The sequence below is a fragment of the Accipiter gentilis genome, chromosome 6 (genome assembly GCF_929443795.1).
Source record: "Accipiter gentilis chromosome 6, bAccGen1.1, whole genome shotgun sequence".
Classification (NCBI taxonomy): Eukaryota; Metazoa; Chordata; class Aves; order Accipitriformes; family Accipitridae; genus Astur; species Astur gentilis.
The window spans coordinates 33,338,058-33,621,542 of record NC_064885.1 but is presented as its reverse complement, the minus strand read 5'-3'; the positions used below and the strand labels follow the sequence as shown (position 1 = coordinate 33,621,542).

General features: G+C 49.2%; 8 protein-coding genes across 22 annotated transcripts; 3 read left to right on the top strand and 5 right to left on the bottom strand.

Annotated features, from left to right (window-relative positions):
* The first annotated feature begins 4,306 nt into the window (after nucleotides 1-4,306).
* EIF4E2 (eukaryotic translation initiation factor 4E family member 2) lies at nucleotides 4,307-24,179 on the top strand. Of its 2 annotated transcripts, XM_049803056.1 has the most exons (8): nucleotides 4,307-4,377; nucleotides 5,219-5,333; nucleotides 6,644-6,778; nucleotides 9,289-9,393; nucleotides 12,333-12,485; nucleotides 12,574-12,710; nucleotides 21,029-21,107; nucleotides 23,700-24,179. In XM_049803056.1, the coding sequence occupies exons 1-7, from the start codon at nucleotides 4,358-4,360 to the stop codon at nucleotides 21,072-21,074; spliced, it is 711 nt and encodes a 236-aa protein (XP_049659013.1). In that variant the 5' UTR covers nucleotides 4,307-4,357; the 3' UTR covers nucleotides 21,075-21,107; nucleotides 23,700-24,179. The 2 variants fall into 2 exon arrangements, with proteins under 2 accessions (XP_049659013.1, XP_049659014.1); XM_049803057.1 differs by lacking the exon at nucleotides 21,029-21,107 and having other exon boundaries at nucleotides 4,316-4,377.
* Nucleotides 24,180-28,719: 4,540 nt separating this feature from the next.
* On the bottom strand, nucleotides 28,720-33,445 carry CHRNG (cholinergic receptor nicotinic gamma subunit). 2 transcript variants are annotated; one of them, XM_049803315.1, is made up of 12 exons: nucleotides 33,394-33,445; nucleotides 32,853-32,992; nucleotides 32,699-32,743; nucleotides 32,379-32,488; nucleotides 32,146-32,301; nucleotides 31,765-31,862; nucleotides 30,761-30,964; nucleotides 30,372-30,486; nucleotides 30,000-30,114; nucleotides 29,438-29,642; nucleotides 29,202-29,335; nucleotides 28,720-29,120 (listed from the first exon to the last, which is right to left on the bottom strand). In XM_049803315.1, exons 1-12 carry the CDS (start codon nucleotides 33,434-33,436, stop codon nucleotides 28,953-28,955), a joined length of 1,533 nt encoding a protein of 510 aa, XP_049659272.1. In that variant the 5' UTR covers nucleotides 33,437-33,445; the 3' UTR covers nucleotides 28,720-28,952. The 2 variants fall into 2 exon arrangements, with proteins under 2 accessions (XP_049659272.1, XP_049659271.1); XM_049803314.1 differs by having other exon boundaries at nucleotides 28,720-29,335.
* Nucleotides 33,446-34,356: 911 nt separating this feature from the next.
* Nucleotides 34,357-38,903, bottom strand: CHRND (cholinergic receptor nicotinic delta subunit). Of its 6 annotated transcripts, XM_049803312.1 has the most exons (12): nucleotides 38,483-38,903; nucleotides 37,666-37,811; nucleotides 37,428-37,472; nucleotides 37,216-37,325; nucleotides 36,944-37,099; nucleotides 36,587-36,702; nucleotides 36,137-36,337; nucleotides 35,686-35,797; nucleotides 35,449-35,563; nucleotides 35,037-35,238; nucleotides 34,819-34,931; nucleotides 34,357-34,731 (listed from the first exon to the last, which is right to left on the bottom strand). In XM_049803312.1, the coding sequence occupies exons 1-12, from the start codon at nucleotides 38,532-38,534 to the stop codon at nucleotides 34,549-34,551; spliced, it is 1,551 nt and encodes a 516-aa protein (XP_049659269.1). In that variant the 5' UTR covers nucleotides 38,535-38,903; the 3' UTR covers nucleotides 34,357-34,548. The 6 variants fall into 6 exon arrangements, with proteins under 6 accessions (XP_049659269.1, XP_049659268.1, XP_049659267.1 ...); XM_049803311.1 differs by lacking the exon at nucleotides 38,483-38,903 and having other exon boundaries at nucleotides 37,666-38,451; XM_049803310.1 differs by having other exon boundaries at nucleotides 35,037-35,563; nucleotides 37,216-37,472; nucleotides 38,483-38,582.
* A 216-nt stretch (nucleotides 38,904-39,119) lies between these two features.
* On the bottom strand, nucleotides 39,120-46,506 carry PRSS56 (serine protease 56). Of its 3 annotated transcripts, none has more exons than XM_049802513.1 (17): nucleotides 46,330-46,506; nucleotides 45,332-45,493; nucleotides 44,460-44,657; nucleotides 43,862-43,915; nucleotides 43,312-43,501; nucleotides 43,096-43,204; nucleotides 42,856-43,015; nucleotides 42,556-42,698; nucleotides 42,260-42,419; nucleotides 41,957-42,145; nucleotides 41,688-41,849; nucleotides 41,477-41,540; nucleotides 41,043-41,205; nucleotides 40,518-40,665; nucleotides 40,305-40,385; nucleotides 39,907-40,013; nucleotides 39,120-39,783 (listed from the first exon to the last, which is right to left on the bottom strand). In XM_049802513.1, exons 1-17 carry the CDS (start codon nucleotides 46,478-46,480, stop codon nucleotides 39,610-39,612), a joined length of 2,415 nt encoding a protein of 804 aa, XP_049658470.1. In that variant the 5' UTR covers nucleotides 46,481-46,506; the 3' UTR covers nucleotides 39,120-39,609. The 3 variants fall into 3 exon arrangements, with proteins under 3 accessions (XP_049658470.1, XP_049658471.1, XP_049658473.1); XM_049802514.1 differs by having other exon boundaries at nucleotides 40,518-40,662; XM_049802516.1 differs by lacking the exons at nucleotides 39,120-39,783; nucleotides 39,907-40,013 and adding an exon at nucleotides 40,026-40,167.
* A 2,651-nt stretch (nucleotides 46,507-49,157) lies between these two features.
* On the top strand, nucleotides 49,158-58,709 carry SLC12A9 (solute carrier family 12 member 9). The gene is made up of 13 exons (XM_049803290.1): nucleotides 49,158-49,382; nucleotides 51,668-51,802; nucleotides 51,976-52,113; nucleotides 52,341-52,640; nucleotides 52,865-52,972; nucleotides 53,084-53,195; nucleotides 53,306-53,463; nucleotides 53,711-53,793; nucleotides 54,151-54,275; nucleotides 55,606-55,798; nucleotides 55,971-56,145; nucleotides 56,987-57,133; nucleotides 57,581-58,709. Exons 1-13 carry the CDS (start codon nucleotides 49,199-49,201, stop codon nucleotides 58,420-58,422), a joined length of 2,700 nt encoding a protein of 899 aa, XP_049659247.1. The 5' UTR covers nucleotides 49,158-49,198; the 3' UTR covers nucleotides 58,423-58,709.
* Nucleotides 58,710-66,279: 7,570 nt separating this feature from the next.
* Nucleotides 66,280-74,829, top strand: ECEL1 (endothelin converting enzyme like 1). Of its 2 annotated transcripts, XM_049802585.1 has the most exons (17): nucleotides 66,280-67,023; nucleotides 69,049-69,117; nucleotides 69,260-69,370; nucleotides 69,912-70,004; nucleotides 70,235-70,359; nucleotides 70,798-71,020; nucleotides 71,172-71,270; nucleotides 71,367-71,441; nucleotides 71,961-72,064; nucleotides 72,287-72,345; nucleotides 72,500-72,551; nucleotides 72,762-72,829; nucleotides 72,941-73,065; nucleotides 73,348-73,413; nucleotides 73,645-73,740; nucleotides 74,312-74,388; nucleotides 74,631-74,829. In XM_049802585.1, the coding sequence occupies exons 1-17, from the start codon at nucleotides 66,280-66,282 to the stop codon at nucleotides 74,728-74,730; spliced, it is 2,286 nt and encodes a 761-aa protein (XP_049658542.1). In that variant the 3' UTR covers nucleotides 74,731-74,829. The 2 variants fall into 2 exon arrangements, with proteins under 2 accessions (XP_049658542.1, XP_049658543.1); XM_049802586.1 differs by lacking the exons at nucleotides 74,312-74,388; nucleotides 74,631-74,829 and adding an exon at nucleotides 74,044-74,112.
* Nucleotides 74,830-75,502: 673 nt separating this feature from the next.
* LOC126039357 (intestinal-type alkaline phosphatase-like) lies at nucleotides 75,503-79,183 on the bottom strand. Its single transcript, XM_049802437.1, has 11 exons — nucleotides 78,821-79,183; nucleotides 78,164-78,280; nucleotides 77,933-78,048; nucleotides 77,511-77,685; nucleotides 77,191-77,363; nucleotides 76,969-77,103; nucleotides 76,807-76,879; nucleotides 76,589-76,721; nucleotides 76,299-76,492; nucleotides 76,050-76,160; nucleotides 75,503-75,961 (listed from the first exon to the last, which is right to left on the bottom strand). Exons 1-11 carry the CDS (start codon nucleotides 79,158-79,160, stop codon nucleotides 75,699-75,701), a joined length of 1,830 nt encoding a protein of 609 aa, XP_049658394.1. The 5' UTR covers nucleotides 79,161-79,183; the 3' UTR covers nucleotides 75,503-75,698.
* Nucleotides 79,184-81,906: 2,723 nt separating this feature from the next.
* On the bottom strand, nucleotides 81,907-283,019 carry DIS3L2 (DIS3 like 3'-5' exoribonuclease 2). 5 transcript variants are annotated; one of them, XM_049802432.1, is made up of 25 exons: nucleotides 282,948-283,019; nucleotides 279,567-280,289; nucleotides 263,497-263,655; nucleotides 263,053-263,195; nucleotides 257,262-257,315; nucleotides 250,158-250,259; nucleotides 219,942-220,176; nucleotides 205,787-205,893; nucleotides 204,342-204,589; nucleotides 197,394-197,567; nucleotides 180,748-180,827; nucleotides 163,748-163,860; nucleotides 156,334-156,441; nucleotides 150,425-150,658; nucleotides 124,130-124,209; nucleotides 95,530-95,713; nucleotides 94,241-94,327; nucleotides 89,485-89,632; nucleotides 89,076-89,206; nucleotides 88,734-88,838; nucleotides 87,912-88,013; nucleotides 85,004-85,098; nucleotides 84,648-84,747; nucleotides 82,229-82,345; nucleotides 81,907-82,038 (listed from the first exon to the last, which is right to left on the bottom strand). In XM_049802432.1, the coding sequence occupies exons 2-25, from the start codon at nucleotides 280,267-280,269 to the stop codon at nucleotides 81,988-81,990; spliced, it is 3,660 nt and encodes a 1,219-aa protein (XP_049658389.1). In that variant the 5' UTR covers nucleotides 280,270-280,289; nucleotides 282,948-283,019; the 3' UTR covers nucleotides 81,907-81,987. The 5 variants fall into 5 exon arrangements, with proteins under 5 accessions (XP_049658389.1, XP_049658390.1, XP_049658393.1 ...); XM_049802433.1 differs by lacking the exon at nucleotides 282,948-283,019 and adding an exon at nucleotides 280,408-280,622; XM_049802436.1 differs by lacking the exon at nucleotides 279,567-280,289 and having other exon boundaries at nucleotides 282,948-283,013.
* Between the last annotated feature and the right edge of the window lie 466 nt (nucleotides 283,020-283,485).

Genomic DNA, 283,485 nt, shown 5'->3' with positions numbered 1-283,485 from the left:
ATCCAGAAAAAAACAGGACAAGCTAACATGGTTGTGGCTTTGAGAACTACAGCCAAGTGTTGGCTTAAGATTTAGGAGGAAACAGGTCATTTGGGAAAGACTTCACTTAGAAAATGTAAGAAAAACTGTACTCAAGGGCATTTAAATCCCCCAACTCTGAAAGTTACTAGTGGAGAGCAGGCAATCTGGAAAGTTAACTGTATGGTAATGGTCATCCTTCACACACTTCTCTCCAAGATAATTTTTAAATAAATTAAGTGGTCATTCATTTCCTATAGTCAGACAAGTAATACATCTGAATCATAGCCATGGTTAAGTGTGGTTCAGCTGTGAGCATGCAGGCTTTAAATGCATTATGAAGCCAAGACATCATGGTGTTCCTTGTGCTTTTATTTCCAGGTGCTGCTCTACAACACTTTCCCATCCCTGCTGAGGCACTGAAGCACTATGTTAATGAGACTGCTGGTAGCACTAACACTTGCAGGATCTATGAACACTTATTAAAGATGAGATCAGGAACCTCCAGAAGAGCTGGGTGTCTGCAGAGCCACAGAACTTCATTGATGCATGCCTAGCTCAGATGTTAAAGGTAACAAGTAATTGTCTCTTGTGCAGCTGCCACATATTTAAAATGCTTGTAGTTATTTCCAGATGTACTGCTACTTCCTTCTCCTCCTTTTTCTCCTGAGAGGCTGTTGAGCTCTTTCTTTCTTTGAATTTAACCTCAAAAGCAAAGTACTTTGTGGAGGTACTGAGGATGTTCCTGGGCAGTCACCACAGAGAGAGAGTAATGCTCCACTCTAGACTGAAAGAATGCTTATTGTATGCTGTCTTCCTCAGTCAGCAAGATATATTTTTTTAACAGAGCTACATGGCTGCTGTCTTACCAGCTTCATCAACTCAGTATGGGCTCTGTGATGAAAAAAAGCTCTGTTGCTGGAAATTTCCTATGCTATTAAAGCAGTCTTAAATCTCATTATCTGTCTCATATCTGCAGGCAAAGAATGACCCACTCTCTGCATTCAGAGAGACCAACATGGTGCAAGCAATCACATATCTCATTATAGCGGGCTCAGACACCACCACTATCACTTTATGGTGAGCTTTCCGTGATGGTATATCTGGAAGTACAAGGTAAGAAATGTGTGTATCAGCACTTACATGTGTGGCTGTCCTTGCTTATGGCAGGGTAATAGGCAAAATGCAGTTGACTCAGCTGCCCTAATCCTGTAGTGTAGGGTGTCTTGGGAATTTTAAATTTCTCCATAGAGTCTACACATCAATGGCCTTCTTGAATACTCATTATTAGTCCTTTTATTCTGCAGAATGAGTCCAAGAAGAGTTGGATGCTGTCATTGGTCCATCCTGTGGAATTGAATAAAAGGACTGAACAATCCTGCCATATGCAAATGCAGTTCTATGTGAGATTATGTGTTATAGCAGCATAAGTGCAATAGGGTTTATGTGCACCCAGGATAGCACACTGCAAAGCTTCACTATCACTAATGTATATTAATGCCACTAAGCTTTGGGGACAATCCTTAGACAAAGCAAAGCCAGGCAATAGATCCCTCTCACTGATTTAAACACTACACATTGTGTTTATATTTTGTCCTAGGCTGCAAAACTACCCAAAGGTGAGTTTGAACAACTTGTGAGGAACTCTTCACTGTGAATAGGATGCTGGACATTATCTACATCCTATAATATGAATAAACCTGTACTCAGTTTCCCTCTCCTTTTGCACAGATGTTACTTTTTCTATACAGGATTTCAAGAGTTAGATCAGTATAAAGGCACCAGTATAATGACCCTAGGCTTCTTTTAAACTGGTACAAGCTAAATATAAACACCACAGAAATTCTAGAAAAACAGTCTGTATATGCAACTTATTGCAGCAGCAGAATACTTTAAATCCATATCCAACTTCATGTAGGTGGTCTTCCCAATGGATAAGACCTATGTAGCTTTGGGGGAAGATATCTTTGAGAAAATCAAGATCAAAGTCAGGGGGCTTGATCAGTGTGAAGTCTTCAGTTCAGTGGTGTTTGGGTTTTTTTCCAAAGTTTCTGATTACTGTAATTACTGCATCCTCTGGTGCTCTAAAATCAATCTTTAAGAGTGCCTAACAATTTCTAAATAAGCTATTCTGTAGGAGATAGCACAGCATGACCCTGTTTCTCACCTCATAATAATTAGTTGGCACTTGCACCAGGCAATTTCAAGAGAGCAATTGATATCTTAGCAATTTAAGTCATTAGTTTTTGACACTGTGAAAAAGATCCTTGTGTGTTCATTTTGTCTTTCAGTAGGACACCTTAATTTTCGCCAACATTTTTTCTGTCTTGTATGACCAAGAGCAGTGGGAGAGTCCTTGACAATTTAACCCTGGTCATTTACCGGACATGGATGGAAACTTTGTGAACAAAGCCTTTATGCTGTTTTCTGCAGGTAAAAGCAATCCTCAGTATTGCATACAGCTGTCCTACAGTGACTGTTTCACAGGGCAAGACTTTCTTAACATGTCATCTCCTGCCACAAGTATCTTTATTCATTTCCATAATAAGGTCTAGGTAGCAAAAAAGTGGAGGTAGTGATTTTGGAGACTTGCTGCAAATTAATTTTCTTGAGAAAAAGAAGTTAAGACTTGCTGGTGTCTGAAATTCTCAATGAAATGAAATGCAGTTGTGATAGTAAGGTGATTGTCCTGTGGGAAAACAAGGGCTGATTAAAGCTCCTTCAGAAGGCAGGGGATGCAAACCTGTTTGCTAATTAAGAACTGGCTCCTGGAAGGTATTAGAATTCTTATACTAACATTGATATCAGTGGAGACTAAGAGGCCAGCAAAAGCAGCAGCACATTAGGTTTATCTATGAACAGGTCTCCATAGCAATTTGTATAACACATCCTTTCTGAAATATTTTTGTAAACTGCTGATCTTCAGAGCACAAAGTTCCCATTTATGTGTAACGGCAACCAACTAGGAAATGTATGGGGTTTTAAACCGTTTCTGCTGGTATTTGTTTCAAATAATTTTCTATGTCTTCTAAGATTCTGAACACAGGTTTGAGCCCATAAAACAACAGGATGGGAGTTCCAGTGATAAGGATTTGTAGCATATGACTTGGGAGAGTTCTTTTCCCTGTTCTGCCATACTTCTATGATTTCAGGGATGTTGCTGAAACATCCAGCCTTTGCTTCCAAATAGTAAAATGGGAATAACAGCATTGCATTACTGTACTTTGCAAGGTTAAATACACTCACACACTGTAGTAACAGCAAATATGTAGTACCTTACATGTGTTGAATACCCTTTTTTTCATATTCCTGATATACAGGCTATGATTTTCTCCGACTTTCTCCACATCTCAAATTGGTGGAGAAACAGAAACTACATTAGTCAGAAATCCATTTACTAATTCTGACAGATAGCAGAAATTATTGATCAGATGTTTGCAAAATACTACGAGAAGATTCTGTGCTCACGGCGTAACCTGGGCATTGTTTCGTGAAGTGTGAGGAGATGCTGGAGGAGGGACTATCTCCCCTGCCCTCTGTAAAATGTCTCTTATCATCTACTAATACTGCAGGCGGCGCAGGCTTTTCACTGGTATGGTGTATTTTCCTCTCCTCTCCCCTTCCCTGGACCCTATCCCTGCCTCAGGTAGGGCATGCTAGAGAAATAGCGTCCGCAGCCATGGCAATGAGTTGTAGATCTTGACAGGTCCGTTCACAGGATGGCGTGAAGGATCGCTGATGACTGGCCTGTGTGGGGGTCATCCCCCAGCCCCACCTGTACAGGACCTGTGCCATCCCTCACTATACACCGAAGGGAAAGGAAGGGATGGGGCCGGCGGCGGGGCTGGGGCTTGCCTGTCACCACAGGAGGGAAGTTGGGCAGACCCTTTAAAGAGTGACTGACTCCTAAAACTGTATCTACCAGAGACAAATGAACGCTATGAATAAAATTACGAGGAGCTCGAACCCGCTGTCCCTCTCTGTGTCACGCCCACGTCGTGCGAGGTGAGACCTCGACCCCACGCCTCGCCTCGCCTCACCTCACGGCGGTTTCCCGCCTCACGCCACACCCAACGTGGTGGCTCTGTCCGCACGCCACACTCAAGATGGCGGCTGCCCCGCAGTGGTGGTCCCCACAGCGTCCTCACTCAAATGGCAACCGGGGGCGTTCTTTTTCCCCTTCCCTCCGTTCCTTCCGTCGTGCGCCGTGCTTATGGCGCCGGAGGGGAAGCGCGGGGTGGCTGTGGCCGCGCCGCCGGAAGCGGCGGAAGGCTTTGGAGAGCGGACTCGGCGGAGCGGAAGTCGCTGAGGTGGACGGAGGTGGCGGCAGCGAGCGACGATGAACAACAAATTCGACGCGTGAGTCGGCGGCGCGGCCCTCCCCGACCCCCCCCTGCCGCTGCGGGGGGCTGCGCCGCCCCGCTCCCTGCCGGCGGCTCCCCGCCGCCGCCGCCTCGGCGCCGGTCGGGCGAGAGGCGATGAGTCACGGGGCCGCGCACAGCCCCGTTCCTCCCCCCCCCGAGCCCGGCCCGGCCCTGCTCGGGTGCTGCTGCCTGACCCTGAGGGGGTGCGGGCCCGAGGGGTGGGGGCGGTGGTCCGGCGGCACAACCCTCTGCTCGTGGCGGGGCATCCCTCACGGTGCACCGCCGTGGGGCGGGCCGGCCGGCCGGGGAGTCGCGGGCCGCCTTATGGCCCCGCTTCTCGCTCATCTTTTCTGGTCCTTCGCAGGGAATGGGGCGGGTGGAGAGACCTGTGGGGTGCGGGGCGCTGGCGTGGTGTCTGCTCGCCTGAGGGGCTGTCTCTGCTATGCTTAGGGGCATGGGGAGCTGGGTGGGAGAGAGTCAGCAAAGTTACAGTGACAGGTCTTCGCGTTCACCAACTGAGTAGTTAGGGACCCTAACAGGTAGCTGGGGTGCTCAGTGGCAGATCAGTATCTAGTACAAACTTGGTTAGTTTCTTCTAAAAACGCCTTTTGTTGCTTGCTTCTGCTTAAAAGTGCGTGCCTAAGATGCCTGTGATGGGCTCTGGGCATGCGAAGTAGTAGTAGTTTTTACTGTGTGGGTTGCCAAGTGTAGATTTTCCAATGCTGATGGCCCTTGTACCACGGAGGAGCTTAGAAGCAGAGACTACTGAGGTTTGATAGGAACCTTCTCAGCTGTGCAATGTAAGACTTGCTTTCTTTGATCTTTCTCTTTATCAGATTGAAAGATGATGATAGTGGAGACCATGACCAGAATGAGGAGAATAACACACAGAAAGACAGTGAGAAGGAAAAGAATGATCGAGAGAAACCACAGAGTACTACCAAGAGGAAGGTATGGTGCTGGCATCTGCATTCCATTGCCAAGGCATGATGTGGGAGTGCTAGAGAGTCAGGCCTTGGTTCAGGCATAAGCAGCGTATGTCTTGGTGGGCTGTGGTCGCTCAATGTGCTGTTACTTTTGTAATGAAGACAGAGGGGCTATGTTAGCATTTGAATAATTTGATGTAGCTTTTGGAGGTATATAATCTGAGGCTTGAATACTCCCTTCACAAACGCAGCTAGTGATCTGCCAGGCTTTTGAATAAATATGAGAAATAAAGCTTTATTTTCCCCAAAAATTTTTTTGGAAGAGGGTATGGAGGAAGGACTGATTGATGAGGGAGTAGTGGCTTGCATTTGGTTTACCAGGCTGTGTTTGTGCCACTGTTGAAATAACTCTTAAGATGGGTCTCTGTATGTGTAGTGTAGCCTAGTTAAGAAGGCTTATATCCATCCTGTTTTCATTTTTTTTAATCTTGTGCTTAGGAAAATTATTCTATCTAAAGTAATGTAATCCTTATAAACTTAACATAGACAAGAGGAGGGTAGAGACTTAAACCCTAGTAATTCCTGTAACAATGTCAAATGATAGAAGTTAAGGGCTTTTTGGTTTGTTTTTTTCCTGTCAATTTTGACTTTTGGGTAGTGAGTTCTCGTTAGCCTCTTTTATGCTCATTAGAAGCCTTTTTAATCAGAAATGGGTGTTTTGGAAATTGAAAAATGATCACTGCCCACTGCTAGTGATGGGTTCTGCCAAAGCTGACATAACGAGTTCTATTACTAATCCTCCCAGAGTGTTAGGGTGTTGGTTGCTTAAGGGAGTTGGTGTCACCAAAGAGTTATAATTGCTTTTGAATCATGGTTTAGTATAAATGAGTTTTGTTCTTCCCAGGGGAGGAGAGTATCTTTTTTTTTTTTTTTATTAATTGGAAAAAGTTAAAACTCTTGCATTGCCCTTTTTAGTTTGTCTTTTTTCATTTGAGACAGGCACAGTTAAGGACTAAAGGAAAATTTAGTAATACTGCTTCTAATAATTACAAGGGTTGCTTTTTTTGTGATGCTCTTCTGAGCTTGAGTTACTATTTCCTTAGCCATCTCTGCACTGCAAATTTCTAATATCCTTTTAAATAGTCAGCTGCTGTTAGCCTAATGGTCCATTTCAGACAATACACAGAGATAGTATATTTCTGTAAAAATGAGGATCGTCTGGTTTATAGTCTGCAAGAGCAGGAACATGTGGACTTCTGATGCTGTGAATGTAATTTTTCCCATTCTCCTTTTAGAGAAGCATATAAGGTGTAAGCAAGCTTTTCTGTTCTGCAGGCTGTTGTCCCAGGGCCAGCTGAGCACCCCTTGCAGTATAATTACACCTTCTGGTACTCCAGACGAACACCCGGGAGGCCTACTAGCTCGCAGAGTTATGAACAGAACATCAAACAGATTGGCACCTTTGCCTCCGTGAGTATATCCCTGTTGTCCTGGTGTCACTTGGGCATGGTGTGGTCATTGTGACTGGCTTACTCCCCGTGTGCTAGGTGCATGGACATGCAGGCTGTGCTCTTGTTCTCAGGAACAGAGGAGAGTGAGTGATTTGCCATGACTTACATGTGATTTTTTGAATTACCTACAGCAGGTGACATGTCTTAAGCAGTTCTCCCCTGCCCTGTGCTAGACATCTGTGCCTGCAGTAATGATGATAGCTGAGTTAATAATAGAAAATGAAAAGAACTCCCATGTAGCTTAAATGTGCTAGCTGGAGCAGAACTTGACAGGTAAGCAAGAGAAGAAAGGAACAGCTTTTCTGGATGCAATGTAGGTGTGAAGCAAAGGCTGTACAGTCTTCCCTCTACACTTCCCCTCTGCCTGTATTTCCACCACAAAGACTGTTTGGAACAAACATCTGGTGTGCTGTGTATACAAGCAGCTGGTGGCCTATTGTCTGTCTGGAAGTGATGACTGAGGTGCAGTTTGGTGTTGCAGTGAAGTTTATTAAAAGGCAAACTGCTCTCCCTTTCCCCTTCCACTCTTTGTGGTTGTTTATTCCTGGAATAGATTGAGCGTGTCCTGGAAAGGCAGTGTTGGGTTGTTGTGTGGTACTGGCAGTGTAAAACCGTCATTAAAATCCCAAGATACAGAAGCAAAACACATCTCCATTGTAGAGGGAACACATACAATACCATTCTCAAGGCTAGGAAGTCTATTGGCTGCTTTGTTTTGTTGGTTTGGTTTTTTTTTTGGCGGGGGGGGGTGGGGGGGTTGTTTTTTGTTTTTTTAATCTAGTATTTGTCCATATTTTCCAGGGTCCCTTGCAAATGTTAATTTTGCCCACCAGTAAATTTCTATCTTTTGTAATGTGAGAAATATCCCTTTATCGCTTCTGGAGGCTGCAAAAATATGCCTGTCCAAGAAGCTGGGTTGTGTTATTGCATCCACACAACGTAAGAACAGGAAGAATAGCTCTAAGCCTGTCATCATGGGTAGTTACTGCTCCTATTCCCCTGTGTGAGCAAGTACTTTTAGTTCAGTGAATGAAAAACATGGCTACCGCTTGATGATCTGGTAATAACTTTTCAGTCTGTTAAATCAGTGTAGACTTAACATTGATTTTTAGCTCCTTAGAGGAAAAACTTCGCACGTTCTGTTGTCTGCTCTTTGCAGCAAAGAATTTATGGGAGCTGTTGTAGGTTGGAAGTGCTAGAGTTCAGTTAGGATGGAGAGAGACTGGCCAGCAGGTATGATAATGTGTTTGGTTCCAAATTGTGTTTAAGGAGGAGGAACAAGCTTCAGAGAAGAATTGTCTGCACCTAAGTCTGGGTTCAGATTTATTCTTTGCTTTTCAGTAGAAAGCTCTAAAAGCTTTTAAATGCTAACCACTAGAGGGCATATTCACTCAGTGTAAGAATGTAATTTCCACTCTGCATTTGGATGTGTTTGACAAAAAAATAGATTGCTTCTGACCCCACCTCAGTCTTGGTTCATAATTTTATTGGCTATAAAAGCAAATTCCTGCTTGGACGGCAGAGGTCAGAGATTGGAGCAGAATTCCAAGTGCTGACCAAGTCATTAAGGTCTCTGATAAAGTACTTGGGATGGTGTCTGTCCCCTCCAGCCTCACTGCTGATCTGCTTAATAGCTATTGTCTTATTGAGTAGGTCCTCTTAAAATATGGAAATTAGTATAATCTCTTCCAGTGCCTTGTTTTGTTCTAAAGATCCAGCCTCTCTGAAATCCTTTCTTATCCAGAGAACCTCAAAGGATAAATATGTTGTTTTTAAGAATTGGAAAAGGTAATTCCCTTGCCTTCTGGCCAGATCGTTTGAAGTAGACCCAGGGTTGCCAGAATCAGAACTGGTCAGAGTGAAGTGGTCCAAGTGCACCATGGCAGATTGTAAAAGGAAATAAGAGTTAGTTAAATAAAAGCTCTGAATGGTGCCTTAAGATGTTAAACCAACACCAGAATCTGTCTGTTGTCTTAACACCTGGACACAATAAAGTTAAATACAAAAAATGTCTCATTTGGAGGCTCCTGCAATCTCCATGATTGCAGAGAGCAGTGGTTAATGCAGGGCTAATGTGTAGAGGGGCTTGGCTGTAGCTGATGCACTTGACATATATCCACTGATGAAAGTTTGGGCAGTAGGATTTACAAGATATGTTTGGAACTGTTCTCCAGAGAAGCAGTTATCTTAGCACAGCTTTCTTCAGACAAACACGGAGTGACTTTGGAGGCACCTGTTGAATATTTCAAGTGGTCTTCTGGTAGTAGAGCCAGTCAGAAACAAGCACCCAAGCTCTGATCCTACCACTGCCTTCTGGGTATCCTAATCAAGACCCTTGTGCCAAGAAAGTAGAACAGAAGAGGAGAAGGTGGCTCTGGCTAGTTGGTGTAGAAAGGGAAGCCTGTTTCTGTAGGAATCTGGGCTGTGAACAGTTTGAGCAGCCTCATTGTGTGGTTTGTGTTATTGCAGGTGGAGCAGTTCTGGCGGTTTTACAGTCACATGGTACGTCCTGGGGACCTGACAGGCCATAGTGACTTCCATCTTTTCAAAGAGGGGATCAAACCCATGTGGGAGGTGAGTTTGAGCTCTCATTTCTGCCTTGATATTTTCCCAGAGTATTCTGGATCTGGAGGGAACCTTCTACAGTGAAGGGACTCTTGTCATTAAATGGCACTCCAGGCTTTTGGGTGCAGTCCTTTCTTCTGGGTTTCCTGTAAACTTGTCCTCAGAACTCTGTCCCATGTAACCTAGCAGTACTGTGGCCTGCTGGTAGAGGAGAGGGAAGATGCAGGGAGTTGCTAGCTGCACTCCCCCAAAGGTTGCAGAACTGCCTTTGCCTGTGAGTCTGGAGGATCTCTGGGCAGTGTTGCCTCTGGAGCCCAATGAAGGGGAGACCCCAGCTAAGCTCTGTGCCTCCTAATATAGACACTTGCCCCTTATTATAGCTTTGTCCAGTGACAGCAGTGTGGGGCTTTCCTCTAGGAGGGCTGGACCTCTGTCAGAGGAATTCAACAAAGCCTATAAGAAACCAACCCTCCTTTTTCAGACAAGAAAGAAAGAGGTGCATAGGGTTAAAAGCCTACAGCTGTACATAGAGCTGGAGATGGAAAGAAGACTTAGCTCTTCATTTGCTTTTTTTTTCTGTTCCATGACACTTAGTTTGCTTCTGTTCATTCGTACCCAAATCTGTTAAAAAAGAAAAAAAAATCTTTGCCCAGCGAATCATTCTTCCAGTTCCTGGCCTGCTTCCAGCAGTGACCAACACCATTCGCAATATGAGGATTTTATGTGTTGCTCTGAAGTACCTAATTATGCTGCTTGGTCCTGAGAAATTTATATGTGACCCTAGTTGGCAATTATTTTAAGCAAGGTGTTTTATAGCCAGTTACTGCAAATACAATTTATATAAAACGTTTAACCCTCTTCAGACTCCTAGTGAGCTAGGTGCTCTGATAATGTGTCAGCCAGAGAGTCCACAAGATAATGATACCAGAATTTCTATAAAGCATTTCCCTGTAGCCATTTTAAGATGGGGGTGGAGAGATTCTTTGGGGTTTTTTTTACTTATGGCCCCACTCCCTTCTTGTATTTATAGAAAAGGACCTGGAATCTTGCTGCTGGCCTTCCCTTTGATGCTTGTTTTGTAGAGCTTTGTTTATACTCCTTTCTCTTCCAAACTAATCCTTACTTACTGTCATTCTTGTAGGCACATATATGCATGTATGTAGCTCTGATCTTTTTCTGGATCCATCTGTGCCTTTTCTGGGTAAAGTCAGGAGCACTAAGCATAATGTTTCCTGGTGATTTACTGGGCTGCAGATCATTATTATTCTGGTAAGGGGAAATCAAATGCTTGACTGAACCGAAGCTTGTTTAACCTGAAAGAAAACTAACAATAACCATAAAACACACAATACAGCATCTTCCTCCCAATCACTGCTCTCTTTCTAGCCTTGAACCTGCTTAAACGACCTTTGAAATATTTTGAGCAATATAATTTTCTCTTCTGATTCCCATTAGTCATTGTGGAAAGTTTGAGGAATTAAACCCAACTCCCTGCTTAAAGGCTGAAGCCTAGATGGCTTAATTCTTAGAGTGTGATGTTCACAAGTTGGAAAACAAGGACACTTAATCGGAAAGTAGTTTGCATCTTGTGGGAGTATGCCACATTCCTAGAACTTGTGTTGATTTGGATTCTTCACTGTGCATGTGGCTGCTGTCACTCTTTGAGGTTTGTCCAGCTGATGCCTTCCCCTTTCAGTTCAGGCTTTAGCACATACCCGAAAACTAGGAGTCTGGTGAATGCAGCTGTTGTGCTGGCACTTCCCTGTTTGCGCAGGATTGCTTTGTTAGCACTTGGTGCCTCTGAGAGCACACGAATGTTTAGTTTTATCTGACCCCTAGACAAGCTTTAAGGCTAAAATAAAGTTCTTTGTTTCATTAAGAAGGGCTGCCTTGCCTAGCATCTTCAAGGTGTGTCCCAGCTTGGCAGAGGGCATTGCTGGTGATTTGGCCAGGGATGTCCTGTGTTGTGCGGTCTCCTGAGTTATCATTTGTTCTTCTCTGTTTCTGTCCTAGACCTATCCTCCCTTTCCCTTCCTAACTGCCATCTCTTTGACTTGTTCATACCTCTCTCTGTTCGGCTTTGGGTGGAATTTGTTCCCCTCTGACCTTGTAAGATTTCCCAGTGTTATTGTATAAGAGAATGCCACAGTGTTCTGCACAGAGGAGGAGCTGCTGTTTGACATAGGTGTGCGTTCTGTGAAGGGGAGTCTGTAGCAGTTTTCAGCTCTTTTTCAGGTGCAACATGTGGAATCACAATACTGAGGTGACAGACTGGGTGCTTAGCATAAATTTTTTCTTTACGCTCTCCCCTCATTTTTGGTTATTTCCCTGGGTCACCGCAGGCTGGAACAAACATTCAGCTGTATGATGTGTGATAATGTCAGTGGTTCCCAGAGACCGGACTGGCCCTTTCTGTGTTAACACAACTTGTGAGCCCATTCCTGAAAACGTGGAAGGAAAATGTTTATCAACTTTTTGCTTGCTTTTAAATATCACTTTGCAAACTCTTTCCCTGCCTTCCATGGTCTGTGATGAGGGCTTTTTCCTGTTTTACAAGCAGAACTGCATATACAGGGGATTAAACAAAGGGGGAATCAGTCTCAGGTTTAGGAATAGTTTCAGGGTCCCTGCCTCTGGTTCTGTGTGCAGATTGGTAGGCTGCTATTAGTGACTGCTAGTGGGATCAAAACACTAGAGCTCAAGTCTTCAGTGCATAGACTTCATCTGGAACGCTGAGAGTCATTGTTTCAAATACTTTGTATTCAAAGTGGTATACCTCTGTCTCTGCTTGTATGGGGGAGAAGCAAAATGCTTTTGCTTAAAAATACCTCCATTCTGTCCCTTGCCCCACCCAATCAATATCTGCTCCTGTCTGTGGCTCTGCTGTCTTGTGGGAAGCAGAAAAATAGCTAGCAGAAAACAAATCGATTTCTTGCCCCTCTTTGTAGGATGATGCCAACAAAAATGGTGGTAAATGGATTATCCGTCTGCGAAAGGGCTTAGCGTCACGATGCTGGGAGAATCTCATTCTGGCAATGTTGGGAGAACAGTTTATGGTGGGGGAAGAAATCTGTGGGGCAGTCGTCTCTGTCCGATTCCAGGTAAGTGCTTCTGAGAATTAGCATGTACTTCCGTTTGGCAGGGCTACAAAAAGTACCATCTGCTTACCCCTCACATGCTATTCTGTAGGAGGATATTATCTCGATATGGAACAAGACAGCCAGCGACCAGGCCACAACAGCCCGGATACGCGATACATTACGAAGAGTGCTCAACCTACCTCCCAACACCATCATGGAATATAAAACACACACCGATAGCATCAAGTACGTGTGGTGGCAGGGGGAGGGCCTGCTGCTGGTTGCATGCGTGCTTGAGCAATTTAATGCAGAGCACAAGAATTGAAAGAAGTGCTCATGTGCGTTAGGGCTGTTCACTGCGAACAGTAATAGAAACAGCAGCATTTGTTGCCAGTGCGCTTTGAAAGCCGAATATCTGTCATTATTGTGCTGGTTTTAGGGACATTTGGTTCTAATAGTAAAACCTTATTTTTGTGAAGTGTATAGTCCAGGGCTTTTTTAGCAATCCACCCAGCCTGTCACTTGGGAGATGGGCAGCCCAGTGTGGGACTGTGGCTTGATGTAGTCAAAGACAAGATTGCAGTGGGGGGGGGGGCTGAGATAATTTGAATAAATAGAGATTCTGGGGAATAAAGTGCGGAAGCTAACGGGGATTTATAGGGCCATTAGACTTATAAATGGTCTTGGGAAAGTGCTGTGTGAATTTACAGTGCTGTACAAATGATTTCTAATCATAATAAACGTCATATATTAAGTCTTCCAGGCCCTGGTGACAGAGGCTCTTTAACAAGACTAGAAGATCATGGTACACAGAGAGGACAGCTGTATATTTAAATAAACCTATTATAGCTTACCATACCAGGCCATTCAGGGTGACTTTTATTTCCCACAAAGTGACAAAAAATTGTATATATAGGTATTGGAGGTCAATAATGTAATTATTTCTTTTCTTAAGCATATTATAAACCAATACACTGATTAGGTCATATTGGTTAAATTAACACTTGAAAAGGTGTACCTGGAAAAAGAAATGAAACAAGTTAGTAAGACATTGATAGAGCAGCGAGCTTTCTAATCTAGCCCATAATCAGGGTGTAAGTACCTTTCATGACTTCCTTTCATTATACTAGCTTGTCCTTTCCACACAATCACCCTGTCATCAGTGTGCTGTCAAACAGTTTGGTGAGATCAGTCCCGTTTTTAGCAGACAGCTAGCTTCCAGTTGTGGCCAAGTTTGAGTGTGGGTCACTAGCAATAGTACAAAGGTCTCATTTACACTGCCTGTAGGTGTCTAGTGTTCCATGTTGCCCTCCCTCCTGTGTGCGTTGGAAAGAGAAGGGAAGGAGAAATTATTAGTATTAAACTCGATTTTTTCTAGGCAGCTTTGGTTTCTGAAAGTTCCCACTTCTCTTGTTGAAATCTCATATTCGTGAATTTGCCAGTAACACTTCTCATGCACTTTTTGCCAGGAGAGGGCACTATCGACTCTCTGTCAATGTTACGAGATGGCAAAGTGCTTATGTGGACACATAACAGGATATTTTACTCCTGTTCAGCAGTAGCAGACTGCAGACCGTGGTGATGCGGCTTTGTGGTGGGAGGAGGGAGGTGTTTGACTTCTCTCAGTCTCTGTAGGGAAGGTTGTGTACTGAGCCAACTGTCCTAAGCTGTGGTGGTAGTTCATGTAGCAAGTTTAGAATGGAAATGATGTGATCTTTTCCGTATAAGCTGTGGTCACCAGCACTTCCTAGCACAGAGGATGCTGCTATAGCAATGTTTGTAACTGTTCTTGCTCTTGCAGGTGTCAGTCCTTGAGTGATGGTACATCCAATATTGCGGTCTTATTTCCCTACAACAGTGTAACATGCCATGCTGGCTGCCCTCTTCCTGCATAGCATCAAAGTTTCATTTTGTGCTGCTGACGTATGGTGCAAAATGAGCTTGTCCAAGAATAACAGGTGTTTGGGGAATCAAATTTAGTAGCTCAGATTACAGCTGGGAGCAATTCTTAAATAGGGGTGGACCGGCTTGTCTCCCATTTATTCTTCTGTGGGTAGGAGGGATAGTCAGGAGTTGTTTTGATGGTGTCCTAGTGAGGTAGATCTAAGCAATTAACCTTCCGCCATGTAGGGGATCACGAGAGCTCTTTTTTTCCATTGCCTCGCTTGAGCTCCAGCAGTCTGATTGCAGTGCTGTCCAACATCTCCTTCTAATGGCAGTGGTGTAAATTTAGAGCAGAACTGCTTGTCGGTGGAGTTTCTGTGTAGTGATGCGTGGACCAACTTGTGCCTTTCTCGCCTGGTACCAGCAGGCAGCAAGCAGCAGCAGCTGCAGAGGTGACGGTGCCTGCTTTGTTGACAGAGAAGAGCAGGACAGCCCCAGCTTTCAGTCTGACTCTGCTTGGCTATGCTTCATATCATTAAGGTTCTCTCACTAATGAAGAATCTCTTGTGTAACTAGTTCTATCGTCCATAAAGTCTGGCTGCTTTTCCTCACCCATCTATCAAGCCCTGTTGAAATACTGTCCGTCATGAATAAACTCCACTTATGCTGCGCATGTACCATGTGATTTATGACTCGGGAGGGCTTTCTAGCCTGCACTCTATATTCACACTCTGGCTGTGTTTTATGAAAGGCTCTAATGGAAGAGCTGTACTGTAGGCTTTGTCAGGGCTGCCTTTCTAGGGGGGCTTGTGGCATTTTTCATTTGTATGGGCTGCATCTCTCCACTAGAGCTCTGCTCATGTGCAGGGTTTGATTGGCATTGATTGTGCTTCAGGGAAGGGAGCATGCTTAGCAAGAAAAGAACAGGCGTTTCTCAAAACCTTGACTTTTAGGTAGCGAATTGACCTGGATTAGCTTTTGACACACTGTAAATGAACGCTTCTGTAGAAATTGCTAGCATGCCCCTCACTGTGGAACCTGAGCCCTGTGTTCCACGTTTTATATATTCCTTTTGTGTTGATGCATTTCATATTAACTCATTTTTAGACACCATTTTTCATGAGTTGTCAGTGAGGCTGCAGCCCCCTTTGTTTCAGAAAGCAGTGGTGCTGCCAAGCTGCATTTGAAAAGTATCTGTTGCTTCACAGCTATTCCAAGGAGCTATTCTGCATTCTGTCCTTTCTGCTCTCAGTGGTGGGGCTTGTACATTTAGCTAGATAAGCAGATCTTTCATTGCAGTTTTCCTGTGTTTGTCCTTTCTCTTGCTTGTGATATTGACAAGCTGCCTAAATTCCAGTCAGTGGAAGGGTCAGCCTAGTCTGTATTAATTTCCTATCTTGCTAGAAGAGCTAGAACAATCTCTTGGACTCTGCTTAATTCCAGGGGATTTATAGTACCTTAGACGTTACAGTGCTGAGCACCTGAAAAGAACATATGTGACATTTTGTGGGCTACATTGTTTCAGTAGCCCCAGAGAAATGGCTTCTCTTTGTTCCAGTGGAGGTGGACTGAGAGGTGCACTCAGATGTAGTGAACCACTTAATAGGTTCTGTTCATCAGTGTTGTTAACCTTGGAGGTGGCATGGTCCAGCAGTGACAATGGGTTATGGACAGTGGCACTTCCTGTGGTTTGGAATTAAGAAAAAACAATGACCTCTTACTTTTGCTGCCTTAGGAAATGCACTGTGCTTTTTCTGAAAGGAGAATATTGCTGGCCACAGCCTGGTCATGTCTCAGTGAAGCCACTGAAAATACTCAGGTATCTGTAGTGAGTGAACTGCAATTGCGAGAGGGGTGGAGGGGAAGTGATCACTGTGAAGTTTGATTTTTGAACATTGCAGTGTTAAGTGCTGCTTGGCTGTCTTGCATACACCTTTGCCCTGCCTGGGGTTATCAGCCTTTCTTTTCCGCACTGATAACTGTGTGGTCAGTGACCATCTCCTGTGTCGAGAGCTCTCGCCTGCAGTACTATCCAGGAATTCCAGGCAAATTCAACAACTTTGCTTCATATGCCAGGAGAGACCTGTGGCCATACAGCAGGCTGCCACTGAGCAGGCTGGTCTGGAAATATTTTGGTTGCTGTGTGACTTTATGGATCGTCCTGTCAGCTCTAAAGCAAGGCTGCTTTTTCTGAAAACAAAGCTTCAGTTATTTTGAGTGCCTGCTGCAGTGAGAGCTGAGCAGGGTATAAAACTATCCTTTCCTTTCAAAGTCACCACTGATAACTAATGGGACGGCTTGAGTAAACGAGAAGAATAGTTGATCTTAATAGGGCTGGCACTGGATTCATTTCACCGCAGGCAGTTGGAGGAAATAGCCTCAGACTGTGTGTTAGCTAGAAAACAAGCAGATATCCTATGGAGGGATTAAGGGTATGCCCTGTAAGAAGACTGCAGGGGCAAGGTTCTCGGGACAAAAAAAGTGAGGAATGAGGAAGAGAAATCCCCATGGAAGTGGCAGGTGTTGGGCAAGAAGATCAGTGTTTGTGAGACTGGTAAGCTGGTGGTGGGGTGCTTATGAGAAGTCTCCTGTGTTGTTGCATCAGAGTTAACTAATTCTTTAACTCTGTTACATTTTTATAATGCTGGTTTCCATTTGCTTGCTGATTTCCAAGACCTTAGGAGAACTCCTCAGTGCTACTGCCCTAGTTGTGTTGTCTTTGTCTATGACTGTATTTTAAATGGTGTGGGCAGAGTTAGCCTTGTCTAAAGTTAGATGGTTTGCAAATGGGACCCATACACACTGTCTGATACCTGTCAGTGGAAGGCAGGTTGCTTTGGGTCTTGCCAGTTCTAGAGACCTGCGTTGTTTCACCCTCATTCCTTCAAGTCTGAGAGCAGGAATAAAAGCTAGAAGAGAGTGGTGATGTTCCAGATCTGGTATCTGTCCTCTTCTCCTGAGTTTGTGCAATACTGGCTTAATTCATTTATCACTCCATTCTCCAATTCCAGTAATATTTCCAGGTGCTGCAAGTCTAAGAGCACTTCCATAGACCTGGGCTTTGAAATGATGGATTCATTGATTTGTTCTCCATCACCGTAGTATGCTTTATTCAGAAGTGTCTGTGACTTTGTAAAAGGCTTCCTTATCTTGGTGGCCTGTCTCTTACCAAAGAAATGACTATAATGCATTTATTTCATGTTTCTTTTCAAGGAGGTCGGTGCAGATGTGTTCATTTCAAAGTCATGATGGCTTCCCTATTTGCCTTTGCTACAGATACTGCCAGATACATGAAAAAATTATTTCAGACTGAAAGAATATCCTAGATTTTTTTAAGCTGTTAGTTTTCAGGCCTGTCATGAAGTTCTTGACTGGCTTTGAACAAATCCCAAACACTCTCACAGAACATGGGGAGCAGCCAGAAAGAGGCTGTGCTGCTCTAGACACAATACCTGCAGAGTTTAGTGAGTGGTCAGTGTGCTGGGAGATTGCACGCAGGCTGGCAGAAGGGACAGACCTTGGGGACTGTTGTGACGATATTATGCACTATGGGCTGTCTCCTTTTTTAGCTGGGGAAGGAGATGGTAAGGAGGCAGGGCTGCACGGGGAAATACTGAAGGGGAACTTCTAGGACTTAAAAGATTGAGGGTGGTTAGAGGAAACAGCTAGTGCTGCTTGCACAATGGTCATTTGGAAAGTCCCTTGAGGCAGCTGTGGTGGCTCTTCCTCTTTTTGCTGGAGTCTCCAATAGTAGCTCCTATTTGTGGGTTTTTTTCCCCCAACTTATTTGATGGGGGTAAAGGGAGCCCTGCCTGGGTCCTGACCCTAGACAGTGGGGGAGAAGATGGGGAGTTTCAACAGTTGTGGGTCAGGAATGAGTGTGGAAGAACAGCTCTGGCTGGCTTTATTTTGCCTGCTAATGTTTCCATTTCCCATCTGTTCAATGGGAATAACCTAAGTGTTGGGGATCAATTCAGTGAGTATCTGATCGCTGCACAGACAGTATAGCAATAAGGTACTAAAAATGTCTATACATAAAAATAACCTCTTAGACTCTCTGGCACTGTGCCTTTGGCACGTCACAGATCGTAAAGATTCTGCCAGACAAAATTAACTGGCAGCCTTGTTCGGTACGAAATGGAGAGCAGTTTGCTCTGTTAGCATAGTTTAGGTACGTTAGGGCAGACACATCCTGGTGGATTTTTTTCAGTCAAGTCAGCAGATAGTTGGAGTCATTAGTACTATAATATATATGAGGGTCTTGGCTTAAAAATTCTTGGCTGGAGGAGCTTTTTCTCTCTGTCTGAAGAGGACTTGGCAGCTGAAGGACTATGCGCATGATGTTATTGGGATGTTGGAACAGGGAACTCCTTGGTTTGAAAGGGGTAATAAATTATCGATTATGTTGACAAATAATCTGCCCTTGTATCCCTTCTGTAGAGAACAAAAGTTACAAGTTTGGGGAGAACTGTGGGAGAGGAAGGAGAGAAGATGTGGTTGTGGGTGATGGAAACATGGTAGCAATATAAGGCCTGGGAGGTTGGAGGGAAGACATGAAGGTAGAGACTTTTTGGCAAGGCTGGAGATGTGCATAGCTTTCCAATCTGTATTCAGCAGCTAAGAGGGCTTCAGATCCAGTTTCTCTTCGCCCTAACTTTCTTCTGGAGGGAGGCAGTTGCACCCACAGTGTCTAGTACCATGTGCTGACTGGGTGACACGGGCAGTTTTCCTTTTTCTGGAAGATTTCTTGGCCTTGTGGCCTTGAAGGGTGCTGTGTCTGGGGAGACTTGGGGGAGAAGTTCCCATTTAGGGGCTTCTGTGCTGCTGCTTTGCTTAGAATGAGCCACCTGTGGGTTTCTTTCCTCTAGACAGCATACTGCTGTACTTCAGTCTGAATTGCAGATCTAATCTGGTGTACTAATGCACCACAGCAGTGTCCTGTGTGCTGTCCTGTTGCATCTGCAGCACCCTTTTCTGACTTTCTCCCTCACATTTCCTTTGCCTTCAGGGGCTCATGTCTGAGGGTCAGCTAGACATACCATGTAGCTTTGGGGCTCCCATGGATGACTGTTACTCCCTTGTCCATCCTAATCAAGATCAGGAGGATTTTGAGCTACCATGGGTGGAGGGAGACTGAGGAGAAAACCTAGCCAGCCATAGATAAGGACTCTCTTAGACCAGCTCATCCATCACCTTGGTAGTTCACAGGAGCCTGTGCCTCGGGTTCCTATGGAGGTTTTATTGCTTCTTGGAAGTTTTGTCAAAGCAGTTTTGAACTGGGAAGAACTGGAGTGTTTTGCCACTCACCAGGCCTGTACTGGTGATGCTGAAGTCAGTGATCTTTAGGATTTCACTTTCAGCGCTTTCAAAAGAGGGATTTGTTGTCCTTCGGTCTGGGCAGGCAGTGTCACAAGTTCGAAGTTGTACACCACAGTGACAAGCTTCTTGCTTGTGCGTTCTTTGTTGGGTTCCCAGCAAGACTGCCTGTATGTGGTGTACAGTCTTGCAGAGTGCATGTGATGGGCACTCTGCCAGTATACTCTGTGTTTGTTTGGGCTATGACTCTGCTGGGAAAGAGCATATGACACCTGAGCTGCTTTTGCAACTGCTGATTGGGAGCTTGACTCTGTGAGGCTCAGGTAAGAGCCAGGCTGGTGGTCTGGTTTTGGCACAGATGCTGACTAATACAGGCAATACAGAAAACAAGATGTGAGGTAGCTGCTAAGTACCAGCAACAAAATCTGCAGTGTGGTCTGGTTTTATGACTGACCTGGGTTCCCTTTAAGGTCCCTCCAGCTCCATGGGATTCTATGGGTGAAGTAAATGGCTTGGCATGTGCTGTAGGCACCAGCACTGTTTTGCTGGGCATGGAGAACTATGAGATTCTTTGATGTCTCTGATCCCAGAAGATAATAGTCATGCTCACATTAACCTCGGCATCTTTTCCCTGAGAGGGCTTTCAGTATGCTGCCTTCGTAAAACAGACAGCAATTTTTCAGTCTGCTAGCTTCGTCCGTCAGTAACGTTCTCCACCAGGGAATGCAGCATTAGGCCTCTCCTTCTAACTTATCTGAAAACATTTTCATTTCAAATAGCTGTAATGTTTTTACTGGGTTGTCATTAACAATGCAGGTTTACAATAGGAAATGAGATTTCTAATAACAATTGGATTCTGTTGCCTGATCGAAGAATTTTGTAATAACTAAGCTGTGTGGCATTAAAAGAAGCCCCTTTTGGGGGGATTACTACATAGACAGGTATGTGGTGAAGCATGAGGCCAGTAACTGGCTGAGTTTAACCAGCCAAGGAACGTGATAATCCTCCAGAAAGACGTAACATCGGCTATTTTATTAGCAATAGGAAATGGATATTCCATTTGTGACTGGGAAGGTCATACCTGTCTCTGGGTATTAATGTAGCTATATCACCAGCAGCCAGTGGGAACGCTTCATGTCTGTGCAGAACGTTAAAGCTGCCTCGCGCTGTCAGATGTTTGGCTGGGTTTTAAGGATGCTTCTATCCACTAGGGCTATCAGAGAATATTGCCTTGCTCTCTGAAGACAAGTGCCTTTCAAACGCCATTGAATGTTTCTGCTCTCGTTAAAAGTTAAGAAGCCTTTGATCTGAAGTGCTGTTTTTTTGTTTTTTGTTTCATTTTTTTTTTCCCTCTGGCTTGCCAGGGCCTGGGAGGAGTTTCATGGCCTGGTGAACAGCAGTGGCCGCTGATCGAACGCTCCCCCTCCCTCTGTCACACCCAGGGTAGGGCCTCATCTTTCTTCCTATGTGACTTCATGGCATACCTCTCAGCTTCCAACGCTTGCCAACATGGGCTGGCATGTTCTTTTGCCTTGTAGGCCTGGTGGTGGGCCCATTTCGCTATTGGCTCTTTCCCAAAGGTCAAATAATTTAATTTTTTTTGACCAAAGACACTGACATTCACTGTGGTCTCCATTCACACAGCATTTTCTGTTGTGATGCTGTGTGCTGTTTTGCTAATGTGTCCTTCCTCTGTGCAAGGCATTTATATCCCAGACCTGGTCCCAGGAGGCTGAGAGGTATGTCTTCAGCTTGGGTCTGTTGCCTAGGGTTGACTGTAAGCAGATATGGAGTGGTAAATGAATGCTAAGCACATCTGTGTGATGGACGCTGAGAGAGGCACCTGGAGCTTGGCATATGTGCCTTTGCTCTTGACAGTGGGCTGGAGCAGAATAAATTAGTCTGTCAATAAAAGCTTGTTCAGGAAGGACACACAGTAGCTACTGTATTTAGGAATAATAATGTTGTGGCTAATGAGATGAAACCACCTGCTACTACTGATAGTGGCAACTGACCATGTGCAGAGAAAATAGCCAAGGTGAGCTCAGGGCTGTTGTGAGCCTCACAGCTCAGATTGTTTTTCCCCTCCAGTGCCGGTTTACCTGATGGCAGGTCCTTTCCTTAAAAAGGGCTAGCAGGAGACCTGGTGATGGGAGTTGCGTTTTGTGGTAGCCAAGTGGGATCGCTGAATTGCCAAGTGCCAGAGCAGAGGAACCCACTGGAAGGAAGTGTTACATTTCCCAGTTCCCACCCCATGGTGGTATGTAGCTGCTCCAACACAGCTGAGGTCCGAGGGGTCACTGGGGATCCCAAAACCTCCCTCCACAGCTTTGGGCATGCAGTGTTCTCATAGCTTGCTCTGAAGTCATGGGTGAAAATAATATCTTTCCTCACAGATTTGGCTTTTTGTGAGGATCAATGGTTACAAAATGTTATGCAGGCACCTAGTAGTGTTTTTACTGTTAGATGACATTCAAGTGAGCCTCTAGAAGAGGAAGCCAGCTCACTTCATGAAATACCAGTCTCAGAAGGCAGTAAATGTGCCAAGCGTATAGGAAAACAGTGATAGAATTGTTTTAGCTATCAACTGTATTGGGTTACCTATGCTGAGCAGGGAGAGTAGTGATAAGCAGAGGGCCTGGGGCACCCTGATAAAGGCAAAAGGAGAGGAAATGTAGAAACCTGTCTGAGAAAGAGTTAACTAAAGCGTGCTGTCCTCCTGAGGTAGATGGCACAGGTGAAAGTACAATATGGGATAGAAAGCCAAACCATTGTTGCAGATTAACTGGAATCCAGTTAATGAATCCTGAATCATGTTCCCAAAAGGCAGCACAGCCTACTTTGCTGACAAGTGCAAAGGTGAACCCCAGTCTTCTGCAGATGGCCTCCAGCATGGTTTTTGCTGTCATGTCATAGCAGAGTAACTTGTTTAACACTCTAAAGAGTGTTTTTCACTTCCTTCTGTTCCTCCAGCTCTCCAGCCCGCCTCCTGGAGGTGTTCCAGCATGCACTGTGCTGTGATGTTACAGCTACCTTGCAGCTCTTCACAGCACACAATGCTAGCTCAAGGGTTTAAGCAGGATTTTACAGTCCTGCAGAGCACCTTGCTTCTGAAGCTCCTGCCTTTGCTCTTCAACATAGCTCTGCTGATTTGGTGTGATATGTGCTGGGACATCCCTAGGTGTTTGGTTTGGGCAACTTACTGCCCTGTCCCTGTTATGGGAACAGCTGCCAAACCTATCCTCTCAAAATAATTGCAATCTCATTTATTTCCATTTGAGTTTAAAAAAAACACACCACCTTTCTATTAATGTGCTTTGCCTGTTGCTGCTGCTTACAGGCTAGCAGTAAGCATTAACACAGATCTCTGTAACCTGCCCCATCTTCAGTTGCTGCCATGTGCCACAAGACTATACAAATGAAGGTAGTAGACCAGCAGTCCTTTCTTTGTCAGTAGCCCCTGCGACTCACATAGCTGTACTCATGTGAGTAGAAGCTGCTGAAGAAACTCTTCTATTTAAACTTGAGGGAAACATCCTTTTCAGATTAGATATTCTTTTAAGGTAGGAGAGACCAGAGAGCTAAACTTGTTGACAGCATGACAAAAGGAGCCTAAATACGAAGGACGGAGGCAAGAGGAGGCTGGACTGTTGGTATATTTGTGCTCCAAGAAGAATCCCTGAGGACAAATATTTGGGAAGAAAGAGATCTTGTAAGTTGTTTAAACACCAGAATCTATCAGGGAGGTCTCCAGAGTCTATCATATGCTTTGCTCACAGGAGATTACACTTTTTTTCTTCCCAATGAATGGGGATGAACCAGGATCTTTCCATGTTCCAAGTGTTCTGGAGCAGCAGGCTGACTTATATGAAAAGTCTCTAGTTAGAAAGCAGACCTGCTTAGGAGGTTTAAGGAGCATTGATTTGAGTGACATTGTGGGATGGCAACACTGGTAGCCATGGTGGGTGGAATGGGGGGGTGCTGTGATCTGAAGGAATGCACACCTTTAACCTCTTTCTTCCCTCTGTTTTCCAGGGATAACTCAAGCTTTCGAAACACAAAAATCACATTGTGAGAACAAGAGTTGGCACTAAGCTCCTCTCTCCGTGTTGAAAGCACTGAGAGGTCTCCACCAGTGCCCTCCGACCTCTGAAAGGACTCATGGGCCACTCTCTTGCACTCCTCCTTGGAGGAAGGATCCACCTGAAGCCCTCCAGCAGCGGTGACAATAGAGGCTGATTTTTGTCATACACAAACTTTTTTTTAGCAGTGGGGTGGGAGGCCAACCTTTCAATTAGCAGCGTGCCCTTGGGGCCGCATCTTGCAGCACTTTCCTCTCTTTGTCTACATGGCATGCAGGATCTCTGGGATTCTGCCTCAATGTCAGAGCCTTTTGCTGAGGGATACCAGTATTATAAATCTCTCTGCAGCTGGGAGGAGCTTCCCAGTTGAGAGTCAGCCCTATGGTTTTCAAATGCCCCCTTTCAGCTCTGCCAATAAATTATTGGGTCTCTTTGTTTCTTTCAGTCTCTCTTTTTTGGCTCTCTCTAAAAATCAGTGGGATGGTATTTCTCTAGGCTGTGGTAAGGCCCCAGGCCTGCTTCCGCCAGCTCCATTAAGCATCTTCCCCTGAGCTGCCCACCTACATGAAGCAGCAAAGCACCCCGAGTGCCAGTGGTGACCAAACTTTGCTGTATTTGTGGAGTTATAGGGGCAGAGGAGTTACTGATGTAACATCTTGCTTAAAAAGTGATAAGCTTGCTTTGTCTTTGCCCCTTCTTCATACTCCCTGGTTAGCAGTGCCTTGGACCCAGCCCTGTTTGTTGGGGAGAGGGATGCAAGCTTCCCTTAAACTAGGACAAAGAGATGTTTGGTGTCACTTAGTTGCCTTGACTGTGGCTGTCTCAGTAGAGAGCCAGCAGGGCTGCCCTGTGTTGGATCCAAGGAAAGGCTGAATGCGGGGCCATGCATGCTTCTGGGCTGCGCTGAGGTTTGCAAGTCTCCAGCCATCTGGGAAACTGGACCCCCAGTGGGTGGTAGCAGAAGAGCGTGATGGCCTAGGCTGCTGCTTATAGCTGTGTGAAAGCTGTGGCCATAAGTGGGGCTGCCAGTGACCCTGTCTCCTGTCCTGTGGGGTGAGGCTAGTCTGATGGATTGTTGCCTGGAAAGCCAGCATGGCTGCAATTCAGATGCCACGGAAACAATAGGAGCTAATTATTTCCTCTGATTCTGCTTGACTACAACACTAATTGTACTCATTAACAGCTCCAGCCTTTTCCCCTTTTCCTTGGGGAATCGCACAATTGCCTTTTGTTTTTAATAGAGCCTTTACATCAGGCCCAGGAGGGGAGGCTGCGGCCAGAGATGGGGCACATCTCCTGCCCTACGTGCTCTGCACAGTCCCTCAGGAGAAGGGGCTGCTTGGGCCAATTTGGTCACGACTGCAGAACTAGTGGCCCATGTCTGGGATGATTACCAGCGTTTGGGACTGGGAGACCTTCAGCCTCATGACTCCAATTGCAAATTCCTTGTGTTATTATTGAAGGCTAGACTGAAAGCAGCCAGGACCGGCAGAGAAAACAGTTTAAAATATTCAGTCTTCTGAAGGGTTTGTTTTCCCTTGAATATTGAGGGTGTCAGTCCTAGGCTGTCTCTAGAAACATTCAGCGCACTGACAGCGATGACTAACTGCTCCCTGTGTCAGGCAATTTGTGCCTGCTGGTACCTGGCTGGGCAGGGAGCAGGGCAATTCCCCGTGCTGTGGTGGCATCTCTCTCTGTGTTTCTTGAGACCCCATGGTCCTATTCCAGCTCTTGCCACTTGTTTGTCACAAGCTCACAACCAAATGCTCTTTTCCAGGCGCAGTTTTCCCTGCTGCGATCAGGTACTACTACGGCTGCTACTTAAAATTCCTTTTAAATACAACTCTCCCCTGCTGCTCTCCAGTATTTGTTAGGGGGGATTTAGTTGTAATTACATTTTGGCAATCTAAGCAAAAATAGCCTTGCAAGGCAAGGCTGAAATACTAGCTGCAGGCTCCTTTTATTCACAGTGCATTTAGCTTCTTGCAGATGACATCACTTAGGGCTTTAGTCCTGTTGTTGTGCCCAGCTGCGCGTCACATCCACCTCTGCTATTTCATGTACTCGCCCACTTCTCGCTTCTGATGCCCCGTGTCTAAGCTGGTGCTGATGAGTGCAGGCTTGCTATTAAATCTGAAAATGCTGCAGTCCTGCTGTGTTCGCCCTTAAATATGCTTTCCGAGTGGGCTGTGGAAGTCCTTTCCTGGGAGACTGTTCCTCTCCTCCCGCTGCCACTGTGATTGAGATTTGGAGGAAATCAGCACTGGTTCCTCTTCCTCAGCCTTGAAGGGAGTGAGCTGGCTGGGGTGTGGAGTTTGTCCTCTTTAAGGCTACAACTTTTCCTGAGGTCACAAGAAAAGCAGTGTTTGGTCAGTGCCAAGCACCAGGTTTGGTGCCTCCTATGGCTTGGAGAGGGATGGAGCCAGACTTTTTTTTGAGCAGGGCTTTTGGGTTGTAGTCTACTGTATCCTGCTAATAAGAGTGGTAAAAAGATAGCCATGGGGTTGTTTGGGAGGGGAGGAGCCTCTGTCATGCTCTAGAAAAAGGTTTCAGATCCTCTTCATTCAGGAAGCAAGCCTGGAGCCATGGGAGTTCCAAATCTGCAGTGAGTTATGACTTTCCCTGCTTTGCTCATCCTGAAAGCTTTGTCCACCCTTAAATTTCCTCAGATCCATGCATAGTGGCCTTTGGGGAAACAGGCAGGGCTTTGAACCCCTTCGAGTCCTGGAGTCCAGCCCCAGGGCCCTTCTTTCCTAAGGGGATGCTAGGCCGTGGTGGGTTCATGGGCCCTGGGTGTTTACCGGTGGCTAGTCAAGTGGGGGCTGATGCCTTGGCTGGGGGGCTCAGGGAGCGGTAGGGGGGGTACACTGGGTGTCTCTGAGCCGGAGCTAAGGAGGAAATCTGCTTCTCAGCCCACAGAGAGAAGGAGTCCCCAGTTTTGGAGTGGAGCAGTTGGGGGATGCTTGGAGGCTGACGTTGCCCTGTCTTAGTGCTTCTTGATGGGGCATGGGCCCGTCGGGCTGATGCTGGGCTAGGGGAGCTTTTCTTCTCTCATGCACTTCCCCCCAGCACCCTGCTAGCTCTGGATCTGGTGGCCTGCTAGGTGTTCCCCCACTGGATCCTGCAAGGTGTATCTGCTGCCCAAGACCTGTGGCATCCTGGTACTGCTTTTGGTTTTGTCCTTTTCTCTGGTGTGGTGATAAACCCCAGGGACCTCCAGAGGACAGGTAAAACCACTGCGTGGGGATGGTGGAGAATGTGGTCTGTCATGTGCTCTGGGCAGGCTGGAAGAGCTCGTCCCTTTCTGTGCTGTATGGACATGCCAGGGACTGAGCTCACCTGGAAGAAGCAGCAGCTCTGCGGAGCAGGGAGAAGTGGGTGGCAGTACCTGGCCCTGTTCAGAGCCCCCTTGCGCTGGAGACTGGCAGCAGGGCAATGGGGACCCAGGAATCAATTGGAAATGGCCAGGCAAAGACAGAGCAGAGCTCATTAATCCTGCACCTTCCTGGGGAGGGAGAGCCCAGGGGCTGGGGACATGCCTGGTGCTATGGTTTGGGTAGCTTAACGGCAGCTCCTGGCTCTCGTAGGGCTGGGGACACTTGGCTAGGGCAGCCTGTCCCTTCAGCCACTGTGGGGCTGGAGAGAGGACACCGCCTTGCAGTGGCTGTGGGGGGACAGGAGTGCTGTGCAGTGCTGTCACTCACCAGCAAGAAGGCTGTGGCTGGGAGGAGTATGGTGTCCCAGGACCTGGTCACCTCACCCAGAACGCGGCCACAGGGCTGTCTCCATGGGAGGGGACCCAGGCAGGCCTCTGGGTTCTTGGTGAGCTCCTCTGGGCACCCTTGCCTGTGTTGGTGGACACCATCCCTGCTTGCTTCAAGGTGCCAGCCTTCAGCGCCAGATCCACCTGGTTGCAGTGCCGTGGGCATCATGCACCTCCCGGGGATGAGGCAGGAAAAGTCACTTTGCAGAGAGCACAGGCAGGCTGGCACAGCCAGAGGATGGCTCTGGGCCATGGCCAGGCTGCAGGTGTCCAAGAGGTGATGTCTCAGCTGCTGGGTGTTTGCCTCCCTCCTCCATCCATGCCAGGAGCCAGTTGCAGGCAGTAACCAGCTGGTTTTCTCCCAGCAGCAGCAGCGGCAGTGGGGTGCTGGGACAGTGAAGCTGATGGAGACGCAGCATGTCTTGGAGCTGGACACAGGTGGTGTGAGCTGGACCACAGAGGAGCAGACGCTGCCTGCCACTGTTCCTAGGCTGACCTCCTGCATCTCCCCTGCCAGCAGGGACAAAGCCGTGGGGGCCCCAGAGGTCAGTGAAGGGCATGAGGGGGATGTGGCATCGCTGGGGTGAGGGAAGGGGCCATGCTTGACAGAGATGATCCTGTGGGCCAAGGAGGGCTGGCAGGGGAGGGAGTCATGTAATGATGCTCAATAGCAAGGTGGGTGCCAAGGGGCACCCATCCCTGAGGGGGTTTGGGTGCCTGGTGGCCCAGGGTCTTCCCAGCCCCAGCTGCTTGCTAGGGAGCAGGGACAGCAATTCAGCTGCTCCCAAGGGACATGGCTGGGGCATAAATGGAGGGAGGAATTACCTGCCCCTAATCCCATCTGTGGCTCTCTTGCTGACCTGGGATGGGAGGCTGTGTTTGTGATTCCTGCCCTGTTACCACCATTGCCATGGCAGGGGATGCTAGAGGCCCCATTTGCCCTGAGCTTGAAGCTGTGAATTTGCAGTGCAATAATGTGGCTCCGGCTGCCAGCACTTGTGCGTGGCCCATCAGATGCCTGACTCTGCTCCAGTTCCTCCTTGACTTGCCTCGCCTCTCAGCACCCTTGTGGGGTGCTGGGACAGGACTCTGTGGCTTAGAGGTCTGTGGCCAGCCTGCACAGGTGGCACATCCAGTGTGTCCAAGAGGGGTAACCCCATCAGTGGGCACACAGCAATAATGCCATGGAGGCTCCTGAGACTGCCACAGGCTTTACTTCCACATTCAGCGCAGCATGGCCACCCCATGTTCCCCCCTTTCCCATCACCACTACTGCTGGGGGCTGGCAGAGCCCCGCCACTCCCAGTCCTCCTCCAGCACTGTGCTTGGTACCAGGATCTGCTGTGCCCACAGGGATCTCTTCCTGATGGGCTGGTTTGGGGGCACCCAGCCCCTGGCCCTGTCGGTCCCAGCAGCAAGAGGCCTGGCGGGCACCTGTGGGCATCACTGTGGCAGGTACTGCTTGGGGTCCCCAGAGAAGGGCAGGGCAGGCGCCTGATTGAAGTGAGCCATGAGGAAGATGCCGATAGTGCCGCACACAAAGAGGGAGGCCATGATGAAGAAGCAGACGCGGTCGATCACCCGTCCCACCAGGATCCACTCTTCACTCTCCTGCCAGTGGCATGAGGAGGAGGGTGAGGGCTGTGCCCACTGCCCCCCATGCTGGTCCCTCTCCCCCCGGCCCCAACTCACACTACTGAAGTCGTTCTGCTCCCGCGTGGCATTGGCAATGTGGTTGCAGGCGTCCACGCAGGCGCGGATCTCGGGCCCTGCCTCCTCCAGGCTCTGGCAGAAGTCCTGGGCACTGCCACTCTCCAGGCCACGTCCTACAAGCAGTGGAGCCAGCACAGCGGGCACCAGTGAGAGCCCAGCCACCTGGCACATTGCCCAGCCTCGTGGGGAGGTGCCAATCCCCCGGGGACACTCACCAATCTTCTCCAGCACGGTTTTCATCAGCCCGTCCCTCTCCTTCTGCTTCTCGAAGAGCAGCTCAGTCCGGGCTTTCCAGAGCATGTACTCATCAGCTTTCACCATGAGTCCCAAGGAGCTGCGTCTCCGGATGGCTCGTGGAGGCCCTGGTGTCTCCTCTGGCATGTGCATGCCCAGGTAACGAGGCAGGAGGTGCAAGCACACCTGGGCACAATGTCACCCGTGGAGACCTGACCCCACCACCACCATCACCACCCAGGGCACCTAATGGGTGCAATTGCGTCCCCTCACATTGCCTGGAGCATCCCCATGGAGTACCCCTGTGCCACTGGGATGCTGGGTGTGTTGGCACCTGCTGCTCCCCAGTGTTCAGAGAGTCTTGGAGGGGTTTGGTGGCACAGTGTGGTCCCTTGAGGACATCTGGGTGGTCCCTCTTTGTGCCAGGGCTTGCACTCAGATGAAGGTATGCCCACCACCCCACTCTGTGAGGGACATGGCCTCAGTCCCCAAATACCCATGCCATTCCCCATGTATAAGGGGTAGGGGGACGACGGGGGGTACCTGGCGCACTCTCTGGGACATGGAGTGAGTGTTGGGCGTTCTCAGTGAGATGTTGAGGACAATGACAGCGTTCACCACAATCACCACCGTCACCACCATGAGGAAGGTCAGGTACCTGGGGAGGGAGCATGGGGCCTCTCATGGGGCTGCTGGGTCACAAGTGATGGGCCCATAAGGTCCTTCTCAGTGCCCTCCTGGGCTGGAAACTGGGGACCGGCAGTGGGACACGGGCATGTGGTAGCCCTGTGCCAGCCTCACCTGGGCTGGGGGTTATTTCTGTGCCAGGGTCCTGTCCCTGGGTACTGGCTGCTGCACAGCACCCAGAGACCCCTCTGGCACAGTGTGACACCACTGTCCCTGCACATCACTTACTTCCCGATGAGAGGCACAGCCTGGGAAGTCTCGGGCACCTTCTGGGCAATGAGGAAGAGGAAGACGGTCTGGGCCAGGAGGACATTGATGGAGACAGTGCATTTCTGCCCACCCGCTGCCAAGGAGGGGGGAAGGCAGAGGTTGGCACGGGGCACTGGTGTGGGCATTGCCCTCCTTTGGCAAAAAGCCCCCACCCCAAATCGGAACTGGCCAAGTTCTGCCATGAAGCTTTAACCATGGGGTACCTGGAAATTTACACCCCCCCACAAATATCACAGGAGTGGGTGAGAGGTGGCACTAATGGTCCCCAAGCACAGAGGGGACAGAGCCCTCCCTCGCCTGTCACTGCGCCCCTTGCACATCCCCGTGCCCCCGGCACCAGTGCATACCTTTGGCGGGCAGAAAGTAGACCAGCACAGCCATGGCAGAGATGAGGACACAGGGCACGATGATGTTGATGATGTAGAAGAGTGGCTTGCGCTGGATGATGAGGTAAAAGATGACCTGCTGATACTGGGTGTCATCTGGGGTGAAGTGCTCCGAATTGATGATCTTCCGAGCAGGGCGGTGCTTGATGGCCCATTCGCCGTTCTCTGCCGTGTGGTGGTGCCATGTGAGTCCCACCGCCCTGCAGGGGGCACTGGGGCTGCCAGCCCCCCGGCCCAGGGGGGAAGGAAGGGGAGGGCTGGTGATTGGTGAGGGCCCCATGGAGCACCCAGGCTGGGCATGGTGTGGGGAAAGGTGCTAGAGCTGCTGGGGACGAAGGTGAGCACCACACAGCATACCTGGGTGCCTGAGCAAAATACCCCAAAAAGCTTTTGGAGGGGGGAGCCAGGCACATATGGGGCACCTGGAGCCCCTTGGGGCCTCCCAGGACATTACAGGTGGGGATGGGGTCCCCCCATCTCCCTGCCCCCAGGGCGCTGCAGGGGGAAGCCAAGCATGACGCTGGGTGACGGCACACTGTTTTCCCCTGCCGTCTGCAGGAGCGATAGATTTTTCCCAATCAAGATCGTGGCTCGGGCTGGTAATGAAAAAATAAATCTCGCTGCCCAAAAAGCATTTTGTTCCTTCAATATGCAATTAAAATGTGATGGAAAACGTCATCGTTTGGCCGTGACAGCTACGTTCCCAGCATCAATCAAGCTCCCAGGAGCGGTGCTCTCCAGGAGCGGCTGCCAGGCGGTGAGAGCCCCGAGCCGGGGAGGGTTAGAAAAACAAATCTCTCCCACACTCCTGCTTCCACTAATAACTTAAGTGCCCATGTAATGGTGGGAGCTGCTAATAGCCCCCCCACAGCCCTGCTTTTGGCAGCCACTGGTGTAGCACCAGGCCTGTTGCATGCCCCCCATGGCGGGATGCTTTTGTGCCACGGGGGTGGCCACAGTGTTACCTGTGAAAGCCTCGGGGTCAATGGAGATCCACTCCACGGTCTGGCCTTCCTCCACCGTCAACAGCAGGTTGATTTCATTGGCGCTGTACGTCTGGGACCTGGGGAGGGATGAGGGGGTGGCACAGGCTGACATGCAGCAGGCTGGATGGCCAAAGGGTGCCAGTGTGGCACCAGGTCGTGCTGGCCACCTCCAGTTCTGCTTTGGGGTGCTTGGCTTGGCCAAGGTGACTCCTGCCACCGATAGGGTGCCAGGGGACAAGCAGGTGGCACTTGTCTGCCATGGGGCTCATTGCCCCAGGGTGAAGGTGGACATCCCATACTAATCCCTTGTGTCCCAGCATGACCTGCCACGGTGCCCACACATGCCCAGCCAGTGCTCACTGAAAGACCATGGTGCAGTTCTGCCAGTCGAAGGGGAAATAGGTGACGTGGATGGCGCAGGCGCTGCGGTAGATGGCGGGGGGCAGCCAGTAGATGCTGCCGTCAGGGGACACCAGCACATTGGTGTAGAGGGTGATTTCAAATGTCCCGTCGATGCTGGGGGGGAAAGGGTGGGCTCAGCCTCAAACCGTGCCCGGGGAGCAGCTGCCAACCCTACTTGCCCCGTCACCTACTTGTTCTCCAGGACTATGTCAGGCAGCCAGACCATGGTGGAGGGCACCCGCAGCAGCTGGATGTTGTCGTACTTCTCGGGGTCCCACCGCAGGCGATAATCGGACCATTGCTAGGGGAAGGTGAACAAAGAGGGGGGATCACAGTGCTCCCCAAGGCGGAGGAGCTTGTGAGCTGCCTGTCCCCTGTTGCCCTCAAAATGGGCTCAGTTGGGGGCACCCATAAAAGGGGGTGCAGCTTACGGTGCCAGCCCTCCATGGGGTGCCACCCTGAGATGCAAACGTGGCCCAGGGAGGTCCTGCCTGGAGGTGAGGCATCTTACCATCTCAATCCAGACATTGGTAGTGAGGGTCTCCTCCCGCTCATTCTGGCAAGGAAGGAAGGAGACGGCTTTAGCGCCCTGCCCTCCTCTGCCTGCTGCCCCACGTGTGGGGACAAATCCCACCCTGCCATGGGGACCAGGGGATGTCTCTCACCAGGGAGATGAGGTTGGTGAGGGTGAGCTTGAGGGTGACATCAATGACCTGGTCCCCGCGCAGGGCTGGGCGCAGGTTCCGGTTGTAGTTGGTCATGAGGTCCTGGAGCAGCTTCTCCTCCTGGTTCCTGCAGCCCACACCTGGGGAAGGCACATGCCATGGGGGCACTCTGGAGTGGGGACGGCAGGGCCACCGAAGCCCCGGGGACCTGCTGGGGAGGGGGGGGTGTGTGCATGGGGAGGGGATATCCATGCGTGTGTTCCTGTGGGTGTGCACACGCGGCTGTGGTGCCTGACGGTGTGTATCAGTGTCCCAGCATGCAAGTGGGGGGGGTGTGCATCCCCCCCCCCCCCATCCCCCACTCCCGTCACCCCAGGGACATCTGCAGGGCAGGACACGGGAACAGCGGGCTGCAGCATGGGGACACCCCGTGGGATGGTGCACGGCGCTGTACACCCATGAGCGACAAACCCCCAAAGGCAAAGGTGGGGGGTGACTGGGTGCCCCCCCAGGCCGCCCCCCCGGGGTGCACACCCCTTACCTGCCAGGGTGCAGAGGGCGAGGAGAAGGCTGTGGCAGCGCATAGCGGTGCTGCAGGGCGCAGGGGCCAGGGCTCCACTCGGCCGCTCACACGGCAGCGTTCTGGGCCTGGCGCCCGGTGGGACAGGACAGGACAGCTGTCCCCTGCCACCGTCAGCTGTTCCCAACAGCCACAGGGGCCGGCGAGGGACGGGTGACCACCCACTCCCCCCCCCTACCAGCAGGGTGATGCCAGTGTGCTGGGAAGCTCCTCTGGCATTTTGTGCCAGGGGGGGTTGGAACTGGGTCTGGGGGCAAAATGAGCTCCGTGCCTTAGTTTCCCCATGTCCCCACCAGCAGCAGAAATCCAGGCGCCCATGGGCTGTGGAAAAGGAATACCCCCCTGCAAGCACCCCCAGCAGTGCCCTGCCCGTCCCCCCCATGGTCGTGGCTGCCCCCAGGGTGCAGGGTGCAGAAGGGGAAGGCAAGTCCCATCACGTCAGCCTGGGGAGTGATGCCTGCCTTGGGGGTCCAAATCCTGCCAGGCCCTGCGTAGGGGGTTCGGGAGGGGGAGGGGGGTGAGATTCCTGGCTCGGTGTCTCCACCTCTCGGATGTGACAGCTGTCCTGGGCCACTGCCGGTGGGGGATGTCAGCTGTGCCCCCTGAAACCGGAGCCCCGGTGTCCCACTGCTGAGCCGGGGAAGAAGACACCCCTCTTGGCCCCCAGCTGGGTGCTGCGGGATGGGGTGTGCCAGCAGGGACACTCGTGGGTCTGGCTGGGGGGGGTGATGTGGGCACTGATGGCCTCTGCCCACTGCAGTGGGTCCACAGGGGATGGTGCTATGCTGGGGTGTCCAACCCCTTCCCCAACCCATCCTGTCCCAAGCGCCCAGCCTAACGGGGGTAGCAGAGCTGATACCACCACATCCCCTCTGGGAAACACCCCTTCCAGCCACAGCTGAGGACCACCATGCTCAGGACACCCAACAGCACCCATTCCCTAGGTGGGCATCATCCTCCCTGGCACACACACAGCACTCACGTTGGGCACCGTGCCCAGGGGGATGCACCGAGAGCAGCCACCAGCTCGGCACCCCGTGGCGAGAAGTACCCAGCTTTATTTTCCCAAGCCAAGGCAGATGAGTGGTGGGCTGGCACATGGGGACCCCCACCCCCCTAGATGAAGCGCTTGTTCTCCTCCCGATAGTCGTAGGGGTCTCCAGCGAAGGGCAGCGGTGGTGGGTGGTTGTAGATGCCCGTGAGGAAGATCCAGAGCGTGCCCACCACCAGCATGGGGGTGATGAGGAAGAGGCAGAGGCGGTCCAGGGTCCGGGCCACGCGGTTCCAGTTGTCCTTCTCCTGGGGAGGGAGCCGGCAGCCGGGCAGTGGGGGGCACAGTGGGCACAGGGAGCCCTCTCTTCCCCCCATCATGACCATGGCCCCCACCTCATTGTAGCTGTTTTTCTCCCGCATGTGCTTGACGATGAAGTTAGCACCGTCGACGACGGGTTTTATGTGCTCGTAGAGCTGGTCCTCGCCCGTGTCCAGCGGCACCAAACCTGGAGGCGAGGGGGGCAGTGAGACGGGCTCTGAAGGGCTGCCACCCCCAGAGACCCCCACTCTGCCACCCTTCCGCATGTCCCCCTGGAGGGGCTGTGGCTCACGGGCAGGGGTGACACGGCTGGCCAGCCCGTGCCGCTCTGACTGCTTCTCGAACATGAGCTCGCTGCGGGACTTGACGCTGAAGTACTCCTCCGCCTTAGCGATGTAGCCAGCCGAACTGCAGCGCCGGATGCACGGGGTGCCCACCGGGCTCTCGGCCGGCTGCGACATGCCCAGCAGGCGGGGCAGGCTCTCCAGGAAGACCTGGGGCATGGGAGAGGGTGTCAGGTCCCTCAGCCACCTCCCCGGTGCAATGCCACCCTGTCCCCACCTTCTGCCCCCAACCTGGGTGTGCAACCCCTTGGAGCGGCACAGGTTGGGACACCCCGATGCCATGCTGGGTCTGTGCCGTCCCATGCTCTCCATGGGGCACGGTGCCATGCTTGTACCCATCAGTTCACCCACCCCATTCACCTCTTTGATCCAGTCGGACATGATGTGGGTGCTGGGGGTGCGGAAATGGAAGTTGAGGACCACGACGCAGATCACCACCACGGCTGTCACCAGAAGCATGATAAAAAGCAGATACCTGTGGAGGGCATGGACCTGGAGCTGGCATTGCCACAGGGGCTGGGCATAAGCAGAGCTGCCCTCTGTCACTGTGGGGACCCTGCGATGTCCCCACTGCACCCGGTGCTGTCCAGGACTCACTTGCCGATGAGGGGGATGGCGTGGGATGTGGCAGGCAGGCGCTGGGAGATGAGCAGAAGGAAGACAGACTGGGCCAGGAGCACTGAGATCACCAGGGTCATCTTCTCACCACCTGGAAAGCAGGTGAGCTCAGGGCAAACCCGTCTCCAGGTCCCCCTCCCAGTGCCGGAATTGCCCTCCTAGTGTCCCACCATACAGTGACCCGTATAGGGTTTTCTATTATGGGGGTACACCAGGTCCCACATGGGCTATCTTGTGCCCAAGTGTGCCCCCTGCCAGGGTGCCTGGCTGGCACGATGGTGTCCTACATGGAGGTGTCCCAGTATCAGGATGTCCCCGTGCTGGGCATTGGGGTGTCCCCATGTCCCAGGACTTGGTGCAGGTGTGGAACATGGAGGTGCCCCATGGGGTGACTCCTGTGCCTGGTGTGGGTGCCATGGGGCTCACTCACTGTCAGCGGGCAGGTAGAAGACAAGGATGGCCATGAAGGCAATGAGGATGCAGGGTGTGACAATATTGATGACATAGAAGAGTGGTTTGCGCTTGATGATGAGGTAGAAGGTGATGTCCTGGTGCTCGCTGCTCTCAGGGGGGTTGTCAGGGTGGATGTTCTTGCGGGCTGGGCGGTGGATGATTTCCCATTCTCCGTTTTCTGCCAGGGCACATGGGACAGGACATGGAATGGGGGACCCCCGCCATGCCCATCCTCATCAACCCCACCAGCACTGGTCTTCCTGGCCTGGGTCTGGGTAGCTCCAAACCTGGTGGGTCGGGTGCCAGGGTGCCAAAGCCCCGGGTACTTGGGTGTCTCCATGGCAGGGTCCCCCAATGCCAGGGTGCCCCTGAGCCCCGTACAGGGTGTCCCACTGCCACAGGACATGGCAGAGAGCACAAGTGTTACCTGTGAAGCCTTCAGGGTCGATGATGATCCATTCCACCGGGTAATCCCTGCCCGTCTCTGGGTCATTGTCTGTCTTCAAGTGCATGCTGATTTCCAGGGCACTGTATGCCAGCGAGCTGGCCGGCAGCCGGGGGGGACAGGGAGTGAGGGGCTGCACCTTCTGCTTGGTACACACCGCCCACCCACCCTGACCTCCATCATGACGGACTCAGGCCACTGAGTCACCTGCAACCCCCCACCTTGCTGTGCCCCAACAGCAAGGGAAGGCGCTGGCAGCAGTGGGCACCACAGTAGGCTGGGATGCCCACCCTGCTGCCTGCTCCTGCCCTGTCCTGCTCCAGCCAGCCCCCCCAGCACCTGAATTTGAGGGTGCAGTTCTGCCAGTCGAAGGGGAAGAAGTCGACATTGATGGGACAGGCACTGCGGAAGATGGCAGGTGGCAGCCAGTAGACATAGCCCGTGTTGTAGATGAGGACGTTGCAGTAGTAGGCGATCTCAAATAGCCCATCGTTGCTGTGCCAGGAGAGAGCCGAGGTGATGGTGGGGCTGGTGATGGGCAAGGGGAGCCCTGGGCACTCATCAGGCACAGCTCGGAGGGGTTTGGGTGGGGAAACTGAGGCACAGCTCACTTGTTCTCCAGGACTATCTCAGGCAGCCACAGCATGTCTGGTGGCAGGCGGAGCACCTCGATGTCCCCAAACTCAGATTTGTTCCACTGCAGGCGGTAATCGGTCCAGCCCTGGCAGGGAGGATCCCCATATGTCAGCCCCTCACCATGCTGGGCCTCTCTGTTGCCCGTGTCTTGGGCACAACTGATGCCATGATGCCTGTCCCTACTCACATGCTCGAGCCATAGGTTGGTGGTGAGTGTCTCGTCCACCTCTTTCTGCAACAACAGTGTGGGGCAGTGAGATGCCAGGGCCATGCCCAGCAGCCGCTCCCCCCGCAGTCCAGGACCCCCAACCCTCACCACCCAGGGTCCGGGGCAGCAGCCTCAGGGCTCCCCCCACCCAGCCAGCCCTGGGGTTGAGGCCTGGCTGGGGGGCACCCCACAGTGGGCAATGCCCACTGGGTCTCACCAGCGAGATGAGGTTGGAGAGGGTGAGGGCCAGGTAGACATCCACGACCTGGTCAGTGGAGATGACGGGGCGCACCTCCTTGTCGTAGCCCTTCTCCTCGAAGAGGTGGTGGATGAGCCGCTCCTCCTGGTTCACGCAGAGCCCGCCTGGGAGTGTGGGGTCAGGCAAACCAGGGGGGCCGGGGCAGTTGCTGGGCCCAGTGCCACCCCACAGGGATGCTTGGTGAGGGCAGGGTGGTGTAAGGATGGAGGGGACAGGAGCAGGCCAGGACACTGCATGTCTGTGCTGCACAGGGGCAAGGGCAGGGGACATGCAGGAATGACGGACATGTGGGGGCACATGGGCACACGTGGGCATGGACACAGAGCGACACACAGATACAGACCCAGCATACACAGGGTCACACAGACGCGAGACACTTGGGTACAGACACGGTGGCACTGTGCACATAGGTGGATGCACACACGGAGGCACACATGGACATGGACCCAGTATAAGCAGGGACATGTGGTCATAGATGCAGTGTCACTGTACACACAGGCAGGCACACACAGACACAGTGACACTGTGCACAGACAGACACACACATACACACGGCCCTGGCAGGGACACGGCCCTGGGTAGCACAACCAAGACAGAAGCGCAAGGGATGCTCAGTGACGGGACTCTGCCAGGCAATACCCAAAATGCAGCCCTGGGGACACTTGTGCGCAGCTTGGACCCTGCCACCATCACCCCCCACTGACCCCATCGAGAGAACCCAGAACCCCCCAGCCATGGGGCAACCTCTTGCCCAAGAGCCCAGGACCCCGCTCACCCGACAGCACCAGCGCCCCGAGCAGGGCCAGCCGCCCCGGCAGGTCCCCCATGCGGTGCCCACGGTGCCCTCGCGCAGCGCCAGGCCCTGGCCGACTCCCCGCCTGGCCTGGCCGAGCGGATGTCCGGCTGCCGGCCGGAGCAGGAGATGGATGGTGCCAGGTGCCGAGGGGGAAGGGTGCCGGCACTGGATACCCGCTCCCACCCCTCTCTTCCGGAATCCCTGCGCCCAGAGCAGGGGAGACGGGCAGGCGCAGCTGGCCTTGCCGGTCCAAGAGAGTCAGCCCATCACCTGGCGCCTGGGCATCCCAGCACAGGCATTGCTGGGAACTGGGAGGAGCGGTCCCTTCCCTGCTGCTCAGCAGCCCCAGCGATGCTGCTCGGGGGCAGCAGGCTCCCCACGAGCAGGAGGGGTTGGTACCCACCGATGCCAAAGCACGGGGGTGGCACGACGCCGGCTCTCGTCACTGGCCCAGGGCACACTTGGCCCCTGCGCCAGCAGGAGGTTTCATGTGGATCCCCAATGGGGTGGCACCAAGGGTGGGCGCTGGTGCTGTGCTGTAGGTGCTGTGGTGGGCAGGAGCAGGGGCTGGGGAGTCTGTGCCAGGCTGGGCACAGCACTGATGCCAGGGGCAGGAACCGAGGCTGGGGACATCGCTTTGGGGTACAGGGGAATGGGAAGGGGGACGCGATGGGATGTCATATCCCCCATGGAAAGTCCCCCCTTTGGTGCCTGCCTCACCGGCACCACACGGCACAGCACTCACTTCACACTCACCAGCTACCAGAAAATAGAGCCCTTCTTTATTGAAAAATAAACCTTTATCTGTACAAATAAATAACAGCCTGAGTGCCTCTAGGGAAAATGGGGTGGGAGTGGGCTTGCCAAGGTGGGGGTCCCTGGGGAAAGGAAGGCTGTCATCCCAGGCTGAGATGCTTCAGATGCCCCCTGGCACCCCATTGCCCTGGGGAGGTCGGGTAGTGCTGGTGAGAAGAGGGAAACTGAGGCACAATGGGGACAAAAGAGTGGAAGAGCCTGAGCCAGGGAGGGGGCTGTGTTTGAAGGACATGAGGGACCCCTGCCCTAGTGCCCTGTCCCCATACTGGCACGGTGCACCAGGGGCACCATTAGGTTTTCAGCGCCTCGAGTGCCAGAGCGACGAGGCCGGGCATGCTGCGGGCCAGCGAGTCGCTCTCCAGCCCCACGAGGCCAGTGAAGGCCGTGGGGCGGCCCCCCACCGTGGCCCGCACCTGCGCCCGGTACAGCCCCTTGGCATTTTTGGAGCCCAAGTCCACCAGGATCTGCGGGGAGACAACAACACTGTGAGTCCCAAGGGAGGCAGGGGCACAGTGGGATGGGCTGGGGGGGTGGCACTGCCTAGCTGCCAGGGTAGGGGGCTCAGAGTAGCTGGATGGGGCACTCACCTCCTGGAAGGTCATGGCCAGGTCTGGCTCAGGCACCCGCAGCACCCAGGCATAGAGCTCCCACACTGCACCCACCCGCACCGCCGACTCATTGAGGCCGGGGCAGGCTGCAACCCGGGGGACGGGCAGGAGAGAGATGGAGGGAGGACATCAGGGGTGCGTTGAGGTGCGGGACGAGTCACGGGGGCACCATGCTGCTGCCCGCCCTGGGGAGGACCACCCATGCTCTGGGGATGCCTGGGGAGCAGGGGCAGAGGGTCCCTGTGGAGGGGGTGTATGGCCGAGGGCTGTACCACCGACATGGGACAACCAGTCCTGGGACTGGGGTGCAAAGTTGAGGCTGGTCTTGCCACCATCCCCGTGGTGGCAATGGCATCCCGCAGCGGCCGGGGGCTTACCTCTGCCTGCGCCTGCCTCCTCCTCCTCCACCTCCGGCAGCTCCGTGGGCACCAGCTCACGTTTCTCCCTTGGTGCCGACCCTGCCACCCAGAGAGCTGTGAAAACCCCGGCGGGGACGTGGCTGGTGGGCACTGCCCAGGCACGGAGCCGGCCAGCAGATGGACACCCCGCTGCCCTATCGGCCCCAGCCCCCCCAAGATCCCAGCGCTCACAGCTCGGCATGGGGGTCCCCATCAGCTCTCCGGGTGCTCTTTGAAGCTCCATGGCCTCAAGAGAGGCGCCAAGGTCCAGCTCTGCCCGCAGCTGGGCGAGGAAGGCTCGTCCTTGTCCCACCAGCTCCTCCACCACCTCCTCGCCCTGCTGAAGGGAAGGGGGAACAGGGTGGACAGTGGGGCACCCGTGGGCATGGGCAGGTGAACAGTGGCAGAGCTCAGGGCATGGCTGGGCTGGCATTGGATGGGGCACTGGGGACACGGGACATCTATGGCTGTGTTAGGTCAGATCCTAAGCTGTGGGGTCAGACCCATGGCTGGCACTGTACTGGTTGGACTGGGAGCACTGGTTTCTGCTGGGGAGGGTGACATGCCCCCTCTGTGGTGGCAGAATGGGAGATGCACAGGGGATGATGGGCCCAAGGGATGTCAGGAGGGGACACAGGGGGATGCTGGGCTTTGGTCCCTGGTGGCACTGTCACCAGAGGGGCAGGGGGTCCCCCCAACCCATCCCTCCCCAAATACCTGCAAGAAGAGCCACGTCTCCCCGGGGAGCTGCCCCCCATCCGGGGTGGGTGCCGGGGGGCTGCCCCCCCCCATGGCCCTCAGCGCCTCCACCCAGTCCTGCAGCCGGGGCCCCACAGCCCTGAAGAGCCCTGCGAAGGGGGGTGGCTGCCCGGCCCCCCGCCTGCAAGCACAGCAGGGCGAGCTCAGGCAGGTGCCCGGTGGCACCCATCCCCTGGGCAGTGCCACCCCATGCCCTGTTCACCCCTGGTGGCACCTGGATGGCCCTGGGCGCCCCGGGGGGCCATGTACACCTCCCTCCACATGTGCCCTGGTTGCAGGAAGAGCAGGACTCCAGTGCTTTAGGCTGTCCCCAAAAAGCCATGTCAGTGCCCACGAGTGTCTTGCCCCCAAACCCTGTAGTCCCCCGTGCCCCATGGCCCACCATGCCTTACCTGGGAGGGTGTCTCTGGGGTCCTTCTGCTGTGGGGCTGGGCTGGCCCCCTGCCACAGCTGGGTCTGTGGGGACAAGAAGGGGACAGGAGGGACGAGAGGTCGGGGAGCCCCATGGGGGTGCCAGGGCAGGCTGCTGGTACCCCGGCCACCGGCATAGCAGGGACTGATGGGACCCCAAACGGGCACGGAGTGGCCCAGCCGGGAAGGTACCTGGGGCATCCCTGCGGACACGGGGAGGGAAGAGATGCCCATAGATCTTGCCCAGGAGCTGAGGCAGGGTGCGAGTGAGGAAGGAGAAGTCAAACTGGTTTCGGATGAAGTCCCCAGCCCGGCGCAGGAGATCCACCAAGGTCTGGGCGTAGGAGTGCAGCTCTGCGGGTGCAGTGGGAAAGCCATGGCCCCGGCAGTGCACCAGACCCACACCACCAGAAATGGGATCCCTACCTGCACCCTTGCCCCGGCATGACCCCCTGGCTCACCGCATCGTCTAGTCCTGGCGCGGCAGGTCTCCTCGGCCATGCGGGTGCAGGCAGCCCGGCCCTGGGGGGCCTGACAGGACCCGGCATAGAAGGCGCAGAGGCGGGCACGCGCCGGTGGCTGCCGCTCGGGGGGCAGCTGGGCCAGCGCCAGCAGGTCGAAGCAGCTCGGTTCCCTGCTGCCGGGGGCAGCTGCGAGGGCATCGGAACTGCCATGAGGTGCTGAACCCTGATCTGGGGCAATGTATCCCCACAGCACCCTGGGCATCTTCATCCCCCCCTCCCAGTGCGGCTGGCGGCACTTACGGTCCATCTGGAGGCTGAGCCAGTCCGCGAAGGCAGCGACACGGGTGTAGACGCCCGGTTTGCCCCGCTCACCGCAGCCATCACCCCATGAGGTGATGCCATAGAGGATGAAGCGGTGCGAGGAGGGGTCCTGGCATGCCAGCGGCCCCCCCGAGTCACCCTAGGGGAGGATGCCTATGCATCAGTTGGAGCTGAGACCCTGACCGCACTGCCGGGCTGCGGTGCATGCCCAGCGCTGTGTGCCACAAGAGATTTTCAAGTTTTGGGTCTGGCAGCCCCCCAGCCCCGGGCGTTACCTGGCAGGAGTCGATGCCCCCAGACAAGTAACCGGCACAGAACATGGTGCTGGTGAGCAGGTCCCTGCCCAGGGCACCCTGGCACGTCTCCTGGCTGAGCAGGGGCACCCGTGCCTCCATCACCACATCGGCTGCTGGCCCCTCTGCCGGGCAAGGCACCCGTTATGGGGTCCCCTGTGTCTGGACACCCCCGACTCTTTTGCATCCCCCTGCCCTGGCTTGGTGCATCGGCACTGGGCACCAGAGAGGCCACTGAGGGGGACGCCCCACAGATCCCACAGGTGTCAGGGTGGCACCTACCTTCGTAGAGGGAACCCCAGCCTGCGATGTAGCAGGTCGTGCCAGGGCTGGGCTCCGCAGGGCCGCTGGGAAGGCACACGGGGCTGACGGTGGGCGACGGGGCCAGCGTCACCGCCAGCTCCAGCAGCGCCAGGTCCCCGTGAAACGTCTTGGGATTAAACTGGAAGGAGGTGGAGAGCTGTCAGTGGGGGGCCCTGGGGCATGCACAGGGAGGTCAGGGGGGTGCCCACCTCCACCGACCTTGGGGTGAGGTAGGATGCGCCGGACGGGCACTGCTCGCTCGCCCGCACCCAGCTTGCCCAGCTCGTGGTCGCCCACCACCACTGTCCACGCCAGCTCATTCTGGTTCCTGGCGGGTTGGGGGGCAGCTAGTTACAGGGGTGACAGGGGTGCCACCCCACGCACCCCTCTGCAGGGACATCATCCCTAGTAGCATTGTCATGCCCCCTGCCGTACCCGGCAAAGCAGTGAGCCGCAGTGAGGACCCAGGAGCGTCCCACCAGCACCCCTCCGCACATCAGCTCCCCGTGGAGCCGCACCGACACCAGCCAGGGCCAGGCCCCCCGTGGGGCCACGCTGCCACCCATGATCCGTCCTCGGGGGGCTGTGGCGTTGGCTTGGGGTCCCCCACGGTGCCCGCAGCTCCCTGCGGGACAAAGCCGGGGTGAGAGGGGGGGTCCCGCAGCCCCGCTGCCGGGACACCCCCTATCCCGGGTGGGCATGGGGTGGATGGGCACGGCGTGGATGGGCACGGCAGTGGTGGGATAACCGCGGTGGGCGGAGGGGGTGGCGGGCGACCCCCGGGGGGGTCAGGCCACGCCAGGCGCGCTGTCAAGCCTCATTGTGCTCACGGAGGCGAGCGGGCGGCGGGCCGGGGGCACCCTGCGGCCCGGCAGCTGCCGACGCTAACCTCTGCCCCCCAGCCCAGCAGGCAGCCGGGGGGCTGGGGGAGCCCGCCGGCGTGGTGGGGGGGTGGCGTGGGCACTTCAGGGCTGCCCCGGCTCACCTGGCATCGCCGCTTCTGCTGGTGCATCAGGGTCCAGGGCTGCAGCTGCCATCCCTGCGGGGACAGGCTGTGATGGCATGTGGGGGCACCCCCCACGATGTCACCACCATGTCCCTGCTGTCCCCAATTCCCCCGGCTGCTCTCAGTGTTCCCTAGATCCCCGTCATCCTGAACAAGCACCCCTGTCCCACCCCAGGTGTCCTTGTCACCCCCAATGCCTCGCTGTCCCCAGTCTCTCCATTATCCTCCTTGCCCCTTTCCTCCATGCTCCCCTCTCCCACCCCAGATTCTCCATCACTCCCTGTCTCCCCCAGTCTGCTCCATCGGTGCCAATGCCTCCATCCCCCAAATCTCCACATCTCGCCCCAGATCCCTCCATGCCCCTCCATCTCCCCATCCCACCAGAGATCCCCCATCATCCTATCGTATCCCCACGTCCCCGGTCTCCCCATCCCATCCCATCCCAGCACCCCTTTCACCCCCAATGCCCCATATCCCCTCCAGGCAATTCAAGGCATCCCCTCGGGGATGCCCCATTTGTTATTGTAGGGTCTCCCCTCTCTGGGAAGAGCCAGGGCCGATGCGGGTGCCCACTCACGGCACTCCTGGAGGCGGTGGCGGCAGAGTCGGGCGCTGAGCTGGGCGCAGGCATGCTGGGCCCCCTCGGGTGGGCACAGGCGCTGGTAGGGGGCACAGGCCTGACTCAGTGCCCAGTTGCGCTGGGGCAGCTCGGGCAGCGCCTGGGCATCCAGCAGGGCCTGGCAGCTGGGGGGCACGGCGGGGGGCACGGCCAGCGCTGCAGGGACAACAGGGCTGTGGGCATCCCCATGTCCTTCCTGCCCACCTCCGCCCAGGCCACCCCGGGATCCACTTTGGGGCAGGTGGGAAGGGGGCATGATGGGGCTGCGGTGTTGGCGTGTCTTGGTAGGGCCTCCTGGGTGCTGGGATATGTTTTTTTGGGGGAGATCTCTGAGAAGGAGACAAGGGCTCCAGGTGATGTTTGGGTAGGATCTAGAGAGGATGGGGAACTGCTTGGTAGGGTCTCTGGGTGGTGTTTTGGTGGGGTGTCTAGCAGTTAGGGATATGTTTTGGGAGTCTGGGTGCTCTTTTGGTAAAGCCTATAGGGTAAAGCCTATAGGGGGGGGCGTACTGTTTGGGTAGGCTCTTGGGGTGTCATTTTGGTAGGGTTCCTAGGGGATGGGGTGGTGCTTTGATAGGGACCTAAAGCAGTATTTGGGTAGGGTCTCCAGGCACGGGTCTGTGTTTGCATAGGGTCTCCTGGGCATGGGGTGGTATTTGGATAGGAACCCCAGGCAGCATTTGGATAGGGACCCTGGGCAGTGTTTGGGTAAGCAACCTGGGCAGTGTTTGGGTAAGCAACCTGGGCAGTGTTTGGGTGGGCTCTCTGGGCTCTGTTTGGGCAGGGTCTCCTGGGGATGGGGCCATGGGAGCCAGGGGTCTGTGACTCACGTGGGCAGTAGCGGGTGAGGTTGGCACAGGGGGGGAAGAGGCAAGGGGCACAGAGCCCGCAGGCACCCTGCTGCCGTTGCTGCTCAGCCAGCGCCCGCTCCAGCGCCAGCAGCGCGCTCCTCAGCGCCGCCTCCAGCACCAGCGTCCCCCGGCTTGACAGCGCTGCCAGGCACACGCAGGGCACTCAGACCCCCGGTGCCCCCACCGCTGCCTCCCACCGCTGCCACGGGGTGCCCCCAGCCCAGCCGGTGCCCATGCCCCGATGTCTCCGTGGTGAGAGTCAGGCTGGGCACGACCTGTCACCTGTTGGCATTGCCTAGGGTGACAGGCATGACTGTCACCTCCCCGGTGGGGTTGGCACATGGGCACATGGTGTGGGGAGGGTGTTTGCCAGGGCCTGTGTGTGCCTGCTGCACGTGGAGACCCTGTGAAACACACACGTGCAAGCGTGGGCATGGAGCAGGGTGTAAGCCTGGGCAGGTGTGCCCCCGTGTGTCCCTGTGCATGCACCTCTGTGCCCGCACCCTGGGAGCTCGCTTGTGTGTGCCAGGGTGCGTGTGCCCGTGTCTGCATGTCCCTGCATGTGCCCGTGTGTGTGCAGTCCTGCACGCGCCTTGTATGTGCATCCCCACGTGTGCCCGTACCTACGCACACCTGTACCCACCCACAGCCCCACTCCTGCTGGCCATACCCTGGCAGAGGGTCCCCCGGGGCTGGCCCAGGTACCCGGGGCAGGAGAGAGAGCTGGCGGCCGTGGGACATGAACTACACCGCTCCCCGCAACCCCTGTGTCCCCTAGTGCCACAGGCAGCACTTGCCACCCGGTCCAGGCAGCACGGGCACACCTCGGGGACCGGGGGTCTTTGCCAGGGACCCGGGCATCCTGCTTGCGCTTCCCCCCCTTCCTGAGAACGAACCCAGGAGTCCTGGCTCCTACAGCCGCCCCGTCCGCAGCCAAACCCTCCCGCAAAATGCCCCCGTCCCCTTGCTCCACTGACCTTGCAGGACACCGGCCGGCATGGGGTACAGCCCCTGACCCAGGGGGGCCCCCCCCGCCAGCTGTAGCAACGGCAGCAGCGGCAGCAGCACGGGGGGGACCAGGCAGACCCCGGGGAGAGCGCCCCGTGTTCTCTTCCCTCCTCGCTCCATCCCCGGGCGGGCAAAGGGGGGCAAGAGGGGGGAGCCCCCGAAATGCCCGAGGCGGGCGAGGAGGGATGGATATATACAGTGCCCCCCGGGCGGTGGGAGGAGAGAAGGGGCCGGGGGAGCACAAACAGGCGAGTTCATTAATGTCGCGCCAAGATGCCAGCTCGGGGCGGGGGGCGCGGGGGGGGGCGCAGCCGGGGCCTCAATGCCGCCTTTGTTCGACGGGGCCTCCGGGCGGGCAGCATCAGACGGGCGCTGCGCTTCGGCGCTGCCCGCGGCCCTTGATCATTTTCACGCCAAGCCCCGGCCGCGCCACCCTCCCTCCTGCGGGCCCCGGGCGGGGGGCGCGGGGGCGGGTGGACAGAGGGCGGGTGGGAACGCACCGACGGTTGCGGGGCGCGGGGGGCCCCGGGCCGGGCGTGGGAGACCCGCCGGGAGCTTCAAAGGCGGGCAGCGGGCCGGCAGCGGCCGGGCGGACATTGCGGGTGGGGAGGGGGGGGGGTTGGGGGGGGTGGCGAGGGTCTGGGGGAGGGGGGGGGGGCATGGGGCGGGGGGATCCCTCTCCCTTGTGCCAGCCCAATTCTGGCTGAACGGGCCACCCCGTGCGCATCGGCTGCCCACCGGGACCCCCCCCGGTGCCCCCCCCCCCCCCCCCGTGTCCACACTAAAGCCGTTTCTCGCCTGGGGTGCAGGAGGGGGGGACGCGCCGCTGGGGGGGGGGGGGGGGGGCAGGTGGGGCCGGGGCACCGGTTGCCTTTCTTCCTTCTCGGCAGCAGCAGGCAGCGTGCCCGGGTCTGGGGGGGGCAGCTTTGGCCCCAGGGATTAGGGGGGTGGGGGCTACGCTCGCTCGCCCAGCTGGAGAGCGTCCCCCCCGTGCCTGCAGCTCGGCTGGTTGTTGGCCCCACGCTTTTGGGGTGCCCACGCCACCCTCCTGTCCCCACTGCCACCCTCCTGTGCCCACGGGCCCGGCCTCAGCTCCTTTGGCCGGCCAGGATGTGGCCGCATCCCCATCACCTCTTTGGGGCACGGGGGGCCGTGCCCCCCTCTCTGTCCCTGTTAGGGGGCAGGGGTGCCCGGGTCCCCGTGTGCATTGGGGGGGTGCCCGTGCCCCCCCTCTGTGTTCCTGTTAGGGGGCAGGGGTTGGTCCCCGTGTCCAGCCCTCTGTCCTTGTTAGGGGCAGGTGGTGCCCGTGTCCCCACATCCCCTGGAGAGCAGGGGGTGCCCACGCCCCCGTCTCTCTCCTCCTTAGGGGGTGCCCGCGCCCCCCGTCTCTGTCCCCATTCGGTGCAGGAGGTGCCCGTGTCCCCGTCCCCATTTAGGGGCCCGGGGGGTGCCCGTGCCGCCTCTCCCGTCCCCATTAGGGTCAGGGGCGCCTCCGTGCCCGCAGCCCCGGCCGTGCCGCGCTCTCCCCCCGCCCCGGCCCTGATGGTGCCAGCGGGGCCCGGACAATGCCGCTTCAGTGGCACATCAAAGGCGCGGAGCTGCCCGCGGCTGGCACGGCGACAGGCCCGCCGCAGATGAAAGCCCCGGCCCCGCCGGGCTCCCACCTCGGCCGCGGGGACACCGCGGGGGCACGCTGCGCCTCCGCCCCACGGGGGACGGCGGGGACGGGGACGGGGGGGGGGGGCCGGGACACGGAGCCATCGCACCCCGGGGAGCGGTCCCCGCGCTCCGTCCCCGTGTCCCCGCACGGATCTCCCCCCCCCCCCCCACTCGTGACACGGACTCGCGCTGCGGGGGGTCAACCGCTCGGCTGACCGCAGCCGGCACCCACGCGGGTACTCAAGGCCGGCGTGGGGTTCGCCCCCGGCCCCACCGTGCCCCCCCCCCTCCCCTCTCGGCCCCCGGTGCCGGTGCCAACCCCATTAACCTAATTGGCGAGGCGCTCGGCCGCCCCGGGCGGCGGCGGCAGTGGGACCCCGGGGCCCGGGCAGATCCCAGCCCCGGCGGCGGGGATGGAGGGAGGGAGGGAGGGCGCCCCCGGGGGCCCCGATTGTCCGGTAATTGGCGCGGGCAGCCGAGCCCGGCCGGCACCTGCGGAGGGGGGGGGGGCGCGGGGATCGGGCACCGGGGAGGGGGCAGTACCGGGGTCCCCGGGGGCAGCTTGGGGGTGCGGGGGTCGGTATCGGGGCGCTGGCCGATGGAGGGTGGGGGGCAGGACGCGCGGAGGCCGGTTTTGGGGTGCCGGGAGGAGTGGGGCGAGTTCGGAGCGGGTGGAGGGGGGTGGCGGTCAGTGCCGGGTACCGGGAGTGGGGAGATCCCCGGGAGGGCCGGGGGGATTCGGGGTCTGGGGTGGCGCTGGGGTCACTATGGGGTGTTGAGGTGGGACACCTCTGCGGCTGGGGGGCGCGGCGGGGGGGGGAACCGCCATAGGGGCACATTTGGGGCCGGAGGCCGTGATAAGGGTGGGGTATGGGTGGGGGGCTGTGGGCGGGGCAAAGAAGGGGGTGTGGCTACTCGACAAGCTGGGGCGGGGCCTGGGTGGTTGGGCTGTCCCGGGGGCGGGGCCTAACCGGAGGGGAATGGGGCGTGGCCTACCCGGCGGGGGTGGGTCCGGAGGCGTGTCCTACCCGGGGTGTTATGGGCGTGGTCAGATGAGAGGGGCGGGGTTGTGGGCGGGGCACAGCGGGTCGGGCCCGGGTCGGCGGGCGGGGCCGGCGGGGGCCGGGGCCGGGGCCGGGAGCGTTTCGGGACCGGCGGGGGCCGGGGCCGTGCCAGGCCATGGCGAGCTCGGAGCGGAGCGCGCTGCTCACGTACCGCCTGTGCGGCGGCTCCGGCGAGGAGGAGCGGGGCCGGGAGCGCGGCCGGGCCACCGCCGCCGCCCCCCGCAAGCTGCCCACCTTCCTGGGCGTCGTGGTGCCCACGCTGCTCTCCATGTTCAGCGTCGTCCTCTTCCTCCGCCTCGGTGAGTGCCGCCGCCCCGCGGGACGCCCCCCCCCCCCCCTTCCCGGCCGCGGCCCGGGGCCCCCCGAGACTCTCCAGCCCTGCCTGGTACTCATCCTGGGGCCCTCTGTCCCCCCGAGGCCTCCCCTGTCCGGAGCCCCCGTGGTCACCCCGAGCCCCCCAGTCTGGAATCCCAGTGTCCTCCCTTTGCCCTCCCGGTGCTCCCCCACAGCCTCCCAGCCTGACGTCCTAGTGCTCCCCCCGAGGTCCCCCAGTCTGGGTCCCTAGTGCCCTCTGAGTTCTCCCCCAGGCTGGGGTCCCAGTGCTGTGTGTCCCCTCCTGACCCCTCCAGTCGGGGGCTGGGGCTCCAGGGCTCCTGCTGTACCTGCAGGATGGGAACCCAGTTAGGGGCCTCAGTGCCCCCAGTAAGGGACTCCAGTCTGAAGCCCTACAGCCCTACCGTCCCTGGGGCAGGACTCCTGTGCCTCCCTGGTGCCTTCCCTAAATGGGATTCCAGTGCCCTCGTGTCCCCTCATCCTCCAGTGCTGGGACCCCACTGCTCCCCAGGCATCCCCCAGTGCTGGGCTACAGCACCCCAGTTCTCTCCCAGATCCCAGATGATGTCCCAGGGACAGGACTCTGGTGTTCCCCATCAGGCACCCAGCTGTGCACCCCCCCCACCCCCCCACCCCATGCTGTTCAGAGGGCACAGATTGGGTCCCAGTCTGCTCCCAGTTTGGGTTATGAGTTTGTTACTGGGCAACCTGGGAGAATTAGGGGGGTGGGCAGGCTGGGCATGGACCGGGGGAGGTGGCAGCCCTTTGCGGGGGGGGGGTGGGGTGGGGAGAGATGCCCCAGCCTGCCTCGGGGCAGGCAGAGGCCCAGGGCAGGCGGTGTCTGCCCTGGTCCGGGAACAGGGAAGGCTTTTCCTCTTTCACTTTCCGCCCATGGAAAGCCCAGAGCGGGAGTTGGCTGTGTGCCTGGGGGGCCTGGTAGGCCTTGGGGATGCCTTGAGCCCTTTCCCCTGCCTGGCGTTCTCCCGAGCTATGGGCTGTGGACACAGCTCTCCCCTGGCATCACTCACCCCCTTCCTGCTCCTCTGCTTGAGGTCCTCGCACAGGCTCTGACCCCCCAGCCCCTACCCCACAGCAGGCACTGGGGTCCCCCCACTTGCCCCGGCCCCCCCGGGGTGTGTGTTACACCGGGGGGGGGGGCCGCGGGGCTGGAGGGGAAGTACGAGGCGGAGGGGGAGGGGAGCTGCTGGGAAGAGGAACTGTCCCACCGCAGGAGGGCCGTGGCTCCCCCCGGCAGCCCCCCACTTCCCCCATGTCTCAAACACCCCCCAGATCTCCAGGGTGAGCAGCCCCTCCTGCTTACCCCCCCACCGCTATCGGGGCGCCCCTTTATTTCCCCCCCCGCCACCCCCCCGCCCCTGCTTTTGACACTTGGGCACCCTCCCGCCTTCTAGGGATGACCGGGGGTGCCCCCAAACCCAGCCCTTGTCCCCGAGGGCTCCTTGCGATGCCCGTGCCCTGGCACTCCCCTCGCTGCCCGCGGGCATGGCTGCGGCCTGCCTTGCGGCTGAGATAGGGCATCTCCCTGCAGCCGTGGGCAGCCCCTTCCTGCCCACGATGCCGCCGACCTGGCTCGCCTCCCGTCACCCCGGGCAGGGCCGCGGGGAGCTCTGGGTGCCCTGTGCCAGGACCGGGGGACAGGGCACGGGCACCAGGGAGCTGTGCCCGGGCTGTCGGGGATGCCCTGGGGCTGCTTTTGCTTCCTGCTTTGCTGTAGGCAAGCGGGACGGCAACGCAAACCCCATGGGGAGCCCGTCAGCTCCTAGTGCCCGAGCTGGGGTGCGAGACACACCCTGCCCCACTGAGGGTGGCAGCAGGGCACGGGGGTCCTGGCACCCCCCTGCAATGCCCCAGGGCAGGGTGGGCAGCAGAGCCCTTGCCCTGTTTGTTTGCTTTTTGGGTGTGCCCCTCGAAGCTGCCCGTGCCCAGGGTGTGCCTGGGCCTGATCCTTGCTTGGCAGGAGGATGGAGATGCCCTGAGGTGAGGGGTACTGGCTGGGCTGGCCCCGGGTGTTGCTGCGGATGGGAGGTGGCAGCACCCCAGGATGGGGACATCCCCACCCTGGCAGGGAAGGGGGTGTCATGTCTGGAGGGAGCTGCGGGCACGGGGATGGGAGCAGCCTGCGTACCTCAGTGGGGTGAGCTCTGGGCGCTGGCTGTGCCCAGGGGCCCTGTCCTGGGAGTGGTCCGTGCCCAGCTAACGGGCACACTGGCCTCTTCCCCATCCTCGGCAGGGTTTGTGGTGGGCCATGCCGGGTTGTACCAAGCTCTTGCCATGTTCGCGGTGGCATACTTCATCATCGGCATGACGGTGCTGTCTGTGTGTGCCATTGCCACCAATGGGGCGCTGGATGCCGGCGGAGCCTACTGTATCCTTTGCTGTGGATGCTGCCAGGGCAGGGCACGTGGGCCAAAATCGGGTCACCACCCAGTGGCCTTGGGGTGCCACACTGTGGCTGGCACCCCCTTGGCCTGGGAGGGAGGGGTTGGGGGCACCCGATAGTAGTTTGGGCTGCTGGTAACATCCCTTGACTCAAGCAAGATATGATCAGCCGTGCCCTGGGCCCGGAGTTTGGGGGCAGCATCGGGATCATGTTTTTCCTGGCCAACGTGTGTGGCAGTGCCCTCTACGTGCTGGGGCTGGTGGAGGCGGTGGTGGACAGCTTTGGGATCCCCCCTGGTGAGTACCCCTGTGTGTGGTGGCGGGGGACAGTGGGTGTCCCTTACCCAAGCAGCCCTAGGGCCCTGACAAGTGTGCCAAGCGCCGTGCCTGGCATAGCCGGCACGGCTCACCCAGGCTTCTGGCTGGTGAGTTGGTGCCGGTCATGCCTGGCACAATGCTGGTGGCTCTCAGCTCCTAGTGATGCCCCCTCCGAGCCCTGCTGATTCTGGCTTGTCTCTGTCCAGGGCAAAAAGCGGGCACAGGCATCCACGTCCTGCCCCAGAGCTACTGGTACGAGCTGCTCTACGGTACCGTGCTGCTGGCCCTCTGCCTCCTTGTGTGCCTTGTGGGTGCCTCCATCTATGCCAAGGCAACCTTCCTCATCTTCCTCATCGTCGCAGGCGTCCTGGGCACCATCCTTGTCAGCTTCTTCGCCACGCGGCCCATCGGGGTGCCCATCCGCCTGCCCCACTTCAATGGCTCTGAGACTGAGAATGGCTCCTTCACGGGCTTCTCCCTCACCACCCTGCGAGAAAACCTGGGGGGTGAGGAGAGGCTCCCCCCACCCTGCTTGCTGTACCCACTGTGGCACAGGCGCCTCCACGTCAGCAGGGGCTTGCTGGAGGGTGGGGGGAGCTTGTGGGCATAAAGCAGGTGCTGTGGGGTGGTTTCTCCTGGGGTTTGTTTATGGGATGTTGAGGAGAGGGTATGTGGTAGAACTATGCTGCCTCAGGCAGCCCATCACAGCCCCTGCCTTTGTGTCCTGCAGGTGGGTACGGGGTGGACTACACCACCGGGCAGATGATGAGCTTCAGCTCTGTCTTCGCAGTGATGTTCAACGGCTGCACCGGCATCATGGCAGGCTCCAACATGTCAGGTACGGGCAGGGGGTGCCTGGCTGGGTGGCACCAAGAGCAGGAGCTGAGGCTGGAGGAGAGCCGGGGATGCTGTACCTGTGGGTACTAATGCTGCCTGCTCCTGCCCATAGGGGACCTGAAGCGCCCAAGCTACTCCATCCCACGGGGGACCATCTCTGCTGTGCTCTTCACCTACCTCGTCTACAACCTGCTGGCTTTCCTCATGTGTGCCACCTGCAACAGGTACGGCCACCCGTCCCCTTGCCAGGCCCGTTGGTGGCAGGGTGTGCCCGGTGCCAGGGCATGCTGGCCTGAGCCGAGGCAGGTGCCAGTGTGTCTGTGTCCCTCTCCAGGACTCTCCTGCAGAAGGACTACGGCTTCTTGCGTGACATTAGTATCTTCCCGCCTCTGGTCACCGTGGGCATCTACGCTGCCACCCTCTCCGCAGCCATGAGCAACCTCATCGGGGCATCCCGCATCCTGTATGCTCTGGCCCGGGATGATCTTTTTGGTGAGTGCCTGGAGCACACTGGTACCCACCAGAGCTGACCCGGCAGGTTGTCCCTGGCAGGGACCAGCCCTGGCAGCAGGGAACCCCCTCCGTGGTGTGGGGATGATGCTTTGTGGGCTGGCGTGTGCCCATTTGGGTCACCTGTGCTAGGCCACCCCCCAGGCTGGGTACAGGACTCCTGGCTGGTGGCTGAGCCTGTTGGTGCCTGCTGGGGTGCCCCAGCTCAACCTCCCCACTCTGCCTGCAGGCCGGGCGCTGGCGCTGGCCAAGAAGACATCTGCCAGCGGGAACCCAGTGATGGCGGTGATCCTCTCCTGGCTGGTGGTGCAGGTGAGTTTGCTGACGATGCTCCTTTCCTGGCCTCGCCAGGTGGAGGTGGGTTGTCACTTGGGCTGGGCGTCTTGGAGCCTGACACGTGTCCCTGCCCCTGGGAATCCCTCCCAGGCCCCCTGTCCCTAGTGTCCTGCTGCAGCTGTGCCCTTCCCTCCCTGAGTCCATAAATGAAGGATAAATCACAGCAAGGGGCAGGGATTTCTCCCCATGTGGCACTACCCATACCCTTTCCTGGCATGCTGCTGTGGCATGCCCCAAGCTCGGCAAGGATGGCTTGGGCATGTGCCCGGGGTACCATCCCAAGAAGTGTATTGATCCTGTGACATCCCCCCCCCCCCCCCATGCTCTCTGCAGCTGGTGCTTTTCTCTGGGAAGCTCAACACCATTGCGGGGGTCGTGACCACCTTCTTCCTCCTGGTTTATGCCACTGTCAACCTGGCCTGCCTGGCACTGGAGTGGGCATCGGCCCCCAACTTCAGGTACCCGCTGGCACAGGGGAGGGAGCTTGTGCCAAGATGCTGGGCAAGCACCTGTCTGTCCGTCTATCTGTGGTTTTCCTGCCATCCCTGTGCCTGCTGCACCTTGGTGGGGCAGAGATGCTGAGCACCCCTCTCCTGAGCATTACTGGGGGCAGACATGTCCCATCCCTGGGGAGGGAGAATGGGACAGGTCCCAGCGTGGCAGCACTGGCTTGGCACAGTCCCCATGCCCTGGCACCCTTTTGCTGAGTGGGTACAGATAAATCCAGCGCCACTGGGTACTACCCACCTCCTCCCCTTAGGCTTTCCAGAGGTAATTTATAGCCTGTGCCAGGCCGGCATCCCCCGGGCAGCTTGCCAAGCAGTGATGGAGCCCACTTTCCATTAGCACTAATTAAACTAACAGAGAAAAGGGAGGGAGGGAGGGGGATCCTGGGTGGGGGGAGGAGAAAAGATCTTCCGGGAAGGAGGAGTGTGCATGGCAGGCAGCCCCAGCCTGGGGCGCAGGGTACCCTGGTGCAGGGCTGGCCTGGCAGGGCTGCCCAAATCTGGGCAGGGGAGGGCATGGCAGGGTGGCTGGGGGGGAGCCTGATCTCCCTCCTGGGTGATGCATGCTGCCCTCGGTGCAGGGTACTGTGACTCCAAAGCAGGGAGGGTCCCCCAGGTGGGACAGAGGTGGTGCCTGAGCAGGGCTGGGTGGCACTGCCTGGGGGTCTCCCAAAGTGTCCCATTCCCAAGGGAGGGCTGGTGTCTGTGCCAGGCTGGGGCTTGGCCCCCTCCAGCTGCTCCCTTGGCTGGACATGGATAGGGCAGGATCGGTGCCTGGGGGGAGGCTGCTGGGGTGGGTGGTGACGGTCCCCTCGCCCACCCCACATCTGGTGCCTCCCCCTCCCCACACTGAGGTCTCCATCAAGTGCAGCAGAAAAGGATTTTAATTACCTTTCAGGAAAAACAACAATTAGAGAAAATAACAGCTTCTCGCCTCCCTGCACAAGGCTGAGCGGGCATGGCAGCTGCTAGTGCTGCCATGCGCTGCCCGGCACTATCTGGCCCCTGGGATGTGCCAGGGCAGTGCCAGCCCAATAAACATCATAATCCCTGTTTGCCAGGGGCTGGCAGCAAGGGGCTGCCCAGTGCCCTGGGAGATACCGTCTCCCCTCTGTGCCCTCTCCCGCAGGCATCTGGGGTGCCCAACATGCCCTGTGCTGGCACAGTGGGGTTCACTGGGGGTGGCTGGTGTGGCATGGTGGTACAGCCCCCCTCACCATGCCCGCCCCACAGCTGGCATGGGAACCACGCGGTAATGGGTGTCTCCTTCTCCCTGCTCCAGGCCCACCTTCCGATACTTCACCTGGCACACGTGCCTGCTGGGCATCGCGGGCTGCTGCGTCATGATGTTCCTCATCAGCCCCGTGTCAGCCTCGGCAAGTCTGGGCTTCCTCCTCGTCCTCCTCCTTGCCCTCCACTACCTCTCGCCCAGCAGCACCTGGGGCTACATCAGCCAGGCCCTCATCTTCCACCAGGTGAGCCCTACCCTCCTCTGCTGTCCCCCTGTGGGGTGGAGAACCGGTGTCCCCAGGCTGGTGTCCCTGTAGCAGCTCCATCCTGGGTGGTGTGTCCTCAGGGCTGGCATCCCCATGGGGTGGTTTATTGGAAGAAGGAGGATTCCTGACCTGCAGCCCTCCCTCCCTCCAGGTGCGGAAGTACCTGCTGATGCTGGATGTGCGGAAAGACCACGTCAAGTTCTGGCGCCCACAGATGCTGCTGATGGTGCAGAACCCACGGGGCAGCGCCCGCCTCATTGACTTCGTCAATGACCTCAAGAAGAGCGGCCTCTACGTCCTGGGCCACGTCGAGCTGCAGGACTTGGGTGAGGGTCTGCGCTGTCCCTGGCGCTGGTGGCCTCTGCCCCTCACTGTGGTGCCAGGGGCATCCCAGAGTCCTTGGGGTGATGGTGCCGCCCAGCTCCTGGGTGGGCACAGTGAGGGAATGTCAGCATTTTGGGCACACGTGTGGCACCTTGGGCTTGGATTGGTATGAGGGACATAGGTGGCTTGTGTCTGTCCCATGCCTCCTCTGCACACACACTTGCACATGTGTGCTGCAAACTTGCACATGTGTGTGCTCGTGTATTCATCCCTGTGTGTGCACGTGGGGGTCCTGCATGTGTCGGTGCTGGTGTGCACATTTGACACATGCCACGCAGGCTCCTCTGAGCCCCTGTGCAGCACGGTTCTGTTGCACAGGTCAGTGCCTGTGCACACCCAGCACGTGTGTGGGTGCACACTCGGCACATCCTTGCACATGTGTGTGCCTGTGTTCATCCGCACCTCATGCCTGCTGCTGTGTCCCCTATGCTTCAGGTGTGTTTGCACCCTGATGTGTGTTGGCTTGCACACGTGTGTTCCCTGGCACATGCCGTGGCCATCCCCATCCCCACCCCAGCGGATGCACGGGCTCTGCTCCCCCCTCCGCCGTTGCCTTGGTGACTAATGGCCTGAAATTGGGGAGAGGGGATGGGGCTGCCTGGGTATTTTTTATATATTTATGTATGATTTCATATCTCTGGCTGGAAGCACCTGCTTCCACCCTCCCTGGGGTGGTCACAGGGGTTGGCACTGATTTTGCAGGAGGGGTGCTGCGGGGACAACGGGGTGATCCCCCAGTACAGAGTACCGGACGCCCTGATGCTATTCTTGCTCTCCATCCAGACGCGCTGCCCTCGGACCCACTGCAGCCCCAGCAGGACTCATGGCTGAGCTTGGTGGACAAGCTGAACGTCAAGGCCTTCATCAGCCTCACCCTTGCGCCCTCGGTGCGGCACGGCGTCCGGCAGCTCCTCTTCACCTCTGGCCTTGGTGAGTGGTGCGCAGGCTGGGCACGGGTGAAGGTCCACCCTGCTGCCCCTGTGGGATGAGAAGTGCCAAGGGGTTTGGAGGCACCTGGATGGGCGATGCCAAAGCCAAGTTGGGGCTTGGAGGCATCTGGGGTGAACAGTGCTGAAGCCACACTGGGGCTTGGAGGCATCTGTGTCTGCAGTGTTGAGGGGCTTGAAGACACCTGGACGGGCAATGCCAAGGGGGTCGGAAGCACTCGGTGTGGGCAGTACCAAAGCCAGGTTGGAGCTTGGAGAGGTGTTGGGTGGGCAGTGCCAAAGCCGAGTTGGGTCTTGGCAGCATCTGGGTGCGTGATGCTGAGGGGTCTGGAATCACCAGGGTGAACAACACCAAAGCCAAGCTGGGGCCAGGAGGGCTGGCGGGGCCCTCCACCTCGGCTCAGCCGGGTTGGTGCCGTCTCTCCACCAGGCGGGATGCGCCCCAACACCCTGGTGCTGGGCTTCTATGACGACGCGGCACCGCAGGACGGTCTAGCCCGGCACCCCGCCTTCACCAGCGCCCGTGAGGAGGTCCCCCTGGGCTTCCCCCCTCTGCGGGCACCTGCCGACCCCAAGCTGCTGTCAGCCCGGGAGTACGTAGGCATCGTGGCTGACGCCCTGAAGATGCTTCGCAATGTCCTGCTGGCCCGGCAGCTGGAGAGCCTGGACAAGGCCTGGGAGCTGCGGCGGGCCGCCAGCCCCCCGCCCGCCATCCACGTCTGGCCTGTCAACCTGCTGCGGCCCGACAGTGCCCGCTACGCCGACACCTGCAGCCTCTTCCTGCTGCAGATGGCCTGCGTTCTCAACATGGCGCGGGCCTGGCGCCGGGCCCGCCTGCGCCTCTTCCTCTGCGTGGAGGCGGGTGCCATGCCCCATGCCCAGGAGGAGAAGCTGCGCCAGCTTCTCAAAGACTTGCGCATCCAGGCCCAGATCCAGCTGGTGCCCTGGGACGCCGTCACCCGCCTGCACTGGCAAACCCGCCGGGGACCCCCGGGGGGGCCGGCACCCACCGGGGAGGAGGAAGAGGAGGAAGGGGCCGTGAACTTCCCAGCCAATGCCACCCAAGTGTCAGATGAATACGTCTGTGCCGCCAACAAACTCGTCCTGGAGCAGAGCCCCGCGCCGGCCGTGCGCTTCCTCTACCTGCCGCGGCCGCCGGCTGACACCAGCCTCTACCCGCTCTACCTCCACCAACTGGAGCTGCTCACCCGCGGGCTGGGCCCCACCGTGCTGGTGCACGGGGTGAGTGCCGTCACCAGCACCCAGCTCTAGGTGACCCCACTGTGTCGGTGTCCTCCCCCCGTCCTGTCCCCCCCCCCCCCCCCCCGGCACCCTGCACCCTCCTTTGCCCAGTGCCTTTAGCAGCCCCAGCCTGGGGCTGTCCCCAGCCCCGGTGTCCCCACCCTGGTGTGCAGGGAGGGGTCGGTGCCCCACGCTGAGAGGTGGGTGCAAGGGGAGGGGGGTTGTTTTTTTTTTGGGGGGGTATCTCCTGCAGAGGATTAAAGCTGCCCTGGCGGGATCCAGGCACAGCCCTGGTACCGGCCAGGCAGCGCAGTGCATTCACGGTGCCTTTTCTTTGAGGGGGTGGTGGGGGATAGCGGGGTCCCAGGGGGTGCCAAGCACTGGGAGCCCCTTGGCTGCACCCTACATCTCCCCCTACCCTGTGCTTTCCCCCTCCTGCAGCCCCCACCCTCTCCTCCGCCAGCTCCTCCAGGCACCCAGCCAGCAGCGGGGATTGATTAAAGGCAGCCTCGACCTTGGTGCCCCAGCTCCCCGCCATCCTCCCTGCCTTTCATTAGGAAAAATTAAATGGGAAGGGGTGGGGGAGGGGAGCCCGGACGCCTGGGTTCCCTGCGTGAGGCTGGGTGGTGGTGGGGGAGCAGCCGGGTGCTGGCCCTCGTGGCTGCAGGGTATGGTACCCCAGATCTTGCTCAGCAACTCCAGTGCTGCTGCGTGGGGGCACTGGATGCTTTAATCTGTAGGCCCCCCACCGCCAGGGTCCGAGTCCCTGGTCCTGGCAGGGAGGGGAGAAATGATTTTGGGGGGTGGGGGGTGGCCTCGCCCTGATACCCGCAGCCCCTGGCCTTGCTCTGGGACCTGTTTCATTGGGTATTGCTGCCTCCCCTCACCCATCATGACCTGCACGGGGGAGCTGGCGTTGCCCCCTGCCCCCTCCTTATTGATTAGAGGAGGGCAGGAAATTGCCTGGGCGCTGGACGATAAATCCTTTGGGTGCCTGGCAGGCGGGCAGCGTGCCCAGGCGCTGCCTGATGGATCGCTTCCTATTAACCCCAGCACGGTGGGGGGGTGCTGCTCTGGGTCAGGCTGGGCTCCAGTGAGGGGGACAATTGTGGCACTGCTGCCTGCACCCACTCTCGCCAACCCTGGCACTGCCAGCTGGCAGCTCTGCTTGGCCGGAGGGCTGGAAAAACCCAGGTGGCTGGGTGCTGCTGGGGGGAAGAAATGGGGGGGGGGGCCCCTTGCTCCCCACATTTTGCGGTGGATTGTGCCCGAATTTGTGCCCAAATCCCCACCCCAGCGTGTGGGCAGGGGGCTGGGGCTAGCTTTGCTCCCTGCCGTGGGAGGTGGGTGCCCTGGGGTGGGCACTGTGTAGCCCGCGGGGTTTATTTACAAACAGGCGGGAGCTGGCACAGGGCAGCCGGGCACCACTGGGACCCGGCGGCCTATAATGTTAATTATCACCACGTAATTAAAAGCCCATAAAAAGCCTCACACTTCATTAAATTAAAGCTTCCCCGCACTGTGCCAACGGGCTCCAGCAAAGTTAACCTTGACCGTGCCAAGCACCAGCTCCACTGCAGCTGGGGGCCCACGACTGGGAGCATATGGGACCCAAGGCTGGGGGCGTACAGCCCCCCATGGCATTGTAGGGGGGTTCAGCATTGCACATGCATGGGCACCCCCCAACACCATGCATCACCCCTGGGCCACATGTGCCTGGGTGCACACGGGGAGCGCACCCGGCTGGACACACGGTGTCACACGCACTTGGGGATGCTGTCCCACTCGGAGATGCCCACATCACATAGACACGTGTGCCCATGCCACTCCTACAGACACGCCATCACACACACTGGGACATGGGCAGGGGGCTGACACAGGTGCACACCCAGCTGTGCGCACACAGCATGCATGGCTGCTGCAAAGGCAGCACCGCGCGCCGGCACGGCAGCTCTGGCACACCGGCTCCGGCGCACGACACCCACGCAGCGCACACCTACACAAACAGCATTTCTTCCTCCCTCTAACATACAGACAGGCAGACAAACAGACACACACACTGCATCTTCTCCAGGCTCCCACCCATCACTGCGGGTGCCTGGAGAGGTGGTAGGCTGCGTGGAGAGCACCCGTCTATGCCTGCCCCTCTGTGCCTCAGTTTCCCCGTGGGCAGGGGAAAGGGGTGCATGGGAGACCCCCAGACCCTCCTGGTGGCTGGGTGCCTTGGATCAGGGGTGCTGTGTCTGGGGGGATAGAAAGGGGGGGGGGGAGCACACAAGGAGGGGCACATATGCACAGGGGGAGTGTGTGTGTATGCGTTCAGGGGGATATGCACGGACTAGGAATGTGTGTGTGCATGCGTGCACAGAAGGGGGTGCTGTGCCGGAGGGGTGTACATGTGCACAAGGGGGTGTGTACATGTTCACAAGGGGTGTCTATAGGTGCACATGCATTGGGATGTATATATACCCACCCCTAGATGCGATGTGCACACAGGGCTTAAGAAGGGGGGGAGGGCAGGGGAGCACGCACACCTGTGAACACAGGGTGTGCAAACTGGCACATGTGTGTGCCTAGTACCCCCGGGCACTGCTGCCAAGCGGGGCTGTGGGCAGGGGCCGGCCAGGGGGCTGTGGGGTGCAGGGGCTGGCCAGGAGGTTAGGGGGGCAGGTGCCGGCGGGTGCCTGTGCCCCAGCCCCGCGGGGGTGGGCAGCCAACGGAGCCTCGGCTATTTCTTGGAAATTTCGCAGCATTCATTTCAGTGCAAATAAAAGCTGTCATTGCCGGAGAAATGATACTGATCGGGGTCTGAAAAGACAGCAAATTACCCGCCTGAAAATGCACCGCTGGAAAAAAATGCATATTAAACACACAAAAAGGCACTTTGCCATCAGCCGCGCTTCCCCCGCCGCTCCAGAATAACCACACTTTACATAATTCTCCCTCTCCACCTCCGAATTAATTTCGCAGACAGAGGCAGAGGCAACCCTCTGACAATAGCAGAGGGGAGACGCGGCGGCGGCAGTGGGGGGGAGCAGGGCTGGGGGCTGCTGGGGAGGCACCTGGCTATGGGCTGGCAGCATAGTGGGTAATGGGATGCCAGGGTTGGAGTTCTGGGGGGGATCAAGGGGTTTGGGGGGAACTGAGGGGTTTGGGAGGGTTGGGTCCATGGGTGAGGATTGTGGATGTGTCCAGCTGTGGAGTAGAGTGCTCCTGTTCTTCCCCCCGCCTTGGGTGCTGGGGATGGGGTCCCTTGGGGTCGAGTTTGTGAGGTGATGCCCACATCAGTGGACACGTTTTGGGCCAAGTGTTTCCTACAAGGGGCAATCCCTCACCCCCTACCACTGGTGTTAGCCTGCTCTGTGCCCACCCCAAAGCCTGGCACCCTCCCTGGAGGCCGGCAGGCCCTGGTGGGGCGCACATACCCAGTGTGACGGGGACCCCCATGCACCCCCCCCCGCCTGCTCTCCTACCTGCAGTGCCAGGCACATGGGTGCGCCCCAAGGACACTGTGAGGCCGTGCTGCCCAGCCGGGTTGATACCCCCAAACTAGCACCCCTCTAAGAAACCCCTGGGAACCTGCCCCACTGGGCACCATGCCTAGCACCCCAGCACTGCGGAAGGGGAGCAGCGGGTGTAGTGGGGGGTCCAGCGGCAATGGTGGGGCTGCTCGGCACTGAGGGGCTGGTGAACGGGAGGGTGGGCGGAGGAGGTTGGCACCGCGCTGCTTTGCATTTTCAATGACAGACCCATGCCGGGTGCTCGGAAGAGTGGAAAAATCTTATTTGTCACCTGCTGGCGGTGCGCGGAGGCTCCCGCGCCGCGGCTAATCTCGGAGAAAATGAGGACACCGGTGGGGTGGCCTGCGGGACGGGCAGCGCAGAATGGGGCTGGTGAGGCGAGTGCTGTCCTGAGCCCTGCTCCGGGTCAGAGCCACGGGCCACAGCACAGGCAGGACCCCGGGGTCACACCCGCCTGGTGATGCCTGGATGTATTGGCACCGTGGCACAGATCCTGCCTGCTGGGAGTGCGTGGGCTGGGCAGTGCTTGTGGGCATCCTGGAGCAAATGCCCTGTGCCCCCAGCCCTGCCTGCAAAGGCACAACCTCTTTGGCTTCCATCCCAGCTTCAGGAGCAGCCGCCTGGCTTGCAGTGCCAGCTCCTCAGGTTGGCACTGCCTGCGCATCCTCTTGGGGCATTTTTTGGAGATTTTTGGGGAGGAGTCGGCACTTGGAAGTGGGTGTAGGCATTGCCTAACCTCCCATATCTGCACGTAGGTGCCCGTTCCATGCCTGCCGTACCCCTGCTTCTCAAGATGCCAACTCCCGTGGGACACCGCAGCGCTCTGCGGCCGGCTCAGATTTATCCATTATTTTATATCCGCACGCCTTTAATTTTTACAGCCCTGTTGGAGCAATACCCAGGGCTGTTAATAATGCCAGCCCCCTCCCCCCCCCCGCCATGTGCATCCATCATGCTCCCACCATGTGCCAAGCGGGTCTCGGGGCCGGGTAAGTGCAGGCATGGGGAGGCCGGTGCACGGCACCCAGCCCTGTGCCCCCACTCTCCAGCCAGCCACCCCGGTGAGTGGCAAGGTTGGGCACCCCGTGCCCACCCATGAAGCAGCCTGCATCCAGGTACCCTTGCACCCACCCCACTGGGGCTGGTGGTGCCTGGCTTGTTGGAGTGCTAATCTCTCTGGTAGGATTCACGGAGCCCCTGTGCCCTGGCATGTGCCCCAGGAAAGCTTTGCTGCAACACGTGGCGGGGTGTGTGAGCGTGCCAGGGTACATGTGCCAATAATGGGAGCTGGACGGCAATGCATCTTTGAGACTGGGGGGGGGGGGGGCAGACATAACTTGTGTGTCTGTACTGATGCATGTCGGTGTGCATGGGTGTACATGTGATGTACATGTGTGCCACTACCTGTGTGTGTGATGTTGCATGTCTCAGTGCTGCAGTAGGCACCCTGCCTGGGCTGTGCTCAGCACCCTGGCACCCCAGCATAGGAAAGCGCAGCCTCAGCCACCCCAGGCAGTGAAGGCTGTGCCTGCGACCGGTCCATGGTGTCCACAGGACAAGACAGTGGGTCCCACGCCAGCTGAGCCACCCATCCCATGCCAAGTGTAGCATAGCACCCAGTATGTCCTGCCTGGGGCTACCTACCACCCCAGCACTCAGAAAGACCCAGGGCCCCCTCCGAGCACCCAGGGCTGTGTAGGCACTGGCGGGGGGGGGGGTGGGGGGGGGCGAGGGTGGCACGCACCCCCGAGCATGACAGGCAGGATGGCCGTGCGGGGCCGGGGAGCGTGGCTGCTGCAGGGGGCCACCACGGGCGGTGGGAATTGCTGGGCTATAAATCTTGCTGGGCCCCCCCGTGGCAGAGTGGCTCACGATATTTATGTTGGGGATTTATCTGCAATGCAGTTTAATATTCCCGGACCTTCGCGTGTGTGCGTGAGTGTGTGAGTGCATGGCCCCCTCCCCATGCCACCCCGTGCCACCCCCATGCCCACCCTCTCACCCGGAGCCTCCCAGGCTCCGTCTCCTGCCCACCCACAGCCCTTTCTCCTTGCACCCACTCTGGCAGAACGGGACGGACCCCGAGGGTGCCCGGGCACGGCGGGGGGGGGTGCCGAGCCGCCGGGGTGCTCCTGGCACAGGCCGCCGGCCGTGCCCACCCGTGCCCCTCCTGGGTGCCAGGCTGTGGGGGCGGGGGGGCAGCAGGGTCCCCGGACGGGGGGATGCCAGGCGGAGTGGCACTGCCAGCCCTGTGCCGGGCCCCCGGGGTGGGGGGCCCGGGGACCCCCCTACCCTGCCTCCCCGCCGGCGGGGATGAGGTAAGGCTGGCGGGTGGCACAGGGCTGCTCCATTTGCATAATAATCTCGTTAATGGAGCCTGGCCTGCGGGAGAGCCGGGCTGGAGACACCACCCCCTCCCCGCCCCGCTGCCTCCCTCCGGCCCCGCCGCTCCGCCAGCCGCGGCGCGGGGCGCGGAGCGGAGCGCGGGGAGCGCAGCCGGACGGGCAGCGCCGGGCCGGCCCGCCGGCAGCCTGCTGACATCCCCCGAGCAAGCCGGTGAGCACCCCCGAGCACCCGCCCCGAGCATCCCGGGCAGCGTCCCCGAGCATCCCGGGCGGCGTCCCCCGAGCATCCCGGGAGCATCCTCCAAGTGTTTCGGTGAGCAAGCGGTGAGCGACCCCCGAGCACCCGCGGGCATCCCGGGCAGCATCCCGGGGAACATCCCCTGAGCATCCCCCGAGTACCTCGGTGAGCACCCCGGAGCAGCCCGGGGAGCGCTCTCCGAGCCTGCCGGTGAGCAACCCGCGAGCATCCCCCGAATATCCTGGGCATCATGCCGGGGAGCACTTCCCGAGCTTCTCTCGAGCATTCCTCGAGCATCCCCCGAGCAACCCTCGAGCATCCCCCCAACACCACAGGCATCACCCCGGTGAGCACCTCCCGAGCATCTCGGCAAGCACCTCAGAGCATCCTGGGCAGCATCCTCCGAGCATCCCGGGCAGCATCCCCCGTGAATCCCGGGCAGCGTCCCCCGCGCACCCCTGAGCATCCCCCGAGCATCCTGGGCAGCATCCCGAGTAGCACCCCCCGAGCATCCCGCCCCCCCCCCCCCCCCCCCCCCCCGGTCTTCCGCGCTCCACCGCACGCACCGTGCCCGCTGCCGGCCCCGCAAACTTTCCGGCAGCGGCAGCTCCCCGGCACGGGCACCGCCGGGCTGCGGCGCCGGGGCACAACTTTGCCCAAGTTGCCGAGGGAGCGGGGGCCGCGGGGGTTGGGGGGGGCCCCGCCGCGGGGATGCCGGCCACCTCCCGAGCAGCTCTTTGTCCCCAGCCTGTCCTCCCCCACCTGCAAATCCGGATGCCACTGTGCACCGAACGAGGCTTGGAGTCGCCTTTCGGAGCCCCTCCACAATCCATCTATGCCCCCACCCTCCTTTCCCCACGGGCAGACCCCCTCCTCCCCAGCATGGCACCCCTGGCGGACACCCCTGCCCATCAGGCATCAGCCAGCAGAGAGGGGTTGGGTGGCTGGTGGTGGTGACGGGGAAATGCTGTGAGATGTCCATGGGGTCCAGGGCTCCCCCCAGACTGGAATTAACTTTGTGCACACATCACGCGCCGCACCACAATTTGACACAACGCAATGCAACACGGCGCACCACAACCCAACCCAACACAATGCAATGCTGCGCCACGGCACAACGCGATGCAACCTGACGCAGGGCCACACAACCGGACCCAACCTGCAACACCCCAACACAATGCCTTCCCCCCCAAATCTCTTCCCCAATCTGCTCACCCCCTTCGTACTCCACCCAGAGGGGCTGACAGCCCTGTGGCCCCCTCCCCAGACCGGGAAGGGCTCTCACGGTGCGGTGTGAGGATGGGCTCGCTGGTCCACCTTGGACATCCATCCAGCGTGGGTGCTCTCACCGGTGCGCTGGGTGGGCGTGGGATGGAGCTCTGCCAGGGGCTGAAACCTGCCTGGGATTGTGCAGGCAGGACCCTGCCCTTCCGCCAGAGGGTCTGGCAGAGGGGACAGCCATGGGATAGAGCTGCCACCGAGCTCCTGGCACTGGGGCCAGTCCTGGTGCCGCCAGTGGGGCATGCAGGCAGGGATGGTAACACAGGCAGCGACGATGGCAAGAAGCAACCTCCCCCCCTCCTCGCTCCTCCCAACTCCCCCCCCCCCCCCCAACCACCTCCTCTGCCTTTTCTAGGAGCTTCCTGACTCACCCGGACACCCTCCAGCACCTCCCTGCAGCAGGCACAGCTCCAGCATGAACCGTGGCGTGCCTGAGCCTGCCCACCACCTGTCTTGAGCCCCCCCGTGCCCGTGCTGCCTGTGGGGAGCCCCATCCCTGGCCATGGAGAAGACCTACTCATTGACAGCCCATTACGATGAGTTTCAGGAGGTGAAGTATGTGAGCAAGTACCAGAGCGGCACCCTACCCAATGGCTTCGCCCTCCAGCTGGGCACCGGGGCCAAAAAACGCCGTGGGGGGCTGCCGCGCTGGAGCCGCCGGGAGGTCTGCCTTCTCTCGGGGCTGGTGTTCGCTGCGGGGCTCTGCGTCATCTTGACGTGCATGCTGGTCCTCAAGTACCTGGCGGCTGAAGGGGACAGCTACTGCCTGGAGGGGTGCCAGGAGAAGAAGGCCTTCCTGCGGGCATCCCGCTTCCTCAGCTCCAACATGGATGCCACCATCGACCCCTGCCAGGACTTCTACTCCTTCGCCTGTGGCGGCTGGCTCCGGCGACACGGCATTCCCGAGGACAAGCTGGTGTACGGCACCATCGGAGCCATCGCCGAGCAGAACGAGGCCAAGCTGCGGGCGTTGCTGAGCCGCCCTGTGCGGCGCCGAGCCCCTGCCTCGGCCGAGAGGAAGGTCAAGGAGTTTTTCCGCTCGTGCCTGGACCGGGCTGAGATTGACCGGCTGGGCCCGCGGCCCATGCTGGAGGTCATCGGGGAGTGTGGCGGCTGGGATGCCCCTCCGGGCCGCGGGGACCTCAACGAGCTGCTCTACAAGACGCAGGGAGTCTACAGTGCTGCCGTGCTCTTCTCCCTCACCGTCAGCCTGGATGAGAGGAACACTTCCCGCTACGTCATCCGGGTGAGGGCACTCTGCCCCTGGGGCTGTCCCCCCCAACCACCCACGTGTGCCGGTGACACCCCCTCCCCCAGGTGACACTATCCTTATTGCGGTGGCACCAGGCGCCTGCCCGGTGTGTGGGTTTGGCTACGGCAGGCAGCAGAGCTGTGAACAGCCCCTGTCCCTGGGGGCCCCCCCATCTCCTCATTGTGGGACCCCGGTATCAGGCTGCCCCAGGGGTGAGGGTGGCACCTCTGGGGTGGGGGGAGGATGCTGATGGGGAGACACGGGCAGGGGAACATACAGAATGAAGCAGCCCAGCAGGGCACCAGGGTCTCCGGATTGCCAGCAGCCAAGCCCCTCACCTTGGCATCCTGGCTGCCATCTGCACACAGGGGCCAAACCCTAGGAGGGGACGGGGGATGCCCTCTGGCCCCTCAGTACCGGGTCAGGGTGCCAGGGCAGTTGCCCATTGTCAGCCTTCCCCACCCTGCCAGCCTGTGTCCCTCACCCTGTGGTGCCACTGGGTCATGGGTGGGCTTCTTCGGGGTTGCCAAGCCTCGAGCCCCCGTGGCGGGTGTGGGACTGTGGTGGTGGGCGTGGTGGGAGCACAGCAATGGCATGGTGGGGATGACATGGTGGGCATGGTGATGGGCATGGTGATGGGCATGGGGGGCCATGGGGGACGGGTGGCACAGCAGTAGGGGCACAGCAATGGCACGGGGGGGACAAGGTAGTGGGCGTGGGGGGAACATGGGGGTGGGCACAGCAGGGACTTGGTGGGATTGGGGGGGTGGGCATGGTGATGGCTTGGTGGGGACAAGGCGTTGGGGATGGTGGGAGCACTGGGGGGGAACACAGTGGTTAGGATAAGCTGCCTGTGCCCTGTGAGATGGTGGGGCCGGGGGGGTGGGAGGGTGGGTGGGGGTGTGAGTGAGTGTGAGGGCCCAGGGAGGCACAGACCGTGCTGACGGGCCACGCGTGTGTACACTAGAGGGAGCGTGTGTCACAGGGAAAGGGTGGGTGTGCGGGGCTGAGCGGGAGGGTGCAGGTGTGCGGGGGGTGTGACAGGGTGGGGGGGGGAGATGGGTGTGACAGCCGGGGCTGGGTGTCAGGGCTTGGTTGGTTGTAAGTGTGTGTGTGGTTTTGGGGGGGTGTGGGGTGTGAGAGCGGGTGTGCGATGGGTGTGAGAGTGACAGGGGGGTGTGAGAGGAGGCTGGGGGGTGGGTGTGTGTGAGGGTGACAGTGCTTTTGTGGGAAACCAAAGGGGGGGTGATGGGGGGGACGGGGTGGACAAATGCTGGGGGTGCTGGTGGGTGTGCAGGGCAGCGCTGCGGCTGTGTGCATGGGGGGTGTGTGGGGTGGGACACGGGGGGGGGGGGGGATGAGCCATAGAGAAAAGGGGAGGGTGCGTGTGTGTGTGTGTGCATGGGGGGGGGTAAACTAGATGGTGCATGCATAAGGGTGTGAGGGGGGGTGAGCATGCATAGGTGTGTGTCATGAGGGGTGAGTTACAGATGTGTGTGTGTACACAGATATGTGCAAGCGTGTTCAGGTGTGTGTATGTGCTGGACACTGTGCCTGTGGCTACAGGACAGCAGGGTGTGGGTGTGGGGGAGTGTGTAGGGTTGGGGTCTCCATGCAGTGTGGCTCATGTCTGTGGCTCCCCATGGGGCAGGCTGCAGCACAGAAGTGGGGCCAGCCATGGGGTGAGGTGTGGGGCCACCATGGGGCAAAGTGTGGTGCCAGCATAGGGCAGGCTATGGGGCAGTCTGTGTGCCGGCCACAAGTCAGGCCACAGAGCAGGGGCCTGCCCTTTGCTCAGTGCTCCCAGTCCATTGCATGCTGGCCACTGCAGCTCCAGCACCCTCTAGCAGGAGGGAAATTGAGGCACAGGACCTGCCCATGCCTGGGGCTGGCCCACCATGCTGCCACCCTACAGCTCCTGGGGCACCCTGCAATACAGGCAAAAAGGGTGAGGGTTGCCTTGCCCAGCACAGCCCCCCCTCCCTCTGCTCACCTGCTGCCCCTGTCTCTCCCCACCAGATCGACCAGGACGGGCTGACTCTGCCTGAACGGACCCTCTACCTGGGGCAAGATGAGGAGAGTGAGAAGGTGAGGGGGGGGGGGGGGCACATCGATGTCATGGGGACACCAGGAGAGGGACCAGCACCCAGCATGGGTTGCCAGATGGGGGGCACCCCGCTGCCAGCAGCGTGAGGTGGTATTCAGCATTCCTTCCATCCCATCGGCACAGATCCTAGCTGCATACCGGGTGTTCATGGAGCGGCTGCTCACCCTCCTGGGGGCCGAGCATGTGGAGCAGAAGGCCCAGGAGATCCTGCAGCTGGAGCAGCACCTTGCCAACGTGAGGGGGATGCCTGCCCTGGGGTTTGGGGTGCCCCTGCACAGCCCTTGAGCACCCTTGTCACAGATCTTTGGGGACCTCCATGCCTAGTCCTAAGGGACCCCATCCCAGTTCACTTGGGAACCTCCACTCCTAGCCCTTGGGGCCCTTCATGCCTGGTCCTTGGGGATCCCAGCCCTTTGAGGACCCCGTGGCAGATTCTCAGAAACCCCAGCCCCAACATCTTGAGAACCCCCAGTCCCAGCCCTTGGGACAAACACTCCCATGTCCAGTCCTTGTGAACCTACTCCAGGCCCTCAGGGACTTCATGCCCACATCTTGGGGACTCGAGTCTCAGCCCTGGGGGACCCCTGTGCCCAGCCCACATGTACCCCAACTCCTTGGGGACCCCATGACCAGCCCTCAGGGCCCCACTGGCAGCAGAAGGTTCCTGGGGCAGGGAGCCAGGTGGAATATGGGTCAGTAGCCCCTCTTGCCCAGAGCTGTGGCCCCCCCACAAATTGGGCAGCAGGATGGTGACAGCCGTGCCCACCCCATGCAGATCACGGTGTCCGAGTATGATGATGTGCGGAGGGACGTCAGCAGCATGTACCACAAAGTGACCCTAGGCGAGCTGCAGCGGATCACCCCCACGGTGAGTACCCCTGGTGCCCAGTCTGCCACCCACACTTGTCCCTGTCCCCCTGCTCCATGCCCTCACTCCCTCCCCACCCCAGATAAGTCCATTTGAGGATGATGAATTAATCCTGCACTTTTCTGGGTGGGAAGGGGTGGTGGGAGGCTGGCAAGTCTGGAGGGGGTCCCCTCCAGGGTGGCATGGAGAGGTGGGTCCCTGTGCCCCCCTGACAGTGCCCACCCTGGCAGCTCAAGTGGAAGCGCTTGCTGGACCGCATCTTCCATGACAACTTCTCAGAGGAGGAGGAGGTGGTGCTGCTGGCCACTGACTACATGCACAAGGTGTCCGACCTCATCCGCGTGACGCCCAGCAGGTGAGGGGGGCTGGCACCCCCTGTGCCCCCAGAACCTTCCCCAGCTTGGCAGGGGGCTGGCAATGGGGGTGGGCACAGGGCAGCGGTGGCTGGTCCCCTCCCCCATCACCCCCAACCTGGGGAGACCAGGCTGGGCACGGGGACCCTGGGAAAGCTCCTGGAAGAAGTCACTGTTGTGAGCCCCACAGCACCCTTGTCGTGCCTGGCCACCAGCCGAGCCCCGCCGTGCTAGAGGTCACCAGAGTCAGCACGCAGCAGGGAGGGAGACGGTGCCAGCCCGTCCCTGTGTCCCCACAGGCCATGGTCATTCCCGTGGCCCGCCTGGTCCCCAAGCAGGGGTATGCCCACCCTAGCACATGCTCCCCACCCTCTGCGTGTGCCTGGGGACATGCCCAGTGGGGGGGTGGGGGGGCTGATCTTGCCCCCCCCCGTCACCAGGATCCTGCACAACTACATGCTGTGGCGCATCGTGGTGGTGCTGAGTGAGCACCTCTCCACCCCCTTCCGCGATGCCATCCATGAGCTCTCCAAGGAGATGGAGGGCAATGAGAAGCAGCTTGAGCCAGGCAAGATCTGCCTGAGCCAGACCAACAAGCACTTCGGCATGGCCCTGGGTGCCCTCTTTGTCGAGGAGCACTTCTCATCCACCAGCAAAGCCAAGGTAGGTGATGCTGTCTGTGGGCACGAAGCCACCGTGTCCCTCCTGACACCTTACCAAGGTACCTACTGCCACCCAGCACCCCACCGAGGGCTGTCTGCTGGGATGATGGGTGGCAAGGACACCATGCAGCATCCATGGTGACCCACCATAGGTGCAGCAGCTGGTGGAGGACATAAAATACATCCTGGACCAGCGCCTGGATGAGCTGGACTGGATGGATGAGGAAACACGGAGAGCGGCCAGGGCCAAGGTAGCGGTCCCCAGCATGGAGCCCTGCCCTTGCCCCCACCACGGCCTGGGGGCGTGCGGAATGGGGGCCTGACCCCACCACTCACTTTGCCCACAGCTCCGGTACATGATGGTGATGATCGGGTATCCCGATTTCCTGCTGAAGCCAGAGGCCATTGACAAGGAGTATGAGGCAAGGGGTGGCCCAGGGCCACGTGTGGGACATGGGCACGTGGAGGGGGCAGATGGTCCCCACATCTGCCTCAGGGTCTGCAGAGACCATGATGGGGACATGCCACCCCAAAACAGGCCACCTCCTGGTAGCTCATTGTGCCCACCACTTGCATGGCCACAGCCACATGGGAAATGCCATACCGTCCCTGAGGTCTGGAATGATGGCTCCTTCCCCACATTGCACCCCTGGAGCTCAGTCCCATCCTCAGCAAGGGCTGGGGGTGCCAGCATGGTCCAGGGACCCTACAGAGGTGATGGAGATGCAGCTGCCCACGTGGGCACACAGCATGGGACATGAGGACACACTCGTGCCACATCCAGCCCATGGCCACAACCCCACATCCAGCCCATGGCCACCACCCCACACCCTCTGTCCCCAAGGCTCACGGGGTGGGAGGACACCCCAGCCCTGCTCCCCACACTCTTGCGGCTGGCATTTGGGGCTGGCATCCCCTCTGATGTGGCCGTGCCCCCCCAGTTCGACGTGGATGAGAAGACCTACTTCAAGAACATCCTCAACAGCATCGCTTTCAGCATCAGGCTCTCGGTGAAGAAGATCCGACAGGAGGTGGACAAGTCTGCGTGGGTATCTCCTTGCTCTGGGGGGGGCATGGGGGGCACATCATGGCCCACCAATGCCCCCTGCCCTCATGCCCAGTTGCACCTCAGGGTGTAGGCAGGAGGGCACAGGGCAAGCCAGGAATGTCCCCCTATCCCCCCTAACTGTGCAAGGGAGTGGCATTTCCATGCCCCCCCCCCCACCCCAGTTCCCCCACAGTCTGGCACCTCTGTCTGTCCTTGCAGGTGGCTGCTGCCTCCCCAGGCGCTGAACGCCTACTACCTGCCCAACAAGAACCAGATGGGTGAGGCATTGCCCAGCCCCCCAGGCTCAGGCCCCTGTGGTGGGGGGTGTGGGGAGGGGGGCACGGTGCAGGGTCCCCTGGCGCCAGATGATGCTGTGGTTGAGTACAGGGCAGGGTGCCCCCCCCCAACTGCAATGCTCTCCTGTGTTCCTAGTGTTCCCCGCTGGCATCCTGCAGCCCACCCTCTACGACCCCGAGTTCCCGCAGTGAGTGTGGGGCTGCGGCGTGGCCAGGGGGTGCGAGGGCTGGGGCTGGGGGCACGGGTGGGGGTACCAGGGCAGGGGCTGGGGTTGGGGACAGGGGCGTGCCTGGGGAGGTGCCAGGGCAGGGTATGGGGATGTCAGGTCCTGGGGTCATCGCCATCCCTGCCAGCACCGTGCCCTCCAACTCTCTCACCTCTGCTCCCTGCCCAACAGATCGCTGAACTATGGCGGGATCGGCACCATCATCGGGCACGAGCTGACCCACGGCTACGATGACTGGGGTGAGCAACCCCCCCTACCTCATGCCAGGGTGGGAGGTGGGTGGGCAGGGGACAGCCAGGCAGGACGCCTGGGTCCCTTGGGACTATGGGTGGTGGCGGTTGCCTTGGCAGGGGGACAGTACGACAGGCACGGGAACCTGGTGCACTGGTGGACGGAGCGGTCGTACAGCAAGTTCCTGAAGAAGGCGCAGTGTATTGTCAACCTGTACGACAACTTCACCGTCTACAATCAGCGGGTGAGATGCCCCTTGCCTGCCAGGCAATGCCCCAGCACACGCTGCCCCGTGGGGGGGGGATCCTCGCTGCTCTGTCGCTGGGGCTGGGAGCCTGCAGGAGAGCATGGCTCTGCCCTGCCCAGCCCTGAGACCTGACAACTCATCACACCTTGGCTGGGAATTTCCTCAGGGCACTGAGGCAGGGCAACTGATGCACAGCCTCGGTGCCAGGGTGGGGATGGAGGGATGCCTGGCTGGGGGGTGGCACCTCTGCTCACCCCATCATCACTCCTCTCTTGGCAGGTGAATGGCAAACACACGCTGGGGGAGAACATCGCTGACATGGGGGGGCTCAAACTCGCCTACTACGTAAGTGTCCCCCCCATCCTGGGGCGTCACAGCCCTGGCATGGCCATAGGGCGGCTGCTGATGCCATACCCACCGGGTGGGTGGGACACCACCCCCCCCAGCCCCACCTTGCTCCCTGCAGCATGGAGTGGGCATGATCCTGCTTGCTGGTTGCTGGAGGGTTTGGTGGGGTGTTCAGGGCAGGTTTGGGGGGGCACCCAGGCCATGCTGAGGGCACCCCTTGTTCTCCAGGCCTACCAGAAGTGGGTGCGAGAGCATGGCCCAGAGCATCCCCTGCACCACCTGAAATACACACATGACCAGCTCTTCTTCATCGCCTTTGCCCAAGTGAGTGCCTGCCCCTGTTCTCCCCATATGTGGCACATACTGGGGCGGGGAGGGGGGGTCACCCTGTGTGAGGCTGGTGGCCCTGAGGGACGGGGCAAGAGCCCTGGGGGACCTGGTGCCCGTGGCCAGGAGCCAGGCTTGGCTGTGTCAGCAGGTCCTGGGCTCAGGGTACAGGGCTCAGCCCTGCAAGGAGCACCTTGCACTGGCCCGCTGCTCCTGGGGACCCCACAATAACAATCATCTGTCCCCCCGTCACCTCCAGAGACCCCACAGTAACAAATGCACATGATCCCAAACTTCTAGGAGACCCTACAACCAGGCAGCTCACAACCCCAGGAGACCCTACAATAACAAACGTGCCTCTATGCTCTCCCAACCCATCTATAGCAAGTATACAGGCTCCCAGGAGACCCTACAATAACAAGCACAACCAGGGCATCGCTGCCCTAGTCCCCAGCAGGCAGAAGGGCCGTCATGCCCTGGTGGGTGCCAGTACCCCACAGGCCCTGGTGGGTGCTGGGGCCTGGGGTGCTCCGTCCAGCTCACCCATGGGAACCTTTCTCCCCTGCAGAACTGGTGCATCAAGCGGCGATCCCAGTCCATCTACCTGCAGGTGCTGACGGACAAGCACGCGCCGGAGCACTACAGGTACCAGCTGGCCCCAAAATAGGGACTGCACGGTGGGTGCCAGCCTTCCCCATGGCTGGTGGTGCTGTGCAAAGTGGGGTGGGCACCCTTGGGGGTGCTGGAACCAGCAGGTTTTGGGTGAGCATCCCTGGGGCAGGGGATGGGGTGCTGCTGGGGTGAGCGGGTGCCCCAAGTGGGGTGCATGGCAGTGGCAGGAGGGGGCAGGTGGTGCCCAGCTCTGAGTTGCCCCCCTCTCCTGGCAGGGTCCTGGGCAGTGTCTCGCAGTTCGAGGAGTTCGGACGGGTTTTCCACTGCCCCAAGAACTCGCCCATGAACCCGGCGCACAAGTGCTCGGTGTGGTGAGGCCGATCCCCCCGGCAGGCTGGCAACCCCTGGTCCCCATCCCTGCCCGTGTGCCACCCTGTGCCGGCTCCTCACCTCCACCCATCTCCCCGCTCCTCCTCTCCAGGCAAAGGGGGCACCCCTGGGTGACAGAGGGGGTCACCCCCCCCAAAGACAGGCATCTGCCCGAGGGGTGGAGGCAGCGGGGAGGCACTTGGGGTGGGCATGAGCTCCTGCCCAGACGCAGCTGCCTCCTGCCCATTCCCTTCCTACCCCCTGCCCCGCAAACTGGGGGGGCCCTGAGTACTCATGGAGGAACTAGGCAATGCAGGGCACCCCCTAAGGACCCGTGTACCCCCTCTTCTGTCCACCTACCCCAAATCCTTCACCCAGCCCTATCACATCCAGTCCAGTGCCGGTCAAGGCAGAGGGAGTGACCCGGAGACACTGTGGGGTTGCCCCATGCCAAAAGCCTCCCCCTGCCTGGTGTCCTCCCTGCCATCCCCCATACCAGCCCCATCCTGTCCCAGCATCAGCCCTGCCAGGGGGTGGGCACAGCCAGCAGAGCTTGGGGCCGGGCGATGCCAGCCCGCCCTGGGAGAGTGGGGGACACAGATGCCTGCTGTATTTTTTGCTGCTGTTTCTGGTCAATAAAGCACTGGATATGCTGGGCAGGTGCAAGGGGCCATGGCTGGGGGACTGGTAGCAGCGGGCAGCATCCCCAGCCTTGCCTGCATGGCATGGGTACCCGCACACCACTAACATGCCTGTCTCACCAGCATCACACCCCACGTTTATTAAACACCGAGCACCCTGTGTGGGTGGCATAGGGCCCTCCCCTGCCCATGCCCGGGATTTGGTGCCCATGGCTGCCACATCCAGACCGGGGATGCTCCAAAAAGCCACCATCCACCTGTGGGTGCTGCAACCATGGGGATGGGGGGGATGCAAGTCCGGCAGCGCCCGTGGGGTGCCCCGGGGCCATGGGGTCAGTGGAAGAGGGGCAGGAGGAGGGTGGGCAGGAGCAGGGCCAGGGCCGTGGCATGGGTGCTGGGGGCAGAGGCCCTCTGGTAGCAGGCAACATAGGGCTCGAGGCAGGCGGCGTAGGCCATGGCGTGGGCCACGTAGGTCTGCTCCTGCACCCCATGGAAGAGGTGGGCCATGGGGCCCTTGGCCAGGATGGCCACGTCCTCGCCACCGTGGGTCTCTGATGAGAGGGGCACGGCCGCCTGCTGCAAGTAGTTGTACTGCCCTGTGGAGGCGGGGGAGAAGGAGGTGAGGGAGGCAGTGGTGGCCCCCAGCCCCATCCCACCACCTGACCATGGTCCCTGCGCCCTCACTGGCAGTGTCATCGTCCACATCGTTCCGGTTGGCGCCTGGGTAGCCCGGCCCGTTCCCGTAGAGGATGGATGTGTAGTTCTTGTTATCAGCGGCTTTGCTGGGGGCCAGACCTGGGGAGGGGGCGATGGAGGGGGACATCAGCCAAGAAATCCCTGTATCACCCCTCTGGCCACAGCCAGGGTGCCCTGGAGCCAGCAGCGTCCAGCACAGGGCCATGCCCCACTCTCGGCAGCTGGGCAGAGCCCTACCAAAGATGGAGGAGCCGCGCAGCGTGTAGCCACCGAAGGAGAAGACGTGCGAGTGGTCGGCGGTAACAACAGTGAGGGTCTGTGCCTCGTCTGTCAGGATGCCCGCCCGCTCGATGGCCCGGTCGAACTCCACTGCCTCCGTCAGCGCCTTATGGGCTGCACCGTCGTGGTGGCCGTGGTCGATCCTGCCGCCTGCGGGGACCGATGGCAACACCCCTAACTCTTACCCCCACCCTGGGATTTGGGACCCCCCTTTCATCCACCCCAGGGGCACCGGCCCCAACTTATCTTCCACAAAGAGGTAGAAGCCGTTGGGGTTCCTGCTCAGGATGGTGATGGCCACTTCCATCATCTCGGTGAGCGATGGGTCCAGGGTGGTGTTACGTACCAGGTTGTACTTCAAATCCGCGGGTTCGAAGAGACCTGGGAGGGCACACGTTGGGGACAGTCTCAGCGCCTGCATGCATCCCAGTGGCTGTCAGATCCCAGCACACAGGACATTTGTTACCCATCAAATAATTCACGCTGGGGTCAGTGGCGGCAGCCAGCATCTCTGTCCTGTTCCAGACATAGCGGGCACCCTGCGGGAAAATCCCACGGGGGTTTAGTAGGTGCCCGCCCCCACGCCTGGCGGTGGTGGGCAGAGGACCATTGCTGCCGTGTCACCCACCGGCCGTGCCTTCAGCCACATGTTGATGAGGTTATTCCCATCCTTGCGGATCCCGTTCGCCGAGAAGTAGGTGGGATACTCAGGGTCCCTCGTCCCCACGGGAGTCATGTATTTCCGACCACCCCCCAGGATCACCTGGAGGGGAAGAGATGGGAGCAGTGTTAGTGGGGGTGCCCCACAGGGGTCTGCCCCTGCTCCCCCCTCCCATGCACAGGTGCTCACGTTGATGTCGACATTGTGGACCAGCTGCCAGGCGATGTCCTTGCAGCCCTGCTGTAGGGCATCCGCAGGCATGCTGGCATCCGCGTACCAGTTGCGGTTCACCACGTGGGCATAGGTTCCCGAGGGCGATGCATGCTGCACCCGCGTCGTTGTCACGATGCCCACTGCCTTCCCTGCCGCCCCCCCATCCATCAGGTCCCACGAAGGGAGACATGGGGTCCTCCACCATCAAGCCCTGGGGTGCTCATGGCAGGACAGCCCCCAGCGTGACACCCTTTGTCCCCATGAACTCTCCCCCAGCCCTGTGCCCCTCCCTTTACCGGCTTTGCGAGCTCGCTCCAGCACGGAGACCACCTCGTTGCCCGCCGTGGTGTTGCACTGTGAGTGGCGGGCGGCCGCGCTCAGTCCCACTGTCTGGTAGTTGCCCTTCACCCCGCAGAGGTAGGCTGTGGCTGTCCCCGCACTGTCAGGGACCTGCCGGTCCACGTTGTACGTCTGCCAAGGACACACACCAGGCTCGGGGTAGGGGGCGGTTGGCAGAGGCACCCAGCGGGGTGCCCCTCCCCAGCACCCCTTGCCACGCTCATTTCTTCACCCGAGAACAAATGTGGGATGGGCAGGGATCCTGTGCACTCCATATGTGCATCCCTGGAGTGCTTCTGTGCCAGCAGCCCCATGGGCATCCCTGTGTCCCCATGCCCGGCATCACCCTGGCCCCATGCCCAGCATGGCGGTGATTTACCTTGGAGAGAGCCACGTAGGGAAAAGCATCCAGGGCAAGGGGGGTCTCAGGGCCCAGCTTCCCCTGCTCCTGCCCCTTTAGGATGCGGGTGGCCGTTATGGTGGGGATCCCGAATCCTGGGTGAGGAGAGAGGGTCCTGGTCACCCTCTGGACCAGGTGCCCTCCCTGCATCCTGCTCCATGGGGCACTGGCCACGCCAGCCTGCCCGCTGGGGGTGCCAGTGGGACTCACCGTCCCCGAGGAAGAGGATGAGGTTTTTGGCTTGGCTTATCCTGGGCTGGATCTTGAAGGACGCCTCGATGGCTGCGGCCGCCTGTTTATTCCAGAAGGACGGCTTCTCCTCCTCCGCTGGGACAGGGCAGCACCTATCAGTCCTAGCTCACCAGCACCTACATCCCTGGGGCAGCCACTTCCCAGGGGTACTTGCTCCATGGGCATCCCCATGCAGGGAAGTCCTCTAACATGGACTGAGCAGGTCAGAGTGCTGTTTGGGGTGGGGGGAGACCATGCAGGCTTGCACCCACTGCCCAGCCCAGGGGCCCTGGGGCAGAGAAGGGCGGGAGGCCAGCAAAAGCAGACACGATGGGGAGTTATCTGGCAGGTGGAATGGGGCCAAATCCATGGGGGGTGGGAGTGGAGGCTACAGGCAGTTCTCCCAGACTTCCCGAGCCCAGTAACAAGCAGGAATCTGACCCCACAGGGGAAAACTGGCTCAAGGGTGCCAGAAAAGCAGGGGTAGCTCCCATTAACCCTTGCAGAGCTGGGAAGCCCGCTCCCCTCCCCAAATCCTCCCTGTGGCCAGCCAGGCTGGTGCCCTGCCGGGTGCCCCACTTCCCCAGGCACCTCACTGCAGCCAGCTGGGCACCCATTCCCCATCCTTGTCCCCACCTGGGATGGCAGCACTGCTGAGCTCTGCCCAGAGGCCCAGGCAGAGGGTGAGGGGTGCCAGGAGCTGCATGGTGAGATCCAGTAGCCCAACGCCGCTGGCAGTGTCTGCAACTCTAGCAGATCCAGGGAGGGACTTTGGACCAGGATCAGCCCTTGCAGGGGGAGTGGAGGGGTTCAGCACATCTCCGATAGCGTGGCACCCTGCCGGGCAGCGCAAAGGCCATGGGGCTGGGCTGCTGGCACGTCCTTGACACCCCGCCTTATTGTTGCTGGGGGATGGACGGACTTGGGGTGCAAACAGATGTAGGCTGCAAGAGGATGGGCAGTGCCTGGCAGGCATCGGTGCCTGTCATGGCTACAGTGCTGCGGTGCTAGGCAGGGGGATGCCCTGGCCCGGGGATGCCACAGGCAGCACTGAGCATCAGACCTGGGGCAACGCAGATATCGGGAGCACCTGGGGTCACTCGTGCGCTGAGCAGCCCTGTTCTCTGCCCAGAGCTTTCTTGAGCAATAAATCCATGGATGTGGACTATATACTCCTTGCTGAGCCCTTGCAGGGAAGGTACCAACCCTTGTGTACTGTGCCCCAGCCTGGCAAAGCTGAGGGGGGGGAAAATGGCCTCTTCTTACCCTCATGTCACCACCTCCTTCACCCCAGTACCTCTAGTACTGGTCCTGAGGGGGGAACTAGGAGCCACGACCACCTGGGGAAACTGAGGCATGGGGTGGCGCCTTAGGAGGCGACTGCAAACCCTCGCATGGCAGATAGAGACAAACAACCTGTGTTTTATTGCAACCCTTGATCCTGGCCACAGTGAGGACCCAGCTGCGAAGACCCTCGATGGGGCAGCTGGGGGCAGCCTGGGTTGAAGTGGGGCTCACCTGGGGGCTCTCAGCCCCCCACCATGTGGGCAGCCACACAGAGGGCCAGGAGGGTGAGCAGGGGCTGTGAAGAGCACCGGGTGCCATGGGAGGCCCTGCGAGTTGCCCTGCACCCGGGCTCGGTGGCGTAGGGCTCGAGGCAGGCGGCGTATGCCATGGCATGGGCGATGTAGTGCTGCTCCTGCACACCATGGAAGACGTGGGCCATGGGGCCCTGGGCCAGCACCACCACGTCCTCCCCACTGTGGGTCTCCGTCTCCAGGGGCACGGCTGCCTGCTGCCTGTAGTCCTTGTCCTCTGCAGGGGGGACAGAAGAAACGGGATTAGGGGCAGCAGGGTCCCCTACCTGTCGCAGGGATGGGGGAGGCAGCTTCCATCACCCCGGCATCCGGGCGATTCCTGCCCAAGTGACTCCTGAGCCATCCAGTGGCACCGGGACCCCATGCAGTCCCAGTGGCTATGCCGGTGGGATGCTGCCCCAGCCACCGTGTGCCCCCACCCCATCCCCAGCAGACTCCTACCTGCGGCGGGGAGGCTGGCAGCCGGGCGGCCCCCGTTGCGGATGCTGTAGCCAGGACCATTGCCATAGAGGATGCTGGTGTAGGCTCGCTTGTCCTTGGCTTTCTTGGGGGCCAGTCCTGGCACAGGGAAAGACATTGTCACCCCCTGTCCCAGCCAGGTACCTCTCCTCAGCTCCCACTTCAGCCAGCTCAGCCTCCGGTGGGAGCAAAAGGGGTAGGTGGGAACCGGGATGCTCGCCACCCCTCCCTGAGACCCACCGAAGATGGAGGTACCACGCAGTGTGTTGCCACCAAAGGTGAAGACATGGGAGTGATCGGCCGTCACCACAGTCAAGGTGTCAGAGGGGGAAGTGAGCTCGCCTGCCCGTGCCACTGCCCGGTCCAGCATGACGGCCTCCATCAGCGCCTGCTTGGCCCGGCCGCTGTGGTGGCCGTGATCAATCCTGCCACCTGCACGGGGAACGCGGTTGTCACCCTCTCCCTGGTCCCCCTGGGATGCCCACCTGCTCCTAGAACCCACGTCCCACCCCAGCCCCAGCCATGCTGCCCGCCTGGGGCTACTCATCTTCCACGAAGAGGAAGAAGCCGTTGGGGTTCCTGCGCAGGATGCGAATGGCTTTTTCCGTCATCTCCACGATGGAGGGGTCCGTGGAGGCATTGCGGTTCAGCTCGTACTTCAAGTCCTTGGGCTCGAAGAGGCCTGGGGAAGGGGGGTGTGTGTGTGTCCATGCTGGGGGTGCTTCGTGTCCCCACCAGCAATCCCAGAGCGGGGAGGAGGAGGAGGTATTGCCAGTGGTGCAGGCAGCAATGCTCTTACCCATCAGGTGGCTCACAGAGTCATCCTCGACCGCGTCCAGGCCCTTCTTGTCCCAGACATAGCGGGCGCCCTGCCAGCGATAACAGAGCCAGTGCCAACGGCACGTACCCCATGCCCGGCATCGCATCCCCTCCACCCCGGCACGGTACCTGCCTGGCATTCAGCCATTCGGCAATCAAGTCAAGGCCGTCCTTCCTGGTGCCATTCTGAGCTGGGTCCTCTGGGTACTCGGGGTCTGGGGTCCGCTTGGGGGTCATGTACATCCGCCCGCCGCCCAGGATCACCTGCCGGGGAGCTCAGCAGACCCTCCCAATGTTCCTGGAGTCCCCTCCCTCCCAAGCCTGCTCCCCAGCTCACGTTGATATCTGTGTTGTGCACCAGCTGGTAGGCAATGTCCTTGCAGCCATCCCGCAATGCTTCCTTGGGCATGTTGGCATCAGCGTACCAGCTCCGGCTGGCCGAGTGGGCATAGGCTGCCCCTGGGGACGCGTGCTGCACCCGCGTGGTTGTCACGATGCCCACCGACTTGCCTGCAGCGTGAGCAAGGGTTTACAGGGAGCCCATCCAGCCCCGCACGGCATGGGATGGCCATGCCATGCCAGGTTCTCCGACAGGGTTGCCCACTGCCCCGTACCCGCCAGCTTGGCCCGGTGCAGGATGGAGTCCACCTCGTTGCCAAAGGTGGTGCGGCATTTGCCATAGACGGCCGCCCCGCTCAGCCCCAGCGTCTTGGCATTGGCCTTCACCCCGCAGAGGTAGGCTGTGCCCGTGCCAGCACTGTCGGGCACCTGCCGGTCGATGGTGTAGGTCTGGAAGCAAGCAGGGGCCAGTGGGGTTTTGGGCAGGGGCAGCAGGACCATCCCCCAGTGCTGCCCCACTCACCTTGGCCAGGGCCACGTGGGGAAAGGTCTCCATGGCCAAGACGCTCTCCTCGCCCGAGCCACCGGCTAGCTGTCCCTTGTAGATCCGAGCTGCTGACATGGTGGGCAGCCCCATGCCTGCAGGCATGGCAGAGCCACAGGGTGGCAAGGGGCCAGGACCAGCGGCAATCATGCCCTCCCCAGGCGTTGCCCGGGGCTGGCCAGGGAGGAGGGGATCTGCACCAGCCCCATCTTCTCACCAGCCACGTCCCCTGGCTGCTGTGGAGCCATGGAGTCATGGGGGCTGGCTGGGACCCGTGGGACTCACCGTCACCCATGAAGAGGATGATGTTTTTGGCCCGCCGTGCCACCGGCTGCAATGCCAGGGCCGACTCCAGCCTCCTCCTGGCCCCTTCGTTCCAGTAGCCTGGGGTCTTCTCAGCGTCTGGAGGCAAGAGAAGAGCTGGGGGTGTGCGGGGGCACTGGGCATCCTGAGACAACACCCCCGCCAGGGACCAGGGTGGGCATGTCCACCCAAGGCAAATTTAGCTGCTCTGAGCCCCCTCCATGAGGACCTTGGAGGGGCCAGGAGCCCTTTGGGGATCAGCCCGGTATTTAGCAACCCCAGCATTGCCCAGAGCCCATCTGCAGAAGGGGAAACTGAGGCACAGTTTGGCAGGGAAGTTCCTCATGCCTCTTGGCAGAGAGGATGAGGTGTCCAAGCATCAGCCCCCCGTGGTGAATGTGCCATGTTCCCAGCAACTGCCGCCAGCTGTGGCTATCGAACCACTTGATCCAAAGCCACTGCCGGGGGTGAGGGGGCAGTGGGGCTGGGGGGGCTGGGGACAGGGCCAGCTTTGGTGGGGGCTGAGACAAACCCTTTCAAAGATTGGGGTCTCAAACCACCATGAGGTGGCCAGGTGGGTTTGCCTTTGCTGGTAACCCATGGGGAGGTGACAGGGTCCCCGGAGACCCCCAGGGTAGTGGCACCAGCCCCAGGACCCCCCACCAAGGGCTCCAACCCACCCTGTCCCACATGGCCCCTGTCACCTGAGGCTGCAGCGGCGAGCTGGGTGAGGAGGCAGAGGAGAAGGCAGGTTCCAGGGGAGAGCGGCCACCCCATGCTGCCCATCCCAGCTCCCTCCCTGAATAACGCCTGTGTCCGGGGCAGGGAGGGGGACAGCCCTTTATGACCCTTCCCTGTCCCGCCGGAGGGCTGAGCCCCACCAAGGGTGAGACGATGGGCTGATAACATTCAGGGACTATCTCCCAGCCCTGCCCAGGGCCCTCCCAGTGCCCCCAGCCCCCCCTGGGGCCATCCCTGCCCCCCACCAGCAAGGGAGGACCTCCAGCCCATCCCTGGGGACTAGGGCACCTCATGGCCCCCAGCTCCCATGGGGGCAGCTGCCTGTGGGACCCCAGGGAGCAGCAGGGAGGGCATGGGGTAAAAAGTGCTGGTTTTGCAGTCTGAGCCGGGCCACACTGGATTGGCCTTGTTTCCCCTGAGACAAACCTGAGGAGGGGGACACCAGGCTGAGGGGTAGGGGGAGGACATCTTGCCTTTGGTGTCAATGTCCTCAGGCCCCCTCTCCGAGGGGACACAGTCACATACTGCCTGTCAGGCCCTGGGACAGCCGGTGCCCGACACGTTGGGCATACCGGGGCAGCCTGTGCCAGCACACTCACACAGTGAGGTACCTGCTGTGGGCAGGGAACAGCCCCGCACCACCAGCACCCGGCGAGGAGCAGGAGACCCAGGGATGAACAGGCTGCTCCCACCCGCTCCCACGTCCGAAGGTGACATCCATGCGTGGGTGTACCAGGTCATCTGGAAGGACGCCGCCGGCAGCGCAACCCCTGGGGACCGCAGGTGACCCTGACGGCTTTCACGGCTTGCCAGCTCCTGGGGAGCATGTTGTATCCAGCCCTGACCCATCCCAGGGCCTGATCCTCCATCCTGGGCTGGGCAGCCTGGGCTTTGCCAGCTCCTGGCTCCTGCAAAGGGCAGATGTGTCCGTGCCAGGGCCACATCTGTCCCACTGATGAGGCAGAGTGAAGCAGGGCCCCCTGCATGATGGATCCACTCCTTCTCACCAGACATCAATCCCTCCACCAGCTGCCGCTCATGGCTGCCCATCCCCACAGGGGTGATGAAGTGGAGGCTGCCAGAGCAGCCTGCGCCCCCGGAGTCATCTGGCATGGCGTGGGTCAGGGACATGGGGACAGGCAGTAGGCAGAGGTGCCTGGAGACCGCAGAGGGGCTGGTCAGTCTGCGAGGGGCTGGACACTCTCTTCAGTGGCAAGGAGAAGCAAGGACAAGGTGCTGCAGGGTCTCCAAGCGGGGTTAGGCTGGAGGCCAGGGTGTGAGGGGCTGGAGCAGACACCGGGTGACTCCCAGTGAAGGCTCAGACTGAGGGATTAGCTGCTGGAGAGGGAGCCAGGAGCACACATTCACCTGATTCCCCATGCCCTTCGGCCAAGCACATCTTGGGGCTGGGGGAGGCAGCGAGGCTGCTTGGATTTCGCAATGCCTGGGAAGCGGCAGGCAGGGGAAGGCACGGGGCTGCTGGGGAGATGAGTTATTGCTGGTATTCCTGGCCGGGGGAATACGGAGGAGACAAAATAAAACCTGCGCGAGCCCCCCATGCAGCTGCTGACCCAGCTTTTATTACATGACACGCAACCCTGCAAGAAACCCTCCTGCATGGCCCCATGGCCGCATCCCACTGCATACCACCACATCCCACCTGGGACGGTGGAGCCAGCCCCTCTCTGCTCCTCGGGACACGTGTCCCCACTCTGCCCTCACCACAGGCACCTAAGGTGGCTGGGGATGGACGCAGCTGCCTTAAAAAAAAAAAAGAGAAAGCATCAAGCTAAAAATATCTGAGAGTAGAAATGCTCTGACTGGGGCAGGCTCAAGCCCTGAGCCCTGCTCCCAGATGGAGTTAAAATCCAACCCAGAAATAAAACGGCATCGGTTTTAAAACTCAAAATCCCAAACTCCTCATGGGTCCCCTCCACCTCCGGTGGGTGCCAGTGAGGGGCCTGGGAGGTCAGCAAGTGTCGGCAGTGGGGAGCATATGCAGCCCAGGGTGCTCACTTCTCCGAGTTCGGCCTCTTGAGCAGGGCGCTGTACTTGAGTGGGACACCATCCGATGTCAGCATGACCTCCACCAGCGTGAAAATGGTGATCACCTTCAGCGAGGGAGAGAAAGACAGAGAGAAGAGGGTTTTTCAGGTGGCTTGGCTTCACACCAGGATTTGCTGAGAGCCATGCTGGCTTTTTGCTGCCTCTGCTGCGGCACCCATCAGGAGACGGGGAGTGGGGCAGGATGGCTTCAGATAGCTCTGCTGGGGTCCAGGGTGCTCCTGGTGCTGGATGCAGTATCTTCAAGGGCAACACCGCTGGGCTGTGAAGCCAGCCTGGGAACCCAAACTGACCTAAATGAGCGTCCCAAAACATCCTCATTTATTCCAGCCTGATCAGGCGCCACTCTTGTTCCCTCACAGTCTGTGAAGGAGTGTGGGTGATTGTGCCCTCCTCGGCGTTGGGTCCCAACCTCCCCTAAAGCCTGCCCGTGTCTCCCTTCTCCAGCTGGAGAATGCACATCATCCCTTAATGAAGCAACCTGGCCAAGTGCCAATGGTGAGCTGCAGCAAGAAGGGTTTTCCACATGACGCTGAGCATTTTCTCAGCATCTTGCAAGGAGGGAACGACCTCCCCGTGTCCCCACTGCAAGAGGAGACCCTGGAAGGGAGCACAATGGATGAGACAGATGCAAGGGAATAAAGACCCCAGAAAAATCAATCCCTCCTGTTCAGGAACGTGCCTCTGCTTGCTGCCACCTCCCCGGTCCTCTGACTCCATCTCTTCATGCAATTGTGCGGATTAGAAACGTAAAGCATCAATCAGGTCTATCCACGAGGTACAGTTAACATGCTGGCTGGGACACCGGGAAGGGGCTGCCCCAGGGCCAGGCATTTGGGAACTTTGCTTGCTGGAGCCCCTTCTGAAGCCCTGCGCTGTGGCAGGGCTCGATGGGGCCATCTGCTCGGGGCTGGCCTGCAGGAGGAGGGGGAACAGAGCCACCGGCATAACCTTGTCAAACCCTTAGCTCATCCAGCACCAGCCACTCCAGATTAATCATTCAGAGCAGGAAAATCTCATTGAGACTTAAACGTATCAAAGTGGCCAGCGAGGAGCAAACTGCAGGGAAATCCTTTTGCAGATCACTGCTCAGATAGCTGCTGGCTACCTAGCATCAGCCCCCTGCCCGCCCCAGCTGGCAGGAGCATGGGGGGGTGGTGGCCATGGGGCACGTCTGGGGGAGTCAAATGGGGATTATCAGGGCTCTCCCTTGCAATCCTGCCTCATCCCTTTGCTGAACCACTGGGGAACAGCATGATTTCACATCATATCCTGAGTCTTAGATCCACTTCATACTCAAGGCCTGAGTAACGCCCGCTGAGGTCCTGGCCATCTCCTGGAGCTCAGGGAGAGATGGGGGCAACATCTCCCCTCCATGGCAGGGCCGGCCAGCCCAGACCCCTGTACAGCTTCTCACAAACAGCCTTCCCCTATGTTCCCTGTTGCTTGGCCAGGCTGAGCCAAACCGGGAAGCAGAGGCCAAGTGCCGGGGCCAGGTGGTAAGCTGGGGGTGCTCCGTGCCACGGGGTGTCCGGGTGACACCTCTGATGGTCCAGCACGGCTCCCAGGGACCTGGCTCATCCCAGGGCTGGAGATCAACTCAGGGATCTGCTGGCTCAGAGGACAGCTCGGAGCCTGCTCCCATGGGAGGGCTCTGGTGTTTTCTTAGGAGGGGTGGAGGGTTTGTGGAGGAGTTTCCTCTACTGCTGAGTGTTTGCTTAACCAAAATGGGCCCTGCTCATGCTGGAGCATCATTTTTCATGTGGGTCCCTGCTAAGGTGTAAGTGATACCCACTCCTGTAGGAAAGGAGGAACCAAGGCCACTTCAGGCCATGTCCAGGGGGCTTCTCTGAGCCAAGCTGAGAAAGGAAAGCTCAGCTTCAAGGGGAGGGAGGCCTGCAGAAATGTCTGCAGCAGCCAGGGAGCTTGGCCGGCTCTGACCACAACATCTCACCTGGGAAGGAAAGGGGTCCCCAGGACATGCATCATACCAGCTGGGAGGGTCAGCCCTGCCCTGTATTGGGAGTCATTTTCATCTAGCCCTAGGTGGACAAGGATGGGTTGTGCTGGGCTTGGTTGGAAATGGGGTTCAAGTGCAGAGCCCCGGGAGCAGTGCAGGGAGAGGTTTGGGATTCAGCCCTCCTGTCCCCGCCCAGGCAGCAGGCAGGGATCACAGCAGTCAACACAGCTGTGATTTTATAGCAATGCCAGACAAAAGTTGGCAAAGAAGCACCACTTAATCAAGCCAGACAAATGCGATTGCTCCCTTTGATTGAGTTACTGAGTTAATAGATGACAGGGACACAAGAGAGAGATTTCTAGATGCTGTTAAACCATTTGACACTGCATCTCAGGAAGTCTGACTTAAAAAATTCCTCCTAATTGGGTCTCAACCCTGTCGAAGGGATGGAAACCTGAAGGAAGGGCTGTGCCATTGAAGGGGCAAGGAATGCCAGGATGGGGGGAAGGGTCTAGACAGGCACTGCCTTAGGCTTGATCTTTCTTAACATCTTAATTGATGATCTGGAAGAAGGAAGTAAACAGCATGTTAATTCAATTCCTGGAGGAAACTGAATTGGGAGGCAGGGCGCACAGCAGGCAGGGCAGACTATGAAGGCCATGGAGAGGTCAGATGCGGGGGCAGTGATGGGGTGGAGCAGGGCTGGATGGCAGAGGAGGTTGAGGCTGAGGTTGGGCTCGTTGGGGAGAGGACACCAAGGGACAGGAGGACCTGACAGCCTGTGAGGTAGTCCTGCCTCCCGGACCTGTCCCTGCAGAGATCATGGGATCCACATGTTGCACACAGCCTCCATGCCAGCCCCACGGTGTTGCGAGCCCATCCCGTGCTGGGGGGTCTTACCTGGGGCACAGATTCCTCCTCTGGCTTCTCTGGCTCCCACATGAGGGTCAGCTCTGGCTTCCTCCCCACCTTCTGGAAGTGGAAGCCCAGCAAGGGCAGTGCCTGCAGGCAGGGAGAATGTTGGGAACAGCTTGTGGCCCTGAGAACAACCCCCCACTCAGCTATCCCCCTCCACTTTGCCTGTGGATGGGGACAACGCTGCTTTTGCCCAGCACTCTGACTCTGCAGCTCTTTAACAACTGGGATGCAGCAGCCCGTAAGCCTGAGCCTAGCACGTAAATCAGCGGCTGCTGTGATACACAAACAGCCCGTATATCATGCTATATGTCCTGTTTAAAGATGTCATTGCCAGCCATATAACCAGGTTATTAAGAGAAGATGCTGTCGCTAACCGCAGGTGCTGGCCTACAGTGGTGCTGTCACAGCCCCTGATATACCATCTGATTAAATGAAATGAAAACCAGCCTCGCTCCCTTTCCTTGCTTCAGCTCCATGTTGATCTCTGTCCCCCTGAATCTGTCTTTATTCCCTTTTACTTAGACTAGATCACCCCCAGCATGTAGCTGGGAGAAGCTGGTCCTCACAGACTGGGTTGCTCCAGACCTCCCCACGCCCTCATACCTGCCTGAGGCTGAGGGACGGAGGGGAAACCCCATGAAGGCTCCCTCCCCTCCAGCTAGCCTGGCTTGGACACAGCTCTGCCAGCTGCAGGTCTGGCACAGAAAGGCACCAGGACAGCCACTGCCTCTGATGATGCCTGGCTGCTGCAGCCCTCTTTGTTGAGGCAGCGTTGGGACTGTCTGATGCTGGTGAGGTACTTACATTGCAGTAGATGCGCTTCTGGACTCCAAACTTCAGCACCAGGACATCAAAGGCTTCGTTCAGGACACCCATCACCATGGCCTCTGACTCCAGAGGACCACACTCCTGCCAGGAGATAGGGCTGTCACTACACTGGCATCCCCCATCCAGCTGTCCCCAAGGGGAGCCAGTGTCTCCAGGTCCTGGAGCTTTGGCAGTAGTGGTTGGCAGTGTCCCCCCTCTCTGTTTGCCTTCCCCAAGGCCAGCTGGGCAGCCATGCAGCTCTCTGCCCGGTGGCATCTAGGCTGAACCTTCATGGGGAAATCCAAAGATGCCTCGGGGGAAGACAGTCTTGGCTCTTACCCTGACGAAGATGGCAAAGAAGAGGTCAGCGCTGAGCTCCTGCACCCTCTTGGAAGCCATCTTCCGGTCGTTGCAGTGATCTGCCTGTCTCTGGATGGCCTCTTTCTCCATCTTGATGGGGGACCTGGCACCTGGAAAGGGGACAAGTGGCAATGATGTGCCCATGCTCCCTTTTGCTCCAGAGCTGTGACATGGCATCCTGGACCCAGATGTCCAGTTCACCTCTGTGTCCCTGTTATTTTGAGGGCACCCACGTGCCAGGGAGCTGCCCTGTGGGACGCAGACTCCAAGCACCCGGCACCCGTGGCAGGCAAGGCAGGAACCCAGGAGTTCTGCCTGTGCCAGGCACAGCCACCCCCTCCCCTCACAGCACCCAGAGCTGCTCTGGAAGCAGCCAGGCAGCACCCACCAAGCGAGGCGGAGAGGAGACGGTGCACGATGATGTCCGCGTAGCGGCGGATGGGTGAGGTGAAGTGCGTGTAGAAGGGCACGTTCAGGGCGTAGTGCCGAAAGAGGGTCTCGTCCTCCAGGACACCGGTGCAGAAGTAGAGCGCCATCTGAAAGGGGTGAAAAGCGAGGGAAGGGTGTGAGCATGGACGGTGGCAGGACCCTGCCCGAGGCTGGAGGAGTCTGTGTCTGCAAGACAGAGCTCCAGCAGCCGACGGTCCTTCACCTGCTGCTCAGTTTGGGCTGTGCAGGGACAAGGTGGGTACTGCAGGAACTGAGCACAGAGCAAAAGGGGCAAAGCCACTGCAGGGAGCTGCTGGCTGCCAGCTGGCCCTGCCTGGCCCCAAGGATTGCATCAATTTCCATGTCACGCGTGGGTTTAAGCAGTCTCCTGCTTCTGCTCAGGCCCTGAGGCTCATTCACAATCCCCCCATCTTCCAGGGGAGAGCCCAGCTTGTCCCATGCCCACCACAGATGCTCTCCCAACAAGGGGTCTCGCAGCGCAGCTCCCATGACAGACTCTGTGGTTCCGAGTCCGGCTGCAGGTTCTGCACATCCATTGTGCCTGCTTGGAGAGCATTCGAGGGTGGGATGAGTGGCTCCTCTGTTCACCGAGGAGGAAGAGACAGCCCTGCTGTGATCCCCGCTGCTCCATCCCACGACGACAGCTGGGAAGCCGAGCAGCTGGACTGCCCATTTAAACCAGCACCGGGGCCGCAGTGGCACCGTGCTGCCCAGCAGCCTCTTTGGCGGGAACCTCTCCCGGCTGCGCCGCCCCTGTTATCCCACACGTTACAGCTTTTATTTTTACATCTGTGAAACACCAGCCCTTGGGGCTAGGAAAACAACGGGGGCTGAGCCCAGGTGGGGAGGGCAGCTGTGTGGCTTAGGGGGGTTGCGGCGGGGTCACGGCACAGTGGCGATTGAATGAACCCATTTAAAAATAAGAGCAAGTGATTTAAAAAAAACAGGAGTAGCCAGCTCTGATTACAGAGCCGTCCTGGGATCCACGGTTTGGGCAGCTGTATCCTCTGCTCTCCAACTCAGCAGCACAGCCAGCTCCTGCTGAGCAGCAATGCACTGATCCGGGCAAGTAAACAGAGCAGGTTAAAAAAAGCAGCATCGGTCCCGGCCTTATTATGAGACCCAAGAGCTGGGATAGGAGCTGTGGTGGCTGCCAATTTCCACAACCCAGAATTAAATTGTTTCTGATGGACTCCATGAAGTACGGTCTCCACTCAATTAGCTCAGCTCCCACTGAACAAGGCTCTGCGCGGTCGGGCAGGGAGGCACGCCGAGCGCTGGAGGCTGCTGCAGGAGAAGATGAGTGCCCTTGTGCAGACAGACAGCATGAAATTACAGGGAGTTTATAGGCACTTTTGCCAGGCTCCTGGGCAGAAAGAAGGAAGGTCCCTGCAATGCCAGGTAGATAGAGAGCAGTGTGCAGGTCAAAATCCCTGCCACAGGAAAGTCACTGAGAAGGGCTCATCCCTTCCCCATGCCCAGCAGTGCAGGGCTACCCCTACCTTGTTTCAAGTTAGAAAAGATGCTGAAGGTCCCACGCTGCTTGCTGTTGTCTGGGGCACTTCTTCCTGATGGATGTGCTGCCAAACCCAGCTGCTGCTGGATCCAGCACCATTTTTGACACCCTTCTGGCAGCTTATGACCCTCCACGAGGTTGGCATCAGCTTGGGTATCATAGCAAAAATACTCCTCTGGGCTGTGGCAAGGTTACACACTGCAGGGACCTCAGTCCAACATGTTTCTGACACCCGTCCTCGCCACCATGACAGTGCTACCCAGTGCCATCAGCCTGGCATAAAGCAGATGTTTTCTCATTAACAGATTTGACTCACAAGTTGTCTCAAATCCCCAGGGTTTGCTGCAATGCCTGGAGAACCATGAGGAGCCTGGAAATAAATCAGCCCCAGCCAACCAGGGGCAGCTTTGCTCTCACGGACAGATTGAATCCCTGAGTGACTGAGCCCCTGAAAAATGGTATGTCGCTGCTCCTTCATCTGTTACAAGGCTCCTGGCATGGCAATCCAGGCACTCCCCCAGACACACGCATTACCAGTTGCTTTCCATCTCTCTCCTCCTCCAAGACGCTGATGTATGGATCACCAGCACGCAGCGAAGATGGAAGACGCAGGCTTGGCATGGCCATGGGTTAAACCTGTGGGCAGCTTGTTTTGGCTGATTTAACTGCAGCCTTGTCCCTGAAACACCAGACTTATCACTGGGAGCTGAGATGTGTGCAGGGATACAGGTGACTCCTCAGTGCACTGACCAGACGGTCTCGTCGTGCCATCTGTCAGAGCAATGGCCCAGCCCTCGACACCGTCGGGGGCCCCTGCATGGCTGTGCTCCACAGCTGCCAACACTCAGATCTATCCTCTCCCACAGGAGGGACTGCGACATCCGGGGACACAGGCAGGATGGGGCTGATTCTTCCATCTGCTCTCATACTGGTGGCAGACAGCAAAAAATCCTCCTCCCAGGGAAAGCTCCTTCTACCCAGGAGCTGTCTGCCCTTTCTGAGGGGCGCTGACATGGCTTTAAAGTACATGTCCTCTGCATTTAGCAGGGGGAACAGTGGGCATCTGAACTGCTCAGAATTTTGGGGAGCTAGGAGTCCACCCCACAACAAGTGTGGTCAGGGACCAGAGACTGCAGCAAGCAACACTGATGTCTCTCATCCCCACAGTGCCGTGGCCCTTCCTTACGGGCTGGAGGTCATACGGATCCACCCTGTGACATCTTCAGTCAGATTGGAAAGCGGCCCTGAAGATGGGAGAGGAGTGTCTGCCCACCTGGCCAATGGCTTTGGGCAAATCTGAAATTCCATTTACAAAATAAACAACAGTTCAGCAAATGGCCAACTGCGTAAGCTCATCCCAGGATCAAGACAGATTTCTCCTTCTTCTGGCTCATGCTCCACTTCCAATGATGAGAGCACCCCATCACGTGTGGCAGTACCATCCTGCCGGAGAATGCCAGCAGACAGGAATGACAGCAGATGGGAACACTGCTCACCATCCAGACACAGGCTGCCCTGCAAGGCTGACAGGCTCAGCTGTAAACTGGGTTTTGCCTATTATGGGAGTTTGCCAGACAGCAGGTTTTCCAGGCGTAAGTGGACTGCACAGCACACCTGAACATGAAGGCAACTTGGTCTTTTGACGATGAAAAGAGTCTAGTTCCTGCCAAAATCACGCTTTGTGGATAATCACCTTTAAAATTTCCTCTTTCTTCTTCCCCAAACTCTCTGTCTGGTATCTGCTCCACAGAAGACTTCATCCCTAAAACCTTGATACCTCTTTCATGTACGGATCTGACATGTATTCTTAGGGCTAAATCTTAACAAGAGCCACTGGGAGGTATCTCAAAGCACACCCACTACCTCTCCAACCACAGCCTCAGGAGACCACACAGGCAACATCTAGCAAGCCAGTGGGTCCCCAAAAGCTCACCCCCTTCTTGGTGCCACTGCAGAACCAAGTTGCTTTCTCCTTGCTCATTCCTCCTGGCCAGCAGCTGGGCTTGCTCTACGTGCTGCTGCTGGCAAAGTCCAGGCTTGTGCCACAGTGAGCAGGACCCAAGAGAGACCCCAAGGAATTCATGTCACCAGTGCACCTTCCACCAGAAAAGGAAGATGTGACAGAATAGACCAGGACAAGCCAAAGCAGAACACGGGATCTGGGACAACAAACCCAGCTAGAGAGGACACTCCCTGCACTTTACAAAGTAGCACTCCTGAGCTGGACACATACATGAGGGGGTGATTTACTAAACGGCTTCAGTCCCCAATCCCACTTGCAAGTCACTAATCTACAGCAGGACTTCAGGCAAGTGCTAATGAGCAAATGGAGCAAATAAGCTAATTAAAAGAGTGGCAGTCAAATGAGTGATGTCGGGAAGATGATTCATTCCTGCAGTGATAAGCAGGTCACAGCAGAGAGACCGTTTCAGGAACATGTCCCTTTCTCCCTGTCGGGTAGGTCTTCCCTCAGAGGAGGCTGTGCTATGCCCAAATGCAAACATAGAAAGGCAGATGCGTCACAAAAACTTTTTTTTGATGGTGATAAGCACCCAAGTAAGTGTCCTAAGCTGCAGACACACCAAACATGACAATCAATGTGAGCAGAACAAGCCTCTGTTGTACAGACCTTCACAGAAGGTCTCTTGGTCTGGAGAGAGACCAGAGGGTTTCCAGAGCTCCCCTGCTTCTACAAGCATGTGTCTGGGTACCAGACTGTGCTTACGGCCAGTCCCACACCCCTACATCATCCTCACTCTTGATTCCTTCTTTGGACCAGTTGGGATACCATGATGTGAAGAAATGGCACAAACATGAACCACGGAGCCCACCACCAGCTCTTCACAGAGCAGGCTGGGGCCTTGTGAGTCTGCTAACATCCCGCATGCAACTTCAAGGGTGAAATGTCCCAACCAGTAATAACAGCGACACTATGCGGGGCGAGGACAGACTCAGCCTGACCCTGCCAGTGAAGCTTTGCTGCCCAGGGTATACCCCCACTGCCAGCTCCATGGGGCTGGAGGCACTGGAGGAAGCTGCTGGCAGCCCCGCAGCCCCGTGTTCACTCTCCCTCTACGTAACAACCAGCTACGGTAATGCAGAAGAGGCGAGGGTTGAAGATGGAGCCACAGCAGACAGCTACAGCCAGATGTGTCCGACAGCACGGTGCTGTTCTCACCTGCATGGGCCTGGAGAACATGTTGGTCAGCACTTCTTTCCTGGCTTCGGAGTATTTGTCAGCACCGAATGTTTCATTTAAGCTTTTCTGGAGGACGAAAGAGAGAGAGCATTCAGTCTTGGCAAGCTATGGTGGTAGGGGGACCCAGGCAGGCCTTACAGGGGCAAACAGCAGCTCGTCTAAGCCAAATTCCTCCTTTCCCTGCAAATCCCCTCGTAAGCCAAAAAGTGCATGTGAAATTGGGCTTTCCTCTGGTCCCAGCAGCCCCAACGGGATTGCACACACCATCCTTCTGAGCACCGACCCACCTCCTGGGGTCAACTGCAGGGAGCACCTGGGGCACAGGGACCGCTGCCTCCGTCCCCAGACGTGCAGCGTGTGACAGCGCCCGTAACAAATCTCCTGACCTGCGCCTGGCTCCCATCCAGCTACTGAGAGCTTCAGCGCACAGACTAATGGGACTCTGGGGAGACATAGATACAGGAGGTCACTGCCTGGGGCTAGTGGCTAGGAAGGGCTGGAGGGTTCAAAGTGCAGGAGAGGAGCTGAGTGCGCAGTCCCATGTCTGCTGACATAGCCTTGGCGCAGCCAGCAAGCGGGAAAGCAGTCCCAGCTGATGGAGGGGCGTGCGGGAGGCCAGCGGGGATAGGATTAACAGAGGATTATCCACAGTCCAGTTGTGGCAAGTAAAGAAAATCCTGGAACTTATGCTGTGCTGTTCAGCTGGAGTTCAGCCTCGGGACACGCTCAGTGGAGGATCGGTCAGATACCTCCCGCGCTGGCTGCGTCTGACCTTTCCCAGCACTGCTCTCCAGTCCTTCCCAGTCATCCTGCTCTCTGCCCTGCCCTCCCTGAGAAATTCAGCAGCCCAGACAGAAACACTCCCTTGCAGAGCTACTTTTCCTACAGAGCAAATGATACAGAGCAAATGCCCTGCCCAGGACCTGCCGAGAGAAGGCAGAGAAAGGAAATCTGCGCGTCCCAGTAAGTGCTCCTGCACTGAAACATCCTTCCCATTGCACTGGGGTCACTTGCAAGGTCCTCCCTGCCCCGCTTTAAGCTCTGTGCACAACATGGCTGACTGGGGCAGGCTGGGCCACCCTTGCCCAGCGCTGGTGGGGTCAAGAGTGAATGAGGGAGGTTTTTTTGTTTTGGCATGGGATAGTTGTCAGCTCTGCTTGGGCAGAGGGGGACAGGGAATAAACCACACGCTGCTGCAACCATGCCATCACGTAGCTGCCCACCCTTCACCCCCATGGCCCTGCCCCCCGCCAGGCCAGTGCACTCACATGCAGGGTCCCCGCACTGCTGAAGTCGATGTCAAGGCCAACTTGGTTGCAAAACTCCATGAGGTCTTTCAGCAGCTTGGTTTGGGGTGGGGGGTGGCGGCGAAGCAGGGCCTGCTCAGGGAAGGAGCGGTAGATCTGATGGGCCACAGCCATGTTTGCGAGCAGCATGAACTCTTCCACCAGCCTGCAGCACGAGAAAAACAACCCCGGGCCCCAGTTAGAGAGGGGAGTCCCCTGGGAAGCCAAGCCAGTCCATAGTGATGGGAACTAATATGACACGGGGGGACAGGGGAGCAGCTTGTAGTTGCTGTTATAAGCACAGATTAGATGTGAGACTGCAGCAAATCCCCCCCCAAATTCTCACTTTCTAGCTGAGGTTTCCCCAGGGACTCAGAGCAAGCAGTCCTGCTGGCACAGACAAGCAGAAGTCAGTGACAAATTGACAGCTTAAATTAGGATAAAATAATCTCCCTTTAGGTCATTTTATCTCCTGAAACGCTCGACAAGCAAAACAAACGCTGTGCAAGAGATAGCATGGAAAACAAACACACATCGCTGTCTTCCCAGGCCAGAGAAAACAGTGTCTCGCTCACTCCCCCATCCCAATCTCGACATGTGTGGTCAAGCCCAGCCATCGAGCCCTGCCTCACGCCCGGCTTCCACCCAGGGCAAGATGCAGCACAGCCCCTGGGCAGGGCAAGCCACCAGCGCAGCTTGCTGCAGGGCTGCCTCCAGCATCCGGGCAATACCAGGACTCTGGGGGATCTTCCATGCAAGCTGCAGACTGCTGGGGGTATCCCAGGGTGGGGTGAGCCCACCCACCTTCCAACTCTGAATTTACAAGCATTGAATGTAAATCTCCAGGGCTACACACTGCAAAGAAAAGCAATCCCAGTGCCACATATCATTTTTGGAGCATTTATGGGTTGTGCTACCAGCTGTAGGGCTGTGTCACAGGAGACTTGTTTAACTGGGCTTAGATAAGCAGAGAGATGTGCTTAACTGGGCTTCCTGCTATTTGCTGCATGTATTCCCAGGACTCCTAACTGGTGCTAATTGCCAAAAAAGATAATAGATTTACAGAAGTAACCTCATCCTCCGAGCAATGCCTGAGCGAGCTGTCACTGATTACGCTGGCTCAGCCCCGTTGCTCCTGCAGGCAAAGCAGCGATTTTGCAGGGCTGGCTGGGGGACCAGGGCTGGAGCTGGTGGTCCTGCAGCTCCTGGCCCTGGCCATCACTGGGGGGACTGGCCAGGTGAGATGTGCAGGGTGCTGTGCTCCTGGGGTACTTGCTAGAGCAGCAATACATTCCCAGCCTGGGAGCACTTGCCAAGAATTCAAAAGAGAAAGGAAATAAAGACAAGCCCAGAGGAGGAATAAGCACCTGACAGTGATAATCAGCAGTGGAAATGTTCATCTTTAATGGGAAGGAGCTCCTTTAGTAAGAGCTTTGTGGGTTCTTCCAGAGCGTGTTGTGCCAGAGGCCAATACTTCAGACCCTGCAGGGAGGGCAGGAGGGACACCCTGGCGCATGGGCGGTGCGGGAAGGGGTGGGGAGCGGCACAGCTTAAGTGGGAATGGGCTACCCATCCTGTCCCCCAAAACACCTGCCGATGGGCAGATGCTACCAGAAGGCCAAGGGCTGCGTCAGGGGGTGGGCAAGGACGTGGGAGTAGGGTCAGTACGCACTCATGAGGGGTGACTTCCAAGAGGATTGAGCCAAGCTCTTGCTGCTCCTGTGCAGCTAAGCCAGCAGATGGCAACATCGGTCCCTCTATGGCCACCAGCAATGGGGGGCTGTGGGACAGCATGGCCCAAGGGTGCTGGGCACCCTGGCTGTGCAGCACCCAGGGGTGGGAGGCAGGGCAGCAAGTAGCACCCAGTGGATTATGGCACGGCCATCCCCATCTCCTGGGTGCGGGTGGACCCACCAGCTCTCACCCAGCTGCCACACTTGCAGATGGCACGTGGGGAACAGTGGCCTGAGGACACGTGCAAGGCTGTGCCAGCCCACGCTCATACCCACGAAGCTCTTTCTTCCCAAGCCAGCTCGTAGCAAGGCACAGCAAGCAGTGCGGGCTGTGAAAGGCAGTGCCTCTCCTTCCCGTGGGCTTTGGTGCAAAGAAAAAGGGAGACATTTCCAGTGCTACCCCCAGCTACACAGATGCACACATGGGCAAAGGTTGGCCATGGAGTCCCTGTGCCTCCCTCGAAAAGTGGCCTCTATGAAGTGAGGTGCAAACCCATTTTTAAAGACAAAGCAATAAACACCCATGAACAGCATCTCATCTTTGTCACAGGCGCATCATGCTTATCACATGCCCTAGAGACAAACACTGTAAGCGAGTGCTCAGACAGCCCCTGCCATTCTTGCTCCAGTTGAGCACTAGAGTGTGAAGCCTTTACCTCTTACCTCCAGGGACACTTTGGGCTGGATGCAATTTCCACCTGACTATTAAGTTCTGCATTTTGTTTTACCATGTTGGGGCTTGAGCTTTAACATTTTCCTGGAGATATCCTTGTTCTGATGTCGTAGGTAGTGCTGAATTGAAGCTAATATCTCAGGGCCCTCCTGCCAGGGATGCTTTTACACCAGAAGGAAAATTAACAGCACATACTTCCCACTTTGCTTTGCAAAATCCTATCCTCTCTCCCTTCAACATGTCCACATGTGGAGCACCAGGCCCCAGAGAGCATCAAAGACAGCCCCCATCAAGAAAAGGTACCTGACATATGGTTGGATTGACTGCATGGGCAGGAAAATCTTATCAGGAAGCACCCAGGAGTTTTGCACCTGTGACAGGGTGTGCAGGATGTGATCACAGATATTCAGAATTGAAAAGCTACTCATCCTGCTCGCTCACCCAAAGACAGGGGCAGGCTTTGGGAGATGTGGCTGCAGTTTGGGCTTTCAAGGAGCAGATAACATGGATGAGGTCAAACACTGCCCTGTATCTGGGGGGGAAGAGAAGCCCCAGGACCCAATGGGTCAGTTTGTGCCAGCTCAGGTTAATGAACCACAGTGCCCTGACAAGGCTGCAATGCCCTGTGCATTGATGCTAAAACACCCTGCAGGGATGGAGGGTCCTTCCCAGCTCTGGATCACCTGTGGCTCATAGAGCTGCTCCCCACCCCGCCCCCCATTGCAGCAGCCCTGCAATGAAAGGGATGAACAGTGTGGGGCTGCTCCATGCTAACCCCTAGACAGGTTTGTTTTAAACATCAGGATTTACTCCCCAGGGAGAGGAAAGCACCTTCCAGAAGGGACGGGTCACAGCTGGGCTAATCTGGAGCATGTGAGAGCCTGCCAGGGTCAGAGGAAACCGGCTGGGGACAGCGAAGGAGCTGGCACCTGTGCCTGGAGTTAAGCAAGGTCACCTCTTCCAGCAGAGCAATGGGGTCTGTGGCTCAGGACACGAGAAGGGAGCCAAGGTCTACAACAAACAGCTTAACGTGGCAGTCTCACTGCACCTAAAAGGAAAACCATATTCCCATGAGGGGCTCATGCTGAGGCCGCATGGGATGTTGGAGACTCAGGAGAACGAGCCAGGGCTGGGACAGTCCATGAAGCCAGCAAGTCTTCAGGTGCTGAGGAACAGGAGGGCACAGCAAAGCTGCTGCTTTCCTGCCCTCCCCACATGGCCTTTTAGTGGCACCTTTAGCTAGCATCCTCATCAGGGCTTCGACTTGGCAAGTGCTATGCCGCTGCTTGGAAAAAAAGCAATGGATGCTGAGGCAGGCAGGAGCAGAGGCTGGCTGGCAGCAGCCAGGGGCCAGATCAGTGCCTGGCACCGGTGTTGTGGGGAGCCGTGCTGAAGCACTGCTAATTTGTCGGCAGGTCAAACGACAGAGGTTTTTTTTTTCTTTTTTCTTAAAACAGCCTAGCTTGGAGTTTGGCTTGGTGCAGCTAGCAGACGGGAGTGCAAAGAAAAATATTTCATGGCTAAAAAAATGGAGACAGAAAGACTGGTCCATCTGAACGCACGCTGAATGAATCCCATGTGAAATGCATTCTAACGCCATCGCTACAGTTTCCTCTGGATTAGCTGAGCTATCCTTGGCTCCCGGCTCCATAAAATCCCATAAACAATCTGATCTGAACTTTTGCCCTTTCTGTGCTGATGCGAGGTTTCCTCCACTGTCCTGCGGAGAGGCTTAGCAGGTGGCTGTCCCTCCCGTAGGTGCCTGCAGATCCCGGCTGTCCTGCTCACCGGGGCTGCAGGAGGGAGAGTATCCAAACCTGTTCAATGCATCATTTAACATGTGCACACACGAGAGGGAGGAGAGGGAGGGGGCGGGATGGCTTGCGAGCTCTGTAACATGCGTAAGCATCTTCTGCCCGGCTCTTTCAATACCCAGATTTTGCTTATGAGTTACGGGCTTGGTGCAGGAGCTAGTGGGTGAAACTCTATAGCCTGCCTTATGCAAGAGGTCAGCTGGAGTGTATGGTTTTCAAAAGCACTTGCCTCTGAGTTTCAAACGTGATCGAGGCATGCTGGCTCCTAAATCCCACCAATTGCTGGGGAGATTTCAGGCTCCTGAGATGCTCTTAAACACAGAATTTGGTGCTTTCCAAAATATCTTAAATGATGGTCATGGCTCCTGTAGGCAAATTGTTACCTATGAAACCACACAGCTGAAAAGGACTGATGAGATCTCGACGGCAGACCCGAACCCAAGCTACTGGGCTGTAACTCCTCTCACACAGCTCCTACCAGAGCCAAACATCCATGGGACACGGGAAGAGGAGCTGCACATTCAGCCCCTAGAATTGCTTTAGTAGCAGCATTACTATTTGCTCCATGAAAGGTTAGCTAGCCCCTTCCCAATCTCTTGACAGCAACCTTGTAAAACTACTCACGTCCTCAGCAAGTTGGTTGGTTGACGGCAAATAAAATATTGGTTTCTCATGCCAAACCTCTGCAGAGTGAAGCAGGGCAAGTAAAATGCCTGTTTGGCTGCTTGTCTCCATGGCAATGCAGCCAGGCTATACAGCAGCCATCGAAGTGCCCACTCTCCCTGATTAACTTGACAAATGACATTAGCTAAGTAAGGTTTGCTGCAAGGGAGAGACAAGGAGTACTTTGTTAGCAATCCAGTAAGTGCAGGTAGGAGGCAGGCAGCTTGGTTAAAGCGAAGCAACACCGAAACATCTGCTGTTCCACCAGTATAACAGACCCATAGGCTTCAAAGCAAATGGCACTGAGGTAGGGCTGAGCAGATGAGCATGGCTCTTCCCCCACACCGTCTTCTTCAGCTCCATCCCCTCCTGCAAGATGTAACTGCTGGGTGTATCCAGGCATTGGAATTGTTCTCATAGCTGAGGCGTTGACTCAGAGATAACCCAAACCAGCATGTAGCTCTCCCATGGCAGGGTTGTTCTTTGCCTTTGACAGGCTGGAGAACTTGGTCCTTTCTTCATGTGTAGCTCATTGTGGAAACCTGCTCCCAAAGGGACAGAGCTGAACTGTCCTGAGCTGGAGTCTGAGCCCCGCTTCCAATGATGCTCCCTCTGGTTGGGTGAGCTGCCACCAGGTAAACCCCAGCATCTTTCCAGCATCTCAGACTTGAGCCAAATGTGGCCAAATAATTTCTGCAAAGGTTACCGAACTTCTTTCCCCTATTCCATTATAAAATTCCATCTGCTCCTCTCCGTCTTGTCTCCCCCTAACAGCACTTGCTCCCTCCTGCACAGGGAAGAAGCCTTTTGCTGTTCAAACTCCTTCCTGGCTTCAGATCAGCTTACTATCCCAGCTTGGCACGGGTTTGTGCTTCAACCAGCCGTCAAGGCCTCTGGTCTCTCAACCCATAGCTACATGTTTGCCTCAGGTGTCCAGCTCTACTCTGGGTCCAAATAGGGTTAGGACAGAATAGCATCACACTTGGTTAGTGTTTGAACCAAACAGTGCCATGGGAGGCTAGTGTTGAGAAAAGGAAGCCCTGATCTGTTTGTTTGTGTCTGAGAGGGCTCTAAAGACACTGATGGATTTATGTCCCCTTGCTAAGGGCAGTACATTGCTGAGAGCCCTTGCTTTCTGCTGGCTCGAAGGGGATTATTGCTGCAGCTCAATCTCATAACAAACAAGAGATCTATAGCTACCTCCTGGGAATGGGACTCTAAATCCTGCTGCATTCACTAAGAGAAAGTCACCTTCCACAAAAGGCTGCAAACGGTCCTGTGCACATCCAACAGCAGCAGCAGTATCAGCTGAAGGAAAACGGTGAAGAAACAGCACCACAGTTCAACCAACAAGCTCTCTCCAAAGTGTTAAGTCCAAAGATGCTGGATGTGGTATGACTTTTTCTTTTTTTCTTTAAATCATGTACGTTTATTTTTGATTACAGCTCTTCCATGAAGCAAAGGAACTTGAGAGGTTTCTATAAAAGCTCTTCTAAAAGAAACATTAGCTAATCCCACATCTCCTGAGAGTGCAGCCAATGACAGAATCATGCTCTTTGGCGAGTAGCTGGACCGGCACTTGCAATGGCTCTTTTCCATGCAAAATCCTGCAAGAACGGTGTACTGTCTTCCTGGTGACACTCTGCCTATCCAACAAACAGGAGCATCTTCAGCCATCCACTCTGGAAGAGCACTGCTGCTTGAAGAGTTATGAAAATCAAATCCCCTGTTATCCAAAAAATTGGATTGCAGTGTTATATATGAGCCTTGCAACGTTGGTGTGGAGCTCCCTTTGCCAATGACAGTTGCCAAAAGACCAAAAGCCCTTTTTTTTGAAAGAAAAAGTAGTAAAAGGCAAGAACGCTGGCGGTTCCTGGCTTGATGAAAGTCATTTGTGTTCCTTTTGCAGCTAGCGCTAGCCTTGAACAAAGCATAGCTCAATAACGGAATTACTCCACTTTCTGAGATTGCTCAATTAGCTCTTGGTTAAAACTGTTAACATTGAAACTTGATGAGAATAGCAGCTCTGAGGCAGTTTTAGATTCATTTCTTACTAAGCTAGAATGGCTTTTCCCTCTAATGAACTCCCTTTCCGGGATATAATGAATGCCCTTTTTATTAGCTATGGTGCCTTCCCAGTAATAGATGCCTACAACACAAATGCATGGGAGGGTTTTCTGAATACAAATGCCACTTACTGGCTACTCTCACACCTTGAGGCTGGAAATGCCATGAGACGCTCTCTTTATCCAAATTAACTGCCGTACGGTGGAAAACCGTTTTAAGCTCTCAACGCTAAAGCTGGGCTACTGAAGGCATTTGGCATGATTAGGAATTAATTGCTTAAAGCCTGATGTACTGGGATTGCACATGGGGATTTAGACCACTAGAAAAACCTCAACCATTTGCCTAAGTTCCTTTGAAATTATGGATGCCACTTTGCAGCCCCGTTACATAGAAGAGCTGACTTAATCTGGCAGCACAATGTCAGGCCAGATGTCGGGGTGCTGAAGACGGCACAAGCAGCCATAGAGCCTACAGCACCTCTTGGCGTTTTGCAACATGGATGGCAAATGCTCCCTGCCTGGCCTGGAGCTCCTCAACCTCATCTGTGGTTTGTATGGAAGGGATAAAGTCAATGTTCACCCATCCCACCACCCTCCATCCTGTTTTGATCCAAGTGGCAAAGGAAATGTCATTGAACTAAAGAGCAAGTGTCGCAGAGGATGCAGTCTCTGCGGGCTGCTCCTCTTCATTAACCGTTAATATGACTGCAGCCTGCTCCTTTTCATGCAAATTGGCGACAATCTTCAGACTCCTGGCATGAAGCTGAAGTGCCCCTCTGTGCCAAAACAGCGTCCTCAGCTGCCATAGGCCAGGGATGAAAGCTCAGACCTGCACCCATGTGCTGAGCCACACAGGACATGGAGGCACAACTTCAGCAGGCTCCCTCGGTCTAGCATTCTCCACAATTTTCTCAGGACTATCATTTTTGAGCCCAGGGCAGAGGACTTCACCCTCAGCATCACAGACAAAGGAAGATCTCCCTCCAGGAATGGCCTTCCTGGATCAAGAAACCCCTTTTTCCATAGGCCCCATAGAAGCCCATAGAATGCCACTTGTTCAGCGTGGGCACACAGCCCCACATATAGCCCCTCCTAGAAATGCCTCCAGTGGCTGGGGCTGCCTGGTGCTGCTGCACAGACCTCCCCACTCATGCTGGGTGTCAGCACCAAAGTGACGGCGCTGTTCAAAAAACCTCCTTTAAAACACAACCCCTTCACCCTGCCTAAGCATTTCTTTGTGGGGAAGACGACGGCAGCACTGGAAAGAAAGGGTTTGCAATCTCTGCGTTTAGCTCCAGGAGCCGTGAGGCTGGGAGACCCACCCCGGCTTCCCGTGGATCCATATCGGATCTGGTTTGTCCTTCCAGGGAGCCACTGGCTCTCTAAGATCTCATCTCTCAGAGGCAACTAATGGCCAGCACCCTGCTCCCTCCCCACAGAGCCACAAGGGAGGGATAAGCAGTGACCACTAACGCACACAACTCAATGCTGTGTTCAGCTAATGGGTCTCATGAGAGCAATCACCGCCTGGGCTGGCAAGCCTTACTTTTGGGAATGTGTCAGGATGCTCCCAAGCAGGGGTGCTGCCCAGCTGCCCAGGGCCACAGTAGGGACCTGTGACAGTTTTCTCCAGCCTGTGGGAATTGCTGGTGGGCAAAAGAGCTCGGAACCAAGCGGGGTCTGGGATGGTGCAGAGGAGAGGGGAGATACCTCGCAACCACCGCCCAAAGTCGGACTGGCAGTCCACATTCCTGAGATGTGCAGCCTGATATGCCACTGGCTCCGAAAGCAGAGCTTATGACAAGACACCTAATATTAATGTCATCCAGAGCCTGGCTAAGAGAGGAATGGAAAGAATTCCTGAAGAAATGCAGACAGCCCCTCTCCTGACGGGAAAGTCTCACGCCCCACACATCAGGCCAGCACCGTCTGTTATCAGGCTGCATTTCCCACTGAAAGGAGGAAGCAGGAATGAAAGGCACTTTTCCTCGCCATTAAAAGTTTACACAAGTGATTTATGGGTCACAAAAATTAGCAAGTCTGTCGCTGAGTGCTCCATACAGCAGCATGTGTTACATGGCTGCTGACCAGAAATGCCAAGACCCATTAGGTGGAAGCAAAGGGCAGCACGATGGAAAGTTAAAGATGCTTTTTGCCCATTTAATTAATTAGCCAGGTCTTTTTTCCATCCCCTGCAGCCTTCATTAATGTAACATTGAAGTGAAGGAATATTAACAACTCAGACAACACATTAATATTAACACAACACCTGCAAAATGCAAATATAAGTCCATTAGGTAAACAGATGATCCTAAGCCATTGAGGCAGAAATAACATTCTGACATTTCCTAGCACGAGTATCCTGCAGAGATACTGTCCATCACTTATGCTCCATTATAAAGCCATGGCCCCTTGTACATAGGGGGCTCCTCAACTGTTACTAGTGCCTGAAAGGATGAGAAAAACTTACATTCCCATTAAGACATTTGCCAGTTTCATATGGAAAGTGTCTTACTAAAGCAATGTCATGAACCAGAAAGATCAAAAGGGATTTTTAAAAGGATTTTATCTCTGTGCTAGCAAGGGATGGAGATAAAACCTGAAGCTGATAGCTTGTAAATATTAACCTACACTTGGGATTGCTCCAGAACCTGAGCTTTCTATTACAGTGGTTTAATCTGAGACAAGTTTTCCACAAGGGATAAACAAACAGTTAATCACCCGGAGAACTGATAGTGCCGTAGGGAGTCATAGACTGCTAGAACCAGCCTTCCTGTATCATGTTCCCCACCAGCTAATGTTCTCCCAGATGTTCCAGCTGAGGAGACATTCACACCTTGTGTGTGTTTCTCCCTTCAGTCTTTGGATTTGCTTTTTCCCCGGCTTACCTGGCATTGAAGAGTTGATAACATTCAAAGCAGGAGACAAACTGATGGACAAGGGGGTAATAAAGAAGAAGGGATGAACATCCCAGACTGGAAGCATACCCTGAGATGGCCAATGACTGCGGAGAGCATCCGTCTACCAACCAGGATGTGAACCAGGGACAAACAAGCAGAAGCCTGCAGAAGCTCATGAAGAGATGAACAACAAAAGCTAGCCAAAGAAGTTTAAAAGACCAAAAACATGGAAAGCAATGTAAATAATCTGGCAGCCAAAGGCAGTGATGGCATGACAACTCAGCTTGTACCCCCTGATGTTCACAAAGTGAAAGCCAGGCAGTGACTTGCTAAGTAATGCCCTCTTTTGCTGCAGGTCTCTGGTCCAACCTCCTGCTCGATGCGGGATAACTTCAAAGTTGGATCAGGTTGGCCTTTTCCAGCTGAGTTCTAGCAATCTCCAAGGTCAACTATCTCACAGCCACGCTGGGTCCCTGTTCTAGTTCTTAACCACGCTCATAAGTGTTGTTTGGGCTCACAGGAGAGAGACCTCCAGGAGAATCAATCACCCGGACTGGCCAGCCTTCAGCAAGGGCCTTGCCAGAGGAGGATCGCTCAGGAGAAACTGGCTGCAGATCAAGGGAATTATTAGAGCGACCACCAGGACCACTGGGTCTGAGAAGACCCATGTCAGGAAAACACGTTCAACTTAGCAAGGTCCCCAGCGGACAACCCCCAAATACAGCTGCTCCCTGGCTGTGGGATGCTCTGCTGAGGGTGCTGCTTTCCAGGCAGGGCTGTGGAGCAGGGCTCACAGCACTGTCCATCACCGCTCCGGTTCAACCTCAGATTTGCAGTTGTAGCACTGAGTGTGGGCAGGTTAAGGGGAATAGTTGTATCAATACGGAGTGAGAGATCCAGCTGGCTCTGGCTGTATTATTCTTGGTCTGAAACGACTGCAAAGCACAACACATGAACCTTCTGGTTACCAGGACTTTCAAAGACATGGAAACCCTAGGGGGAGGGGAGCAAGGTATGGGGGACACTGACAGCAGACTGGGGTTAAAAAATCCAATAAAAGTTGGCAAGGAGATGAAAGGGAAATGGGCAACACAGTATTTGGGGCTGATGTTTTCTAAATAGGGACTACCGAAATACTCTGGATAACTGCTGTTTTCAAGCAGCCTTTTGGCAGATTAAAACATCCCAGAAGGTTTTATATCCAGCTCCTACAATCTTAAACTAAATATTAGGTGAGAAAAACATGCTTCTAAAGAAAAGTCAGGCATAGCTCTGAGTGAAAAACAATGAACAGGAGAATGAACGTATCGGGTTTGTTGAATATACAATCAACAACAGTTTTCTTTCCCAAAAATAAAGCCAAGGGAACAAAATGCAGAGATGAACAGGATGGAAAAGCTGCAGGAAATTTAGGCAGTCTCCCCCCACCCCACGTCTCCCCCGGGCAAGACTCTCACCCTGCCTGGCCTCAGCGGGCAGGCTTGGAGCTCCGCCGTAAATTCCTGAGAGCGCTTTACCCCCTCTGCAGCAGGAAAGACTCAAGGTACAATAGGTCTTTTCCATCTGTAACTTCTCTCTCTTGACTTTTATGTGCATCGATTCAAGAGCTATTTGATTTACTGGCGTAAGGGTTGTGAAGAGTCTGGCTTGGTCTAAGGACAGCCTGAGGTTAAAGGCAGCAATGCAATTTCACCACCCCGTCCATTACAAGAAAATGTTCAGGTCTGGATTTACAGTCACGTTCCAGCGAGCCCACACATCACGGCAGGCTGAAATTAGCCTCATTTACGCAATGGGATCAAGAAGAAATGGCTAAACAACGTACCGGAGTTAGGCACACAACACAGACAGCCAAGCGGCATGGGAACGGGTGTTGAACAGCACGCTTGCTGTCAGAGAGGAGGGTGCACGGTTGTGGTGACAGAGAGCTGTTTATCTCCAGCTGGAGCTACTTACAGACAGACAGTACATGAGGACAGATGGGGTAGTTTCGATGAGACCATAACAGGTAAGGATAGGTGGCATGAGAGCTATTGCTGTAAGCAAGGAAGAATCATATCCTTAAAGCCCAGAGATGGATATGATGACTCTCCAGAGCTGGATTAGTAAGAAAGGACTTTGCTTCACATCACAGTCCCTCTGCTGAGATAGTATAAAAGAGAGAACAAGCTCTGTTCACACTGACATCTGAAAAATCTCACGCTGCTGGGTGAAGGTAGCAAATGTCTCAGTCCCTGGCTGTCACAGCCAACAAGCTAACCTGGTTACTCCTGCTAGTTCCTCCACTGACTTTTATGGGTCCCTCAGCTGCATCTAATAGCAGAGGAACCAAAGCTAAATCCACCATGATACCCTGAAACTGCTCCTTTGGGCCAGGGTTTTACTAGATCAAGAAAAGTTTGGTTAAAATGAAGACCCAGGTGTGATGAAGAACTCTTGCAATGTTACCTTCCAGGCTCTGAACTGGGAGCTACAACCAGAGTTCAGCATCATAGACCAACCTCTTGAAAATATCTACCATCACCAAAAAGCAGACACACAGATCTGTCAGCACATTTGTGCTGCTGAAACCAATGGATCTCAGCACTGGATCGTGATAAGATTTGCAACACTGTCATATTGCAGAGCCTTGGCAGTGCCTTTTAATCCTTGGAAAAGGAGCATTTCAGGCATCAGTTCTTGCCTTTGCATATGAGTGTTGCAAAGCCAAAACAACAACCTCTCTTGGAGCACAGGGCATATCCTAAGATGCCCCGGAGCTTTCTTGTCTTACAGACATCGAGTAGTAATCTCCAAATGACAAAACAGAAATAAAACAATACATCCTCATGTTTTGGTGAGTCTCCAGTCCAGGCCTGACAGATACCTGGCTCTGGGTGCTGCATCTTTCAGACTGCTTAACCCTTGAATGAACAGGGTAGCTCTGTACATTTAGAAGAAGGAAGCACAACATTAAATCTGCCTTTTGTTTCTAAATCACCGTCCTGGATTGGATGGCAATGCCTACCCACTTTCCCAGTGTCCAAATCTGTCAGTCCACATTGGGAATCACCAGGGCAAGTCACCACCTGCAAGGACCCTACTGTTGGCACAGAAGGACCTTAGTGGTTGGATCTCTTATGGTGGTTGGACCCCAACAAGCCACATTCCTTCGAGGCAACCCAGTTTGTCATGCCTTCATACTCAGCAGTCAAATGTGAATGACTTGGGTCCTAGACCTCTGTCTGGCCACTAGATCTACATGCTGGGTCAACCATTTGCAACTCTGAGAGTGACAGCCTGAAACAGCCCATGTAGCTGGGGTGCACTGCAACCTCCAAGCTCAGACTGAGCAGAGAGCTCACTTGTTCTTCCAAAGCTCTGAAAATACTGTGAGATGGGAGAAGAGCAAGCAGCCATGATGACTGTTGCCTCCCAGTAGGTCCCTGATGCTCTAGTCACACAGGTGGGGGCACATTGAGGTCATTTGGGGAACGCAAATGCAGTGCCATATCTTTCCTGGAGTCTCACACAAAAATAGCTGCCTAGCTCTCTCCCAAGGGTTATGCAATAACATCAGAGTAAAAGCTTTGGGAGCTTCCTCCAACTGATCAACCTGTTAAATCCAGACAGCTGAGGAGAAGGCCAGTGAAGCTCCATCAAATGCCCTTCACTGACCAGTTTCAGCAGGGGACAAAACCACTTAGAATCTCTGCCTGCAGCAGCAATGTGACTGTGCCAGGAGGTGTTAAGAGGAAGGGGACACACATGCTAGTTAGAGAATCCAAGTACCAGGGAAAGGGCAGGGATTACATGAACCTGGTAACCCACCACAGGGGACACAACAGTTTCTGTTATTGCCCACATCACACCCGCAACTTCTGTGAATGCTTGTGAGAGTGTGTTCCTCCACAGCAGGAGAGGTACCAACCCCATTTCAGCCTGAGCTTGCTCCATAACACACCAAGATAGATCCCATACAGAAAGGAAACAGTTTGGGAGTGATGCATGGATGGGCTGAATGTCAAAGCATGGGAAATACAGCTTATGGTACGTGCAATCCAGGCACATTATACCCTCTTTGAAAGCCACTCTCCCATTGTTATTTAACATCCTGCAAGTTTCAGCCAGAGACGCAGTCTCCCATCCGCGCCCCGAACTGGCCTGGGAATGGCTGGGAAGAAGAAAGGGAGCTTGAAATGAACTGTGGAAAGATTTAAGTGCTCTAACTGCTGCTTTCCAATACAATTTTCCACTTGGGGCAGGGAAGGAGAGTCTGACAGCAGTTTAGAGCCAGTCACAATTGTGACAGGTTCTTCTTTTCCATTTCCAACCAGCTCACAGGCAGAAGGAGCACTTTAACCTCCATTAATTATCACAGCCTTATTCCAGCCCAGGGTTTCAGAGCAGCAGTGGCAAACTCTTAGGACCAGTTAGGAGCAGGTCCTGCCTCAAATTGTGCTATTCAGCTCAGTGCAGTAAAACTCTGTCATTCATGGAAGCAAGAGCTACTGCAATTTTTCCTACAGTCCTGTAGTTTGCAGCTAAGGGCATCTCCCATAGGCAGCACTGCTATTGCCAGAGAAGAGGATCACGCAAACTTCTTGCACTCTAGACTCTGAGAACAGGTTAACAGCCATTTAACAGACAGATCTGTTGTACAGCCAAGCCGTACACACACAAAAAAAAGGAGCTTAACAGAGGAATACATCACTTCTGCCTCCTCTCTGGCTATCAGAGATTCCTGTTGTAACTCTACCACCATGTGAAGTTTATTGCATTTATCATACATTGGATGTGCAGCTTGAAAGCGTGCATGTGGTATTTAGGGAGACAGGGACAGCTTGAATACACATAGCCCTCATATAATTGGGGCAAAATTATTATGAAATATTGCTATGTGGTTTCTCCCACTGCCTGGCTTCATTACAAACTATCAAAGATCATTATAAAAAACTAGCTGTAATTGAGTTGTGCCTGTGCAGGGACTAAGCATGGCCTAGCTCAGCATTTCAGCCCACGCTGCCCCATGTCCCTTCCTGCTCCTCTGCCAATGGGGCTGATCCAACCTCAGCTGGTCTCCGCTGCCAAGAACCAGCCCTTGCTCCCACCCACTCCCAGCGCCCAGCTGCAGGTACCATCCCTTCATGCTCAGTGATGACAAGATGTGTCATTCTCCCTTACCTGGTGACACAAGACCTTTGCAGAGCTGCCTCCCTCTGACACTTGTGGCTTGCAAACCGTTCATAGGTATTTTTAGGACTACCTTTTGGCACTGAATAACAAAAGCAGGGAGATGCTGCTGCTGGACGCAGCCAGAGCTCTTCCCAGCCACCCTGCAGTCACATCAGGAGATGCTGGTGAGCAGCCGTCTTGGGGTTCAGGTGCTTTGTGGCTCTGAGCCGAAAACAAGCCCAGCCACAAGCAAGGCAGTTGTTTCCCCACCTTCACCACCTGGAACAGCCGATGGCTCCAACTGTGGCAAATTTACCAGTATGCAGCAGGTAAGGAGCAAGGCGGTGTGTCTGTGCATGCACAGACATGTTGTAAAGGAGGAAGGAGGACTGGCTGTGAATTCAAATTTAGAGCGATCAGGACATATCGTGTTGGGATGCTGAGGTTCACAAAGCAGCAGCCATTGGCAGCTCCACATTCAGCTCTGAGTCACACAGGAACTAGCCTGGGGAGCAATTACTGGTGTACAAATGCTCTTGAGCTGCAACAAAAGGATGGCAAGGAGTTTCCCATCAAAAATCCTTGAAGTCTTTCTCTCCCCCACTTAGGCTTGGGAGGATACTTCCTCCTGCTTAGACAAGTGAAGCCTCAGCAGAGCATCTGTTGAGGGGCCTGAGATGCTGGAGGGAAGCGTCCAGCGACACGGATCAGGGGTGAGCAGCAGCCACTGCGGCACAGCAGGTTCGCCCTGCCAGCATCACCCTGCTCCCCTGCCAGCACTTGTGACTGCAGGAACTATGCTCCGTTACGAACAAGCTGTTCCTTCAATTCAGCCCTTCTGACTCCTCTGTTAAAGAAGATTTTCCTGAAATTGTCTGGGGCTTTGACTAGCCAAATGCACTTTTACATCTGACTTCAGTCCTCTAGCTGCCACTGCACTGCTCCCTGCAAGCCCAGCCTGTGCTACTGAGAGCCACGGGGCAGGAGGAAACCCCTGAACCACAGCCTGGTCCAAAAATCAGGTCTGCAGCACTAACAAGCTCCCTACACCTCAATCCTTCCCCCTGCATCCTCACACACACACACGAGCTTTTTATTCTAGCAACCCCATAGACTACCCTAGGAGTGAAAGGGAAAAACGTAACAGCAAGTGCACGCCTAGGTGTTCATTTTGTATGTGCTGACAGTCTCACTTTAATCCTACTTTCCACGTTTAAGGTGTTAATGGGAACCTTGATGCATTTCAGAGGGAACACGCACGGATAGAAGATAGATGCACGAGTCTAAAACCCTGCTCCCAGATTTCATATCAAGTGCCGGATTTGTTTATATCCATATGATACAATCTCCATAAAAGTAATCAACCACCACCGAAAGGAGATGTTTCAGTATCTGCACAGCCTTCACGCAGACTAGGCATTAGGTTTGCTTTTATGATGCAGAATAATATAATGGATTCTTTCCACAAGTTCCCAAATGTTGTTATTAAGTATTGCTTCTCTAATAAAATAAGCTGCAACATACAGTAGTACATGATGTGGCATTTACACAAGTCTTTTCTCTACATAGGACTTGCTGGCTTTTAAACAAATCTGTCTCTTCTATACACTACAGAAGCACAAGATGAGTAATTATGTTCTCTGCTTAATAATGTTTTTGCACTGGCCAATTTAACAGCTAATCTCCACAAACCTCTGAGATAGTCCCCCAGCAGCTACATTTGCATGTTGTAATCAAGTCTTGCTATTAAATCATACTTTGCAACAATAGCTGAGCTGTCAACTACACGCAGCAGCTCTCACACTGGCACCATGCAGGCGAAAGCCCTGGATAAACATGCACAAAGCCACACCGCTCTGCCAGCTAAGAGAGCATCCCTTTGCACTTTTGGGAGCTCGGCGATGGCTGCACACACCACAGATCTCAGGACAAGCATCCTTTGTCTCTCTCTGCTTTCTGAAGTGGCCAGCCAGCTTGCAGGTTGTTTTCTCCAGGCCTGCGTGCTGCTCTCTGCAGTGGTGCAAAGCCAAAGTGGTTTGGCTGTTGTGCTCTGTCTTACTCCTCAGGCTGCTTTCTACGGTGTCCTTGAAAAATTGAGCACTCTGGGTGCAACAGAGAGATCCCTTCATTGCAAAGGTCCCCCCCAGCCCTTGGCTGCATGGGCAGAACAGCTTGTGGAGCCGTGCCGTGAATCAGAGCACTGCACCCTTCAGGGTTAACTACCCTCCTTGAAAATACCCCGCCTAATTTTCCCGTTTCTTTGCTGTCCTTGTTGATCACAGTACAGCATGAAGATGTGCCTGAGAGAAAGGGCAGGCCAGCCCTCGTTCAGTTAAGTGTCCCTGTTTGTGTCATCATATGTTGGCTGTGGAGCCTGGGAATGGCTGGTGTGACATGAAGCAGATTTTTTATCTTCCTCTACTGGCTTTTACCAGGGACTGATCCCCTACTTCTTACTGTCCCATTCACCCTCCCAAAAACTCATCCCCAAAGAGACCCATAAACCCCAGCTTAGCTCAGCACCATACTCCTGCTTCTGTACATTCACTGAAGCAACATGTCCCTTCTGCTGCACTCTCCCACCACCTCAGTTTTCTCTCCATGGGGATAGGGACTGTGAAGATCTGTGTGACCCAAGTGCATCTGTCAAATAACTGCACCAGGAGCCAATTCCTATGAATTCCATGCAGCAAACATCACTGCACTGGTACAGGCTGTTATCGGTGCCAAAACCTCTTGCTCTGAACTGGATTCTGCCTCTCTGCACTCCCCTGCAACATGCTGCAAATGTGCAAGAGCAAAGACCTTGTTGAAATCTGCCTTTTGTAGTAGCTGTACCACCAGGCAGAGTTGCAACACAGCGATGCAGATCAGCTGCAGCCCGGCTGCATCGATGATGTCTTTCGGTCCTAATGATTCTCCCTACGTATTAGCACAACATTTATTTCTACCTTGCCCTGTACTTTCCATTTACCCAGAAATCTGACAAGGTCTCATTCCTTTTAACATGGAGACAGAGGGAAAGGAGAATTTCTTGCTGGAATCGGCTCACTCTTGTGAAAGTAGACAGATCGATCTAGGTTCAATCTGTCTCGCTAATTGTTGGGGGCTGGAACTGACCCCAGGCTGGCCCGGCTGGGAGTAAGCGTGCAAGCACGGGCAGCCAGGTCCCAGCCTCTCCTGCTTTACGCTGCAAACAAGTCATACCAGATCTCTTTGAGTATGGTGGACCCTGCCTGCTCCCCTGTAACCTGGACACTTGTGCCCAGCCCCATATCGCCAGGCAAGTGGCACCACGCCAGACAGTGCCTGTCTGGCAGCAAGACTGCAAATGAGCTCTGAGCTTAAATAAAGCATGAAAAATTCATTAATAAGATGACTTCTCCAACAGGTGCCCTGTTTTACTGCAGCAGAGCTGCCTCCCCACTTCTCTAGGTCCTATTTGTCCACAAAGTCCTTCCAGGGGTACTGCAAGTGGGGCCAAGCCACCGCGGCCTTTCTTGTCTGCCAGGACAACTGCACGTGTAGCTGCTCACTAACTTGATTACATTGAGATGAGTAGGGTTTGCATCAACTCTTTTACTACATCAGGCTGTCTAACCTGGACTGTCTGAGCAAAATGAGATTATGCCAGAGATGCAGCATGTACAAGAGCTCTGCCAGGGCCGGCTTTCACCAGGGGGATGGGGAAAGTGATGAGCAGTCGGAATGTGGGTCTCTGCTCGTCTCAGTCGGAGATGGAAAGAAATACCTGCTGGCAGCCCAGAAGGAGGCAAGAGCTCTGCTGAACGAGGCAGGAGCGAGCAGCGATCCGATCAGCGAGAGATGCTCGGTAACAGTTAATCACTGCTGTGTTCAATTGTCAAAGTTAACTGCGGAGCAGGAGTGCAGAGAGAAGGGAGAGAGGGAGGGGAAGCAGGGGATACCGAGCTGCTCAGCTCACAAGGCCAGTGCCAAGAGTAGCATGGCCCCACAGAAGCAGTAAAGCCAGACAAGACCTTACACAGGCTAAAACCCAGGCAGGGCTCTGCACCGCATGCAGGCAGGCAGGCAGGCCTGCCTGTACCAGCCAAATGAAGTGTGGCAGGTAATCGTGCCCAAGGCAGCAGAGCTCTGCAGTAACTGAGACTTGAGTGGCAACGATAAAAGTTCACTTTCCTCTATTCCCTCCTGTTTGATGATTGCAAAGTGCTTTATAAATGCTAATAAAAAAGTCCCAGAGGACTCTTGCTCTTTTCTGCTTTACAGGCAGTGGAGCAGAGACAGACAACGTGACTTGTCAGAGACCACGCAAGGGACAGCCTCTGAGTTGGGAGCTGACCCTGGACCTCCTGCCCTGTGTGTAGTGAGCTGGTGAGGGGTCCACCGGGGTCACTGGCGAACAGGACATTTCCAGAGAGATCAACAGAGGCAGAAAAATTTACAGGACATCTTGGCCAATAACGATGCTGCTCATTTAAGGGTGCTTCTGCTCATCAGCCCCACTTTAGATGACAGGTGAAGGACACAAAATTTAAGATGTTCAAAGCTGATCTGAGGAATTTAGAACCATCTCCCATTAAAATTAATGGAAACATTAATGCAAAGTACACTCAGATCCTCAAGCAGGTTCTTTCCAAGCAAGATCTTTCCATTAACTTGAAAGGAAGTTGTGCCCAAATCCTCTTACATTGCTGGGAACATCTCAGACGATACAGGCGAAGTCAGGTTACAAATCCATTAGGCTCCAGATTGACTAATGCATGGCAAATTGAAAGAGGTGAAAGTGCTAAGCTGTAACAGGAACCCCACTCAGGGTGACCTTGACACAGCGAGGAGCTGAGCACACAAAACATGCTTGTGATTTGAAGCTCCATTTTTCAATGGAGAGGAAGCAGGGAGGTGTAGAGGCAACAGAGTCCATTGCCAGACCGATTTAGCTGCTCTGAACTGTGGAAAAAACATTGAAAAAGCAGCAGGACCCAGAGCAAAGCACAGCAGTAGCTGGAAAAGTAGAACTGCTCACCCTTCCTGCTTGGGAGGAGCTAAGGAGAGAGATGCTTCCACTCTCACCCTCTGATTTGCAAGGACATAATTTCAAACAATAAGGTACACTGAATGCCCAGCTTGGCAGAGTACATGGAGAGAGGGCAGGACTCAAAGCAACTGTCCTCTTCTCCAGGCCCAGCAGCTGGCAAAATGCAACTTTGCAAAAAAGCGAGTGGTGTCAGTGCGAAGCGGATCCTTTACATTAACACAGAGCAGTGTGCCAGGAATTTAAGACTAGGAGGATTACTCCAGCAGCTGACCTCCTGTGCCTGGAGGGCTTCAGGTAGCTACGGCTCCGTTAAATCCACTGACTTGTAGGGTCTAAAACACCTTCCAGAAGTGCACTTGTCCTTGAGAGATGGAGAATTCCCTGGTCTTGTCTTGGGAAATTTGCCAGTGGTTAATCTCTCTTGCCTTTCAAATGTGTGCTTTATTTCCAGTCTGAATGCTTCAGCTTTCAGCCAGTAGCTCTTTACGAGAGAGCAATCCCAGCTGGCTGACAATCCACCCGGTTACTCCAGCTTACGTTGCCGATCCCCTGGGGAACGAACGTACTTAGTGCTGAACAGACCGTAGAGGTCCTGCCCACAGCAAACGGAAAGCCCTCGCTCTCTGCAGGCAGAAAGCGCAGATCAAACAGCAGGTTGGCGAGGAGGACTGAAAGGTCTATCTTCAAGCAGAGCATCCTTCATCACCGCCAGCACAACGCATGCTCTGAGTACTCAGCATCCCCTTTATCATCTTTGGTCTTACTTCACTGTCTGCCTCTGCATGCAACTTTCCACGGTTAGTCTGTACCTAAAGCACATCCTAACAAAGCAAAATACAGCGGCACATGCGCTTGCCTGCTGGTCCCAGTGCTCCCTGCTTGTAACACCACAGGGTGGACAGCAAAACCTATACCTGGCAGAGAAGTCACTCTGCACTATGACTATACATTTGAGGACACAGAGACCAAGCCAAAACAAGGGCTCCTTTTCCATATTTGTTACAAAAAAGTATGCCTAGAAATCCTGCTGGGAGAGGGATGGCTAGGGGGTCTGGTGATTTTCTAGCCAGATCTCAGCTCAGGAGAGGGCCTTCGTTGACACAAAATCAATCTAGCAACTTGGGTTCAAGATGAAATTGAGAGGTGCTTCTTGTGGAAGGACTATTATTCACTCTTTCCCACATCAGATCCGTCCTCTCCCACGTACCTAAGGGCTAATCAGAGACCCATCTGATTGAGGGCCACTAAGAAAACCCAGATCCATAGGTTAGCAATTCTAGTCCAGATATAGCTCACTGCCTTGGGCATTATTCAGACATATATAGGCCAGGGAAATGGTGCTAAAACATTGCTGAGGGCTTCCAAATATATTGTTAAGCAAATGGATATGTAAACAGATCTCCAGAGATGACACAGGGAGACGACATCTCTGACTCAATTACAATTGCAGCTGATTTTCTCACCTACTTGACTGCTACCGAATACCCAGACATCTAACACTGACAGAAGGAGGTTTTACAGCTCCTCTCCAAGCGAACAGTCTGAAACAGATAAGACGACAAACTCAGCTGATTCAACCCAGGGAGAGCAGGGAGGTCCCGCACTTACCCAGGTTTAAGACCCCAGTCCTTCCTCCCCCTTGAAGGTGGGAGCACACACTGACTGCTTGGTGCCCTGTTGAGGATTTAGAGGGAGAGCTATTGGTTGATGTGGGATATTGTGTAGGCCACCAAAGAAAGCTTCAAACATTCATTTGGAAGGGGTCAGGTTATCTTCAAACCCCATCTACTTGCTCAGGGGAAAGGTGGGTTTCCTTGCTCACCTTTTCCATTTGCAGCCCCCACATAACACTGACACTCCAAGGAGTTGGCAGTTACTATTTCTACGGCACTGATGGATTGGAAACCTGTTATTAAGCAGCAGGGTGGCAGGAGGCGGCAGGTCTGTGTCAAGAAAAGCAGCTAAATAATACCTGGGCAGAGCCTTTTGCAAGAGGCCTTCTTCCTCACCTAGAAACAGCCATGGGGTCCCTTCTGCAAGGAAAGAACAGCTCTCTGCTCCTCAAAGTCTCAAGTGAAAAAGGCTGTTTTGCAGCATATGTCCCAGCAGCCTTTGGTTGTGGCATACAGAAAACTGAGCTCATACCTTAGGCAGGAAGGATTACATATCTTTTGAAGTTTTAAAGGTCAACCTCCAGACTTATTCTCCTACACAATTTACCCTACACTGAACCAATGCCAAAACCAGGAGGACTGGTACAGTGACAGAATAATTCTCCAGCCTTGCCTGGCCAACTCCAATGCTTACCCTTTGGCAGGTAAAGGATATACATCACCTGCTGTCTTGGGTGAAGTTTAGTGCCAGTAAGTCAAACAAAAACCAAGACATGGTATCAGAAGAAAAACTCCAACCTGCTTAGTCTTCTCTTTTGTAGAGTATATCTTCTGGACAGTGCTAAGTCACGCCCTGGCTTGCATTTTGCTTCCAGTCCTATTTTCATCCACATAGACACCACTTCCACCCGACCTTTGTAGTGTTTCAAGCCCAGGGGGGCTGGCTTAGTCTTAAACCCAGGAGGTGGCTACAATCAAAGTGGTGGCATTCCTTCTCAGCAATGAAAATGCAGGCTTACTTTCCCCAACCACCTCTGATGCTTTTCTGTGGCCTCCAAAGACAGCTAAACCCTCGCACAGCTCATCAGGAAAGAGTCACAGGGCAGCTCAGCTACCTGCAATCCAACAAGACTTGGGCAATGCTTGCAGACAGCTAGCGATGCACAGAGGTGCGCCTACAGAACTGTGGTGCAGCACGACATGCCTTGTCCCAGCTAAGCCACCTTGTCCAATGGGACACCCTAAAGTGAAAATCCCACCTTGGAGAATTTGACATTGGCTGGCAGATCCATTTCTGGAAATGGAATTAATTTTATTTTGATCTGAAATCTAAACAAGGCGTTTCATAAGCTTCAGGTGAATAACTGCTACTAGACAGCATCCATCCAAGCCTGTGATGTCAAGGGATTACATGTGTATGGATTTACCCCATGAAATCCCAGTCTGCCAGACAAGACGAACAAGAGAAGATGCCACCTTCAGAGACTTCCCTGGCCATGCAGGTCAGAGTAGGACAGAGCACATATTTGCTGATCACTAACCAGAAAATCAGATACCATCAGGGGAGACGACCACTTCCTTTATACCACTACAAGCAGTGCTGCTTCGCTGGGATGCATGTCATGAAACAACCATGTAATAAGGCAGGTCAGGCACCCAATGACTGTGTGAGCTGTGCAGCAGCTCCTTGTACAAAACAACCTACTCTGCAAGCCTCAACTTCTCCAAAGGAACAAAACATACTAAGGTAAACCTGCCAGCTCATTGCAAAGCAACCAGGTCCATGCTAAAGTCCAACACATGAGCTGTACACCTGGGAATGACATCCGAAAACAAATCAGTTATGCTGTGTCAGCTGCTTTACAAATTTTGTTCCTAGCACTCCCAGTCAACAGCTCTCCTAGCAAAAAAGAATAAACTCCAAACAATTCTCCTTTGCTCTACTCAGTAAAATACCTCCCCCCAAACCCAAACAACCCAAGCTCTGTTTATACCAAACCTGCTGCAGCCCTGAATGGTAGCAATAAATGGAGTAAGCTAATGTGTTAGTGACAAATAACCCGTTCGAACAATTCAAGCATAATTATAGGCTGCTCTCCTGATGTAATGTTGGGTACATCACTGCAGATATTACATTCACCTTATGAAAAGATTGCACAGAGAAGCTCAGTTGGTAACCCAAACAGCATTATATATCACGAGCCTGTCACCATCAGGAGTGCATGCACCCTGGCATTTGAAGTCCTGGTGTTTTAAGTGATAATCCAATGTACCAAGCATCATTGATCTCTATATAAAAGGGGGCACCACTTTTCCTTTCAACTGGAGCTATTTTTCACTTCTCATCCTGAAGAGTTGTGTAGTGCTGCCCGCAAGTGGCTACACTGCACAGCAGCTCTATCTGTAACACTCTGGGTCCCTGGAGAGAAAAAATGATCAATACTCCAACGCTGCTTTTGTAAGAGGTCTCTAAGTGCTTCCATGCGAGATGTTGCTCCTCTGGGTTTAGAAATTACTCTGAAGAGAACATGAAAGCCCCCACTGCAAATTTGTAATCTTGACACAAACTCCAGCTGCAGCAAGGAATTAAAATGAAATTCATTGGCGAGCTGCAAGCTGGTCTATTGGCAAAGGCGGCATCTGTGACGTGAGGAAGGGACCTCAAAAAGAGACCAACACCTGAAAGCTAAGGGAGCAGGAAAACCATGTTAGAGGGGGACCAGCTGGGGACAAGGAAGCGTCACAATGCCCTGCAAATATGGCCCAAGTAACAGAATGAACCTTGACAGGGATTTATAGGTCCTTGGTGGGTCTGGGATGGCAGGGACCCTGAGCACTGCATCATCTGAGAAAGGCGACAGTAATCAGAGAGTCTTAGGAGGGAAGACAAAGGCATTTGAAGGGTCAGACTTGCTGTGGGTAGGTGAGCAGAGCCTAGGAAGTCTCCAGAGAAGTGTCTGGATAGTGACAGTGAATGCAGAAAACAGACTGAATCTTCTATTTCTTGGATACAGCCAAAACATACTAAACTTCTCACAATTAATTTCTTCTAGGGGGATCTCAAGTTGGCTTTGGCTCCTCCTGCATGCGGGCTGGAAGAAGTCTTTCATGATCATCTGTAACCTTTATTGATCTCATCCTTCCCTCTGCCAAGAGTAGGACCAGCCATGCTGGGCAGGCAGGCAGGCAGACGGTGCTTCCTCAGCACAGCTGGTATCATATTCCTAGATTGGGGACCAGTGAATGCATGTTGTAAGATGGGATTCATGAGCCATGGTGGATGTGAATGGCCTTGATGGTCTTTTACTGCCTGGCTGAGTTTTGCAACTGGATCCTATGCAGGGCTAGAGAAACCCAGCCTGCGCAGAGGCAGCGGCAGAAAGCCCATCCCACCCTCAACACTCGACTTGTGCTGTAGTCACACTGCAGGATGGCTGGCAGGGCTGTCCTCTCCTGGATGTGACTGCTCTGGGGCAACGTGAAGGCTGACAATATGCTCCTGTTCCGAATGTCACCCAGCACACTTCACCCACCGGCTGTCCACACGTCAGGGCACGGTGCCCCTGTTGCAGGACAGCCGTCCCACAGCAGCCCAATGCAGCAGTCTGGTGCCCTGTTGATTATACTGACTGATCCCCATTAGGGAGAATTTAAGCAACGTGGCTTAAAACTGTTTGCTTCTGTGTGAGGTCAAGTCATTTCCTCTGGAGCCAGGAAGAATTAAAGGGCTGGGAAGGACTGGCAGCCAAGGGGAGAAAAGTGTCTGGGTCTCAGCAGGGAAAAAGGGGAGAAGTGATGTCCCCCAGTCTCACCCCTGTGACCAGAGGCGCAGTGACAGCCTCTCTCCTCCATTCGGCTCTGTGTATAGCACTTGGATCGCTACTGGGACTACCAAGTGCCATCGGATACCAATATATTACAGCAGGGGGTGGAGGGGCGGCAGCTGGCTGCTCAGCACCTCTTCTGCTCTCAGTCCAAGGCTCAGTCTCGGCTCCACTGAGTCTGGTCTCCCCAAAGTGCTCAGCACCCAGGGTGCGATAGTGGAGTGGGCACCTGGTGAGCGTTGTGCCCATGAACGCTGCTGCAGGCAGGCAATGGGAAGCTGCCAGGAGTGGGCAAAAATTCCTTGGCAGGGTTTTATCATTTTAAAGGGAACAAATTCCAACTGATTGCCCTTGTAAGAGCCTGCATGGTACTTGCACTTCTAGCCTAAGCAATAGAAATTTTAATTGCTCTGGTAATTACACTTTCGGCAATGCTGCGGTCCTTTGTTCTGCAAGTGGGAGGCCAATATCTGCTGTTCTCCGGTGGCCCCGTCTGGCTGCAGCTTGGAACAGCATTTGCCACTTGGAGGGGAAGGGACACTCCTCCAAGTGACCAGGGTGACACTGAGCCTTGCCATGCACAGCCCCACTCACACAGATCTCTGGGGCACCGGGCACACTCCCCAGGCCAGAATGGGTTCCTGTTGACTGGGATCACCTCAGCTTCCTCCTGTTAAAGCTGCTGCTCGAGAGCTTCACACACCTGCGCTCCTGCCATGAGTCTGTCCCTGGTGCAGGTCCCAGACCCAGCACTCTGCAGAGGATGCTGGGCTCCAGGGCGCACATTTCTGGCCTTTCCCATGCATGAGCTTGCAGTGTGTTGCCAACATTTCTTCTCTGGGCTGTAAATGGCTCCAAAACAGGGTGCAGACACAAACATTACATCGCTTTAACTTCTAGATACATCTTTAGCAGGATGCAGAAGAGCTGCATCAGGACCCCCCTTGGGTCCTGATGAGTACCATCAAAGCCTGACTAGGCTTGGGAGAGTACAAGGCTTACAATTTACCCTGGGAAATTGCTAAGGAAAAATTATCACGACAAAGGCCATCCTACTGTATGGATAACAAATTAACCCTATGAAAAGCCCAGTGCTTGAGAAGTACGGTGTCTGCTTGGCTGAGCAGAAGCCACATCCAGTGCTTCACTATAACTATTCAAATGCAACTCTCTGTCACCAATAAAGCCACAGCGCACGTGAGCTCCTCCAAAATTACCCAGGGTACAATGAGAACTGAGCACACATTTGGCTCAAGGGCACTTTACCTGCAAGAATATGTCAGCTGTAGCACAGGCCTTCACGCTTCAGTTCACCAGCCAAGGATGGTGCATGCACAAGGTTTAGAGGGATAAGCATGTACGCAAAATTAGTGAGGCTCTCCCTGGGAAATGGAATCCTGCTCTCCCCAGTTTGGTCAAGCAAACTATAAAATACAAAGCACGAGGCCCCACAGGGATGTATAATTGCAGTTTGGATCCATCTGACATGTACGAAGTCTGGGTTTACTTGCAATCCCACTCATCCTGCCCTCACTGTATTTTTCCAACCCATGATCCAGGCTGGCATGGCTCGGTGTGGCTCGGCTCCCACACTTGCCAGAAATGCAGGTCACAGCCATACATCTCTAAATCAACAGCTGTCAACATGCTGCAGCTACTATGTCACATGCTGAACCACTCACAGCTAAAAGCAAGGTTTCCAAGAGGAATTGCTATTGGCCTGAGCGCTTAAACAAAATAGTTCCACTCCCGTCCCCAGAGTTTCCTCAAACAATGGCACAAAACACCCACCGGAGCCCGGGGAGAGGAGGGTCTGTGGCAGAAAAAAACGTGGCTGCTGATTTTTGAGATATACACCACACAATCAGAAACACTGGATCTATAAACATCCTTAACAAACCCCAATAGGTCTGGGGGTTTTCCTTTCCTTGCTGTCCATTGTGTGCCACTGCCTTTAAAAACCTCAAAAACAAACGCTCTTCCCTTGTTGATTTTATGCTTTGGTGCTGAACTGCACGTTTCCCTGTTAGCTTGGTGGTGCTGGAGGTACCAACTCTGCTCATCCATGCCTCTGGAGCTGGGATAGTTGGGATGGGACCGTATACCATGTGCTAATTGTCCATCCACAGGTGGGAAGGATCCTCCCAGAAATGACCTGCCTTCTGCTTTAAACACCGAGATTTCTCAGCTTAGAAAGGGGTAGGTGCTGTTTGTGGATGTCCCTCTTCTTCATCAGGACTGTTCCCATCAGCATTTCAGAGCAGATCTAATTGCAGGCCGTTCCATCCATTGACAATTTCATATACCCTCCTTTTTTAGGTTAACCTTCAATAACTGGCAAGAAGCAGAACTATATGGGTGGAGATAACAGGCTAAGGATTTATGACATGCTGGTATTCAGGCAAAATAACCCAGCACGAACACAGAAATCTCCTGAACTGTGCTGCTGCTGTCAATTTGATAATGAGAATGTGATTTGAAATAAAAACATCTTGGGTGCCAATTCACTACAGCAGCTAGTAAAAATAGGCAGAATACCTAGAAATTGAGGACTCTCTGCTCCAAACACATCCAAAGCTTGAATATCATACAGTACCTTATAAAAACAGAGCACGTGGCTGCACTGGGGCTACAGTACCACAAATGAAAGGCCGCTCAGTGAACCCACGCAGGAGTTTTAGCAGAGAGAACAGGGTGCTGTGTGTCTCTAGCTGAGCAGAGGTGAGGGCTGCTCTATTCAGTGCTCTGCAGCCTTTGGATGCTTACCCCCAGACCACACTCCCAGAGTCACCCCAGCACAAAATAGTGCAGGGTCTGAGATGCAAACACCCCTGGGCAAATCCTGGATGAGTTCTGCCAGAGCCCATGGTACCCAAGAGCTGGCCTTTCAGCCAAATAAAATCAGCTTTTAAATGCTGCAGAGAAAAGGGGGCTGCAGGGCCTCGTGCATTTTAAAGGATCTGGCCTTTACAGGAGCTGTTCCTGGTTTCAGGTCAAGCCTGAAGCCTGCTTTAATCTACTTTTAAGTGGTACAAACAGTTGTGATCACTCTGCCAGAAGGCAGGGCAATCTCCTTTCAATGCACCTTCCCCTATCTGCTGCATGTCATCTTCCATGGGACTTACTTGTTGCTGTCCCGGTACTGATAGATATAACAGCCTTGAGGCATCCCGCTCTCCTGGTCCAAGGTAAATGAGAGCTTCAACTGCAGAGAGAAGAGGGGGTGGGGGAGAATGAAAAGAAAGAGAAAAAAAAAAAAAAGCAACATTTTAGGCTCTCAGTCATCACAGCAACTTCAAGTGAGGCTTGTGGGAGAAAGCTTAACTCACCAAGACTGACACGCAAACACTGTGGCCTGGAACATACCGCAGGGTTCCAAACCTCAGGGAAAAGTCACATGTGTTGCAGAAACCTCTCGCTTTTTCCACCCTTTGTTACTATAAAGTGTTTGTGGTTCTTCTGAAATGCATGGGTCATAACGGTTCACCCCTCCAAACCCACCCACACACACCACCCTTCACCAAAGCGATTGCGGTTCCCCTCAGACACTAAAGAAATGAGTCTTCTCCATCGGCAGCTGTAGTTCCCACGAGTCTTTCTCTGAAAACTTTCCCGGCTCCATCTCGTTTCTCCAGTGCATTAGAACAGAGGAGAAACCACAGAGGGAAAGGTGACAGATTTTTCCTTCTGTGCAGAGTTATTAAAGAGCTGTTAGAAGGGTTTGCAGTTTGGATCTGCGTCCGGCAGGAGGCTATGATGTGACCTGGAAGCTGCTTTCTTTGCAGCTCCAAGAAGGTGTTCAGCAAGGGCTTTCAGATTTCAAACACGGCTCATTTTATTTAAGGAGGAAAAATTAATTCTCTTTCAACAAGCAACAGAACGGTTCTGCGTGGAGATTTTTTTGCTGAAAATGTCTCCAGTGATTTTATACACTGCTAACAGCATGGGGCTGAGCCCTGCAACAGCCCTGCACATCTGAGCAGCCCCTCATTCCCCAGGGGAAGGCTGCTGGCCCCCAGAGCAGTGTCCCACCAGCTCCTGCAGCCATGAGGTGCAGCCCTTTTTGCAGAGCCAGCACTCTGGGTAAGAGGGGCAGCATCCTTCAGAGGAGGTAGCTGTGGTCTTTATGTGCTAAACGATCTGGCTCTTTTTGGGTCACAGAGAATACTAACAGCAGGGCTTTTACCACTGCTGGATCATGCAAGACTCTTGAAATGGTCTGGGAAGACCATCCCAAGGGCTAAAAGCTGAAGGAGGTTTGTTACGATGAGCACAATCTCTTAAACAGGGAAAGGAGGAGAGAGCAGCGTTGACCCACTCCATTTGATCACAGACTCCTCTCCTCTGGGCTCCAAGAAAATTGCTAAGTCAAATTAACGGCTTATTCAGGAGTGAATGCAGAATTAAAACATCTTTCTCCCGTAGGCTGTTAAGAAACCCTGTGTGCTGAATCATTAGACGGTGCACTGATTTTCTCTTCCCTAAAGGGCAGCAAAGTCATACTCTGTGCTCTCACTGACCCAAATAAAACTGCATACCATGAAATCATCAAAAAATTCACCATCTCGGTTACTGCATTAAGAACTGAGTACCAGACTGAGGCCAAATCCAACTGATCTCCCTTGACTTCTATGCCTCTAACTCTGTAAGCCATTCTGAAATGCACACTCCTGCGACAGCATGTATCACTCATATCTGTGCTTTGCATGTGTCCATGGTACAAGTATCACAATTCAAATCACTGTCCAGATGGCAACCTCTTATGCTCTCAACAACTACCCCTTCCTGCAAGCTGTGATCTATATACAGCTTAGCAGATTCCTCAGATCCATTTTGGAGACCGGTGCCAAAGGCAGGACTAGCAGGGCCAGCTGGGGACGTTTGTTGCTGAGATCCATGAAGCCAGCCTGCAGCTCCAGCCTTTCCAGATGCTATGACGGCACATGGCAGCTACCCCATGGGAGCAGGAGGTCACTTAGAAACAAGCCACATCCTCAAGGGAGACAAATGATCGCCTTGCTGTGGCACAGGCAAATGTGACTTATCCATAACCAGAGTCTCCCAGGTGAGCTGCCCCGGTTTGGGGAACTGAAGGAGGAACCGGGAACTGCCCAAAGCCATTTTTCTGGGCCAGGTTTTCCAAAGCTTTCCTGCTAGAGTATTAGAAAGCAACTCTGAGGCAAAAGGGACAGCAGTTATCTCGGGCACAGCTCTACCTGGTCCTGTGCATTGAGGAAAGGGGACCACACTGCAGAGTCGCTAGAGAAGAAACACAGAAGAAAGTGCAAATCAGGCAAAAGCGTGGCTTTGGCCACTTTCAACAATATTTCTGATCAGGACAAACTCAGGAGTGCCTGAGGCTCTCATTTGCAGCTCTCAGCTAAGTGGGCTTCAGGCTTGCAGTAACCGAGCATCTCTGGTTACAGCTCACCTGGGCTCTGGGCCCCCAGCACCACCCGGAGCCGGAGCCGGAGCCAGCTCTGTGCAAGGAGACAAGTCCAGGGGAAGGGAAGGAAGGAAAAGGGCTTGGAAGGAAAGCAGCCTTGTTTGGACAGGCTGCCAGGGAAAGCTGTGGGGCAATCAGGTATGGGAGGGTGACCTTTCCACTATCTGGGGGGACGGGGTCCCATGGAACCCGCCTACCCAAAAAAGGAAAGATCACAGTTCCCAGAGATAATGGGTTTTCAACTTTCTGTTATTTTAACCCTTCTTTGTCTGTTCATGGTATTCCAGACAAATAAAACACACCCTGTTTGGCAGGCTCAGCCGTCTCTGCTTACCCGCCAGTGCCAACAAGGCCTGCGTAACGTGGACAGTAACTGTACACAGCTTGACCATCTGGGGTAATACTCTCAGGCAAGAGGATGCTGCTGTCAATCACAGCGACAAGAGGACCCCATTCAGAGAAATGTCAGGGTCAGGCTGTCACACAGAGAGACATGTAACTAAAGGTCTGTCTCAGCAACCATAGCTCAAGGCAGCTGTGCTATCGCTGATGCTCAAAACCCTGCTCTTCTGCAGATCTGCCCTGCTGATGCACTGTTGTGGTCAGCCAGGAGGGCAAAGAGGAGACCTGTGATTGTCACCCAGGCCAGGAGTCCTTATAGACTCCGACTCTGTGGCCACCAGCAATGCTTCGGCTGCTTTTCCTCATTTGGTGGCATTTGGTCTGCAGGGAGCACAGAGCCCCCAGGCAAAACTCATCACAGGGTGGAAAGAGAGGGGGTAGGACTAGCTGAGTGCTGCCAGGAGGCACACTGGGATGCAGAGACTGTAGGCTTCCTACTACTCTTGAAAAGGTTGTCTGTATCCACTCGATATCATGTAGTTGGGTCCTCTCTGCCGTTGGAGCCACAGGAGGTCTCCACTGACCACTCTCGGACACATGCTCACTTCACGGCCCTGCTCAGCTGCAAAGGCACTTGCGCTCCCCAGAAGCTTTGGAAGGTCTGCTCCACAGATTTTTCCTCTCATGCTAAAGCTAATTTATGAGTTGCCTGCTGCCACAGATCTCTGAGAGCAAAACTCAAGAGTCCTTTCCCAGCTCTCTGCACACCCTACACTGCTGCTTCTCTCTGGTTCCATCTTCTCCAGCTGCCACCCTTTCCCTTTGCCTTTGTTCACTAAGCACAAAACCTCTAGTTACTTCTGAATCGAAGAAGGGTGCAGGGCAAGGCTGGGGGCAGGAGAGATGTCAGAAGCTGATCGACCACTTTATCATTCCTCCTATCTGACTTCTGCTACAGCAATGTCACGAGACATCCAGAGCCTCCCATATACATGAAGCCCTACAAAATAAGCAGGCTTTTGCAATTGTCCCTCTGGCAGAGCTTTAACTCTTAACCAATTTGACAATGTTGCTCCAACACCGCGTGCTACTTTGAAGCTCCTTTTTTTGTGTGTCAATGCTCCTTGTCAGAATGCAAAGGCTTGCTGTAAAGCCAGCAAACAAATTAATACCAAGACAAAGGAAAGGGCACTGCTCTTCAAAATGCTGCATTTTATGCCTGTAGGGGCAATGGGGGACTGAGGTTTCTTACAGAAATGCAAGTGCAGGGTGACCCCATCACAAGGAAGCCTCATCAGATCAAGGGATCTTCACCATTAAACATATGAGATCACTTCACTTTACAAGACACTGCTGGGCTTCACTGGGAGACGAGGGGGAGAGGAAATTTCCCAGCAACGTACTGCGGCGTGATTTGGCTTGCACTGCCCCCTTCGGTTGCGTAGCCCTGGAACTCACACGCTAATAAAGATCCCTTTCCACTTCAATAGCTTTGCACATAAAGAAACGCTCGGCATGGTGTGTGCATGAACTCAATGGGAAAGGGAGCTGGAACGTAGCCATGCTGAGAACAGAGTGCTGCCTACCAGGCGAGCCCCATCAATAATTGAGATGTCAGAGGCACAGGGAGGTGTATGAATAAGAGCTGTCAAAAGGAGTAATTGGGATCTGTGTGGATACAGTGAAGGATAGGCTCGCTCACCACCAGATACAATTGCAATACACCCAAACAGAAGAGGAGTTGGGCGCTGAAATTCAAAGGGGCTGGGGCAGGCTGTTTGATGGGCAGGACATCGTTGGCTCTGTGGAGGGGAGTATTGTACCTAAGGTACCAAGCAGGTGGGGGCACGCTATCCTGTGACTGGTCAATGGAGCAAAAGCATGTACTCTCTGCACATGGCTGATCCTTGGTAATGTTTGGTGGCACATACTGCAGGCTTGAGGTGAAAGTAATGCCACCTCCTTGAGGAAAGTAATCTCAAGGAAGGAAAGTCAACTTCTGTCCACAGTGGTCACAGGGCACCGAGGGCTGTGTGCACGTAACAATTGTTTGTGCAACGGCCCCGCTCTTCGGATTAGTAACATCCTCCCACTCTTTATTCCTACATCCTTAAATCCAGCAGAGGATGCAGTTGGCTCACAGTGGGATACTCCTTGCTCCACCTTGTTCCTCCATCCATCAGACAGCGACATGCTTCATCTGCACTCAAGGGTTCCCCCCCCAACAGTGGTGAGCAGACACCAAACCAGCGCACAGACACAAGACACCAGCAAAAGCAGAAGGGCTCGGGACAGCTGTCCTTCAGTGCACTGACAGCTCTGTGCTGCCTGAACCCTGGCAGGGAACAGGGACCCAATGCCCTGCTCAGGCAGACAGGCCTTGGTGGGGGGTGTTGGGGAAGCTGCCTACATCTTGGGGCTTCCTCCACCAAGGCCAGAAAGAGGCTTTTCAGAAAGGGGGAGCAGTGCTTAACGCTGGCATGGATGGACCTCCAGGCTTGCCTGGGCTTCAGTGCAGCCAGCAGCCATACTCATATTAAAGAAAGTTTTAGACCTGCAGCAATTAGGGGCCCAGTCACGCGGTAAAGCCTGGTAGCTCCAACAAGGAGGGAGCACGAAAAGCAGCCTTCTGGCTGCTGAAATGGTGCCAGTACCTATATTGACTTGACTGGGCAAATTCTGCATGCCCCTTGAGTAAAAGGTTTGGCTTGGATCCCCCCATTCCCAGCCTTGGCTCCAAGCAGCAAACCTCCATCATTAGACAAAAAGTTTTCTCTACACATACACTGTATCAGAGAGGTATTATCGGTTCAGCCGAGTAACCCGGTCAAAGATTTCAGATATCCCAGTTCTGGGGCGATGTAAGGGCATGCTTCGGCCAGCCTTGGTTATAACCATTCAAGGTAATTCCACCGATGTGGTGGGGTATTCAAGCAGAAAGAGTTCACCCAGGGCAAGGAGGAGAGGCAGAACATGGGCCTCAAAGACAAAAACCAGAGGACCAGATCTAAAGATTACACTAAGAACAGTCTCCCAAAAGGCAGGGGTTCTTTTCCACCCTTAGCACTCATTCAATTTTAACTCCACTTGCATGGAAATCCAAGACGACTGGTATCAGCTCCCTCTCGGAATAAAGGCTCCCCTCTCCAGCAAGCTCTAGAAAGCTTTTTAAGAATAAACTTAGTCATCAAGCAGGTTTTTATGCCCCGCCCAAACTTCGGTTTTGACCCGAAAAAAAATAGCCCTGAAGTCCTGACACTCACTTTTAAAACCACGAAAAATGAGCCATGCTCCAGGAACGTAATCACAGAGTTTTCTGGCACCTCGTCCCTTAAAAATACATCCATCTGCCTCCACGCAGGCCATCAAACTCAATCTTGTTCACAATGGATTTCCCAATTCCTGCATGTTGGAAGGACTGCAGTGGTGCTGGCTGTGCTGGCTGGACGAGCCCTTACAGAAGCGCAGGCTGCAAACCTCACAGCTGTGTTTTCACTTAAAGAAGCTGCTCTTGAGACCAAAGCACTTCTTCTTCTACGAGCTTTTCTATTTCTGCTGCAGTTCGAAGTTGCTGGAGAAAGACCCTGGGTAGAGGCTGAAGAACATGTGGTAAGGACAGGATGGAGGTAATAAAGGAGAGACCTAAAGTCCTACAGTGGAAAAAGAGGAAAGACAAGGAAACTCGTTACCAGCTCAACTAGTTACCTCTCATATTGGGTTGGGGTGGTCCTTCCCTTTCAGCTTTGCAGACAGCAAATGTTTGGTCAATCTCAGCACCTGGTTACAGGACTGCTGTTGCTACTGGTTGGAAGTCCTGAACTGGTCCCAAACTGGTCCCATCTCATCCATTGCCTCCTCAGTGAGACCTCTTCTCCCCATCCCTAAATGCACGTCTTCCAGATGAAGGTTTAATTCTTTAGGAGGCTCCTGAAGCCGTCCCTGCTGCCCTCTATCCTCAGCATGGCCTATCCCCAGAAGACAGACAAAAGCAGAGAGGTAAAATCAGCTGTCCCATAAGCCTCCTCCTCAGGGGAAGGGTTGGGGCATCACTGGCAGCTGCTCTTCTGCCCTCTTCCTGCCTCACCTTCCTGTCACCACTCCTGAGACATCTCAACCCCCAAACTGATATGCAGAGCAGGCGCAAGAAGGAATCAGCAAGAAATATGCTGGGCACCCAGCATGCTCCACAGCCAGCCACCCCACATGTCCTGGAGCTCCTGGGTGTGAGATGACACTGCTGTGTTTGACAGAAACTCCTTGCCAGCCTTGCCCCTTTCAGAGGACAGAACAACAACTGGGTGTAAATGGGCAGCAGAACAAAGGGTGACTTATTTCTGGGGGTGAGACCTCCTCTCCATTCCTGCTTTACCTTTCAGTTTTGAGGTCTCCCATGCAGAAAAGTTCTCTCTTAGTTGCAACAACACATCACCTTGAGTTTTACTCATCCTGCACCGCCCAAGCCGCACGTCTCTCTAACACCTCTTCCTTCTCAGGACATTAGCCAGCAAAATACCTCTGTTAATAGGCTACAAGATCCATGCATGTGGCTAAAGGACAATGTCAACCTGAAATCCAATCCAGCCTAGGACAAGGAGGTGAAACTCATTTGGGGTATTACTCTGGCCTGAATCCCTCTGCTTGTTTCTATTTTACAATCCCATAGATTACTCAGGTGTTATTCCTCTCCTCTGCTGCTGCCTGCATTATACAACTGCATAAAATACACGCAAAGCCAGTGAATCCCTGATGGGATTAGCTTTATACAATAAACTATTACTAAATTATCCCACAGGCTGCAGTAGGTCTGGCTCTCCAAACTTCTCTGGGATGCAGCGGGGACCCTGGGGTGTTCCCACCACGGGAGTGAAGTCACGAACATGTGTTCCCTAGCACATACAAGGGCTGCTCTGTTGTTATCTAGTGGTCCTCAAAACCTCTGCTACAGGTGGTTGGGCAGTACAGCAAAACCAGAAAGAAGCATGGCTGGATCCTTTGCAAAGACACGCAGATGCTGTCATCAAAATGGCAAGCTGGCATCATACCCTTGGCTTTTATTTCACAGCTGCAAGTCAAAGCTGAAGAGCCTTTCTGGAAAGATGGGGCAGGAGACAACTTTCACTGCCTGGCAAAAATGTAAACTGCAAATGAGTTTATTTTTAAGCATTCACACTTGCCTGCATTGGAGGTTTCGAATGCAATCCACGATCGGATCCAGATTTATTTAGAAAGAAGAGCTGAATACTTCCGTTCACTTTATAATTTATAAACTGGATGAGCTCATTATCTAGATCATGATTAGGAAACCACATGACTGAAATACAGATTATACAATTGCAATGGGTTTACGTTGGTGGATTAAAAATACCTTCTTCAGAAGCTAATGAATTGTGACACTGCACTGTATGCTCTAGACCACTAGGGAACTGTCAATGAAGTTAAAAGTATTTTCTACACATACACCAATTTTAAAACAAAAGCAAACCATCCCTAAGAAATGCCACATAAAAAACTGTGACACTAATAAGATACATGCTACATTTCACTGCTTGGCTGTTTTCTGTTACTCAGAGCCTGTCTCCCAGCTTCTCTTTAAAGCACTCCTGGCTCTTGCGCTTCTCCCAGCCCTGCCGGTGCTCTGACAAAAGACCATTTCACTGATTTCATCTTGTGCAATAACAGAGCCTTCACAAGCTGGGCTTTACCAGCCTCAATAGAGATGAGAGGTTTTGGGCTGCAGAAAATTCTTCCATTTGAAGACCGATGATGACTACAGGCTTTATGGGATGCAGGGGAACAGTTAGGTCCTGCTTAGTCCCAATGGCCTCTTCTTCATCTGGGAGATATGGAAATTCACTTGGGAAAGCAGGAATTTGGGAAAGGAGGATGATCGAGACTCTAGTAAGAGGCTAGACTGCAATCAGGAATTTGAAACAACCCCAGAGATTCTGGGGAGGGAGGACTGACCCTTCTCAAAGCAATTAGAGTTGCCAGCAAGTGAAGTCTCCCTGTCCATGAAGAAGTTGATGGCTGGAGGGCAGCACTCAGACATCACGTACCTTATCAGAGAGTTAAAATTCCCCAGGATAGACCAGAGGCCAACAGCCAGCGTCCAGGGGAGCACCACAGGGACCTGTAACTGGTGTGAACAGGAACAGGCAAGGCCAGGGTCTGCTGCATGAGAAGAGAGATGGGAATGCAGCTGCTGACACCACGCTGCCAAAGCACGCGGGCACCAGCAGCTGGTGCAGAGCCTGGAGAAGGGGAGCGTGACACCAGCAGCACCCGTCACCGACACCCAGGACTAAGAGTGACCCTGAGCCTCGTAATCCCCAGCTCGTTGGAAAGCTCACTGTACAACACGGGCTGGCAGAGCAGCAAATACGTCCATGACTGAAAATCCTGGAGCAAACAGACCAACGTAGTGAGTTAAAGTAACCATGAAAAAAAGGAAATATTTCTCGCTATTAACAAGGAGAGAAACTTTAAGCGTAGAGCTGACGTAAAATTTCCCCTAAGCTGACAAGTGTCAGCAGCCAAACAGACAGGCGTTTCTCTGAAGCCACAGTGCTTGCAGCCTGCTGGTCGGTCATACCTGGAACCTGAGGGGGTCTGCGGGACCAACACCAGCTTTTTCACAGGCTGGGCAATATGGAAGTCCATGTATACACCATCTTCATCTGATGAAGAAAATCAAAGCCTGATCAGAAAGGGATCCCTAAGGCATTTCTGTCCCAAAAAGGTATGTGAGAGCCTGAAAGACTTGAGAAAAGCAATTGGTGTGTTCCATGTTTGCTTTAGAAGAAAAGTCACACAACCAAGTGGAAACCCTGTCTAAACTTGCAGCTTGGTATGTTGTTATTAGAGGGTACTACAGGTAACAGGTCATTATCCCCAACTGCTGTTATTTCAGACACTTGACAGTCATGTCTGAAAACAGGTCTCAACTTACTGACCCTAGGTTTAAGCAGCCTGAAGTCTAGCTTCATGCTTGGCCCTGCTATTTTGCGAGAGCCCACGGTCTAGACAACAGCGTTGCAGAAGTCAGCGGCTCCCAAAGAAAGGGCAGATCCAGCCACTGATGGATGCACAGCTCTGCTAAGGAACGTAGCACTACAAGGGAAACACAGCGCACAGCTCGCAGGCAGTTTCTTTAATGGAAAACAGAACAAGAATACCAGCAAAGGTAAATGTTCATCTGATGAAAAGCAAGGGGACAAACAGCCCTTCACAAAGTGTCAGATGGTTTCCAAGAGCTGCCCCAGCCTCATGCCAGCAACAGAACACAAGGCAGTGGTTACCTGAAGGAGGATGGGACACCACGCTGTCTTCAAATGGCTCAAGTCACAGGGAAAGGCAAGGTAAGAGCTGTGGGTGCAGATGTGTCTGTGCATGTGGCAGGAAGAAAAATGGTTTGGTGTCTTTTATTGCACTTGACTATAGCACAACTTTCCCCCCACCTCCACGAGCCTTGGAGGATGCTGATACACATTTTACAGATCAGCCTGTTTTGTGTCTTCCCTATGACTATTTTGTGTCTTCCCGTAATGCGCCCAGTCTTTGTCATTGCTGTTGGGAGGATACAAAGAGCCGAGGGCAGATCAAACACAGCAAATCCTATTTTCTTAAGTTTGTTAATGCTAATTGCTTCCCCTGTTAAGCCACTAATGGAGCTGTGAGAACCCAGGAGCACAGATTAATTCGGTGCCCAGGTACTACCTCATGCCTGGAGGGATTTCCGTGGAGTTGCACTGGAAGACAGATGAAAGCTTGTAATACCCTCTATACAAGAGATAAACCCATTAAAATATGAACAGCTCCTGTGCCGAAATGATAAGAGGTCTGCCAGGTAACAAGAGAGATCACAACAGTATTTCTAGGTTTAGTTATATCTGCAGGCCGTTAAACTGGAGCTAGGACTATGAAGATGCAGAATACCCTGATCACACCATGCTGATCTCAGTTTGACAGTCACACCATTCTCCCCCATCCTTTGGGGTGCTGCTGTGAAATACCTGGCAGTCCTGAAGTCCAGCCCTAGCACTGCTGACTCAAGCTTTGCTTGAGTCGTTCTTGGGAGACGATCTGGACTCTCTCACAGCTTGTTATAACCTGCCAGGACTGCAGTCAACAGGCAGCTGTGTTGTGTCCTTGGCCAAACCTTCTTCCCCTGACACGGTTAACAGCATGGGATGGGAAGGGATCTCCTGCCATACACACTCAGCCCACTGTCTTCTGCAGAGCATCTTCTCCACACGCCGCATGCCATAAAATGCCACGCAGCATCCCGCCATGGCAGTGCCAGCTCCCTCCTCCCCAGGCAGAGGCGGGCTGTGTGCCACGACCTCCTCTCCCTTAACTGAATCTCGTGATGTGTCCAAGCACGGTTGCTCGATGCACGAGCAAGAGATCCAAAGCTTTCCAAGGACATCCCTGCCCGTTCCCATGGACAGCAAGAACCGCTGCTGTTAGCATAACCGCTGGGCTCCCCTGGGAAGGGGCTGGCTGTGGCTCCGCTGAATTCCTCTGGCAGCGACCTGCTCCTACTCACATTTTCCTAGGGACCTTGCAGCTCCTCTGTCACAGGGAAAGAAGGAAGCAGGAGTGGATGGGGGCCAGGCGACTTGTCCCAGCGAGCCCAGAGCCTGCTGGCAGTGGGACGGGCACCCTGCCCTCCAGCTAACCCACGGCCAGCCGTCTTCCACCAACTCCGACATGGCTGCGCTTCAGCGGGGAAGCGATTTCTGCACGTAGATGCTTCAGAAAGGGCTCTGGCAAGGTTCACTCTGAAAAGGTGCAGTGTAAAACGTAAAGTACCTTTGTAGGGCCAAGTTGATGTCAGAGCCCGTGACACTGCTGTTGATCCCCGGGTTGGAGCACAGGGGGTAGGATCACTGATCTTCTTCCAGCATTAATGCACAGGAGGCTGTTTATAACCCTCTGTTCCACACTGTTATTTAACATATGTAAGGGGCTCAACATGGTTTATGTTCAGTAGTTGTGGTTTCCAAGCAGTATTGCATTTCTTCAAAATGAAGATACATAATATTTTAAAACTATTTTTAAATCCAGTCACAAATCTGCAATCTTTTACGTCATTCCTCCTTCCTCCTATCAAAACCAAACCATAACACACAGTCACAGAAGATCAGCAAGCTCATGTGCGAGAACTCAGCTGCAAGAAACTCGTGTGTGCATGCACACACAGAGACATACACACAGAGGGAAACTCAAAGCTGTAATTCAGTTAAATTGGTACAAGCTATGTTTAAGGTTTCAAAGACATCCGGGATGTAGTCCACTGTTTAGAGTTGTGGGTACCAGCATGCTGTATGCGGAGAAGGAGAATCTAAGAGCCGAACCAAAGCATGAGGTATTTATTTAACAATCTGTCTCAGCAAGTGTAAGGAAATTAAAAGGTTTCCTGCCCCTGGGGGAGTTCAGTATACTGGCAACCTGATCGTGTATCATCCTAAAATCTCATCACTCCTTTCCCTTGCTGGGACTGACCCCATCTACTCCTAAAGCAAGTCACAGCACAACTGAATCTCTAATTCCCATTTTTAACACACCCCTCCACATGGCAGAGTTGGCTGGGGCAGGGAAGTCTTAGAAAAATCTTTAGAAATCATCCTTAAAAGACAGTCTGTAAAGCACTGCTCCCTAGAAATGCCTGGCTTCTGGGGAGCACGGCAACTCTTGCATAGCTCTCCGTTTTTTGCAGTAGTTTTGCATAAATCAGACTTTCCAGTTTCCCAGCCTGATGGACTTGGGGCTTTGTTGGGTTAATTTTGTCCAGTCAGTCCTGGAACTGGACGTGTCCATACTAAAGCGGTAAGTTCTAAAGGCAGAAACCAACACCATATTTTACAGAGACAGTCAAGTTCTTAAAATTAGTTATTTATTCCAACAATATTAAAAGGAGACACACCACTTTCTCAGTCATTTTTCCATTTGTAGTATTTAGTTTTGTTTTTTTAAACCCATAAGCCTAATCCTTAATTTCTCTATGGAAAAGCTGGAAGAAAAAGATCACAGGGACAAAGGATCAGCCTCCTAGAGCATCCACTATGCTTGCTCACCCTTTGGAGAGGTTGCTGGGTTTGTTGTTAAGATTATTTTTTTAAAATACACTCTGAAAGTAAGTAAATAAATAAAAATATCTCCACACATCAGTATTAGTTTGTGAAGGAGACCCAGACAATGCACGGGAGGCTAGAAAGGAGCCAGTAAATTCTACGGGTGTAGAACAGGAGAGGGGATTAAGCCTGGTGATTAAATTAGGAGATGCATGAATACATTCCAATGCACAACATCACTCAAGCACTGGACAAAACATATGGCAACAATGGAAAGCGCTGCCCACGAGGTCACCTTTAATATGATTAGCCATGGACGCCTGAAAGGAGATCTCCCAAGTACCGGCGTGCTAACCCTTCTTTGTGCAGGGCGGAGAAGCACCCTCTGAAAGCCTTTGAGGCACCGTGAACCCCACACAAATGGCTGCTGTGTGTTAAGGGATGTGCCCAAGTCCATAGAAAGCAGGACAAAAAAAAAAAAAAAAAAAAAAAAAAAAAAAAAAGCCTCAACGCCGGGCGAGCGTGCTAAGAGTGGCTTTTGTTCCCCACTTGCTGGGCACCGGGTGGGAGCTGTCCCCAGGGTGTCCTGCCTGACAGCTGGGTCACCCCACGAGCTCTCCTGTTCCGCTTGGACTTTTCAACTCCGCTGGCCCGCATTCACCAGCACGGCTCGCCTCTTTGAAGGGGGAGAAAGCGCCTCATCCATCACTGACACGAAGGGAGTTAATTCACTTCTTTACAACTGGAAAGGCTTTTGCTGTGAGCAGGAGGGAGTGCAGGAAGAGTAATGAAATCCAAAAGGGAGCCAAATGATGCTTTCCTCTGCTAGACGCCAGCGCTGGCAGCACTTGCTGCTGGCATGGCCCACGGTGGGTGAAAGGAGACTCTTTTGTGGTATGCCATTAGCTACTTCCAAGGCCTCAGTTCATGTTTACCACAGCCACTGTGTTACTTCACTTGGTATTTTTTTTCCAGTCCTGTTGATCGTACTGCAGAACTGCCCGAGTCCATTTGGAAGCCTTGCTCACAGAAAGCAGGAACAAATTGCTTTTTGAAAGGACTATTTTTTTTTCTTCCCTAAACCAAACCTCACGCTGCTTTCCATAAACCCAACCTAAGGCTGAAATTCCCACTTAAAGCTGAAGAGCAAAGGTTCCTGCTAGGCTTTGCCCACTCCGGTTATCACCCAGGTGCGCCACTTGCCCCCTGCGTGGTGGCGATGCCACCAGCTATGCTGCCTGGACTGCACTAGAGGGCATCTCGCACCCCGGCATTTCTCTGCACCACACAACATTGCAGCCACATCAAGTAAAACCCCGTTACAACAGCAGCCAGCAGGTTGTCTTGTCAACTGTAATGAGAAAAAAACACTCGATGACATTAAAGATAATCTCATGTGAGTCACTTTGCATGACTACCTTGCTGTGATCAGGCGAGTCCTTCAGACTGCTGAACTCTACCCCAGAGGACCTTGGCACACTCGGCCGAGCTCCTCGCAAGGTTTCTGCAGGCCTTTAGTGTTTCAGATTCCAGGCAATGACTAATCAGGGACACGTGAGGGACAGGCCCAACGGCACACACTTTGTATCGGCATGGCTGGGTGGGTGAAAGCCATGGAGACAACCCCAAGAGGAACTCGGTCTGGCTACACAGCTACAAAGGCTCCATGACAAAGCAACAACAAACATGGCACAGGACCACTACCAGCTGAGCTCCTGCTATTGCCAGGAAAAGGAAAGGATCACATCCTAAAGCCCTTTCCAGATTTACATTTCCAGGATGCCATAAATGCAGCTCAAGCCTTGACACAGCACATCCCCGGCACCACACTGTCACAGCTGACATTCAGCAAGCTGTGAAATGTCTACTCTCTTATACCAAAGAGAAACCTTAGACCCTTCTAATAGATCTCACAGACTGTCAGGGGACCTGCCAAGACTGAAGATCAAGCCAGCTTCTAACGAGACAAGGTAGACCGGGCAGCTACACAGTAGTTCTAAAAACATTTGGGGCAGCAGCTCCATGAAGGAGGGTAAGTTTTATTTTAGACAAACAAACACCTCCCCAAACATTACTCTTTCAAAATGAAAATTAATGGGGGTTGTGAGAAATGCCTGTGGTGTCACCCATTTCTTGGCTGTTTAAGCTCTATTCAGCAAGTCTTCCTCCTTTGAACTGTATTTTGTACCCATTGCTATGCTACCACTATTACAAAGGCTACTTCTAGCAAAAACACTGATCCTCAGTGCTGGGTCCAAAGCAAGCTACAGACCTACCTACAAAACAGCAAGAGCAAGGATGAACCAGGCATGGCAGCATACCAAGCCAAAGTTGTGGAAGAAACCCACCAGCCCAAAGAAGTTGGTTGTAGAAACTGCCTGACTTTCAACAATTTTCCTGAAGGGATGAAGCCCAGATGATGTTACTTTGCCCAACTGCTTGCCGGTTAGGACAAGTCCTCTCTTTCCTGCAGTGCTCAGCTGCAGATGGAAGCTGTGAACTCAAAAAAAAGAAGGTCATCAAGTTTACCCCGAGGAGTAGCCGCTTCTGCCTACAAAGGGGGCACAGAAGAGCAGGTTTAACACACCTCCGTCTGCTGGACTTCTTCATCCCAAGAAGCACGTATAACATCTTGTGGGTCCTGGCATGTGGAGACCAACTGGCTTCTGTGCTGGGCCTGACCTATGGAAACTCCATTTAGATACCATATTTCTATCTGGCCTCTCTCAGTATTCATTGTCTGCTCTAGACTTTATCTTAAAACTCCTGGGACACTGAGCAAGAACATTATTCCAGCACGGAGAACCTCAGAGGGTTTAATACTGTTTTGCACTTTTTTCAGAAAAGACACACCTGTTTGCTATCTCAGCTGGTTGCAATAGCACCATGTTCATGGTCTTTAAACTGATTTCAAGGAATCTGTATAAATGTGTGAGAATTTGAAAAGAGATGACCATGCTGCACAAGGATTTCAAGGTTGGTCCCCTGCATAAAGGTTATTTGACAGCAGCACCCCTTGGCACCACATTATGGATCCACCAATACACCTACCTCTTACTCCTACCTAAACATGAGAAAACAGTAACTCCCCAGCTCATTTAACCACCCATATGTTGCCCACTGGCTTATTTAAAAAAAAATAACTAAAGAGCAAAGCAATGTGAGCACAGTATTAGAGACTATCAACCATTACTTTCAGTAATGTTTGAAAATAATAAAAAACAGAGAGCTGAAGTGAAAATTCAAAACCTCAAAGTAATTTCAACCATACATCCATGAGAAGGGAAAAGTTTATACATGATGCAACAGAAAAAATGACTCACTTTCCGAAATGCCAAAGCCTGTTTTAGTTCATTGGGTCTTCTATACCTGCTAAACACATCACTGACAGAGAAATAATTTAATAAATTGCATATTTTTTTTTTTAAATCCCATTTTAGCTATTTAAGCATTTTATTTCCTAGTATTGTGGGTCAGGTTCTACTCTAACGTGCTAATCAGAAGTAAAGTGCTAGCTGGATCAACGGAGTTTCTCCTCAGAAAAACAAGGAGAGTCTTGAGATTAGAACAGAGACCTTGAAATTGAGGTGAAACTGCAGCCTTAAAGCTAATGCAAAACCTCCTGTTGATTCATGGGACTGAGAATTTCTCAGTCGGAGGGCTGATCTCAGCCTTGCCATGAGACGTGCAATAAGCTACAGCTCTGCAGTCCCCCAAGGTCAGCAGGATCAGATGGATCAAACCCATGACACGGCCAGTTTACTTCAGTTGTCAAGGCAGGCACAAATTAAATTTTGTTGTATTCAAGCTAGACTGTTTTTTTTAAAAACCCAAACAATAGCGACTGCTTGGTTAGTTTGTATTTATGTGACAGAAACAAGTTTTTCAAGTCCGGTTAAAGGAATTGCCCACAAAGCCCCCTTCATAGTGATTTTGCATGGCTGGTTTCTTCCAGATGTCTGAAGTCTCTCAAACCACTCTAGTCCAACAAACTCTTGTGGCTACTTTCTCACTGCCTCTTGCTTAGTTTTCAAGTGACCATCAATTTAATGGTAGCCCATCAGAGATGGGCAACACACTGTCGCCAGCTTGGTTGGTAACTAATTAGCACAAATGCAAAATATCTGCTACCAGCCTAGATCCAAAGTGGAGAACGCATTCCCTTCAGAGGGTGAAGTTTAATAGTCGTGTCAGGTTTTATGGCGTTGACAATACAACAACTTGTGAGTACGTATCTCTGGGGAGAGATGGGTATTTGTACCTTAAGATGGAAGCAGGAAGGAACAGGGAATCACAGTGTCTCCCACAACTGAACGCAGCGCTGCACAAAGGAGAAGCACATTTGGCAAGGAGGTCTCAAGTATGGACAGATCTCAGAAACAAGTGCAACGTGGACCTACGTTCATGCTTCACACTCCCATTTTACATAATTACGTATTCAGGGGAAATCTACACTCTGAATTATGCTTGTATGCTTGAACAACTTCCTTATTACCATAAGAAGATGTAGAGAAGGGCAAGATAAATGATCTAGGTTACTAAAGACAGATTCAAAGCCACTTGCTTTCAAAACAAAACCAAGAGGTTGCTCAACAAAATGCACTCCCAATGAATCACTGCAAACTTTAGCAGGGCATATAATTTCAGGAGACGTGGGCTTGGACTTGGAATGTTTAAAGATAAACCCGGAAACGGACTTCAGCAGGCACTGGCTTCCTTAGATGGGGCAAGATCAGCTCTGTCCTCAGCTCAGCTGCTGGGAGCTTGGCTAAGACTCTTATAGCCTCATTTCAGAGGGCTGTGGAAACCACAGGTGCTTTCTGAGCATCTTTGTACTTCAGCATCCGTATGCTATGGATGAGAAAAGATAAAACATCCTAGGACTCGGAGTGATCATGCCCAGAGACACCTGATAAAATGAGTTGTGGTCATGGAAATCAAGAACTTTTTCCCCTCTCACTTTGGAAATGAAATGAGAAATCACAGAATTGCAAAGTCTGAATCTTTCATCTCCTTCCAGACATTGTCTTTTGTCATTATACAATTAGCCTTTCTTCCATTTACTGTTAGGTGAAACAGAACTGGCTCTGACAAAGAGCTGCTACATCTTCACCTATGGCAGACTGATCACATTTGAAATTACATCACTCTACACCCAGTGACTCCATCTAAAGAGAATGATGGATTAGCCATGCAGTCAGCTATAATTAATACCTGAAAAAAACCCTTGTCAAGTCTCTGTTCAAATATGTGATAAACGGAATCTGAAACAAGAAGAGACTTTCTGATGACGTCTGTTCAACTCCAGGGAAGAAAAACACCATCAACTGGAGGGCAAGACTCTCAGAACAAGGATTGTTTCCTCAGCAGAAAATGTAAAATAGAAATTTCCTCCCAGCACTCACCCCGCATGCACCTTTACACAAACACATGTTTTCCTGGGCTTTATCTGTCTTGCTATCAGAGACACTGAAGAACCAGTTTGTTTCTGCTTCATTGAGAACCAGTTTTTCCATCCTGAACCTCTTTCAATAAAACCAGCAGAAGCCACTACTTCTCTCCCTACCAACCTCAAAGATACCAGTGAGCAGCTTGCTCAGCTCGATCAAGAACTGAATCCTCTCTTCCACCTTAACTATCAGCTTCATGTTTGAGACACATTCCATCTCACTAAGCTACCACGTGCTACAGATGCGCTCTTTCCCCTAGAGATACTATTTGGCACTGCCTGAGGTCCCTATGAGCAAGCGACCCCAGGCTGCCTATCACACAAACATGGGCAAGACCCATCTGAATCCAGCTAACCCAGGAAACCAAGAGATGTCTGCTTTATGTGTGAATTTTGAGTACCTGCAAACACCTTCAACCCTACTTGCAGGTCAGCATGTGATGATTGCCAGCTCACCCCCCTTCTGCAACAGCTGATCACCAACTGGATTCAATTGATAGAAAAAAGCCAAGCAGTTTGGAAGGTATGATGAAGTACTGCCCACTGCAACTCTGTCCTGTGCGAGGCAAGAGAGACTTCCATGGAATAGCAGCCGACTGGCTTGGTCCTGGCACATGTAGGCAAAGCCTGAGAACTGAAAGGGCTGGGGAGAGAGACCACTTGTGAAACACACTGGTTGCTTCTACGCTGCAGAGATGTGCTAGCTACAGGTCAGCCCTTCATGCTGATGTGGCTTGTTTCTCTGCTCTGTACTGTAAGAAGTACCTACTGGGGAACTGGGATAAAAACCCCTGCCCTTAACTGGGCCAGCAATAAACAGCAGAAACAAAAAAGCACCAATTTTTATTCAACAGTTGTCAGTAATAAACCTGAAGAGGACGAGAATGGTCAGCATTGGCCTAAGGTGCTGGATTTGGCCTGGGAATCAGAAAAAGGCTGTCCTGCCAGCTCTGCCGCTGACTCCCCACGTGAGCTCAGGCAGCTTTACCTCTTTTTGCCGTTCCCATCACCTGGGAGGATGGAGCCAACCTCCCCTCTGATATTTGCTCTGAGGCTGGCAGATGAAAGAAGCTGTTGCTGTCTGTGTCAAACAGCATCTCAAAATTAAATCGTAAGACCCCCTTTTTTTTGAGAAGTTTCTGAGCTTGCAGATCTATGGTAGATTTAATAAAACTCAAGGGTTAAGCTGTGTTTGTTTAGAAGAAAAACACTCATACATGACCAGAGAATTTGAATATCTGAGCTAGCGGCTGGAATACTTACTCCAGGAAGAATAAAGTCATAACCCACTCTTGCATTACTGATGGTAAATTAATGCCAGAGCACCACTGTGTGGGGAGCTCCTTCCCAGCCGTGTTTGCCCAGACATCTGGCTGCGGTGGCTCCCAGCACGATGCTCTACAGCCGAGCCCTGTGCTCCAGCGTCCGATTCCCCCCTCCTGCCGGAGCCAGCTCGACCACTTCACCACCTGCTCCTGCTGGGACACAGCTGCTCAGCTCTAAAAGAATGATCGGGGAACGGCGGGACATGTGCGACAACATCAATCCTAGTCACACCCCTGGGAGGACTTCATTAAAATCCCAGGGCAAAAGATTACATTCGGAGGGCTTTCCACTCAAAATCCTAATTTAATCAAAATATTTTAAAACCTACTGGCAATGCAAACATCTCCATGCAAGCAGAAAGACACTCACCCAACACAGCCCCCCTCCCATAGCACGACCCCTCAACGCTTCTTTCCTGCGTGCATCCTCGGTGCATGTGCAAACTGCCCGATCTGAGCCGTTAGCTGTTCCTGACGACAACGATGACATTTCGTATTTGCCTGCAAAGTACCATGTTCCCCTGTGGTATTGCAGGAAAGACATTTTGAAAATCGTTCCTGCTTCCCTAATGCACCTTTGTAAATGCATTTTGATTACTCCTGTGGGGAAGAGCAGTATCCCCCAGTAGAAAGCTGTGGCCTTAGATGCTCATTTTGACGTATTAACTGGGGCTACGCAAAAGACATAAAATCCCCAAAGGAAATTAATCTCCAAATACATCCAACATCCCCCCAGCTGCCTTATGTATCACACAGTATAAGCAACTGTCCATAATGATCGTATAGCACCTGCCGTCCCCATTCTGGGTATCAGTGATGTCTCTTTAACCAGACATCAAAGAGAAAGAGCAGACAATGGTGGAATTGTGATAGGAAGTGAATAGTGAAAGCTCCTTGTCAGTCTGCATTTCCATTTATCTTACAGCACCATACATACAGCCTACCCCGCCTCTGCTGTCACATGCGTGCACTGTTGCTGTAATGGTCTCTTTAGGGAGGTATCATGGCAGTTTTCTGGATTTTATAAATGGGCCTTTTGGATTTTCTCTTGGGCCAAAGCAAGTGCCAAAGCAGGTACACACCTCAGCCTACCCTGAGAGAACCAAACCCAAGAATTTGGTACCAATGCCACAGCCTAGGCGATAAGCACCAGGACTTCCTTTTTGAGACTGGCCAAAAACCCAGCCAAACAAGGCTCCCCAGAGAGACTCAGCCAAGAGTCAGGGGTTGGAGCAAAACCATTTACTCCTCCCCAGAAAGGTGTGTGCACTGAGAGTGTGCAGGGGTAGCACATACAGCAGCCGTGGCTAGAAAACCTAAGCATCACACCAGGGAGTACTAAAGCCAGGATGGCCTTCCTGCCCCAACAGCATTTTAAGACATAAGTTCAGATCATACTATTAAGGAAAACATAGGTGCATTCAGTTAACTGAAGTCTATACATTATTATAGCCCTTTGCTGTCCCATCTAAACTGAAGTCTATACATTATTATAGCCCTTTGCTGTCCCATCTAAACAGTTCTTTCGACCCAAAGTGCCTTCCATTGGTATATTAATATATCGCATTTTGTGCACAATGACTGTTTAACCAGGCTAGAAATATTTATTACTTTCACGTAGCAAGAAGGAAAGACCTGAATGCTTACTACGCAGATATGAGGCAGGAAATATGACAAAACAATTTCCCATAATTATTTCCAGCAGTCATTCATATTGGAATATTTTAATGGTGATAGTAATTAATCTGTGGCTCTTGAGATTTCCAATTAAATGGCATTAGCAGGAGCAACTGTCTAAAATTATGTGTTTCTGTCCTATCCCATTAGCCACAACTAAAGACGAAGTTTCCCAACATACAGGGTCACATCCTGCACGTACAGCGTCCTCCTTCCTCCTTGTTTTCCATGTGTGAATGGCTCAAGTCAACTTCTCAAAGCTGTTTGCATCAAGTAGGCAGAGTCAGTTCTGAGAGCTTCAAAAACTATACAGAGCTCGTTAATATACCCAGTATGCCACGTACCTGGGTGTTTTGGAGCTGGTATTCTGCACACATTCTGGTGTTTGGAGTATTTTTGCTTGTTTTGCTATGTTTCCTGCAGCAGAAATACTCTTATACTTCAGGAGTCCCACCAACCTTAATGAAACAAAGCTATTGTCAAAGATCACTTACTTCCTTATTCCCAGCAGCCATGGGACAGGACTGAAGGTAAGGTCTCCAGTGTGGTACAGAGCTACAACAATACAAATTTTCTATCTTTAAGTTATTCAAAACAATAGAGATCCACAGGGCAAAACAACCCTTGCTCAGACGAGACAGTGGCACGGCACACAGGCTGGGAACAAGCAGAAGTGAGACCATTTCACTAGCAATTCAACCCTTAAATTTGCGTAACATTCTCATCTTTGCAATTTTTATCCTTTTTTTCTTCCCTTTTTGCAAACACCTGCAACGCTAAATGTCTGTTGCTCAGAAAACAAAGAGAGAAGCTATTGTAGCAAACAATTCAAGCCATTAACTGGTCTAATGCAAATGCACTTTAGGTTGTTCTCACGATGAACTTTGGTCAATGCCAATGTTTTGAGCACCCAGGTATAAGTGCGCTGGCAAAGGCAGAATCACCAGCACAACAAAGCCACTGCTCAGCTCACAGACAGTTGTCATAGAGACAGATCAGCATCCTGGGGTATTCTAATTTTAAATATTCACAGAAATCCTTTTTAACCTGTCTTCTTGTAGGCATCTGTCCTCGTGATTCATTTATAAACTGTTGAGGCCAAAAAGAGAACCATTTATCAGCAGGTCTCCTCTAGGCAGGCTGGAGCTAAGGAGCTTTTCTGCAAACCTGATGGTTTTTGTTGAAAGCAAGTTTCTATCTGATTCTCTGGCTAGTGTTTCTAAAAGCTGTGGTTTGGGGAAGTGATCCACCTTCAAAGTAACTGGGCCAGGAAAAAAAAAGGAAAGTTGTGGGTTGTGCTCACTTTGGTTTTTAAACCAGGTCAGATCCCTGCTCCAATTTATAGTGCGGGTGTACCACGAGCTGTGAGAGGACAGCACAGGGGTGGCATTTCATGGTCCTGGGCAGGAAAGAGGCAGGGGGGAAAGACGGTATTGTAAATATCTGAACATTTTTTCTCAAAGTCACAGTACAAGGCACCTCTTGCTTCTACATCTAAAAGCCACAGCTCTAAATGAGAAGGGGAAGAAATACATTAATCTCTGTCTGTGTGGACAAAGTTTCATAAGCTCCTTAGCTGCTGAAGGTGCAAAGACTTTAAACCTCTAAAACTCAGTGCTCAGCTGCTTTCTGGAGCTAGGAAGCTGGCAGGCAGCACAGGAAAACATGAAAAAGCCCCAGAAGGGGCCTATGGGGACAGCAAGATCCCACAGAGTGACAGATGTGTGGGTCTGGTTGCAAAGAAGGTCCTCAGATCCAAGGTCCAATGCAGCAAGATTCCCCTACGGACCTCTGCAGAGGCATGAAAGGAACTGGCGGGGGGAAGAGTGGCAGGTATGTAGGTTCCCATGACCAGGATTGAACTGAGGCAGGAATTCAAAATTACACAGCCCTGAAGAGACATATATATACTGACACTGAATCCACAGATCCTAAGCTTTCAAGACTGTGTGCTACCTCTGTAATTTGTCTCAAGGTCTTCTGTGTGACCCAGATACGTAATTCCCAAGTTATTAAAAAAAAATAAATATATTCTTCATCTGTTGAGCTACAGAGATTCCTGCTTCCAAAATTACTGCCAGAAGATAAAACCATGGGCAAGCAGATGCCACTCTCACACTAGGTCATAAAAATTCAGCAGCAACATTCAAACAGGAAACACTCTTCTCACCACGGCACAGCCAGCCTGACACTGCTGCATCTTACTGGAGCCATCCTATGTCAGGTGCAAGAAGTTCCCTGGCCAACCAGTATTTCTGCTATCATAAAGACACACCCATGAATGACTTCATCTGGGAGATGTTTAGTTTTGGGGAATAAATCCTAAATTATACAGATACTACGGGGGAGATCAATATCATTCCAAAGAGGAAACTGAGGCAGACAGGGAGACCAGCAGCCCAAGGCCACCACAGCCAGTGGCAAAACAGGACAGGAGATTCTTCCCCCTGATTTTTTTAATACCAACAGGAAGCACACGAGAACGTCACACTGAAAAATGGCAGGGTGGAAGCAAGAAAAAAAAGTCATCACTGTTCAGTCAGGAGTGATCGCAAGGTAGAAGCTCTCAAAAATATCACAATGTATAGGAAGAGGGCTCACATCCCTTGGAAAAAAAAACACGGGAGGCATCCATAACCAGCTACCCCCTCCCTTAAGACTGTGGGATGATCATTTCCTTTGCTCACATATTTATTTGGAATCTGATAATTCGTTGCCCCTAGTTTCCTGCTGGAGTTTGTCTTCCATTGTTCAGGATTTACATTACTCAACAGGAAATCAGTGAGAGGTCCAGCGATTAGAAAGGTGTGTTTCCCATTTGGACCCACCCTTGCTCGCTTGCTCAGGGCTGGAAGTCAGACCCAGTGCACAGCTGCATCCATGGGAACTCAGGGAAGTGAGGGAGCAAAGGCAGAAGGACTCATCTCCTATTAAAAGGTACAGATTGTTTTCTCCAGCCATTACACCGCTGGCCATGTCCAAACACCCATCCCTCACATACTGTTTGTACTCAGGCCTTACAGTAACCACTTCATCCATGTGCTAGGGAGGGTATAGTTTATCAAAATATGACTAGCAAGGCAGTACTTGAAAAGAGTAAGTATGGTGAAAGTGTCCCTTGAACCAAAATACACTTCCTTCTCAAAGACCATTACTTTTGCTCTGACACTCTAGCCAGGGGAGAGAGATTCTGCACAGCATAAAGTGCCACTTGTGAGATATAACTCAGTTTATCACATTGGTTAGGAACCAGTCTGAGTAGGAATCAGTCCTCTCTGGTGCCCTTAGCAGTGGCTTTTAACCCCGATCTCACAAATGATGCTCCAATACATTCTCTTTAACGGCTCCTCTGTAACAGCACAGAGCAAAACAAAACACAGCTAATCTTTTATGGGGTATTACTGGAACAGGATGCTTCCTTGGCCAAATCCTCCCATTGAAAATGTCACAGCTGTTTTAAAACATATTTTCCCTGGGGTTAGTTTGATAACAGGTACTCAACTCAGGCACATATGCTGACCGCTCAGGACTACACCGTGACTTGTGGAATGCGGCTAGTGACCTTGCTGGGCCACAGCTCCCAGTCACTGTGGACTGTTGTTCCAACCCAGACATCTCCAAGGCTTCCCAGTTAGCTCATCAAGTGCAAAGGCTGGATTTTTTTATGTTTCTCTAGCATTCAGAGTGTGCTTGGGAACAAAAGCCCAGCTTATTAGCCATTGTATGATAAACCTCAAAGAGGGAAGCCTCTGTTCTGAAAGAGGTTTAAGAAAACTCTGCATGACTTCAAAGTGGGAGTCACATTTCCCAAAATTATTTGAATATAATTTGAAGAATGATTATTTCCTTTGAACAAGGAGGGATCTTGTGCAAATGCCCTTGCTCCAGGCTCACTTATGTGTGCTTAGTCAGTCCTCCAAGTCCTCCTACAACAGATGTAGGCAAGATAGTCTCAGACACCACAATGCCTACACCAGAAAGTTTATCCTAAAGTATAACCCCAATCTCCTCTACTGAAACTCAAGATACAAACGTGTCATCCTGCCCATCTTAGACATGGGGAAAAGCACATTGCCTGCTCTTCACAGCAGTTTCGCCAGACTAAGCCATGTGCTCTGTTGGGGAAGGTCACAGATTATAGACACTCCTTGCTCTTGTTGCTCTGCAATGAGTTCTCTAAAATTAGACTTCCCTGCAACTGGAGACAACGCTACAATGCCGAGTAAAATGGAAGGGTTACAACACACCTCTTACATACAATAGTCCTGTTTACATATCTCGGTACACTAGCTTCTTTCTCAGCAATATCCTTATGTTGACTCATGCTCATTTTGCAAAATGAAACAATAGAGCTTCCTTATATTAAGAGATTATTTTGTCTCCTGCTCAGGAAGGCCACTGGGTTCTATAAATTACTGGAACCTGCTATCCACAAAAACTGTCAGAAGCCACCTCAGAGCAGCTGAACCTCAAATGAAAAAGTATTTTTGCTCTCATAATCTAAAATATCTGGATCTACTTGTAAAATAGAAATGACACATACCACAACTGGTACAAGATTACTTAAATCACCCCAGACGGAAAACCTCCTCACTAGCATTTCTTTCTCTGAAACACAGCCAACACTTATATGTATTAGCTTAGATAACATTTAGTCATTTTCCCTGTGCAGAGAACTGCTATGAAAGCTATGGAAAACATGAGTATTGCAAGCACAGAAATAAACGTGGAGGATGAGCCTTTCACAGTGAAATGTGCACTAAGGTTATCTGAAATGCTTGATAATGAATGACACCGTCATGATTTCTTTCACTGTATGAGTTACTTATGCAGTCCACCAGGGTTTTAGGATTTTGAAAAATGTTGAAAGATGGACCACTCCTTAAAAAACAGGAACTTTTTTCTTTTCATCCTACCTTACTTACTGCTTTTGGTACATAATCTGATGCCTCTCTTCAGAATACATTGGCATATAAACCTGCCTTTCTATTCCAGCCTTGACCTTCCCCTTCAAGTTTTTAGACTGATGAGGAAATTCTTAGAGAGTACAACATGAAATTGCTTCAGTGGAGAAGAAGCCCCTTACAGGGTCTGGACTTACGCACCTGGTCTAAGCGCAGAGCACCGTCGATGAAGCGCTGTTTGCGGAGGTGCTGGGCGATTCGATGCAAGTTCAGCACAGCTTGCTGGATCTCGGCTATTGAGTGTTGAGGGGAGACAGGCGGTAGTTCTTCAGGTGAGAACACCTTCCCAGGGCTTTCAATCATACTCTGTGCATGGTCGTAGCTTAGCTTCACGCAGGAGCAGATGACTGTCCGCCCAAACCATTCATCAAGGATCTGCAAAATTGGAAAGTGTAAATTGATCTGAGGACTTGTTCTTCCAGTGCACAAAATCTTGGAAGTTGTACAAACCCTGGAAGGAACGACACCAGACCTCATCACTGACTGTGATGTTCAAGAGAAGATCTTCTCATACTGAGACCACCAGGCCTTTTGCTCATATAGATTCTCTAGTGTCTGGGAACATGTATGTGGACAATATATTCTGCATATATATAGGGCACTGCTTGGATCTCCCTCCTCTACCTGATGTCCCTCTTTCACAGAGCTCAAAGAACTACAGCCCGTCCGGGAGCTGAAATCAGCCAGTTGACTCAAAGGTTACTAGGTGCAAGAGTGACAACGGGCAGATATACACATGCAAGAAAGGATCTCCTATCTAAAACACAGCAGATGGTATTCCACCTCTTTGATTAGAATGTGGCCAGCAGGGCATGAGGGGCTGGCCTTAAAATACCCTGTTTTCAGGAGCACTGCAGGAACCCCAATGTCTGACTAGCACTCATGAAAGTGCCTGACTAGGACCTTGGTGGTCTGGAGGTGAGATGGCCAGTCACTGACCCCTTGTTTCTGTGATCATGTCTGTGGTCCTAGGCCCAAACTCAAGCCAGGAACCTTTTTGAGCTTCCAAACTATTTTGGATTCTAGAGGAAAATAATCTATAAATCGCCAATAAAATTCTTTTATTTTAAACCAGAAGCCACTCCCTTTTTAAACTTCGTAACAGAACACCAATGTAGAAATAGCAATTCAGCATTATTTCTTAAAGCAGAAAGGAAAATCTATTTTCAGCTGACATGTATAAGAGAGATCAAAAGCTCATCAAGCCAGTGAGAAAGTGCAGAGGGACAAAGAGCAGAAGGCTCTTCAGAAAAGTCAAAAGCACTGGCACAAGGGCTCTGGAGATGGATGCAGTCTGTGATAAACCATTCAATGCACAAATGCTCAGAGAATGAATGGAGAATTGTAATTCTGCCTTAGCTGCAAATGCCACCTTACCCCTTCATCAGCACAGCAGGACAAGGTAAATTCTGCAAGTGACGGTGTCCGGGGAGAACCGCCAGCTCGCTCTGTGACAGACTCATCAAGGACATTGCTTCAGAAAGGCAAGCCTTCTTCTTAACAGGAAAAGATTGATCCCCAAGATACCTTCGCTGCCTCCCTCCCTTATGCCCCACAGAACATATGTGCAGTATAAGTCAGCAGCTCAGAGCTCTGAAAGTCACAGGGCATTTAAGCTCATTTCTAATTAGAAAGTGTCCTAATAGCGGAGAGGCAGCAAGTGATGTCTTGCAATGTAAAGTGCTCTGACCCTTGGCTCATGGTTATTCTGTGTGTGCCCCTTTCTCTATGACAAGAAGAAAGGAAGAGAAAGTCACAAAGCTGGACAGAGATGCTGTGACAGTGATGGCAGCACCTGCTCTGCACTCTGCTGCATCCCGTTAAATGTGTTTCAGCTTCTGGTGGTGATGGGGGATCCATATCCAGTAGGTCAGTGAGATCTGATGAAATCTGCTGGACCCAAAAAACCTCCTGATATTAAGCAAGCACGATCTCTGGTGTGGAAGAGGCTGCACCACTCTTTAAATGATCCCCTTCTAGCAAGCTGAAGACTATTAGCCAGTTGGCAATAGAGATACTTCAGACTTCAGTAAGACATGGATGGTACTCAGGCACCAAAAAGGCAGTGTTCCTTGTTGAGATGATCTGGGAGCCAGGCTGAGCAGCCTTCATTTCAGCTGAGCACTTCTACAGACCCTCCAGTTGTAAAAGGCAGCTCTTTCAACTTGCTGTTCAAACGTTTTCAGACACTACTTCTATTTCCCTGCTAGTTCCTCCACCTCCAGCTATCAATTTCTGTATCAAAGGTCATTATCAATTCTGGCCCTCACTGTTATATTATTCCACACTAAATATTTTGTGTTTGGAGAGCACTCTCATTTTGCTCTATAAAATAGGTGAGTCAACTCCGTCATGTACATGCATGCTGAAAAGGGTTAAGGACAGGGCACAAACCAGAAGGGTAATTCTGAAGAGAAGCACTTTCCCCAGTCCCCAGGTTAATGCTGAAAGCCAGCTCTGAGGCTACATGGTGGTTTCTTCCACTGGCTTCCAAAAGCTCTCTCTGTCCCTTGCAAGAGGTAACAGACCGGATTTCCGCCTTGCTGTCTGAACTTGAAGCTTTCAACAAAACCTCATTTTTCTCCTTGCTTAGAAGAGGCCAAATATTTCAGAGCTCCGCTCACTTCCTTGTAAGATGAGAGATGCAGCATACTGGGCCCCCAGAATATAACTAGAATGTCAAATCTCAGGCAGGCTACATTCAGGGCAAAGCGTCAGGACAAGAAGCCCATTAGTAGCAGATATTAGATTTCTTTTACTCCTCTGTTTCCTCAATTCCTTTTTGTGTTCTTGGTCTCTCAAAGGCAACCAAGCAGCGTGATGCAGAGTGCCCAATTTCCATTCCTGCAATGGCTCTAACAGGTGTAAACTGGACAGTAACAACCATGAGAGATCTCAATTATTAACATACCCAATAAACACCTTCTCACCAAGATTGCCTGGATGCATTAAACACGTCATGTAGGCAAAGAATGGAGTTTGGACACATTTTGCTCATGCAGTCCAGTAATCCCTGTGCGTGGTAAGCAGAGCTGCCAGACTCAGCCTTGCTGCAGCAGGCTAACTTAACTCTACCCACCATCCAAGTATTTCCTGGAAATGCCCCCCATCTCTGTTTTAAGCAGCCATCCAAGCAGACTTTGGGTAATCACAGCCTTGCATCCCTGGTTTGGAGACCCCACCAGAGAACGGGCAAGCTCCGCTTCTGCAAGGAAAGCCGCACAAGGCTGGCTGGCCCATGTACCAGTGGCTGATGGATGGGCAAAGCAGTGCAGAGGAGCAACATCTGGGGGTTGTAAGCTGAGACTCAAAGATTACGAGTAGCCCGCAAGACCGGTCTGCAAGGTCTCCCCCATCAAGGCAAACCTGGTGCACCCAGACTCCAGACAGAGTACCAGTATCTGAGACATTTCTAGGGTTACGTTAAGGTGTTCCCCAGCATTGGCTGCTTTTGAGAAAAAGCTGTAGTGCCCACCACATCATGTGATGGCAGTCAGTGTGGCTCAGCTGAAACCCTCCCATTAGCACAGTCCCTGGTGGTACAGGTCTCTTTGAGGGTGTGACATAGCTGTGCAGGAGGCTGAGGACTTTCTCCATGCAAGGCAGTGTCCATATCGTGTCCTGGCTGACGACAACAGTTTTGAGCCTGGAAGACACATTGTTTGTATAGGTTGTTTCAGACTGAAGCAATTTTTCTTCATCACTGGTAGAAGGAACCAGCAGGGCTGTGCTTCAAATATCTGCAGGCAATAACTGAAAAGGAAGAGTTGCATCGTTTGTTTTCAAATATCTTTCTGTTGACTGCATCCGAACAAGAACGTGCTACGTTGTTCCTATAAACGCCCAGCTCTGCTTCTGAAGAACAGCACAGATGCAACAATATGGTTAACGCCTCTGCCCTTGGAACGTCATTTCAGATACATCATGTCACACTATCCCACTGGAGTCCATGGAGCTATGTGGAGTGCTGCTCAGGCAAAGTTTTGTTACACTCAGTGAAAACTAGAAGAGAAAAACTCCAGAACCCAAAAGCAATAGAAACAAGAAAGTGCCTGTCTCTCAGAAAGGGCTAAGCCTGGCATTATTTTTCTAAAAGAAACAAGAATTAAAAATCCCAACAACCTATCAATAGTCACATTCAAGTGAGGAATCTGTGTGGCTTTTCCTTGGGAGATGCATTAGCTCTAGACTTATTTGCTTTGGAACAGTAACAGTGAGAGCTCAGAGCAGCTCTTGCCTCTAGTAGCGCTGTTGGGCTCTGCTTTGCAAGCTCAAGGTTATGATACTGCGGTGCACACAGGGTGCAATGAAGTGCTCTTTGGCCTTATGCATCCCTCACTGAGGAATGTCGTCTCCTCAATGTCAGTGTTCTCACGGCTTTCCCCCACCAGCTGAAGTTCAAAGGCTGTGTTGGGCCCTTTGACTCACCTCCCTTTCACCCAGCAGAGCCTGGGAAAGCATGTGATCCTGTTTACACTGAGATTAGGCTACAGTAACACCTAGAAATACAGGAGACACATTCTGTCCCACTCAACCCAAGAGATAAGCTCTTACAAGAATGCCCTGCTGGGCAAAAGCCCTGCAACCACTTTTCCTCTTGGAAGGAGTAAATTCTTCTCTGGCCTTCGCCTGATATTCAAATCAAGTGACCTTGATTAAGACTGCAGTCCCGAAAGGCCCCCTAGGAGAAACCAGTTTGCTGAGAGGGCCGTAGGCAGTTTGCTTTCCAAGGGGCAGCATGGCCATGGCCCAGACCACTGCTCCTCCAGAGATCAGCTCCCTGAGCAGGTGTAAGGCTGATACTGCAGCTCCTCTGTTTTCTCACTGGTCAGACTGGGTTGGTCTGAACACTGTTTGAAAAGCAAATAATGTATATATTGCAGGGGACAAGAGACAAGATTTAATTAAAGGCTTATTTTAATTAAGACTTTACTATTAGCTGTTCAAAGACCAGAGTCAATAAAAGGCCCACCAAGTAGCTACTACTAGAAGGCCTCATGAGTAATCATGCTGTCGCTATAGGAAGTAAAACGCTTTTCACAACGAACAAATAAAACCCACCCCAGTGCCCAAACAGGGACTCACTGGAGAAATAGAGCTATAGGATTGCAACCGTATTTTGCTAAAGCACAAAACAAGATTCGGTATCCTTTAGAGCAGCATGGACAATAATAAGGAAGTAAAGTTAATCTTTGTGAAAAATCACCAAATTGGCACAAGAAATACTCTCCACAGACAAAGTTGTGCATGAGCACAACACTGGTTAAAAAAAAGTAATTCTGAGTACAAAAAGTGTGCTTCGCTTAGATTGGAGAGTCCTCTGGTAGTGGCAGTCTTTACCCCCCCTCGATTAGCAAGGGGACCCTGTGATCACCAGAGGTGATTGTTAGGGTTACAAAAAGTGTGGGAGGGGAACAGGGAGAGAAATGAAGACCTGGGGAGAGCTGACAGGCAGTTGAAGGCAGCTCACTGCACTGACAGACAGCCTCCACAACTGCTCCCTGGAAATAACACATGCAGAGGATGGAGCTGTGCCTTTGCTGAAGAGCTATCACACTTTATTTGGATCGATGTAATCTGCAGCTCTGAAGAAGAATGAAATAGTCTGTTTACCAGAGAGTCCACAGAGGGATACTGCCCGCATTCACTGCATTGCACAACTGCCTATGAGTACAAGGCAGGGTTGGAGTCAGGGGGAAACATCTCGTCCCACCCAAAGCATTAGCTTCAAATTGCTGCTGGAGGTAAGGCATTAAATGGATGAGTGACCTGGCAAGGAGCAGGAAATTCTCCGTTCCTGAGATTCACACAAATATTTTTCCTTTCCCCACCATGTTGTGAGATTATTCTAGCTGGAATTTCCATGGTATCTCATCAGTAGGACAAGATACAGGGTCAGTCCTACATCCTCCAGTATTGTTCACTGACTAGTCCTTTGCTATCCACCTGGGTGTTTAGGGATGGCATTTTTACCACTCTGTTTGCAAGAGTAGGGGCTGGCCACTGAGGGGGGACTGATTAGCAGATTGACTGCCTGCTACTTGAGGTACCTTGCCTTCTGGAGTCACCTTCCACATCACAGAGAATGTCAGCCTATCTTGCATGGGATTGAGACTGCATAACTCTTCACAGAGCAGCTTCGGAAGCATCGGGATCACCTGGAAGGGAAGGGAAGAGAAGAGAAGAGAGTCTTGATGATATATGGGCTTTTAGTAGAAACCTGTCTGTAGCCAAGCTTCCCTGACCAGTTGGTAAAAGACAGGCTCAAGAATGCACAAAAGGAGAAAATACATTAAACCTTCAGGATCACATTCTCTGTGGCAGGAGTAGCTATGCCATAGCTCTGGGATGCATCACCCATGTCAGAGCTACATTACATAGTGAACAGCATACTGGCACGGAATGAGTAAGTAAACCAAATCCTCTGAAATGAGAGGAAGTCAGACATGGCTAAGGCCACCAACGCTCACATCAGCCCCGTCCCTCACTGAGACCAGAGGGAGCTGTCAGTCTGCAACCTGGGAATCACTCCCAGTGCTCACCTCCAAGGAATGGAGTAAGCATCCTGGAGCATCCTGCGTCCTTGTTATGCAAACACTTCACTCTGCAGCTTTTAAGGTCACAAAGTTTGCTCTGTTTTCCACTTCTTTCCCACTGCCATTTTGGCAGTAGGAAGAATGAGGAAGGCTCAGCACATCAGGAAACTTGATGTTGAAGAAACATGGTGCTAGCAGTCAGGAGCTCAAGAGCTTGGATTTGGGAACTGTGTTGCTTGCTTTGCCACTGAATACTGTGTAACCAGGCAAGTAATGCAGTCTGCTCTCTGCAAAGCATAAACGAAACTTCTCCCATGCATCACAGGAGTGGTGCATGGTTTTAATAAAAATTGAGCCATGCTTTGTAGCGGAGACAGGAACATATAGATGTTGGTGAGATAAACAAAAGCACCTGTTTTATGACTATTGAACATGGTGTTTGCAAACAGAGGGAGAACAATTATTATTTTACTATACTCAACTCTGTTTGAACAAAATGTCAGCCAACAGAAATTTCTGGCAGGGATTTTTTTAACCTGTGTCCTAATTCCTTACAACTAATCAATATTTCTGCTGCTGAACATTGAATTACCAAACCACAAATTACTCACCTGACTACAGCAACAAAGCAAAAGCTTTGGAGCATATTCATGCTAGAGCAAACCTGAGCAGTTCCAAGTGTTTCTACCATCCCTGAGTTATTTCCCAGGTGAAGTCTGCAGTAAAGATAATATGTAGCAGCTGTTTAATGAAGCAAACCTAATTATTAGCATTTCACACTCTTATTTCCCTTCTCATTATTTACCTTTGTGAAGAAGCAATAACTGCCCTCAAAGAGGAAACACATTACTCCTCTTGTTTATTTTGAGTGGCAATGTGGGCTGGTGCATTCCAGAAAAACACAGAGAGAAATGCCCTACTTGGTTGCCGTAAAATATTTTAGATATTTAATTTAGTTTCCGTTTTGATTGCTCTGTGTGCCACCTTGTAAATATAGGACCAGCAGGAAGCTGACTGGCATGCAAACCCCAGCTCTTCCAAACTCTGACACACCTATTTGGTGATTTCAGAGACAACTTTTCCTACCTGGATGCCAGGGGTACTACTGTTCTTCAAAAGAGTAAGAAAAAAAGTCTCAGGTGTCCATTTTCTCCTCAAGTGCACATATTTTGTATTTACCTTTTGCTTTGAAGGAAAGACTCTTAAAATATTTAATCACATTTGTGGTTTGGCACCGGACGATGGCTATAAATCCATTCTAATTGCAGTGCATATTAATGCCAAAAGGTTAACTGTACAGCCTGTGACTGTCAAGGAGTCACTCGCAACATGAATCAGCAGCACTAGTTCAGCTGGAAGGTCACAAGGGCACAGATTATGATAAGCTGTTTCCCGCAACACAAAGGCCGTCAACTCTGTTATTCCAGTTGTGAGCAGTATGTTAACAATACTGGTACATTAATAACTCACAGATCCAGTACGTGAGCTCTGCCATGCTGCCTGGAAGGACCTACACCACAAAGTTATAAATTTAGCGTGAGTGGTGCCAACCCATACCAGAAAGGAGAGAAAACAGCTTTATAGACTATCGGAAATCCCTGCCTGCGGAAGATCACCCATGACCACCATGAGACCCTGAAGTTCAGGTCATAGTGAACAAAGTGCTAGTAATTTAATAAAAGCTCCTGTGCCCTTTTCCACCCAAATTAAAAGCTCCAGTTACTAGCTCTTCTCTCTCTCCCCTCCTCTGTGATTGATCATCTGATAATGGTCTGTACTTATTGAATATTTCTGTGCCTTAGCACACCCTCTTTCCCTTCACATCTCCTGCAGCAGTAACAGTCTGCTACAAAAATGCCTACATGAAACCTGAAATCACATCCACAAAGAACAGCCCGAACAAAACAACAGGATGCTTGTTTTAAGTGTACTTGAGCAGGATTAATATCCAATTCAAGAGGCAATAATTCTATGGAAGGGCTTTCAATGATGTGAAACACAAGCAAAGCTTTAACTCAGATCATAACTACGGCACTAAACACTCACCAAGCAATTAGCTGTTACAAACCTACTGTTAAACAGGGAAGCATCAACCCACGTTACCCTTGTTTTGCAGGAGAGAAACTTTAGGCAAAGTAACTTAACCCAAGCCATGGAGGAAGCGTCACAGGAGAGCAAGAATTCAACCTTTCCTGGGCTCAGCAAGTACACACATAAGACAATGTGACCTTGCATTCAAGGTATTTCAATTTTATCTACCTCACTGAATTAAAAGAAGAAACCTGTTTTCAACACCATGACAGTCTTGGCTAACTGCCTGCCTCTGCTTTAACATCACGATTCCTCTTCACACTCTACACGGAAAATAAACCAACTGTCACAAAGCAGAGAAATTTAGGTTATAAATACACATTTCCTTTTTCCTTAACATGATATGGTCACAGGCTGAAAGGATTCTTAGTAGTTGCAAGCCCAGCATTTAACATACAAAGATGTCACAATTGTGTCACACTGGGAGAGCGAGATGTTTCAGGAGTTATCCCAGGGGTTGCCCAGAAGGAACTTTTGCAATAGGATTATCTCCATCTCTTTCTGAAGGAGACGCAGGATGAGAGGAGATTTCCCTAAGTACGTCTTTAATGCCTAGATTTGCAAAATATCAGAGTTGCATAGCATCACCTCAAATAATCCGGAGGTTGCCCGGCATCTTTTAAATACTTTGCCCTTCCCGTGACTGTCTGCCAAGAGACAGCAGTGTCTGCCAGCTGCCCTGTGGATTGCCACGACACACAGAAATCCAGCTAGCTGAAACACTGCCGAGGGTTATCACCTCCAGCGTGAAGTGGTTTCCTTAGCAAATTGCTAAGGATGTGCCTATGTTGGGGATCACATCATTCAGCTTGATTTTACTGCAGGTGAAAATAAAGTCACCTCGGCTTATACAGGGATCATAAAGCTAGAACAGGGCAGGTGTATAAATGTAGTTGAATCTAGAAATGCAGTTGGAGAGACCCAGCAGGGCTAGGGGAAAAAACTTTCACAATGAAAAAAAGGACCTACAGCCCCCAGGAAATCCTTTCTAATGAATGTATCATAGAAACCAGGGCTGAAGAAAGGCTTTGGTGGTGAGAGCTTGTCTGGTTTTCATCCCCTTCTATCAGTCAGACTAATAAAAGACATCATCTCTCCCCACAAGCCCAGCAGGGCCCAAGAGATACTGGAAAAGGGCACTTCTTTGAGTGAAAGGCAGATATCCACAGTGCTCGCAGCTGTGGGTCTGCATTTCAAATCAAATCACAGACAAAGGATTTCTCTCCCCCTACTTCCAAGTCCCACATGCAAAATCTCCAGTGCTACTGTATCCGGCTTGAGACTTAGTGCTCTAGCACTGCCCGACAGCCTCCCTCCACGTTATCGGCTTTCCCCTCAGGCAGCCACATGTCCCAGCACACCAAAGCGGTGGGCAGCTAGGGAAAACCAAAGTAAGCGAAGGCACCGCCGGGGCTGGGGGGTTTCCTACACATCATCATCCCAGCGTTATAAGACACATGGACCTGTAATCAAGGCTGGCCACACTGCTTAGCAGCTGGCTCCTCTGCATGGTGGATTCGCTTTGGACATGGGAAGATCTAACCTCCTGCTTGCGAGAGCCCCTGGTTTTGTTTTGGTTTGCCTCTTTGGCTAATAAAGTGCTTCCAGAAACCAAATGCGAGTTTCCAGGCTCAGACTCATTCCTAGGGAGCTGGGCAGTGGGAGGGAGCTCACGCATACTGGGATGATAAAACTTCCCGTTCCCTTTAAAATCAGAAACATCTGCTGCAGCCAGGACTGACTCACCAGCCAGGTTCACAGCAGGTTAGCCAGGGCAGCTCTCATCAATGGACTCGCTATAGCAGCTTTTCAGGGAACGGAAGGGGAAAATCGATCAGTCAACCAAAGGGAAAAGGGAACAAACTCTGGTTAAGAAAACCCCCTTATTTTCACAAAGTCGCACAGACAGCTTTGCTCCCTTCAAACAACCTCATTCTGCTGGCACCCTGCTTTGGCTGCCTGCTCAGGCTTGGTTCAGTTGGTTACAACCGCCGCTGACTCTGGGGGTGACCCCTTCTCCCACCGCCGGCCTGATGGGGAGGGATTGTATTAACCAAGAGTTTCCATCAGCTGCTCTCCCCAGAGCTGGGAGGAGGATGCTGAGGTCCAACAGTGGGGTGGGCTCAGCAAGCCTCTTGCTTACACACTAAGACACTCAAAGGAAATAGGCAATTTGTTTATGAGCCAAGATTTCTGCTCAAGACTTGTATCAACACTTCCATGAATTCAGATTTTGAGCAACTCTTTGTTACTCAGCCTGAGATTATCAAAATATCAACACCCTGACAACCTGCTGGTGTCAAAAGTGAATGTCTCGAAGTCCTTGGACTCAATGTGAGAGATAGGCTTACAGTTCTGATCTTTGATCTCCAGTATAAAATAGGACCAATAAAATATTATAGGGATTTATGGCTGACCTCTCACTTGAGCTGCTTCACACCTAAAATAACACTATAAGATGTGCCAAAAAAGAGGAAACTGTTTAGGTTTTCTTGCTTCTTAAAACCTGATACACTTTTATTTCAAACACTTTTGACTTTTATTAAATAGACTGCTAGCAATTACACAATAACTCCCCTTCTGGATACATGGTGCAGGAAAATTAAATATGTGGCTTTATTTAACTTCTTTGGGAGGATTAGCATGGTGCTAACCTCTAGCAGAATCACAGCTGTCTTAGGAAACAGTTCCATCAAAGGAAAGCATATTTTCTACAAGACTCATGCTACCATCTTGTTTCAGACAGCCTGGCTGCTTTCCTTTGCCCATTCCCTCTCTCCTTTTCATCTCTTGCAACTAAAATATTGACCATTTCATCATCTAACCTAGTTTGCACTCTTAAAATATATTTTCTGCAGGGCAGAAGTGTGGGGAAAACACTAATCCTGACTGCTGGGCCAAGGTAGTTGAAAAGCAATTGAAGATTACGGGCAACGGATAACTTACGTTGGCATCGCACGTGACTGACTGGTAGTGCTGAGGGGAAAAAAGCACTTCGAAAGAAAATTCGATTAGCTTTTGAATTCAACTAGATTATCATGAAAAATGCCTCCTTTCCATAGAAAAGTCTTCCTTCTCCCTTAAAAAAAAAAAATCACATGCCTTCAAACCACAGTATTTTAACTTGGCAATACTGCGACAACATCTTCCTGGACTACAGCTTTGCTGCTCTGCAGTGACATTCCCCCTGGGCCAGCCCACATCTCCCATAGTGAGCTACAGCCATTGAGTCATCCATCAGAGGGGGAAGCAGAACACCACAGAAGCCAAGGGCTTATCACTGGAGAGACTGTAGGATTGGGAAGACTCTAGTGCCAGAAGTGCTGTTTCCATGAGATACGCATTGCTTCCCACTCCTGGAGAACAGCAAGTCACTGGCAACTGGTGTTTCCCAGTGCAGCCACTCCTTGGTCCCACACTGCAGCACCTGTGTGCTGTTGGTCTCACTACCACTGACCCAGCTCGGGCACTTCTGCATTGTTATTACGGCTATTCCACGCAACCCATACTCACAGAGACGTAAAATCCATCAGACTCACTGAGACCCCCTGAAGCTGTGCCTTGCTATTTCTACCCAAGGAAAGTTACAGAACAGCTACTAAAGGTTAACAGCTTGATATCAAACCACTAATTTTATTTCAGTAGTGTAAAATAAATCATTTTATCATCTGGAAAGTGTGGAGAGGACACAGTAAGCTATTGGAACAAGCATCATTATAAGACCCTCCCCGGAGAGCAACCCTCGGAACATCCAGGAAGGGAGGGGAAGAATCACTCCTAATCCGAAGCAGCAAGTAGGATACATTTGTTTATTTATTATACAAAAGATGCCCTGTCATCCCAGAAAGGGCTGCAGAGACAAGGACTTCAGCCTGACTGAATGGGAGTGTGGGGAGAGGCAGATTAATCTGCTCCTATGAGACTGCCCTCAACACTCCTCTTCATGCAGCTGATGCCTCAAGCCAACACAGGACACTAACAGCCAAGCTTCTCGGCTTCCCTGCACGCACAGTGCCGGTGGTATCCGATGAGCTAGGAAGTGTTTCTGCACATTCAACTGAAAATGAGACAGCCACAGACAAAACCTGGATGTTTCCTTTCTGATAATGTTGAACTTGAACCTATTAATTTTTAAAGTTTAGGAGTCAACTTTAAACTTGAGTTTAACATTTGGCTCTGTTACACTAAAATCTGTACAATTTCAAGTATCTTTTCACTGCATGATGAAAGAACACCATTTCTCCAGTATTTGGGATACCCAGATAAAATAAGAGTGTGAACCTTCTGTTGTACCTCAAGATGTGAGATTGCACAAGGTGTTTTACATCCTACTCTGCTATGCATCCACTTCTGGGAGGGATTAGCTAGTACTACTGCACTGAAGATAAAGACAAAACTGTCCACCACCACTACCACATCGGCAAATTTCAAGCTCCCAACAGCAAAGCAGACAAGCCAGCTTGGGTCTGTCAGGCTTATCTCAGGTCAGCATGGTGCAAACGTAGCTATGCAGCTCTGGGCCCTGAACTAGCTCCAGATCAGCAGACTCCCGTTCACACGGAGCTGGTCCTGAGCTGGCAAGCCCTAGCACACCTGGGTCTCTGCCCACAGACACAGGGTCACAAACTGCTGCTTCGCCCCGTGCTCTCTCCGTAAGCTCCAAGGTAGTCAGCAGCTATGTTAGCTCTTGTGTTTGCATCAATCTACTCATTTTTGTACGTTTGCTGCAATAATAGCCAGACTTTGATTGCGGGCATCTGAAAATGAACCTTTAAAATAAATCTATGGTAAATAGAAGACAAAGTTGTCAGACAAAAAAAGGGAAAGTTGTCCTTACCTTTTGCACTAGATAGACACTAGTTGCTCTTTCGCTCGCTACTTTATCCAGTGCTGTTTCTTCAAGTACAAAGTAGCTTACATCTGCAATGTGTACACCCACTTCGAAGTTCCCTGAAATTGCACAAGGGAGTCAGTAGGCTGCAGGTGGAAATGAACTGCTGACATATTTAACTCTGACCCCTCTCCTCCCTCTCCCAGTGCTAACATAACCTTTTTGCCTTATGCCTAGATCTCACAAAAATGATACCTCTTTCCACCTCTTCCATCTGAGATGAAACGTGTGGTCTCTCAGGACACTACTGAATTCACAGCCACTGTGGCTACAACATGTGAGTGAATACACATATGAATGAATCCTCAAGCACAGCGGTGGATATATGAAAACCCTTAAAAACCACGTGGATAAGTCTTTCCAACTGGGAGCTTGTATTAGTGAGCCCAGTCCTCACCCCTTTGCTGTCAGACAACAGTAAGCAAGAAGTATGGGACCCCACCTTGCAAGCACACAGGCAATGCAGGACACCATTTCCCAGGTACGGAGCAGCCGGTCACACATGTTTCTGGGTTCCCAGAGCTGCACTTGTTTCCACTTCACCCTCGTTGAGCCCAAATTGCTGCTGGTGACCTGGGAAGTCTTAAATGACTTTGGACCAGGCTACGCAGAAGTGCAGCTTTCCACAAGCAGAATATTCCCACTGTTATCCTGCCTTACCTTCAGATTAGGTTCTTTATCCTTTAATTAGAGTCCAGTCTAGAGGTATCTTTATTCAAAAGTTAGGCTAGAGGGGAGTACTACTGAAGTTTAGCACGAGGTTTTGGCAATAATTTGGATTTGGAAGTAGTGATCATCCTCAGCTTTGGAAGTAATTAGTACCTTGGTCCAAGAAATTCTGGTTTGCTAATCCTCAAAGAAGCCTATTGACCTTTGTTTTCTCTGGAAAGACTAGGCTAGATTTGAGGTGCTTATTTGTAGAATAGTTCTAAGTGCAGCGGGTTCCTAATTATAACATTTCATTCTTTGGAGGAATTCACTAAGTTCCTGGTAACTATAAATATTTTTTCTTTCCTTAATTTTTTAAAAAAGACAACGTAATAAGATACCACGCTAGTGACAACCCCGTTTGTTTATATGCCTTGCAAAGAATATGATCAAAGCCTTTCCCTAGAGTGTCACATTTTTGAAAGATAAATGGTTTATAGCTGCCATCATTATGCTGTACATCTGCCCATGTGCCCTTCGGATGGGTACCGGTGCTAGATTTCAGCAGAGTGGGAATGGAAATGTATATACAGGCAAAGAGGAAGCATGAGAAGGTGCAAGCTCATATTAGGAGAGCCACCCAGCCCACTGTGCCCCCAGCTGGGAGTTCAGATAAGTGAGCACCAACCCGCTCTGTGCGAGTTTGAATTTGTAACAATTTTAACTTAACTTTATTAAGCCATGTTTGCGTAGCACTTTGAGTACGTAAAGTATTATCTTGCTTTTTGAGCTGCTTTTGTACACTCAACAGAGCACAGATGTAAAGGCAGCAGAAACGCACAGGGAAGATGGGAGCGTTGGGGATTGGATTTGTCCACATAACCTACAGTCACTGGAAGGTCCTGCAGAGTAAATATGATGCCAGCGGGGAGAGAGGGCAATAATCCCATCGCACACCAAGGGACAAATTCCACCACTCGTTAGGAAGCTGGGAGAAAAGACTGCAGATTAAATGGTTCACCTCAGAAAGCTGCCTACAGCTGTGTTGTGATATTATCACATGCCTTGAAAGCTGCTCTACATGGATTAGGCATCCAAGCCTGAAACTACTTAGACAGTAAGTCTTAGACCAACAGTTCAACCAACAGGTTTAGTATTACATGCACTTGAAGCCAACACACTCAGAAGGTAAAAAAATATTGAATACTTTGAAGTCAATATTGTAATGTATTGACCCTGCAGGCAAATATTGACTAAAGGAAAAGGAGAGGGGGTCATTACATCATGCCTTTAATCGTACTTTAATTCAATATGTGCACTGTTACATACATGAACTTTTTGTCCTCGGTAGAAAATCGACAAACCAAGAAAGATCTCATTGCATGAGATAATAAAACATGGAGTCAGCCAACGAAAACACATTGAGCAGAGTTAAATTTCATTCAGGTTTCCCACCAGAGCTTCTAAAAGCCAGGGTCAGCGTGAGCCCCCTGCTTTTGAACTTTTAATGGAAATTCTATCTAAATATTTTCTTACATACATTGACATAATGCAAACTGGCAGCTCTTTGGGTTTGTCTTGCTCAAGTATGAATCACCCTATCTCCCTCACCCCCCAAAAATTCAGACCAAGAGAACTTGAAGATACAGCACAGCAATCAACCAATCTGATTTCTCTCAAATCATTGGTTTTGAACGTGTTAGACAAAATAGCAGCCTAAGCCTGCACAGAAATACCTGCCTACTGCTCTCTCCTGGTTTATTTGCTAATTAAAATGAAAGAGCTTTGTGGATAGAGAAATACTATTCACTAGGATTCTCTTCCAGGTCCACAAACAGTTTTTCTAGTCTCATTAATTTTTATGACAAAGTCACAAAAGGAACATTTCACATTGGAAGTCTTGTGTTATTTCCAAAGGAAAAAAAAGAAAATGCGGCCTGAATGAAAGGAAAAGAGTTAAACTGGCACTCATTTGTTGAAAAAGTCTTGTTAGAGAGAGCAGAGGAAAGGGGGAAAGGGTGGACACCACACGGACCACACACCACAGGCTGCTACACATGGTCTACTCCACCTTCGTTTTGATTAAGAAATCTACTTTTCCAGCAAATAGAGGCTTCAAATCTTGGCACGTAGCTCCCCATCGTGATAGACTTTATACCATAAATTTCTTACAGAAACAAGCACTTTACAAACCACAGACTTGCTTCACCCCAAATTTAAAATTCTCCTACAGTGAAGCTAAAGCTCCACAACAACCCCTAAAGCTAGGTATACGCCACCAGTTTAAGGATATTTTTTTTCTTAAAAAGAAATTTATAAGAATGTACAGGAGATTAAGCCAGACACTTCATATGCTGATTCTAAAGCAAGAGCTGAAGGGACCATCTATTGCAATGAAAAATGCTGAAGGCACTTGGAGGCTTTTTTCACTCAGGATATCTGGGATTTTTTCATTTAAAATAATTTCATCTGAAAGTGGGTGCAAAATTGTCATCCCATTCGAACTCTACCACTACAAAGCTGCTACATGGGAGACGTTTAGCAACAGGGAATGCAGTTTAGACTCAAGCAATGCATGTTTTATTAACCAGCTGTACCCTATTAGCTTCTCTCTGCAACTACCGACACGCAGCAACAGAGATGGATGGGAGACAGGAGTATTATTTGAAATTACACTATGGCAGTGCAAAACCCAAAAATGAGGCCCTTTGCAAAGAAGAGCTCTCCTCCTGAGGTCTGCAAGTAGGAACAGGGAAAGGACTGGGCGCTCAGCCACCAAAGCTCTTCTTGGGCCAATGCTCTGTGCAAGAGGGACAGGATTTGTTGCCACCTTGCTGCAGACAACACAGTTCTGATGCCCTTGCGGCACTGCACGCAGAGAAGACAATTTCCCTTTTTGTTTACCATCACGTAGGCTGCTAGAATGGTAGAATATAACAGGCCTGCATTCCTCAAACTTTCTAGAAGCCTGGATCCCCTCTTGAAGCTTGCCATGTGACAGAGCTACAAAAGGCAGGTCTCCCTCAGCATGATGCTGCACTAGGCACACAGTGGTTTTGGAGAAGGATCGGCTCCTTGATCTGGGAATCTGGTTTGTTTGAACCCACTCCAAAACCTTGTGTATGTAACGCTGATATGATGCTAAAATCAAAGGAGAATGGTGGCACCTCACAGAAGAACAAAGAACAAGCTGTTCCTTTTTTTATTTTTTTCACTGATGATCTCATTCTCTACGACAAAACAGTTCAAAGAGCTTTCTTCCTTCTTTATTGAGCAAAATTATAAACAAAAAAGGATTAGCAAGAAAGAGCTGGAAGAGAGGGAAAAGGCCCTTTCACCCTGTAAATGCTCAAGAAAAACTGCCAACCCAGCAAGTTGTATCAAGTATTTGCCCCAGGAGTTAGAAAGTTGAGTTGAATGTATTTGAACAGTATGCAAGGAAACAGGCTGGCAGCAAATCCCTCTTCTCTGTCTTTAGCAACCCTAGTCAGTCCTAGCACAGAGACACAGACCAAGCAAGTTCACTTCATACCTTAGCATATGCGAATTTCAGGACCATGCAACTTAAAAATGCAACTCCTCAAGGATAAAACAGCAGAACATAATTCTCTAGCATGCATACACACTCCCATTTATTTCCATCCCACTTTCAAGCATCGACATACTCAGGAGAGAAGACAAACACTAGCAAGAGTGTTAAGTCAATGTAAAACCTAATACCAAGTTTTTTGTATTAACCACTATTTCTCACACTGTCTTCACCCCTCAGGGAGATACAGAATAGTTCAAAGCAGATTGCAAAGTGCTTGCTCTAGCCAGAAAACAGCCAACTACCTACCTGCTGCCAGCAGTTCAAGGTAGTTGGCTGCTCCCTAGCTAGACCAAACTCTTGCAGCAAATAATTACAGCTCCTTCCCATTCCCTTGCCCTGGGGGTACAGTGTTGCTGCTCTTATCTGCAAAGCAACATTTAGCACCTTGCAAAAGTATGAAAAACTTGCATAAAGAGAGACAAATGAGGCCTTTAGCCTACATGCATGTTTTGTTGCTGTTAGGAGTGCTACAGTAGAGCATGGGTCTTCATCAAGGCTGAGGTTCTCATGTGTGATCGTGGGCAAACCCGTGAGAACAGTGCCGACAATGCAGGGTCTCAGTTACAGAAGGGAAAGCCAGACGGGCTGCAGATAGTAATAGGGGTGGACACAAAACAAATATAAGTTGCACCAAGGCAGAAAATGGCACTGAAACTTGGGGAAGCTGCTGGGAAGTAACTAGAGGCCTTCACAGATCTTTAACACATGCCTTTAAATGAAGGCCCTGATCCAAGCCCAAACATTTCTGTTTCTCTTTGGCATGTGGATGTACATCCACAGCTCAAGTGTTACCGAAGTGTCCCTCTTGGGATAGAGAGAGAAGAAAAGAGAGAGAGAGAGAAGAGAATGACTGAGTGAATGGGAAAGCAAAAAAAAAGAGCAAGATGGAGAAGAGGAGGAGAAGAGTTTAATGTAAAAATAAAAGTGGAACCATGGAAAGAACAAGTTATTTGTCTGCTCTGGAGCCTGAAGACAAAGGTGGGTGGCTTTAATTCTCAGCTGAGGTTACTTTTCCACCACAGGAAGCCAAGCTATTGTTCAGAAAATCAGACAGTGTGTTTTATTTTACTTATTTTAAAATAACAAGGAAAGTGCTTAAATTTTACTTGCGTGCCCTAGGGCCATTTTGCTTTTTGAAAGCGCAGTGCAACTGAGCATAAATCCATTAACTTGTTTACCATGAAACCAAATTTTTTGAAACATCACATGATGGTCCTTTAGCCAACCGAAATGCAACTAATTACACCTTTTTTAAAGCAAGTAATAGCTTTTTCCTTCTCTAAAGGTCTGTTTCTTGACATAACCTCATGAAAAGAGTCTGGCAAAAGGAATCAGAATCCTGTATCTCAAGAGAGTGGGACAAGTCTCCAGGGTGCAGAGCAGCAACTTTTCCATCCAAGCATAAATATGACTTTAGTGAATGTTGCAATAACTTCAAAAGAGGAAAAAGTGTCTGCCCAAACAAACAACAAGTACCTCTAAAGATTAATGATCCACAAAATAGCACATACTATCAGGCATCGCCTCTAGGAGATGTCCCCTTCCAAGCCCCTCTGCTACTGGTTTGCATGAAAAATGTCCCACAGAAACAGCCCCCTTCACCTACCAGTCACAGAGAGACTTTGAGACCATGAGGAACAGCCTGGCCAAGGTTTCAAGATAATTGAACTCTTCTTTGAACTATGCTTAGTCACTTTTTTCTGGGTTTGTGGCACTTGGAGAGATGGCCAAGGTCAGGCCCCTGACTCGCACGGGGTGAAGAGAGAGGGAGCTGGCAACATGCAGCGCATCAGCTTGGCCACTCCAAGTGCCTGCATCAGACTGCAAGCGGCAAAATGGCTGGGTGGGTTTGGGTTTTTGCTTTGCTTCTTAAATCACAATTAAAACCATTGCTTTCTTTCAACCTTTTAACTCCTTTAGTCTTTAAAATCACATTTACATCTTTTCCTTCAGGAGCTGGGCTGATGTAAAGACAATAAAAGCTGCGACTTCTCTCATTTTACTGCATAAGCTCAGGAGCTGTGAAATGGATGAAATCCTCAACATTTGCAGAACCGAGATTGGCGCCAGTTATTCCAAAGTGAGAAACAGGATGAGATCACAGGGGAAGGGAAAAAAAAAAACCAAAACGACCATCTTCAAATGTTAACTCTTCCCATACTGAAAGTCTTGGTACTTCCTGGATTTCTGGAAGTATCTGAGAAACCACTGATAGAAATGGTGATGTTGCAAAGTGATGCTTTCAATGGTCCTGAGAGAACCAGGAAATATTCAGAGCATTTCATAAAATAAAGAGTAACAGGTTTCTTGTTATTTCCTTTTCTTCTGAAGTTAAAAGGTCAATGTGGGACATCAATGAGTCCAAAATCCAGAATAACTCCTACCTGCTTTGTAGTGACTTTTAAAGCACTGTTTTACTCAGCTCTCAACTATCCTGACCTTTGGCCATTTTGTCTTTGGCATCAACTGAATGTTATGGAGACAGCTACAATTTTACAAACCAATTTGGGATTGGCTCCGGATAGGGCACAAAACAAAACTCATGTGTTCATTAAGTGCATTGAAGGACAAGTGAAGATGAAAAGCACAAAAACATACTAGGAAGGGATCCCTTCCCAAGCAGAATATTTTCCAGAGTTTTCATGAGCCATCACCAATTCTTTAAATAGTTTCAGAATTATGAGGAGACTTTATCTATTACTAAATTAAATGCTGGGAGCAGGGCTTCCATGGAATTGCATACAGTTTTTGTCTGTAGCCACTAATAAATTCAGCAATGTCCTAAACCCACTTAATAGAATTTAAAAGCTACCTTTTATACCTCAAAACAAAGCCAGGACACCTCCATAATGTGGCACTTCACACATCGTGCATTACAGAGCCCTGAGTTTTATACACAAACTAGCACAAGGCAAATCAGTTAAGCACTGTTTCAAATACTTCGGCTAAGGTTAGCATTTAAAGCCCCCACAAGGAAGGTCCTCCCCCATGCCGCCCAGCTCTGAAGGATATGCTCAGAGATGGCTCGTGGTCAGCATGAGGCATTCCCAGGCTCTCAGGAGAGTGGGAGGGTCGATCCTCCCATAGGAACATGGGGTAGATCTTCATGCTGGTGCTGTTCTCCCAACTTCCAGCTCCCATGAGCCGGAAACATCTAAGCTGCTGATCAATCAGAATTCAGGTCTCCAGTCCTCACAGATCATGTCATGTTACCGAGGCAGAGAAAGAACACAAGAGTGTCCTGTCTTGTGGGTTGCCAGTGAACCCATATCAGCTCTTCATCATCTTGTGACAGGAGATGCTGCCATCCAGAACACACCTACTGCCTACGCCATTCCTGAAAACTACCTTCAAACCTGATGCAATAACTTCAGAGGAGAATGAAAGAGCTCTTCTGTGCAAGTGGTACCACTGCACCATTAAGTTGGATACTTACACAAGCAGGAATTCTCCCGAGGGAAAAACACTAAATACTCAGAAGGACAGAATTTACACAGCATGTACAAGATAAAACATTTAATTGCAGACTGAAGGACACAGGGAATGATATCCAACAGAATAAGCATAATGCATAAAGATTTGATCACGTTGCTGAGCGAGATACAAGCAGGAAAATACAGATGCAAGTGGGGCCCAAGTATTTTAAAAGTCAGGCTAGAGCACAGGACAGTTGGGGACAGACAGTATAATGATGGAAAATGAAGAGAATGTGCCATTTCTTTGAAATATCAAATGTGTCCAGCGTTGGCAGACTGATACCAGACATAATGGTTCCTTATGCAGCGATGCCTATGTCCCACCTTCTGCCTGTGCAGGTTTTCTCCCTGTTCCTATGCTGGTACCTTTTTACCAGCAGAGGGTCACAGGTAAGCTGGTTTCCTCTGTGCCTGCACAAGTGCCTAGCAGACTTTGTGAGGTGCCAAAATAGCAAGTTCCACTTAGAGGTTTTATAAATTGTTTCAATTTCTTTGCAAGATTCAAGTGTAACAAGCAAAGTGAAGAGGAGTTACAAACTTCAAATACATCAGATTTATCTACTGAATGACAGTATTTGCTATGTGGTCATCTCTGGGAGAACCTCTAAATGACTACTTATGACTTAGACCCAACATGAATCTTTGCTACCCGCAGTCTATCCCAAGCACTTGGCAGATGGATCTTCAATCCTTCACTAAGACAAGATGTCAAGCAGGACACCGAGGCAATGACTGTGCTGCTGTGAACTCAGATTCCCAGCTCAGAAAGCATTCTTTGCTGGGAGGGAGAAGTTACCAAGGCAGACCGCACTTAGCTCTCTCAAACAGTCTCTTAACAGTGAGGTTTCCAGCCATTGTGATGAAGGTAGAAGGACAATTTTTGGTATTCACGTCATGAATTGTTTTTATCGCTATTCCAAGACTCATTCAAGAGACTAACTCTATCAGGAAATCAGCAGTCTTTGAATTTAAAGAGATGGGAAGTGGCACCCAGCAGCTTTCAAGATGAATTACGATCATTTTGGGTGTAGGACATCATCCTCTTCCTGAAATGAAGGTTTAGAGTGGGGAGGGACCAGCCTCTCTCTACTGCTAGGTCATTCCCTTTTGTGATATCTCTACTGTACACAGTAATCCAAGGCTGAGCAAGTGTTCCCAGGCATTCAAAGACACCGTGGGATTTAGTGCTAGGCCAAACACATACAGGGTACTTCCACTGAACAGCCTTGACATTTCAACCTTTTTGAGAACACAAGGCAACCACTGAGATTTCACTTTTAGCCATCCAACTTTTTGTTTATTTTTGGAAAGATTTCCAAAATATTTCGATCTGCACCTGGTTTTACTCCTTCTGTGTAACTAGCATAATAGTCAACAATCAAGAAATACTGTAGTGAATTGCACTGTAAGAAGATGTTTCTCCTGTTCAGCTGGTTTCTGAAACCCCTGCATTGCAATAAATTAAAAGTTAGAACAATAGTGCAGTGATTCTGAGGGACCCTGCCATTTTAAAAAGTTCATAATAAAGAATATATACAGCAGTAACTTCTTTGCTGCCTGCATGCAACAGAACATATGACTGAAGTTAACCATGTGGAAATTTATTCCTAGCTATTTGTACCCTTTTAAAGTTTATCTTCCGCACATATATTCTGATTCTTATCTGTTAAATTTACTAAAAAATCTTGTTTTCTCTAGCTCTATTTGGTCATCACCTATCATTTGCTGTTCTTCTCTAAAGACTCTCCTAGTCCCTGAGGTCCTTTTTAGTGAACAGAAATCCTAGGCAAAGTGCTTTTAGATCTGTTTGTACAGATTTTTTTCGGGATCCTCTTCCCATTACCCAGCTCCTTAAAGGCATTTGGAGTTTTTCTTCAATATACAAGCAGACACCATTGGTTTTAAGTCTGTATCCACAAATATTAGTGAGATCCCCTGGGACACAAAATCCCGCACCTCTAAATCTTTGGGGAATTGTCCCAGGTCCTGAACTTATGAACTGAAATGATCTGGAAGGCGACTTCGCCCAGAGCATCTCTCCTCCCTGCAGGAAAGTAAACTCACTTTTATGAGTAATTCTACTGGTATTTGCACATCTGTTTGCCTGTTCTACAGCCACGGTCTTCATTAGGTTAGTGCTTCATAGACAATCTACCTTTTATTTTGTTCTAATCCTATGCCTTTTCCCCCTACGGCTTGCTTTGTGTACTGTCAAAAAAAAAAGCTTTTGGGATAAGGATGGAATCTTTATAAAATACCTATACTTGATACAAGAATCCAGTGCTATAAATATGAATTCCCAGTAACAAATCCTGCCCACTTTTGCTTAACCAAGCCTTTAACTAATCTTCTCACAAGTAGCTCTCAAATATACACAAAAAATATTTTAACAAATTATGTTCCAGTAATCAATGCTCCAACCAAATCCAAACTTTCTTAATCTCTACCCCAATGCCTTATCACCCAGTTTAATGCACTTATCTAGGAATTAGGCTCAGTCTGTTTCCCTTTCAACCACCATCAGTTTGGAGCAAGGTGTCCTATTTCCACTCAAGCTGAGGGGAGCCCTAAATTGTCAAGTTGTCTCATGGATTTCAAGAGAGATGTTCAGTGGAGGAAAGGTGATGCAATCCAGCCCTCTGATTCCATTCAACCCTACACTTGGAAATTGGAAGTGATGCGTGTTTCCGCACACAATCCCATGTTACTTTAAAAGAAGAGGCAAAATACACTGTACATGCTGCAGTTGCCCAGCGTTACATGGGAGCACACTGTGGGACACAGCAGGGATCTGGATTTGGCACAGACTTGAGTGTATTTTGCCTATTTCAAAGAGTCTGCAACCACAAGCCCTCAATAGAAAAGATATGCACCTGTTTCTAATCACTGCAATATGTCTTTTTTCACTTTCCTAGTGACACAACAAAACCCACCAGACTAATCAGCAGGTAACAGGAGAGCCGAGCTAATTATGTCTAATAACAAAGAACAAACTGACCAAATGTTATGTACAATCCCACTCCTTGTAGGTCTTCTTTATTTTTCCCATATTTGACTCCTGCAATAAATTTAAGTAAATTGCAGTTTACGGTCCTTTTACATTTGACTTATATATCAGTGTGGAGTTTCTGTCATCTTGTCTCTGAGTCTGGTGTCTGTTCATCTTAAACATCTTACAAAGAAGGAAGCGTAGAAATTTCATAATGTAACTTTTGATTCAACACTAGTCCATTCTTCCGTGTTCATCTTAAGTAAGTCAGCCCATCATAACTCCAATTACAAACTCTTCCTATACTCTATGCTGCAGGAACCAAGTGGATTAGGTGAAAGGTCCTGTACCACGTGTTGCTAGAGCGAATTTCACCCTACAGTCCTTAAGTGACCAGAGGGAAAAAGCTGAATAGAAGAGGGAATATTTATGTCTTAAAAAGCAAAATACAAGTGCATGCATCTTTGCAAAATTAAAACAACCCAAGTGTTTGCAACCTATATCAGGAAAGAACAAGGATGGAAGGAGAGGAAGACCGGGCGGTCACCTGAGATGGGAGAGAACATCTTGGGGCTACCTGGGCTCTTACAGGTGTTTTTCAAGCACAAGATACTGGAGCTCATGCACTAGGGGATGTCCACTAAGGTATCCACAAGGTCTAAGAAAAGCAGCTCTGGTGTCTGTAGGCCTGCAGTAGACAAGGGATAATTTTACCAACATTTGGCAAAACACTGGTTGGTTTTACCAAAATGTGTTAAATAGGCTCCTTGAACAGAGATGTAAATCCTCACTCTCTGCAGATCTGTTTCTGAAAACTGCAGCCCACAATGGATTGTCTGGTGTCTGCTAAAGGTCATGCTGTTTCCAGATTTGGGTCACTAAAAGAAGGTATCTTCTTTGCCTATACCCCATTTTCATGACACTCATAGAGACACAGTGTGTTTGAGGTTTTTATCCCATTCCCCTTAGGTAAATTTGATTTAAATTCACCAACATGTTGAATGGATTTAAAGTGAAGGGAATAACCAGGGAACAGCACACTGCAGAAGTCTTATTTGCTTAGGTCATCAGGTAAAGACTGGAAAGATTCAATGAATGTATCTATATAGGACCTTGCTCCAAAATGCAGACAACTAATGTCACTAAGGACATAAAAAACGGGGCAAACAGCCTGTAGAATATATTTCTATTCTGCAGTACAACAATTCCTCCTAGAATAAGATTTAAATTACTTAAACTTGAATTATTTTGTGAAAGATTGTAGGGTTACAGGAATGAAAGAACAACAGTGAGAAACATGTTAGTCATTAATATGCACACAAAAAGATGTACAGAAGCTCTATCAGTATGGCCCAAAGTACTGCTTTGAAATCAGCATCAAAAGACCTGCACATGGGTAAGACAACCCCTCAGAAATGCATGCTAATAATTTCTGCTGCATCCTTTCCCATCATGGCTTCACATTTCACTAGATGGAATTGTCTGCCTTTAAATTTGTCAAATTTCATTTCTGTTCCTACCAGTAAGCAGCCTTCAAACACAACTGCATCAGCTGTGTACATTACCAGAAATATAAACACCACTTGCAGATAATTCCCAGAAGAAGTTTGGCAAGTGTGGGAGACTTGTCTGGTGCCACTGGGACACGCAGGTCACCTAGTGTGCTCTTACATGATGCGATCAGAATAAATCTTCGAACATCTGCACCCTGGGTGAAAACATTCAGGCTTGAAAGCGGTGTGGTTGTTTTCTGAGAAAGTCTGCGACACCCGTACGAACTGAGAACAGCTCTGTTGTATGCTCCTGGCTGCAGTAATTTGCTAGAAGATGTGCAGAAAGGATCACAAAAATGCATCGACTGAAATGAACTTGCTTAAAACCTCAAGCTACCCTGAAACGGCTCTACAAAGGCTGTAGAAACTAGGTGCAGTCCAGATCCATCCTTCACTCTAAGATTATGCTGAGTCATCTAAATGGAGTACACTTTGTTCATATTCCTGAAGCTGTTACATAAATAACCCTATTTTCATTCTTTATTGGAGCTGATCTCTTTTAAAATATACACTCACAAATGTGAACAGCAAGCTTACCTCCCTACTGCTATCATTAAACAATAACGAGGAGCACGACCGTTAATCAAAAGCAGACTCCAATATAAAATCCTCTCAAAACCAGACTGGGCCACTTAAGACATATATCCCTGAAAAGTTTCCAACTGCTGCAATATCCTACTGCGAGCTCCATTAAAAATACAGCTATTCCCATAACCATCCTGTGCTTCCTTTGCTAGTGACACCCTGCTACTGGGTAGTTCTTCATGATAGATTTGTGGACTACTTCTGCATAAAATTCCTTTCCATCTTTTACTGAGGACATAGCCTGGGCGAGTCCTCCATCCAGCAAATGGAACTGATAAGGGTTACACTGACAAGTTTTAAAACTAAGCAAAGGTGCAAAAACAGTCCCTTATCTCTCTACTTGTTGCCCAAGATCCTTCAAGGCAAAGAAACTGTCACAGTCTTGAATAAATTAGCAACCAATGCTTGAGGACAAAGACAATTTCATTCTTCCAAATCTTCTGAAATGCACTGATCTAGCTGTTTGATAGAAGAAGTGCAGGCAATGAGTGTTTTCTTTTTTCTTGAAGTTATTACGGGTGCTATACACCAACAGAGAGACATTTTCTGAATTGGGTTCTGCATTCTCTGTTGATTTTTGGAGATCTCCTGACATCATGAGGATGCCAGATATGTGGTTTGTTCATGCTGGGGATTTTTGGAGTTGTTTTTTTTTTTAAAGTGTTTTACATATGGGCAAAAAAGATGGAAAAAATAATAATTTCTTGTAACCACATTTACATTTGGAATAAAAGCTGTGTTAACTCTTAACACAACTTTGTCCTCATGAGAGATGCAGCCTTGCCAGCCCTGGATAAGCTCTTAACCTCTAAAACAACTCTTTGTCATAATAATTGCAGCTAGCATAGCAACTTTTAAAGCCAAAAATCCTCAGGGTACCTCCAAAACATATCAAGAGGCTCTATTAAGCACAAGATTGAGGTTCCCATAGGGGCTCTCCTTAACACGGAAGAGTTGGGAACAGCCGTAGCTTTGCAAGCAAGCGAAAACAAAGAAGCGAACCCAAAGGACTCGCAGCACTGGTTTTGGACTTTTGTAAATTCCTGAAAAATTTTAAGTCAAAGTACAGATATCTTAAAAAATTTCACACATGCTGATGGATTTATACCTCTGCTTGCGCCAGCCGCATTTCACGGGCCTGTAATAGTAACTGACATAGTGCTATAGTAGTCAGTAGATCACAGGCTGAAAATCACTGAGTAAGGCTATCAGCACACGGTGGGCCAAAAAAGTAACGAACCCACAGAGATTCAATTTGCATGCAACTGCATGGCTTTTCCATGGGTGACTTGCCTTCGCCTAGGGCTGAGGCAGTGCTGTGATGGAGTGTGGGCACCACTCTCACAGCGGATCGGAGGCTGAAAGGAGAGGCAGAGCACATGATGCCCGGGATGGGCACAGATAGGGTTGCTCCTAAAGACGGCTCCAGCTCACAGCATCTTCTCACTGAGACGAGTCCAGGGTAGAACGAGCCCACTGAAGGATGCACGGCTCCAGCCAAAAGGCAGAGATCTGGCACACAAAGGGCTGCTGTGAGCAGGCTCCCACTTAATGGTTCATGCAAAATGACGCGTGGGGGTGAACAAAGGCCTTCGGGCTGGGACAGCCACCAGTGGGTGCATTCACTCATCTGCCTCTTGGATTTTCTCCTCTGAGGCTCATCTGGAGGAAATAGGAGTGTACACAATGATCCTTAGAAGGACGTGAAACTTTCAAAAGCACTAAATCCACACTGGATTTCCCATTCTATACATCTTGGATACAAGCCAAGCAAATCTTTACTTTTACTCTCAGGAAGACAGCCATGCCTGTCCCATACTCTTTCCTGCTTTCTTCATGTCTCTTCTAAAACACACTGATGAAGTTTATTTTGGGGATCTGAAAGAGGAGGAATGTTCCTGCACTTTACACTTTTGCCTTATTTGAAAAACTGAGCTTTGTAAGTCTGATCCATTTACCTTTCTTTCCCAACTACCTGGTTTTCCGGGGAAAAGGAATTGTTATCTTTAACTGCAGAATCATCCTCTGTCCACTCTGGTTAAGTGCCTCAGATATGACCTTTGGAATAACTGGGCATCCTGGGAGAGAGAATTGTGCCTGCTCCTGTGTTTTATAGAGGTAAAGACAATCCCTGAAAGCATTAGCTTTGACATGATCCTTCCACATATTCCTTAGCCTTCACAGAAGATCAGGGAAGGGCAGGGAAAACCTTCATCTGGAGGCTCCAGGAAGCCAGCACAGGCCTGACACAGCCCCTGGGAGAAGAATGAGTCAGAAATAATCAGGCCAAGAGGGCTTCAGGGTTTGCTTTGTCCCCCACATGCAGGCAGCTCCCTCTGCCTCATGCCTGTACAGAGAAGAGCAAAAAGCAACAAAGCAGGGAAGACTGGCAAAGCACATGAAGTCCACTCAGAAGGCAACTTTTTAAAAAATTTCTTTTTTTTTTTTTTCCCTCAGGTGGATTGCATGAGAAGGACTTGTTCCAAAGAGGCTTGATCAGGGTATGGTGCAGCGCTGCAGCCACCCACCTCTGCATCACAAGGGGATTTTTAACAATCATGCTACAGAGCTCCCATAATCAAGTAACATCATAATAACACCTAGAACCCTCTTGGCTGGACCTTACAAGTAGAGGATCCCTTCTGCACTGGTACATCTCCTTCCTTATAGATTGGAGCAAGAGTCCTTACACAGCATTTTCTGCAGTTGGGATTGGAGAAACAAGGCAGACTTCAAAGTGCAGCCACATCCCTGATCAGCAGATATATCAACAAGTCCCAGGTATGAGTGACAGCCCTGCAATGGCTTTGCAGACTTTCTGGGAAAGAAGAATTCTTGTTCAAACAGATATTTCCCTTGAACACTTTCTCCAAATGGAGATGTATGCACCACAAACCAGGGCAGTGAATGGTTTCCTGCAGCATCTAAAACCCACATGTATGTGAGCAGTAAAGCCTCAGAAGCCAGAGTTTCAACACCTTAGATCTGAGGGTCTGTGGGATCACAACACTGTCATATATCTACAGTAATTCAGATGACAAAGTGGAAAGAGGGAGAATAGAATTCAGCTTAGGATTTCTCAAGATGACTGTTTAAATTTTCTGTGAAATAGAACAGCAATTTTTTCTTAAACTTGCCCCCAAACTGCTATCGTACAGTATAATTAATTTTATTGGCCTCAAATTTTCTTTCATCTCTGATTTTTCTATCAGTTTTATAGCCCTGTAATACTATTCTGTACCTGGGTCTAAATGACATGACAATTCATTGGCCACATTGCACAGAATGGAATTAACCCAAAAAAAGGGAATGATGTCTTTGATATCGTCATATTGCGATGATTAACAAGAGCAAGAAGAACTAAACACACACAAAAAATCACTTCATCTTCTTTATTAGTGGTGGATAGGCTAATCAAATCATGCAATATTTCTAACCAAGCCTGTTACTGGATCTCATCAAACTAAATGAGCAGAACTTGGATGGCAAAGTAAGCTTACAAGAGGGAAGTTCCTTAAGTCAGAATCATCAAGATTTGGCTTCTGGAGCTTTACTTTCTGTTCTCCTGGCTTTCAGCACAGTAAAAGTACAAATAAGGCAGAACAGAAAGCTTAAAAGGCAGAGAAAAGAATAACACAACTTATAAGGCACACTCTGTTCATCTGACAATTCCCAGCATCCCATAAACACCAAAAAGCAATTCAGCCAGTGACCTTCAAAAAACTGGATTCCTTTATCCAGGGACTGTGTACTCAAGGTCAAAGTTTCACTAAACTTCAGTCTGCAAGTGCAGCATATTAGCTATTCAGCTGTAACTCCTGTAATGACAGGAGACAGCTGAGACCTGCTCAAATCAAATTACAGCTCTGATTATGCAAAACACTATGGTTCTGCATTTCCTGACACCAAGACTACTTCAGAGTGCAGCTTGAAGATATCTGCTCTAAGATTTCTGAAAACAGGCAATTAAAACAACAAGAAAAAAACTAGTTTATTACTCTACTCATATTTGGTAAAGAATACTTCATGACAAATTATATATACAAATGTGTCAACAGACATACATAAACACTGAGAAGTATTTTGTAAAATATATCTCATACCGTCAGGGAGTTGTTTACAGGACAAAGCATCATCAAGATCTTTGGCAGTTGATGGGTCGATGGTGAAAACGCATTCTTTCCTATCCAAGGAGAGAAGAAGAAAAGGAAAATTTATCTTCCAGTTATGAAGAAGGTATCAAAACACAGAGACCATCAGAGACATCCAGACAACAACCATGTTTTCAGAAGACTCTGTTGAAACGTCTTCCAAACTAATCTGAAAGTCTAAATGTAATCTAAACAAAAAAAAGGGGGTTTAGTCAAGTGAATCTCCTTGGGTTTTCTTCCATTTTTCTTTTTGGTCCAATGCTTGCTCTTAACAGCTTTCCTCTCATTACTGATTTTCCTCCACAGAAACTAAACAATTTAGCCCATCAAGTTCACTCCAAATAAACGAGCAGGAAGAAGGCTTGATGCCTTGCAGCTAGAGTAAAAATAGATTGTTCCTAATTGCAAAGCTAAATGGAACACAAATAACCCCCATCCCCATGCATAAGAGTAGATATCGTAGCATCTGAAACTCCACAAGCACAGCTAGCACGGATCAGAGGCAATAAAACATTTACAAACTAAGCTGAATGATAACAAAATTGAGTGAGAGTTTTCATCTCAGTAAAGACACCTAAGAGGTGCAATACTTTATAACATCTACATTGCCTTATTATGCACCAAAAGGAAAAGCAGGTTCAGTAGGAAACACTATGAAAGTTATAGAAAGAAAGAGCTCCAAATCAGCTAATTAGACCTAGCAAATCAACTTGATGCTTAGGAAAAGCTGAAGGCCCTTTCACATACGCTGTACTTGGTGGTACCTGGAGTATGCAGCCCTGCCCTGGAAGGTTTACGTACGTATGTCCCATAGCAGTGGGCGGCAGGAACACTGGGAACATGGACCACAGATATGGTCTAGGGCCACAAAGATGAGACAAAATAGAGCATCTGACTCAGGAATCATCATGTTTAATAGAGCAGAGCCTGGCACCAGCAAGACCCAAAACCTGAAGCACTCAACAAATAAAACTTCCTAAACTCCTGCTTCAGGGCCTCCCTTCATCCTGGGCTGCCCTACAGCAACTTCTTGCCCAGGCCCCTGGACTACAGTAGGGTTCACCCAAGCAATGTGTGGAATGTGGGACTGGAGCTGAAGAGCAGTGAAGACAGTAAAGGAATGATTTGCTGGTTTATTTTGCTTTTATCTTAACCTTTAGAAGAAGTTCGACCCCCTCCCTAGTTAAAAGATCCCCAAGCACAATGGTATAGGCTGAGGCTGCCAAGGAAGAGATCAGACCGCTTCTTTTCTCTTTGCCACAGAAAAACTCATATCATGATGGCAACTCCCTTCTAGAGATCTGTAATGAAAACACCTATTACTTTTCTTACAGCATAACCACTGGTATACTCCTGGGGTAGCAAAGGTGGGAGGGGAAAAATTACAGTGAACTTTTAAAGGAGCAAATGTCATGTGGAATTAGCAAGTTCTACTTAGTCTTTTTGCATGGGTGCTCACGCAGTGAGAGCAATGTCTCTATCTTCGCAGGCCTACCACTTCAGTACTTAAATGCTCTGGGTGGTATCTGTTGGTGTCAGACAGCTGGCAGCATGTGTTTATATAATTCCACCAGGCGCACTAAATAGAGATTTTCAAAGACATAAAAATCAGTAAAGCACTTTGCTGCCTTCCGAGACTTTGAAAATCTTTTAGAATATGCTAGCTTTCAGATTGGATAGCAAAGCTCCCTTAATCCCCAGATGCACATTAGTTTCTGATCCTTTGCATGCATCTAAACAAATTAAGAGACTGTGACATTGAAAGATATAAAATCTTTTCAACTACACCGGGACTTTGATCTGTTGCTGCCTAGCTATCCAGTACCGGGAATCAACCAATTTTTAAAGGCTTGCAAACAACCCAACTTCCATAAACATATATTCCTTAAAATTCCACCTAAGGATGGAATTTCAGGATACCTCCACTCCAAGGTACTACACAACTTTCTTTAGGGAGCTGTGCATATGCAGATACAGAGACAACTATACTGCAAGCAGTATGGGGGCATGCAGGTGTGCCAACCTGCATGTATTGATACACCAGGTCCTACTAACTGTCCTGGTTTTAGCTGGGATGGAGTTAATTTTCCTTCTAGTAGCTGGTATAGTGTTATGTTTTGGATTCAGTATGAGAAGAATGTTGATAACACACTGATGTTTTCAGTTGTTGCTAAGTAGTGTTTATACTAAGTCAAGGATTCTTCAGCTTCTCATGCCCAGCCAGCAAGAAGTCTGGAGGGGCACAAGAAGTTGGGAGGGGACACAGCCAGGGCAGCTGACCCAAACTGGCCAAAGGGATATTCCATACCGTGTGACGTCATGCCCAGTATATAAACTGGGGGGAGTTGGCCTGGGGGGGCAGATGGCTGCTCAGGCACTAACTGGGCATCAGTCAGCAAGTGGTGAGCAATTGCATTGTGCATCACTTATTTTGTATATTCCAATTCTTTTATCATTATTATTATTGCCATTTTATTGTTGTTATTATTATCATTATTATTTTCTTCCTTTCCGTCCTATTAAACTGTTCTTATCTCAACCCATACATTTTACTTTTTTTTTTTTTTTTTTTCCCCCAGATTCTCTCCCCCATCCCACTGGGTGGGGGGGAAGTGAGCGAGCGGAGCAGCTGTGTGGTGCTTAGTTGCTGGCTGGGGTTAAAGCACGACACTAATGCACAGGGTATAAAGGTAACAGCATCCTGGCACTGTGACTTCCCCTGCCACATACAGTAAACCTTCCTTTAAGTTACTTCACTTAAAAGACCAAATGGCACAGAATGGACACCAATGGCTTGCTTTATCTGACAAGCGAGCAAGAAAAAGGTTTAAGAGCTTCTTCATAGAGAATGTGGGCTCCTGTTTCAGGGGAACAGATAGCTTATCCCAGATGTTCCGGGCCTGCAACTACAAGCATCTGCCACCCATTGCGAATTGTAGCTCCAGGCAGTTTAAAAATTAGCAGATTGGTTTCAACGAAGTGCATATTTGCAGTCTGCCCTGGAAAGAAGCGAGCATAAATACACGAGTGCCAAATTCTGAACACATTTATACAATGGTAGCAACTGAGGGGCTGCTTTGTTGAGATGTGTATTTGGCCAGTCAAATCTGCTACAGAGGTCAGCGGTGGCCCCAGTTCAGAGAGCCCAAACCTGCGGGGCCGGCGGGGCAGCCCCAGCCTCCCTGGGCAGCGCTTTGTGCACAGCCTGCTGCCCTTCGGGACGCGCTGGCCGGGCTCCGAGCAGCCTCTTAGCATGCAAACTGCAGGCACAGACACAGCTCGCTGTCTGAGATACTTAAACTCACAGATGCAAAGCTGAAGAGGGGTCCAGACAAATACTGATTTAGCACTTCTCACCAGCATTTCTATGTGCAGCACAGCTGGGATATGTTTTACCACCAGGCTCAGATCTGCTTCTCCTTTAAAACTACTCAAGGGACTTGGACTTGTAACTTGTCACAGGCAGTTTATTCTGGGCACAGACTGCAAGGTGAGGTAAAAAAGTCACTGAGCAAGTAACACGAGGAATGATACTCCCTGGCATAAGGACTCTCCAGAAGTGTTGCAGAGCCGATGGCCAGGTAGTCAATGGGACAAGAGAAGCCGATCTGCAAGGAGAGCTCAAAGTTCCTAGCAGTGAGATAATCCTGGCACACAGCAGTACACCTCGCTGAAGTTTTCTAAGTGAATTCTGCTCACCAGTAACTGCATTATTAAGTGTGACGAATTATATTTCTGGTTTTCAGTTTTTAGTACTGGAGAAGTTTCAGATGGCTATAGGAACTGGGGCTGGCATGTGGGAAAGGAAACAATCCACCGAGTGATGGGACCACAGTGCTGAGCCCAAGGGCAGCACCCTGCACACGTGCTCCTCCAGGGCAAGGTCTCTGAGGAAGGCATGTTCTCAGCTATCTCCTTCTGCTTTTCCTCCAGCCCTACCGGTATCACCTTTTATCTCCAGCACGCTGCAGAGAGCCGCCTCTCGTCCTGGAGAGAACAGGGGCAAGGCAACAAAAAGTAAGGGGAGGAAAGGCTGGGTGTGGGCAGTGCAGCCTGCCCACTGCTCTGCAAGCTGTCCCCTCCCTTGGCACCCACGCCAGCCACTCCTGCACAAACCCCCAGGGAGGACCCTGGAGGCAGCTGACAAAAACCATCTGGGAGAAGAAATAACATTGCTCCCAGCTATGCGGCAAGTCCACCCTGTGAAGGGGAAGGAGCCATTCAAGTTCCTCCCCTGACCATACTGTCTGGCTGTAGAATACCCCAAAGGCTGTGGCACAAGGGATCTCGGAGAGATCAGACCCCATTTCTGACCATAGCCAATCACAAAACCAACTTGCAGTGGGTTGTATGACTAAACCTCAAGGCAACAGTACTTTTTATGCACCTGCTAACAAAGACGTTGCTTAAGCACAAGCAAATAGCCCAGCTACACGCATGCACATTTGCATTGACCACAGATAAATACAAATCGGCAGCTGCCTCCAGCTTCTGGAGGCCTGCCAAGGAGACCTTTTGGGTTAAGGACCTTGATCATCCCCCTCCTCCCCTTCTTTAAAAGTCCCAAAGGAGTCATCTCTCACTGTCATTACACCTAATAAAAATCTGTTTTATTCATTTCAAATTGTCAAAACATACTTTATAAAAGTAATGAGATGTTCCAAGTCCACTCATTCCAACATACACACAAGTTAGTTAAAGGAAACCAGTTTAGGAGATAGAGACACACACAGAGTTAAGAGATTTTCTCGTCTTCATGCTCGAAAGTACTAGAGATAAACATGTCCCTTTAAGAAACCCCCAAGCACTGATCGAAAATTTCAGTGTGGAAACTTCCACTTTTTACAGGAGCCTCTTTGTCCAAAACATATGTTTAATGCGGGTTTGCAGAGGTGGACTTGCTCTGGCATGGAGTTTCTGTTGATGGAAGAATAAAACCTTTTCTCCTTCCTCCTCGTGGCCAGAGGTTTCATGCACTGGAGTGAGGCAATGCCTGCAAGAGTTTTGGAGGATCAGGGAAACGGCTCACACTTAGCGTGGTGGACCTGCAAGCAAGAGTCAGGAAAGTACATGCCACACAGACTGTCCAGACCCTGCCAGCCCCAGGCAGTGCCCGGAGTACTGACCCAGCCACCCCGAGCCCTGAGGCAGTGACAAGAGCACTACTAAAGCCAAAGCTCGCACACTGGCTCTGTCTGCCATCTTGCAAATCAACCACCTGGGAAAAAAAATTGCAGAATAGAGCACTTAGTTTATTACACAGTAACGACAACGTCAACGTATACAGGCTGGTATATCAATCCTAATTTAAGGAAAGCTAATTAAGTGCAGTTTCTCTTTGCACAGCTTAAGGAAGACTAATTAAAGCGGACAAGCATATCTGAAGAGCAGTTAGTCTTTTTACCTTTAACAGGACCTAAAATAAATGGCTAGTGCCGTGGTAGAGGTAAGATAAGTAGTCTGTTGGTGAGCTGGAATTACCGTCATGGTAATTAAAATGTTCACAGATCACAGGACTGCAACAGCAGTTTGTTTTTCTTTGTGCAAATACATACATCTATGCAAAGGTATTCGCAAGAATCAGCAGAGAAAATACTGTACAGTTGGTGTTGCAAGGTTTGGTACAATATATCAATTTTTGCCAGCTAAACTGTTCAGAATTCAACATATCCGTTAGTTTAGCCATAAGATATAAACACCTACGACACAAGATGATTACAAGTCCCAGTGGTCAGGGCTGTCGCGGTTTAACCCCATCTTCACTCAAGTGGAAGGCTACTTGGATCAAGACGAAGCACTGCATTTGTAAGCCATGGGCTCAGGCTGTATTAGAGGCAAGGTTTCTGACATGGCCGGTTGTTGGGCAAAGTTTGGGTGTTACCCGTGTGATTTATTGTAAAAGCAGTTTGGTGCTGCTAATGGAGAAAAGCACCAGTTTGTACACAGTAGATAGAGCAGCGCCCTGCAGCCATGCAAGATGCTCCTAACACAACTGGATGGCCTTCCCAGCCAGCAGCATGTGGATGAGTCAACTCACCCGTGGAGACACAGAGCCCAGATTTTCACCACTCTAACAAATGCCAACAACCATGAAAGAACAGTTCAGAGAACTGCAAGTACCCACTAGAGCATCCCAAAACCCTCAACGAAGCAAGATGTTGTCCTTACCAGCTGAAGTGACCATTCGCAGGAGGCAGTGTCCTAAAGAAGCAAGTATGAACCAGCTATTCAGGAATCAAGGAAAGCAGAGGATGGAGGAAGGACATCTCGGGCACTGTGAGTACAAATCAGCTGGGCAGCCTAACTGTGTCCATGCTTCTGTGTGCTGCAGATCACCACCCCTCCTAGCCCTGGCTGCCATCACCAGCTCAAGCCACTCAGACTGAAGCTCCAATTTTGCCATTTGCCTAAACTTGGACTGCTAAGGGCGGAGGTCATGGGCAGAATTTAGACTGTGAGGTCTCACGAGAGAGAAGGAGAGAGCTGGGTGCCTCTGTAAGCAAACCAGAGCACCTAAGGAAGGGGCTGAGCAGGGAACCACCAAAGGTCTCCCAAAAGGAAGCCCAGACACAGGGGAATAGAATAGAATAGAATAGAATGAATATTTCAGTTGGAAGGGACCAATAACGATCATCTAGTCCAACTGCCTGACCAATTCAGGGCTGACCAAGTTAAAGCATGTTATTAAGGGCATTGTCCAAATGTCCAAAGGACCTGTCCGAATTAAACACTGACAGGCTTGGGGCATTGACCACCTCTCTAGGAAGCCTGTTCCAGTGTTTGACCACCCTTCTTGGTGAAGAAACGCTTCCTAATGTCCAGTCTAAACTTCCCCTGGTGCAGCTTTGAACCATTCCCATGCGTCCTGTCAATGGATACCAGGGAGAAGAGATCAGCACATCCCTCTCCACTTCTTCTCAGGAAGCTGATAGAATTAAGGTGCCGGAACTTAATTACCTTATTTATCTCCCCATCCCGACTCTCTCCCAAGGGCAACTTTCAGACCGAAGCAGTCTCCTGCAATGTTTATTGGTCATTCATGAAAAACAACACATCCAAAACAACTACAAAAGAGAACAAAGAACACACCAGAAGCCACAGCACCCACTAGCCTGGAAAAGGTGGCCAAAACCTGCTGCCTGTGAATTCCCAGCACACAAACACTGTATGACTGAAGATTCAAGCAGCTCAGTGGCTACCCACACGCTGAGCATCCTGCCCTGCCCCAGGTTCGATGCTCACAGCACACAGTCCCTCCAGTCATCCAACGGCTCCTGAAGCACCAAGCTAAATCTTTTGCAGAAGTGTTAGCCTATTTCTAAAGACCAGACTGCTGCAGCTGGAGGTGAGACAGTAATGACCATCATTTTGTTTATTAAAGTTTAGGCAGTGCAAGCCTTCTTTAAACTTGAGTATGCCAGTGCTAAGACATTTACAGTACAAGTGACTGCATGTCTAGACACTTGCAATGCATTTACATTCTTCTAAGGACTCCTTAGATTGTCCTGTTCTCTCCACTTTGTGAGTACACACAATAGCCTGGTGGGAGTGAAAGCTCAGCCTCCTGGTTTACCCTTATTAACTCCAGCTCAAAGCTGGCATTTTAAAATTAAGCACAGCAAAGGCACTTTTAGAATCTTTAAGCTCTTCAGGTCATTTCTAAGACCCTGCTGAGCTCCATCTTGCAAAAGTTAAACAGACATCATTTCTCAGAGCTGGAAACAGTTGTTTTAATTTGGGAACAGGCATCCTAGAGCTGTCAACTTACTCCAGTGCACACTACTAACATTTTTTCACATAACAGTCCAATTGTTATGGCAACGGCAAAAATCAATCTCGTTCTTCAATCACAAGTAAACCCAGCTCGACCACGGTGTCTGCACAGGTTTGTTATAAAGTGCCAATAAGCATGGGACCAATTCCACTGATGTTCATCACTCAAATGGGAATGAAGTACTCTTTCTCAGAGAGAAATTTCAGAGAACAATCAGTGCTTGAACATTTTAGAGATTTCAACATCCCACTCCTAAAGACATCTATTACATGTAGTATCTACCACATTTGTCACACTTGATGCTGGCAGATTTTAGTTAAAACCCCAGGGTGGCTCCTTCCAAGACAGATTCTTAAAAGGAATATATTAAAAAATATGCATGCATTAGAAGTACCCTGACAAATCTCTGAAGGCACTCTGAATGCCCTGTAACACCGACAAAGATACTTGACACATCACAAAACTCTTTTTGCATGGTGCATAAATTTCAAAATGAAATTAAATTATAAAATAATTGGAAGCAAAAACTGCCCCATCCAAACACTAATTATTATAAGCCCCACAAAAATCCAGCACAGCATAAAATGTACTGAAAGCCCAACTTTCTACATCAAGTCAGTACTGTTCTTTTTAATTTCTCTGTGTTTATGTTTTAGCTAATGTCCTGTTCTGGTTCAGAAAACAGACCTTGGTCTAAGAGAGCAGCTGAAAATGAATCCTGATGTATTACGCATCTACAACAATAAACATTTACATTTTGACCAAGGACTGCTCACTGGATTGCCGAACCAGAATCAATTATTCCTTCTATATATTTACTGCCTCCGAGTAAGGAGGAAAACGGAAAAAAGAGCACTGCAGTCTTGTAACGTACCTAAATGGCTTGAAAAGCCAACATATATATAAATGAGATCAGAGTCTCTGAGAGACCAAGTACCAGCAGTATTTCCTACAAGTCATGCTGTAATTGTGCCACAAATATAATGAGGTCTCTGCACCACCACTATCCCACGCAAGAAGGTGGAGTGTAATTGAAAATGCACTTGCATTATATAAACTACTTTAATCATAGATGCACAGAGCTAGAAATGGAAGAGACATTAGGTCATCCAACCCCCATAGGTCAGAGCCGGACTACTCATGACAATACATTTGCAAGGACTTTCTCCAGTATAGTATTAAGCATCTTTAGTGATGGAGTTTCCAATACTTTCTTTAGAAGTCTAAGCTACAGTCTATTTTAGGTTGGAGAGGAAAGGTTTCCTCTTTGTTTTAACTTACTTGTCCTCATAACACCCTTTTCTATCCTCCCACCACCTTAAACGATTCTCATTTTTTCATTTTGGTCCACATATTTTAACTATCAACTACTATTTCTTTCACAAACTTCTAGTTCCAGTGTTGGCAAATACACATTGAACCTTAATTGAAGGTTAATCCTTCCTTGTAAATCAGTGCCTCACCTCCCAGAATATTTTTGTTAGTCTTTCCCAGACCACCCCACTTCTAATCCATGCTGTGATACCACCAGTACAATTCTGCCTCATATACCTGCATGTGTGCCACCTATACTATGATTTTTTTTTTCTGAGAATAACCTGGGGACAAGCATCCAATCACCCAAAAACTTCAGGGAAGATGGACAGGTCAAACATTCTTCAGACGACTCCATCGGAACGGAGCTACGGGGAAAATGTTGTTCCTTGTAATGGCCAGCCCGTCCTAGTGATCAGTGATCAGCCCTGAAATACAACAGTGGGGACATACTGCCTCATCTACTGAAGAAGTTCTGGGTTTCTTCATCTACAGCATCAGAGACAGATACCTGGTTTGACACCAGGACTTGGTCCTTCATCTCCTATCTACCCCCATGTTATCTGACCTGTAGCAAAAGAAGGCCACCAGCAAAGCACTGTGATACCAAGGAAAGTGGCAGTATTTGGGACACTTGAACTAGGCCACTTAACATATATAAACATAAGAGGACAGGGCACTTTCTTCTGCTTATCAAAAGCCCACCTTGTGAGCCAGTGGAATCCAGTAAGAAATGGACACTAAGATTTTATCCTCATCTTCCTCTGCTATTATCTCCATTTCTCTCCATAAAATAGGCAGCCAGGCAGGAATGAGACTATGTATAACAACCTAGTTGAAAAAGTTATTACTGTTTTCCACAACTAAACAGATTCTTAACTAAGCAAGCTTAGTTTTGATGGCCTACAAGATCAGAACACAATAATCCTGTCCAACTACACACCACTGATTCCACTTGAAGCTGCACTTCCAATGACCACACGTGCCTTCCTGTAAGGAAAAACACCAGTGAAGTTGCCAGTGTGTCTATGTACACCAGCCACTGGTAACAACAGCATCTCAGAGCAAAGACCATGCATCACTTTGTACAAAAAAGAGTCACCACAATTGCTGTAGGTATAGTGTAGTAGAAAATGTTATGAAAACAAGAGAGAAGGACCCAAAGAAGCCAAACAGAAGCAAGGAGCTGAATCACATCACTCTGACAGCAGCACTGTATTTATTCAGAATTTTACTTACTCAGCTAACGGGTGAGGATGGAGCTAACGTGAGCTCTCCTCACCAATCCAAGAAGGGTACCGTACCCCAGACTGCTTGGACACCAGAAGTACCCAGAGCAGGCACAGCCATCATCACCATCTTCTGGAATCAATCCTGTTAGAAGGGACTAGATCTGATATCCTTAGACACCACTGAGTAATCCTTTGTATGCCTCGTATCTCCCTATGGAGAACATTAAATTAGTCACAGAACGGCTCAGTGAGAGGGCAGAGATCATAATCTGGCCCTGTTTGTGTCTCCACTCCACGCCAAGATAACAGTCAGGTCTGTAGCAAAGTTGCTTATACATTTGCTAAACAAGTCATTTCTCAGTTTCCATCAGAAACCAGAGCATTTTTACATATCCTATTATAGCTGAGTAAGTCTTGCTTTACTTAACACTAGCTTTTTGTAGTGGAAAATCTCCAGGAAACAAGCTGTTTAATGATGTTTTATCTGACTTGTACTCATTTCTAATGAAAGTCATCCACCTGCCTTGAAAAAACATCTGTTTCAGAGGCTGACTGCTCTCCTCCAACACCCCTTGCACAGCTCAAGGCTGCCATTTTTCCCATCACCTCTAATTTTATCAGCCAATAATCTCCTCGGGCATCTACAGCAAAGATCATGCTGCCAAACCTTTACTATAAGCACTGCTAATCCCTGTTACCAGCTGTAATACTCCTGAAGAAAGAAATAAATAGTGGGCAGGACTGTAGTGCAGGTACTGTCCTGCTGCCAGTGCTTTCCAGTTACAAACAGTGCTACAGACCTTCCCTCCACAGTGGACAGAGACACAGCAGAGCACCTCTACTCTCCCTCCCTTATCAACCAAAGGAAGGATGCTACATTTCTGAATGGGCAGCCAAGATTGCAATTTAGCCTTCAATAACTTGGATAGCTTTAGGTCAGTTGCAATTGAGGTCACATGCTGAAATACCAAGATTCAAATTTTAACTGAAAGCCATGTTGCATTAGAGCTCTTTGCCTGCAAGAGCAAAGTTCATTAACTCTGCCCTGCCAGGGAAGCAAGTGAGCATTAATTGCCTCCTGCCAATGCAGTGGATCCTTGCTGTCCCCCAGTTTGATGCCATCCAGGCCTTTTAGCCTCGTGGGAGGAATGGACAGTTATGCTGCCATTCAGAGGGACGTCAGCAGAGAAACAGGCTGATGGGAATCTCATGAAGCTCAAAGGGAAAAGCAAAGTCCTACACATGGGGAGGAATAACCCTGTGCACCACTACAGGCTGGGGACCAACCAGCTGGAAAGCAACTTGGCAGAAAAGGACCTAGGGACCTGATGGCCAAGTTGAACATTCACAAACAACATGCCATCGTAGCAAATGTGGCCAACTGCCTCCTGGGCTGTGTTAGGAAGAGTGTTGCCAGCAGGTCAAAAGATGCAGTCCTTCAATCCTTCCCCTCTACTTGGCACTGGTGAGACCACAGCTGGAGTGCTGTGTCCAGTTCTGGGCTCCCCAGTACCAGGAAGACTTCAACATACTGGTGCAAGTTTGCTGAAGGGCCTCGATGATGACTAAGGAATTGGAGCATCTGACCTACAAGGAGAGGCTGAGAGAGCTGGGACTGTTCAGCTTCATGAAGCGAAAGCTCAGGCAGGGAATCTTATCAATGTGAAAATATACCTGATGGCAGGGAGTGAAGAAGACAGAGCAGATTCTTCTCAGTGGTATCCAGCAACAGGACAAGAGGCAATGGGCACAAAATACAGGAGAATCCATTTAAAGGTAAAAAACACCCATGTTTTTACCGTAAGGATGATTGAACCCTAGGCCACATTCCTCAGAGAGGTTGTGGAATCTCCATCTTTGGAGATATCCAAACCCCAAATGGACAGAGCCCTGAGCAGCCTGCTCTAGTTGACCCTGCTTTGAGCAAGGAGGTTGGAGTAGATGATCTCCAGAGGTGCCTTCCAACCTCGTCCATTTGGTGATTCTTAGGAGTTCAGAGCTGCTCAGTTGAAGTCAGTCAGTTTCTGCTCCCTCAGACCACATCCATCTTGTAGATATTCAGAGTTTCTTGCCACAGCACCCTTTCTCTGCTCAGTATTTTTAGCTCATTGTTTTGTGTTTTGCCAGCTGAGAAACTGCAGTTTGTAATTTTACCTTCAGCTTCATATTTCTTCTTAAAAGTGAATACAATGTCCTGTTTATAATAATAAAATCACTAGTTGGCAGGATGACATCAAATGGAAAAAGAGAAAGCAACTGGAAAATTTAGAGCAAGCAATTTTGAGTGCCAAGTTTCACATTTGTAATAGTCCAGCGGAGGTCAACAGGCTCACTTATTATTAGGCAAATGGTAAAGAAATAGATATCCTCAAGTTCTTCCATGTTAGACTATATAAACCATCTCCACTTGAACAGGCTCTAGCACTTTCCAAAAGAGTGATGTTATACATTTTCCACAGTAACACCAACAATGGAAGACAAGCAAAAGGCAGAACTGCTTTGCAAAGAATGGCCTTTTTTCTCTCTCCAATATTTAGGTTTTTGTTTCCCACTATGATTGGACTTTCCTGGCTTTAGTTCCTTGTCCCAGTTAAGCATTAAAGGAAACAAAAAGATATGAATGAAATTAGAAACATTTGGAACAAGTCTTAGAAATAGCTTTGGGGTTTCTTAGATTCCTGGCTACACCTCTTCAAACGGCCTCCTCCTCCAGTCGCAATCTCCTGCGCCCACCTCTGAATTTGCATTTCCTCCTTTGCCCTGACCCTTCTTCTGTTCAGGGGCTATCTTTTGTCCCACACCATTGAAACACTAAGTGCAAAGCAAAGCAAACAAGGAAATGAAAATTACATGTTGAAACACTGGAAAAGACCGGAAAATGGTTGAAACTTTGCACCCATCAAAATTTGTCTCTATGACACTAATCCTCCAATGTTTCTCTAAAAGGAGAAACCAAACACTTCTCAAACTTTTAATGAAAAAATACCAATTCCAGTCAACCTGAATAATAAAATGAGAACTCTGGTCCTATCTGTATCATCACATTTAAAGTTTCTGGAAGGGAAGTTTCCTCAACCACACTATTCTGATACTTGATGAAAACTTCATGCTCCCTAAAAAATACACCTGCAGTATGCAATGCCAACACCTAATACTTGCCTAGTATTTTTCATTAGAAGTTTTTGGTGCTCTTTACAAAGAAGGAAGCTGGAAGTGCCCATGAAATACTTGCCTAATTTTACAAATAAATAAACCCATGCAGGTAAAAAGCAGATCTCCATAGCAAAACTGTGCACTAGTGGCAGAGAGTTAAATCAGCTAAAAGATTTCAAAGCCATCCACGAGGTTTGGATCTTTTCTGCCTTAAGTAATATTAAAATATTATGTAAACCTTTCTTTGTGTGCCATTACTGGAGAAATGAGAAAAAAAAGAAAAAAAAGATCTTTTGGAAGCAATTCTGCACAGGCTATGTAGGTGAGATCACAGTTGCTATCCAAACAGACTATGCATGGCAAGAACAGGCTTCCTGTAAAACTGAAAGATTTGCAGGAAGATCAAGGAACATATTTACAAGATGGCATGGACAAAATATCCTTCCCTTCTCTTGCCCAGCCTCAGCAGCTTGGTGAAACACATTGTCTCACTTTCATCTAAAACCACACTCACAAATGCCTCCGGTGCAGAACTTCTACCTCCGTGCTCTACACACTGACTCACAAACAGACCTGACCACATCTGGGACACTGGTTAGCAGAACACAGAAGTTACCTTTTGAGGAGGAAAGGGTCGTTTCCCATGATGAAAAGAAACAAGGAAAACTTATCTCAGGGAACACCCAAAAACCCAAGACTTTGCTCAGGTCTCGGTTCCAAATCCCAAAAGCTTAATACGTGACACTAGAAAATTTACAGCACTGTGTTACAGAACTGGGGAGGATTTACTAGAGATGAAAGTATTTTAAGCCAAACTCTTAATATGTGTTTACTCTAGTCAGGTGAGCAATGTGTAAACAGAATTAGGTTGAACTATTTAGAAGTGTTAACATGGCTTCAGGAGAGAAGACGAGTCTTTATTTCACTGTTATTTATCTTATATTGTACTCTCAGAGTACGGTACAATAACCTGGGGAGCCTGACAGATCAACATGCACAAAGTACAGCAAAGATAGGCACTCACAGAGGCAGGTGCCGTTGAACACGGTGTGAGCTCCCCTGGAAAACAAGGCACAACTCCCGTGTGCACCCAGACCAGATTCCCAGGTTCGGCTGCCTTCTTCTGGATGCCAGCCTGGGCCAGTGTGTACCACCTATTTGTACGACACTGCACACCACAACACACTTATTGCTGGCAATATGAAAGCTAATATTTTATACCAAGTTAAAGCCGAGCTACCTTGGGACTTGTCAAGAACAGTCTCTCAAGGTCTGATGGGTGTAACTAGAAGAGATGGTGGCCAGGTCTCCAACTGCAGGACTCCACTCAGCTACATTTACTAATAAAACTCATCTTCTTCTGGGTAGACAAACCTCTCACTGTGAGGAAATGAAAAAGACAACTCATCTGTATTTTACTTCCATAACTAGAAGTCTCATGTTATCTCCATATGTGTTTAAACCACAGACTAGCTAGTCAGTGGTGTGGCAGTTGACATTAAAAGGATTAGTAAATTAAGCTCAAGTAATTGTCTTAAAAACTTTGACTGTTAAATGTTTATATTTGAGAGGATCAAAAGGAAATCTACTTTGTAGTGTGCACTGTGGTTGGGAAGGGGCAGAGAGGGATTTAAATGGCTTAACTGAAAAACTGTTATCACCTTGATAAGTCCCAGTGTAACAATTCAGCAACAAAAGCAAGAAATGCACTTGGAATTTGTTTCCAAAACCGATTGTCTGACTGGAGACAAGTCAAGCTCTTTATTTGCTTGAAAGAACTTGGTCAGAAGAAACAGAGAATGCTACTGAAATGTAGTCAAGAATATAAAAATGAGCACCTTCCAGTGACTTCTGAACTGCAGCATTAAGTATCTTTTTTTTTTTTTTAAAGCTACTTGAAGCCTACAGTCTGGATCTGGTATCTCAGTGTTACCAGTAGTCAATCAGGAATGTGATTCTCCCCTGAATTATTCCATTGTATGGCAATGAAAATCCAGTAAAGCTGAAGCAAGTAAGGAGGTTGCAGGCTACAGTGCAGAATTACATCTAAAGTAACATCTGGAGTCTGGGTACAGATACAAATGCCTGCGGTTTATCATCTTATCTGCTCAAATTGCTAATGTCCATGCCAATAACACAGATAAACTAAAAGGGAGAGGAGCTTGTTACATATATGCAGGTGCTTGTACCAGTGCAGTGTCTTGAGGAATCAGGCTCATGGGTCTGTTTCACCTCAGCAATATGCAAGAAAGTAATGAATCTGCCAACTGAGACAGGATGCTCTAGCATAAGCAAGGGTGGGAGTCAAACATACCATATCATCTTAATAATGCATTTATTGTTTTTCTTTCTTGCACCTTTCTTTATTGCAAAGTGAGGTTCTAAACAAATTACTTTTCTTTTGTCTTTAAATCTTTTCTAGTGAAGACATCTCTGAAATCTGACACTTTGAAGCGTAGCAAATCCACTAGTTTTGGGTAGTCCAGCAATGTCAAGACTGTCTACCACCCAACAGACCATGGAGTTCCTGAAAGCTGGTGGGAGCATCACTAAGTTGCAGGGATGGCAATGTGAGGTAGGCGGACAGCAGAGAGTTGCCAGGCTGCAGGGAGGGACTGCATTTGCCAGCTGCTAACCTGATCAAGAGCCGTTATAAACTTCACATGACACTGGTTCTTCAAAACAGAGAAAAATGTTGAGACTAGACAGAAAAACACAGGACAGTCTCTACCTGTGCTTAAGTTTCAAACTAACAATGTCCAAGATCATTTGATCTGCCAGGCATTCAGAAAATCTCTGCTATAAAACTACCACTAAAATATGTAATACATTCCAGACAAAAACGTAAAGCTTTCAGATTAGGTGCCAAATACCAAATTTTCAGTTTTGAATAGTTCTTTTGAGAAAAAGCCTCTTTGCCCCACAAAATACTTCTCCAAATAACTGATCTTCTGGGATTGTAGGTACTTTCAAAAGCAGTTTCTTTCCATGCTAGCACAGGTACTGTGTAATATGGCACACGTAATAAAGTCAGTGCCTTTTCAAAGTGTGATGAAAGCAAACCAAAATAGCACAACCCTGCACCAACCCAAGAAGGAGTGTCAGACCACGCTTTTTGTCATTACCTTAAATCTCTTCTTTTGGCCAGCTCTCCCGGTGAGATAACCCAGGGCAGGCTCTGGGGAAGACATTCCAGGGCTTTGGGGGAAAAATCAGAGAAATCCACACCGTACTCTGTCAGGATCCCTTCCGTTTCGGGCTCAATCTCCCCGGCCTGCCCAAGACTTTTGGCCAACTGCCTGCAGAAAGAAAGAAAAGGATGCAGTTTTTAAGTGTATAATTACTACTGTCATGTTGGTACTGTCCCCGCAGAGATGCTGCTGAGCCCTCAAACTCTTTCACCCATTCACTTCTCCCTGAGTTTTGGCAGAGGACTTTGCAGGAATTCAGATCATACCATGACTTATGTCTGCTGGAGATGCAAAACACTAGCCAGACAGTACCCTGGGCTGTTTCATGCATCTCATTTTAAGGAGACACTTTATATTATTACATTTTTGCGGAGGTAAGAAAGTGTCAAATTTTAGAAGAAAATACATCCAACAGGGATAAGAAAAGCACAGCCCCACACACAGGCAGCTCTAGCTTTACACATGGCTGGTTCCCTCGAGATCCTCCTTCCTCTCTTCATCACTGAAAAAGGTGACTCACCCCTACTACCAGAAATGGAGAACAGATTCCCACCAGATCCCAGGCAGCTCTGCAAAAGACAGCTCCCAAGGAGCTCAGCACACTGCTCTCCATCCCAAAGGATACACATCTCTGCCTGGGCAAACTGATGACCTATGAAGACAGAGGTGTGAAGAACCCTTACTGCCTTCCTTTCAGGAGTCACACACACCCACATGCCCACAGATTGTCTTTCCAACCATTTTCTAGGCTCTTTCCAGAACCTAAACATTCCCAGTAGTTTGTCCCTCCTCTCCTAGCTAAGCAGAAGCCTCTGAACCAGGAGCTAACTGGAGAGGAGCCAACGATCTAGAAGCAAGTCATAGACAGGGGAAACTGTCCCCCACATACTGATAGTCTTTGATGAAGTATTCTGCACATGTGTGGATGAGGCTGTTGCTCTATTATGCTTAGAGAAAGTTTCCATCTGCTCCAGTGCAAACCCCAGTACGTATTTGTCCGAGAGCTCTGGTGTCAAACAAGCGTTCCGCTCTGGACACAACGTGCAAACCAGGACTCCAAAGGAGTGGGACATTTGTTCCCTCCCCAGCTGGTTACAAATATCACATGAGAACCTATGTCCCATGGTGAGTCCCCTTGTCCCCTTTCTCACCCCCAGATTGTTCTACAGTACACAGAGGTAAATTATTTTTTATTTTTTAATGTACTGCCATTAGGGTGAATGGCACATTACAGCCAGTAGAGATAACACTCCTGCCCCAAGAAAATTACAACTGAAATTAAGGCAAATCCATCAAAATATGACACAAAAGAGAGGGGTAATAACACACTGCAAAAACAGCCACTCTAATAAGTGTTTTTCCACTGCATAAAATACACAATCATTATATTGATCCTTCTGTTTTAATTCCAATGAGTGAGAACAGGCACTAATTACTTTCCTAAATTGGGGCCAAAACAGTGCACTTGTCATTTGGACGAGCAAGATGTTCTCAGGGCTTCAAATGTGCCATAAACCCACAGAACAAACCCCATCCACGCAGTGCAAGCAAGCCCATCTTCTTTATGGGAGCAAAGCTATCTCTCTTCACAACGGGAAGGGCTGCGTAATAAACCTGTCACATTGTGTAATATGCTGGAAAGGATTGCGCGCTTCGTGGCGTGGTAAATTGTAGAGCTCACATTGCCTAGCTTTAAAATAAAAATGAAAACAAGGATAAAAGATATTTCCCTCCATTGTTTCAATTTTATGTACAAACTGTATGGCAGAAATACGTGCGCGTTTGGCATCGAGGCTGAGTTGTCTGTTCCTGCAGCTGGGTCCCAGTCTGATCCTTATTTTAATGTAAATAAACGAGGCATCAGTTTTATCTCCCTCTCCCTCAGCACTAACAATAAACCAGAGAAATCACCGTTTCATTTCCAACTTCTAGTGCAGAGCTGGGAGACTGAGCAAGGACAAGCCCGTGGGTCTGCAGGTCCACGAGCACCACCATGGATGGATTGAAAAAAAAGACGAAAAGAGAGGACATGTTGCCTTACCAAAAAGAAATGGCAAGGGCTTGAGTCTCAGGTGCTCCTTCTCTTCGAAGGGCAGAGCTGGGAAGTGCAGCAGGAGGGCGGCTGGACGTCTGCATGACAAGTCATGGAAAGCACCTCTGAATGCCAGAGTGCTTTCCAGCTCAGTCTTGAAACCCATGTTCTCTTGATCCGTTTACTGAAATTAGATTACGAACTCTAAGGGGTTTACCCAGAGGTTTGATATAGGACTAATATTTTTTTAATAGTAATTAACATTTGATTTACAGTGTTCCAGGGAACATTTCCCAAGTACCTTGAAATAAAAAGTGTACAACTGGCTTTAATTGGGGCCATGTTACAGTCATGCAGACATGATGACTTGCATCAGAGCAAAATCTGACAGGACAGCATGTGATCAAAGGTAACGCATATAGGATCACCAATGGCCCTGGAGTAAGAGCCAGGCTGTAAAATCACTCATGGGGCTCCGCGGCCACCAAGGGTAGCAAGAATAGTTCAAGAGGCTTATAAACAACAACAGGCACAGGGCCCAGCAGCAGTCAGACATTTCACTCCCAGGGAGTCACGGTGTCTGTGACACCCCAGGCTTGCGTGTATCTCTTCTTTTTTAAAATGTTAAAAGGTAAAAACAATTATAATGGTTACAGACGTAAACATTTCTTTTCTGTGACGTTGGTGGGGGAGCATTACCTTGAATTCCTTGAATACCCTTGGACTGACGTCAGACACGGTGGTACTACGCACCGACAGGAACGTGCCATGGTCGGGGCATTGGGCAGCATGCAGCACAGGGTATTGCTCCAAAGCAGCCATAGCTGCAAGCTCATTGAACTGCTCCAAGCTGCCGAGTCACCAGAGCTTGACCTCCCATGCATGTGCACCTCAGGCAGAGCCACACTAGTGCTGCCATCTTCCCCTTCATGGTGACACTGATCGCATCTATTCAGCCACCCATTTCTACAAACATTCAAGCCCTCTCCACTCCCCAGACTCAGCTGAAACTGGCCAACGTGTTCAAAGGTTACAGGGTAGAACTCTCCAAAAAGACAAAGGATAATTACATAAGGTTTGTTTCCTTTGGAAAGCCGGGCAGGCTCCCAAATGGGAGTGAATAACTTCCATGGGGACTTAACAGCCTTACTCAATCTCTCCTGGAGCAGACTTGTCCACATTCATCCTACACGGAGGGTTTCTTTCAGCAGCAGGAGAACATCCTACACATCAATAAGCTACCACTCCTAGAGGAAGCTTGTACAGGAGCAGGAGAGGGAACAGCAAGGAAGGACACCTGGCTGCTCCCACTGCCCAGGGCCCAGAGCTGCACAGGCTTGATGAAGCCCAAAGGTCCCAGTGGAGATGGTGAGACGGCTGCAGGGCTGAGTGTTGTGGAGACAAAGAGCTGTGTCACAGGGACCCCCAGCACCTGAGAGCACAGTCCAGCCCCACTCCACACCACGGAGCTGCCTCCCCTCAGCTGCCGGGCCACCCGCCGTCAGAGTGCAAGGCCAGCATGGTGCTCCCCACGCCGATGGGGCCATCCCACACTTCAGAGCAGTATGGTGATTAGCTGTGCCGTGGAATGCAGCTTTACTGAGAGACAGTTCCATCTGCAAGAAGGTGTTTTTCCAACAGAGCTACGCTGTTTGGGGATCAGACCTTCCCTCAAGCCTTACACTGAGCTACCCAAGGTATCTGGTCATTTCCCCTCACACCAAATACATCTGTGAATTAAAAAAAAAACAAACAACAGAATAGAATGCCAGAGATGAAAGGAATTCCAACCACTTGTATGGCTTTGGAAAGAGTCAAGTGAAAGAACAAACATCCTGCAACATTTCATTTTATTGCAAATGCCGTGACAAATCTTGTCACCTTGACAGACTGATATCTAAGGCCCTGAGCTAAAATAGCCACCAGCCGCATGCAACGCAGAGGGAGTCAGTGATTCAACGTTTTAGTATTACTTTTTATCTTTTAATAGTCTCATCCACCATCATATGTGGGGGCAAAAAGATTCCACCTTAACCATCTTCAAAACTGTGGACACATCTGGACTAATGCTCCAAACAGCCTTGGACTCCAACACCGAAAAAAGGTCCCCAGAAAATAACTGTACGTTGCAATACTTATAACATTTATCTGGAAAAGGAGAAGGTTTTGGAGCTATTTTGCTTTACCTGCTACCTGAAGCAGGTACAGTTAAATGGCATTTCACTGCCATGGTAAAATCACTTCACATGCAGGAGGGAGCACAGCAGCACACACTCAGGGCATGGCTGCCAGCACATGGAGCCATTAGTTCCTCCCTGCTCCTTCCCAGCACAGTCGGGGTGACAGGGTGGCCTTCAGAGGGGACAGCGTCTCACTGGTGACCACCAGGTGGCAATCACGACACAGAAACGCACCCCCCTCCCCAAGGGGACCTCCAGGGACTGTCAGGTTGCCCCTGTGCAGGTGACCATCCTGGGTGGCCAGTGCCACCGCCAAACTCTTACCCAGGGCGTCCCACTGCTCTAGCCACATGTAGTCACTGTGAAGACCAGACTATGCCATTAACCATGCTTGGAAACCTGGCACTGAACTTCCCAAGGGAAAAGGAAAGCTGAGGAAGGTGCATGACCAGCCTCAGAGTTCAGCCGCAGGATGAAGAGTACCTGGAAACACCCAAGATGTCCAGGAGAAATGACTGCCAACTTATGGAGGGAGCTTCCCTTGCACTTCCAGCAGACTTAGATGGTGCAGAGTGATGACCTACAGGCTCTTTAGTCCAGACACCTTCAAAACCATGGTGGTGCTGCCAAAGGGGTATCATGAAGTCTGTGGGCAGAACTAAGGGGTGCACAAGAAAGTTCAAAAAACCAAGCATGCAATGAGCTGCAGATCACCCACTCTTCTCTCCTTCAGGTGGGCCACGACTAGCAACACGGCTTATAAACAAGCTTATAAGCCAGCCCAAAAGCAACCAGGAACTTTTGGGACCTTCAAGAGGTTTCCTTGTCTTTCAGTGTTTAAACAAGCATATATTTAGAGTTAAAAACAAAATGGGTCACCAAGGTTTTATGCTCCCATCTCCACAAGGCACTTACTAAAGTGCAACAAAATCCCAGAGGAAAAAGCTATGTATGAAGACAATCACGGACGTTTTCTTTCCTGACAACACCCTTTACACCTTGGAAACTACCAAAACAGCCAGATGAGAATATACAGTGTTGTCAGAAGCACAGATTAAAGACACACACATTAGCCAATGAAAAAAGCCATTAGCCCATCCTCCCCATTTCCCCCACTTCTGCTGAAAAGGGGGGTTGTTCATGACAAGAAGCCAAGCAGTACAATCACCCTCCAGTCTTTTCTCTGTCAGAGTCGAAGATGACAAAGAAAATCTCTGCCAATAAGAAACTTAGTCACAGTGAAGTTCACAGCACAGCCAGCCCCTAGTTAAGTGGGGCTCAAAGGGAGGCCACTTCAGTTCGTGCACTGCAGTTTAGCTAGGAAATACTGAGTGACTTAATGGCTCATGTGGCTCTCAAGAAGTACATGTGAAACTTGCTATTACTGGGCACACAAAGCAGCCACAACTGATAACAAACTTCAACTCAGGGAAACAGGGACTTCAGTTTAGTTTACTCTTAATTCTAGGGCTGATAGATCGGTGCCAACATACTTACTCTTAAAAAAAAAGTTGGGCGGGGGGTATGTAAGTTTTAATTAAGTTTTACCAGGAGTTTGAGCTGAGGACTCCAAAAACCATGGTGTTGATGCTGTACATCAGCTGTACTACCCCATCAGAACAGCTCTGCAAGGGCAAGAGAAAAGTTGGGCTTTATGCCCGACTCCCACTACTGCGCATGCTCCAGATTACATCCAGATCCCCATCACCTGTAAAATTTGACCACAGCATTGCCAAAGGTCAGAGTTACCTACTCTGGATCACCAACTAAACCAGGACTACTCAGTTTTATCCAAGATAACTGAATAGATTTATCAATACCCACCATTTCTTATTGAGACCCACTCAACAGGAAACAGCGTGGCCACTACAGATGGGAGCTTGGCACACTGCAGCCGTTGCCAAGAAAAGAGAGAAAATGCTGAAAACTACAGGGTCTTCCTTGTGGAGAGGCAAAATGAACTTGCAATCTGGATCCAGCCCAGCATAGGTCATTTGTGTAGCCCTGGCTTAAAATCTCCTTCACGGCACTGCCTGCAACTTGAATGCTGGACAGCAATGGCTTTACAGTGCCTCCTGAAATGCAAAGACTGGAATATCCTTCGCATCTGTTTCAGGAGTGAATGAATCTTCTCTCAATTTCTAGTATCTTTCCTTGAAGCAATGCAAATTTAAAACCACAAAAATCTGTGACTTCTTTCTACTTCTTATCAGTAAAGGCTTAAAAACCAAAGATGTGCCTCACAGCTACTGATCTTTTTCCTCTGACAGAAGTGAAATGCCTACACAATGTGTACTACTCTTACACAAAGGGAGGAAAGAATGAGAAGCTGCCAGCACCCCAGGGTGCTTGTGCTGGTCAGGCTAAGTACCTGTGTGTGTTCCCTCTGGTCTGTAAGCTCTTCCGAGCAAAGACCGTATGCTCATTAATGCTGTGAGTACCAGCACACTGAAGCAAGCACCAAAAGAAACTAACATTATGTAGCCATGAGATTAACTAGTGATGAGCTATCCTTAGGCTCATCACAGTTTATCCACCAAACACCAGAGGGATACAAGACAAGCATCTCGTTAACAGATTCCTGCCTTTATTGCACCTATCAAATTACATGAAACCAGGAACTCCGACTAGAAATCTCAGTCACCTCTACTTCCATTGGCAGCCACATACCCTGTTGCAAAGTTGCTGTCTTCTTTCCAGTCCACTATGCGACAGATGAAGAGCATATTTGAATAGTCCTCAGGCCTGGTCACAAAGTCTGGAGGGCAATCAGTCAATGATACATAGGCCCTGGGCACTCTGTGGTCCACAGGTGAGAACATGGCACACCTCTTGAAGAGTTCACTGTTCTTGTCTGCCAGAAGCTTGATGAAGCCTGTAGCTGCTCGGGAATGCTTCTTTTCCAAAATATAGACCACCTGGAAGAGGCAAAGGTTTCTACAGTTAATACCTTCAGAGAAACTTACTTTCTTTAACAGAATAGGGATACATAGAGGCTTAGCAGAATATCTGGAAAAATCACAAGGCCTATATCATGTTTTCCCTGTGTGTGTATATGTGTGTGTGCATTTTTTAACTGAGTACCTATTTACAATGTATTTTCCTTGCCATTTTGCTCATGGCTATAGAACAGCTAAGTGCCTTCCAAGTGCTAGCTCTCTACAGCAATTTTCTTGATTACAGAACAAAACCAGACAAGAAGCAGATGCTTCCAAATGCAGGGAATTAGCCACAACATACAAGCAACTCCTGTAAAATCTTTCATTTGTATGCTCGGCCTGTGATTTCGACATTTAGCACAGAACAGGCCAGTCCAAAAACGGTGCCGCTGGCGGATCCAGTGCTAACCACAGGAAAGGATGTGCTGTGGGGAATTTGGCAGTTCTCTCCTCCTCTCAGTGCTTTCCGAAGTTAGGAGTTATTTTACCTTTATACAAGATGGCTTTGAAAAGAATAATAAATTACAATATCACTAAATAATTGTTCCAGAGAGGTGTTCATCCAGGCTATATTTTTGTAGACCATAATAAATCACTGGATAACAGAAATATTATAGCCGATTTCCTAAGCTTATACAGAAGAGTCCTTCCAGAAGGTTTCAGGAGCTGCACCTCTGTGCGATTCTGAGTGCTGGAACTGCCACGCTGGATGAGACCAGAGGGCAGCCCAGCCCACAACAGGGACCAGAATCAGAGGCTGCAAGTGAAAGCACAAGATGTGGAAGAGGACTGACCCAGCCTGACCCAGTAGTCCTCTTCTGGTCTCTTAACATTCAGAGATTGACTCAAATCTTGAACCAACAGCACTAGCAGCCTTTCCAATGTCTGTAAGAATTAATTCTGACAACCTTGGATATCCTGACACTCATATTAGTATTCAATCTTTTTCCTGAATCTTGCTAAGTAATTTTGCATAACAAACAAAGGGAATTTAAACTAGGATAATTGGTAAAAATAACAAGACACTTGATTTTTATCAGATCGGACAATTACTCTCTTTGAAACGGGGAATGAGATTCAAAGATCAACAGATGGAGCCTACAGGGAGGCCAGGGCTGGTCTCCTTCAGCCTTTGGGAGCACACACATGCTTGCTTGTCACTCTCCACGGAGTTACCTTGGCTGTCCTTTGAAGAAACTTATCTGGGAGGAGCCTGGGATCATTCGTTGTGGGTCCATCATCTTGCTTTGTTCTGTGCACACCACCGACCACAACAGCCTTCGCTGCATCAAACAAACACAACAGTTACTGTAGCACATTTCCATGACAAATTTGTGTTGGGCTTTTGCTGTAAAACTACAATACAAAGTGCATATAGTACACTTATTTGAAAGGAAAAAGATCTCTCAAGTGTTAGAATAGCCAAGGATGAAGCAATTATTACTTGTCCAGACTACCAAAGAGAGCAGATATATATGTTCGCTTACCATGCAGATCTGCTGAAAAACAACAAAAGTCAAAATAAATCCCAACTTTACAAGTAGAACTACACCAGCCATAATAAACAAAATGGTGGAAAATACCTTCTGTTTATTATGTACTAAGAACTACATGAATTTCCTGGCATTCCTTAGTTGAAGTCATTAACATTATGTAAGTAGTCCTTCAAGTACATACATTCATTTAATATTTAATTTCCTTTAAAAACATTATGCAAGGTTATAAAATGCATGTTTATCTTTGAAACTGAAACCATATCTACTAAGCTGACCCTCTTCAGCTGTGGATCAGGATTATGAAAAAGCCTTACAAAAGTAATCACTATATATGACAAACAGCTCCCTCCCGCTGAAATCTGTTGACCAGACACTGGTAATATTTAAATCAACTGCCAATTAATTTCTAGTTTGCGATTTTCAAATATTCAAGTATCTGAGTTTGGAAGTATCTGCTATAGATGGCTGGCACACTGAATGCATTTAGTGTTTACAAACATCCAAAGTGATCTTTGCCATGGAGAAGGCTGGGACCGGTCCCTTCCTGAGCTCCATCCCTGCTGAGAGCCTGTGGTTACTGCTCTGACAGCATTTTTCAGATGGAAACATCCATCTGCTCTTGTCTGAAGGGCTCGTGGAAGATGGCTGCCTTTTTCCACTTGTATGGCAATCGCATCCATCTCAAGCACATGTGCTAAAATCAGACCTTGAGTGTTCAAAAGAAATCTTGCTTTCTTAAAGAGAGACTGTGGCACTGACTGCAAGTTTCAAGGCACATAGCTGTCACTGTTTCCCTTAGAAGACATGAGATAAAGCAATGTTTCGCTGAAGGCTGTGCTCCAGCAGGCCAACAGTGCTCACGCATGCCAGAAAGCCTCAAGGAGAACAGCGGTGACACGCAGACCCTGGCCCCCAGATGACACCCATCTGTCCCGCAGGGACCCTCGACTAAGGCTGCTGGTGACATGACGGATGAAGGGGGCTGTGCTGCGGGAGGGGAGGCTGCAGCTGCCGGCGGTGCCGAGCAGTGCCGGGGCGCTGGGGACCGGTGCCTGGGGGGAGCCACGGTGGCAGCGGGGAGCAGCAGCTTGCCCCGAGGGGAACGGCTGTGCACCACCTTCGTGAGGGCACGTTCACAGATGGTCGTGCCGCCACGGACGGCCTGGGTTGCCTTCGGGCAACGTTACCCCAGCAGTCGTTTGACAATGACAGCTATCGCTCTAATGACAAACTCTGGTTCTCATATGCCGTTAATTATCCCCAGCTTTGCCTTCTGATACAAAGCTCTTCAGGCTTTGCCGCTCCCCAGACATCTTCTTTTTCAGAAGAATCTAAGTGACTTTAATTTTATTTTATCTTTACTGACTTGCTAGCAAGGCCAAGAGGAGAATGGACAGATATTCAGGGGTTTAAATAAAAATCTACTTTCCTAAAAAAAGTGGCAGTAGTAGCAGCAGCTAACCCATTTCTCTCTTACTTCTCCTACCAAAATGAACTCAGATTTGCCACAACCAGGGTTACTAAGGGATAAAACCGCCCAGAGTTTCATGGTGACAAACAAGTTGGGGAAAAAAATTGCTCAGATAATTAGAAACAGTTTAAAAAGTGGAGATACCCAAGTTACACACCTCATTTGCTTACCTCCTCTAAGGTCTTTGCCAGCTAAAGGTCATACCAGGCAATCAGTTACTAAAGAATAAAAGCAAGGAGCCATTTTGTTTTCTCATAAATCTTCAAGCCATCAGTTAATAGTCATAGGTTTACAGTGTGCCAACCATAAAGAGAGCTAGGCCAAAAAACAGGACTATCTGGGACAAAGAAACACTGGCAGGGGCAGAGGGCAAGGGGACGTTGGTAGCCTTCCAAAGGCCATGCCTTCAGGCACACCTGCAACAAGCCCAAGGTTTTACTGGAGTAAACTCTCCCCACTGAACAGCACGTACTGGTTGGAAGAGAAACCAGATCTAAACATGTTTGGGTAAAAAGCAAGAGCTGCATTCGCTGCTTTCCCAGCATAGCAGAATGACAGCAGCGACTCAAGGTCCAGGAGGCAAGAATGAGAAAAGCACCAGGAGCCACGCGAGAAACATGCCCTTGTTAGCACTGCCTTCTTTCCACTTATCCTTCCAACTCCCATTTCTCCAAAAAGTTGCTCGCATTTTTTCACTGAAGCAGCTTTCCCTGACAAAAAAGGAGCCAGCAATCGTGTCCTTGGGAGGTATCACATACGTGCAGGCAAAAGCACAGAAGCAGCAGGAGAGAGCTGTCACGGGGAGCACAGCAAAAGGGTGACCAGGGCTTCTTTTGCCTGGGGTGAAGAACATGCAGGGCTGGGGCACTGCCCCCCATCCTGCTGAAGCTGAGCCCCATGGGAAGCCAGTACAGATACCAGAAAGCATCTAAATCTTCACTGTGGCACATGGTACAACTCATCTTTTTCCTTCACAGCCTACATCAACCAGGGGCCTTTGGCTGGCTGGAGAGTATCTTCTTCTTCAGGGGTCTCTCCAATTTCAGTATCCCTCCCAAAAATTCCTAGGATTATTAGAGACTCCAGCAGACAGAGCCTGGGATCTACAACTATACCATCAACAGAAAGAAAGAAGGAAGCAAATCCCAGCCATCTACTTATTCTTACCCATCTTTCTTAATCAACTTCAGTATCTAAAAGGTCATCACATACATTTACTAATGGGGAATGCTCCTGAAACAAGGGACAGGGAAGAAGAGACATGAGCAACTTGCTGTGGCCAAGAGATGTAGACTTCTCTATAGCTTGTAGCTTCTCCTTTTGAAGTCAAAATTTTGTCGGTACTGGGGCTACATCTAATGCTTGGAGGTCTACAATAGCACAGAACCAGCAACGAGGGTGACAAACTCCCTGTGACAAACCCCTTTGCTCAGAAAGGAGAACTACCCAGATCCAATGTCCACCTGGCTCAGTTGTCAAATTACTGCACAGAAACCTCAGTCTCGACAGCGATCATCTGCCACGAGAGTCTGGTACCTGAGTCCCCTAAAGACGCTTCTGACAGTCCCTCTCCTTCACCGCACATCCCTCTTCCCTCCAGTGGAGCTGGAACTTGGTGGGTGGGCAGAGGGGAGGTATCAGAGCCCCACCAGAGACTGGTGGTCTAGATCTGAGCTGGGAGACACAAACATCTCCCACAACAGGGCAGAGCCACAGAGGCAATCCTAAAGGAGAGTTAACTTGTGAGAGGAGCAGGATTTTGAGCAGGGGAGGTGGGAAGAGACTCCTTGCATTATGCCAAACTAAAAATGAATTATTCTGACCCCTTTACTGCAGTGGTTATCCAATGACCATTCAATATTTCCACCCTAGGCAAAGACATGTTTTCTGAGAAAGATTTACTATGTTAGCTTAGGCAATACTTCATAAGCTTATCTTACAGTGCAAACACACTTCAGCAACTAGAATCCAGTGAAACTGCATTATAATCTCAGTGTTTTCCTTTCAGCGATTATCTGACAAACCAAAACTGTAATAGTCCTACTTTAAAAAAAATTAGGCACTAGATACAAAAAGCAACTCAAATTAGTTATGTTATTACCAACAAAGTAGATCCAGGACACTTGGAATTTGCCTTCCTCTGTAAGAGATCAGTTTAGGCAGCTTCAGTACACACTTAGATTTGCCTGACAGGCATTCCTAGGTCAAACATTATTTTTTTTAAAGCCCCCCAAATTTCCTTTTACAATTAAATTACCATGACATTAAAAGGTGGCCAAAGTGGACCAAAAGTCATCAGACTAGAATTCTGATTACTTGTGACAGATCCAAAATTATTTTCACTATGTTTGCATTGGTCACTGTGGAAATTTGCAATTCTGTCCAAAAAGAATACAACTAAAGATGCAATATCCACTTGCAAATGAAAATATATCGCAGTTTCAGATCTCAAAAACAACTCACTGGAAAAAAAAATCTCCTTCCCCGGATGGAAAGAAATAAGTTTTAAAATAAAAACAGTTTGATGTTTGCTACTTCAGCTAGAAAAAAAAAAAATCTACTTGAGAAGTTAGTTGGCTTACTCTACATAGGCATATCTAAGAATCCCATCAGAAAGCATTATTGATATGAAGCTTTTAAAGCAAATATTGCTCTTCAGCTTAGTGCTCAGATACTAGCACATCTGTAAACCTTTCAACAGCAGTCTTCTACTTACTAATGAAGTAACAACACTTAGATTCTCTGACATCTGCTTCAATAAGCAGTTTTCAGCATATTATGTTTTAGAACCAAATACATAAGGAAAGTGGTGTAAAACAAACCAATTTATTATAAATATCTCAAGGATTGTGTGTCACACTCAAAGGCAATGTGGTTTTAGAATTTCTGTCTATATCAATACAAGAGACATGGAAATGAAAACTCCCTTCAACCAAAAGGCGATACATTCAAGTACATGCACAGATTTTCCCTGGGTTACACTATTCTGCTACAACCTTCATTTTTAGTGACAACAAGGAGGAAACATGTTGCTGTTTAGAAGACAGTACAAGGGCTCTTCACATTCTGCCACCAATGTTTATTGGCATAGAACAGGTTTTTTCCTCCAGAACACAAAACTGATGGTAGGAACCAGTAGGTCACACCATACTTGGTCCTCCTTTCACCAAGTAAACCAAAATGTAATTTTTTGAGGATCAAAGTTTTCTTAGAAACGCCTGTCCCTAGCTGGATTATTTCAGTTCCTACAAAGTTATTTCAATACCTACAGAGGTAGGAGCTCTGAGCTTCTCCTGATCTTGGCAGACTTCTCCCCCATGGAGTCCACAGTACAGAGGTCCAAGTGAGCTCTCTCTGAAGTTTCACCTAGCAGACCAAAGAGCCTCTCCTCCCTACCCAAAAGGTAGGTAGGAAGGAAAATGCCATTTCACTTGGTACCAGGTACTATCTAAAACTGGAATTTATTTTAAACGGGCTATAAGAAGGCTCACTTAGGAAAATATCATGCAAGAAGCAGTACTTTGTGAGTATTTATATCTCCACACACAGAGCTTTCTGCCTGTGATGGAGGGAAGACAGGTAGTTCACTGTGATGAGACTGTTAAGCCAACAGCTTTGGAATTTAACACATGCAGCCTGTCCAAAATCAGCCTAACAGCTCCTGTGTGCAATGCAAGAGGGCTCTGCAGGTAAGAAGCAAAGCTGCTCCAAATTATGCAGAACTCCCGAGTTGTCTCATCACAGAGCTGTGTGTCTAATGAATAGGACTAACTTCCTTAGAGATGTTTATTTTGAATACTCATTTAAGTAGACTCACCCTGCCACAGCTGTTCATGCCTAAGTGCCTGAACTCACACACCTGCGTGCCCAATGGCACAGTGAAGATGAGAACCAGGAGACTCAGATGATTAGCAAGAAGATTTTTGAAGATGCACAGGCAGGAGGAGACCCTCAGAGAGGGAGAGGAAAGGCATAATAATGGATGTGTACAGCAGAGAGACAAGCATCTGCAATAACACAGAGCAAAGGCAACGTGAAGAGGTGAGTATAGCTGGCTTCCTTACACACGCAACACAGCCAAGCATATAATTATTTACTTATATTTAGCCACCTCCACAAGGAAGGATGGAGGACATGGCAGAATGATGAGACAGGAGTGTCACTTTTCCTTAGAACCCTCCAAGCCTGATCCACAACAAAGATTCAATGTCATTTTGGGAAGCTGCCATCTAGCCCAACAGATCAAACCGTAGCTGTCTCAGTAGCCCAGTAACGCTACTACAACCACAGCACGGGTGCTCAGGCCTCCTGGCCCTCTCATGTCCTTGAGAAGCTGCCAGTCAACAGGGGGCTTGGAAGCTTTATTGCAACAGAATTAAACCTCAAAAAAACCAGGTAGTGTTGCAGTCTGCATAAATACAGTTTTATTACATTAACAGCAAGTAAAATTAAAATGTTACAAAAACATTTCCATTGAGTATTTTGCCTATCTACTTAATGTTCTTCCTTCCTGCCTGTGCATTTGTTCCTAAAGTGTGTGTGTCCAATTTTACTATTGCATGGAAAATATGTTAGCTGAATGAATCCTAACCTGATTCATCCTGGAAACCTTGCTGCTAACAATGACCATACTCTAACTAATGTTTATCTTCACACCCACCATTCATGCTCAGTATCATGCCCTCTCACTTGCTTGACCTAAACTTGTTACTCAAAGGAGAAACACAGGTGAATTCAGGAACATATGGTAATATGCTGAACTTAATCTAATTCCTGTTACCTGATTGCATAAGTAATTTATTAATTTTTTTTGTCTTACTTAAGAAGTCATTTGGGGGTCAAGATCACTTACTAGGCAAGAACAGCATAAGAAGCTTTCCCAGCATTAACTTCCACTGCAGGCTTCAGCTGTGCAACAAAAGAATAACTGGAGCTTATTCAGCCCATAGCATTTAATCAATGCAGCCATAAAGCCCAATTTGTTCAATACCAGTAGAACACTTTTCTTAAGTTGCTATACTGTTTACTCTTCAAGAAATCTATGCTCTCATTTGAGAAAAGTTATAGCAACAACCAGAAGAGCTAGATCCAGAGACCCACAAACATGAACTTAGGATAAACTAATAGAGAGCTGTCTCGAGCAGCTGAAACGGCTCCAGCTTCTCTGCTGGTTTTCCAGGCTTCAGCAGAGTGAAACTGATCTGATTTTTGACAGTTCCACCTCAAGGATTTCTATTAAAAGCCGTGTAACTGAGAAGATTTCCTGGTGAGCTTTCACTCTGCTGTGGCCTAGAAATGTTAAGAGCTATGCAGTGGAGACAATCCATCTCCAGAAAGCTGCAGGCTAGGAAAGAAGCGTGAAGACTCCTTAAAAGCACTCAGAGTGAATGGGAGCCTCTGGAGAGAAGGGAGAAGAACATTTATTCCTTCCAGCAGCCAGTGACGTTGATGGGCTCCAAATTTGTCAGAGATTTCATGGCAGCTAAACTGAAAGAAGAAGGAACCTGAGCAGAGCAGAGGGACAGCATGCGGTCCAGATTCTTGTCACCATCCTCCTTTCCCTACTAGCCTTGGCCAAAGAGAGGAACAGTAGTATCCCTCTAAACTCTGCCTATGCCAATACGAGACACTGCCAACTGCAGAAGGACTCCAGGTGCCAGAGGAAAGCACAAAAGAAAGGTAGGCACCTTGTCAAGCTTAAAAGAAGACAGAAAGGACACAAAAGCACAAGAGAGGGCATGGAAGTGCATGAGAAGGTGCAGAGGTACAAAAGAGAGATTAAACTCTAGATTATAAATACTTTTTTTTTCTTTGCTAGAAGGATCCCAAAACCTTTCTAAGCACTGGCTCTAGAGCATCATCTTGAGAAAAGAATGGTTTAAAAGATTATCACACAACCATACAGTGAACTTACCAAATGCCACCACTTCTGTTCAGCCAAGCAATCCCGAAACACTCCGTAACAGCCTCCAGTCAGTTGCAGTGTGGACACCAAGCAATTTTAGGTTATAAATTTTGAGCTTACCAGGGCTTCTAGAGGCTGATGTTACATTTGACTTGAAAAGAGATCAACCAGCATCCACCTGGCCAATGCTGAACAGACAGGGAGACAGAAGCAAGTTCTGCAGCAGCTCTAACCGAAATTCTGTTGACTCTACCTATTAACCATCAGCTATTCAATTCAATTTTCCATCATGCAATTGGCTGAGTTAGCTGTCAGTTTACTCTGCCTGTATACGAGCTACTTCTATTCAAAATTCATTATGTCAAGGCAGTAAGCAAGCCTTGGACATTCACATATTCAAACTCTGATTTGCAAAAGTATAGGTGTAAGTGGAAATCCTGAACAAACACAACTATCTGATTGCTGCCAGGGCAGCCAGTCCACCAACTTGATGACTTCTGTGAGCCACCCCGTGGGAAGCAGGATATTCTGTGTATCTGGTAAAGTAAGATCTCTTGTGAGAAGAGTTGAAAAAAGCTGAGCAAACTAGTTTGACAAGGATAGCTTTTGGCATAGTGACACAGTTTTACAAAATTTTATTTGAATATCTTTTCGCTAAGAAAGGCTGAGGCACTTTTATGAGCACAGCTGCCATTCTCAAGAGTACAAGGAGCTGCTACTGTTCAATTGCTGATGTTTCTTTATCAGAGCAATCTGATTCCAATATTTAACAAGAGACAGCTCACATTTGTATGAAACTCATGCGACACACAAGTCTGTGTAGGGATAGAGCATCGTAAAGTATTCTGTACAGAACATTTTGCACCTTCCCTGTGTTGGGAGGATACAGAGAAGTTTCTATTTTTTATTACATATTGAAATGGAGTATAAGGAAAATCCTTCTACTGTAGTGACAAGTAACAGAAGTAATGTATTCTAGGTCAGTACTAAGTGATAAGATAAAAGTTACATTACCTCTGTTGCAGTAGTCAATGTGAATGAGGATTAAGCAAAAGAATTATAGACCCAACAAAGGTCATGTCAACTGGCAGATGACTCCTCTGGATAGCAGTAACACAAAGTAAGTTGAGGTCTCAGGGTAAAGCAGAGGACTTGCATGTCAGTACCAAGCACTACAGAGAATTAATCTTTTCTGTGTACACAGTATCATTCAGACTAGTGCCAGGATGCTATTGCCTTGTTCTTTGCCTGCATTTCAACAGGGCATAGAAACCCCAGAGAGGGTTTGAAGGACACTAGTAAGGGAGCTGAGAAACTTTCTTCAGGGTTCTCATTCCTTACTGTCTTTGTAAAGAAAAGAAAAAAGAGAGAAAGTTTGTTTAGTGTGTCGAGTTATTTACACCTTGGAAATACAGCTGAAAACACAAGAGGACAGAGTTTTCCCACTTAGCTAAAAAAGACCTACCTCCAATGACCAAACCTTAGCATTAAGACAATCTAACTTTGGAACAGGACAGTATTGCTCTTTCCGTAGAACAGCATGCTGGAGAGGAAAATGGCTCATCACTTCCTAGACCAGAGACTTCTCTGAAGATAATCTTTAACCCAACTGCTTTGCAAGAAGAGTTCAGAAAAGCAGAGCAAACTCGTTTGACCAGAACAGCTTCTGGCAGAGTGAAACCAGTTATGAACTTTTATTTAAATACCCTTGAGCAAAGCAAGACTGACGCACTTTTATGAGCACAAGAACTTTCAGAAAGTACACGGGCTGAGAATTAGGCTGAATGTGATGGTCTCTTCACTTCTGTGGACTTCCCTCTTGCTTATTCCATCCTTTCTGGGGTCTTAGGAAGAGAAAGGCAGGAAGCACAGCTGTCATAACTGCAACACTTAGTGAAGACAGATGCAACACCTGAGTCTCACTCAGCCTGCAGCCCCATGCATAACAATTTATACCAGTTTGCTTTAAGCCCCACAGAGGCACAGGAAGCCCAACATACAATGACTTCAGGGAAATTCATTCCACTCAAATCTGGGCCATAATCAGCATACACAGTGTTTCATGCTTCAGAGCTTCTGACAGCAAAGGCCAACCCCAAATTCTTTGCTCCAGTGTGTAACTACAGATGGAGGGGGTCACTGTGCTCTGAAGAGGAACAGAGCCACAGCGAGGGACGGGACACAGGCTGGGATAGAAAAGATATCAAAACAGCCTGCACTCCCAGTGCAACCCAGAGTGCTCTTATTCAAATGACATATCTACTTTTATTCTTCATGGTTCATTCTGACCATCAGCAGCAGAACAAATGAGCCAGCAACAGAGAGATCATGTAATTCTACTCCTCCGTCAGAAAGGACAAAAGCCATCTTGCAAGTGAGAGGCAGCAATCTGTAGAGCTTGTGTATATGCACGAAGATTTGAGCACTGTCTCAACGTGGCTCTGGGTTTTTTTGCCCCAGAATGAGTAAAATTTACTTTTGATTCTATGAGAGTAGCCATGGATATTTTTCACCCCCAGAAATCCGGTGAGTTTTTTTTTTTTAGTTTGGATTTTGTTTAGGTCTTTTATATATATAGATCTTTTTATATATACACACATGCACATACATACATACATACATAAAATGCACATGAGAACGTGATAAACTGTTTCTTGATTTTATTTTATTAAATATGATACCCTTGATGGCATCTTTGTCCAGCTTGAAACCTTCAGACTTCCCTATGTTAAGGGAAAAAAGAAAGCCCGCTACAAGTGTTCATTTAAGATTGCACTGGCCACAAATTATTTCTGCTGCTCCCTTCTGTGCATAAGGCCATGCAATGAGTCTGTGTAACAAACCCTACAAAGGAATGCTCTTAGGGAAAGTAAGTAAACCACTAGTTTTGGTGGGTCAGCAAGAAATCCTCCCCATGGGAACTCATCTCCCATCCACCCCTCTGTGTTTTGCTGCAGTAGTTGTTTCCAGCAGAAGGGATGTAACATGAAAGAAAAGGCTCACAGGCAGTTAACTTGAAAGGAAAGTTCAACAGGCAGCATCAGCCAAGCAGCCCTCCCGGGGGAGGCCCACATTACACAAGGAAGGGCACTTCCACTCACTACAGTCCAACCCTGCAAAGCGCTCTGCCTCCCAATGCTGGTACCACATTCCAGTGGATGGCCTTAGTAAGTCCAGTGGATATTATCCTCTAAGGCTAAGTTCTGCCTTGAAACAGTGTATGTTTGGTCCTTTTAAAAAAGCCACACCTGTGAAGACTGAATTTGGCAGGATCTTTTCTTTTTTCATGACAGTTATCACTGATGCTGGAATAACTATATCTGTTTTCCAGGCAAGACTTAAAATCTGGGTAAGTGATGATATGAGAAATTGCATGAAAGACAGGAAACAAGCCAAAGCAATCATCAACTGCTCAAAAACACCTTCAGAAAAAGCAGCATCGTAAACTTTATATGTATAAAAAAAGGACAGCATTAAAAAGCAGAGCAAGAAGAAACTAGAGAAAAATCCATATGAGTTATATGGCCAAAGAAGCTGAAGCAACTATTAAAAGAGGCGATAGCAAAACACAAACTCAGCAGAAATCTAACTGGCACATCCACACCAGCCACAAGGCTTGTTAAGGATGAACACGAAAAGGCCTTCAAAACAAAAGAAAACAGTTGGCTTAGGCAACTGCGATGGAAAAGTAGGTTGGATTTCAACTGTGTAGAAAATAAGCTGATCTAACATTTGCCCTACAAATATTCTCCAAAGGTATAATTAAATGGCAAAAACCACTCAGATGGCACAGATTTTAAGAGGTGACTTGATAACCTCCAACACAGGTCACTCCAGAGCATCTTGAGGAACTATGATGCACCAAGAAAAGTAACTCTCATCAAGCCTTTACACTAAAGGACAGTCATACAGGTAAAGTAAAATATTGGCTCAAGTCTGTATTTATTTTAGATGATGGTGTCAAACTAGAATGTATTTCTCTGAATTTTAATTTGCCATTGCTATCAGAACCAACAGAGACGCAACAGACACAAAATGTGACTCAGGAGCATTTTTAGGAGATTTAGAATTGTCAAGTCAAAGTGGCAGCTCAACAGTGTGCAGCTACAACACAGCGTGTAAGACTGCAAAAAAGATGAGGTTAATAACTAGCTCTGTAAAACATCCACAGACAAGATGAGTAACTCCCAACTCAAGCCCTATGCTGGAAAGCAACAGAACAAGACGGAAGTTGGTTCACATACCTTGGCAGTAACTCAAAGACAGTGGAGGGACCCAGAAGGAAATAACATCATGAACTGGTGAGGTGGCAGCTCCATTCATGAGCTGAAACCAATGTTTTCTCCTAAAAACTACAACACTTCCACTCAAATGTTACTTCCAGTTTTATTAACAGATCGGTGTGAAAAATGGAAGTCTACCAACAGTACAGGCAGAGGTCTGTGCATCTTCAAAAGCAATTGTGATGGGTTGACCCTGGCTGAACACCAGGTGCCCACCAAAGCCATTCTATCACTCCCCCATCCTCAGCTGGACAGGGGAGAGAAAATATAACAAAAGGCTCGCGGGTCGAGATAAGGACAGGAGAGATCATTCACTATTACCGTCACGGGCAAAACAGACTCAATTTGCAAAACATACTCAATTTATTACAAATCAACCAGAGCAAGGTAATGAGAAGTAAAACGAAATCTCAGAACACCTTCCCACCACCCCTCCGTTCTTCCCGGGCACAACTACCCTCCCGGATTTCACCACCAAGCCCCCCCCAGCGGCACAGGGGGACAGGGATGGGGTTTATGGTCATCACACGTTATTTTCTGCCGCTTCACCTCCTCAGGACGAGGGCTGATCACACTCTTCCCCTGCTCCAGCGTGGGGTCCCACCCACGGGAGACAGTCCTCCACGAACTCCTCCAACGTGGGCCATTCCCACGGGCTGCAGTTCTTCACGAACTGCTCCAGCATGGGTCCATTCCACGGTGTGCAGTCCTTCAGGAGCACACTGCTCCAGCGCGGGTCCCCCACGGGGTCACAAGTCCTGCCAGAAAGCCTGCTCCGTGGGCTCCTCTCTCCACAGATCCGCAGGTCCTGCCAGGAACCTGCTCCAGCGCGGGGTTCCCACGGGGTCACAGCCTCCTTCGGGAACCCACCTGCTCCGGCGTGGGGTCCTCCACGGGCTACAGGTGGAGATCTGCTCCACCGTGGACCTCCCTGGACTGCAGGGGGACAGCCTGCCTCACCAGGGTCTTCACCACGGGCTGCAGGGGAATCTTCGCTCCGGCGCCTGGAGCATCTCCTCCCCCTCCTTCTTCACTGACCTTGGTGTCCGCAGGCTTGTTTCTCTTACATGTTCTCACTCCTCACTCCGGCGGCAGTTTCTCTCCGTCCCAACTTTTTCCTTCTTAAAAATGTTATCACAGAGGCGTTACCACTATCACTGATTGGCTCGGCCTTGGCCGGCGGCGGGTCCGTCTCAGAGCCGGCTAATATGGGCTCGCTCTCTCTTGAACACAGGGGAAGCTTCCAGCAGTTTCTTACAGAAGCCACCCCTGTAACCCCCCCCCGCTACCAAAACCTTGCCAAACAAAACCAATACAGCAATCTCTCAGGAAAACAGGAGGTATTAAATAGAATAGCTTTACAACCACCACCACGATTTGTCAGAGACTAACAATTACTTATGTCCTAAGTTACTGCCATCTTTTCTGGACAACGGGGGCATGCATCAGGAACGCACCAGAATATCTGTCCTGAAAAATTTTTTACCAGCAGCTGAAGGCACATGTTAAATGTGCCAGTTGTCAGAATCCTTTCAACACACAGCTCTTCAGGAAGGGATTTAGTACTAGAAAGGACATGCAAAGAGCAACATAAGCATAGTTTGGGACAGGGAGCCTATTTTATTTTGCCCTAAGCAACACTTGATGGTTTGGATGGAATTCAGATTCAGAATAAAATAGGTTTGCCTTCAAAACAGATTGCATAATTGGCTTTAGGTTTTAGTCCAATTTTCTTTTTAAATGGACCAAATCTTTAAGTTGCTCATAAGTCAACTGTTTGAAAACAGCAACAAACCTAACTGCCCCCAAGGAAATATATTCTTATCCCCAAACTGAGACACATAGATTGGCCAGCCAAGCTGCAATGAAGGAAACTGCTACAGCAGCATCTTGAATTAAACAGCAACCAGCAGTCCCCAGACAGCCCTGAGAACTGCAAATCTAAAGGTGTGACTTCTGTTTCACAGATTTACTTTGCATCAATCAAAACTACATAAAACCCAGTCCTTAATATCCATTCAAAACTATGAAGGCAGTTTAGCAGAAAGGGATAGAAGTGATAAGGCATTAAGCTTTTATGCCCGTATTTTATATCTTGCAGCAAAGCAAGGCAACAAAGTAATACTTCAACAGTTTGTTCAAATAAAGGTTTAAATCAGCAATCTGATCTACTCACCCTTTTCACCGGTATCCAGGGAAAGTTTCTTAATGTCATCAGTCAATGTATCCTTCAAGAGGTCTTGTCCATGTTCTGCATCATTATCATCAAACTGAGCTTCTATAATGACATCCGGACTTTCAGCATCGCCTTTTGCTGTCTCTTGAGGAATGCAAGTCCCCAACATATCCTCGGGGACATCTGATTCATGCGTGGCTTCTGTTTCTTTGTCACTACCATCTGGCTTTATTACCTGAAGGAGCAGGGGATTAAGAAAAAAAAAGAGGCAAGCTAAATCACTGGACTGAAGAAAGAAAACATTCTCTTTCTTTTTTCATCTGCATCCCCAAGGAGGTGACAATGAATTGTGGGTGGCTGGTGGCACACTGCAATTGCTGTGTAATTAGCCACAGATATTGCACAATCGAAAGAGGTACCTCACTAGGATAAAGACGGAACGGCATGGCTTTTGCAGTACCTCAACTGTGACAATAATGTATCCAAAGCGTATCTAGAGCATAACCATACAGTTCCTGCCAAGCCTCTTAATCGGCTCTCCAGAAGTTGGGAGTAAGCACAGAGAGGGAGGAGGATACACTACAATTTAATGAGTTGCTTAGACCATTGTTCACCAAGATACACTAATCATCCTGGGAAGTCCCAAAACTCAAGCAGTTCCAGCGAATGCTGGGATCATGTCAAAGCACATCTCCGGGACAGCTCCCCAACACACAATTAGGAACAGACTGAAAAAGTACAGACCAGAGAACACGGTGCCCTGTGACCTGCGGAGTAACTGGACTGTGACAGCTTGGTAAGGCACCAAGCTCTACATTTATTTTAGGCTCTGGTCTTTTCGTTAAAGGCACTCAGTTATTGCTGTTACTTATACAAATCTCCTAATTAAATTACCAAGCAGAATGAACTCAATTAAAGTACAAATTACTTAACCATTAACTACTGATAATTCAGATAAGTAACTGACCATTGCTACAGGTTTGTCCCCACTTTAGTGCAGCAATGGCACAGGGGGAGGAGAAACCATATGTCTAATCACGTCAAACAAAATCATGAAGAACCCATGTCCCAGTAAGGTACACACCAGACCTGGATGGCATCCCTCACTGCATGTGATAAAGGCAGAAACTGCTCCATCTCAGGATATAATGATCAAAATGGTTGATACCTTGGATACATATGCCTTTACTAGCATCCTTCATGCAACCAACAGCGAGTTGCAAGCACCCACCTGGCCCTGGAACCTAGGTCCAGGTTTTAGTTTCAAAAATGTTTAAGTTTCACTCAAGCTGTGGTACTTCAGTGCAAGATTCAAATCAGCATGTACTAAGAAATAACCTACTAAACATTAAAATCACAAAGACACTGGGTGACCCCATTCCAATGTCTCCCAGCAACTGAGCTCCTCTCCAGCTGGTGTTAGTGTTCACCACGCAAGTAACTCCCTGGAGATGCTCCTCCAAGGTTGCCAATCCTCAGCATCGCTAACCCAGTACATGACAGCAGCAATTCATGCCACCAGCAAGGCAAGTGAAAGGCCCTTTAAAAAAATGCAATACCCCCCCCCCCCGCAACTTTCTGGTAACATACTTTATATGATAGATGTAGTCACTAGAAATAAGCATAAATAGCCTCAACAGGTCCTAGCTGAAGACAACCATTCCAAGTAAGAAAAATACAATTCAAAAAGCTCCACGAATTATTATTTAGTAACTAAAAAGCAAACAGATCAAATCAGACATGTACAGGGAAGACTTTCACAATTTTACATACACAGAGATACAGTCATGCTTTCAAGCAGTACTCATTTCTTTGTAATCTTTTCACAATACATAACAGAAACAAAATCAATTTTAAAATGGGGTTGAATTCAAGTCTCTCAAAAAAAAATCACCCTCAGATGACATTACTTTGAACTCTTGTTACCTTTTGTGACTTTGCTTTCCATCTTTATTTCCATTTTTTAATATGTATATAATTTGTTACCATAGCAGATTTTGACTCAAACATTAAATTGTGACAAAAAGGGAGAAAGTTTGGCAGAAGGTGGGAAAATGGCCGATTATTAAACCTGGCTACATTTGGTACATAAAATACTGACACACAATGGTCTGGGCAAGAACAGTCTATTAGATTAGAGAGCTGACAAGGCTCCACACGCTAGTGACTCTGCCAGTGTGCCTATCCAAAAAGAAAACCAGTGTCAACAGCAATGTTTGGACCCTATCATGGTCAGATGTGGATGTATTCAGCTCTTAAATTTCAATTGCACCAGATGTGTGCAAGTGTGCAACTGCAGCAGGAGTTCATTTTATTCAACCCCTTCAGGCTTTGCCTTAATTTCTTTCTCTCCAAGTCATTCTTTGGAGAGTGTGAGATGTGTTTCAGGTGCTAAATTATAAACCTTTCTATAGGTAATGCAGTGAACAACATCAAATATATCTGCATGATAGGAAGTGCTTCTCTAAAAATGTAGCACCGAAAAGCTTAGGCTTGAAGAGTTTATGTTGCATTAAAAAAGGCAGCAGATACAGATTTCTTTTTAAATGCTAAATTACTGTGCTTCCCCCTAAGCTAGAGGATACACGCTTCTGTCACTAGCTAACATGGTACTCCAGCTGTGACTACCTAAGCCCCCAGTCACACATTTCCTTATGGATTTGCAAATGAATTTTTAAGTAAAGTTTTCCAGAGTCCACAAAATCACAACCTCCATGCAGTGTGGAGTAGCAAAATGTCCAGATGCTGGCAAGCATGGGCGATAGGATTTGTTTTCTTTTTAAGGCCAAGACAGATCATTTAGGCTGACCTCATACAGAACAGAACAGGGAATTTCACCCAGGATTTCTTACATCACACCAAAAATTTAGAGAAGCTGTACATCACAAGACTGGAAAGCTGCATAAGACTTCACAAAATCAGGAGCTCAATGGATACAATTACTCCATTTAAGATGATCAGAGTTGCTGGCCAACATGAGCTCATCACACAGATTCCAAAGAGCAGGATCCTTCTGTATATGAGCAGCAGCAAATTTGACCATGACAGAATAAGCATTTCTTACATGCAGCATCTTGGAAACCAGAAACTGATGATATTGCACTCTCCTATTTCTTATCATGCTATTGAAGCTAGCAAGTGACATAATGCATACAGCTAGAACATATCGGTACTTATCAGAGATGCAGAATAAATTAAATACACAATTGGCTAAGTCTATCACATAGTCCTATGTGCAGTACAGAGCATCATTCTCTGCCAATGCAGCTGACTCTGCATGGACCCAGAAGGAGGGGATTCCCCCTTGCTGCATATGCAGAAATATATGACCCTACTACCATGCAAACATGCCAGGACGCATGGTTAAAGCTCCTTAAAGGACCTTAACTTCCTGACCTGGGAAGTCAAATGTCAACCTTACAGTTGTATTATTTTCATATGCTCTTTAATAATAATAAAAAATGTTTTAATAAGCATTTTGATGAAAGTCAGTTGCTTATTTGAATGTCTGATCCTTAAGATAGTGGCTGAATAAGTTTTCTTCCAACTTTAAACAAACATCTATCACTGAACAAGTGTCAAGTTTCTGCCCCACAGTGATTGGTTTGTAAAGTCATAGCTGACTGAACACAAGATCTTTGAATGAAAATCCCATTTCAACCATAAATATAATAAAAAACAGCCAGTGGGCAAGAACATCCTGGCATAGATACGTACAATCTGGACAGCAGAGTGATTACCTCGCTGCATCCAGCCCAGTCTTGAAGTAGCCATCAAATGAACAATTGTCCTTACTTAGGAGGAATTTGTTCCAAAAGAAAACTGAACTAGGAATCTGTGCATCTGAAAGCACAAGGGTTACCTCCTGAGCTGCAGGAGAAACTGCTTTCTCTGCCAGAAGCAATCTTATATCCACTCTGTTAGTTCCAAGCTTTTCACAGACTTTCCACCTAAGTCTCACATCCACACATGGACAAAGCCCAGGCCTGTTTACTCTCAGATCAGATATGGGCTTTTTGTTGCTGCCTCCTCAACGGCAACAGCTAACAACTTATACATTAGTCTATAATCTCAAACTACTGAACCAGACCAGTGATTTTCAATCATCTTTGAGCTATTAACCCCCAGGCTTTTTCCAATAGATGCACCAAGCCCCCAAAGTGTTTAAGCCTGACACTAATAGGTTTGCTTTTCTTCCTTATTCATCTTTGATCCTTACAAGCAATCCATGAATCCTCATAGATCTGAAGATGAGACATGGATGACTGCTAGACTAGACACAGTTGGATGGATGCACGTTGTGTGGCTAAAAACTTTCCACAGAAGAAACTTCTGTTTTCAACAGAAGTTTGTGCACGGAGACCTCCTTCACTGAAAGCATCCTACAGGTAAGGAAGCAGGATCATCTTCCATACGGCTGTTTTGGACACAGATTCAATACCAATGGAATTCTTCATCTCACTCAAAATGCTGGCATTAAAAAGAGTGTTTTCATAAGGATACTGGGGAAGAATGGAGATGATATAGCGCAACACCTCTGTAAGATAGTCAAAACCCAGCAAAATGCCTCATAATGAGTAATCAAACCCAAAATGTATAACTTATCCAAAAGATTTTAGAAGTGACGAGCCATTAATGGTAACTCTTTTCACTGGGGCAGACAGACAATGCACAAAGAGGCTCCTCATACTGCTACAGAAAGGTGCCATAGAGTCACTAGCGAGTGGAAGCTGAAGACAGATTCATAGCAGGTAGGGAGCTCACATTAAACAAGGAGGACTAAACATGGGAACAGCTATAAAAGAAATAAGGTCTTCAGCCCAAGCCTACCTCCTCTGGTTTGCAAACCAAGGTAAGATGCTTTTCTTCCAAAAAATACTTCGGTCAAACACAAGTTCTCCTTTTGCTATAGACAAGTTATTATGCTCAATACTTGGGTAGGGAGACAAAGTTTAGGTCAGAGTCGTTGGTCCTCTCTGCACTTGAGCCTTAGTTAAGCAACAAGTTTGAGAAACAGAAACAGGTTGAAAGCAGTTCTTTAAAGACAGCTGAAAACAGGGACTTTGGACCAAATTACCATCTCGCTGTTAAAAAGACGGTTGCTACCACAACACTAATACAAACACCACATTTCATACCAATACTGCGAACACCTGCATCTATTAGTCTCCCAGCTTTTGCCATATTAAACAGGCTTCACTTAAAAGCTGGTTCCCTAATGTTCACTCATGAGGCAGTAGGAACGGAGCCTGGCTAACATGAGGATGCTGTCACAGCTCATACATAGATGCTAGAGCCAAGCTACCATAAATATTGCAAGGAAGAGCTTTGCTTTTCTGAAAAGAGCAACCAAACAAAGGCTCGCTCGCTCTAGCTCCTTCTTGGATAAAGGATGGCACTTCCCATAAGAGAAAAACCATCTGTCCCAATCACCCTTCCTTCTCTTTGTAATCCCACGTACACCAAACAGCTCTGGCAAACATGACAACTCAGTAAAGGTGACTAGTCTCAGTAGGAGCAGTTATAGCATTGCTTTTAAAGTAACAATAAGGTTAGACTGTTGGGGTTTTTGTTGTGGTTTGGATTTTATTTGGTTTTTTTTTTTTTTTTTACAATCTTTTAATTCTAAATCACTGGAAACACTTGCTAACAGCCCACAGGACAGCTATTTTATGTTGAACAGCACATTATAGTGTACATTCCAGGCATCACATTGGATGCAGTAATCATACAAACATCCAAACTAAAATATCTCCCTCTTGATTACGAAAAGGCTACTTGCTCCTCCCCAGTGCGCTCTGTTGTTCCCAGATGTCACACAGCAGTCACTACAAAGCCATCCTGCTTGTGGATTCAAAGGGGTAAATGATCTCAGTACGCAAAGGCTCCTTGGAAACAGAAACTTCAGCAACTTTTCAGAGCTCTTCTCTGACTCGCTCCCACTGCAGTAGGTGAGAGGTGGGAGAGAAACAAGTGAAATCTAATGCATGTGTTTTCAAAACAAAATAGAGACAGATCTGCGATATGCCCGTCAAACCCATTGAATCCCCAAAGCCATCTCCCCTGCCCTCACCAGCACCCTGCATCCTCTCTGCTCAGACTAACCTGCAAAGTGAGTTTTTACTGCAGAGTTAATTCAAGTAATCATGCTAAGTATCCAGGTTTAGTTCAGCCTGAGCAGACACAGCAGACAGCCCTGCATCCAGGCTTGTCAGGCAGGTGCACAAGTAACAGAATTAACTGCAGGGAAAAAAAAATATCTCCAGACAGCAACCTTTTCTCACTACTTCATCCTGCTTCCACCAATAAACCTCATTCCTGAACTGTTCACTCATCTTCTCTTTGTGCTTCAGGCTGTACCTAAACATCACAGGTTACAGTGCATCCCCTCCAAGTCTGGCTCATGTCCTTCTCCCACCACCTTGTACAAATAACCAGAATAACAAGTGGAAAAGCATCAACAGGGAAAATTCTCAAGATTGACCTTTCTGAATCCTAAAGCCCAACCAAGACTGTCTCCTCACCATGTATCTCCACTCCCTATCTGGTCTCTGACCTATCATCTGCCTCTGAAATCTCCCTGCTCACATTGTCCTGGCTCTCATCCCACACCTACAGTCTGCTTCCAAACACGCTTATCAACACTTCATTATCACCGAGTAGGAGACAGTTGCCTCTGCACCCATCTCTCCTCAAGTCTACTCCTGCCTTCACCCCTTTCCTGCCACCTCTCTGTAGCTTCCCCAGACCCATCTCTCCCAAGTCTGGTTCTTGCACTGCTGCCTGTAGGGTACGCAGTCCTAGGATCAGGACCACGTTCCCTCAGGTTCATTTCACCTGGTTCTCCTAACAGGATAAGTTAAACAGCTCCATCTGTACACTCCTGCCTTTTGTACCCTCTAACAACTGCTGAGAAGCAGGAAAAGAAATAGTTGTCAGAAGCAGCTGCTCCCTGCTCAGTGCAGGTACTCCATGTGCCGTGGCACCAGTGTCACGGATCATACTGCTCCAAAACTCAAAAAAGGAGCCACTCTGCAGCCTGCAGAGGAAATATCTGAGCTCAAAGTGGACGTCTTGCTCCAAGTTGCTTTGAAAGTAGAGCTGGTAAAGGCTCATAATAGGCCCCTGGTAGGTCTGTACAACCTTTCCCAAGGATTACTTGGGAATACCTCCGAGAGAGCTTGAGGGGATTCACGGTTCAGAGCTGCTCTGTGATATTTAGACATGCTGAGGGTAACAATGTCAAGGAGACATGGGGAAGGACAGTGTCCCTGTGCCCACTTGCAGGGAACACTGTATGATCTCCTTTGTAGACAAGCCAACCTGGTAAGGACTCCCAACAGCATTACAAAGAGCTGTGTATTATTATAGCCAGATCAACAAACTTGTTCCACACTTTCCACTCCTGCTGCCACCCCCGGGATTTGATTTGGTGCTAAAACAACAGCCTCTGTTTTCAGAATACCTACTGCTATTGCACTGACCTTCCCACACACATTCCCCAAAACACAGGAGTCCCTAGAGCAGATGCAATACAGCAAACACCTCGTGTCCCAGCCACAGCTTCCCAACCCACACACAATTCTTTTATGCAGCTATATGTTGTCACACTTAAAGCAGCGATGAATACTTAGCCATAGCCCATCATCTGTACACCAAATCTCTCTAGTGAGACAAGTTTGACCCCAGGGACGTGCAAAAGATGGAGTCCAGCATCCAGCCTTTAGCAACACCCAGGAATCAACTTTCTCCTACATGCTCACGAAATCCGATGAGGCACACACAGTTCCTCCATCTCCTACAAGCAAACTCTTTTCATAAAAGAGGCCCTTAAAACTGGCAGCCTCCCTGCTGGACCCCAGTGAAATGTTCCTTGTACCTTGAGTCTTTGTATTGCCTGCTCCTCACAAGACCTCCCACCTTGGTGCATCTCATGAGCTGTGTGTTGCACTCCAGGCCACAGCGAACTGGAAACAAGAGTGTAATGCACAGGGCCCAGCTATGAGGTTGCCAGAACATATTGGTTTGAAACATCACAGAAAATATTCGGCTCCATATTTTCAACAGTAGCCAGGAAGAAAATGCATGGAACAATTTTGAGAACTGTTTTTCAAAAGTCATTTAAATCAAATTATGCCCCATCCACACTGGCAGCAAAACCCTCTCTACTAACTGGAACTGGTTTTCTTTTCTTTGCGTGTGTGTTCTTTTCTTTTTGATTCGACTTTTTTTTTTTTTTTTTTTTTTTTAAAAACTGTCTCCCAGCCATCTTTTTCTGGTAATGTGGACAGGCACTGCAACACTACAGGAATGGGTGCCAGGACAAAACCTATGATGCACAGTCCTAGAATAAATCACTCAAGAGGGGTGGATTAGAGGAACAGAGCAATGTAAGGTTACATCTTCAAAGATATGATTCTCTGAATTCACTGCATTTTCAGCTAACTACTGCAGAAAGATATTCAGTTTGTATCTGATGGAAAGAAGCAGACAGGTTTTTGGATTATTTGCAACTTCAAGACAATACCATGAATCAATATATATTTTAAAAGATGTAATTATTACACAGTGCTTGCATGCAATCAGAAAAGAATCTACTTGTGCTGAGTGTGTATCATTTGAAAGCTGCAATGCCAAGCAAATCCAGACCATTGGCTCACACAAACCCAAAGTATTATCCATTACTGCCTTTTTCTTTAAAAAACAATACAAGTATGTATGAAAAACATATTTCCTGGAAACAATGATACTCTTTGAAGACTTATTCAACGTTTCATAAACCTAACAAGCCTGTACCCGCACGTGCCCGTAAGAGGAAAGCGGGTTGATAATGCAAAGTAATCAAAATGTACTGGAAGGGCTATCCAAGGTATTTGCATACCTATACCTCCCAAGGCTATATAGGTTTGAGGCTTTGTTCAGAACTGTGTAAAAATTATTTTCCACGTGTCTAAGAAAATCTCTTACTGGTGATCAGCACTTTAACTCATCAAGGCAGGAAACAAACAAATCAACCAAGAGTTAATATGTTGGGGCTCATGCCTAAAGCCCCTCACTTTCTTTTATTGTTCCTTTCCATTGGGCTCCAAGTGCCAGCTCCCAGGGGTCTCAGCCCTGTGCATGTTTTGACACACTTTCAAAGCCCAGAATGGTACACCTGGGACAAAGCACACACTGTTCAGGAAGTGCACAGGGGCCAAGAAAAGCAATAGAAGTTTCCACAGTTAACTTGCATTACTGGTTGCCAATAAGCCTCTTATTATGAAAACCCATAATTGGAAACTGTCATATTACAGAACAATTTATGGAAGTTTTCAGAGTATATATGCCCCAGTGGGAACTTCCTTTGACTGGTGTGTTCCATCAGCCCAGGTCTGCTTATTTATTCATACAGTGGGAGAATAGCATCAGGAAACTAAACAAGTCACCGCTGAAGCATCACCAAGACTCCCACTCCAGGAGTGCTTCAGATAGTTCTTAGCTCCTTAGTCTTTCCAGTCATCCATCTTTATGGCTGCATTCAGTCAACAGCTGGACTGCCCTACCTTTATTTCACTTTATTTTCTGCAGGAACATTCTTGCACTTATATTGTGATCAACTGCTCCTTTGAGGACATGGCAGGCAAAATGCAGTTGCTCTGGGCTGAGTGCATCCCGCTATGCCTGCCTCAATCCCATCAAATGAGCTCAGCAAAATTAGATCCTACTCCTACAGTTTCTACCCTGTCAAACCAGGGAAATTGGCACCTACATTAATTCCTAAATCAGATTTCAATTCTATTGAAATATGGCTCCAATGAAGGGGAGACAACAGTCTCCCTCAATGCCAGCATGATACTGTTAAAGTCAACTGCACAAAACCAGCCAGTGCTTCCTTTGCAGATAGTCATGTTTTGGTGTGAAAGTAAAGGGATTTCATAACAGGTGCTGGAGACGCATCCCAGGAAACTTAAAGACTTTTAGCAACAGAAGACTGGAAGTCTACTTTTACACTACATTTTCCATACATCAGCCAGCAGCTACCATCTGCCAGAGTGGTTTCTCACTACGAGCAGCTCCATCCTCTGGGAAATGGGTTGAGACATCAACTCACCATCATGTTAACTGTATTTTGGCATGCCGTGCCGCTGCCAGTTCCAGTCATGCACACCAAGACCACTGTGAATTCAGTACCTTTCCCATCACCCTGGGGCAGGCACTGAAAAGGCTCTGAGCTCAGGAGAAGCTGTGGCGGAACAGGGACAGCCACGGCTGAAGAGGACCACCTGCAGAGGAAAGGAATTGGAGGAGATAATCCCTGCAATTATGATAAGTGGGGGAAAAGAAAATGAGATGATTCACTGGGGATAAAATATAACGGCTTCCTCTACTGTTGAGAGCTTTCTGTGTCCCTTAAAGTCATTTCTGAAGAGAAGACAAGCTGGGAGCTAAACTTACTCCTTCACACTTGATAGGAGCAAATTCTGACCCTGGACAGAATCTCACTGCAACATAGAGCACCAAGTGCCTGTGGAGAAAAGGGAGATGACAGCAGTACATTTTGCTCAAAGATTTCTGCAAATACACAGGCTGGGTTATCAAACTGGGAAGGTTCCCCATCTGTGATCTCAACTTGCTACAAATCCATTTATTTGGGCTTCCTGACTCAGATACCGTTTCACTCAAATGCACAGAGGAGTCCTTGAATGCCTAGTTAGAAAGTGCAGGTGGGACTGCCTTCATATGCAATCACTCCTGCAGCCAGGAAATCCCAGACTTCCCTATCTATCTTAGACTCTCAATAGGTTCGTTATGAAGTGCATATGGAAAGTAATCCTGCTCAAGGAATATAATCCTGCTCTCTATCGCCCATAGCTTTTGGTAAGTCATTCAAACCATCTTGCCTAGTTTGCACTACTTGACACTGTGCTAGGCAGATCTGCAATATTCTGTCCTGAAGACACTACAGATGAATTTCACATGGCTAGCAAGGCAGAGTCCGAGTGTGAAAAGAAGGCTGAAAATAGCAAAGCAGCTACATGGATATGTGGTAAATCCGCAAACACAGATACCTGAACAGTTTTCATAAAATAAGTATCTTGGGTTGCTGTGCTTCATGGGTATCAAAGCAAAAGCATGTCAAAGAGAAACACTTTAAGGCAGCTGGGGAAGGCAGGTGTCCCAGGAGAAAGTGAGGGGGGTATTTCTCCACTCAGAAAATATCAGGATGATATTCGGTTTACATGCAGATGTGAGGATTAATGTTTCCAAATACATCACCTAGGTTCAAAGCATTACTTAACTCCTGGAGGCTTATCAGAAACACTAACACACCAGTTAGCTTTCTATGAACAGAAGGAGGCTTTCTCTCTTCTTCCCGCCCAGGGACTAAGGCTTAACCACACAGACCACGTTCAGGATTTCACAACCATAGATCTGACTTTCACAGCAGGTACTCACATAATCGAAGGACAGCGTTAGTTTATTTACAGCTGAGGTTGAAATTAAGACAGGATAGAAACAAATGTCCCACAGTTCCAAAGACAAAGCATCGCTTCTTTTTTTGTCATTGGGACAAAACGAATTCTTACTTCTACACACAAAGCTAACAGACTTATCACTAATCAGAGCAATTACTGAATTCCTATTTAAAGATGATCTGAGACATCATTCAGTTGTATCACACCTGGGAATATCATTAGAACAGCAAAACAGAAGCAAAATCATGAATGACTCCACAGTTATAACCATGGCATAGCTACCTCTTCATAAGTTTCAGGCACTTACTAATAAGAATTTTTGACAATTTTGTTATCCATGCCTATGCAATATCAGTTCATACATTGGTCAAAACATCTAAAACTGAAATTTCAACAAGTTTAGAATGAAATTATCTGATTCTGAAACGTTTAGGTAATTCTCTATTATAATAACATAAAACTAAAGTTTTAATAAAAACTTTATCACTGAACTTACCTCCAGCAGCAAAACTAGTTCACCAAGGTACTCTCCATAACTACCTTTCTGCTGTGACTTTTTCTTGTTACGTAGCTTCATCTATACACATGCAACAGCAATGGTACCGAAGAACTAATCTCCTTCTAAAAGGGAGTCACAAACCTGCCACAACACAAGGCATGCTAGAAGGAAATGCACAAGAACGCGATAACTGGTCTGTCTCCAGGGAATCGGTATGTCTGTCTTTTCCTGTGGGAAGGCAAGGAAATGCCCATTGAAGGCACAGGTTCCACACACCACTATCTCTGACAAAATGCACCCTTTCCAGCGTTATTTGTTTCCTAGTTGTGCTCAGTTGCCCCAGTCAGAACCAGGGACACACCACACTGAGTGCTGCACCAAAACATATACAATATTGTTAATGCTGAACAGAACTTTTAGGAAGTTTCTATTAAAGACAAAACGCATTAACAGGAGGGCATAGATGAGAACAAGAAGGTTACACACAGACTGCATTTGAAAGGAGCTCATCTTAATGGAAGTTAAAGCAAACTAGGGTCCCAAGGTATAGGAAAGATGCTTCTTGAAACAGATGAGTGATGCTCAGCATTTTGCTGAGGACTTATGTTGCTGCACTGTTTTCTCTCCTTCTAGTGAAAACAATCAGTATCACCAGGTTTCCTCTTGAAATGGTGGCAGGGAAACGACTGCTGGCATTTGCGTCATATGGATCTGCTCACATTACTTAGTGACGAATCTTATTAAAAAGCAAGCACCTCAAGTGAAATGTCTACAGCTCTGTTTGCTTGCATTTACCTTTAGCAACATGGTATGCTTCATTAAAATTTTGAAGCAGTGTTTACTAGAAGAGTAAAAGGCATCAGCATCCTCCACCAGGCTTCTCAGCTTATTTTCATGACGTCAATATTCAGGTTTATTTAATCCAGTGAAAATATACATTGATTAAACATGGTCTCAGATCATCTCCTGCAGCACTGAAAAATGCAGTAAATAAGAATGGCATATTTTTACTTCTTTACTTCAGAATCGGAATCACCATTACCATAAAAAAAGGTATACTCACCTTTGCAACCAGCAATTTAAAAAGCCTCTCCCTGCAGTGGGCACTGGGAAGGACTGGCCACCACAGAGTTCCCTGCCTTCTTGATGCCAGGCACCCTTGGTCTGTTTTTCCTGCCTGGCAATGAATGCTGTTCTATCAAAAGCTTTTCCACAGAATGAATCAAAAGTTAAGCTCAATTGTTACAACTCAACGTAAAATTTAATGCAGGGCAAGGGACTAACACACTGGGGGGGAGTTCTGTTATACTTCTCTACAAGCTGAAGACTGCTAACAAGAGATTTCAGATATATTTCTCCTCTGTAACCTCAACTTAAAAAGCAGTCCAGGCTTTCCTTCCCTCTCTCAAAATTCATTAAAAAGCCTTATTCAAGCTGAGATTTTGTATACAAGTTTTCTGCCAAGAACAAAATTTTTACAACTGAGTTTTAAGCTCTTTTAAAAAAAAAATTCAGACATTTATAATGGAAATACTAACAGTGCCCATGATCACAAGTACAGAAACATTATTGCAATAGGTAGTTCGTAACCCATCCAAAAAGAAAAGAAAAGTTGGTCTCTCAACCAAATTCCATGTTCGTTCTGTAACAATGGCCAGTTATGAGATCAGTAAAAACAGGTGCAAACAAAAAATACTGGGGATTTATACACTGATGATGGCAGCATAAAGCCATCACCTTGGTCATTAAAATCTGATTGTGCAAGGTTTGGTTTTTTTCAAAAGTCTTGAATTACTTCATAACTCATTTCTCCTGGGCAAACTCTTCTCCTAGTGGTCATCACAGGCTAACTTGGCAAATCTTTGAATTGTGCTTCCAAATCCTAATAGCTTGTCCATTCCCAGAAATTATCAATATACTGATTTACATTCAGTTTTGTCAATTTTATCTCTTGGCTCAGTGTGATGAAGCCCACTACTACTACACGTGTGCAGCTCAAATAGTCACACAAAAGCCAGCTATTCCCTGCTGACAGACTAAAGCTCTGTCCTACAACTTGGCCATGAGTTCTCCCCTCTGCCTCAGGATAAACTTTGTGTTCCAGTAAGAAATGGATGGCTCCACACAGTAACAAATTAACAGTGATGACATACCTGCGACATTGCCTGGAAGAGTTATACCTCAAACAGAAAGAATCAGTGTCCGCCTGTAGCAATATATTCTCTTAATATTCTGAACACACTTCCAATTCTCTTAACAAATACAGAGTAAACACCACAATGCAAAGCAGAAATACAAGAAAAATTATGCCCGTAGTTGTGTTAAAGAGGTACAAAGCCTAGGTGCTAACAGGCCACGTGGGGAAGCACCACAGCATCAAGTGTTAACCCCATTCAACACTCTTGCAAAATGAATCTGAGATTGGCAAAATTTAGAAGCATGGCTCAAAGACATGTGACTGTGAACTGGCCTTGACACCTGCTTATGTCATTAATAAAATATTTAATATATGAAGAACACTGAGTCTCCAAAAGTGCCTTAACCAGCGCTGAAGTGTGTTAGTCATCCAACAAGAACTCTCACTTCAACGCTGGAAACTACAGAACAAGGAAATCAAATTAAACCTTTACAAGGCAGCCAGCTCAAATGCTCAGTCTGGACTGTGCTACCTGCAAACATTCATTACTAAAAATTACAGATTGTTAGTCCTTTTTACCAGAAAGGGAGTATCGCTCCCTTGCAGTACATTGTGTACAATTATTGGACTCTGAGACAGGCAGCTACACAGGGCTTTCAATATGCTCATTAAACAAGTCAAGTCAATTCAAAGCTGCTTCATACACATCTGCTGAACTCAAAGCAATCGTCACTTGTTCAGTCTTCCTCTCTGGGTAAAACTAAGTACAGGATGACATTTAACAATTTTCCTTACCTGGAAGAAGTTATTTCAAGAATATCTACATAGGTAAACTGTAATACAGTAAATGTGTTAATGATAAATTGTTTAAGTGAATTGACAGAAATAAAAAGGCAAATTCACACCCAGCAAAAAGGCAGGCTACTCCAAAAAAACTGAGAAGAAAGTAAATTTGTGTTCATTGCAATTATTTATGTATCACTTAATTAAGATGTTTCCATAACAACTTCCATCATGTAACTTAAGAGGTCTTGAGAAGTATATTCTTGAAATTCCACAAGTGACAGGACTAAATCTCGCCTCCACTTCATCACAGGGAAGTTTGGAAAGCAGCCTCTGGGAACAGTACTGCCACTCTGCAACTCACTGAGTTTATGTTTATCTTGTAAAAAAAGAAGTTAGCCCTTCCATATACACACTTAAGATAACAGGATTTTCTTCACAGCTTCAAGTTAGGCACTGAAGTATTTTGTTATGATTAGCTTTATCACATTGAATCCAAATGCTCTGGATTATTAATCAACTCTTCTGACAGGTCTCCAATAATGAAACACACCATGCAGCTAACAATGACTCACCATTCATCCTAAGCTGATAAACAGAAAAGGAAGACGGGCAAGTTCTCAGATCCTACCCAGGCAGCCCACAGCTTTAGGAAACCCCTTCCATTTACTTTCTCACCAGCAAACCTAGTGTATTTGTTGGCTTTGACGTGGCAAACTTCCCACTTGTCTGCTCCCATTCTACCCATAGATGACGGCTACCACATCAAAGACTATTAGTACCCAAAGCATCTACGTTGTCTCGAGAGCTGAGGACATGTGAAAAGCAAGTTAATGCCCTCTCAAGTAAAACATTAAATCCTCCACTTCCTTTTTGCTTAATACCTCCCTAAATTCTCTGCCTTGTTTTGAAATGTCTGTTCACCCTTCGAGCTAATTTGCTGTTTTACCATGTACCATGCTACACCTATGCCGTAACGCCATCATCAGAAGAAGAAACCACTTCACACAGCAGTTTCTTCTCAGGCTGCTGGGGATCCAAATTCAAATCCCACTTCTCCATTGGACCCAAAGTCACCACTTCCACCTACACAGTCTGGCTACGCTGGACCCTGGCACTAGGGGATGGAAGATGCAAAGAGAGAAAGCAAGTGAAGGATATAACATAGGGATAGTGATTGGCCATGTGAAGTGTTGAAGCAGGCACACACTCTCCCACCTAAGTCTACCTGTCTCACCCACAGACTACAGAATCAAGTACTTTATAACCCCTAGCCCCGCAATTATACAGCACTGGGAGAAGTCAAATGACACCAGGAGGTTGCACATAAGGCACTGGGAGTAACTGCAGTTCTTGTTTAAGCAATTGTAATAAGCCAGGGAATACTTGCTCTATAACCTGCAACACCCCCCTGCACACACGTGCTGCTCAGCGGCATCAGCAGCTCCACAGGCACTCTGCCTGTCTCACTGCCGCTTTCTGAAGTTAAAGCTTTTGCTGCATGTTGCGGATGATTAAATGGCTTTTACAGTCCTTGGTCCAAAACAAATTAAAAGGGATACAAGTCCAAAAACATCCGGTGATAAGCGTTTGTTCACAGTGAAACAATTAAACGGAAGGATTTGTCTTGTTAAACATACAAAAGGTTATCGATAACCTACCAGTTCACACCATGTCTTCCAGCTCCAGGGAGGAACCGGTTCTCATTCCATAACAACGCACCTGTACTGCAAGCCATCAGCAGACGTGGCCAGTCACCTCCACCAAAGACATCCTTCCTCTAAGGAGCACACTCAAACCAACTGAGAAAGGCTTCTGAAGATCAAAGGCTACCTGCAACGCAAACTTGACTTCAAACCAAGTATATGATCAAGCCTGCTTCCTTGTAAAATCTTAATAGGACTCCACCATAATAAAAGTAAGCAAGTTATTCAATTCTTAACTAATAATTTTCTTTCTAATTTGACCACATCGTAAAGTTGTCTTAATACCTCCCAGAAGTTATTTTACTGCATTATGCACAGGAGTACAATTAAAATGTTCTACCCAAGCTCTACAATATGAATGGTTTTCATAATTTCTTAACAGAATATTGCTTTCTTTGCCCAGTACAGTCCATACATCCCCAATTTATCAAACCCTTAGTCTAGGCTAGTTAAAAATTAAGTCAATACTTCAAAAACTGGATGAAACCAGTTTCAGTGCTCACACCATTCAACTGTATGCCTCTTATTTTATCCTCTCATCATGTTCTGTTCCCCCCAAATTCCACTTCAAATGACACTGAAGCAAGCTATGAATTTGTAACTGAAAGATGCAACTTAAACATTTAATAGCTTCAAAACTGCCAATGACGTAAAACAATGAGCCAGGATCAGCAAGCTTTAAAAGCGCTGAGACCTGACCTAAAAGAAAAACAGAAAGTTGCTATGGTGCTTTGAAATTAGAGGTCAAGGTAAATTAATACACAAATCAGTCTCACTATAGACACTGTTCTCACTTGCACAAATATTTCACAGCAAGTCATATAAAACATGGATATTGCAACAGAGATACAGTGAAACAAGCATGCTACAGCCCTCCAATACAAAAAGTAGTATGTTTTATTTTTCTTTGAAGATAAAACACAGAACTTTTGGTAGTATAAATTACTCCAGCATATTAGCTTGAAACCTTGCAAGCTACAGTTCATGTAACTATGCATTACTTGGGAATTTAAACCACTCTTGTTCCTTTTGAACAGTCAAAAATTGCCACACAAATACCAATGTACTCTTGACCTCCACAGGGAGTGGCTCATTCCTGTTTAACATGCCAACAACCACTTAAGATGAAGTTTCCCCATCGCTGGCCTAACATGCTCATCTATCATATCAAAACTGTCACGTGCACTTGTATGATTTACTAGATTCTAAAGGTATTCACTTCTAATGAATATTAGCTTGTCCAAAGCAACGCCCAGAAGTTTAAACATCCTAAAGACTCTGGGTCTTTCTTTTTTTTAACTCTCCTCATAGCCAAGCCGAAGCACACATGTCAAGTTTTCACCCTGGAGTCATCAGCTGCAAAGCTTCATCTTAAGAGAAAATTCTTCAGGTAAGCCCTTCCACAGGTACAACAACATGAAATGAAAACATTTCAACACACAGCATTTTACTTTAATTTGAGAAGAATCACTGAATAGACTTACCAAATTTTGTCTATAAACCACCACCTTCAAAACAAACCTCTAAAATCAGTTTTCTGCTCAAAACAAGTTTTGCTGTAGACCTGTACTCAATTCTCTAAGCTTGTAACTCAGAAAGGTTGACTAACCTCAACTTTAACTATAACGTTTACACAAGCATAAATATCCTGTAATGTATTAAGGCATGATTTATACCTTCTTCAGTGCAAATTTTAAAAAATCATCTCTGTCTTGTCTGTATTCACTTCCACTTATCAAAGACACATGAATTGGGATTCTCTATTCCCAACTCACTCATTTATTCTGTATTTATTTCTCCACAGTGAGAATATCAGGAAGACTGTGCTGGAAAAATTTAACAGGTAGAATTTTTTCATAACCATGTATCAAAGATAATTAATTCGGGGGGTTGTGGTGTGATATTTTTATTGTGAAGAAAAGGTTATGTATACCTGGTAAAGAAATAAAGCAAGCTTCTCCTGGTATGTCTTGGGAAAGAGCAGAGGTTTTGCTAAGCCCACATTATTTTTCATTTCAGAGCTGAGGGGGTGTGACACAGGCAGGAAGATATTTATTCCGATGCTATTCTGACTAACCCTGGAAAATAAGAGACTTGAAAAATTTTAAAAGGTGGCAGCAACTAATAAAGCAGCACCTGTGGCAAATTTAAAATTCAATGGTGATGTTTTTCATCACTTTTTTTTATATCATAATTCTATAATGTACAGTACATCCAGCCATGGACTCAGCTGGAAAAGCACTTTACACTAAAAATGGTCAACGCAGTTTAAACAAAGAGCATTTCCTTGGGTTTCTTCCTAGCCAGGACATAGGAACTGTGCTATACACTTCCTCACATCTGCAAAGGGGACGAGATTTTCTTTAATAGACACAAAGGCATAGAGCTGCTGATTAGAGGCAAGTATTTAATCTCCTCCTGGTCCCTCAGGTCACCCAAGTGACATGGATCAACTTATGCAACCAGCTACTTTTATATAAGAAGTTAAGGCTGAGGCAAGGTGCAGGGCATGGCATTTGGGCCACGAGGAGGGGTAGGAGGGAGCACGCCCAGCCTGTTGAGCAGCAGAGGTGTTGAGGCAAGTAGATGAAGACAAAAGGATCCGGATGTGAAATATCTGAAGGAAGAGTATTTGACAAATACTTAGCACTTTCCAAAGTAATTGATCCTTAGCTGGTGAAACCACAGTGTTTAATTAGAGAGGGTGATATGCCAGTGTTGGGAGCTCTATTTCCCAATATCACAAAAGCCCTGCACAAAGACTTATGTATATTTTGTTGTCTGCAATTTTGTACAACGCCCTTTCCTCCAGCACTGGTCCTCAGAACGCATTATACATTGTTAGAGGAGATTAGTTTAACTGCAGATTAATTTTTTTTTTCTTTCTGTCTTTCACAAAGCACTTAACAGAAATCAGTGCTTGGGAACTGGAGCTCTGAAGCACAGTCTAACAGTTTGCTCATGATCATAGCAACTAATTGCTCAAAGACAAGCCTCAGGCCCCAGGACCATTCCCATGTCACTGAAGTTGGCTGCTGCAGTGATGCGCCACTCATCCCCAAGAAACCAGTGTAATTAACTTGCTTAAGTGGCTTTGCTGGTGCAGGAGGGCAGACAGCTGAATAACTGACCACTGGATAATGCTGACTCCTTCAGTGACAAAAAGACAATGGTGGGGTGGGGGGGTGGAAATCCATTTTGACATGTGGTAGTAGTTTTGTTAGCAAAAAGTCTGCCCAAGGTCTCAGTCAGCTCATAGGAAATTACTGTGTAGACAGAGACACTGCCCTGACAAGGCCAGCCTTCCCCTCCCAGCCCTTCCTTTACTTGACACTGATGGCTGCCACCACACCTTGTCTTTGGGCTCCGTTATATCTTAGCCACTGATAGGAGTCACTCCATGGGAAAGTAGGATGGTGGGACTAAAATGATGTCAGGTACCATGAAGAACATTTTCCTTTTTTGCTTTACAAACTTTTGAACCTTACAAGAGGAGAGCCATCCGCTTCTATGCTTTTTTTCTTTTTTTTTTCCTACAAACGAATTTTAACAATGCATATCCTGCCAGGAAACGTTACCATGCATTAGTGATAAAGCGTTACATAAAAAGGTAAATTAAGTTTCCAAGACGCGAATCTGAGCTGATAAACATATTACATCCACAGTTCAACAACTGTGCAGAGAAGAAAAAAGAATAAACAGTTTTAGAGAAAGCTTCAGGAATATGGCCGAAAAAAACAGGAAGAGTAGATAAAGTAATGCCATGCTGTCAAAACACTGCTTGGACTATGCATGAAGCATAGCTACCAAACTAAATCAGATTAAACTAATGGCCATCCATTAACCTTGGGTACGTCTACATGGTACAATACAGACCCGAAGAGGTAAGCTCAAGCACCAGATGGCTTGCCAACGCAGCACTCACCCATGGCATTAGAGCCCCTGCTCAGCTAGATAAATAAACTAGAGCCAGATGAGCCATTTATTCTCACCCAGGGGCAGCAGCGGTGGTGATGCCGCACAGCTCTTCAGTGCCGGCGGCAGCAACTCTGCTCCAGGCTGGGTGACGCAGCCAGGCGCAGTCACCGGAAAGATCGCTGGTACATTCCCTCTGGATACTGCTCTAATATGGAGATACTGAAAGAAATTAGCAGGGAGGCCATACACTGCCTCTCTAACACCAGCAAGCCAATTACACATTTAAGGGATAACTGCGAGAACAGAGAGGCATTTGCAAAGCTCCACAGCTGCCAGGCTGCTTTGCCAAGAGTGTGAGCTTAAAGGCCAGGGGACGGTACTTGGTTAGAAAGAGACTGTGTTGAAAGGGGCAGCAAGCTGTTCCCAAGGCGTTCAGGCTGTGCAGGGCATGGGTTCTGCAGCATCATTAGACGCAGCTGGGCTCTGCCTAGATTTGTTGTGGATGGGACCCTTTAGAGAGGATGCTTGTCACCGGACAAGCTCTCATCCTCGCACTGAAGGGAGAAGAGCTACAAGTCCAAACCTAAGCCAGACTATCACAGCAGTTGTAGTTACTACAAGGGGCTACAGCTGCAGACCTGATCTGCACAGAAAATTAAAAAAAAAGGAAAAAAAAAAAAAGGGAAAAAAAAAAAAAAAAGAAAATCAGGCAATCTGACATCAAAAGGGGTGATAAAGCCATGGAGGAAATTCACTTTACCGGAAAAAAATCAAGTAGGGCATAGAGATGAGTTACCTGGCTACCGTACTTAAGGGTTTTACCAGAACTCCCTGCCCCCCTGAACAGTCATTAGGTCAGGAAGAAAGAGAAGCTGCTGAGATAACCCTCACACTTCACACAGCTCCTTGGGACTTTCCCCAGACAGCACCAACCTGGCAAACGCGATGCCATGAGGGATTTAAAGAAACCACAGGAAAAGATATGCCAATTTCTATAGACCTTACAAACAAAAGTAGCCAATGCTCATTCCAACAAACAAGCAAAAAGCAAGGAGAACAGAACAGAAGTATGTCCTGGCAGCTAGCTAATTAGCAAAAGCATTACAGTCAGGACTTCCAAGCACCAACAAGAACTAAGCAGGATATACACCTTTATGCAGGATTTTTTTCAGACAGAACAGAGAATGATGTCTGGGAAATTTTTCACCAGTCACTTTTTGCAACCAAAATACACAAGTGCTAATTAGATCATGCCAAGTCTTCATTTTCACACTTCTAAAGCTGCTCAATTAAAAGTATGTGTTTTGGCACTGCTCTCTGTTTCAAAATAATTTAGACAAAGCTAAAAACAAAGAAATGCTTCAAGCCCAGGAGGTGATACAGCTGAAGTTGGATGAATCATTAGCATACTGGAAACCTAAAAAACTCATAAGAGACATACACAGACCTACATTCATGAAACAGTTATTGCCTGGCATGACAGAACACAGAAAACAAAAACAAACCAGTAGAAACAGCGAGAAAGCAAGGAAACATATAAATGTGACTGCCTTTTTCAGGAGGGCTAGTAGATCAGCACTGTACCCTGCAGTATTTTCCTAGAGTGGTTACCAACACTTTTTAAAATGCCTCCGGGTAGTTAAGGCTGGGATAAAAACTTGGAAGTGCAGATAAAATCTGGGACCTTCAAAAACCCCCACCAGTTGTTTTATCACTGAGCACATACTGAGAAATTATGTCAAGTACACAACTACTGAAGCAGTGAGGAATTTGTGGGAAAAGATAATCAGGAGGAATTTTAATTTATCTTTCAGTGTTTTGAGTGGCATCTCTTAAATAAGAAACTTGATTGAAAGCATCACTTGCAATTCTTCAAGATGTTGCAGAAAGAGATGCTGCCCACCATTACAGGTTCCAGGGCATTGATTTATATGTTAATTGTGTGAAGGATAATACCAAGTAGCAAGCAAGTAAGACTTCCTATGGTAGTGGGGTTAAGAAAACTGCTGTTGATGCATACAAATCACTGGCCTCCTTTCACTGCATGACAGCGCATCAAAAGTAGACTCATTCCCAGTTCTTGTGATGTGCCTAGCAGTTAGGACATCAGATTCAGAAATTTGAGAAGGGAATGCCCTCATAGCAAATAATGTCACAAAGCTAGAAGAACAAGGCGTGGGAGGCCAGGAGATCTTCGCAACCTGGCTACACTTTGCCTCATCTGGAAGAAGACACAGGAACAGTGTTTGGGATAAGGCACGACCATCCCAGCCCTTTGAAGCTGGCAGCACGCCGATCCAAAACCTAACTGTTAGACTTCAGAGAACTTTATCTTAGATAGTTACAAATTACCTTGTGTCAACAACAAATTTAAGGCATCCCATCCCTGATGACAAATATCTTCCATATCCCCAAAAAACATGTGGTTATAAAGGAAGTCCCACATCTTGCCCCAAAGAACCTGTCGTGGAAAAATCTCTGACACTCCTCCAGCTGCTGTAATTCTTCGTTTACATAAATCACCTCTATTTTAGATTCCTTGTCCCTCTGATTTATGGCTTTGAGAAAAATAAATATGAATTAAGGAAATAAGGGAAAAGAGTTAATGAGCCAACTTTAGTAGCTTTGACCACATGTAAATACTGCAGCTAATTGTTTCTCTGCCAGCTGATAACGAGAACAAACATGCAAATAGATATGTAGCACTTTTCTTCAGAACTTAGGACACGATCCAAAACCACCTCACTTAGGTACTTTAAAGATTAACAGCTTTTTAATGTCATAGTAGTTCTTAATTTCTCCAGCTATCAAGCTAAATTAGGGGTACAATCTCCTTAAAAAAAACCAACCAAAAACATAGTATAACATTCATTGTACAAATATTAGGCCAGATGGGAATTTTATCATCAGTACCCTTTTTTTAAGCTTTTCTCTAATTATGTGGACCTGAAAGAAACCCAGACTATTGAAAATCTGGTCAGTCTTTCAAGAAAGCATTTATAAAAAGTTAAGTGAGTTTAATGTGTATGACATTCCAAAAACCAATCCCATCACAACAACAGGTATCCTGACTCACTCTAATAAGGTGTGGGCTCCAAACACTCATGTGATATCATCAAATAAGTCTCCAAACTGGCAAAAAGCAAACAGTTCTAAGAAATACTAATTCCACAGGAACCAAAAAGTAAGAAAAGTCCAAAATGATAGTTGTTATATAAGAGATTGGATTAAGAATAATCTACTGTGATGTGTGCATATTTACAGAAGACTTGGAAGAATAGAGTTTAAAACAATCACTTGAAGAAAAGTTAGTTGTTAAAGGAAACAATTTGCTGTACTAGATTATATTCATGTGACCAAGAAAAAAAAATGAACAGGAACAGAGATCAGGTACTCCTATTCTAAAGTAAGATCAGATGCCCCCACGAGCACTTCCTTCCATTCAAGATGTAGCTCTTTCAGGAACATACACTGAAATTTAGTGGTATCTCACACAGCCTGAAGTCACCCCCATCACAAGGGGCTTAATCCGCCATTACTCCAATGGGGATATAACAACTGACTACATGTGAGATGAATGATTATTTAATGCTTGACCGTTCACCTAAGGGTAACGTTTTTATCTTATTCTGCATCTGCGCAGCCCAACCACATCTGCAGTGTAATCCTGCGCTGGTAGGACAGGATGCAGGCAGTCAATAAAAAGCAGCTTGCCTTCCTACCTAAACAATTTGCCTTCTAATATCACTCTTACCCAGCACAGGAGGAGGAGGAATAAAAAGGACATTAGATTGTTCAAAAACTCTGTACCTTTCTTGTGATTTTATTATTTGGGATCCTGGTTTTGGCTTTCTGATCAGAAAGATGGAGGCAGGTATTGACAGGAAAGGTCCTTCTCAGGAAGGTAAGGTTGCTTGCAACATCCAAAAATGCTGGTATTTCTGCCTCCTTGTTTTACACATCCAGGGGGAGGCAAAGGATGAACGCAGCACTGGGTCACAGCAATCTCACACAACCCAGATCATTATAGTTATTTTATCATTTTATACACCATAAAAAGCATGCCAGGTCTTGCTATTAAAACTCACTGTGTTAAGACGTTGGTTGATTCACTTCAAGTGATATTTGATTAACAAAATGTGAAAGCAACATCTGCAAGAAGAGCAAATGTAATGCCACATATGTCTCAGTCAGCAAGACTTCCTATTTTCTCAGCGTTTTTGCTATCAACCTGTATTGCTGTTCCATACCCAGCCAGTTTGGAGCTAAGCAAAGCCTGGAAAGAGCCGTGCCACCTCACAGCGAAGGTCCATCAGACCCGGCGGTGTGGAACAACATGTGGCCATCCAGAGAATAGCACAACCAGAAAATAAGCATGTAATGAAGCTTCTCCAGATTCTACCAATTTGTGGTTTGGGGATTTTCCGAGATGGGGTGGGGAGTGCATGCACATGCGTGCGACCATCAACTTACAGCCCACACTGTAAAGTCTACAGCAAAACAAATTTAAAAAAACACAACTACCCTTCCTCCCTACAGCATCCATCAACCTTTCAGATTCGCGAGTGCTCTGCTTTTCTGGACATCTTCCTAGCCAGCTTCTTAGGCTTCCCACTTTACTCCTAGATATCATGAATTACACTTGAATGTTTTTGGCGTGCCAGAACACTTACTATTTCAATAATGACTTCTCCAGAACTTTTTTTTTATTATTATGAATGTAATGTTTCCAAACAACATTCTTGATTGCTAAGACTCAAACAGTATTGCTGTGATAACCCTCTAAGAACCCCATCTCCTCCTGAGTTACTGTTATCCTTGCATTATCTGAGAGATTTTGAGAAGAAACTGACTCTCAGAAGAAGTTTGTTGAAATGAATCGTTATTCACCAGGGCAAATCCAAAGCTAGCATCCCCTCCGGACAACTAATGGTTCATAGGTTTTCACCAACAGTTGGAGGCAGTGACTTGCCAGCATACGTAGCTCTGTTCAAACTATAAATGGTGATATTTGTGATGTCTGCTTGAATCAAATTGTACCTTCTCTGAGTTTGTTCATAATTATGGCAACAACAGTCACAGCTGGGAAAAGCGAATTGTAGTTTATGTCTTTTGTACAGAAAGTGTTTAAATATTTATCTCTGATATATGGCTCTAGAAGACGCAGCTCTAAGATCTCCTGCTGCACCGTATTGTATCTGACACCTCAGTGTTGAAGAGAACATGTGCTTTCATGAGCTATAAAGAATTACTATTTCCATCACTTTCGGACACTTCATGACTAAAATGCTGGACCCATTATCCAGCAACGCACACTGTACCTAAGTGAGCAGTTCTACATCCTTGGCCTTGGAGACCTTCTGACAAGATCAAAAGAACCAGATGAAAATAGTGCAAAGGAGCACTTTAAGCTGAGGGGGAAATGATTCATGAAACAACAACAAAAGATACCTCTTGCAGGCACTGCTCTCTGAGACGCTGGCAGGTTAACCTGTCATTTTTTTATGTATATATATATATAGTATATGGTGTTATTGTTTTAGTATACCACTGCTGCAAACAGATGCAGAACTGGAGATCTCTCTGCATATTGTAGCAAGCAATAGGGGGTTGGACCCCAAAATTCCTTTCAGGCAGTTTTGAGCAGCAAAAAGTCCTCATCTGGGTACTATTTTCAGACTAAGACTCTAAAATTTCAGCCATAGCATGCAATGCGTGAGACGGTTGTCATGAAAAACATTCCACATTATAAACTACTACTCTAAAAGCACCAGAGATTCGGCCAGGAATCCAAGCCCCAAGTGATATCAAATGACTTATTATGCTATTTCCTTCTACCAAAGAAATTACATCTTGCAAGAAAAACCAAAACAGATATCTGAAATTAAACAAATTCTGCCTGGCAATTAAGCAGACAGTAAAAGAGCAAAAAGAGGCTGCGAGGAAAGATGGGTTAGGTTTATCCTTTATACTGACACGTTGCTTCCCTCCTTGATGCGCCTGAGAAATATTGCTGTAATCGTCATATCAACATTTTCTTGCCTTCCAGTAATTATGCCACTGTATAACTGAAGCTCCTGAAATTGATGTAAGCACAACTCCATAAAACATAATAAGAACCCCTGGATAGAAGTTAAAGTAGTGAAAATCAGTCAAGAAATAGAGCATCATTTTTCTTCTTTATCAGAATAATTGACAAGGACTGAGCTAAATCCTCTGTCACTGGCTATCTTTTATTGTGACGTTCTTCCAAAAGATTCAGGGAAGCCCTACAGCTTGAAGTAAAGAAGGGGACAGTCTAGCTAACTGCAACGATACTCTGACTTCATTTGCTAAGAGTAGGTTAAGTACCTGGAAAAACAGTCTAAGTCAAATACCTTACTTTGCAAAAGCTAAATATTTGAAAGTTACCATAGCACCTCAATATTCCCAAGATGTAACACAAGAGGACAGGAGAGGAACTTCTGAAATAGAGCCTCCAAATGCGGTCACCGCAATGCATGCCACTCAACCCTGGAAGGAAGCCGATGGCCACCTTCTTCAGGAGTGCAAGATAACAAATTTGGGGGACAGAATGTCTCTCCCTCAGGCTGGTGGTGCCACACTGAAATTGTTGGCTCTTGATCGGAACTAATAGTAAGCACAGAAATATGAACTGACAAACTGATCATCACTGAACAGCAAGCAGCTCTCCCAGAGGATGTATGAACAAACAGAGCTTTAAGACTAGACAGAATAAGCACAGGGAGGACCACAGTAGCTCATCCAAGCACTTGATGCACATGCCGGGAAGAATACAATGTTGAGAAATTCAAGCCTGATAAATTTCCCACAACTGAGCCAGGAACCAGAGGACTGGAGGAAGAAAATATTGCTGTCTCTCTCAAGAAGGTATTATATAAAGTATAATCATACATCTAGAGTATTTCACCATCCCCTTATATTTCACTGTGGCTTTTATACCTGTGTGTAAGGTTTCACCATTACAGGCTCAGCAGAACACAGTATATCCCTGGAGAAACTGTTCTCCAGACGGTGGTGTTCTCTCACAGGCACTTGACCCGCAAAGACTGACTCATGGGTACAGGGCAGCTCCCAACTTTCTCGACACTTCAAGGAAACACAGATTGCCCTAAAATCCATAGTTTTATCAGTCACATGTTTTCCCCCTTCCTCCCATTTACACACATAAATTGAACCAAGGTTCCAGCTAAGTCAAGTCCTGCCATTACTGGGATGCAGCATTACACTGTGACTTTGCATGAAGAGGTCCATGGCAGGAATCACCTGCACTAGCAATGGGAAGATCTTCCCCCAGAGCATCCAGAGGCAATCCAGGGTGCTTGAAATTCAGAAGGCACAGACCCGTCACACTGCTGTAACAGCAACCTCATCTTGTGCAAGACACTGGTTTGCCAGCAAAAAACCCATCTCAGTTCTTGGTGGAGCACAGACTAATGGGTTGGGAATAGTGAACCATAAAAATAATCAGCACGCACATCTCAATCCTAACAAACCAATATGTACAGAGCCTGTAAAGTCTCCTCTGAGAGCATCAGTTATACCATATATCTGATTTACATTTTTCAAGGAAATAATTGAAGCTGTTCAGCTTGTTCCAAAGGCCCAACGGGAAGGAGAAAACCCTCAAGACACCTATGTGGCAGCTTTGCAGCAGCATGAGACTAAACAAATGGAAAAACCTAAAATAGGTTGCGACAGTTTATCATTAATCAGTATGAATTACTTGGCAGAATGCAGTATCTTTCAGTGCAACTTAGTGGCACCTTTCCCAAAGAACTAATACAAACATGAGTGCATAGCAAGAGATTCAGGGAGCAGGGGAAAAGGGATGTCATCGCTGATTAAGTTGCTGATGGCAAGAAACAAAAAATGAGACAACACAGGGCAGCACCTGTGTGGCTGAAAAACATGACTGGCATGTTCCAGCTACTTCATTTGGCAAGGTTAAATTCACCATGGAAGAATCATAATCATACTACAAAACGCTAAAGTCTTCTGAATTGCCTCCTTGCAGTCAGGTATCACTTCTCCACCAGTTCTATTTATTCCAGCATTTGCCCATGACAGGGAAAATACTCTGAACCTTCCTCCTGTATGCATAAAAGAACATTACTGTTGAATATATGAAGGTATGGGGGGAGGGGGTATCTTTATTTAGAGCCAGATATAAATGGAAAACTGCAGACAAAGTTTCCAGCTCAGGCAACCTCTATCAAGCCTACAAAGAAGCCCTTGTGCTGGCAGGTCCTGGCAAAGGATCTAAGCACCCAAACTATTCCATTTTTCCAACTATATGAAATGGTCTAATACAAAAGATAATTTACGTATATGGATTTGGTGATCCAAACATATAGTAATCATCACAGATTTAGTGAACTCTGATTTGGACTCTTGAATAGGTATCAAAGAAATTTTGCTTTGACCCTCAAAATTGGTTTTCAGAGGGTACATAGATAGCAGCAGACCTCTTTCCTATATTTGTATATGGATATCCTTGTAGTATCTTAGACCCCACCTATGGTTGCCTTTTGCATAAGGTAGCTTTGCATTTACATGTGTCAATATATAAATACTTAGGTCATTTACTCATTTTATGCATACTTAAAAGGAAGAGACAAGTTCTAGTATGTTTCAAGCCATCATTTCCACTGCCATTAGATTTAAACAGAGAAGGTAGAAGGTTCAACAAATGACCAGACTGAAGACCTTGCATTTACAAGCCTAAAAACACATAACTTCAAACAAAAACAGGCAGAGAAGGTAAATAGAATGAGGAAAAAGCACCAGGCCAAAGTAGTTCAGACGAGTCCCCACCCTGCTGTAATCACCTTCACTATTACTTTTGCCCCAAAGATATACAATAGTCTTTAAATTCTCAAGAAGAGTTCAAAAACCATGTTTGGAAAACAATTTGTGGCAGTTTTGTCATGCTTATGTGTGAAAACCCGGGCTAAAATTGCTAACTGTAGCTTACATCTCCCAGCAACTAGAGAAAAGGAGTAAGAACTTTTCTTGCATAGTGGTGTTAAAAGATAAACCTGCAGACAAGATAAAATTATCCAGATGTTTGAAAGGACTTTGAGTTTGATCAGTGAAAGAAAAAAAAAACCAACAGAGTGATCTTAGTGAAATTCTCAGACATGAAAATGAAAAATGGATTGTCCCACATTTGCATTGCTCCAATCATTTCACACATTCTTCATTCATGTAAAGAAGGGTATTACCACAAAATCTGGAGCTGTGACAAGATAAGCTTTCCATGGACTGACCACCCACAAATTAGAGAGAGTTAATCATTACTAAAGCTTTGTGAGCAGCACTTGTCAAATACACGAGCAATTGCAAACACCTACACAGAACTATCCAGTGCCACAGCATGAAGACAGCTAAATAACAGGTATCAAAAGTCACCTCTGACAACCAAGCTTTGAACCAGCCTTGTCATCAGACTTCGCCACACAGTGATAAAGAAGGCCATTCCATGCAAAGAGTGAGGTTTCAACACTTTAGGTATCACGTCTTCCAAACGTTGTAATGGATAAAGTGTTCTAATGTACTGCAGCATAAACCGCAGTTTAGCTAATCTGATTTGTAGGAAATTCTCTATTCTCTGTCCCAGGCCTTAAGTTTAGTGAAGAAAACAGTAATAAGCTCTTTCTGGCAAATCACAGTAAAATATATTGAACTGACCTTCCACTGTTCCTTGGGAAGCAGTTTCACTATCACGATGTCACCATTCAGGGCTCTGTTGCGAGCAACCACTCCATCAATAAAGATATCACGAGTCCCATCCTAGTCAAAGAGGAAGAAAAATAAATGCCAGACCAAAACATATTAAATTACAGTTGTTATGAGGTTTAAAACACTGTCATCAAAAAAGACACAAACCCTGGTGAGATAAACATCCAGCAGTTGTGCACAGAAATGAAATGGATTCACCATATGCCTTTCACCACGCAATATCTTTCAGCAAATGAGCTCTTTTGTATGTATGTGCCAGCACAGCAGTTCCACACTATTTGCACGCTTTCAGGGCTATGATCTTATTGGCATCACGGAGACATGATAGAATGTCTCGTATGACTGGAGTGCTGGAATGGAAGGGTACAGGCTCTTTAGAAAGGACAGGCAGGGGAGTTGAGGAGGGGGTGTCACCCTCTATGTCAATGACCAGCTGGAGTGCATGGAGCTCTGCCTGGAGATGGATGAGGAGCTGACCAAGAGCTTCTGGGTCAGGATTAAAGGGAGGACAGGGACAGGTGACATTAGAGTGGGGGTTCACTACAGGCCACCTGACCAGGAAGACTGAGTGGATCAGGCCCTCTGGAGACAGATAGGAGCAGTCTCACATTCACAAGGTCTGGTCTTCATTGGCGGACTTCAACCACCCCGATATCTATTGGACAGACAACACAGCAGGGCATAAGCAATCCAGGAGGTTCCTTGAAAGCGTTGATGACAACTTCCTTCTCCAAATGATAGAGGAGCCAAGGAGCAAAGGTGCTATGCTGGACCTTGTTCTCACCAACAAGGAGGGGCTGGTGGGAAATGTGAAGCTTAAGGGCAGCCTTGGCTGCAGTGACCATGAAATGGTGGAGTTCAAGATCCCTCAGGCAGCGAGGAGGGCGCACAGCAAGCTTGCTACCCTGGACTTCAGGAGAGCAGACTCTTGCCTCTTCAGGGATCTCCTTGGTAGAGTACCATGGGATAAAGCCCTGGAAGGAAGAGGGGCCCAAGAAATCTGGTTAATATTCAAGGGTCACCTCCTCCAAGCTCAGGATCGATGCATCCCAACAAAGAGAAAGTCAGGCAAAAACACCAGGAGGCCTGCATGGATGAACAAGGAGCTCCCAGACAAGCTCAAACACAAAAACAAAGCTTTCAGAGGGTGGAAGCAAGGACAGGTAGCCTGGGAGGAATACAGAGAAATTGTCCAAGCAGCCAGAGATCAAGTTAGGGCAGCTAAAGCCCTGATAGAATTAAATCTGGCCAGGGACGTCAAGGACAACAAGAAAACCTTCTATAGGTACATCGGTGATAAAAGGAAGACTAGGGAAAATGTGGGCCCTCCCCAGAAGGAAACGGGAGACCTGGTTACCTGGGACATGGAGAAGGCTGAGGTACTCAATGACTTTTTTGCCTCAGTCTTCACCGGCAAGTGCTCCAGCCACACCACCCAAGTCACAGAAGGCAAAGGCAGGGACTGGGAGAATGAAGAGCTGCCCACCATAGGAGAAGATCAGGTTCAAGACCATCTAAGGAACCTGAAGGTGCACAAGTCTATGGGACCTGATGAGATGTATCCGCAGGTCCTGAGGGAACTTGTGGATGAAGTCGCTAAGCCACTATCCATCATTTTTGAGAAGTTGTGGCAGTCCAGGGAAGTTCTCACTGACTGGAGAAGAAGAAACATAACACCCATTTTTAAAAAAGGGAAAAAAGGAAGACTCAGGGAACTACAGGCCAGTCAGTCTCACCTCTGTGCCTGGCAAGATCATGGAGCGGATCCTCCTGGAAACTATGCTAAAGCACGTGGAAAATAAGGAGGTTATTGGTGACAGCCAACATGGCTTCACTAAGGGCAAATCATGCCTGACAAATTTGGTGTCCTTTTATGATGGGGTTACAGCATTGGTGGATAAGGGAAGAGCAACTGATGTCATCTACCTGGACTTGTGCAAAGCACTTGACACTGTCCCGCACATCATCCTTGTTTCTAAATTGGAGAGACATGGATTTGATGGATGGACCACTCGCTGGATAAGGAATAGGCTGGATAGTCATACTCAAAGAGTTATGGTCAACGGCTCAATGTCCACGTGGAGACCACTGATGAGTGGTGCTCCTCAGGGGTCAGTATTAGGACCAGTGCTGTTGAACATATTTGTCGGTGACATGGACAGCGGGATTGAGTGCCCCCTCAGCAAGTTTGCCGACGACACCAAGCTGTGTGGCCTGGTCAACACACTGGCAGGAAGGGATGCCACCCAGAGGGACCTTGACAGGCTTGAGAGGTGGGCCCATAGGAACCTCATGAGGTTCAACAAGGCCAAGTGCAAGGTCCTGCACATAGGTCGGGGCAATCCCAAGGACAAATACAGATTGGGCAATGAGTGGACTGAGAGCAGCCCTGAGGAGAAGGACTTGGGGGTGTTGGTTGACAAGAAGCTCAGCATGACCTGGCAACGTCTGTTTGCAGCTCAGAAAGCCAGCCATATCCTGGGCTGCATCAAAAGAAGTGTGACCAGCAGATCGAGGGAGGTGATTCTCCGCCTCTACTCTGCTCTCGTGAGACCGCACCTAGAGTACTGTGTTCAGCTCTGGGGTCTCCAACATAAGAAGGACATGGACCCATTGGAGTGAGTCCAGAGGAGGGCCACGAAGATGATCAGAAGGCTGGAGCACCTCTCCTATGAATACAAGATAAGAGAGAGTTGGAGTTGCTCAGCCTAAAGAGAAGGCTCCAGGGAGACCTTATTCGGCCTTTCGGTACTTAAAGGGAGCTTACAAGAAAGCTGGAGAGGTACTTTTTACAAGGGCATGTAGTGATAGGACAAGGGGTAATGGCTTTAAACTGAAAGAAGGTAGATTTAGCTTAGGTGTAAGTAAGAAGTTCTTCACTGTGAGGGTGATGAGGCACTGGAACAGGTTGCCCAGAGAGGTTGTGGATGCCCCATCCCTAGAAGTGTTCAAGGCCAGGTTGGATGGGGCTTTGAGCAGCCTGGTCTAGTGGAACCAGTGGAACCCCCCCCATGGCAGGGGGGTTGGAACTAGATGATCTTTAAGGTCCCTTCCTACCCAAACCATTGAGTCTATGATTCTATGCTTCAAGACAGAGCCAAGCCTTCAAGATGTTTTGTCTGCAAGCTCTGCTCTGTTCCTTACATTTACTCTTGGAAATGGGTAGAGAGTTTTCTGCAGTCACAGCTCTTCACACATTCAGTTCCCAACTCAAGCACTCAAAGCTATTGCTCAGAACATGTTTACAAGGCAGTCTCTGCAAAGCACCCCATGCAGAGCTGCCTGCTGTCTCCTGGTGAGATGGGAAAGCAGGGAGACGCAGCTCCAGGATCAGCAGGTCAGTTGGTGAAGGTGGCCTGGAGAGTGGCTGGGGATGCAGTCTCTTTTTTTAAAATGAGTTAACACCACATATTCTGCATTTGGCACAACTAACGTTAGAAGAGATTCCAAAAAATGATGACTACAGATGCCAACTGCAAGCCAGAAGATCTTTTACAGTAACAGACATGTTAGGACACCTTCTCTCAATACTCTGGGTTACCATCCTTGCATAAGAGCCTCTACTAATTGTACGCACTATGATTATCCACTCCAGACATGTCTGGCATTCAGATAATCTAGATTTAGCTTGGAAGATTTTCTTCATGGGGTGAAAAAAAGATGAAGTTTCCTGAAGATGCCAACACAAAGGTTTTAGTTTTTAAAGGATTGCCAGTTTTGTCTTCTTTTTCTGCTAATTATTGAGTGCTCTTGCTGCTTTCATTTCTGTTTCCCCATAATTCAGCAGATGAAAAATTCCATGTGTCTGTTTATAGTGCCATGAATGTGTCAAACAATGTTAGCATTTAGTATCAACATGAGCAATCAACAGTTTTTCTAGAGAGCTATCTTTGCATAGTTTTGAGGTACATAAAAAGAGGATGAGCTTCTTTAGATTACTACTTCATTGTCTTTCAATGAAAAAAGCAGCCTTACAAGAATTAAAATCTTAATCACAACTTTAGTTGCTTCTCAGATACACACTCCTGAGTCTCATATGCTTGAGTACATCCAATCAGAACTACCAGTGTGCTCAGTCTCCAAGAAAAACTTCTTTTATAACCTGAAAACATGAAGCCCTAATATCACATAAATATCTTTCTCTGCTTAGATACCAAAACAATAAAACGGCAGAACCCTGCCATGATGTGAAACTAAGGCTGTCCTCCAAGAGACCAAATTACTCTTAGAAAGAAAAGCAGCAGCAGCTCAACAGCTGTGTGAAAGCTGCCTCCCATGACAGGATGCAGAAAAATTGCAAAGCCTCTTGGACCAACATAATTCAAATTGGAAACTGTTCTTTTCAAAAAGCCAGATTTTTTACACATGGTCTTATTCCTCATTTCTCCCCACCCTCTCCCTTCTGCCCCAACTCTTTACCCAAATCCACCACATACATAAAAAGAAAAGTTCAAAGTCACTTTTTAAGAAAAATGTTGCCTTTTTTTTTTTTTTTTTTTTTTTTTTGCCTGTACCTGTAGCTGCTCTGCACTGCAGGACACAGGCTGGCATTCACAATAATTTCTTTGTTCTACACTTTTTTCCTTCTCTCCTGTGTCCAAGAAAACACAAGGCAGACCCTTTCCCCTACCCCTTGTAAAGATGCCTGATGTGTCACACCACCTAGTTAAAGCTGCATCTCCATACTGTGCAAGAATCTTGTCTTGAATTGCACTGTCACCCCAAACAATATACATATACATTATATATATACATACACACTTATATATGTGTATGCACACCTATTTTACAGCAGTTAATTTCAATGCCTGCAACAAAGTTGTAATTAGGAAATTGCTGTCAGTTTGGGTTTTGCCTCCAAAGAGAAACATTTCTATATCTTGAGCTGCAGGCTTATGATTGTCGGGTGAACTTACGCACTTCGAAGAACACTTGTGCATCCCACTTTTTTCCTTCAGCGTCCCCTACTCGGCACAGCTAGCATTTCAGATTACTAATGCAATTAAAATGGCACCGAATCACGACAGAACACTATCACTTGCAAAGTCTCAGCTGCCCCTGGGGTGCATATACTGCATTGGCCGCAATGGCTTCAAGACTTCTGCAGCCCCCTCCAAGGAGCATGGGGCTTTTCCTGCTCCATGGCCACCTGTAAATGTCACCAGCAGTGCTTGCAGTGCTTTCATCTGCTCTGGAAGTGTCTTCCACAACCACAGCACAGCCACAGTCACTCCATCACTCGTGCTCAGCAGTATAATTCTTCACATTGACAATGTCGTCATTTCAAACCACACTACTGTGTGCAGGGAAGACACGAGATGTGAGGCAGAGCTTTAAATGCTCAGGTCCATTCTCCAGGTAGCTTTCAAAAGAAAGGCCCAGCCTTCCCCTCAACTCTTCATGCAACAATGAGACAAGCAAACAGAGCACATTTGCAGCAAGAAACACCCTGGGACTTCTGGTGTTAGAAGGTGAACAGCTGTTGCATTTGAACTCCATGAAGCCATAGCCAAGTCAGAGCTGAAGAGAAAGGGGTAGTATGCCCTAGTCAACAGCAGGAGAGAAAGGGTGATTTTTCACAGCTGCAGCTTTTGCAGCATCTGGCAATGATGGTAAGTCCTGCAGAACATGAAGGCTGCAAACCCTCCATTATGGCAAATAATGTTATACTAAGGATAAGTTTCCTAAGGCATCTGTCTTAAAGTGAAGACTGTGTCCACACTAGCCAGAGTCATCTTCATCCAGGTGTTGATACTGCTTCTTACTAGGGACAAGGCTGGTTCTGGTATTCAGCTCCACAAAGGGCAGAAAAGTAGAAAAACAGCTGAGAGAACAATTCTCAGCTAACCCTCCTTAACGTATGTATTCCTGCAGGCAGAACACTGAGCAATCGACTGCACAAGGCAACAGCCGGACACTAGGGGTGATAAGGGGTAAAGCTTCACATCCAATTAAACTCATGTGAGTAGCTAAATTTCTCATTTAACCTTGCATTTTGTAATTTCAGAGAATATGTTTAACAGCTTACACTTACCACACCTACAAGGACACCTGTAAAGGAAGGATCACAGTTTCTTATACACACAGTTTCAATTACACACACAGTGCTGCTCTACTAATGTACCAGAGAGCTGCTCTGTACTTATTCCTCTGGTTAATCTACTTTGTGCATCCCCGACCTTCCTCCACCCCTGTAATGTCAGTCTTCTCTAACAAAGTGGGCTCCAAAATGTTATCCCAAATCAACAATGTGAACTGACAACACCACAAATTTCAAGACTTCCTATCCAAGCCCCAAAGCAATAGCACTGTCAGTAGCAGGGACAACAAAAGAGTCAGTGTTTCACTGTCTCAAGGCAGGCTCTGCCTTCTCTCCCCCACACCAACAAAACGTTTCAAATATGAAACTTTCTCTCATTGACAGTAACATTTTGACCAAGTCAGTTCCAGATAAAAAGCTTTGGCTGTTGCCAGCTGTGAGGTCACCTTCCCTACTGGAAGTCCCTGAAATTGCAAGAGCCCTTCTTTTCTGTCAAAATAAGGAAAGACGAGAGAAGAGGTGCAAACCAGTCCCATGTGACAGAAAGACATCCCAAGCCAACCAAGACACAGTCCGCACAAAGGCGGGCACATGAAAAGGAATCACGCATATTATTTCTGGAATGACTTTTCAAATTAGCTCATGCAGCAGATCGAAAATGGAGAGCATATTTGTTTAGGGAAGATTAACTTAAATCAGTGGAAAATCTATAAAACCTCTGCAGCCATAAACCAAGGGTTTCCGATTACGCTATCTGGTGGTCCTCAAACCTGACTTCAGCTGGCTTCTGCGGGACCCAGCAGTATCCCCAATTTCAGCACAACCTAAGTAAGTAGTTCTCTGAGGTATGAAAAAGCAGGATTTGTTTGGGAATATTTGATTTAAAAGAAAATCCAGATCATGTTCATTTATTCCAACTCATTCACCTCTGAGTGACCTTTTGTGCACAGCATAACTCCTATCTTAATGCACCTTTACTTATGAACTTTAAAGCATTATAAAATTACACTTACTGGAGATGGAATGAAGGCTTCATGGTACTTCTTAGGATTTATTCTCAAGGGTCCCTTAAAAAAAAGAGAAGGAGAAAGATTATGCCTGAATCTTATTAATTTTATATAACATCAGTTAAATTAGAGAGCTGTGGGTAATATATCTACTGTGAAACATGAGAGATACATCTAAATTTCCATTATACATTTCAAGTCTTGACAACTTAGCATCCGAGCAATTTCAAGCCAAAAGGCAGTTTCATGATAGGCTTAAGCTGATCTACTGCAGTCTGTCATCGAAGAGCTGTTGAATCATTAGTTGTTGCTGCTACTGGGTGAACTGAGGATCCAAGACCTCTTGTTCCCTTCACACATTTTCTGATGAGCATCCACCAACTTCATTAACAAACAGACAATAGAAACAATTTGGCTTGCTTTGTTTTGGAAAAGCAGAATGTTGGTTTTGCTGATTTTGGAGGACAGAAGGAAAGAGGAAGAGCTGACCTGCTGAGCTTACATGGCAGCAGGTATCAGCCTTATGGGGCTTTGGCTGCTTAGGCTGTTCCTGCAAACAGACAGTAGCAGTAACTCTGTGATAAAGCACATTCCAAAGAAGAATCAAAAGGATTTTCCAAAAACAAACATTGAAAGTCTACAGGATTAAATTCTCTTTAAACGTGTTTAAAGTCAAACTATCTTAAATACATTTGAAACTCCATGGCCTATCTATTTCTGCTTTGTTACCTGCCAACTCAAAGCTCAAGTCACCTGCAACAAATTTGTATCACCCCTCTAAAGTAAATCAAGGAGTTTTGCTGCTTGCACTCAGGTCCGTCCAAGAGAAAGGGAGAGCCAACCAAGGACTTACAGGCTATGCAGCAGCGCTGTTCCCACCGCAAGAGAGTCCTGGGAATTGTGATTCAGGTGACTGCAGTTAGAACTGAGAGCATTTTATTCTTATGGAAATATAACTAGGTATCTGCCTTCAGACAGGCTTCTGCTTTGAGCTGAAACTTTAAAACTTTCTCCACTTGTGTATTTGAAATAACGTTGGCCAATTTGTTATACGAACAGATTCCATCTGTTTGCACTTCTGTGTTAAGCAATCATAGGAACCTCTCACAGGAATTGCTTCCTTAAAAATTTACTGCAGCATATAATTTTTTTATGTATTCTGGGAAACACTCAGACGATAGGAAAATAAAACTGATTACATGTGAAAGTTTTGCTGCCTTGAAGAAGAATTTGGAGATTTATGAAGGTTTTCCATTGTTTTTATTTGCTTAAGTTTGGAAATACCAGTACCATATATTCTATATTCTTTAGGCATTATTTGAATACTTTGCTGCGATGTCTTCTTTTGTGCCTTATGTAAGTTGTATTAACAAGCACACTAGCCACATGGCAGGCCCAAACCAGGACAATGGCACGAAAACAAAGACGACCCAGTGGGAGCAACCCTGGGGATACTTTCTGCTTAGGCAAAGTGAGAGCTAACTTGCTGTCATCAGCCTCTATTAGCACTGGTACCCACTGATGGAAAACTCTCAATGGTCTTTTTTCTCCCCTTATTTCCCAGAATCAGCCATCAAAAACAATACACTGTGCATAAAGGAAGCTGCTACGGAGAGAAAGGAAAAAATGAAAAGGGATGGTTGCTCTGCTTGACAACGAGGCAGACAATTCCCATACCAGCATCTACCCACCAGCACAAAGCAGATGAGGGGATATCCTGTGTTACTCTTCAGAATCCCCTTGAATAGTTTGGGACAGCTGTCAATCAGCCAGGTGCAAATGTCCATTATGTGCATGAAAAAACAGGTTTTGTGTCCATGGCCCAGAAGGCACCAGAGCAGCTACATGCACATGGATGTCCAGCTCCAGCAAACACACAGAGGAGCAAAGTGTTACCATGTTTACCGTGCAGCAGGTTTCTCTACATTTTATATGCACTACCTAATTATGATCAACATTAGAATTCTTACGTCAAGGAGCATTAAAATACTTCAGCTCTTTCCTTTAAGCAAGGAACTCCCAAAATTTATCTTAGAAAGCAGATGGGCCCTATTATCTGTGCCTATGAAAATCCTATTTACAATGTTGTACATTTCACGCTGTGATATCATATCTGGAACCAGTCACTCTCCCCATCTGCAACGAACAACTGTTCTCATATGTGTATTAGGGGGTGAGGATCTGGCTGCAGAGTCTCATGATGTCACACTAATGTTGTATTATTTTACAATTGCTTGCAACTAATAGCTGCTATATTTATCAGTGTTTTTATGTCAGTAGGGCCTTTGTTTTGAAAGGGAAGAGAAAGGTTTGCAGGAAGGTTTCTAAAACACTTTCGGATGATTCAAGTCAGCTTCACACATACTTGCCAAAAAAGTTTCTAACCTTATTGAGCTTCCCCAGCAAGATACATAAAGGTCATGATTTCTCAAGTTGCTCTGCTAGAACCAGGGCAGGCAATACTCAGACTAAACTTCAAGCATCTCAAAACAAGCGGTTTATAACAGCTATCATAACACATATGCCTAGATTCATTTGTATGTATGAAACACCAAAGAAGGTCAGGGTTCAAGTATCTGCTTGCTACGAAGGCCACCTTTGAAAAAACAATCCATGAAAATTGGGGAAACCCCAGCCTTCATACCCACAAAACAACAGCTTTCCAAGAAAAACCACCCTCTTAACAGCAAAGCAGGCTCTGCACCTCTGTACGCTGTGCACTCTCGCTCCGCCTGAACCCAGCAGCCCTGCAGGGAGGGTCTGAGAGACACTGAAGGCATGGGGCAGACATGAGTTTCTGGCTGATGCTTCACAGGATGATTATGGTCCCTTGGGTCAATGTTCCTTAATACATAACCTGACTTCATCTGTTGTGTATAGCCAACACCATCTGCTTACGTAACTACGCAGAAGTTATTCAATCTTGTTTGCCTTCAGATAGGCCAATGTGATTCCAACCAACCTGATACGCTTGGTGTTTGCTCATTGCAGACAGTTTTACAGGTGGGTAAGTGGGAAGTCTACACACTCCTAAGCGCCTGAGCTCAGATCCCCTTTCTTATGGGATGACACTTCTGCACACATTGCATGATTAAATGAATCCAGGAATCCCACAGGGCATATTTCTCCATCCTACTTATCAAAAACTGAGTTATGTCAGATACAGTACCAGAGGCCATTAAGACTAATATCATTGACAGACGTCAGCACCCATAAAGATAACACTTTTGTTCTTCCTGATCTAGAACTGCTTAATCTTCACGGTACTCATGTTTTATCTGAGCAATCTCCATGTCTCCCAGTAGTTTCCATGGGTAGGGCTTTCAGGAGCATTTTGCTGCGTAGCTGTATTGCCATGTTCCAACAAGATCCTCAGAGTTCATGGTAGGGGTCTCTCTAACGGATCTCTGAAGTTCTCACACAAATATATGCAGATCCAGTGTTTCCAGGATGCTCCAGGGGATGGCCCCTGCTCAGAGTCATGCTTCTGTCTGGCTAGCACTCAAGTTTGCTCAGGACTGTCGAATTCAGACCAATAGGTTTGTTCTCCTCTTCCACAGGCTCTTGTGGAGCAATTCTACAGGTTACCATGCCAGAGCAATGCCCTGCTTTGGTGGATTAACACAACAAGTATTCATTCACTGTGTCTCTTGCCATTGTACAGAACAGTGCTGAGTATTTGCCCATTCCCTAAAGTTGCTTTCAGGATCTCACCTATCCTGGTTGAGACTGCAATGATGAATGGTCTTGATGAGATCATAAGGATGAATGAGCTGAAGATGAGAGATACAGAGCAGGGATGCCCATGATCAGACACTCAGCCCTAAATGATTAAATCCAGCTTCTACAGCCTCAACTGTTTCCCTGCGATGTGGAACTGGATGAAAGGAAAACAGCCTAAGAAAGCACATATGACTCCTCCAGTTACGCAGCACATGACCTGGAGTAGACACTACACATTTACAAGAATTAGGGATTGTTTTGCCAGAGAGCATGCAATCACAGGTCCTCTGGGACTCAGCATTTCAATGGGATTCTCAGGTAGTAGTCATAGTCTGATGTGCCTCATCTGCAGCTGCACTTGACCTCATAGACAGTCTACACACGCTGTACTTAATGCTATCAGGCTGCATTACCAAAAATGGGTGACAAAAACACTCCTGAAGGTAAGGCAGAAGCTTTAGTTGCTGCCATATGCCACTGCAGCCATGGGGGGAAGTCACAGCTTGAAGCTTCCATCTCTTCCTACACCATTTGCTTCCCATTTGAATGTCTCTGACAGTCTTTAAAAAGGCACTGGCCTAAGGTCTGGGTAGCCCAGTGGACCGCTCTGATCATCAGCAGGGATATGCCGCATAGTCATTTTTCTGAAGGCTAAGACCTCATCAGATTGGTCTTTAGGATGGAATCAGGCAATCTTATATGTGGAATCCTTATCGCACCTCCAGAAATTATGCCATTATATCATTATACAAGAATTACTAAATGATTGTAACAAGAAATCAGACAAAAAGTGAGCTGATGCCATTTGCAACTTCAACGTACTGATGAAAGTAAGTATCACAACCTCACCAGCATTACAACACTAATTAAATGGCACCAGTGTGTATTTGGGTAAATGATGCCTCAGCCTGAGCGTCTGTCATGCCCCCACTGACTTCCACCTGCCTTTTTTCCGCAGCCTGGGATGCCAGGTGTCTCCCGAAGAACTTTACACCATGTTGAGGACTGTACTACAACAGTGGTTCTAAGATGCTATCCTCTTCTCCTACTCCTCAGTGAACCTCAGCCCTGCCTGCCTTTATGCAAAACTCCTTCTGAGATCCAGCTACCCACACACATGGCAGGTCCACCCCCACATCTTGCTAGATATTCAGAGAAGAACTGCTGCCGAATTATGTCTGCAGTTTTGCTGCTCCAAATGGAATCACAAAGTCTGATCTTTGATCTTTAGAATCTGTAAAACTAGAACATGCTTATTGCTAGCTGTTCAAGGCAAATAACCATACACACATGTGCAAATGATTTTCTGTACCTTGGTGGGCTCTTCAGCTCCATCTACTATCTGTGCCTTACTTCAGTAAACCATACACTGTCATCAGTGGCTGGGTCAGCCCTATGACCTTAGGGGAGTGCAAAGAAAATTATGCAAGCAAATCAAGGGTCCACTAGTTGCATGATAGTTCATAACAGGTTATTGCAAGGCCCTGGTAGGCACGGCCTTTTGAGATCCCAGGGACCACAGCATTACCTGCACCATCGCTCTCCTTTTTTTTTGTGGGAGGGACACTTCTGGGATTTGATAGATTGCAAAAAGAAGAGTAGATCTGGAAGTGGAGGTGTCTGCACCTCATTGCTGAGGATTAATGAACATCTTTGTGCGGAATTTCAGCAAGAATTATCTTGCTAAGGGCATTCATTTTTACTTACACTGACAAAGACAGAGGCTGCCAGCACTTGCTGTGTTTTTGAGCATCATTTGTAAAAGCAACTGTCTCCACAGTAATGACTATTATGGCTACCAGACCATCCAACCAGAACGCTGCAATTCATCACAAGTGTGGATCAGGAATTTTACAGAACATGCAATCAAACAAAAAACTATGCTTCAGCTGAACGTAAAAGATTTCATTCAACTTCTAGAACCTTCTGAGAAAGGGAAAAAAAATCTTCCTTTAGCACCTACAAGTGGTACATCGATTCCATGTCATGCAGCCAACTGACACTTATTTCCAACAACTGCCTGTGATTTCCACAGGCTTATCACAAGAGCATGGACATTGTATGTTCCAGGCACCTGAATTAGCTCTCCCCTTTTCAGTCCTGCTGAAACATCTTCTTTTAACATGTAGGCTTCAAATATACTCTTCTTCCTCCCTCGAGTGGGTTTATTTAGATTCTTTCTATCGCCTGATGTTGGGACAGCAGCATAGGGTCCTCCTGTAAATAAAAATTCAGAACTGTTATCTTGCCCACCAAACTCGCCTATGTATCTTAACAGCAGCTGCACAGAGGCTTTGTATTCAAAGTTGAACTTCTGAGAACAGTTTGCCTAGAAATACTGGCACCCGACTTCAGAGCACTGAAAAGCCTGGAATAATCATGTTTTACAAATAATCAACAGTCTTTTACAGCTCATTTTAGAGTTAAGAGCATTCATGCCAGCCCATCCTTTAATAGTGCTCAGCACGTGCTTCAAGGCAGCTTATTCCTGAAGCATGTACGCACTCTGCTTTAATACCTCTGGGAGTTCCCAGTTGTCTAGGATTTATTCTGCTGTCTGAATTGTTCATTGTTTCTGTCTGCGATTCAGAGAGTTGCCTCTTCCTATCGAAGTTCTGAGGAGTTCTTGCAGATTCAGAGTTGTTTCTGGTCCTTGCAAACCCTCTCTTTTCTGCACCTGAAATCAAACACAGGTTTGAAATAACAGTGGAGGGAAGAGGAACCCATTGCTAGCTTGTGGTCCCGGTGAAACTCATGGTGTGCTGTACTTCAGTACAAGTCACAACTGCGAGTCATGCTCTTTATCCAAAAGAAACGATGTCTTCATTAGTTCATTTGTAATCTGTTGGCTCTTTGTGCCTTTTAATCCACCACTAACTTATTTTAGCATAAATAAAACTCTGGAAATTACGATACTAAAGTTGGATACAACCCTTCCAAAATCCTGGGAAATTCATTACAGCATATAAAATGTGAAATTGTTAAACTGTTTCCAAAGCCTCCACCCCATTAAGCCCCCAAGTAGTGAGAAAATATAACTTCCCTACAACTTAATTAAGTAGTTCAGGAATCAAGGAGAAAGAAAAAAACCAAATCTCAACAACCCTCTCTGGAGTAATTAACTTTTAAGCTACCAGAGGCAGCACAGTACACGACGACACCACAAAGAAATGCCAAGGCTCCAAATGTCCAGCCTGCTCAGAATAGGCCGTGATCATACAAAAATATTCTGCAAAGACTCACCCCTTACTTCCCTGCCATCACCTCAGCCCCTTCCCTACAGCCAGGAGAGCAAGCAGCAGCTTCCAAAGCATATGCCAACGCTGTTCCATGGATCAGCACATTGGAATGCAACCCAGCGCCGTGCAGCTGCCCTCTTGGCCCTCCACCTGGATACTGAACATGTCATCACAGCTTTGCCTTCCAGCCCCTCCTGGCTACGCTCCCTGGGTACAAGCTTGTACCTGCAAGTCAGAAAACGTGCGATGCCAACTTATTTGCTATGGGGCTATCCAAGTTACAAGGCAAATTTTTTACATATGGTATTCTTCACAAACGAAATCACAGATTGCTTCATAGAATTAAACTGCAGCAGCAAGAAAAAAAAATGTTTTAAAAGCTGTACTTAAGCAGAGATCTTTAAAAATATGGTACAATAAGAGAAAACTGCTACTTTACCCAGTCACAGACAAAAAGCAGCTTCCATATATAACAACAGGCAAATCAGCAGGAGGAGGGAGGGATCCTCCCAGTTCAGGAGAGGAGACACCAAGACAGGCAGAGGAACAACTCAAGGCGCTGGCTCAGACCAGCCCATGAAGAGATTAAATGATCACAGCAGTGCCTCCAAACAAGATGCAGAAATGAAGAGGGCGCCTCTGTTTTCAGTGACGATAAGGATAAGGGCAACGTCATTCAGCCTCTTTCTACATGATCAAGCTTTTCATACTCTGCACATGCTTTCAGGGAGGAGACTGTCCCAGGGAGGTTGCAGTAGTAACACAGCAAAAATGCAGCTGCAAATTTAGGTTTCAACTGATGCAAATGAGGCAATACTACTAGTATGGACCTCATGATGAGATGGAACTAAAATTAACTGATTTCCAAATGCCTAATGAACTGATTTGCAAATGCCGTAAGGGTCAAGAAATTAAGTTCAAAAACAGACACCAAAAGTAAAATTATGGACTAGAAAGATCTGAGCAGAATAGCTTTTGAATTGGCAACAGGTTTTCAGAGACATTCTGGTGAAGGAATCTGACTTAAACTGCAACAGGCGGGATCTTAGGAACACTATTAAAAAAGCAAGGCACTAGGTTGATCACCCAGAGAGGTCACACAATCTGCTTCGTTGGAGGTTCTTAAAAATAGGTGAGACAGATGTCTGCCAGAGTTGGTCTAAAAAGAGTAGTTTTTTCCTTGAGGTAGCGAAATGGATTACACAAGCTCGTAAGGTCCTCTAAAGTCCTTGTTTCTATGACAGCAAGTCACAGAAAATACTACTATGAATTAAAGAACCTGGGATAAAAGGGAGGCTAAATCTTAACATGTAATTAAGAAGGAGCTGAAAAAAAAGAAAGCAGAAAAAAAATTTCTAGTGAGCTGAGAGCCAGAATCAGGCACTGCAGAGCAGAGCTGCCCCAGCACTTGCCATGGCCATTGGTTCAGAAAGTTTGGGGCCACTACTGCCAAAAATAATGCACAGCAACAGCAAAGGGTGGAGAAGCACCCTTCCGTGCCGAAAGGTAGACATGCAGAGAGGCACTTGCATGTTTCCAACACTTAAGCCTTTGGCTTGCTCTCCAGTGGGATTTTTCATCCGCTCAGACTCAGACACCAACTCAAAGAAAAAAATTTACTCAAATGAACAAACACTACTTCTACATAGCTGGCTTGCAAGTCAGTTTACACACAGCCACTTTGGATAAGTATTTGACCCCATTGGCCCTGACATTTATGGCTAAACAAAACCACCCCTGTTACAAAGCCACAGACAACTGTCACAATTAGCATTCAACTGGAACACATCAAATTCTGCATGACTGTAATTTCTTGTATTTCTCCTTTAAAAAGAAAGAGAGCTAACTACAGGTTGCCATCTGTTTCAACTAGATTCAATATTTGCTTCTGTAATGCACCTGTCCCCTAAAACTGGAAGTTAGAAATACTTCTCATGATGGGCCTTCCTGCTGTCGCTGCTGCCCAGCATTAATATTCTGATGGATTAACAGACATCATTCCACAAAGCAAACTGTAACTTGACTACCCTATAGATAGCATAAGATATATTGAGACTATCCTTTCTGAAATAACTGCTACCACAAACTTAGTTAAACTCTTATTCCAGCACCAGGTATGTCAGAAGTCTTACTTTTTCTGTGATGTTACAGTCATGTGATTTGTAAGATATAACAAAATCTCTTACAGTAAGATGTTACACAAAATAATAACACATTCTAGGCATTAAAATAATCAATGACTAAATAAATCAATAAGTAAACAAATATAATAAAAAATTAAAAATAAATTCAGTAGAAGGGAGACTAAAGTGCAGTGACTGAGAGGTGAGGTTGGTTGATATATCCTAATAGGAGGCTTGAAGCAACCAAATGCAAACACACCTGCATGTGCAGAACCACTCAAGCTTGAACGCAGAGCAATTCTAATGCAAGACACGTAAGTATTCACAACACACAGCAAATGCAACATGTTTGGGTACGTTTATCTGGCTGCACAGATGATGTTGAGCTGCTCTCTGTGGATGCAGCCACCACTTGCCTGGGATTTCTAGATGTTCTGTCATTTCCAATGGGAAATAATACAGGAGTAACAATATGAGGAAAGGTGATTGACTGTTCATTACTTGCAAGTCCTCTGGAGGGAGACTTGGGTTGTAAAAACCCAACACCTGTATCAGGCAAGGAGGCTCCCTACAAAGATGGCAGCAGGACACCTAAACAGGACTAGCAATTCCACACATGGAGCAGGGAACCCCTTCAAACTAGCCAAGGGGAAGCACTTGTGGGAAGTAGAAACACATAACTCCCACCTCCACAGCTAGAGAAGCATGAAAAGAAAAGGGGTGGCATTCATGGGCTTTCAGAACAGTCCACAATCAGCCACTCACTTTTATTCTCAACAATGGGCACCAGGAAAAGGAGCAGAAAGGATGGAGCCAGAGGCTGGCTCCAACTCAGCAGTCCGGTCCAGCATCTGGCGTGCAGGCAGCAGCAGCTGGTTGAGCTCCACTGGAAGGACAGCACTGGAGCTCAATCTAGAATCCAAACCATCACACTTCATCTCTGTCACAACAACAATGACATCACGCAATGGCACATTTTGGTCTTGAAACCTAAGTACCTATTAATCTTTTCTTATTTTGGAAAAAAAAAATGCATGCAAGCACCTTCCCAGAATAATTGATCTGGCTTACAGTAAGAGAGGAGGCTAGATGTTTTAAATCAGCTTATTTTGACATAATTTATACAAAATCACTCTATAGTTTAAGTTTTGAAAAGCACTGCATTTAATTAAATTTACATCTATTAGTCAGTTGATCAACTAGATGGTCAACTAAATCAAGTAAAATGTTCAACTAAACATGAAGTTAGCAAGGCCAGAAGGTCTTTAATTTTATATCAAAATTTACATATTGCTTTACACAAGAAAGAACCAAGACCCTCAATTTTATGTACCAAAAATAAAACATTTCCAACTGCCCTCTAACACCTGACAAGCTGTTTGTTTACTACCAGCACAGAAGGAAAGTATTCCTCACTGAATTTTCATCAGCACATCCATGACTCCTTGGATGCCTCCTATCCAGGATCCAGCAAGAACCTGTTTTACTTGAGAGATCTAAGTGAATTCCAAGATATGGACATCTTGGTATAGCTTTCCCCTTTCCTGTCAAAGGGCATCTACCTTGTCACGAGACATTTTTACCTCTAACTAAACTTCCAGCTTTGTTACCATCTACATTACCTATATTTAACCCACCTCCCTGGGGTGGGCAGGACTGTGAGAGCATCACAACAATTATGCTGGTAACACTTCTACAGGTGTAGGACGCTCACTCCACTGACAGCTATCTTGACACGTAATAGATCCTTTTATGTTTAAAAAAAGGGAATACGTTGAAAGCATTGGAGGGAACAATATTGTTACAAGCTTTTCCAACACAAAATACTTCCATCTGCTACTTACCTTTATCAGACCATGACTGGGCATCAACACCTCCGCTAACTGCTATTGCTAAAAGGATTTTCCATTGCTTCCCAGCATTAGATCATAATCTAGATATGCAAAGGAATCTTTCAAATACCCCCACTTTACAGTTAGCATAAGCGTGAGAAGAAACAGAAGCACATCCCCAGAACTGATAATATGCAATAGAACAATTTGTTATCAAAGACACTCTCAACACACTGTTACTAAATATTTGTCCATATTTCTACAATGTTTCATTTTATTGCTGACACATTTCAATGACTTAAACCGATTTCCTACAAAACTTCCCAGAGGTTCCCTGACATTTAATTCTTCAAGACAACCCAGCTATGCACTTTAGTAACACACTGTAAGGATACACCCATGAGCTAGAAGGCATGGCAGCTACCAGATGAATCATAGAATGGTTTGGTTGGAAAGGACCTTAAAGATCATCTAGTTCCAACCCCCCTGCCATGGGCAGGGACACCTTCCACTAGACCAGGCTGCTCAAAGCCCCATCCAACCTGGCCTTGAACACTTCCAGGGATGGGGCATCCACAACCTCTCTGGGCAAGCTGTTCCAGTGCCTCACCACCCTCACAGTGAAGAACTTACTTATACCTAATCTAAATCTACCTTCTTTCAGTTTAAAGCCATCACCCCTTGTTCTATCACTACATGCCCTTGTAAAAAGTACCTCTCCAGCTTTCCTGTAGGCCCCCCTTAGGCACTGGAAGGCTGCTATAAGGTCTCCCTGGAGCCTTCTCTCCAGGCTGAACAACCCCAACTCTCTCAGTCTGTCTTCATAGAAGACTATGTGGCGGTGCTAGAGGTGCTCCAGCCTTCTGATCATCTTTGTGGCCCTCCTCTGGACACAGAAGGGTCACCCAGTACTGCTCTACCTCCAAAGCGGGAATTAATTACCTAAAGGCAATGAGAGCTACTCTGATGCCAGCCCCTGCTTACTCCTACACTCCCATTTGAGACAGACTAGGTTAAGCATGGCAAGAAAGCTAAATAAAGCATGTTCCTGCTCATCCTCACTAGAGAATTAGAGTCCAACCATGTGACAGCCCAAGGCATCACCTCACAGATCTACAAGTTCAGGTTGGCCCTTGGCTCCTGGCAGAGGTGGCAAAGCAAATTTTAGAAACCATTAAATTTGGTCTTCTAGCAAATGAACACTCTCCACGACCTGCCAGGAAGTCCTATCTGCAATTTTACGAGCCACTATGGATGCTGATGTGTAACAGGGTGTATTAATAGTCTCAGTACCAGAGTTCAGCTGAAGGAAACTCTGCCTTGTTTTGGAAAGACATCTGGGACCCAAAAAAATCCCAAATCCTACATAGCCCCTGAACAACTCACCCCAGGTACTTTTGTGAATTAACTCTGCCAGCTTTGATGAGCTGGGAGGATGCAATTCCTGGCTGGTGGCTCTGGATAGGCACAGACTTAGTGTTGACACTTGTACCAGGCAACTATTCATTTCCTTCTCCGAAGTCAAATACTAGCAAAAGCATGCTTTGCCAGTACAAACTGCATTAACATCAGGGTGGTTTTGCTAGGATCCCCACGTCTTCCCCTTTCATATGCTTAAACAAGCAATTTAAAAATTGTTTGATATTTTCTGCTGCTCAAAGCAGCCTCTAAAATAATTCCCTTTCAAATTTTAAAAGCCAAAATACATTTGTTAGATTGTTTTTAATTTCTAATGTACCAGTGACATCCAGTATATGCCATATTATATAAGTGACTAACTCAAAAACTCCAAGCACTTAAATGACTACTACAATATCCGGGATCAAATTACCACACACAGGCAAAAACAACAGGCAAAACCAAACACCATTGAAGTGATCTCAAATGCGAGTTATGTCAACAAAAACACTGGTCATAGACAGGCCAGAAGTAACTAGCTATTTATGTTTTGCAAAATATTTTGCGGATTTAAGAGATTAAATGTCCCACTAATGGTAACAGCCAAGTACTTTTTTGTTCTATTTTGTTTTAAAAGGAAAAAAACACAAAGACAGCTGTTGGTATAGCTGCTCAGAGAAAGAGTTCTGTACCAGGAAGAAAAATGACACTCCTTGGAAGATATCTCTCTCAAACAAAACTCTGTGCTAGAGCCCCAATTACACAAAAAGGACCAAAACCCATCCACCACACTCCCTGTGAGCTCAGCTCTGCTCCAGCCTGTGCTAGGAACAGCCGTACTTCAACACAGCTCTCAACTTGAATTAAATGAGTTCAGAGTTCTCCGATAGCTTTGGAACAGAACCACCTCCATGCATTTTACAGTATCTTGAAGCAAAGAGGTTAAGTAAAGTAGATGGCTCAAGATTAAAGACAAAGCAATAGAGAGAAATGAGGATGTCATGGGAAAGAATTCATTAGAGATGTAGGAGTGAAAAGGCAAGACTCTGAGATATGTTATCAGTTCAGTGAGGTTTCATTGCAGCAAAGAGACTTCCAGGAGATAAACACGGTAGGCAGTATTTCAGATGCTCAATCTGGGGTCTAAGAGAAAGTCTGAGACCACATTCTCCTTATCACAAACAAATTAAAAAAAAAAAAAATCCTTCTTCTCTGATGAAACGTAAATTCAAAGAATCCTAAACTGGAGGTTCTGCAGCACACTTCTGTGCTCAGTCCAAGTCTGACCACAGAGCTACAGGGAGTTCCTACAACATTGCTGTGAGTCCTCTTCAAAAATAACCAAGGATGTGAATGATTTGAAGATATCTTAATGATTGAAAAGTAGGGCAAACTTCCGGGAAAGGGAATGTCTTGGCGGAAGTGGAAAAGGATGGTAATATGACAGCACTGTAGGGATTTAGGCAGATGGCAGACTGCATAATTAAGTTTAAAGTTAATTAAACAGTCATTCAAAGATGAGAAACAATGCAGACCTACATTTACATGCACAGGCTCAGCCAAAATGTAAATTCTATGCAAATGTCCTGAACTGAGTGGGTGATGTATTGAAATCCAGCTGCCAGAACTAGCTCCCATGCCCACCAGTCTCCACTAATTGACCCATTATGATGGGCCACCAGGGCCCAGCCGTAGCATAAATCTGAGCTGTAACTTTCCACCATCAAGACAAATCAAAATAAAATGAGAAGACAGCGCTTAAAGTGAAGGCCTGTCCACACAGCTCTTAAATGTGATTTCAGGAGCAATTCAAAGCAACCGGTCCCTCTAGCAACAGCAACAGTCCAACTGGTTACCAGCAACCAGGTACAACGTAACGCAGCAATGCCTGTGCCAGCCAGCAGCTTGTCTACCAGCACGACTGTGTTCATGCACCAGGACACAGTCCAGTTGTGAGCCATCTGTGTACCTGGGAACAAGTCTGGAGAGCTCTCTCACCCTCCTTCTTTGGACAAGGTGATTCGCTAAACATTTTTGGCAGAAAGTCTGCCAAAACCTGCACAGAAGAGTTGAACGTCCAAGAAAAAAAAGCACAGAGGGAATCCTTGCCCCATGGGGGACGAGCTGGGTGCAGAAAGGCGGCCTGCCCACCAGCCAGTGACTCCTGGATGGGGAAACACAGGCTGTCATGGTTTGTGAGTGAGTTCATAGGGCCATGAGCTGCTTTTGGAGGTGATCGTGCCACTGTAGCTGGTTCTAACAAATGCAGATATTCAGCATTCTTACAAGCAGCCACTGAGGAAGAAACGTTCCTACTTAGGGATGGAGGTAGCAAAAAAGTAAAGTGGCATGTCCATGGATACTCAGGGAAGTCAGAAGCAGATAGGTGCTCATTTACGGACCCATGAAAATGAGGTGGGAAGCGCATGTTGCCACCATTCTTTTGCTTTAAGCTGCACATACTTTTTTAAAACTCTTGTGCTGTATGCCCATAGATTTCAATATAGGACTAGGGAAAAATGAAAATGTTCTTGCTGACTTTGGCTTTCCGAAAGGGCCTGTGCTTTGAAAAACTGAAATGAAGAAAAATGCACAATGGATTCTTTCTGCTGCAGAAAACAATGCTGTGGAAACTGCTCCTGACCGCCAAAATCTTGTGCCCACGACACCATGCTTCCTCTTCCAAAACACTTCCAAGCATCCTGATGCTTGCAGGATTTTGACTTCAGTAACTCAGACAATAATTGCAGTTTTATTCAATTCCTCAGCAGGGTTTCTGTTGTAGGAATACTACATGACTGCAAGAGCCAAAGATACCATTCCAGGCTCTGAACTAAGGGTTGGTGACGAAACTCATTTAGTAGCAATAGACTAAAAGTTTATCAAAATAGTTACTGTGCTCCAGCTGTGTGCAGCAGCACAGTGGTGTTGTCAGGGAGGGGATACAGCTCTTCTGGTTTTCAGGACTCTCTGTGAACCTGCTCCACCCTGCTCGTGACCTCCTAACTACCTACTCCGCCTGATGACTGCACTCCTCCAGGCTTCCACTCCTGCCTCGGGATGTGGGTCAGGGCTGCCTCCACTGCCCCCTCGTCCTTCCATCCTCCCAAAGCATCTTCCACAATACCTTTTGCTCTTTGTTTTATCCAGCAACTACGCTGTGAAAAGGCTTCTTCAAGAAAAACACTTTAAAAACATAATATTGTGGAAGTTCTCTCTTTGATTTCTCTGGGCTTCAATAGTTTGAGGGAAGCAAGTTGCCTGAAGATCAGAGGAAGTCAAGATGCTTTGAAAGGCAAAATACCTGACGGGAGGTGCTAACATACCCAAAGACATTACCAGCTGAAGAAATGAAAGAACTGCTTTCAGATTCAAACATATCCCGAGGTTACCCAATGTGCTGCAGAATAAGTCAATTTGCTGACAAACTGTTCGCCATACTGCCCATTCAGTGTAGCAGGCACGCAATTCACAATCCTTAGTACTGTGGGGGAAAAATGCCTAAAAACATACGAACTTAACAAAAATGCATTATTGCTGCAGGCTTCTATCTGTAGAGAGTCTGAAATATTCTCCAAGGCGTGACCTGCCCCATACATCTGTGGGCTGCAGCTGCTAGTGTTGACATCTTCCTTCAGCACCCTGGAAATTTTTATTTTTATCACAGAAGACATTATTTTGTGCAATAGATCCCAACATTTTGTTTTCCATCCTGCCCCAGCCAAGTTTCAACTCTCCGTAGCTCAGATTTCCCCACAAGAGGGAGTTAGGGACATGCAGCCCACAGCATTTCATGGAGCTAGTTAGCAGGAGGCTTGAGGTGTGAAGGCAAGAGATGGACACTGGCACATAGGAAAGGAGAGGCAGAAGCAGAGGCTGGAGAGCAAGGCAGTGATGAAAGCTCTGCAGCAGCCATGGCCTGGCAAGGAATCGCAATTAGCCACTGAAGCCAGCTGCAAAGTATCTGTCCTACCTACCTGGGTAGCCATGGCGAAGGAGACACTTCAGAGATTATCTGAACAACAGGCCAGACCTCACTGGGGTGTGTGGGCTGGCTGACGTCATGGATAACAGAGGATAGAGGGCTTTTTCAAATTAATTCCTGTTTGAACTACAGTGTAGTTTGGGGGTAGAATTTGTTACCAGGGCTTTTAAACATGCCAGTGACAGCCCACATACCACAAGCCTTGGTAAAACTGTTCCAATGGTCATTCGCCCTCACTGCTAAATTGTGCTGTATTTCAAGCCTGGATTTGTTTAGCCTCAGATGCGTTATATCATAATCTGCTCAACTGAGTAGCCTATTATTGAACATCTGTTCCCCATGTAGGCAATTTACTAAAAGCTCCCTTCCCCCAAGCATCTCTTTGATAAGTAAAGCAGGGTTCCTCAAATCATTCACTCATGATCCTAGCATTTTAATCTTCCTTGTGGCCATCCTCTGAGTATTCATCAATTCATCACCATCCGCCCTGAACAGAGGGCATCACCACAGGATACAATACTCCAGAAGCTGCTGCTGCTGCCATGCCAAAGACACATGCAGTCCATACTCCATCTTCCAATTCCCATGTTCATACATTACCCTTTTGGCCACATTTCACAGGAGGGGGATGTTCAGCTGATTAATCCTTCAAAAGCTCAAAACTTTTTTCCAAGCTGTTGCTTCCCACACTGGGTTCCTCACGCTGCTAGCTTGGTTCTACACTGGCCCAATAAATGGATTTTGTTTTGCCAGCTCCCAGTCAACCAAGTGATCCAGACGGCTGCCAGTAACTGCCCCCATTATTCAATACTCCCTGCGGTCTCCAAGGCATCAAAAAAAACTCTCAATCCTACTTGTATGTTTTCTTGCTGATGATTGACAGAAGTATTAAACAGCACAGGGTCAGAACATAACACTGCAGTAACCAGACACACCTGTTGGTAACAATTCTCAATTTATTGCTTCATTTAATTAGTTCTAAGCAGCTTTTAAACCATTACACATGTGCTGTGATTTTATTATGCTAACTCACTAACATTCATACTTACACCTTCACCATCAAACTCCTGATCTCATAAGAAACTGACACTAAGGGAGCTCAACAGGACCTTTGCTGCATAAACTGACAAGTCACACTAAAGACTTAAAACTAAGTAAAAATCAGTTCAACTCTTGTATTGGCCTATTATTTTTCTAGCACCCACACCACACAGACAGGCATAGTTACCTACATAATGGGGGCTAAAGAGAAGAAAAAACATAATTAAAAAAAACCAAAAAACAGATTAACAGCAACAAGTGTTTCCTTTCCTGCCAAATGCAAGGGCTTCAGCTGCAGAACTGTCCTGTTCCAGCATGGTGTGCTCAGGACTCTGGTAAAGGGCATGGAAGACTGTTATTAGATCACATACAAAAAAACAGAGTCCCTGCAAGGGTAGGATCTCATCTCCCCAAGAGAGGATACATCAGATATTAACTCACATACTATAGCTGATGTTAGCCAAAAACATTAGTTGCACAAGATTCAGGAATGCAACATTTTTTTCTATCAAAAGCAAGAGAGAAATTTATGTTTGTGATGATGTTGCTAAACCATTAGAGAAAGGAGCATTCTATTTTTCATGTGTTTCTCAGATGGAGCCATACAGTAAATCTAGTTTTCCCTCCTCTCCCATATCTTATTACAATGATTAATGTCATCTAAGAAACATTACATTGGACCTGGCAAGATTAGCTACGTTTTAAAGATTTCCACAGCAACCAACATTCTCCATTTATTGAGCTGATTCTGTGGCCTTTACTAGATCGCTGGCTCATATTTACTGGTGCCAGATAGGGAGATAACAGCATTCTTAAGTACTGAAGTTCACCACACAAGAACTGGAAGGCTTACCACTAAAAAGTGGCATTATCTTAAATTTGCCTTACAATAAGGAAAAAGCAGAATCTGTGGTTCTTCCTTCAAAGTTCCCCCAGAGAAACAATGGCAAATACAAAATATACTGCAGTGTACCATGGAAAGACAAAAGGCCTAAGATTTTGTCATCTTGTTAAGGCTGGTATTTCTTGACCAGCTGTGCCCACCAAGGAAAGCCATTCCAGGCTATTTCCTTTACCTTTCCTGAACCTTTTAAATCTCAGGGTTGCACCCAAAACCACAACACCACCATCCAACAGCAACAATTGGTTTTAAAGCCGTGATGCTAAACACCAGCCTGCTTGCCAGCAACACTCTTCTGTGGAAGCTGCCCAAGTTGGTTAAGTACCAGTGGCTGGGCAAATAAATGCCAAGTGTCAGACAGATAATAAATCAGAAAGGGCCATAGAAATCTTAAGCCGTTTCAGATGAGGAATGTTGTTATCCAGGAATTGTCTGTTTCTACTCAGGGGGCATGCTGACCCTGACAGATGGGCAAGATACCTCCTTCACATCATAAACCCCTGAAGCTCTTAGTAAGAGGAGCCTCAGGAGGCTACCTAGCAAAAGGTGGTGGTGGTGTTCTTCCCAAGGAGGATGTCTGCAGATACAGACTGAGACTGTATATCCAGCCCTGCAAAATCTGAATCTATTTCATAGCAATGAGCCTTCACAAGCATCCTGCTCCACCCAAGCCTTCAGCATCAATAAAGCCACCTCACTCCCAGGTACTCTAGCTCACAAGACCCTCTGAAATCAAGTGTGGCTGGAAGTTGGTGTTCCCAAAGACCGTGCTGCACTCCACATTTGGAGGACAGTTCTCTTCTGCAGATGTCCGTTTTTTAGGCTTTCCAGCAGGCTCAGGAACATTCTATCAAATAGCAACATTCCCTCAAAAACAGGCTGAGAAGTGCACATACCCAAAAAGCAAGCGAAACCTTGCTGTCCCAAATAAAACACACAGCTTGGTCTAAACTACTTACTGATAAAGCAACGCACCACAAATATTTAAGATGAAGTTCCACTTAGCAGCCATGCAAATCCCAACTACTGGCATGTGACAGACAGATGCCACAGAAAGAGTCAGTACTTCTGTCCTCAAGGAAAAGGAGGTTTTAAGCCCTTTCATGACAGAAACATCAGTCAGTCTGAAAAAAGATTTTGATGACTAACTCTGGATTGAAGTGGGAAAACCCTTAGAGCCTTTGATCAAAACCAGAAAACAACCCAGGGGACTTCATAAAAGACTTTCTGTTAAGGAAGTTTAACCAAATTTTAGCACCCAAAGAACCTAGAGGATCGGAGATTTAGGGAAAAATACCAGCAGGAAAGTTATATTAGATAAAAAACTATAAGCATCACAATTTGAAGTGGCATTTTAGGATTATTTTCTGTATTATTGGTGTTTGTCTGAGAAGAAACTTCAGAACAGGAGGCTTTATGGTAAGTCGCCTCACAGAGGTTATAGCTGCACAGAAAGGAGCAACAATCTGTGGAATGCATCTATATGCACTTTCATCTTCCCAAACCCAAGAGTGCTGATACCGTAGAGTGACTCCAACCTGCAGTTTCATGACTGTGTCACATGTTTCAGACAAGGGACAATGGAATTTTGTTCATACTCAGCTCTCTCAACTGCAAAGTTTCCCATACTTAGGAAAAGCAGCTACTATATGCAATGCCAGAAGAGACTGCCATGGTCAGTCTCCTGATTATCTGCTATGAAATTATTTCTATCCCCAAGCCTCGTCTTGGGGCTTTACAGTACAGAATGACAAAGGCAATCCTCAGTGCTTCTCACGGACAGCAACACATCAGCAGTGAGCTCCAGGGCCCAGTGACGCTTGCTTGGGGCTTCACAAACCACTCTGCTTTCCCCCAATGCCACAGGAACTGCTGCACCACTGGGAGGACATTAACAAGGACCAGTCCCTCACTGCCCACAGACTGCCCCAGGGCACTCAAAGGGTTTTCTCAGCCCTCCACGTTTGCCTTCAATTTTAGTACTGTCAGTTTTAGGGTCATTGAAAACCTCACCATGGGTAAGCCTGAGCTGAAGAGCCGTTAAGAAGAGGACAATGAAACGAAGCGATATAAAGAGAGATGCTTGGCTTTGAGATTAGCTCAAAGAGCCTTTTGGAAAGCCTACAACAGCCTGAACAGAGTTAATTTGTGAGGAAATGTCACTACTGAAAAGATGATATGCCTCACCGCTATGACAGAAGCAATTCTTGCCATCACAGTTTCACAAGCCTTGATTTAAACTGATCAAACCAGACACCTGCCTATGCAAAGTAATATGACTTATATCAGCATCAAGAAAGAAGACAAGCTTTGAAGTGCGAAAATATTAATCTGGTACTGTGATGTGTGAGTTCTTATACCTAAGCGCTTGCATACTGTAAAATCTTCATTTCACTTAAACAAGAATGCTAAAATATACTCAAACTGTACAGCAGGAAAGACGTTTCTCAGAATCAAATTACTTTTTTTTTTTTTCCTTATTTCTTTCCTCCCCAAGAAACTGTTTTCATGTCTCTGCAAGTGTTCTGGATTGTAACCAGTCTCAGCTACACAGAAGGGTGCCTGGGGGGAGCATGCAGGGAGAAGAAGAGGAAGGGTGTCACTGTTAAACAAATAATTTTCCGATAATCTTCCCCACAGTGTGAGTTTTCCACCTGGGATGTCAAACACGAGGGTCAACATTTTCTGCTCTAGGTCTTTACACTAAACAAACAGCTATTTTCAAAGGGTTTGTGCAACTCCACTCCCAACTAGAGCAGGAGGGAACAGTGGGTGCTTGCTTTTGAAAGTTAGGGTATTTTTATTTTAGATGAAAATCCACGTAGGCACCTATTGTCTTCACAGATAGAAACTGTAAGCCTTCTAGACTCTCTGCCTCTGTTAGCTGCTTTTCCCTACTCTCCAAAAGGTGAAGGGAGAAAGGTAGCAAAGTCTATTATAACAGGCCAGCATAATAAATAGTGTTACAATGAAGCATGCAAAAAGAAAAAACCCTCCCAAAAATCAAGTTCATCAACAAATTTTAGCATAATCTGCTTGTGTTAAATCTGTAACTATGATCTGTCTTGCAAGAACTCATGAAAATTTACCAACTTTAGCACATGATCTACTGTCACAGTCTCAGAAATACCACAAACCCTGAAAAAAGCGTATTACTTGCCACTCTTGAGTTATAGGGCATAGTTTTGTAAGACTGATTTCATTAAACATTTACTTGATATCCAATCCAAGAATTGTGATAGGCCTCAGGCCTGTTTTACCCAGCTGCAAAATCAATCCCTTTTCTACATGTTACAGAGAATGTAATACAGTGACATTTATGAGTTCCTCCAGCTCATAAGATCAGGCTATCCAGGTATTTCACCATAAATAACATTCAGAGGAAGTTTTAACCCATTACACTGTGAGATCAAATTAAACTGCCTGGCTTTGGTTGCTTGTGGATGCTGTGTTCTGGGTTGTTGCCTTTTTTAATAAAAACTTTTCTTTATCTCCATATGTGGGCTTTTTGCCTTGAAAGAGACACATTCACTTTACAACTGCAAGACGTGGTCTCTTTGTTACTAACAGCAAAATTTACCGGAGTCAACACTCTGTATCAGGAATGAGGTATTATTATACAAGCATCTTAGCCCTTGAGTATTAGATGGACTTGGACCCTCCGCAAAGGCAAACCAGCACTCTGGATCCAAAGAGGCAATGCAGTGAAAAGCGTGACTCTGCCCTGAGTCAGCTCAGACCCAGCAGTCCTACTAATTTGGATGCTACACCACAGAAATTGGGCTCTCCTACTCTTGAGCTGATCCTGGAAGTAGCACAGCCACATTCACAGAGCTTAGGCCAGGGAACTAGGTTCTGCCAGCACCAAGCTGGCTCCACATGAAGCCATTCGCACATGCCGGATGGCTTACTTGTAAATCAGGACAAAGCCACCCACAGGTAACTAAGGGCTGACTAACTTGGAGAGAGAAGAACTGGCTCGTGTTAACTCACTCATGACTAAAACATCACATTCAATTCCACAGTAATTGTAGCAAATGGACCAAACAGTTTATTAGTGTGAACTCACCTTGGACTTGACCTGGAGACAAGTGACTGTTTTTCCTGGCATTTACTGCCAGCACATCCTCACTAAACTGCTCAGTCAACAAGTGTCCAGCTGCTGGATCCGTGTTGGCAGGACACCTGCCTCGTTTCTTATGTTTCTTCCTCCACATGTCCTCCTCATCCTTTTCATCAGAACCAGAAGACTTCTGCAGAGCTGCACGGTGTCTCAGGCTGTTCAGTACTCTCCCACCCGGGGCGTCACTTGTATTTAACAAGTCAACTGCAGCTCCATGCTGATGTACGTAATAGTCTTCCTCCACCTCCAAGTCTCCTTCTGGACTAACAATAGCATTTTTTTTATAACGACATCTGTTTAGAGCGGTTTGGGGTTTATCGTTCTCAAATCCTCCAAGCATGTTCACCTGTTCCAGGTGAGATGTTCTGACCGGTGAATAGCTGTGCACATTCAACCCATTCCTGGCTGGATTATCCTTCACCAGGCCTCTTCTCAGGGGCGGGTCCAGATCTGAGCTGGGGTCATTGGAGGTGCTCTCTTCTAGCTGCATCTTCTGTGCAATGTGATTCAAATAGGATCGGAATCGGCCGCTGTGGTGCTTTTGCACAAGCCTCGCATAAGCGTTCTTCTGGGGAGCAGCAGGCTTGCTCGATCCCTCTTTGGCACCTTGGGCAGAAGCAGTATTTCTCACATACCCCAGCTGATCCATAGTGCAGTAAAAGGCCCAAACTTCAAAGAGTTATGAATAGACACAGGGGGGAAAAAAGGGTTATTTTCTTGAAACAAAGGATCAAATAATTGATTACGCTAAAAGACACAAAAATGTACTAAATGAGAAGGTACTGACCTTTACAGAAATTCTGGGTTGGTAAGTCACTCCACAGGGGGGAAGGGGCTTCATGCACCTGCCCTGCACCAAATCCCTGCCAGTGACCTAGGAGTGACCACGGCCCATACGCTGTACCTGCCCATACGCCACACAAAACAGGGATTTTTGTCCCGAGGCTGACACCCCAAATATAAGGAATTCTTTTAATCAGCTCTTCCTTGCCTTTCAAAAAGACAGGTAAATTAAAGCAGTGACTGACAGACTGTATCACACGCATCAGTTTAGCGGTTATCAGAAGTAAAATCTTGTCATGTCCAACCTGGAGTCTTCAAAAATAACTGCATCCTTACTGAAGTGTTTCAATGTTGCAGTAAAAAGCATACCATGCCTGTTACCTCCCTCCCACAGTGACTGACACTTCTGGATTATATAGGACATTTGCTTTAAATACCAAGACCAACCATTTCAGCTTGTCTTTCTAGCCATAAACTCATTCCCAGCGCAATGGAAAGAAAATAAATTTCCTAGCACAAATAACTGTCTTGCAAGAGCTTGTAATTCTTAGTGATTGAGATGCACTGGCTGCCCCTCCATCCAGCACCAGTTTCTGTAGATGGTATTACACCTCCACCTTTGCTGCATGAGTGTGGAACTTAAGTAGATCAAGCATCTTTCAATCCTTTTTCAGCTGCTCTAGCTTTTAAGTTTTTGGAGCAAAACAATCTAGTAAATTGTCCTCAGCTACTACTAAGGTAAATTATAGGTATAGAAAGGACATAGCAATGATTTTTGCTGAACATAAAGTCAAAGAGGGATATAAAAATATGTTGATAGTGGAGCCCAGCACAACTGCTGTCTTCTGCGGGTTTTAATAAAGCTGCCTCTTTTTTTCCCCTTCAAGGCATGTTTGAAACTGAACAGCTGAACTTCACCCCAGCTGGTACATCGAGAACTTCAGGGCTCACTGTCATCTCTTCTACACCAGAACTGAGGGGGACCAGACTCTACACTAAAATAAAGGATACTGTCCATTAAAACTCTCTCTCTTCACTTCTCTAAGCACAGGGGTGTTGGCAGGACAGAACACAGAGCTCAGCAGAAGAGAAATTTATATTCCCTTCCCTACTGCCACCATGCTTGGATTTTTTCTTCACCCTTACCCAGTCCTCTTCTCCCTTTTGCTGTGGATGCACAGAGGATAAGCCCCCAGGCAGTCTCCTCCATACACACACCGCCTGGGAACGGGGCATCATTCGGCAGAGACCAAGGACTACAGAGCCAACTCCTCCTCAGAGTGCCTACCCTGGCCTTTTCAGGGAAACAACGCGTGTTGCAGCGAGATTTACTTAAGTAATTGAGCACGGATGTGAATAGGCTTCACAATACAAAGCAAAAATTAAAAATCCCTGAATAAATAGGAAAAATTCTTTGTGTGGTTTGTGATTCTTGTTCCTAAGATTTTCCATTGGTGCTGGCCAACAGCTAAACTTTTCTAATAGACTGACCTGCTACAGAGCTATTACAAAACCCTCACACGGGGAGGTCTACAGCAAGCTTTCTTCTAACGTCACCTTTTCCCATTGCCAATTCAATAGAAGTAGATAACATTTATAAAAGCCAGCAAGACTACTCTCCAAACATGGGTTCCGGGATACAGGAGTTTGCCATCTTTATTTACAAGTAAAGAATAAACATTCGCACCTCACCTCCGCTACAATTTCTGCAACTTCAATCGCGTTAGCAGTAGGAGCACAGACAATAAACCAGGGACTTACAAGCCCTCCACGCAGTACAATTTCATTATTAGTTTTCCGCGGGCAATCAGGAACTGACAGCTTCCCGACAGCCGGGGAGCAGAGCGGGGTACAAGGTACACCCACCCCACCTCGCTCCCAGACGGGACAGCGATACGGATGAGTGAAATGCCGGGAATGAAGCACCCGGGGAAGATGCTCGCTTAGCCGGGCCCAGGATGAAAACCGCCCCTGTTAATTTTCACCCGGCCGGTTTTGAGGAGCGGCACCGGCCTTCATCCCCGGCACCGGCCCTCATCGCCCTCCCGTCACCCCGCTGGACACGGCGCTCTGGTGCTGTCCAAGCGCCCCAGCCGCCGCACAGCACCGAGGGTGGCCGTACCCGCTAGGGCGCCGGCAGCACGACCGGGAGCGGGGCCGCAGGGTCCCCCCCGCGGGACCCGGGGCAGCCGCCGCTCCCCCCGCCGCCTCCCCTGCCAGGCGCCAACGCCGGCGCTCTCGCCCGGAGCGTCCCCGACCCCCTCGGGAAGGCAGCCCGGGCTACCACCGCCCTTCTGCGGGGCTCGAAGCGGGACCCGTGGGCGCCGCGCCCGCCGGACGAACCCTCGCCCCGGGACGAGCCAGCAAACCGCCGGGCCCGGCCCCCCCCCCCCTCCCCGTCAGGGCGGCGGCGCTGCCACGGGGCTGACAGGGCCCGAGCGCCGCCGGGACCGGCCGGGGAGCCGCTCCTCTCCCCCCGCCCGGCCCGGGACCCCGGTGAACCGGGCCCGCGGAGGGGGCACTGGGCCCGGCCCCGCCACTCACCGGCCGAACCGCTCCCCCCGCTGCTCCGCGCCGTTTAAATGTCCCAGCGCACCCACCGTCCACTTCCGGGTCAGAGGCGGCCTACGGGCCGCGGCAGGGCCCAGAAGGCCTCAGAGGCAAAGCGCTCGCTCCCCACTCTTCCTCCTCGACAGGGTGGCCCCGGCCCGCGGCCCCTCGCACCCCCCCCGGGGTTGGGGCAGGACCCCCGGGCGGCCTCGAGTGGCACGGGGCGGGCCGCCAGCCTGTGGGTCCCTTTCTGCGGCGCTGGGAGCAGCCCGGGCCTGGGGACGGACCTCGGGAAGGGCCCTGTGAGGGAGGCGTCGTGGGGTGGGCAGGCAGCATGTCCCGGGAGGGGACAGGGAGCCCCAGCCCTGCTGTCTGGAGGGGAAGGTGCCCTCCCCGAAGGCAGGGCCCCTGGATCTCCACAGCCTGCCAGGAGAAAGAGAGCCCCCAGACAGGGTTGAGGCTGGGCTTGGCCCCCACAGTGGTCAGTCCCAGTGGGTGAGGGTGGGAGGCCACCCAGGCTGGGGCTTCTCCT

Excerpts from the sequence above, each read along its gene's own strand:
- EIF4E2 (XM_049803056.1), top strand. The coding sequence starts at position 4,358 with ATGAACAACAAATTCGACGC. Across the intron at positions 4,378-5,218 it reads ATGAACAACAAATTCGACGC|ATTGAAAGATGATGATAGTG; the intron begins GTGAGTCGGCGG and ends TCTCTTTATCAG. Across the intron at positions 6,779-9,288 it reads AGATTGGCACCTTTGCCTCC|GTGGAGCAGTTCTGGCGGTT; the intron begins GTGAGTATATCC and ends GTGTTATTGCAG.
- CHRNG (XM_049803314.1), bottom strand. The coding sequence starts at position 33,436 with ATGCGCTGCCACAGCCTTCTCCTCGCCCTCTGCACCCTGGCAG. Across the intron at positions 32,744-32,852 it reads TCACCAACCTCATCTCCCTG|AATGAGCGGGAGGAGACCCT; the intron begins GTGAGAGACATC and ends CTTCCTTGCCAG. Across the intron at positions 29,643-29,999 it reads TGTCCCAGAGAGTGCGCCAG|GTGTGCTTGCACCTCCTGCC; the intron begins GTACCCCCCGTC and ends CATTGTGCCCAG.
- CHRND (XM_049803307.1), bottom strand. The coding sequence starts at position 38,172 with ATGTCCCTGCTTATACTGGGTCCATGTCCATGTGTGCCTCCGTGTGTG. Across the intron at positions 37,473-37,665 it reads TCTCCAACCTCATCTCGCTG|AAAGAGGTGGACGAGACACT; the intron begins GTGAGACCCAGT and ends CTGTTGTTGCAG. Across the intron at positions 36,703-36,943 it reads AACTGCACCCTCAAATTCAG|CTCGCTGGCATACAGTGCCC; the intron begins GTGCTGGGGGGG and ends GCTGCCGGCCAG.
- PRSS56 (XM_049802513.1), bottom strand. The coding sequence starts at position 46,480 with ATGGAGCGAGGAGGGAAGAGAACACGGGGCGCTCTCCCCGGGGTCTGC. Across the intron at positions 45,494-46,329 it reads GCCGGCCGGTGTCCTGCAAG|CGCTGTCAAGCCGGGGGACG; the intron begins GTCAGTGGAGCA and ends TGTGCCTGGCAG. Across the intron at positions 43,016-43,095 it reads GCATCCTACCTCACCCCAAG|TTTAATCCCAAGACGTTTCA; the intron begins GTCGGTGGAGGT and ends ACCTCCTTCCAG.
- SLC12A9 (XM_049803290.1), top strand. The coding sequence starts at position 49,199 with ATGGCGAGCTCGGAGCGGAGCGCGCTGCTCACGTACCGCCTGTGCGGC. Across the intron at positions 53,196-53,305 it reads ATGTGTGCCACCTGCAACAG|GACTCTCCTGCAGAAGGACT; the intron begins GTACGGCCACCC and ends GTCCCTCTCCAG. Across the intron at positions 53,464-53,710 it reads GGCCCGGGATGATCTTTTTG|GCCGGGCGCTGGCGCTGGCC; the intron begins GTGAGTGCCTGG and ends CTCTGCCTGCAG.
- ECEL1 (XM_049802585.1), top strand. The coding sequence starts at position 66,280 with ATGGAGAAGACCTACTCATTGACAGCCCATTACGATGAGTTTCAGGAG. Across the intron at positions 69,371-69,911 it reads TGGAGCAGCACCTTGCCAAC|ATCACGGTGTCCGAGTATGA; the intron begins GTGAGGGGGATG and ends CACCCCATGCAG. Across the intron at positions 71,271-71,366 it reads GGAGAGCGGCCAGGGCCAAG|CTCCGGTACATGATGGTGAT; the intron begins GTAGCGGTCCCC and ends CTTTGCCCACAG.
- LOC126039357 (XM_049802437.1), bottom strand. The coding sequence starts at position 79,160 with ATGCCTGCCAGGCACTGCCCATCCTCTTGCAGCCTACATCTGTTTGCA. Across the intron at positions 77,686-77,932 it reads CCTACGTGGCTCTCTCCAAG|ACGTACAACGTGGACCGGCA; the intron begins GTAAATCACCGC and ends TGTCCTTGGCAG. Across the intron at positions 75,962-76,049 it reads TGTGGACGATGACACTGCCA|GGCAGTACAACTACTTGCAG; the intron begins GTGAGGGCGCAG and ends CCGCCTCCACAG.
- DIS3L2 (XM_049802432.1), bottom strand. The coding sequence starts at position 280,269 with ATGGATCAGCTGGGGTATGTGAGAAATACTGCTTCTGCCCAAGGTGCC. Across the intron at positions 220,177-250,157 it reads TTCCCAAGGAACAGTGGAAG|GTAATAAAGCCAGATGGTAG; the intron begins GTCAGTTCAATA and ends CTGCTCCTTCAG. Across the intron at positions 204,590-205,786 it reads TTCTTCAAAGGACAGCCAAG|GTGGTCTATATTTTGGAAAA; the intron begins GTAACTCCGTGG and ends TGCCTCTTCCAG.